The sequence below is a fragment of the Haematobia irritans genome, chromosome 1 (genome assembly GCF_050003625.1).
Source record: "Haematobia irritans isolate KBUSLIRL chromosome 1, ASM5000362v1, whole genome shotgun sequence".
NCBI classification, from domain to species: Eukaryota; Metazoa; Arthropoda; class Insecta; order Diptera; family Muscidae; genus Haematobia; species Haematobia irritans.
Window position 1 is genome coordinate 134,929,082 of NC_134397.1, and position 288,358 is coordinate 135,217,439.

Consider the following 288,358-nt stretch of genomic DNA (forward strand, 5'->3'; position numbering starts at 1 on the left):
TGAAGACTAGATCAGATTCTGGATTTATAAGAACCAATTTTGTTTGAATTTTAGAGAAATCATCAACATATTGTGTAAATGATGAAAAAAGCCTTGATTTGAAATCTTAAATCCGTGGATTTTTACCGCCGTTATTTAAATGATAACGAGGAGTAAAATCTGGAAATTTTACTTTTAGTTTCAAGCAATTTTTATGATCAGTGCTCCTGCTATTCCCACAAGAAGTGAAATCAGTCGATCGATCAATGTCTTAGATAACGTACCGGGAGAAATAAATGCGATACAAATTTTTGAGGGTCTATAATACCAGTATATTTACATTTTCAGGCAAAGTGGATAAAAACTACAGATTCTAGCAGCATAAGAAATAAATCCGGCAGGTAGGTCTATATGGGGGCTATACCAAAACATGGACCAATACTCAAATTTTTCGACACACCTCTTTGTGGAACAAATACCTCAAGAATTCAAATTTCAGACAAATTGGGTAAAAACTACGAAATCTAAAGTCGGGCGATCAGTCTATTAGAGGGCTATATCAAAACTTGGACCAATACGGACCAATTTCTTCACAAACCTTTATGGTCCTAAAATACCTCTAGATTTCTAATTTCTGGCAAATTGGGTAAAAACTACAGATTCCATAAGTCCAAGAAGTAAATTTGGGAGATCGGTCTATATGGGGGCTACAACGAAACATGGACCGGTACACCCCATTTATTTTCTGCCCACCTATTTGTGGTCCTAAAATACATCTTGATTTCCAATTTTAGGCAAATCGAATAAAAACTACGGCTTCTAGAAGCTCTAGACCAGGGTTGGCCTGTCACAAACTGTGACTTTTGCGACATACATTTGCGACGGTATAATACGTATGTCGCAAAAGTCGTAAACCTACTGTAGAAAACCAAAATTTTGAATAGAAGAAATCCTGAACATTTTTTAATTTTGTTTGACAGCATTCGCTGTGAGTTTCTGCAGAAATTTGTGAAAGTTTTCCCATGGTCAAGCCTATTTTCTTAGGTGGTATCGAAATTCCCGTTGGTGAGTGAGCAAAATACCTGGGGGTTATATTGGACAGGGGACTGAACTTAAAGCTAAGAAAGGACGAGAAAATCCACGGTTACCCTGTACTCGTGCAAAAGGCAATAGGGAAAATGTGGGGACTAAAACCGAAAATTGTGAACATTCCTAAGAATTGAAATTTCTTCGCACATACCATCGTCTTGGATATCATCGAATTCGGTGCCTAGCTGACGCTACTAAAGTATTTTCAGTTTGCGACTTTTGTTACTTTTTCTACATTTACGACGCGTATGTGACGTATACGACGTTTACAATTTTGCGACAGTCGCAAACCTAAAAAGTTTGATACAGACCATCTCTGCTCAAGACCCCAAATCGGGGGATCGGTTTATATGGGAGATATATCAAAACTTGGACCGATACTCCCCATTTTCGACAAACCTATTTGTGGTCTTAAAATAAATCTAGATTTTCAGTTTCAAGCAAATCGGATAGAAAATACAGTTTCTTGACGCCCAAGAAGTAATATGGGGAAATCGGTCTATATGGGGGCTGTACGAAAACATGGACCGATACGAACCATTTTCGGCACACCTATTTCTGGTCATAAAATACCTCTAGATTTCAAATTTCTGGCAAATCGGATATTAAATACAGTTGCTAACTAGAATCCCAAGAAATAAAATCTGGAGATCGGTCTATATGGGGGCTGTACGAAAACATGGACCGATACGAACCATTTTCGACACACCTCTTTATGGTCCCAAAACACCTCTAGATTTCCAATTTCAGCCAAATCTGGGTGTAAATACAGTTTCTAGACGCCCAAGAAATAAAATCGGGAGATCGGTCTATATGGGGTCTATACCAAAACATGGACCGATACACCCCATTTTCGACACACCAATCTTTGGTCTTAAAATACTTCTAGATTTTCAATTTCAGGCAAATTGGATAAAAAATAGAGTTTCTGGGGCCAAATCACCGCAGTCGAAATCGAGTACTTCGTCGTCGTAATGTAGTTTACGCGAATCACCGCAGTCGTTATCAAATTGTTTCTACTCGAAGTTGAACACGATAGGTAGCATGCTATGCAGCATGCAGAAAAAAGGTAAATAAAAAGAAACAAGTAGTTGGTGAAAATAGTCTTTTAAATCTATGGATGTTAAAAACACAATTAGTTAAAAGCACTCACTTCAAAATAGAATCACTTACAGGCAATGCACCTCAGGCAAACGACTGATTTTGTCTCGAATGTTTTTCCTTATTAATGCCACTTTGTACTCATCCTCTGAATCCGAAGACGAGGAAAACAAAAACACATGGATTTATAATAATTTTTACACATATACATATTTTGATCACAAAAAGTTATTTTGAAATCATCTTTTGCTTCCAATTTCTTATTACCATATGTTTACAGCAATATAAAAAATAAATTACGATCGAATGCGGTGATCCAAAATTTTACAGCGATCGAAATGTTTCTCGATACGAAACAGAACTCGATGACGAATGCGGTGATTTGGCCCCTGGAGGCCCAAGAAGCAAAATCCGGATATCGGTCTATATGGGGGCTATACCAAAACATGGACCGATAGGGACAATTTTCGGCACACTCTTTGATGGTCCTAAAACACCTCTAGATTTCCAATTTCAGGCAAATTGGATAAAAAGTACGGGTTTTAAAATCCCAAGACCCCAAATCGGGAGGTCGGTTTATATGGGGACTATATCAAAACTTGGACCGATATAGCCCATCTTCGAACTTGACCTGCCTGCAAACAAAACACGCATCTGTGCCAAATTTCATGACGATAGCACCATTATTGAAGGCTGTAGCGTGATTACAACAGACAGACGGACATGCTTATATCGTCTTAGAATTTCTCCCTGATCAAGAATATATATACTTTATATAGTCGGAAATCGATATTTCGATGTGTTAAAAACGGAATGATAAACTTATTATACCCCCATCACCATTCTATGGTGGTGGGTATAAAAATTATATAAAATTAAGTTCTCAAGAAATCAATTTCAATTATGCTTACTTTATAATAAATAAATAAAAATAACGCAATTAAACAACAGAAATATATGTTAAATATTTAAAATTCTAACAATGGGTAGAAATTGTAACATTTCTTGTTAGCTATCCTGTTGTAGAATTTTATGAAAGACGGAGAAAATATTTAATTTGAATTTCAAAAGGAAAAGGACAAATATAATTTTCAAAAGTTTACCGATTTGAGTTTATTTATTTTATAACTAGAAGAAATTCAATTACAAAATCCTAAATTCAAATAAAATTCCCTTCTTGTTTAATTTACTTTAAAATTAAATGTATTATTTTACTACAATTAAATTAAAATAACGGAATTAAAAAAATGAAAAATTATATAAAAAACAATTTAAATAAATAAAATTCAAATATTTTAGCACTTCTTGTCAGCTACCCTGTCGTAGAATTTTATGAAAAACGGAGAAAATATTTAATTTAAATTTGAAACGGAAGTGGACAAATCAATTTCTGAAAATATATTTTATTAGATTTATTTATTTCTCTTATAAAATAATTAATTTAATGTAAATGGAAGAGACTGAATTAAAAATTTTTAAATTCAATTCAGTTCCCTTACAAGAAATTAAATTATTGTTTATTGAATTGAATTCTGTAGCTTAAATTCATGTACATTAAAATAATAGAATTAAAATAAGGCTAAAACTAAAATTTGTAAAATAAAAAATAAAGATAATATGTGCAACATTTCTTCTCTGCAAGTTTGAATTGAAATTTGAATAGGATGAGTACAAATTAAATTCGCCAGGAATATTTTATTTTTATATTACTGACTTACGTTTATTTTATTTTCTTATAAAATAAAAACAAATAATTTGACTAAAAGAAATTAAATTTAAAATTCTTAATTTTAATTGATTTTCCTTATAAGAGATTAAATTCAATTATGTTTAAATTAACTCACACTCACTTATGTATTGTCTATTTAAATTAATTTATATTATCGTACTTTAAATAAATTAGAAAAAATTAAAAAATATTAAATCTTTAAAATTTCGAAAAAATATGGTAGAAATCGTAACACTTCTTATCGACAACCTTGAAATTTAAAATATTATTAATTCAGTTGAGTTAAATTAACATGTATTTCCATTTAAATTAATTTACTTAATTTAATCAAAAGAAAGTAAACTTTTCTAAATTAAATTATATATTCTTTAATTCAATTTGTTATCTCTTACTAGAAATTACTATGCGGTACTTTTGTTAAGATACGCTTTAGCATTTTTTTATGAATTAAATTTTGAGAAAAAAAAAAATCAATGTACAGTTTTTACTATATTAGGTTACGTTAAATGAAATTGTATTTTTATTTAAAACATTTATTTCATTTAAATAAGAACAAGTATATACAGCCGTAAGTTCGGCCAGGCCGAAGCTTATGTACCCTCCACCATGGATTGCGTAGAAACTTCTTCTAAACACTGCCATCCACAATCGAATTACTTGGTATGCGGTAACATTTGCGATGGCAAGGTATCTTAAAACCTCCTAACACCGTCTTCTAAATTATAAGTAAGTCCATACGTGGTATATATTAAACTAAAAAAGACCGATTAAATAAGTATATAATTCAGTTTGACAAAAAATTCTATAGAACTAAAATTTTGACAAAATTTTCTATAGAAATAAAATTTGAACAAAATTTTCTATAGAAATAAAATTTTGACAAAATTTTTTATTGAAATAAACTTTTTTTGACAAAATTTACTGTAGAAATAAAATGTTGACAAAATTTTCTATAGGAATGAAATTTTAACAAAATTTTCTATAGAAATAACATTTTAACAAAATTTTCTATAGAAATAAAATGTTGACAAAATTTTGTATAGAAATAAAATTTTGGTATATTATTTTTGGATCCAGTGGCAACCATGATTATGAATCGATATAGGCCAATTTTTGTGTGATTGGGGTTGGGCTATATATAACAATGGACTGAATAGTCTAAGTGAGTCTGAAACTTAATCAGGCTGCCACTTTAACCTAACCTAACTATAGACCGATATGGACCAATTTTGGTATGGTTGTTAGAGACCATATACTAACACCATGTTCCAATTTTCAACCGGATCGGATGAAATTTGCTTCTCTTTGAGGTTCCGCAAGCCAAATCGGGGGATCGGTTTATATGGGGTCTATATATAATTATGGACCGATGTGGACCAATTTCTGCATGGTTGTTAGACACCATATACCAACACCATGTACCAAATTTCAGCCGGACCGGATGAAATTTGCTTCTCTTTGAGGCTCCGCAAGCCAAATCTTGGGATCGGTTTATATGGGGGCTGCATGGTTGTTAGAGACAATATACCAACACCATGTACCAAATTTCAGACAGATCGGATGAAATTTGCTTCTCTTTGAAGCTCCGCAAGCCAAATTTGGGGATCGGTTTATATGGGCGCTATATATAATTATGGACCGATGTGGACCAATTTCTGCATGGTTCTTAGACACCATGTACCAAATTTCAGTCGGATCGGATGAAATTTGCTTCTCTATTAGGCTCCGCAAGCCAAATCTGGGGATCGATTTATATGGGGGCTGCATGGTTGTTAGAGACAATATACCAACACCATGTACCAAATTTCAGCCGGATCGGATGAAATTTGCTTCTCCTTGAGGCTCCGCAAGCCAAATTTGGGGATCGGTTTATATGGGGGCTATATATAATTATGGACCGATGTGGACCAATTTTTGCATGGTTGTTAGATACCATATACCAACACCATGTACCAAATTTCAGCCGGATCGGATGAAATTTGCTTCTCTTTGAGGCTCCGCAAGCCAAATTTGGGGGTCCGTTTATATGGGGGCTATACGTAAAAGTGGACCGATATGATCCATTTGCCATTCCATCTGACCTACATCAATAACAACTACTTGTGCCAAGTTTCAAGTCGATAGCTTGTTTCGTTCGGAAGTTAGCGTGATTTAAACAGACGGACGGACGGACATTCTTAGATCGACTCAGAATTTCACCACGACCCAGAATATATATACTTTATGGGATCTTAGAGCAATATTTCGATGTGTTACAAACGGAATGACAAAGTTAATATACCCCCCATCCTATGGTGGAGGGTATAAAAATTAAACTATACTAACATAAATTAAATAATCTTAAATCCAAAAACTATTAAATAATCTTAAATTTGATTCAATTCCCTTATTATAAATTAAATTTGAGTAAAATTAAGTTGTAATTTAATCTACTTAAATTTAGTTGGGATAAATTACGAATAAATTATTACCGATGTTATTGATTAATTAGATTATTTAATTAATATTTATATTTGATTTATGGATTTATCAAAGTGATAACTGATGAGGATATGAATATCAAAAACTATTATCTTCTCGCGAGCACAGAAAAAGATATTAACAATTTTTTCAACTAACTTAATTAATTAAAATAAAAATAAAATACAACAATAAATATACATTTTTTAATTGGATCAATTAAATTTTCAATTGATCATTTCTGTGAAGACATTTTAATTAAAAATTAAATAAATTTCCTGATTGAAAACAAAAAATAATTTTTCTTTTGAATTTTTGCTATATTTTTACGCTTTCCATAATATTTTTTGATTCTTTCGATAATAAAAGAAAATATTATAAGTAATTTCAATATTAATTTCATATACAAAAGGTACATTTATCGTATGTACGGCTACACTAAAAAAATATTAGAATCGAAGATTTTGACCTTGACTTAAAATAAAATAAAATAAAAAAATTAAAATAATTTCATTTCTATCAAACAACACATCTTTAAATCTAGGTCTTATTAAATTAGAATTATGATATAAATCTTATTTATTATATTTTTAATTTTTTTGCGATGTATTAATACATAAGGAAAATTCGCTTTACTACGAAGACATATGACTATGAAGGAAAGTACGCAAATTTCAAAGAAGAGTTTCCTAAATTTAATTAAAAATATTTTTAAAACAAAGAATAGGAATCTCAAAAACATCTTGTGAAGTGAAAGTTAAGTCCATTTCTAGAAGAGCAATTTTGAACATAGATTAAAAGGAATGACTTAGGTTAGGTTAGGTTAGGTGGCAGCCAGATGTATCAGGCTCACTTAGACTATTCAGTCCATTGTGATACCACATTGGTGAACTTCTCTCTTATCACTGAGTGCTGCCCGATTCCATGTTAAGCTCAATGACAAGGGACTTCCTTTTCATAGCCGATTCCGAACGGCGTTCCACATTGCAGAGAAACCACTTACAGAAGCTTTGAAACCCTCAGAAATGTCACCAGCATTACTGAGGTGGGATAATCCAGCACTAAAAAACTTTTTGGTGTTCGGTCGAAGCAGGAATCGAACCCACGACCTTGTGTATGCAAGGCGGGCATGCTAACCATTGCACCACGGTGACTCCCGTGAATAACTTAGAAAGAATGACTTAGAAAGATCTTCCAAATATTTTGCTGTAGGAGGATAAACAATTGCACTCCAAATAAATTGAATTAAATTTAAATCCGATTTAGTTTAGTTAAGAAGAGAATTTCTGCTCTTGCAATTAAATAACATATAAAACATATTAAAAAAATAATAATAATAAAAATTCTTAAAACTGTACTATGGCAATTTAAAAATTTGAACTAAATTTTGAAAATTTGTCTCTTTAATCATTGATTTGACTGTATACATTTCATGTTTTTTTGGTATTCCAAAATATATATTTATTTCTGTAGACTTTTATGAATTTTTTAATGGGATTTTTTTTTATTTCTTGCCTGTGGTTAATTTTTACTCTTTCTTTTTAATATAAAAGACAAAAACTCTTATTTCTGTTTTTTTTTACGCTTGGAGGGACATACAAATGCGATTTTTTGTATTTTATAATAAAATTTGTTTTATTAAAAAGAAAAAAAATATGTAATAAAATATTAACATATATATGATGGCCTCAGGGGTTTCATTTAATTATTTGGTATGTGAAATCTAATAAAAAAAAAACAAAAATATCTAAAAAGGAAGATTTTATGGATAAGCTTTAGTTTTATTTTCGGACTTTTTAAAAATTTATTCTTTTTACAATTATTTTGTTATTAAAATAAATTTAATTAATGTCTTATCCATAGTTTGTAAATAAATAAATAAATGTATTTATTTTTCATTATAGATATATTCTTTACATATACATATCTGTAGACATTTACATTTTTTCAATTACATTACAGAGTATAATTTTCTAAATAATAATTTTTAGTTACACATATAACTAAAACTAATCTATGTTAATTATGACTAGGTTACTATTTTTAGTTATTTTTTTTTTTCATTTTTAAAAGTAGATCATTTTTATGGTTTTTTTAGTATTGGTTTTAAAGTATATAATAACAATATAATAAAATTAAAATAAAAAATTATGGGGAAAATTTTCAAGTGCCATAAAAAAATGAACCCATCTGACAGGACAATGTAGTTTAATATTTAAAAAATTTTCACTAAACTGTATTACAAATGCCGATATCATAAAAATAAATAAATCCTTTTCAAAAAGTTCAAGAAAATTTATTAGATAAAATTACTTTTTTCACTTGTTAAGGAAATTTTCTTAATTGGAAGGAAAATTTGGGGTTTAAAATTACAAAAATATCTTTATGGCCATACAACTATTATGTGGGAAATACGATTTTAATAAACCTTTGCATATATTTTTTTTTTAATTTTTGGTTTGCTTTAAACAAAAGATAAAAAAATCTCAAGTCTAAGTTTATATTCGATTTTTTTTTGTTCTTTTATTAAAATACTCATACTCTCAGTTAATTCAAAGATTATTTTTTTTTTAATCAAAAATGGCTTTTGTTTACATTAAGGAAAATACGTCTTATTTCAAAGACATATAATTTGAACGAAGGGATCTCAATTTCTACGACTCGTGTCCATAAATTTAATGAAAAAAAATGTTTTAATCCAAGATTATGAACTTTATTTTATTTATTTTTTTTTCTTTTAAAAAAATTAGTCTTTAATATTTTGCAAATTGTTTGCCCCAAAAAAATTAGGTTCCATACATAATCTTTCATATCAAGAAATAAAATTTTGATAAAAGTTTCTATAGAAATAAAATTTTGACGAAAAAAAATTTTGACAACATTTTCTATAGAAGTAAAATTTGGACAAATTTTTCTGTAGAAATAAAATTAAAAAAAAAATCTTAGTAATAAAATTTTTCAAAATTTTCTTAGAAATACAATTTTGACAAAAATTTCTATAGAAATAAAATTTTGACAAAATTTTTTATAGAAATAACATTTTGACAAAATTTTCTACAGAAATAACATTTTGACAAAAATTTGTATAGAAATAAAATTTTGACAAAATTTTCTATAGAAATAAAATTTTGCCAACATTTTCTATAAAAAATAAAGTTTGACAAAATTTTCTATAGGAATAATATTTTGAAAAAATGTTCTATAGAAATAAAATTTTGACAAAATTTTCTATAGAAATAAAATTTTGGTAAATTTTTTTGGCTCGAGTGGCAACCATGATTATGAACCTATATGGACCAATTTTTGTGTGATTGGGGATCGGCTATATTTAACTATAGACCGATATGGACCAAATTTGGCATTGTTATTAGCGGCCACATACTAACACCACGTTGCAAATTTCAACCGGATCGGATGAATTTTGCTTCTCCAAGAGACTCGGGAGGTCAAATCTGGGGATCGGTCTATATGGGAGCTATATATAATTATGGACCGGTATGGACCAATTTTTGCATGGTTGTTAGAGACCATATACTAATACCATGTATCAAATTTCAGCCGGATCAGATGAAATTTGCTTCTCTTAGAGGGTCCGCAAACCAAATCTGGGGATCGGTTTATATGGGGGCTATATATAATTATGGACCGATATAGACCACTTTTTGCATGGTTGTTAGAGACCATATACTAACACCACGTACCAAATTTCAACCGGATCGGATGAAGTTTGCTTCTCCGGATTATGATGAACCGATATGGACCAATTTTTGTGAGATTGGGGATCGGCTATATATAACTATAGACCGATATGGACCAAATTTGGCATGGTTATTAGCGGCCACATACTAAGACCACGTTGCAAATTTCAACCGGATCGGATGAATTTTGCGTCTCCGGCTCCGGAGGTCAAAGTTGGGAATCGGTTTATATAGGGGCTATATATAATTATGGACAGATATGGACCAATTTTTGCATGGTTGTTAGAGACCATATACTAATACCATGTATCAAATTTCAGCCGGATCAGATGAAATTTGCTTCTCTTAGAGGGTCCGCAAACCAAATCTGGGGATCGGTTTATATGGGGGCTATATATAATTATGGACCGATATAGACCACTTTTTGCATGGTTGTTAGAGACCATATACTAACATCACGTACCAAATTTCAACCGGATCGGATGAAATATGCTACTCTTATAGGCTCCGCAAGCCAAATCTGGGGGTCCGTTTATATGGGGGCTATACGTAAAAGTGGACCGATAAGGCCCATTTGCAATACCATCTGACCTACATCAATAACAACTACTTGTGCTAAGTTTGAAGTAGATAGCGTGTTTCGTTCGGAAGTTAGCGTGATTTCAACAGACGGACGGACGGATAAGCTTAGATCGATTCAGAATTTCAGCACGATCCAGAATATATATACTTTATGGGGTCGTAGAGCAATATTTCAATGTGTTACAAACGGAATGACATAGGATGGGGGGGTATATCCTATGGTGGAGGGTATAAAAAGCTATTAAAAATTTTATAGAAAAATGTCGGTTTTAGTTCAGTTTTTTTTTTCTGAAAATAATTTAGGTTCTATAATCTTTCATATCAGGTCAATAATTTTTCAGTGTAGAAAAAATGTTTTTGGCTTCAATCACGAAAAAAAACCAGCCCCAATTTAAAAACTAATTGAATCAATTGAAACTTTAAATGATAAATAAATATCGGCATTTGAGTTTTGTTTTGATTAAAAAATTAATTATAATAATTAATTAAAAAAGCCATTAAATTTTTTATAGAAAAATTTCGGTTTTAGTTAAGTTTTGTTTTCTGAAAATAATTTAGGTTCCATAATCTTTCATATCAGGTCAATAATTTTTCAGCATAGAAAAAAATGTTTGACTTCAATTACAAAAAAAAAACACCAACCCCAATTTAAAAATTAATTGAATCAATTAAAACTTTCATAGATCAATAAATATCGGCATTTGAGTTTTGTTTTGATTAAAAAATTAATTATAACAATTAATTAAAAAAGCTATTCAAATTTTTATAGAAAAATTTTCGTTTTAGTTCAGTTTTATATTCTGAAAATAATTTAGCCATAGAAGTATTGGAATACATTGAAGGGGTCCATTTTAAAATTTTGTCTTAGAAAATTTGTTGTTTCTTACCAAATAAATATGTAACAAAAAAGATGAATAATGCATAGTTTTTAATACTAATATAGATGATATCTACTTTTTATTTATTATATATACATACAAATATAAATTTTCTTCTAATACATAAAAAACAAAATATTCTAATCTTATAAAATAAAAAGTATATTTGGAACTAAAAATTCGAATATGATATGACTTTAATTTGATTTCCTCTGTATAAACTATAGTTTCATTCTATCATTCCAATTTATGTGATTGAAATTAAAGTTAAGTTTAATTTATATTTTGGTTTTGCTGTGTTTTGAATTAAATATTAAATATGTTTAAAAGAGCTTGAAAAAGATGTAAAGAATATTTGGTTAGTTTATAGTGGCAACCAGGAACGTATACAGAATTCAGTTTCGGCGTCCCGTGCGAAAATGCTCTCTTAACTCAGGTTGGCCAACCTACTGGTGCGAATATATTTCAGAGGGGCCTAGGGCCTGTGGCTAATCCCCTATCTAATCAACAAATTTTATAGTAAAAATTGAATTTGAATGTAAAGTAAATCGTAGCAGTCGATATTTGCGAGGTCAAAAGTCGATCCTTCAAAAATTTGTGCGAAATTCGCCTTTTCAAATTCTTAGTCGTCAAATCGACACAAAAATGTAAAATCGGCATTTTCAAATTAAAAAAAAATAAATCGAAAAGCCGATTTTTCAATCATTGAACAAGTGTAAAAGTCGACAATGCCTTAAGTTGGAAATGTTGAGGTTTTCAAATTTTTGAAAAATCGAAAAAACAATTTTCCTACCTTTGAAAATGTGAATTTTGTTCAGTGAAATAATTGAATTTTCTAAATTTAGAAAAATTCGCAATTTGCTAATTTAAAAACAAGTATATACGGCCGTAAGTTCGGCCAGGCCGAAACATATGTGCCCTCCACCATGTATTGCATAGAAACTTGTACTAAAGACTGTCATCCACAATCGAAGTAATTGGGTTGCGGTAACACTTGCTGATGGCGAGGTATCTTAAAACTTCTTAACACCGTCTTCTCACGGTATATATTAACACCGTCTTCATACGGGGTATATATTAAACAAAAAAGGTCGATTAAATACGTATATAATTCAGTTTGAAAAAATTTTAATAGAAATAAAATTTTGACAAAATTTTCTATAGAAACAAAATTTTGATAAAATTTCTATAGAAATAAAATTTTGCCAAATTTTTCTATAGAAATAAAATTTTGACAAAATTTTGTATAGTAATAAAATGTTTTCCAAATTTATTAATTTTAATTAATTTTTTATGTCAATGAATTTTTTTTATTAATCCAAAATTTTGGAAATTTTGACTTTTTCCAAATTGAAAAACTAGATTTTTTGACTTTCCTACCTTTTCGAAATTTGGAAAATTGAATTTTTCAAATTTTTACTAAAATGAATTTTTTCTATATAAATTACAATCCAAAAAATTGGAAATATTGACTTTTCGATTTTTTTCCTAGTTTGAAAAAAGTAGATTATTCGACACACCTACATTTTCGAATTTTTACTTTAAATTTTTAAAAATTTGTAAAATCGACTTTGGACTTTACAATTTAAAACAAAAAAACAAAAATTTGGAAAATCGAAAGTAGACTTTCTAAACTTTTTAAAAAATCAAACTGTCAAAGTTTGGGAAATTATTTTTTTATTTGTATTATAACCCAAAAATTTGGTACAATTGACTTTTCAATTTTTTTCAAATTGAAAAACAAGATATTTTGACTTTCCTACCTTTTCGAAATTGGGAAAATTGGATTCTTCAAATTTTTACAAACTTGAAATTTTTTATATGAATTACAATCGACTTTTCGATTTTTTTCCTAGTTTGAAAAAAGTAGATTATTCGACACTCCTACATTTTCGAATTTTTACAAACTTTTTTTAAAAATTTGTAAAATTGAAATTAGACTTTACAATTAAAAAAGAAATCAACATATTAACTTATTCAAAATTTGGAAATTAAAATTTTTTACTGAATTAAAATCCCAAAATTTAGGAATGGTAACTTTTCGATTTTTTCAACATTTGAAAAAGTAGATATTTCGACTTTCCTACGTTTTGCACATTTGGAAAAGTGGACTTCTCGAATTTTCACAAGTTTGAAAATGTCGATTTTCGACTTTTGAGATTCTTAAAAAGTCGACCTTTGGCTTTTCAATGAATAAAAAAAAACAGAAAAAGAGCTATATCACAGTTCTCTTTCAATACAAATTCGACAGTTTTTAGTAAGTCAAAAAGTACATTTAGATGATTTTTATCATCATAAAATGATTATTTAATGAAGATTTGGAAGATTACAAAAGGTCGACTTTACAATTTTTTGTGCAAAAAGTAAATTAGTGGAATAGTAGATTTTCGACTTTTCCTACCACCGATCCCTAATATGAAGTTATCTACAAGATGATAATTCGTATAAAATAAGTTAAAGAGGAAAATTCTTTGTGAAACTAGTTATTGGATGGGATCCAAGTAATCTAGAGCGTGGTATTTTACCTATACAATGTTTTCTTTAAACTTAACAAGTATATACGGCCGTAAGTTCGGCCAGGCCAAATCTTATGTACCCTCCATCATGGATTACATAGAAACTTGTACTAAAGACTGTCATCCACAATCGAATTACTTGGGTTGCGGTAACATTTGCCGATGGCAAGGTATCTTAAAACTTCTTAACACCGTGTTCTCAATTGTAAGTTAGTCCATACGGGGTATATATTAAACAAAAAAAGGCCTATTAAATAAGTAAATAATTCAGTTTGACAAAATTTTCTATAGCAATAAAATTTGACAAAATTTTCTATAGAAATAAAATTTTGACAAAATTTTGTATAGTAATAAAATTTTGACCAAATTTTTTATAGAAATAAAATTTTGACAAAATTTTCTATAGAAATAAAATCTTGACAAAATTTTGTATACTAATAAAATTTTGATAAAATTTTCCATATTAATAAAATTTTGACAAAATTTTCTATAGAAATAAAATTTTGTTAGATTATTTTTGAGGATCGGCTATATATAACTATAGACCGATATGGACCAATTTTGAATTTTGATGGTTGTTAGTGACCATATTCTAGCGCAATGTACCACATTTCACCATGTATCAAATTTCAACCGGGTCGGATGAATTTTGCTCCTCCCATAGCTCCGGAGGTCAAATCTGGGGATCGGTTTAAATGGGGTTATATAATTAAGAACGGTATGGACCAATTTTTCCATGGTTGTTAGAGGCCATATACTAACACCACATACCAAATTTCAACCGGATCGGGTGAATTTTGCTCTTCGAAGGGGCTCCGGAGGTCAAACCTGGGGATCGGTTTATATGAGGGCTATATATAATTATGGACCGATGTTGACCAATTTTTGCATAGTTGTTAGAGGCCATATACTAACTCCATGTACCAAATTTCAACCGAATCGGATGAATTTTGCTGATCCATGAGGCTCCGCAAGCCAAATCTGGGTATCGATTTATATGGGGGCTATATATGATTATGGACCGATGTGGACCAATTTTTGCATGTTTGTTAAAGACCATATACTAACACCATTAACCAAATTTCAGTCGGATCGGATGAAATTTGCTTCTCTTAGATGCTCAGAAGTGAGCCTGATACATCGGGCTGCCACATAACCTAACCTAACCTAGAGGCTCAGCAAGCCAAATTTGGGGATCGGTTTATATGGGGGCTATATATAATTATGGACCGATGTGGACCAATTTTTGTACGGTTGTGAGAGACCATATATTAACACCATGTACCAAATTTCAACCTGATCGGATGAATTTTGCTCCTCCAAAAGGCTCCGCAAGCCAAATCTGAGCGTCGGTTTATATGGGGGCTATACGTAAAAGTGGTCCGATATGGCCCATTTGCAATAGCATCCGACCTACATCAATAACAACTACTAGTGCCAAGTTTCAAGTCGATAGCTTGTTTCGTTCGGAAGTTAGCGTGATTTCTACAGACGGACGGACGGACATGCTTAGATCGACTTAGAATTTCACCTCGACCCAGAATATATATACTTTATGGGGTTTTAGAGCAATATTTCGATGTGCTACAAACGGAATGACAAAGTTAATATACCACCCCATACTATGGTGGAGGGTATAAAAAAAATCTAAAAGTACTCCATCATTTTCAAAACTTTTTTTGAATATTTCATAATTTACAATAATATTCGGATGAATATATTACTTGGTTGTGTTTAATTATAATTTTAAGGAAATATAAAAGATTTCACCCAAATAAGGGATAATGCTTATATTACTGCTGAAAAACTTACTACAACAACATAATTACTATATATATTGTTTTAATCATTTTGCTGACTGTATATATAATGATTTTAAGTTCTAATGTTTTTTTTTGTTATTTTTTAATGGTTGTTTTTTGTTGTTTTCGGTTGTAGTTTCCAAAGGAACATAATTACAAATGAGGATATATGAGTAGTATATACTTTCATGATTTAATTGTTAATTATTACACATTTTCTATTGAATTACTCACAAAGATATAAATATAAATTTGTTTTACGTTTACATGGTATTGCAGAAAAAATGAGTTACGGTTGTTGCTTTGTTTTTTGCCTGCTCTATAAATCACTTTATTTTGAATCACTTCTTTCTAGTTTATTCTCAAAAGTTTTGATTGATTTTTCTTTTAGTCGTGATTTATTTTGTTGTTTGTTTGTTTCTTTGACTTTTGTTTTGTTTCAAGTACATAGATGATAAGTTTTATTTATAATAATAATAATCATAATAATAATTTGTAATAATAATATTAATAAAAAAATTCTATACAGATTTTACATTTGATGCGTAATGATTACGTTTAGTGTTGTTGGTAGTTTGATGATTTTCATGATCTGTTGATTTTCGCATTATGAAAATTTGCCTAAATCTTAGTGAGAATGTAGATTACTTTCTACCCATTTGTATAAAGAAGGCTGAGATCTGGCCACCCATTCAACATTGGAAGCCACACTACTTAAGGTCATATTTAAAATACCCATACCGGGACCCCGGCCAAAACGATGAACCAATGATTTTAGCTGAAAGGAAATGAGAGAAAGGAATTGTTAATGATTATCAATATATATACACTGAAAAAAAATGTAATCATAAGCATCACGGGTTTTTATACCCAAACCAGCTTTTTTCATTAAATCTTTCTTAATTCCAGAAACTCTATGAAATTAAATAATTTCCCAATTTAAAACAATTGGGAAATTTTAAAAATTTAAAAAATCGATTAGTCAATTTTACTCAATTTAAAAACAAAATATAAACATTCTTTCTTTCTTTATTGATCCATATCAGTACAAGAAGTATGAACTTATAATTAGTATTGTATGCAAAAGTTATTATAATAAATGTGTCACAACAGTGTAAATATTTAAAATAATAGAAATAATAATAATAATAATAATAATAATAATAATAATAATAATAATAATAATAATAATAATAATAATAATAATAATAATAATAATAATAATAATAATAATAATAATAATAATAATAATAATAATAATAATAATAATAATAATAATAATAATAATAATAATAATAATAATAATAATAATAATAATAATAATAATAATAATAATAATAATAATAATAATAATAATAATAATAATAATAATAATAATAATAATAATAATAATAATAATAATAATAATAATAATAATAATAATAATAATAATAATAATAATAATAATAATAATAATAATAATAATAATAATAATAATAATAATAATAATAATAATAATAATAATAATAATAATAATAATAATAATAATAATAATAATAATAATAATAATAATAATAATAATAATAATAATAATAATAATAATAATAATAATAATAATAATAATAATAATAATAATAATAATAATAATAATAATAATAATAATAATAATAATAATAATAATAATAATAATAATAATAATAATAATAATAATAATAATAATAATAATAATAATAATAATAATAATAATAATAATAATAATAATAATAATAATAATAATAATAATAATAATAATAATAATAATAATAACAATAATAATAATAATAATAATAATAATAATAATAATAATAATAATAATAATAATAATAATAATAATAATAATAATAATAATAATAATAATAATAATAATAATAATAATAATAATAATAATAATAATAATAATAATAATAATAATAATAATAATAATAATAATAATAATAATAATAATAATAATAATAATAATAATAATAATAATAATAATAATAATAATAATAATAATAATAATAATAATAATAATAATAATAATAATAATAATAATATAATAATAATAATAAAGTAATAATAAAAATAAAAAATAAACATATTTTTTTTTATTGAATAACAATAATAAACAAATAACATTTATATTTAATCTAATTCCCTCGAAATATACATCTATTTGACAAATTAAATAAATATTATATATACATAAAATATTAACTTATGTCATCAAAGAAAAATGATTTTTGCAGTCTATTCTTAATTGTTGGTGATTACTTGTGCTTTTCAAATGTGAAGGTAGATTGTTCCACAGCCGAGAAGTAAATATGAGAAATTGTCTATCCGATACCATATAACGAGACCTAATTGGAATGATTGATTTTATCCTAGACGATCGTGAAAAATGTAATCTTTGAAGCAGATATTACGGTTCACCCGAATAAATTATTTTATGAAGAAATATTAGGCATCTGAAATTCAGCAGGTTCATAAAAGTCATTTGACAGATTTGAGAACTGTATCTAGAAATACTTTCATAACGCCCAACACCATATACAAATCGGGTTATATCGTTAAACAAAATTTGCAGTTTCCTCTTATGGATATAATCACAATTTGCAAAAATGTCACAGCAATATGTGAGTCTCGAAAGTAAGTATGACTTGGCAATCAGTAAACGAATGTGCGTAGGAATAAAATATTGTATGTTCCAGAGATTTCGAAGCATACCATGCACAGTTCCTATAGTGATGTCTATATGTCGGTTCCAAGATAGTACCGCATCAAATGTCACACCCAAATTCTTCGCGTATGTGGCATATTCAATTTGACGACCGTCAATGGAGATCATTGGTAATGCGCTCGGGTCAAAAGTCCTACGCGATAAAACTAAACACTTTGTCTTCCCAGGGTTAAGCTTCAATCCATTGTCTATCGCCCATTGATTTGACCCGTCTCAAACTATTATTTATGCTGTCTACACAGCTCAGGATGTTCGGGTTATCACTTGAAAAACACAATTGGACATCGTCTGCATAAATATGTACATCGCAACTCTCACAAACATTCAGTATATCATTAATGTATATGGAGAAGAGCAAGGGGCCCAATAAAGACCCCTGTGGAACTCATCTAATGAGGTTCATGGGTTGCGAATAACTATCCCTGGCCAGAACTACTTGTGATCTTCCAGTCAGATTGGACGACAGAAGTGAGCAGGCTGATGGGTCAAATTTGAAGAATCGTCTCAATTTTGACAATAGTATTTGGTGACACACAGTATCAAACGCTTTAGAATGATCTAAAAGTAAAAAAAAACAGAACCTATTTCTGTCAATGTCCCTCCTTATAGTCTCTACCATATCAACCAGAACTGTCGTACAGCTGCGGCCTTTACGAAATCCAGATTGCCTATCCGTTAAAAGGTCATGTTTCGCAATGAACTCATTCATTTGTTGAAACACAATAATTTCCAATGCCTTCGAGAAGAATGGTAAGAGGGATATTGGCCTATATTCACCTTTAGTTTTCGGAATAGGAATTATTTTCGCCCTTTTCCAGCTCTTGGGATACGTAGAAGTAGTCAGAATATGATTAAATATATGGGTAATGTATGGTAGAATAAGTGGCAAAATGATCCTCCCGAAACGAGGATCAACACCATCTATACCCTTAGAGAAAGATTTTATAGCAAGTATTGATTTAAATGTGTCATTTTGAGAAACACAGCTAAAAGAGAAAGTTACTTCGTGGTGTGGAAAAACATCATCATCAGGTATGAGTAGCCGATCATCAGTAAGAGCTACATTACCCTCAAGAAATCTCATATTGAGCTCATCGGGATCTTCTTGACATTTATAGTCTTGGACATTTCCAATACCTATATCCCGGATCTGCCGCCATTTCTGCTGACTACTGATAGCGCTGCCAAATTTCCTGCCAAAATAACTACACTTCGCATCTCGCACCATTCTGACTACCTCACGCCTAAGAATCTTAAATTCATCGTGTAATCTTGACGTCTTAAATCGTCGCCATCTTGCGTAAGCCACATCTCTTTTTCTGATAGCTATCATTATGGTGTGAGTAAACCAGGGTTGTTGTTCTGTACGTACGCACCTAGTCCTTAAATGCACAACTTCATCATACACTTTATTTATGTTCCGTTCGAAAAAAATTACCTTGTCGTCTATGTTGGGCATTTGGTAAACATCACACCATGGTACATTCTGAGAACTCCGTAAAAGTTCATGGTAGTCCACATTCCTAAAATCTCTGTAAGTTATTGTCTCACATGAAACCTCAACAGAGAAATCATAGGCGAGAAAGATTATATCATGTCTAGAAAAAAGAGGCGAAGACAATTGATCGTAGGTGATGCATTTACTTGGAGTGGTTAGGAGGAATAAATCTAAGAGAGTGTTACTGGTACTTCCATAATGAGTAGGGGTATTTTCATTGATTGAGAACATACCCAAAGAGTTATATTCATCTATTACCTTTTTATACCCACCACCATAGAATGGTGACGGGGGTATAATAAGTTTGTCATTCCGTTTGTAACGCATCGAAATATCGATTTCCGACTATATAAAGTATATATATTCTTGATCAGGGAGAAATTCTAAGACGATATAACGATGTCCGTCTGTCCGTCTGTCTGTCTGTCTGTCTGTCTGTCTGTCTGTCTGTTGTAATCACGCTACAGACTTCAATAATGAAGCAATCGTGCTGAAATTTTGCACAAGCTCGTCTTTTGTCTGCAGGCAGGTCAAGTTCGAAGATGGGCTATATCGGTCCAGGTTTTGATATAGTCCCCATATAAACCGACCTCCCGATTTGGGTCTTGGGCTTATAGAAATCGTAGTTTTTATCCAATTTGCCTGAAATTTGAAATCTGGAGGTATTTTATGACCATAAAGAGATGTGCCAAAAATGGTGAGTATCGGTCCACGTTTTGGTATAGCCCCCATATAGACCGATCTCACGATTTTACTTCTTGGGCTTATAGAAACCGCAGTTTTTATTCAATTTACCTGAAATTTGAAATCTAGAGGTATTGTAGGACCACAAATACGTGTGCCAAAAATTGTGAGTATCGGTCCATATTTTGGTATAGCCCCCATATAGACCGATCTCCCGATTTTACTTCTTGGGCTTATAGAAAACGAAGTTTTTATTCAATTTACCTGAAATTGGAAATCTAGAGGTATTGTAGGACCACAAATACGTGTGCCAAAAATTGTGAGTATCGGTCCATATTTTGGTATAGCCCCCATATAGACCGATCTCCCGATTTTACTTCTTGGGCTTATAGAAACCGCAGTTTTTATTCAATTTATCTGAAATTGGAAATCTAGAGGTATTGTAGGACCACAAATATGTGTGCCAAAAATTGTGAGTATCGGTCCATATTTTGGTATAGCCCCCATATAGACCGATCTCCCGATTTTACTTCTTGGGCTTATAGAAACCGCAGTTTTTATTCAATTTACCTGAAATTGGAAATCTAGAGGTATTGTAGGACCACAAATACGTGTGCCAAAAATTGTGAGTATCGATCCATATTTTGGGATAGCCCCCATATAGACCGATCTCCCGATTTGGGGTCTTGGGAAACCGTAGTTTTTATCCAATTTGTCTGAAATTGGAAATCTAGAGGTATTTTAGGACCATAAAGAGGTGTGCCGAAAATGGTGAGTATCGATCCATATTTGGGTATAGCCCCCATATAGACCGATTTCCCAATTTTACTTCTTGGGCTTCTAGAATCCGAAGTTTTTATCGTATTTGCCTGAAATTGGAAATCTAGAGGTATTTTCGGGTCGCAAAGAGGTGTGCCGAAAATGGTGCGTATCGGTCCATATTTTAGTATAGCCCCCATAAGAACGATCTCCCGATTTAACTCCTTGGGTTTCTAGAAACCGTAGTTTTTATCTGATATGCCTGAAATTGTAAATATTCTGGTATTTTAGGCTCACAAAAACGTGTATCGGATTAAGCTTTTATCGGTCCATTTGGTAATGCCTCCATATAGACCGACTTCACTTCTTGAGGGTGTAGAAGGCGCACTGATCATGAAAATTGTTTGAAACTCAATGTAAAATTTCCAGATTTTACTTCTACAGATTTAAGATTTCAAATCAAGACGTTATTTTATAATTTTCTTGCACACTTACAAGAGATGTTAATGATTCCTCTAAACCTCAAACAAAAATGGTTCTTATAAATCCAGAATCTGATATAGTCCTCATAGGTGAAATCTTTAAATTTATCTTCGGGTTGTGTCCTAAAGTCCTCAAGCCCTCCTGAAATTTCAAAGGAAACCCTAATATTTGGTTCATGGTGGTGGGTATTTAAGATTCGGCCCGGCCGAACTTACTGCTGTATATACTTGTTCTCTCTCAGGAGATTAGAGTTGAAATCACCTGTGATGATTATTTCTCGGAATGAAAGAGAAATTGGTCTAAGTATGTCAATTAATGGGTCAATATCCACATGTTTATTAGGACGGTATACAGTTCCAAGCAATATCTGCCGGTTATTGTTAGTCAAACTTAGGAATATATATTCCATAATGCTGCCAGTAGCGGACGAGAAAACCACTTTAGCATGAATACCCTTTCGAACATATATTGATACACCCCCAGCATGTGCCACTCATTTGATTACAAAAAATTTCACAAAAATTCGATTAGTGGAAAATCGATTTTGTGGCTGCTATGTATTCCAACCAACATTTTCTAGTTGGGTGTAGCCCTAAAAAAAGTCGTTTATTTGATTGTGGTCTTTATAAAAAGTCAATTAATCGAGTTGGCTCGATTTTCAAAAATTATAAAAATTTTTTTGGGGTTTCAAAAATTTTCATAAAAATTTGATTGTTTGAAAATCAATGTTCGATTGCTGTATATAGTGTGGCTGATATATATTGCAAACAAATTTTTTCAGTTGGGTGCACTCCACAAACAATTTTAATTGTGGTCTCAATAAAAAGTAGATTAATCGATTTTAAAAAAATAAAAAAAAAATTGTTTTGATTTTCAAAATTTTTCATAAAACTACGATTAATCGAAAATCTTTTTATACCCACCACCATAGGATGGGGGGTATATTATTATACCCACCACCATAGGATGGGGGGTATATTAACTTTGTCATTCCGTTTGTAACACATCGAAATATTGCTCTAAGACCCCATAAAGTATATATATTCTGGGTCGTGGTGAAATTCTGAGTCGATCTGAGCATGTCCGTCCGTCCGTCCGTCCGTCTGTTGAAATCACGCTAACTTCCGAACGAAACAAGCTATCGACTTGAAACTTGGCACAAGTAGTTGCTATTGATGTAGGTCGGATGGTATTGCAAATGGGCCATATCGGTCCACTTTTACGTATAGCCCCCATATAAACGGACCCCAAAATTTGGCTTGCGAGGCCTATAAGAGAAGCAAATTTCATCCGATCCGGCTGAAATTTGGTACATGGTGTTAGTATATGGTCTATAACAACCATGCAAAAATTGGTCCACATCGGTCCATAATTATATATAGCCCCCATATAAACCGATCCCCCGATTTTGCTTGCGAGGCCCCTAAGAGAAGCAAATTTCATCCGATCCGGCTGAAATTTGGTACATGGTGTTAGTATATGGTCTCTAAGAACCATGCAAAAATTGGTCCACATCGGTCCATAATTATATATAGCCCCCATATAAACCGATCCCCCGATTTTGCTTGCGAGGCCCCTAAGAGAAGCAAATTTCATCTGATCCGGCTGAAATTTGGTACATGGTGTCAGTATATGGTCTCTAAGAACCATGCAAAAATTGGTCCACATCGGTCCATAATTATATATAGCCCCAATATAAACCGATCCCCCGATTTGGCTTGCGAGGCCTCTAAGAGAAGCAAATTTCATCCGATCCGGCTGAAATTTGGTACATGGTGTTGGTATATCGTCTCGAACAACCATGCAAAAATTGGTCCACATCGGTCCATAATTATATACAGCCCCCATATAAACCGATCCCCCGATTTGGCTTGCGAGGCTTCTAAGAGAAGCAAATTTCATCCGATCCGGCTGAAATTTGGTACGTGATGTTAGTATATGGTCTCTAACAACCATGCAAAAATTGGTCCACATCGGTTCATAATAATATATAGCCCCCATATAAACCGATCACCAGATTTGACCTCCGGAACCTCTTGGAAGACCAAAATTCATCTGATTCAGTTGAAATTTGGTACGTGGTGTTAATATATGGCCTCAAACTCCCATGCAAAAATTGGTCGATATCGGTCCATAATTATATATAGGCCCCATATAAACCGATCCCCAGATTTGACCTCCAGAGCCCCTTGGAAGAGCAACATTCTTCCCATTCGGTTGAAATTTGGTACGTGATGTTAGTATATGGTATCCAACAACCATGCAGGAATAAGAAGTTTTAAGATACCACAACCCAAGTAATTCGATTGTGGATGACAGTCTTTCGTAGAAGTTTCTACGCAATCCATGGTGGTGGGTACATAAGATTCGGCCTGGCCGAACTTGCGGCCGTATATACTTGTTTTTTGCTGATATTTATTGCAATCAAATTTTTCTAGTTGGGTGCTCTCGTCAAACATGCCGATTGTGGTCACCATAAAAAGTCAATTAATCGATTTGACTCGATATTCAAAAATTATAAAAAATCTGATTTTGATTTTCAAAAATTATCATAAAAATTCGATTGGCCGAAAATTCATTTTGTTCTTGATATGTATTGTAACCAAAAATTTCTAGTTGGGAGCATCCATCAAAAAAGTCGTTTAGTTGATTTGGGTCATCATAAAAAGTCGATTAATTAATTTGACTCGATTAAAAAAAGAAAAATATATATAAATTTGTTTTTCAAAATTTTTCAAAAAATTGGATTGAAGCCAAAATTTTGTAGGTGTGTGTACTCCTCAAAAAAGTCGTTTAGTTCAATGTGGTCACTACAAAAAGTCGATTTAACTCCACTCTCAAAAATTATAAAAACTTTGATTTGATTTTCAAAAATTTTCATAAAAATTCGGTAAGTCGAAAATTGATTTTCGACTTTTGTATGCAGTGTGGCTGATATGTATTGCAACCAATTTTTTCTAGTTGGATGCTCTCCTCAAACATGCCGATTGTGGTCACCATAAAAAATCAATTAATCGATTTGACTCGATATTCAAAAATTATAAAAATTTGATTTTGATTTTCAAAAATTGTCATAAAAATTCGATTGGCCGAAGATTCATTTTGTGGTTGATATGTATTGTAACCAACATTTTCTAGTTGGGAGCATCCCTCAAAAAAGTCGTTTAGTTGATTTTGGTCACTATAAAAAGTCGATTAACCGATTTGACTCGAGTTTAAACCAATATAGGTTAGGTTAGGTTAGGTTATGTGGCAGCCCGATGTATCAGGCTCACTTAGACTATTCAGTCCATTGTGATACCACAGTGGTGAACTTCTCTCTTATCACTGAGTGCTGCCCGATTCCATGTTAAGCTCAATGACAAGGGACCTCCTCTTTATAGCCGAGTCCGAACGGCGTTCCACATTGCAGTGAAACCACTTAGAGAAGCTTTGTAACCCTCAGAAATGTCACCAGCATTACTGAGGTGGGATAATCCACCGCTGAAAAACTTTTTGGTGTTCGGTCGTAGCAGGAATCGAACCCACGACCTTGTGTATGCAAGGCGGGCATGCTAACCATTGCACCACGGTGGCTCCCTTAAACCAATATAAAAAGTCGACTTTATTTTCAAAATTGTTCATAAAAATTCGATTGCAACCAAAATTTTGTAGGTGTATGCACTCCTTAAAAAAAGGTCGTTTAGTTCAATGCGATTCAAAAATTATAAAAACTTTGATTTGATTTTCAAAAATTTTCATAAAAATTCGATTAGTCGAAAATCGATTTTCGACTTTTGTATGTTGTAGTGTGGCTGATATGTATTGCAACCAAATTTTTTTTTTTTTATTTATTTTTAATTCAATTTTAAGTTACATTAATTTATAAATTTCATGTATGTGTATGAGTAAATATAATAATAATTATATTATATTAACCCCGCGAAGCTAAGCTTGTATGCAGGGATTGAAGCGAGATCATTAATACTTTTTATTTTATATTACATTAGAGAAAGGGTGCACTCCTCAAAAAAAGTCATTTAGTTGATTGTCCTCACTATAAAAAGTCAACTAATCGATTTTCAAAAATAATAAAAATAATTGTGGTCTCTATAAAAAGTCGATTAATCGATTTTTCAAAAATTATAAAAATTTGGTTTGATTTTCAAAAAATTTCATAAAAATTCGATTAGTCGAAAATTGATTTTCGACTTTGGAATACACTGAGGCTAATATGTATTGTAATCAAATTATTCTAGTTTTGTGCACTCCTCCAGAAAGTCCTTTAGTTAATTTTGGTTTCTATAAAAAGTCTAATCGATTTTCAAAAATTATACAAATTTGATTTATTTTATTTTAAAATTTTGCTTTGCAGCTGATTTTGGTCACTATAAAAAATCGATTAATCGAATTATAAAAATTATACGAATTTGATTTTCAAAAAATTTCATAAAAAATCGGTTAGTCGAAAATCGATTATCGACTTTTGTATAAAGCGTGGCTAATATATACTGCAACCAAATTTTAGTCGATTTGGCTAGATTTTGTAAAATCTATAAAAATTTGATTGTAACAAATTTTCATAAAAATTCGTTTAGTCGAAAATCGATTTCAAGGCTGATATTTATTGCTACCAAATTTTACTAGCTAGGTGCACTCCCCAAAAAATCCATTTAGTAGATTTTGGTCATCATAATCAATGTGACTCGTTTTAAAAAAATATAAAATTTTGATTTTAACAATTTTTCATAAAAATTCGATTAGTCGAAAATCGATTTTCGATTGTTGTATACAGTGTGACTTATAAATCGATTTTTAAAAATTATAAAAATTTGATTTGATTTTCAAAAATGTTCATAAAAATTCGATTGTGTGGCTGATATGTATTGCAACCAACATTTTCTAGTCCTCAAAAAAGTCATATAGTCACGTATACATATATTGCATCCAACTTCAGGTTGCTATCAGTTAGTTTTATTGTTTACAAGCTCACAAATGCATTTTGATCAATTACATTCAGAAATATAAGGTATCCGTGATGGAATCAAGTGTGATTGCTTCATATTTGGCTGGAAAACCACAAATGGCTATCATTACATTGTTGCATCGCGTCCCAAAAGTGGACGAAAACAAACACCAGAAATGATCCGAAAGGCGAAGGCCAGATTTAATCGAAATATACGCCAATGTGGTTGAAAATTTGCTCGTGAGCTGAACAAATCGCGAGAAACGATGAAAAATGAGCTTAGGTTAGGTTAGGTATTGTCCCGATTATTTCAGACTATTCAGTCCATTGTTATATCAATGAATGCTGCCCGTTTCTATGTTTGGCTCAATGACAAAGGACCTCCTTTATATAGCTGAGTCCGAACCACGTTTCACATTGCGGTGAAACCACAACCTTTGTAACATTCGGAAATGTCCACACCTGAAAAACTTTATGGTATTAGTTCGAAACTGGGATTGAACACACGACCCTTTGTATGCAAGACGGGCATGCTAATCATTGCACCACGGTGAATCCCATGAACTTGACTAAAGCCATTGAAATTCCAAATAGTACAAAAGCTCATCGATGAACAAAAAAGTTGACTACAAAAAGCCAAGGAACCAAATAAAGGGTGATACGGTCAAAATTTGGTCAAGGGAAAACACGTGTAAATCGGTGAAATCGTTTATTTAAAAAATCAAATTAAATTTCTTTTTCAAGTTCAATTAGTATAAAATTCAGGAAAATATTCAGTTAGGCTTTCGCTTTTCCAAATCCGAATTGCCGGGCCTCACGCTTGACACCTGCCATCAGATTTTGTCCAGCCACCTTGTCCACCTTCTTCGCCGCAGAAAGCCAGTTAGCCTTAAACTGCTGCTCGTCCTTAGCAGTTTTTTTTGGTCTTCTTTAGGTTCCACTTGACAATAGCCCAGTATTTCTCAATTGGGCGGAGCTCTGGCGTGTTGGGAGGGTTCTTGTCCTGCACGTTGTTGGCGGCGTACCACTCCATGGCCTTTTTACCGTAATGGCAAGATGCCAAATCCGGCCAAAACAGTACGGAACAACCGTGTTTCTTCAGGAAAGGCAGCAGACGTTTATTCAAACACTCTTTCACGTAAATTTCTTGGTTGATAGTCCCGGAAGCTATGAAAATGCTGCTTTTCAAGCCACAGGTACAGATGGCTTGCCAAACCAGATATTTCTTTGCGAACTTTGACGTTTTTATGTGCTTGAAAATATCTGCTACCTTTCCCATTCCTTTTGGCGTATAAAACTCTTGTCCCGGAAGCTGCTTGTAGTCGGCTTTGATGTAGGCTTAGTCGTCCATTACCACGCAGTCAAACTTCGTCAGCATCGTCGTGTACAGCCTCCGGGATCGCGCTTTGGCCGTCGTATTTTGTTTATCATCGCGATTTGGAGTCACTACCTTATTGTAAGTCGATAGTCCGGCTCGTTTTTTGGCTCGATGCACGGTTGTAGACGATACACCCAGCTTATTTGCGGCATCTCGGAGAGAGAGGTTAGGGTTTCGCTTGACACTACCGGCAACTCTCTTTGTCGTCTCAGCGGCTTCCGGTTTTCGATTTCCCCCGATCCAGACTTCCTGGCTGTCGACAAACGTTCCCCAAACACTTTAATTACATTTGTAACGGTTGATTTGGCAACTTTTAGCGATTTTGCCAGCTTTGCGTGCGAGTAGCTCGGATTTTCGCGATGCGCGAGCAACATTTTGATACGCTGCTCTTCTTGCTTGGACGGCATTTTGACAACTGAAGAGTGAATTCCAAAATCAAAATAGGAGCAACATTCTACACAAAATTGAAAGAAATACGTCATGTTTATATTGACCAAATTTTGACCGTATCACCCTTTAGTAACGGTGTGGGCCAACGAAACGGCCGATAATGCTTCACCGCTTGTATTCATCGACTGCCAAATATTTTCAGGAAAATATCGCAGCGTGCGATGGCTTTGTTAGTTATTTGATTGCGATAATTCGTGCCAATGGTAGCCATTTCGAAAAAATCTAAACTGATTATAAAATTTAAAAAAAATATAGCCCTTACATTGTTGCATTACATATCAGTCACCTTGTAGATTGAGGGTATCGCCCATAGTTTGCATGGAGTTTCGTATATTTCTTTAAAATTTTTTAATTTTTATTTTTTTGTTTTCATTTGAAGGAAAGTGCTGCAGAGTTGCATCGAATGCTTTTCAAGGCATATGGTGATCATGCTCATGGAGTAAAAAGTTATTTGTATCAATTAATTTTTTAATTGAACGTTTAAAAATTTCAATCATTGACGTAATTGACTTCATGTTTCTAGTTTGATTAAAAGATTAATAGTATCAATTAATTTTTTATTTGAAAAAGTCTTCAACTTCTATCAACTGTTTAATTGGGAATATTTTGGTGATATTATTTTCTGTGAAAGCTTCAAATCCATGGTGTAGGTTATATATATTTCTAAGGAATACTTGTTGCTCTACTTACCTCATCATAATCGAATTTTGTTGCTCCATATTGTGTTATGGCTGATATCACTTTTGCAAAGGCCAGAGTACCCTGACCCATTCGTGATTCCAATTCAAACCATTTGGCTTGTAAAAAGCGACAAGCCATCGCTCCACCAGTAGGTGTTCCCGCTATCGCCTGCAATACTTGAACAACCTCAGCTGTGGGCAACATTGTTACATGGGACAGAAGGCGATTTTGAAGCCAGGCATCTTTGGTTCGTCCCAATGCTCTTAGTAACTGCATACGTTCCACATAACTATCGGAATTTCTTTGCAGCGTTACAAAACGTTCCCAGCAATGTTGCCAGAAAATATATTCACCCGATAATATAGAGCCCGTGTAGACGACCTGAAATATAAGGAATTTTTGTTAAACAACTTGAGTTGAATATATCGAAGCTACATCCAGAGAAGGAATATGATCACCTCCAACATGTTTTAAGAGCAAAATTTTATTTTTGGGTGGTGACCATGTAACATGGTTTTCGCAACCATGTTATTTTGTCGGCAATCTTGTATCTGATTTCGGCAAGCAGGTTATATTTGACGAGAAAATAACATTTTAGTGACAAACATGTTACATGGTCACCATACAAAACTAAAATTTTGCTCTTGAAACATGTTTGAGGTGATCATATTCCTTCTCTGCGTGTATGTGACTTACCTCTCTTAAATTTGGCGGTATGGCTGTGCCATTATAGTAAAGAAATTGATTTAGTAAATTTTTCGATTTACTTATACTGTCAATATCCTCCCACAGAACGGAAGCCAATAAAACTTCAGGTCGCATTAATCTAGAAAATATAAGGAAGTGCAGAGATAAAGGTTAGAAATTTTGAAACATTTGGTTTGTCAAATAAAAAGTCCCTGACATATAGGGAGCGCAACTAGAATTACATCCACATGAATTGTTTTACCTTCGGAAGACGCATGTAATAATGCTTTAATTTGAAATCTGAATTCTGTAGATTTTACTCCGAAATTCGGTATACCTATCTATGGTCCAAAGAAAACCTTTTTATATATCCGTTTTCAAAAAAAAAATCCATTAAGAATTGCGGATTTTAGAAGCCGAAGAATTAAAATCTGAAGGTTGGTCTAAATAGGGTTTATACCAAACAAGTACATAAAACAGTAAGTTCGGCCGGGCCATGTCTTAAATACCCACCAGCGGGTTATTTGATAATATATAAAATTTAAGGGGGGGGTTGCATGACAAATATTCTTCTAAGCAGATCTGGTTGAACTGATCTGCTTAGATACGCTTCCAGAAGATACATTTAAAGATTTTTCTTATGAAGACTAGATCAGATTCTGGTTTTATAAGAACCATTTCTGTTTGAGTTTTGATGAGTTTTAGAGGAATCATAAATATCTTGTGTAAGTGTGCAAGAAAATTATGAAATAGCGCCTTGATTTGAAATCTAAAATCTGTAGATTTTTACCCCTATTATTTCAATGATTACGAAAAGTAAAAACTGGAAATTTTACATTAAGTTTCAAGCAATTTTCATGATCCGGGAATGAAGCCGCCGAGTCGCGCCGCCGATTTTAGCCGCCGTCGACAGGTTTTGCCAGCCGCCGAATATGTCGACTAATCTCGACTCAAAATTAGCCGCCAATTAATCAGAAATTTTGATTTAAATCAGAAACATTTATTAATAATGTTTGTATTTTTTTTTTGTCAAAATGTTTAACTTTCCACCCAAAATCAGTCGCTATAATCAGTTGATATAGTTTTGCAAAAATTTAGCTCAGAAAATTTGAATGAAATGTAAATGCGATTGTATGATTTTTTGTACAACTAATCTCATTACCCTTCGGATAATTGTCCGCCGCCGAATAGACAAATTTATATCGGCTTAGCCGTCAAGGCTCCGCCGCCGAAAGCAAAAAATCAGTGTCAGCCACCGCCGACAAAAATAGTCAAATTTATATCGGCTTAGCCGTCAAGGCTCCGCCGCCGAAAGCAAAAAATTAGTGTCAGCCACCGCCGACAAAAATGGGTCGGCTTCATTCTCTGTTCATGATCATTGCGTCTTCTACACCCTCAAAAATTTAAATCGGTCTATATGGAGGCCTTACCAAATGGACCGATAACAAGTATATACAGCAGTAACTTCGGCCGGGCCCAATCTTAAATAAATACCCACCACCATGAATCAAATATAATAGTTTACTTTGAAAACTCATCGTCGTAGCGGGTTACTCAGCAAAAAAAGCGGTGCCAAAAAAAATGAAAATGTTCTTTTTGGATCCGGAAGTGGTGCAAAATTGACGCAGAAGCGATGAATTTAACATGGGCTTGTCATAGGACGGAAGTCCTCCATTTCAACAGCCGTTTCACTGAATTTGCATCACTTTTTAGGTGTGATCCGAATTCAATGTTTTGGATGTAAATTAAAAAATTCTGTGATATTTTAGCAAATAAATAATTTTTATAATGTTTTATAATTTTTAACGGATTTTAACGCTTGTCGGAAATATTTTCAAAAACCACAATTTTTTCAGATTGGATTTAGCATTTTATTTCGACAAAATTTAATTTTTTTGTACCATTTTATGAATTCTTACTCTGTTTTTAATCTATTTGAAAGAAAACAAGTATATACAGCAGTAAGTTCGGCCGGGCCGAATCTTAAATACCCACCACCATGAACCAAATATTAGGGTTTCCTTTGAAATTTCAGGAGGGCTTGAGGACTTTAGGACACAACCCGAAGATAAATTTAAAGATTTCACCTATGAGGACTATATCAGATTCTGGATTTATAAGAACCATTTTTGTTTGAGGTTTAGAGGAATCATTAACATCTCTTGTAAGTGTGCAAGAAAATTATAAAATAACGTCTTGATTTGAAATCTTAAATCTGTAGAAGTAAAATCTGGAAATTTTACATTGAGTTTCAAACAATTTTCATGATCAGTGCGCCTTCTACACCCTCAAGAAGTGAAGTCGGTCTATATGGAGGCATTACCAAATGGACCGATAAAAGCTTAATCCGATACACGTTTTTGTGAGCCTAAAATACCAGAATATTTACAATTTCAGGCATATCAGATAAAAACTACGGTTTCTAGAAACCCAAGGAGTTAAATCGGGAGATCGTTCTTATGGGGGCTATACTAAAATATGGACCGATACGCACCATTTTCGGCACACCTCTTTGCGACCCGAAAATACCTCTAGATTTCCAATTTCAGGCAAATACGATAAAAACTTCGGATTCTAGAAGCCCAAGAAGTAAAATTGGGAAATCGGTCTATATGGGGGCTATACCCAAATATGGATCGATACTCACCATTTTCGGCACACCTCTTTATGGTCCTAAAATACCTCTAGATTTCCAATTTCAGACAAATTGGATAAAAACTACGGTTTCCCAAGACCCCAAATCGGGAGATCGGTCTATATGGGGGCTATCCCAAAATATGGATCGATACTCACAATTTTTGGCACACGTATTTGTGGTCCTACAATACCTCTAGATTTCCAATTTCAGGTAAATTGAATAAAAACTGCGGTTTCTATAAGCCCAAGAAGTAAAATCGGGAGATCGGTCTATATGGGGGCTATACCAAAATATGGACCGATACTCACAATTTTTGGCACACATATTTGTGGTCCTACAATACCTCTAGATTTCCAATTTCAGATAAATTGAATAAAAACTGCGGTTTCTATAAGCCCAAGAAGTAAAATCGGGAGATCGGTCTATATGGGGGCTATACCAAAATATGGACCGATACTCACAATTTTTGGCACACGTATTTGTGGTCCTACAATACCTCTAGATTTCCAATTTCAGGTAAATTGAATAAAAACTTCGTTTTCTATAAGCCCAAGAAGTAAAATCGGGAGATCGGTCTATATGGGGGCTATACCAAAATATGGACCGATACTCACAATTTTTGGCACACGTATTTGTGGTCCTACAATACCTCTAGATTTCAAATTTCAGGTAAATTGAATAAAAACTGCGGTTTCTATAAGCCCAAGAAGTAAAATCGTGAGATCGGTCTATATGGGGGCTATACCAAAACGTGGACCGATACTCACCATTTTTGGCACATCTCTTTATGGTCATAAAATACCTCCAGATTTCAAATTTCAGGCAAATTGGATAAAAACTACGATTTCTATAAGCCCAAGACCCAAATCGGGAGGTCGGTTTATATGGGGACTATATCAAAACCTGGACCGATATAGCCCATCTTCGAACTTGACCTGCCTGCAGACAAAAGACGAGCTTGTGCAAAATTTCAGCACGATTGCTTCATTATTGAAGTCTGTAGCGTGATTACAACAGACAGACAGACAGACAGACAGACAGACGGACAGACGGACATCGTTATATCGTCTTAGAATTTCTCCCTGATCAAGAATATATATACTTTATATAGTCGGAAATCGATATTTCGATGCGTTACAAACGGAATGACAAACTTATTATACCCCCGTCACCATTCTATGGTGGTGGGTATAAAAAATTGAAATTACCCATTAAAAGTATGAACAAATCAAGTTATAAAAAATTGAATTAAAAGAACTTCCTGGGTAGTTCAAATAAAGAACATCATTGGGAGTGCATCTTCTGGAAGTGCTTTTAGAGCTGTGCCTTTGGAAGAACTTCCAAATTTTTTTGCTTATATCGTCTTAGAATTTAGACATGCTTATATCGTCTTAGAATTTCTCCCTGATCAAGAATATATATACTTTATATAGTCGGAAATCGATATTTCGATGTGTTTAACATAAAGAAAAATGCAGAAAGTACCAATAAATTAAAATTTGTTCGCTAGTATTAAGTACGCGAAACTCAAATTTAAAAGAGAATTATCCTTATTTCAATTCTCCACAATCTTTGGCTCCGAATCAATACCTTAGTCACAACTGTAAAGATAAAATCTTTGGAACCGGGCATACTCATTTATTTCAGTGCGGGAGAACCATGTATATTCGGATTACTCGAAAGTCCCAACTTTTTCAATATCTGGTTTTGATTTTTGCATTAGAATCCGCATTATCTCACATTATCTACTTACCTTGTTGCCTCATCTCCATCATCACTCCAGCCTATCTTTTCGATAACTGTGGATAGTTTCATTTTCACAAATTCCGAAAGCATTAGGAAACATTCGGAATATTTTAAAATGCGACGCCATTTTTCCAAATGTCGCAGAGACAAAGCCATAGGACCCCAATTTGTCTCACTTGGAAGGTATTGAATTAAATTCATGGTAATTTCACATGGCAGCAAATTGGCATGACATAGCGTAAATGCATCGGATAAAAGACCCAAACGATCCTAAACGCAATGAAAAATTATTTGTTTAATTTTTTAGAAAAATACATTATTAATAAGATCTCTTACCTCTCCTGTGAATTTATCAGGATCATTTGACAGGTCTTCAATGATATTTGCCCAATTATCATCATTGTAGAGAACACGATAGTAGCCCGATTGACGGGCATTTACCTTAATCCATTTTACATTTTCGGGTACATTGAAGGTGACTAAATGAGAAAATGGGAATTTCATTAGTTTTATTAGTTGAAAGAAAGTCGGATGTAATTTAGTCAAAAGTCTACTTCTTCGAATTCTTCCGAAAAGTCCAAATTAAGCAACATTGATTAAGGAAACTTTTGAAATTTTGAAGAATTGAAAAGACAAATTTTCCAAATTGTGAAATAGTCGAAAAGTCAACTTTTCATCATAGAAATAAATAAACATTTTTGGTAGGAAATCGATATTACGATGTGTTAGAAACGGAATGGAAAACATCCCTACGTGAATTAGATCAAGTCCAGGATCAGTACAGGACTAGGCCCTGGTGTATGAACCAGGATTATCATTGATGGGGTAAATTATACTTTAGAACATGACTTGTACTTATTTTAACAGGTTGGCTGATAAGTCCCCGGTCTGACACATAGATTGCGTCGCTACACACAAAAATTTTTTTTTCTGATTCAATCTCGAAATTAATTGATCCAATTAATTTTTAATTGAAATGTCTTCAATCACAGAAATGATAGTATCAATTAAAAAATTAATTGAAGGTAAATTAAAAAGTTAATTGATCCAATTAAAAAATTAATTGATACTATTATTTCTGTGATTGATTTTTGTTTCAATTAAAATATTTGTTGAATCAAATAAATTTTTAATTGAATATTTTTTAAAACTCAATTAAAATTTTAATTGGAAAATTTTTCGTGAAATTTTTTTGTGTATAGTATTAAATGCATATTATATAGTACCAACCTTCAAATGATTCATGTCAAAATTTGACGTCTGTAAGTCGATTAGTTTGTGAGATAGAGCGTCTTTTGTGAAGCAACTTTTGTTATTGTGAAAAAAAAATGGAAAAAAGGATTTTCGTGTTTTGATAAAATACTGTTTTCTGAATGGTAAAAATACGGTGGAAGCAAAAACTTGGTTTGATAATGAGTTTCCGGACTCTGCCCCGGAAAATCAACAATAATTGATTTGTATGCAAAACTCAAGCGTGGTGAAATGAGCACGGAGGACGGTGAACGCAGTGGACGCCTGAAAGAGGTGGTCACCGACGAAAACATCAAAAAAATCCACAAAATGATTTTTAATGACCGTAAAATGAAGTTGATCGAGATAGCAGAGGCCTTAAAGATATCAAAGGAACATGTTGGTCATATCATTCATCAATATTTGGATATGCGGAAGCTCTGTGCAAAATGGCTGCCACGCGAGCTCACCTTTGACCAAAAACAACAACGTGTTAATGATTCTGAGCGGTGTTTGCAGCAGTTAACTCGTAATACACCCGAGTTTTTCCGTCGGTATGTGACAATGGATGAAACATGGCTCCATCACTACACTCCTGAGTCCAATCGACAGTCGGCTGAGTGGACAGCGAGCGGTGAACCGTCTCCGAAGCGTGGAAAGACTCAAAAGTCCGCTGACAAAGTAATGGCCTCTGTTTTTTGGGATGCGCATGGAATAATTTTTATCGATTATCTTGAGAAGGGAAAAACCATCAACAGTGACTATTATATGGCGTTATTGGAACGTTTGAAGGTCGAAATCGCGGCAAAACGGCCCCATATGAAGAAGAAACAAGTATATACGGCCGTAAGTTCGGCCAGTCCGAAGCTTATGTACCCTCCACCATGGATTGCGTAGAAACTTCTACTGAAGACTGTCATCCACAATCGAATTACTTCGGTTGCGGTAACACTTGCCGATGGCAAGGTATCTTAAAACTTCCTAACACCGTCTTCTAAATTACAAGGTAGTCCATACGTGGTATATATTAAACTAAAAAAGGCCGATTAAATACGTATATAATTAAGTTTAAAGTTTCTAAAGAAATAAAATTTTGACAAAATACAATTTTGACAACATTTTCTATAGAAGTAAAATTTGGAAAAAAATTTCTATAGAAATAAAATTTGGAAAAAATTTTCTATAGAAATAAAATCTTGACAAAATTTTCTAGAGAAATAAAATTTTGACAAAATTTTCTATATAAATAACATTTTGACAATGTTTTCCATAAAAATAAAATTTTGGTAGATTATTTTTGGCTCGAGTGGCAACCATTAATATGAACCAATATGGACCAATTTTTGTGTGATTGGGGATCGGCTATATATAACTATAGACCGATATGGACCAATTTTGGCAAGGATATTAGCGGCCTTATACTAACACCACGTTGCAAATTTCAACCGGATCGGATGGATTTTGCTCCTCCAAGAGGCTCCGGAGATCAAATCTGGGGAACGGTTTATATGGGGGCTATATATAATTATGGACCGATATGGACCACTTCTTGCGTGTCTGTTAGAGACCACATTCTAACACCATTTTCCAAATTTCAACCGGATCGGATGAATTTTGCTTCTCCAAGAGGCTCCGGAGGACAAATCTGGGAATCGATTTATATGGGGGCTATATAATTATGGACCGATAGGGACCAATTTTTGCATGGTCATTAGAGAATATATACCAACACCATGTACCAAATTTCAGCCGGATCGGGTGAAATTTTCGTTTCTTAGAGGCTCCGCAAGCCAAATCGGAGGATCGGTTTATATGGGGGCTATATATAATTATGGACCGATGTGGACCAATTTTTGCATGGTCATTAGAGAACATATACCAATATTATGTACCAAATTTCAGCCGGATCGGATGAAATTTGCTTCTCTTAGAGGCTCCGCAAGCCAAATCGGGGGATCGGTTTATATGGGGGCTATATATAATTATGGACCGATATGGACCAATTTTTGCATGGTTGTTAGAGACCATATGCTAACACCATGTACCAAATTTTAGCCGGATCGGATGAAATTTGGTTCTCTTAGACGCTCCGCAAGCCAAATCGGGGGATCGGTTTATATGGGGGCTATATGTAATTATGGACCGATATGGACACATTTTTGCATGGTTGTTAGAGACCATATACTAACACCATGTACCAAATTTCAGCCGGATCAGAAGAAATTTGCTTCTCTTAGAGCGATCGCAAGCCAAATTTGGGGGTCCGTTTATATGGGGGCTATACGTAAAAGTGGACCGATATGTCTCATTTGCAATACCATCCATTCTACATCAATAACAACTACTTGTGCCAAGTTTCAAGTCGATAGCTTGTTTCGTTCGGAAGTTAGCGTGATTTCAACAGACGGACGGACGGACGGACGGACATTCTCAGATCGACTCAGAATTTCACCACGACCCAAAATATATATACTTTATGGGGTCTTAGAGCAATATTTCGATGTGTTACAAACGGAATGACAAAGTTAATATACCCCCATCCTATGGTGGAGGGTATAAATGTGTTGTTCCACCAAGACAACGCACTGTGCCACAAGTCATTGAGAACGATGGCAAAAATTCATAAATTGAGCGTCGAATTGCTTCCCCGCCCACCGTATTCTCCAGATCTGGCCCCAGCTAATTTTTCTTGTTCACAGACCTCAAAAGGATGCTCGCAGGGAAAAAATTTGGCTGCAATGAAGAGGTGATCGCCGAAACTGAAGCCTATTTTGAGGCAAAACCGAAGGAGTACTACCAAAATGGTATTAAAATATTTTGGAAGGTCGTTATAATCTTTGTATCGCTCTTGAAGGAAACTATGTTGAATAATAAAAACGAATTTTGACAAAAAAAAACGTGTTTTTCTTTGTTAGACCGGGGACTTATCAGCCAACCCCCATCCTTTGGTGCTAGATAAAAAAGTATTGCGTCAGGGGGAGTTGTCTCTCCCACATTTTGTGTTGAAATACTTACGATCCACATTTTGCATCCATAGCGTCTCAGTATTATTATTAATATTTGTTACATAGGTTATGGGAAAAATCCATTTCATTTGTTGCGGAGGTTTGTGTTTACCACTCGGTGTTGTGTGGGGTACTGCTGTTGTGGAAGTTGTCGAAATATTTGTGGAATTCGCTGTGGTTTTATTGTAGTTATTACCATCATAGGTATCATCATGAATGGCCAAAAATTCGGCAGGTTTAAATGGTTTTTGCGATATGGTAACACTGTTGCCCAATTTGGTTACTGTCAGCAAGGGAAAGCCAGGTTGATGGGTCCAAAGAGCCATCATATCCTAAAAAAGAGATTGAGAGAATGAGGGGGTTTTTTTAATTATACACGCAAAAAAATAATTCTTTCCTCCCAAACGAAATTTTAGACAAACAAAGATCGTTTCTCAATTGCTTTTCGCTGTAAGGAAGTGTATTTTGAAGAAAAGTATATACTTTTTGTGATAAACGTTTATTCTTTTCCAGGATGTAAAAACAATTTCATAAAGACTAACTCAAAAAAAATAATAAATAAATAAATAAACACATTGTTTTCTTGCTAATTGCATTTTCCCTCACATCCACGAGGTGGTTTAGTTCTTAATACCTTTTTCTGTAATGCCAACAATGTAGAAGAAATTGTACGATTTTATAAATTTTTAAATTTTTTTTTTACCTTTTGCCTGGACGGAGAATCGAACCGCGGACCATGCACTTTGTAAGCCAACACACTAACCACTGAGCTATGTACCTGTTATGGTCATCAATAGATAAATATCCATATAAGTTATATTTATATAGCATAGCTTGCGGCGCCCACGAACCGAATAAACAAAGTTTATTTAACAGAAACAAACATTTAGTTTGGCACCGTGGAGCAGTGGTTGCTACGTCCGACTTGCATGCCAAGGGTCGTGGGTTCGATCCCTGCTTCGACCAAAGTTTTTTTTTAAACATATATTTCAGATATGTTCGGAAGATTCCGAAACAATGTTCAACATTACATTGTAGTATATTAAATTTTGAACTGTAAAATGTGTCTTATTAAAGACCTAAAGTCAGAAAAGAACAGTGTTTGATATAAACGAAATGGACTGTGTTGTTGTTTCAAAAATAACTTTTTTTATTGAAAAAAATCGTTTCGTCTTCTATTATGATAGTAATTGCTCCTATTCATTTGTAATTCACCTATGTTCATTGAAAAAATTAATAAACATAAACAACAAATAAATATCACCAAAATATTTTCAATTAAAAAGTTGAATGGGCCGACTATATCATAAAGGGTGATACGGTCAAAACTTGGTCAAGGGAAAACGCGTGTTAATCGGTGAAATCGTTTATTTAAAAAATCAAATTATATTTCTTTTTCAAGTTCAATTAGTATAAAATTCAGGAAAAATATTCAGTTAGGCTTTCGCTTTTCCAAATCCGAATTGCCGGGCCTCACGCTTGACACCTGCCATCAGATTTTGTACAGCCACCTTGTCCACCTTCTTCGCCGCAGATAGCCAGTTTGCCTTGAACTGCTGCTCGTCCTTAGCAGTTTTTTGGTCTTCTTTAGGTTCCGCTTGACAATAGCCCGGTATTTCTCAATTGGGTTCTTGTCCTTGGGAACCACCTGCACATTGTTGACGGCGTACCACTCCATTGCCTTTTTACCGTAATGGCAAGATGCCAAATCCGGCCAAAACAGTACGGAACAACCGTGTTTCTTCCGGAAAGGCAGCAGACGTTTATTCAAACACTCTTTCACGTAAATTTCTTGGTTGACAGTCCCGAAAGCTATGAAAATGCTGCTTTTCAAGCCACAGGTACAGATGGCTTGCCAAACCAGATATTTCTTTGCGAACTTTGACAGTTTTATGTGCTTGAAAATATCTGCTACCTTTCCCCTTCCTTTTGCCGTATAAAACTCCTGTCCCGGAAGCTGCTTGTAGTCGGCTTTGACGTAGGTTTCGTCGTCCATTACCACGCAGTCAAACTTCGTCAGCATCGTCGTGTACAGCCTCCGGGATCGCGCTTTGGCCGTCGTATTTTGTTTATCATCGCGATTTGGAGTCACTACCTTCTTGTAAGTCGATAGTCCGGCTCGTTTTTTGGCTCGATGCACGGTTGTAGACGATACACCCAGCTTATTTGCGGCATCTCGGAGAGAGAGGTTTGGGTTTCGCTTGAAACTACCGGCAACTCTCTTTGTCGTCTCAGCGGCTTCCGGTTTTCGATTTCCCCCCGATCCAGATTTCCTGGCTGTCGACAAACGTTCCCCAAACACTTTAATGACATTTGTAACGGTTGATTTGGCAACTTTTAGCGATTTTGCCAGCTTTGCGTGCGAGAAGCTCGGATTTTCGCGATGCGCGAGCAAAATTTTGATACGCTGCTCTTCTTGCTTGGACGGCATTTTGACAACTGAAGAGTGAATTCCAAAATCAAAATAGGAGCAACATTCTACACACACACACCTTCAAAATGAGGGGTGTTCAGGTTTTTTAAATGCAAAATTGAAAGAAATACGTCATGTTTATATTGACCAAATTTTGACCGTATCACCCTTTACCCTAAACCACCCTTACTGAATTAGTAATCATAAGCATTTGTGGGGTAACATTGATATAGGTCTGGGAGATAAACCGCGGTTGCATATTTAAGAAAATTAAGGAGCACATGTGTTGCCAGGGAAAATGTTCGGTTTACCCAACAAGGACAAAAAAAAAAAATTCCCTACTTTCCCAAGCAATTTTCCCTACAATATTTTTCGTTAAATTTAAACAAATTTTACAAAACAAAATGGTTCTAACCCCCATTTTCATAAAGCTCCGTTAGTGTTCCGTTAACTAACCAACTTTTGAACCGTATAATGGACGAAGCTGCCATCTTGCATATATATTCCATATGCCAGTTAGGAACTTAACTGACGAAAATTTTTCAGTTAAAGTTAACTGGAGAGAAGATATTTGCAATTTAATTTCTGTTAACTGGCAGTTAAAGCCTAACGGAGCTACATGAAAATGGCCGTAAATATTTTATTATCTTATAACATGAAAAGGCAACGTATATAATCTAGAAAACAAATTTGTATCAAAGATAATTGAGTATAACAAGATTAAGCATTGTGCTCTTATAAAGAGAAAACAAATGTCAAGGTTTAGAGAGCTATGAGAGAAAAATTGTTTTATTTGTCAATTTTTTCCAAAGCAGCTCTGCCCAAGAATAAATTTAAACGGCAATATTCACATGAAACCATAATGAATTTTTGCTTTAAAATAGACATACGTTTTATTTTAATTTTCTACAATCGTTTTGGTATTGCTTTTGTGGGTTTTTATTCAGAAATTTATGAAAAACACAAATGTTATGATATTTTCCGACGCAAACGGCAGTACATTTGAGAGACACGTCGACGCAAACTTTATGATATTTTGTTGGCAGAGTCCTCTGGTGATTCCGTTTTGCTATTAAAAGACTGCATCTTCTTCTCAATTATCTTTGTTTGTATTACCAACACGGTTGCCACAGTTGGTAGAATTCTACCAAAAATAAAAATTTTTTTTGCTAAATCTCTATAGAAATAAAATTTTGGAGAAAGTTTCTATGAACAAATTTTTTTGAGAAATTTTTCTATAGAAATAAAATTTTGATAATAAATTCTATAGAAATAAAATTTTGAGAAAAAATTCCATAGAAATAACATTTTGAAAAAAAAAAGTTTATAGATATAATATTTGGAAAAAATTTCTATAGAAATACAATTTTGACAAAATTTTCTACAGGAATAAAGTTTTGACAAAAATTTTTATAGTAATATTTGCTTGGTAGATTTGTGGTAATTTGTTGTAATATTCAAATTTTGTTAGTTTTTTTTTTGGCACGAGTGGTAACTGTTGTTACCACACATTCTCAGCAAAAAAAATTGGAAGTTGTTCAACAAATATTTCTTTTAAAGCCCATCCCGGAATCCCCCATCGAGTTTTTTCAACTTCCAATGCAGTCCTTTTGGACAAGTGCACAAACATTTCTTCTAAAGCGCATCTTGGGATCCCCCAATGATTTTTTTCTACTTCCAATGCAGTCCTTGTGGACAAGTATTAGAAAAAACGCATTCAGACTATTTTAAGTGCAAATTTTGGACAATTAAAGTTTACAAAAAATAGAAAAGTAATAAAAAAAAAAAAATAAAAAAGAATAGAAAATTAATAAAAAAAAGTAAAAAAATAATAATAAAAGAAATTTCATCCCCGCTGGGATTTGAACCTGTGCCGTTTGACTTTTTCGCTTCCATGGAAGTTCTTTTGATAAGGTTTTGTAAATTACGAGAATTTTTAATTTTTTTTTGTTGATTTTTAATGGAAAAATATATTTATACGAAAATATATGCCGAAAATAAAAAAATAAAAACGATGCATAACATAGAAAAATAATTTGATAAAAAAATTGCCGCTGGTGAGATTTGAAACTGCGTTTCTTATTTTTTCGTTCATACTAATAAAGAACATCTCGAGAAGCAATTATAATGTTATTCCATGGTGTCGTTTTACGTTCATATCACAAACATTTGAATTGACCTGTCGACGCTTTATGTTCAATGACGTTTGTGGCTGAGTGTGCTAAGGCGTTCTGTTATGGTGCCTGCAAACCCAGGTTCAACCCCAGCTCGGAGCGAAAACGTTTTTCAAATTGTAAAAATTAGATAATAGGAAAATAATTGTGTACTAAAATATATGGATGAAAAAAAAGTGTAATTGGTTGAAAAAAATTTTTTTTTGTTTTTAAATTTCTTCATTCAAATTAATTTCCAGGGCACAACTTCTAAAGCAATGCCAAGGATCCAAAAAGGGAGTACTTCCATGTAAAATTCATTGGAGATGATCCAAGTTTGCACTACTTCCGGATCACAGATTGGGGATCCAAACTACTTTTTTGGAAGCTCTGTTTTTGCTGGGTTGTTAATGATCAAGCCTCGCCGGCTCCTAATTTCCTCCTCTAGAGCCACTGAAATGTAAAAATTACTACAAATTGTGTTGAGTGAAAATGTCCCCACATTATGGCCATACGTCCCTACAAGACGCTAAATATTAGAAAATCCTACATATAGGGAATTTCCCCTACTTCTAGCAACACTGGCTGAAGTTGATATTGCACCTACGGAGTTAGTATGCCACTAATATTGAGCCTATTATTAAAAAAGATAAAATCGCTCAATTAGTGTAGGTAATAAATCCAATTTTGTAAAAATCGTGCAATATTCTTATGTAAGAGCTACAAGTATGTATAAAAACGATCGGCTAGTATATCCAAATTTGAAATTTGAGTAACATTGCTTAATGGATAAGAGTATTATGGCCAAATTTTGGAAAATCGAGCGATGCATATATATGGAAGCTATATGTAAATCTGAACCAATTTGCATACTATTTTGCGGGTTTGATTAATACCACAAAAGGTAACCTTGTGCAAAATTTGAGTAAGATCAGTTAAGAAATGAGGCCTTTACGGTCAAACATAAAGTTGTTAGGGGCAAATTTTTCAAAATCGGGCGATACATATATGGAAGCTATATCTACATCTGAACCGATTTCGATGAAATTTTGCAAAAAAAAAAAATTTACTATAGAGGACTGGATCTATCCAACTTTGAGTAAGATCGGTTAATAAATAAGGGCTATAAATATATTTGGGAGCTATATCTCAATCTGAACCGATTTCGATGATTTTTTGCGCATATAGTTATTGCTATAGAAGAATACATTTAGACAACTTTAAGTAAGATCGGTTTATAAATAAGGGTTTTAAGGCCAAATTTAGAAAAATCGGGCGGTACATATATATGGGAGCTATAGCTAAATCTGAACCGATTTCGATAAAATTTTGCAGACTTAAAGGTTGATGCAGAAGATTATTTTGTGCTAAATTTGACGACTATCGGTTAGTAAAAAAAGCAACGTGACCCCATTTGTCGAAATCGGGCGATAAATATATATGGGGGCTATATTTAAATTTGATCCGATTTCTTCCAAATTCAATAGCGTTCGTCCTTGTGCCCAAAAAACTCCCTGTACCAAATTCTGTAATTCAGTTCTTGGCCCGGTTTATAGGGAAATGTATAAATAATTAGCAACGGATATGAAGTTTTGAGCGGTAATTAGAGAGCCGAATTGAAATATGAGGGTCGCTTTATAAGGGGCTATATACATTACGAACCGATATGGACCAATTTTTGTGTGATTGGGATAAGTTTATCAGGGGGCTATATATAACTATAGACCGATATGGACCAATTTTGGCATGGTTGTTAGCTGCCATATACTAGCACAATGCACAGTGGGCCAAATGACAGGTTTTTGACGCATTAAATCAACGGAAGCACCCAGAGCTCTGAAATTTTGTACATATACCACTGGGGATGAGAATAAAGTATGATTAAAATTTTGGACCGATCCGCCCACTGCCACGCCCACTTTAAAATGAAGGCCTATTTCAACCCAAAGGAAGCGCCTAGAGCTCTGAAATTTTGTGCATGTACCACTGGGGATGAGAATAAAGTATGATAAAAAATTTGGACCGATCCGCCCATTGCCACGCCCACTTTAAAATGAAGGGCGTATTTCAACCCAAAGGAAGCGCTTAAAGCTCTAAAATTTTGTACATGTACCACTGGGAATGAGAATAAAGTATGATCAACATTTCGGACCGATCCGGCCACTGCCGCGCCCACTTTCTAATGGAGGATGTATCTCAACCACTTTTATCATACACCAAATCAAATATTTCAATATGTAGTAACATTGGGAACTGAAAATCTAGATTACAACTGGTGCTCACTGTTACTCCATCTTGATCACTGCCTTAGAGTGTATATAATTTCAGCAATTTTAGTTTAATTCAATCTCTTACACGCTCATGTTAGCTTAAAGTTTCAAATACCATTATTTCTGCAACACTATGTTGAAATGGGAACATATTCGTTAAAAAATATTCAGATACCGTTTTTGCTTTCCCAGTCCAAAACAACATTTTGTTCTTGAAACATGTTTGAAGTGATCATATTACTCTGCTATATGTAAGTCTATATGTAAATATTAGCTTTATGATTAAGCATATTTTGTAACTGAACTTGTGTCGACGAATCAGTTACAGTAAGACACCCAGGACGACATTTTATTCTATATACCTATTATTAATGATATGGTAGATATTGCAGATTTACCTAAATTTCTCATTCGTTGCCATTGTTTTGTTCAGATGTTTCTACTATACAAAGTAACGCTACTTCATTCTATTTCCGTGCACAATTATTTTAATTTTTTCTTGATGGTAGACTTATTACTTTTTAATGTTTTTGCATTATTATTACAGCACTGGGAGTTGTTTTCTATCCAATATTTAATAATTTCTGCGTTTTGATTGTAACACCATAATAATTCATTAGCACTTATAAGCAGACAAATTTATGTTTTAAAGAAAGACAACATCTCAACCTTTCTAACGCAGTATAAAACTCAACCAATACGTTCCAATATAGTAAGTTCTACTCCAGACAAAATGGACATACATTATATTTAGCAAAGAAAAAATATGCTTTTTGTCACACATTTTTCTTAAACAACCAAACCATATTTACCATCGCTGTTAATTTTTACTAAAAGTACACACTTTGACTTAAATTTTACATTTTAAATTAAGTTTATAACTTTAAAAACTTTTGTTTTACCAGCAAAATCTCTAAAGCCCCTTGCTAAACTATGAATTTAAGAAAAAAATCAATAGCAAAGAGTTGCCACTTCGTCGGCCTGAGACGGCCCAACGGGTTGCCATATTGTTTTACCATTTTGGATTTGTTTTTCGTAATGTGTTGTCAACTTTTTCGTACCACCAAATATTTAATTTTCACAAGTTCAAAAATTGATTTTATGTGTGAGATTTCGGTCATTTGGCCCAATGTGCAATGTAACAAACTGCAACCAAATCGGATGAGTTTTCCTCCTCCAAGAGGCTCCAGAGGTCAAATCTTAGAATCGGTTTATATGGGGGCTATATATAATTGGACCGATATGGACGAATTTTTGCATGGGTTTTAAAGACTAAATACTTAGACCACGTATCGGATGAAATTTACTACTCCAAGAGGCTCTGGAGGTCAAATCAGGGGATCGGTTTATATGGGGACCATATATAATTATGGACCGATATGGATTAATTTTTGCATGGTTGTTAGAGACCATATACTTACACCATGTATCAACTTTCAGCCGGAACGAATGAACTGGGCAGCACTCAGTGATAAGAGAGAAGTTCACCACTGTGGTATCACAATGGACTGAATAGTCTAAGTAAGCCTGATACATGGAGGTGCCATTTTTTCGTTGTATATCCATGCAATTTAATGGTTCATTAACCCTTAGGTTAGGTTAGGTTATGTGACAGCCCGATGTATCAGGCTCACTTAGACTATTCAGTCCATTGTGATACCACAGTGGTGAACTTCTCTCTTATCACTGAGTGCTGCCCGATTCCATGTTAAGCTCAATGACAAGGGACCTCCTTGTTATAGCCGAGTCCGAACGGCGTTCCACATTGCAGTGAAACCACTTAGAGAAGCTTTGAAACCCTCAGAAATGTCACCAGCATTACTGAGGTGGGATAATCCACCGCTGAAAAACTTTTTGGTGTTCGGTCGTAACAGGAATCGAACCCACGACCTTGTGTATGCAAGGCGGGCATGCTAACCATTGCACCATGGTGGCTCCCTTAGATGCGCACTGTATCTTTTAAGATACAACCAGGAAATTCTTACGTCTTAAAATTTTGACCAAACTTGAATCATCTCCAATGAATTTTACATGAACTTATCATAGGACGGAAGTACTTCCTTTCTGGATCCTTTGCATTGCTTTAGAAGTTGTGCATGGGTGTTTTTTTTTATATTCTGGCAGATTTTCTATTCTTTTTCGCGATTTTTAATTGTCCAAAATTTAAATTTTGACTTTAAATCTCGAGTTCCAAGACTGGTCCGAAATAACGACAGGTTTGTGGAACAACTTCCAATTTGTTGCTTGGTTCTTAAATCGAAAGAAAAATCAAACTTAAATTATAATGAACTCTTATAAAATCAATTATAAATAAATAAAAAAAAAACTATAAATAATTTAATGTCTCAAATAAAATTTTTGATTGAATTAATAATAATAATTGAAAGTGCCGAAGAATTCAATTAATTTTTAATCAAGTACACATATGTATTTCTACATAATTCCGTGATTAATACTATCATTAAATTGACACATAAATTGGTACAATTGTTTTGGGCATTTGATTTTAATTTTGACTAAAAAATCACTACCACTAAATTTTAAATTGATTTTTTTATACAATTAATATTTTTAATTGAAAAGATTTAGTGTTTTTTAAGAGTAGGCTACTTACCTTAATATTCTTAGCCCCACTAGCTTTTTTCGTACAAATAGTCCACAAATCCAGGGGTTCGGCAGTTTTAAAACGATTGAGTTTGAGAAAACCTCCCAAGCAACTTCTGAAACGATCTTCTCCTATAGCCGTATGTAACATGGAGAAAACTGCGGCAGTCTGAAATTTAACATAAAAAAGCAACAAAAGTTAATGGCAACCTCTTACTCTATTTGATTATATTATAGTTAAAAATTACAATAATTATTATAATTAAAAATTACAATAATTTTTTTTAAGCATTAGCATCTATACAGAAAAAATATCAACGAATTTATTTCCAACTAAAAATTAAATTGTTTTTTTTTTTTAATTTTAAGAAATAAGCAATTAAACATTTAATTGGTTTGTTGTTTCCTATTAGAAAATTTCAATAGTTTTTTTTGTTTAATTTAAAAAATGTATTTTTTTTTATTTAAAAAATATATTCAATAAAAAATTTACTGGACTTTTTTTTATTTAAAAAAATATTTAATAGATTTGATGAAAGATTGATTTCCAATTAAAGATTTAATTGATTTTTTATAATTTAAAACTAATATTCAATTCATTTTTATACCCTCCACCATAGGATGGGGGTATATTAACTTTGTCATTCCGTTTGTAACACATCGAAATATTGCTCTAAGACCCCATAAAGTATATATATTCTGGGTCGTGGTGAAATTCTGAGTCGATCTGAGCATGTCCGTCCGTCCGTCCGTCCGTCTGTTGAAATCACGCTAACTTCCGAACGACACAAGCTATCGACTTGAAACTTGGCACAAGTAGTTGTTATTGATGTAGGTCGGATGGTATTGCAAATGGGCCATATAGGTCCAATTTTACGTATAGCCCCCATATAAACGGACCCCCAAATTTGGCTTTCGATTGCTCTAAGAGAAGCAAATTTCATCCGATCCGGCTGAAATTTGGTACATGGTGTTAGTATATGGTCTCTAACAACCATGCAAAAATTGGTCCATATCGGTCCACTTTTACGTATAGCCTCCATATAAACGGACCCCCAAATTTGGCTTGCGATTGCTCTAAGAGAAGCAACTTTCATCCGATCCGGCTGAAATTTGGTACATGGAGCTAGTATATGGTCTCTAACAACCATGCAGAAATTGGTCCATATCGGTCCATAATTACATATAGGCCCCATATAAACCGATCCACCGATTTGGCGTGCGGAGCCTCTAAGAGAACCAAATTTCATCCGATCCGGCTGAAAGTTGGTACATGGTGTCCACAAAAATTGGTCCACATCGGTCCATAATTATATATAGCCCCCATATAAACCGATCCCCCGATTTGGCTTGCGGAGCCTCTAAGAGAAGCAAATTTCATCCGATCCGGCTGAAATTTGGTACATGGTGTTGGTATATGTTCTCTAATGACCATGAAAAAATTGGTCCACATCGGTCAATAATTATATATAGCCCCCATATAAACCGATCCCCAGATTTGACCTCCGGAGCCTCTTAGAGGAGCAAAATTCATCCGATCCGGTTGAAATGTGGTACGTGGTGTTAGTATATGGTCTCTAACAACCATGCAAGAATTGGTCCATATCGGTCCATAATAATATATAGCCCCCATATAAATCGATCCCCAGATTTGTCCTCCGGAGCCTCTTGGAGGCTCCGGAGGACAGATTTCAACCGATCCGGTTGAAATTTGGAACATGGTGTTGGAATGTGGTCTCTAACAAACACGCAAGAATTGGTCCATATCGGTTCATAATTATATATAGCCTCCATATAAACCGATCCCCAGATTTTATCTCCGGAGCCTCTTGGAGGAGCAAAATTCATCCGATCCGGTTGAAATGTCCGGTTGCAACGTGGTGTTAGTATAAGGCCGCTAATAACCATGCCAAAATTGTTATATATAGCCGATCCCCAATCACACAAAAAGTGGTCCATATCGGTTCATAATCACGGTTGCCACTCGAGCCAAAAATAAACTACAAAAATTGTATTTTTATACAAAACATTTTCAAAATGTTATTTCTATAAAAAATTTTGTCCAAATTTTATTTCTATAGAAAATTTTGTCAAAATTTTATTTCTATAGAGAATTTTGTCAACATTTTATTTATATATAAAATTTTTTCCAAATTTTATTTCTATAGAAACATTTTTCCAAATTTTATTTCTATAGAAAATTTTTTCCAAATTTTATTTCTATAGAAAATTTTTTCCAAATTTTATTTCTATAGAAAATTTTTTCCAAATTTTATTTCTATAGAAAATTTTTTCCAAATTTTATTTCTATAGAAAATTTTGTCAAAATTGTATTTCTATAGAAAATTTTGTCAAAATTTTATTTCTATAGAAAATTTTTTCCAAATTTTATTTCTATAGAAAATTTTTCCAAATTTTATTTCCATAGAAAATTTTTTCCAAATTTTATTTCTGTAGAAAATTTTTTCCAAATTTTATTTCTGTAGAAAATTTTTTCCAAATTTTACTTCTATAGAAAATGTTGTCAAAATTTTATTTTGTCAAAATTTAATTTCTATAGAAACTTTAAACTTAATTATATACGTATTTAATCGGCCTTTTTAGTTTAATATATACCACGTATGGACTATGTGGTGTATATTACGGTGTTAGGAAGTTTTAAGATACCTTGCCATCGGCAAGTGTTACTGCGACCCAAGTAATTCGATTGTGGATGACAGTCTTCAGTAGAAGTTTCTACGTAATCCATGGTGGAGGGTACATAAGCTTCGGCCTGGCCGAACTTACGGCCGTATATACTTGTTTGTATTAACATTTTGTTAATTAAAATTTTTAATATTAGATAGTTTTTTTTTTTAGCTTAAAAAATATGCAATACAATATTTAATATATTCTTTTAATCTTAAAAAAACATTCAATTAAAAATTTAAATAATTTTTTCATTTTAAAAAATATTTAATTAAAAAGTTGATCGATTTTTTAAATTAAAAAAATATTCAATTAAACTAAAAATTTAATTGATTATTTTAATTACAAAAATACTCAATTAAATTAAAAATTTAAACCACAATCTATAAAAACAATAACTTTTTTTAATTTACATTTTTAATTTTTAAAAATATTCAATTAAAAATGTAATTAAAAAAAATATATTCAACTAAAAATTGATTTTATTATTTATTATTTATTTATATTTTTTTATTTTAAAAATATTTAACTGAAAATTTAATTGATTGGTATTTACAATTAAAGTATTTGTTTGAATTTTTTTAAATTAAAAAAAAATATTCATTTAAAATTATTGCTTAGATTAAATCTTTGTTGCTAATAAAAAATTTTAAATAGTTCAGCTTTAATATTAAACGAATAGTCAATTCAAAATTTTATAGGTTTTTTTTAATTAAAAAAAAAAATGTTATTAAAAATTTTATTAATTTGCTTTTCAATTTTGAAAAAATACTCAACTTATTTTTTTTTAGTTTTTTGTTTTTTTAAATGTAAAACTACAATCTATCAAAACAATTAGTTTTCAAATTGACCTTGGTGATTGATACCATCATTTCTCCGATTTAAGAAATTGCATATTTATAAATTGTATCAAATAATTATTTAATTAAATCAATTAATTTTTTAAATGACACTGGTGATTGATAATTAATCATTTATATGATTGATGGAATTTTAATTAAATAATAATTGGACCACTTAATTTAGTGATTGAAGATAAAAAGGATACCGTCTTATTCATACTAACTCCAATACTTACTTTTTGTATATAGAAATCCTCATTGTTACCATCATGGCTGGTTCCATTGATAATGCTATCCCATCCTTGAATGGCATCTATATCCAAAGCAGCTGTGGCCATATTGAATAGATAGGTCTCCCGCAAAGGCCAATTTTCTTGCAACGGCGACAAAGTATGGATGCCCAAATATTTAATTAGACCTTCCCAGAGCCATACGTCTTTAAGAACCTTACGTGAGGTAATACCTCCAAAAAATTGCCGTACTATAGCTTCAGCTACCGAAAGTGTACTCTGTTGATATTGCGCAGTGGTTATTGATTCAGGATCGGTAAGAAATGATGTCTTCAGGGTGACCAAACCCAATGATGATATGATATTACGATCCAACGAAGGCAACGCTACAAAATCCACTTTGGTCAATGGATAACTAACCTCCAACCAGGTTTGTAAATATTCCAAAACATCACGGGAGGTATGTAAGATAAACGATGATCTTGGCAGCAGATCACGTGGAGCATAAAATGTATACGAGGGGGCTCGAGTAATGCTCGATCGTGTTGATTGGCTAAGAGCTGTTAAATTTTTCGAATTATCCAGCTCCTTTGCAGGGGCTACTGTGGTAGTGGTGGTGGTTAAATTTTTACCCAAAATATTGATGTTCAGAGAATGTGTTAGAGCTGTGATATTACGCACTGGAGGCTTCTTATCCTTTTGCAGCGTGTAGTTACTTAACTGTCCCGACTTACGACCACTTGCCCCAGAAGGTGGAGCTTGGGTAGCTGGTAAATAGGCAGCGGATGGTTGTAGAGATTCCCGTTGAAAATCACTAACAACCCAAGCCACAGCATCTGCAGGTAGTGGTGGTGTTTCAATGAAATCGTCACGTAACTGTAAGGGTTGAAAAAATGTATGAGAATTTCGCATTCTCAATGGTTTTTGGTGGAAAAAACAAATTAACTCTACTTACCAATCCTGTACCCATATAGAATCCCACATCTTCCGTGGTATGCACAATGGAATTGGATAGACCTATGTGGAAACGATCTCGAAAAACAGAAACCCGAAATGGTGCTCTGATATGTGGTTCATCGAAGCAGGGAAATGCTTTTCGTGCACCATTCGGCCGAAAAACTGTAGCAGCCAATAATCTAGAGAACGAAAAAAAATAAATTTAATTTGTATACATAAAGAAAATTTCATACAAATGTATTGCAAACTTCTTCAAAATTTTCCATCAAATCCCAAAAATCCCAATGCAAAGAAAGTGTCCCTATTCCCCAAAAAATCCCAAATTCGGAGGAATTTGGAATTTTGAATAAATTAAAAAAAAAAAAAAAATTAACTGAAAAAACTGTTACTGAATGTCGGGTTTTTCTCTGTTTTAAAAAATCGGGCTAGTGGCCTAAACCGGTTCTTTTTAAAACAAATAACCGATTTTCCAAGCATCACAAAAACGATAAACTTGGAAAGGAAAGTCTAATTTAATTGTACACAATTTTTTTAATTCATTTATGCGTTGCAGTTTTTTGGAATTTTTATAGCAATCTGTTATTATACCGGAGTCTAACTGCCTACTAGAGCTCGTCCGAAGCTGATGTTCGGCAAAAACAGCAATAATCGACAGAAGCCGAATATTATTCTAAGATTTTTATTTAAAGTTTGAAGTTCTTCCACAAATACTTCTTTTAAGGAGCATCCCCGGATCCCCTATCACTTTTTTCCACTTCCGATTAAGGAATTTTGGACCAATCTTTTAAAGGGACTAACTTTTAATAAACAAACCAGAACGGTGTTTCACATTGCGATGAAACTACTTGGGGAAACATTGAAACACTCAGAATTTTCGCCAAAAGTTATACATATAAGAACGCCGCAAATCATGTATAAACCATATAAAAAATTATACAAATATTTTATTTCTATAGAAATTTTTGTCAAAATTTTATTTCTATAGAAAATTTTGTCAAAATTTTATTTCTATAGAAAATGTTGTCAACATTTTATTTCTGTAGAAATTTTGTCAAAATTTTATTTTTATAAAAAATTTTGCCAACATTTTGTTTCTATAGAAATTTTTTCAATATTTTATTTCTATAGAAAATTTTATCAAAATTTTATTTCTATAGTAAATTTTGTCAAAATTTTATTTTTATAGAAAATTTTATTAAATTTTCCATACAAAATTTTGTTAAAATTGTATTTCTATAGAAAATTTTGTCAAAAATTTATGTCTATAGAAACTATTGTCTATATTTATTTCTATAGAAAATTTTATCAAAATTTAATGTATGGTTTTAAGCTGAAATAAAAAACAACAACAATGCTTAAAGAACAAAACCAACAATAACAAAACAAAACAAATGGAAAAAGAAGAGGAGGCACGCTCAAAATAAACCCAGCCATGTGAATTCAAATCGATGATTTGACAGTGGCATAGGAAAAGAGATATGTTTGTTTCGAATTTATTTCGGCATAAGCCGGCTATCAATGTAAAACCTTTTTTCGGAGGGTTCAAGTGTGGTTTTTGTTGGGTTTAATAAACTGCCTGAATTTATTCTGATAATTGGTTGATAGTTTTGCTGCAAGTAGAGGATGCTGATGAGGAATGTGGTAATTCCGAAACGTGCGTCCATCCAACCATCTTGCAGTCTATAGGGCTTTGCCCAAATAAATTTGACAAACATTCTTTTCCTCTGTTGGTTAAGCTACTCTTGTAGTTTAGTCAATGTATGGTTTTAAGCTGAAATAAAAAACAACAACAAAATTTAATTTCTATAGAAAATTCTATTTTTTCACCGTTTTATTTCTACAGAAAATTATGTCAACGTTTTATTTCTATAGTACATTTTGTCAAGGTTTTGTCAAAATTTTATTTCTTTAGAAAATTTTGTTAAAATTTTATTTCTTTAGAAAATTTTGTTAAAATATTATTTCTATAGAGAATTTTGTCAACATTTTATTTCTATAGAAAATTTTGTCAAAATTCTATTTCTACATAAAATTTTTGGAAATTTTATCAAAATTTTAATTCTATAAAAAATTTACTTCTACAGAAAATTTTGTCAAAATTTTATTTCTATAGAAAATTTTTTCCAAATTTTATTTCTATAGAACATTTTTTCCAAATTTTATTTCTGTAGAAAATTTTAACAAAATTTTATTTCTATAGAAAATTTTATCAAAATTTTATTTCTATAGAAAATTTTGTCAAAATTTTATTTCTATAGAAAATTTTGTCCAAATTTTATTTCTATTGAGAATTTTGTCAAAATTTTATTTCTATTGAGAATTTTGTCAAAATTTTATTTCTATAGAAAATTTTGTCAAAATTTTATTTTATAGAAAATTTTTTCCAAATTTTATTTCTATAGAAAATTTTTTCCAAATTTTATTTCTATAGAAAATTTTATTTCCATAGAGATTTTTGTCAAACTTTTATTTCTATAGAAAATTTTGTCAAATTTTTATTTCTATAGAAAATTTTGTTAATTTTTTTTTTCTATAGAAAATTTTGGGAAAATTTTATTTCTATAGAAAATTTGGGTAAGATTTTATTTCTATAGAAAATTTTGGTAGGATTTTATTTCTATGGAAAATTTTGTCAAAATTTTATTTCTGTAGAAATTTTGTCAAAATTTTATTTTTATGAAAAATTTTGTCAACATTTCTTTTTATAGAAAATTTTGTCAATATTTTACTTCAATTTAAAATTTTGTCAAAATTTGTACTGTTATACTGATATGTTTAATTAACACAATTTAACAAATGTTCGCAAGTGTTGTGCAACAGATTAAAATGACAACATCAATTAAATATTTAATTGAATCAATTATCAAATTAATTGACATTTTCAAATCAAATCAATTAATTTTTTAATCAACTAATTTTTATGCCCAATGAAAACTATGATTGATAATATCATTTTCGTAATTGAAGACATTTCAATTAAAAAATTAATTGGTTCAATTCGTGAATCGTGATTGAACCAGACACAAATTTTTTGTGTGAGGCGTCTGAGATTTACGGTATACAACTTGGTCTTTGCATACAAAAAATCCAAAATATGACCTTACAAATTACAGTCAACGCTTCTTGGTACTCAAAGTGGCTATCAGAATCGAGACTTGCGAATAAGATAATAATTGGAAAAATATGCGTAAGTGCACAGAAGCTAAAAATTCAGGAGAATGTTGATCTTAATAATATCTAACTATTCGATAAAGACTTCGAACTACTATTTGTCAAATTATAGATTACCCAGCAAAAAAAAAAAATAAAATGAAAGCACTTCCAAAAATATCCTCCCAAATACGTTGCTTATTTCAACTACACAGGAAGTTTTTTAATTACATCTTTTTTATATTTTCAATGGATAATTTTACGTTTTTGTTTCAAATTGCTTAAATACAGAGAAAGATTAAAATTGTTCAAATTTTTTAAATTTAGTCGAAAAAAAAGGTAAATCCATTCCAGAAAATTGCGAATTTGTGAAAATATTGGAGGTAAAACATTTTAGACAAGTGTTAGAATCCATTAAAAATTATAAAACAAAAAAAAATTATAAAAATTATTTATTTGACAAAATATCACAGAATTTGTTAATTTACATTCATATATTTAATTCGGATCACATTTTGTCAAAATTTTATTTTTATAGAAAAATTTATTAAACATTTATTTCTATACACAATTTTGTTAAAATTTTATTTCTATAGAAAATTTTGTCAACATTTTATTTCTATAGAAAATTTTGTAAAAATTTTATTTCTATAGAAAATTTTGTAAAAATTTTATTTCTATAGCAAATTTTGTCAAAATTTTATTTCTATAGAAAATTTGGGTAAGATTTTATTTCTATAGAAAATTTTGTCAAAATTTTATTTCTATAGAAAATTTTGGTAGGATTTTATTTCTATGGAAAATTTTGTCAAAATTTTATTTCTGTAGAAATTTTGTAAAAATTTTATTTTTATAAAAAAATTTTGTCAAAAATTTATGTCTATAGAAACTATTGTCTAAATTTTATTTCTATAGAAAATTTTGTCAACATTTTATTTCTATAGAAAATTTTGTAAAAATTTTATTACTATAGAAAATTTTGTCAAAATTTTATTTCTATAGAAAATTTTGGCAAAATTTTATTTCTATAGAAAATTTTGGTAAGATTTTATTTCTATAGCAAATGTCCTCAAAATTTTATTTTTATCGAAAATTTTGTTAAACATTTATTTCTATAGAAAATTTTGTTAAAATTTTATTTCTAAAGAAACTATTGTCAATTTTATTTCTTTAGAAATTTTTATCAAAATTTTATTTCTATAGAAAATGTTGGCAAAATTTTATTGCTATAGAAAATTTTGCCAAATTTTATTTCTGTACAAAATTTTGTCCAAATTTTATTTCTATAGCGATTTTTGTCAAACTTTTATTTCTAAAGAAAATTTTGTCAAAATTTTATTTCTATAGAAAATTTTGTCAAAATTTTATTTCTATAGAAAATTTTGTCAAAATTTTATTTCTATAGAAAATTTTGTAAAAATTTTATTTCTATACAAAATTTTGAGCAAAATGTTATTTCTATAGAAAATTTTGGCAAAATTTTATTTCTATAGAAATTTTTGGCAAGATTTTTTTTTTTATAGAAAATGTTGTCAAAATTTTATTTCTATAGAAATTTTGTCAAAATTTTATTTCTATAAAAAATTTTATCAACATTTTGTTTCTATATTCAATTTTATTTCAATAGAAAATTTGGTCAACATAATATTTCTATAGACATTATTTTTCAAAATTTTATTTTTATAGAAAATTTTGTCAAAATTCATCAAAATGTCCAGTACAAATAAAACTCAAAGTCCGCCATACGGACTTTGAGTTTTATTTGTACTGGACACTGTGGTATCACAATGGGCTGAATAGTGTAAGTGAACCTTAAATAACGGGCTGCCACAAGACCTAACATAAATTATTAAATTGTTAAAAGGAAGTTCAACACAGACAAAACTTAAGTTGTCTGTGTTGAACTTCCTTTTAGCTCCACAATACACACAGAAAAAAATATCACTAAAATATTTTCAATTTAAAAGTTAATTGAAGATGAAAAGTTTTTCAATTAAAAAATTCATACAATTGACATTTTAATAAACTATAAACATTAAGACAATTAAATCAATAAGTGAAAGTTTTTAAATTTTTAATTAAGAAAATAATTGACACAATTAATTGTTCAATCAAAAAAGTTTTTGTAAATTTTTAATTAAAAAATGAGGTGATACAATTAATATTTAATCAAAATAAAAATTTAAAATCAGTTAAGAAAATGAGTTTTACAATCGACATCAATTAAATTGGTAAATGAATAAATTAAAAATGTATATATATTATATTTATTTCGAATTAAAACTGTAATAGGTACTATCAATTTCGTGATTGAAGATATTTCAATTAAAAAATAAGTGGATCAATTAATTTGGTGATAGAATCAGAAAGTTTTTTGTGTGTATAACCTACATCCTTCACCAACTGAAACCTCCCACTCTGCATTCCCATATTACAAGTTAATTAATGAAATCTTAAGAGTAACCTTCTCTGGGGCTAGCCAAGTTTAACTAATGGCAAATCTATCCACCTTTGGATGTCACGAGTTCATTGTAATATATTTTCCTTGCTTTTTCTCTCTTTCCTCCTTCCCCTCACAGAACATATATGTTGTCGGTTTAAATGCTACAATATTTTGTGTGCTTACCTTTCCAAGCCGTTAGAGCTTTCATATTGATCCACATAGAAACCCTCTGGCTCTGGATTAAGTTTCGAATACCAACGCAAATTAAGTGTGTAATTGGATTTCTTTCGCAGTTTGTCCTTCAATTCGATGTACAGCTGTTGTCGTGGTGGATACTCCAAGAATTTCACGATTTTAATGGCATTGCCTTTATTGCCCATTGGTACAACGGCCTATAAAAAGGAAAAAAACACATAACAAAGAAAAACATCAATAGTAGTAACAAGTAGCAAATATAACAACATCAATTAGAGACTAAAACAAACCAAAAGAACGAACGAACGAAAGAACACAACATTAGACGAAAATTGCTTAATAAACATAAAATATCAAAGAAAATAAAAGTAAAGAAGGCCAAAATGTCAAACCACTATGACCCAAGTAACAAAGTTAAAAGAAATGTGAATGAGGACCAGTAATAGAGTGGGTAATGGCAAATGTGAATCTTATGGTGATTTCGATTCTAATAAATAGGGGCAACAATTTCGAAATTAATTGCGTAATATAAGTAACCTTTCTGTAGCTCTAGGATTTACGACACTTTGTAATATTAGAGATTGACATCTTCTTTGGATTTTTACTGTTTGATAGAATTCTTGATGTTTTGATAGATTTTGCAAAATATTCCACTCCAACCAATTTCTTCAATTTTTTTATAGAAATAAAATTTTGATCAAATTTTTTATAAAAAATTTGGCAAAATCTTCTATAGAAATAAAATTTTGAAAAAAATGCCTATAAAAATAAAATTTTGACAAAATTTTCTGTAGAAATAAAATTTTGACAATATTTTCTATAGAAATAAAATTTTGACAAAAATGTGATCAAAATCTTAAAATAAGTTAATTTTTATACCCACCACCATAGAATGGAGATGGGGGTATAATAAGTTTGTCATTCCGTTTGTAACACATCGAAATATCGATATCCGACTATACAAAGTTTATATATTCTTGATCAGTGAGAAATTCTAAGACGATTTAACCATGTCCGTCTGTCTGTCTGTTGTAATCACGATTCTTCTTTTTTATTTTGCGTATCCGATATTCGAATATAAACGATCATACAATATTACATATTTTTTCAATTCTCATATTCTTATATTAATTGTGTCAGCTCTCGATTTTTTGCAGCATGTATTGTACATATTTATTTCGTCCCTGTATCCTGACCAATCTTGAATGTTTGCATGCCAGTACATTTTTCTTGAGCCTCTGCTTCGGCGTCCTTCAATAGTACATTTTAATATAGATTGTACAAATTTGTATTTTTCATTTCTTATTAGATGACCCAAACATGCGACTTTCCTTCTTTTGATCGTGTTTTTAGTTGTCTGTCGGTATGCATTCGTCTCAGAACTTCCTGATTTTTAGTGTGAGAAGTGTAGGGTATCTCTAAGATTCGTCGATAAATCCACATTTCAAATGCCTCAATTTTTTCTCGTCTGCAATTTTGATGGTCCAGGTTTCCACTGCATATAGTAGAACAGACCAAATATAGCATTTTCGTTGTGAGATTTAGGTAATTACGCTACAGTCTTCAATAAAGAAGTAATCGTGCTGAAATTTTGCACAAACTCGTCTTTCTTTTGCAGGCAGGTCAAGTTCGAAGATCGGTCCAGGTATTGTTATAAAGAGGATAAGAAAGCGTAGTTTTTATCCAATTTGCCTGAAATTTTAAATCTAGGAATATTTTAGAACCTTAAGGAAGTGTGCCGAAAAAGGTGAGTATTGGTCCATGTTTTGATATACGAGTAGTCTCCTTATAAACCAATCTCCCGATTTGGGGTTTTGGGCTTATAGAAATTGTAGTTTTTTATCCAATTTGCCTGAAATTGGAAATCTAGATTTTTTTGGGACCATAAAGCGGTGTGCTGAAAATGGTGAGTAGTGGTCCATGTTTTGACATAGCCCCCATTTGGGGTCTTGGGCTTCTAAAATCCATAGTTTTTATCCAATTTGCCTTATATTTGAAATCTGGAGGTTGTTTATGACCATAAATAGGAGTGCCGAATATATTGTGTATCGGTACAGTTTTTGATATTGTCCCTTTATAAACCGGCCCTCCGATGTGGGGTCTAGATTCTAGAACTACAATTAGATGTGCTGAATATTGTGTGTATCCGTCCATGTTCTTGGCATAGCTTCCATAAGACTGATCTCCCAATTTAACTTCTTGGTTTTCTAGAGTTTTTAGGTAGTTTTTAACCGATTTGCCTGAAATTGTAAATATACTGGTATTTTAGACCCACAAAAACGTGTATAGGATTTAGCCTCCATATAGACCGATTTCATTACATGTGGGTACAGAAAGTGCACTGATCATGAAAATTGTTGGAAACTGAACGTAAAATTTCCAGATTTTACTTCTCGCCAGAAGCCAGCGTGGTGCAATGGTTAGCATGCCCGCCTTGCATACACAAGGTCGTGGGTTCAATTCCTGCTTCGACCGAACACCAAAAAGTTTTTCAGCGGTGGATTATTCCACCTCAGTAATGCTGGTGACATTTCTGAGGGTTTCAAAGCTTCTCTAAGTGGTTTCACTGCAATGTGGAACGCCGTTCGGACTCGGCTATAAAGGGTGATACGGCCAAAATTTGGTCAAGGGAAAACGCGTGTAAATCGGTGAAATCGTTTATTTAAAAAATCAAATTAAATTTCTTTTTCAAGTTCAATTAGTATAAAATTCAAGAAAAATATTCAGTTAGGCTTTCGATTTTCCAAATCCGAATTGCCGGGCCTCACGCTTGACACCTGTCATCAGATTTTGTACAGCCACCTTGTCCACCTTCTTCGCCGCAGAAAGCCAGTTTGCCTTGAACTGCTGCTCGTCCTTAGCAGTTTTTTTGGTCTTCTTTAGGTTCCGCTTGACAATAGCCCAGTATTTCTCAATTGGGCGGAGCTCTGGCGTGTTGGGAGGGTTCTTGTTCTTGGGAACCTCCTGCACGTTGTTGGCAGCGTACCACTCCATGGCCTTTTTACCGTAATGGCAAGATGCCAAATCCGGCCAAAACAGTACGGAACAACCGTGTTTCTTCAGGAAAGGCAGCAGACGTTTATTCAAACACTCTTTCACGTAAATTTCTTGGTTGACAGTCCCGGAAGCTATGAAAATGCTGCTTTTCAAGCCACAGGTACAGATGGCTTGCCAAACCAGATATTTCTTTGCGAACTTTGACAGTTTTATGTGCTTGAAAATATCTGCTAACTTCCCCTTCCTTTTGCCGTATAAAACTCCTGTCCCGGAAGCTGCTTGTAGTCGGCATTGACGTAGGTTTCGTCGTCCATTACCACGCAGTCAAACTTCGTCAGCATCGTCGTGTACAGCCTCCGGGATCGCGCTTTGGCCGTAGTATTTTGGAGTCACTACCTTCTTGTAAGTCGATAGTCCGGCTCGTATTTTCGCTCGATGCACGGTTGTAGACGATACACCCAGCTTATTTGCGACATCTCGGAGATAGAGGTTTGGGTTTCGCTTGAAACTACCGGCAACTCTCTTTGTCGTCTCAGCGGCTTCCGGTTTTCGATTTCCCCCCGATCCAGACTTCCAGGCTGTCGACAAACGTTCCCCAAACACTTTAATTACATTTGTAACGGTTGATTTGACAGCTTTTAGCCATTTTGCCAGCTTGGCGTGCGAGCATCGGATTTTCGCGATGCGCGAGCAAAATTTTGATACGCTGCTCTTCTTGCTTGGACGGCATTTTGACAACTGAAGAGTGAATTCCAAAATCAAAATAGGAGCAACATTCTACACACACACACCTTCAAAATGAGGGGTGTTCAGGTTTTTTAAATGCAAATTTGAAAGAAATACGTGAAGTTTATATTGACCCAATTTTGACCGTATCACCCTTTAAAAAGGAGGTCCCTTGTCATTGAGCTTAACATGGAATCGGGCAGCACTCAGTGATAAGAGAGAAGTTCACCAATGTGGTATCACAATGGACTGAATAGTCTATATTAAGTGAGCCTGATACATCGGGCTGCCACCTAACCTAACCTAAGTAACCTACTTCTCGCAATCATTTACACGATGGGGTTAAAAATATACAGATTTTAGATTTCAAATCAAGGCGTTATTTCATAATTTTCTTGCACACTTACAAGAGATGTTTATGATTCCTCTAAAACTAAAAAAACTGGTTCTTATAAATCCAGAATCAGATCTAGTCTTCATAGGGAAAATCTTTCAATTTATCTTCGGAAAGGGTACTGGTTGAACTGATCTGCTTGGGAGAATATCTATCGTCAAACCCCCCCGAAATTTTCAAAGGAAACTATTATATTTGATTCATGGTGGTGGGTATTTAAGATTCGGCCTGGCCGAACTTACTGCTGTATATACTTGTTTTGGCATGTCCGTCTTAGTTTATCTCCATATTTTTTCGATACCATCTTTAGGCCTCTATAAAGCGAAGAGGCTTCTAAAGATAGTTATTGTTGGAGAGACTAAAGCAAGGTTATTCTCAAACTGCTTCATTTGAAGTGGATTCACATCGAAAAAAAAAAACGGTCACTTTCGTGCAAGCGAAATGTCATGGTCGCTAAATTTTATTCACATTTCGGAGGTGTCTAGTTTTGAGAGTTTAATTTCAATGTGCTAATATAGCAAATGTCTCATTACAAACGTCCATATTTGAGACCGATTTTTAGTGTATCCAAATTTGAGAGGTTCCACCGTATATAGCTTACAACAAATTTGAAATGATCTGAGGTTATGTTGAAAATGTCGATCTACAGAATGGTGCCGACCCCACCCGACTTTAGACGTTCCTTTTCTAGATAGTGTTAATGCCAATATAAATAGCCCATTTTAATATAATTCAAATATCGATTTTACTGGTAATTGAATTCCATAGACCTAACCTTATGTTGCAGTTGCTTCTATGCTTAATGAGCACAAACAATTATCGATGAAAGCCTTAAGAGTGGTTCCTTCAAAGACGACAAATGTGATGATGATGATGATGACGATGATTACCCTCCCTTACAAATGTGAATCTGTGACAAGCACCCAAACCCATAGCAACAGAAGTGGTTGAATAGGTTTATTGTGGGCCGTAGTGAAATGACTTCGTATATAAATAAATTACCTTCATAAGAAAGATCAAAGGCATGTGGCAAATGATATGAACTTAAGATGTAAATATAAGTGGAATAGTGGGAGATATTATGAAAACTTACCTTTTCCGTGACATTTAAATCCTGTATATGTAACACAAGAAATTGTGTTTCCTTTTCGATGAAGAGATCAATTGTCACTTGACCTTAAGATTTGGAGTAAGAGTAAAACAAATGAGAAATAAATAAAATTAGTATTAGGCGTAATCGTTATAGCTAATTATAATTATTAGAGTGTAAGACAAAATTACTTATGATGCTAATACAAATGGTCATTTTAAAAACTATCCTATATATTGTAAATTGTAAAATGAATGGATACCTCGAATACACTGAAAGGAAAAAGTACGTCATGAGGATGAATCTTTACATTACGGTGACGAATTTTTCGTCAAAAATGAGCTAACGTAACATTTCATCCCATTGACGATTTTATCGTCATAGCGATGAATTGAATTCATCCCTGTGATGAACTTATTTACATCCCATATACAACTATGTTACGTCCAGATGATGAATGTATTTCATCTATGTGATGATATTTTTCGTATCTGCGATTATTCTCTTTCATCCATGCGATGATGCAATTCTTCAAAAGTACGATTCTCGTTCGTCATCGGTACAAACGCCATCGACATAGCGATGAACTCCTTCCCTAAATTTGACGTAATCCATTCATCAATATGATGTAATAGATTCATCAATTTGATGTAATCGATTCATCAATACGATGTAAACATCAAATTGATAAATTGATTATTAGAAATATTTTCTACGACACTTTTAATAAAGAACCATATTGTTTTTTATTTTAATTAAATTTAAATTTTATTTATTTGAAATATGTACAACTAACGAAGTAAAAACGTATACAAAATTGTTCGTACACATCTACCAAAGCTGTTGATTTTGATAAATTGACCATCTTGACACACAAACATTCTATTACCTTAATTAGTGTTTAGATTACCAAAGATGAAAAGTTTTATGGGTTCATCCTGTGGAGTAAAAAAATTATAAAGTAGAATTTAAAAATGGAAATTTTAAATTATTGTAAAATATATTCGATCTTTTTAGAACAAAATTTAATTCACCCTTTTTGTGCCAAACTGTTCCTTTTCGTTTTGAATTGTTTGCTCATCCAATTCATCTTTATTCTTTACTTTCTTTATCCGTATTCGGTTTTCACAGAACGAAAAATGTTGCGGCATTTATCTGTAAATTTAGAAATACTTCCATAAACATATAACATATAAATGTTAAAAAAAAATAAATTGACCAAAAAATAAAAAAAATCGTCATTTTGGTTAAATTTTTTTCCATATATAACACTTCATGTTTTTTTATTTTTACTCACATTTTTGTTTTTCTTTTCACTTTCACATCTTTAAGCAGTAGCCCTTTATTTTCGGCACGCGCGACCACCTTTACAATTTGGACTAAACTCAACAACTGAGAGGAACCATTTGAAATGTTCTTACCGCACAGAAAAAAAAATATTTCTACCACACAACTACGTATGGATGTGTTATTGCATTAGTATTTGAATACATGTCAACGGAGTAGATGAAACTTTTCGTCTATTTGATTACTATTTTCGTCAATTTGACGACTTTTATTGTTCTCATATGTCTTGGAAGCCAATTTAAAAACAAACATGTGAACAAATGTTTGCTCAAATACTCGTTTGAGTTAAGTTAAATGTGGAGAGAGCATGAAATACCCAACAAAAATAACTTAGCTCTCATTAATAAAAGCTGTGTACAGTTATTTTAAAAACAAAACGTTGCAAGCGCATTTGGTCATGTGTGTGTTTTTTTAGGTAAAGAAATAAACACACATCTACAGAACGTATGCATTTTATCATCACATTGAACACTGACTATTGATTCGACTTTTAGGTGTTTCACTTTAGTACTAATGGAAAAATGTAAATTACAAACATCTATATACTATATACACCGTATATCGTTTTATGTTTTAGTTAGCATTGAGAGTTTTTGATACACATTTCAGAGAAAAGTGTGTTTCATCAATTGGAAGATTCTTTCATCGCATTGACGAAAACCAGCATCCTTGACACATCATGAAAATAAAACGCTTAAAACTTTTGTCCAACTTCTATTAATATGTGTAATTCATATATTGGGAATTCATATAAACGAAATTAATTTAAATCAAATGTTAATTTTGGTTATTTTTCGCTGTATCGGGAAGAAAATAATTTCGTCTCATAGACAAAACTAGATCATCAATGTGACGAACTATGAAAAGAAAAAAATTGAATTTGATGATTGATTTCGTCACGTGGACTACCGAAATACTCCCATGGACGAAACTTTTCATCGCATAGACGAAAAAGCATTGATGAAACTCAATCGTCAAGGTGACGAACGCTTTTTCTTTCGGTGTAAGGATTAGGATTAGGTTGATGCTTTTGTACTTTTTGTGGTACTTTTTGAGTACAACTAGTACCGTTGCATCCTTAGGACACATTTGGTATCTTTTTCAACTTTCTTTCAGTTCAAAAAATGTTCTTATGCCCTGTTCCTGTATATCGAAAGAAAACATATTCGAAAGAAAAGCAGTCACTCGAATTCGAATGAATTTGGGGTTTTCTCTTTTTGATAGTTCGATGAGAATACATTCATTTTCAAAAATGAGTATTTTCAAATTCTTGGTCTAACATTTCATTCAAATGTTAATAAAGTTTTTACTTTATTAGTGACACATATTATATAAGTTCGTTTAGAATACGAAAAAAGCTTTCGTTGGATATACAGGAACAGCGTATTAAATATGCGCGTTTACTTATTGTCTTTTGAGACTTTTTGAAAATTGTTTTATTATTTGTACATCGTTTATAATCATCAATATAATTGGTATTGCTAATATGCTTGATATCAGGACGAATGGAAACCAGCAAATATTCACTGAAAAAATATTTAAGCAATATTAAAAATTACTCAACCTAAATTTTAAGATGCGCAATTTAAAAATTACTAAGGACAAATTTCTTTAAAACAAGTATATACAGCAGTAAGTTCGGCCGGGCCGAATCTTAAATGCCCACCACCATGAACCAAATATTAGGTTTTCCTTTGAAATTTCAGGATGGCTTGAGGACTTGAGGACACTTCCCGAAGATAAATTTAAAGATTTCACCTATGAGGACTTTATCAGATTCTGGATTTATAAGAACCATTTTTGTTTGTTTTAGAGGAATCATTAACAACTCTTGTAAGTGTGCAAGAAAATTAAAAAATAACGTTTTGATTTAAAATCTTAAATCTGTAGATTTTCACCCGAGAAGTAAAATCTGGAAATGTTACATTGAGTTTCAAGCAATTTTCTTGATCAATGCGCCTTCTATACCCTCAAGAAGTGAAATCGGTCTATATGGAGGCATTACCAAATGGACCGATAAAAACTTAATCCGATACACGTTTTTGTGAGCCTAAAATACCTGAATATTTACAATTTCAGGCAAATAGGATAAAAACTACGGTTTCTAGAAACCCAAGGAGTTAAATCGGGAGATCGTTAATCGTTAAAATATGGACCGATACTCACAATTTTTGGCACACGTATTTGTGGTCCTACAATACCTCTAGATTTCCAATTTCAGGTAAATTGAATAAAAACTGCGGTTTCTATAAGCCCAAGAAGTAAAATCGGGAGATCGATCTATATGGGGGCTATACCAAAACATGGAACGATACTCACCATTTTTGACACACCTCTTTATGGTCATAAAATACCTCTAGATTTCAAATTTCAGGCAAATTGGATAAAAACTACGATTTCTATGAGGCCAAGAACCCAAATCAGGAGGTCGGTTTATATGGTGACTATATCACAACCTGGACCGATATAGCCCATCTTCGAACTTGACCTGCCTGCAGACAAAAGATGAGTTTGTGAAAAATTTCAGCACGATTGCTTCATTTTTGAAGATTGTAGCGTGATTACAACAGGCGGACATCGTTATATCGTCTTAGAATTTCTCCCTGATCAAGAATATATATATTTTATATAGTCGGAAATCGATATTTCGATGTGTTACAAACGGAATGACAAACTTATTATATTATATATTATGGTGGGTATAATAATGAAATTTTAATTGAGATAAAGTTTATAATCTTTGCTTCAAAAAAACAAAATTATTAAATTTAGAACACAAATTTTGAAAATTTGCGTCCCTCGGTTAAAGTCGTACATATTTGAACTAAGGCCAATTTTCCTTAAAATAAAGAAACACATTTTTATTTAAAAAAATCGTCCTTAAATTAAGTAAAGCATTGAATCTTTAAATTTAAGATAAAAGCGCTTCAAATATAGGCTAAGACTTATTTTGAGGGTTTAGCATCTTTGGTTTAAAGTTTTTTTTTTTTTTTTTTGGAATTTAGAAAACATTTTGTAGGTTGATGTATCCGTTATAATTTGGATTTTTAAAGTGTCATTTGTTTGTACGTGATTTATGAATATACCGCGAAAAGAGAATGCAAATTCGATAAATGAAATTTTAATTTTATTTAATAATGTTTAAAGTAACATAGGTCTCTAAAAAAAAGAAGCCGCATCTTTGGCTCGGGATCAGTACTAAAATCCTTAAGGGAAGGACAAAATCTTTGGATGAAAGAAAAAATTGTTTTGAGTGTTCAGTTTATTCCTACTTGAAATCTTTCTCACTCAGTATAATCGTGCCCTCTTGATTATACTGAGTGAGAAAGATTTCAAGTAGGAATAACACTTCCTGGATAATTTATGAATAATAGCATTATTTCATGAAATACCCAGGCTTCTCTATGCATCTTTAATAAAGTTGAAATTTTTTGGTAATTTTCATGTGAAAATAAAGGGTGATTTTTTAAGAGCTATAGAATTATATTTTCAAAAACCAAAAAAATCAGAAATTGAGAAAAATGCATAAAATCTATAAGTGAATCGATATCAGGGTGCATATAATTAATAGTTGCATACAAAATTGCATACACATTTTGACCACGAATGCGACACAAATGGTCCATCCCCTTAGTCCAATTTTGGCATACTTCCCTACGGGAAATGGATCAACCACAGAACCGGCACAGGACTAGTCCAGAGTTTGTCCAGTCTCGGACAATCCCAATCGAATATTTAAAAAGTGTTATGAACCAAACATAATATGTTCTAACACAGATGTCGCAAACTTGTTATGCTAGTTAATGACCATTATATGCTTGCACTTAAAAATAATTTGCTAAAAATTTAAGTTCCAAACAGATAATGGTTAGACCGAATCATATGAAAACAAGTAAGTAAAGTCTAAAGTCGAGCGGGGCCGACTATATTATATCCTTCACAAACATTTGTGTTACCATCTCAACTACATCAAATTTGCTGGGAGATATAAAAGTTTGCATTTCCAGATACAATTAATTTTAATGGAGACAATTTTTTGTACTTCTATAAAAACTCTAGAATTAAAATTTAAATCGGCTAACGCCCTGCGATGAAGCACTATGTTAGTAAAAAATATGGGAAATATGAAGCGAGAGAAATTTTAATGCAATTTTACAACTGAGCATTTATGATTTATCAGACGATACATATGTATTCGCGATATAGGACAATTTTAGTAATATTTACAATTTTTGCTACTCATCAGTGGCGATTTTACAAGGATATTGGTTAGATCTCGCCAAAATATGTGGTCAAGTTTGGGTTGTGATATATTATTTGGTCAAGTTGGGCGACTTGGAGCCTTATTTAAAACTCAACCGTTCTGTGGAAATTCTGGCATTACAGTGTTTAGGATATGACTAAGATATGGGGAAATCATCACAGAATTTTATGGAAAGTGTGGGAATTTTGGCCATATTTGTATAAACCGGAAAAACGAATATATGGAGGCTTTATCTATATCTGAACCAAATTAGATCAAACTTGACACAAATATCATATTAAATATATTCTCTGTGGAAACTATCCAGTCAATTGGAGGAAAATCCCATTGAATATGGGTCTAAAATATGAAATAGTCTACCATATTTCCCCAACTCTGATGTACGTATATATGGGAGCTATATATAATCTGAACCGATTTTGACTAAATTTGACATGCATAGTTATAATAATAATTCTGCAATTCTGCAAAATTTCACGTAAATGGGAGTATAACTTTGGCACCCGTGGTCATATGAGTGTAACTCGGGCGAAAGCTATATATGGGAGCTATATCTAAATCTGAACCGATTTCAACCAAATTTGGCACACCTACCAATACTATTATACGTACTACTTGTGCAAAATTTGAAGCAAGTCAGGGCAAAACTCTGGCTTTTGAGGCCATATAAGTCCAAATATGACGAAAGATATATATGGGAGCTATATCTAAATCTGAACCGATTTCAATCAAATTTACCAAGTATTGGTAGAATGTCAATTCTACTCTTTGTGCAAAATTTCACGAAGTAAACGGTAGTAAACTTTGGCCTCTGTTGCCATATGAGTCTAAATCGGACGAAAGATATATATAATTTGCCTGAAATTGGGAATCTAGTGATATTTTAGGTCTACAAAGTGGTGTGTATTGGTCTACGTTTTGGTACAGCTTTCATATAGACCGATCTCGGGATTTGGCTTCTTGGGCTTCTAAACACCGCAATTTTTATCCGATTTGCCGGAAATTCAAAATCTAGAAACATTTTTGTTGGTTCTCAAAGAGGTTTGCTATTCAGCATACCTCTTTGGTGTGTGCATGTTTTGGTATAACCCCCGATTAGACCATATTTTGGTATAGCCCCCATATAGACCGAACTCCAGATTTGACTTTTGGTACTTTAGGTCCACAACGAGATGTGCCGAGTAAGTTATATACCGGTCCATAGCTCCCATATAAACCGATCCCCCTATTCGGTATCTTGAGCACCTACGTACCGCAATTTTCATACGATTTGATTGAAATTCGAAATCCATTTTTTTACATTAGGCAGACGACGAAAAATGGTTACAAACAGGACTACACCCGTCAGACGTGTAGTCCGAAACAGGCAATGCACGGAATGGTAAGGGCCCACTTTCATAAGATGTGATTCATATCGTCTAACCGGAGCCCTGTGATCGCTTTATCACCGGAAGCCCTGTGATCGCTTTATCACAGGGCTTTACTATGCCGAACTATTTGACCGGTTCGACATTCAATTTTATCCTGTGAACTATTATTTTGTATTGTTTGCTTCAAGTTAGAGGAAAACCTTATTGAAAATCTAGTCTGATGTATTTTATGAAAAACATGAGGACTGATGCTCGCACATTTATTTCTAGAGCGGTATAAAGACGAATTTTCTATTGAAATGTAGTTATTAGGATCAGCATGTAAACATAGTGCCTTGGCAGTAATGCTCAGGGCCGCCCCGATTTAGCTATCTGCGTCTGTATGTGAATACATATTTTTTTAATAGAAGTTTAGCTCGTAGTTTTAGTTAACTCGGTCAGAATCGAATTAAATCAGAATTAAAGTTAGGATACATATCTCATTTATCGAATTTTCATTCTCTGGATGATTTTTAGCGACCTATCTGTCTTTAAATCTAGGATCAATAAAATTAAAGTTAGGATACATATCTCATTTATCGAATTTTCATTCTCTTTTCGGGGTATATTAATAAAGCTATTCACGTAAAAAAATGCCAGTTTAAAAATCCACATTATAGCGGATATTTCAAAATAAAAAAAAAGGTTTTCTTAATTCCAAAAAAAAAAAACTCTTTAAACCAAAGATGCTATAGCTTCAAAATAAGTCTTAGCCTATAATTGAAGCGTTTTTTTTATTTAAATCTAAAGATTTAATATTTCAGTTAATTTAAGGATGAAATCAAAAATGCATTTTTTTACTTTTAAGGAAAATTAGCCTTTGCTCAAAGACATGCGGTTTTAACGGAGGGACAAAAATGTCTAAAATTTGTGTCCTAAATTTAATGAAAAAATTTTTTTCAAGCAAAAATTATAAACTTTATTTTATTTACAATTTCATTATTTTAAAGTAATTTGTCCTTAATATTTTGTAAATTGCGCATACTAAAATTAAGGTTGCGTAATCTTTAATATCACGTATATATAAAGAGTACAACAGTCGCTGTCATCAAGTGTGCCAAATTTTGAATCGGTTCAGATTTAGATATAGCTTCGATATACACACAAAAATTTGTTTTTATATCCACCACCATAGAATGGTGATGGGAGATAATAAATTTGTCATTCCATATCGAAATATCGATTTCCGACTATATAAAGTATATATATTCTTGACCAGAGAGAAATTCTAAGACGATATAAGCATGTCCGTCTGTCTGTCTGTTGTAATCACGCTACAGCCTTCAATAATGGCGCTATCGTCCTGATAGCGTCTTTTGTTTGCAGGCAGGTCAAGTTCGAAGATGGGATATATCGGTCCAAGTTTTGTTATAGTCCCCATATAAACCGAACTCCCGATTTGGGGCCTTGGGCTTATAAAAACTGTAGTCTTTATCCAATTTGCCTTAAATTGGAAATCTAGAGGTATTTGAGGAGCATCAAAAAGTGTACCGAAATAGTGCCTATGAGTGACTGTTTGGTGCGGTTTATGGGCTGGCGGCATCATCGGGCCGTATTTTTTCCAAAATGAGGCCGGTCAGGCAGTTGGTGTTCGCTATCGTGAGATGATAACGAACTTTTTATGGCCCGAATTGGAAGATATGGATGTGGACGATATGTGGTTTCAGCAGGACGGTGTCACTTGCCACACAGCTAACGAAACAATGACTCGTTTGCGCAACAAATTCAATGGCCGTGTTATCTCACGTAATGGCGATGTCAATTGGCCGCCAAGATCATGTGATTTGACACCGTTGGAATTTTTTTCTTTGGGGTTATTTGAAAGGTGTACGTCGATAAGCCAGCAACAATTCAAAAGCTAAAGGATGATATAATTCGGCACATTAACGGCATAGAACCTCCATTATGCCTCAGCGTCATCGAAAATTCGGACCATCGGATGAAGGTGTGTCACCGAGGTCGCGGCGCCCATTTGGCCGATATTTTGCTTCATACATAATGAGTAATACCAATATATCATAATAAAATAAAATTAAAATATTTTCCTAAATAGTTTGTGTTTTATTCAAAATCAACATCGGCCCTTGAAATTTTAACCACTCTTTAGTATATTTGATTCATGGTGGTGAATATTTAAGATTCTGCCCCGCCGAACTTACTGCTGTATATACTTGTTTTCTGATTCAATCACGAAATTAATTGATCCAATTAATTTTTTAATTGAAATATCTTCAAGTACAGAAATGATAGAATCAATTAAAAATTTAATTGAAAGTCATTTAAATTTTTAATTGACCCAATTAAAAAATTAATTGAAATTAATAATTTTTGTGACTAATTTTTGTTTCAATTAAACAATTTGTTGAATCAATGAAATTTTTAATTGATTCAACAATCAGTTTTTAAGACTCAGTTAAGACTTTAATTGGGAATATTTTGTGAATTTTTTTCTGTGTATATTAGATGTGTGCGCGTGACTGAAATTTCACTCACACTCACGTACATTTACGAAGCAAAATGTTTATTCACGCACGCTCACGCACGATACGTGTGGTAGCCAATCCCACTCATGCACATTCACGAAATGAAAGCCAGTACTCACGCACGCTCACGCACGAACTACTTATTAGGACTCACACACGGTTCACGACAATTCACTTTATTCACGAGACTTACGACATTTTCCAAACGGAAATCAGCAGAACAACAAAATTCAAAAATAAAATATAGTTCGAGAGCTAAATTAATTTTGAGTTAACATAAGAGTATGAATTAAGTCTTGATTTTTTTCGTGAGCGTGATTTTGCAGAAATTTTATTGACGCACATTCACGAACCGATTTTATTTCTCACGCACGCTCACGCACGACATATTTATTTTAGGCCCATTCACGAGATTTGCTTTGGATTTTGTTCACGACTCTCGTGATAAACGCGTGCCACGAGAATTTCATGTCACGCACACACCACTAGATAGTGGACTTGACATTTTAAATATGTATGAAGGCCATGGTCATAAGAGGTTTTACTTCAATTATATTCAATTGTGTCGAACTGGCTCCATATAGGTTCAGAATTTTGTCCAAAAACCCACAATTCGCCACTACATTGACGCAACTGCTAATAAGAAAAACTCTAAAAACTCATCAGCAAAAAGCAAAAGGGGACTGATAAATCATCCCAGCAAAAAAAATTGGAAGTTCTTCAAACGGCACAACTTTAAAAGCACTTCCATAAATGCCCTCCCAAAGATGTTGTTTTTTTTTTTAACTACATTTTAGGACGCGACTTGGACTCATCCCAAAGGACACGTCCTGGGACAATTTAGCAGGAGCACCCCATAGACAGGTCCTCAGGAACCAGTCTCGGACAAACTCTTAGAAAAAACAAGTATATACAGCACTAAGTTCGGCCGGGCCGAATCTTAAATACCCACCACCATGAACCAAATATTAGGGTTTCCTTTGAAATTTCAGGAGGGCTTGAGGACTTGAGGACACTTCCCGAAGATAAATTTAAAGATTTCACCTATGAGGACTATATCAGATTCTGGATTTATAAGAACCATTTTTGTTTGAGTTTTAGAGGAATCATTAACATCTCTTGTAAGTGTGCAAGAAAATTATAAAATAACGTCTTGATTTCAAATCTTAAATCTGTAAAAGTAAAATCTGGAAATTTTACACTGAGTTTCAAGCAATTTTCAAGATCAGTGCTCCTTCTACACCCTCAAGAAGTGAAGTCGGTCTATATGGAGGCATTACCAAATGGACCGATAAAAACTTAATCCGATACACGTTTTTGTGAACCTAAAATACCAGAATATTTACAATTTCAGGCAAATCAGATAAAAACTTCGGATTCTAGAAGCCTAAGAAGTACAATCGGATAATCGGTCTATATGGGGGATATACCAAAATATGGACCGATTTCGGCACACCTCTTTATGGTCCTAAAATACCTCTAGATTTCCAATTTCAGACAAATTGGATAAAAACTATGGTTTCTATAAGCTCAAGACCCTAAATCGGGAGGTCGTTTTATATGGGGACCATACCAAAACATGGACCGATACTCAAAATTTTTGGCACACGTATTTGTGGTTCTACAATACCTCTAGATTTCCAATTTCAGGTAAATTGAATAAAAACTGCGTTTCTATAAGCCCAAGAAGTAAAATCGTGAGATCGGTCTATATGGGTGCTATATCAAAATATGGACCGATGCTTACAATTTTTGGCACACGTATTTGTGGTCCTACAATACCTCCAGATTTCCAATTTCAGGTAAATTGAATGAAAACTGCGGTTTCTATAAGCCCAAGAAATAAAATCGGGAGATCGGTCTTTATGGGGGCTATACCAAATCATGGACCGATACTCTACATTTTTGGCACACCTCTTTATGGTCATAAAATACCTCTAGATTTCAAATTTCAGGCAAATTGGATAAAAACTTCGATTTCTATAAGCCCAAGACCCCAAATCGGGAGTTCGGTTTATATGGGGACTATATGAAAACCTGGACCGATATAGCCCATCTTCGAACTTGATCTGTCTGCAGACAAAAGACGATTTTCTGCAAAATTTCAGCACGATTGCTTCATTATTGAAGACTGTAGCGTGATTACAACAGACAGACAGACGGACATCGTTATATCGTCTTAGAATTTCTCCCTGATCGAGAATATATATACTTTATATAGTCGGAAATCGATATTTCGATGTGTTACAAACGGAATGACAAACTTATTATACCCCCGTCACCATTCTATGGTGGTGGGTATAAAAACTGGCACAACTTTAAAAGCACTTCCGTAAATGCCCTCCCAAATATGTCAATTTTTTTAACTTTTGTGTAAATTTTTTAAAACTCGCTTTTTCACATTTTAATAAGAAATTTTAAATTTTTTTGTTTCAAATAGATTAAAAAGAGAGTAAGAATTATTAAAATGGTACAAGTTATATAAATTTTGTCGAAAAAAATCGAATTCTATTATAGAAAAATTGCAAATTTTTGAAAATATTTGAGGTCAAACGTTTTAACAAGCGTTAGAATGCATGAAAAATCATAAAAAGTTATAAAAATTATTTATTTTGCAAAATATGACACAGTTTTATAATTCACATCCAAAACATTGAATTCGGACCACACCTTAAGAAATGATGCAAATTCAGTGCAACGTCTGTTAAAATGGTGGACATCCGTGCTATGACAAGCCCATGTTAAATTTATCGCTTCTGCGCCAATTGTGCACCAATTCCCGATCCAAAAAGAACATTTTTACTATTTTTTGTTTTTTTCTTTTGCAAAAAGCTGTGATATGGATGGATAGTTCCCAAAAAATTGTCAACACATCAGATAGTACCAAAAATAAAGGTCGACAGATTTTATGTTTTTTTACATAACTCAGCAAAAAAAAGCGTCGCCAAAAAGGTAGTGAAAATGTGCTTTTTATATCCGGAAGTGGTGCAAAATTTGCGCAGAAGCGACGAAAAAAAAATTTGGAAGTTCTTCCAAAGGCACAACCTTAAAAGCACTTCCAGAAGATGCACTCCCAATGATGTTCTTTATTTTAACTACCCAGGAAGCTCTTTTAATTAAATTTTTTATAACTTGGTTTTTTCATACTTTTAATGGGTACTTTTTTAACTTTTTTGTTTCAAAGGGTTTAAAAACAGAGTAAGAATTCATAAAATGGTATAAATCATTTAAATTTTGTCGAAAAAAATGCTAAATCCAATCTGAAAAAATTGTGAATTTTTAAAAATATTTGAGGTCTATCGTTTCCGACAAGCGTTAGAATCCATTAAAAATTATAAAAAATTCTAAAAATTATTTATTTGAGAAAATATCACAGAATTTTTTAATTTACATCCAAACATTGAATTCGGATCACACCCAAAGAAGTGATGCAAATTCAGTGCAACGGTGGTTGAAATGGAGGACATCCCTCCTATGACAAGCCCATGTTAAATTCGTCGCTTCTGCGTCAATTTTGCACCACTTCCAGATCCAAAAAGAACATTTTCATTACTTTTTTGGCGACGCTTTTTTTGCTGGGATGCGCTTCTCATAGGACGGATATCCACCATTTCAATGCCGTTGCACTGAATTTGCATCACTTCTTAAGGTGTAGTCTGAATTCAATGTTTCGGATGTAAATTAAAAAATTCAAATAATTTTTAAAATTTTTAATTCATTCTAACGCTTGACTAAAACGTTTGACCTTAAATATTTTCAACAATGTACAATTTTTCAAGAATGGATATAGAATTTTTTTTCGATAATTTGTACCATTTTATTAATTCTTACTCTCTTTTGTAACCTTGTTAAAACAAAATAATTTAAAATTTTTATTAAATATGAGTATATGGAAAAAGGGAGTTTTAAAAAATTGAATCAAAAGAACTTCCTGTGTAGTTAAAAAAAGAACATCTTTGGGAGAGCATTTTTGGAAGTGATTTTAAAGTAGTGCCTTTAGAAGAACTTCCAATTTTGTTTTGCTGGGAAGTTAAGGGTGAGTTTTAGTTTAAAAGATTTGCTAAAGCTACGAAGCTACGGTTCAGCTGCACTTAGCACAATTTTCATATTTAATTTTTTTTTTAATATTAAATTGGAAAACTTCGAAATACATTTTGCTTAATATTAAATTCAATACAAATATCGTACATACCTTTGACATCCAACGTTGTTAGATTCGGATGTATTGTCACCATATAACGCATTGGCCGAGCATTTGTTGGTAATGTCAAATTGAGCCATGGAAATGGTTCACCATTGGTGGCAATTGGATTAAAGGGTTCTGTGACATTCTCTGTGTCCGTTTGAAGACCAGCAGGTAATTTACGAGCACACGAACAATCTGCAACGGAAACGGAAACAGAAAATAAATGAAGTCATTAAAAAACAAGGAAGAAATCAAACTCAGAGACTGAAAGACTAAGCTAGGCTAGGTTAGGGAAGGAGAAGAAAGAAAGTTTTATAGAGGGAGAAGTTGTTGCACAACCCGCACTAGGAGGTAATTTCAATAGAGCTTTATATAAAGTCCCAGTTGCTGGTGTTTTTGGATTTTATCTATTTTGTTTTTTTTTACTTAATGCATTTCCTATTTTCGTTTTGTTTCGCTATTTCTATCAACTATAAAGTCCTGTAGTGATAGCTTTACTTGAAGAGTAAAGCTTTGGTGACAATAGCGAAACTGTTTTTGTTTTCTCTATTAAAATTAAAACTATATAATAAAATAATGAAGTTTACAAAAGTAGGTTAAATAGTATTTTTTTTACAAAATAATCAAAGATCCAGAAATGTGTACTAGATTTACAATTAACAGTGGGAGAAAAATTATACTTTTCGGTGTAAAAATTGAAGGATCATTTAGTTAGAGATGATTAGATCTCAAAATTGGCCCCTTTAGATCTATGCGTAAACTTAGATCTATGTCTAAATCTAGATATGATCTGAACCAATATTGAGATCTGATCAGATCCAATTCCATAGTAGCAACCCGTGTAAAAAATTGGATCTAATTAGATATGATTAGATCTCAAAATATGCTATTTGGATCTAACCAGACATGGTGAGATATAATTAGATGTAATTAGATATAACCCCATACATGACAATATCTAACATCAGATCTATCTACATATAAGGCTATATATTATTATATCTAACAAATTAGATCTGAACAAATATTGAGATCTGATCAGATCTAATTCCATAATAATAAGATATGATTAGATCATACCAAATTAGATCTCTCAAGTTTTATGCTATGGTCACACTGGGCAAATATTTGACAGAAATCAAAAAAGAATCCGTCGCCACAACCAAACCAACAGACATTTTTAGCTCATATTGGATATCTAACATCGTTGTAGGATTATTTTCTAAAAACTGTATCCAGATATTTGGAAAATGGTTCTGAAAAAATGTTTGACACTCAATTTGGTCAAATATTTGCCTAGTGTGACCAAAGCCTTACTCGTGTTGTCAAATCTAATATGTATTTCAAATTCAAATAGTTTTTTAAATTTAAGGATCTAATTTGATAAGACCTCAGCTGATGATTATATGTTTATATATTATATATCTGATTAGATCTCAATAATATGACATATCTACTGATACAGATAGAATTATATATAGCAACATTGACAATATATGTTGCTATACAGTAATCCCTCGATTTACGTCGTCTTGGTTTACGTTGTTTCGATTTACGTCGTCGAATTTTTTGTTCCATCAAACTTCGGTTTACGTCGCAATTCGATTTACGTCGTTGATTTTTTTTGCCCACTTTATCAGAAAGGCCATCCATACGTAAAATAAGTATCAACGATGATGACATCGATACATTTTTTTCTGAAATTCTTACCGAAATTACTGAATTACCTTTATTTTTGAAGTTTTTTATTATGTACACGCACATACATACATAAATGGACTTAGGAGTAAGTATGAGCAATTGTTAATTCGGTTTACGTCGTTTCGACTAACGTCGTCAAATTCCGGAACCAATCACGACGTAAATCGAGGGATTACTGTATATAATTCTATCTGTATCAGTAGATTTATTACCTATGTGCCACCGTGGTGCAATGGTTAGCATGCCCGCCTTGCATACACAAGGTCGTAGGTTCGATTCCTGCTTCGACCGAACACCAAAAAGTTTTTCAGCGGTGGATTATCCCACCTCAGTAATGCTGGTGACATTTCTGAGGGTTTCAAAACTTCTCCAAGTGGTTTCACTGCAATGTGGAACGCCGTTCGGTCTCGGCTATAAAAAGGAGGTCCCTTGTCATTGAGCTTAACATGGAATCGGGCAGCACTCAGTGATAAGAGAGAAGTTCACCAATGTGGTATCACAATGGACTGAATAGTCTAAGTGAGCCTGATGCATCGGGCTGCCACATAACCTAACCTAATCTACCTATGTGATGATATCCAGTGTCATCCCCTCATATCTGCTCAGATCTAATGTCTCATTATATCCACCACCATAACAGTTTAGCTGATAAGTCCCCGGTCTGACACATAGATGGCGTCGCTAGTATTAAATGCATATTATTTTTATTTAGTACCAACCTTCAAATGATTCGTGTCAAAATTTGACGTCTGTAGTTTGTGAGATAGAGCGTCTTTTGTGAAGCAACTTTTGTTATTGTGAAAAAAAAATGAAAACAAGGAATTTCGTGTTTTGATAAAATACAGTTTTCTAAAGGGAAAAAAATACGGTGGAAGCAAAAACTTGGCTTGATAATGAGTTTCCGGACTCTGGTCCAGGGTAATCAATAATAATTGATTGGTATGCAAAATTCAAGCGTGGTGAAATGAGCACGGAGAACGGTGAACGTAATGGACGCCAGAAAGAGGTGGTTACTGACGAAACATCAAAAAAAGCCACAAAATGATTTTGAATGACCGTAAAATGAAGTTGATCGAGATAGCAGAGGCCTTCAAGATATCAAAGGAACGTGTTGGTCATATCATTAATCAATATTTGGATATGCGGAAGCTCTGTGCAAAATGGGTGCCGCGCGAGCTCACATTTGACCAAAAACAACTACGCGTTGATGATTCTGAGCGGTGTTTGCAGCAGTTAACTCGTAATACACCCGAGTTTTTCCGTCGGTATGTGACAATGGATGAAACATGGCTCCATCACTACACTGCTGAGCCCAATCGACAGTCGGCAGAGTGGACAGCGACCGATGAACCGTCTCCTAAGCGTGGAAAGACTCTAAAGTTCGCTGGCAAAGTAATGGCCTCTGTTTTTTGGGATGCGCATGAAATAATTTTTATCGATTATCTTGAGAAGGGAAAAACCATCAACCGTGACTATTATATGGCGTTATTGGAGAGTTTGAAGGTCGAAATCGCGGCAAAACGGTCCCATATGAAGAAGAAAAAAGTGTTGTTCCTCCAAGACAACGCACCGTGCCACAAGCCATTGAGAACGATGGCAAAAATTCATGAATTGGGCTTCGAATTGCTACCCCCCCACCGTATTCTCCAGATCTGGCCCCAGCGATTTTTTTCTAGTTCTTAGACCTCAAAAGGATGCTCGCAGGGAAAAAATTTGGCTGCAATGAAGAGGTGATCGCCGAAACTGAGGCCTATTTTGAGGCAAAACCGAAGAAGTACTACCAAAATGGTATCAAAAAATTGGAAGGTCGTTATAATCGTTGCATCGCTCTTGAAGGGAACTATGTTGAATAATAAAAACGAATTTTGACAAAAAAATTTATTTTTCTTTGTTAGACCGGGGACTTATCAGCCAACCTGATATCTAACAAATTAGATCTGAACAAATATTGAGATCTGATCAGATCTAAATCCATAATAATAAGATATCATACCAAATTAGACCTGCAGGCAGGTCAAGTTCGAAGGTGGGCTATATTGGTCCAGGTTTTGATATAGTCCCTATATAAACCGACCTCCCGATTTGAAATCTTGGGCTTCTAGAAACCGTTGTTTTTATCCAATTTGAAATCTAGAGGTATTTTAGGACCATATAGCGATGTGTTAAAATTGGTGAGTATCGGTCCATGTTTTGATATAGTCCCTATATAAACCGACCTCCCGATTTGAAATCTTGGGCTTCTAGAAACCGTAGTTTTTATCCAATTTGCCTGAAATTGGAAATCTTGAGGTATTTTAGGACCATATAGAGGTGTGTCAAAATTGGTGAGTATTGGTCCATGTTTTGGTATAGCCCCCATATAGACAGATCTCCTGATTTTACTTCTTGGGCTTATAGAATCCGCAGTTTTTATCCAATTTGCCTGAAATTGGAAATCTTGAGGTATTTTAGGACCACAAATACGTGTGCCGAAAATGACGTGTATGTTTTGGTATATCCCCCATTTAGACCGATTTTACTTCTTGGGATTCTAGAAACCGTAGTTTTTATCCAATTTGAAATTTGAAATCTAGAAGAATATATACCACAAAGAGGTGTACCGAAAACGGTGAGTATCGGTCTATGTTTTAGAATAGCCACCCTAAAACCGATCTCCCGATTTAAGTCCTTGGATTTCTCGAAACCGTAGTTTCTATCCGATTTGCCTGAAATTGGAAATATACTGGTGTTTTAGACTCACAAAACGTGTATCGGATTTAGTTTTTATCGGCCCATTTGGTAAGGTCTCCATATAGACCGATTTCACTTCTTGACGGTATAGAAGGCGCACTGATCATGAATAGTGCTAGAAACTGAATGTAAAATTTTCAGATTTTACTTCTCGCAATCATTTACACGAGGGGTTAAAGATCTACAGATTTGAGATTTCAAATCAAGGCGTTATTTCATGATTTTCTTGCAAGAGATGTTAATGATTCCCGTAAAACTCAACCAAAAATGGTTCTTTTAAATCCAGAATCTGATATAAACTTCATAGGTAAAATCTATAAAGTGTACTGGTTTAACTGCTCTGCTTGGGAGAATATCTGTCATCAAACCCCCCTGAAATTTCCAAAGGAAACTATGATATTTGATTCGTGGTGGTAGGTATTTAAGATTCGGCCGAACTTACTGCTTTATATACCGGCCGAACTTACTGCTTTATATACTCATTTTTTTTTGCTGGGTTGAGATACACCTTGCATACTCAAGTGGGCGTGTCAGTGGGCGGATCGGTCCAATTTTTTTCATATTTGTTTGTTATATGTGTAAAATTTCAGGGCTCTAGGTGCCATTTGACTCATAGTGCATTGTTGAATTTGTCTCATTGAAAACACCCAGTACAACTAAAACGTTAAAAAATTTAAAAATCCTTGTTTATCGCTATAATACCAAACTACTGAATTTTTAATACTAAAAAATTGTTAGTTTAGTTATTAAAATTATAAGACATGGACTGAATTGCCTTTTATTGTTGTTTTTATGGCTTTTGTTGAATAAAATATTCTAATATTGAACTAAAACACTCCAAATTTCTTTAATTACAAATTTCAGGAAAATAATCTACTTCGGCCGATTATTTTTTTTTGTGGCGAACATCGGCTTCGGCCAAAAAAAAAACGCTTCAATCGAGTTCTAATAGACTTTTACTTTTTTTTTTGTGGGCATGAAAGCCGCACATATCATCCGATTTGTTTGAAATTTGAAATCTAGATGTATTTTAGGATTTGTATGCAGCTGTTCCATATTCTGATATCCCTACCAAATAGAGGCTAATAGTTTAATGTCATAAAGAGCCAATGCTAAATTTAATATACATTAGGTGGGTCGTGTATTACGAGTAATATAGCTCGTATATAGACCGATTTCCCGATTTGTCTTCTTGAAGGCATTAATTTTTATCCGATTTGCTTAAAATTTATAATCTGGAACTATACCAAATAAAGTTTAAATCGATAAATATTTTGATATAACGATAACTCCTTTATAAGACCAATCTACCGATTGGACTTCTTGGGTCAGAAAAAAAGAGCAATTTTTACATGACATATCCGCAAACACATTAAATATCATTGTTTTGAGGAAGGGGTCTGTTCGATTAAATTTACTTGAAATATATCCAATAGTAACCGAATTTGCAATATTTATACCCTGCGCCACACTGTGGAACAGGGTATTATAAGTTAGTGCATATGTTTGTAACACCCAGAAGGAGACGAGATAGACACATGGTGTCTTTGGCAATAATGCTCAGGGTGGGTCCCTGAGTCGATATAACCATGTCCGTCTGTCCGTCCGTCCGTCCGTCCGTCCGTCTCTCTGTGAACACATTTTTGTGATCAAAGTCTAGGTCGCAATTTAAGTCCAATCGCCTTCAAATTTGGCACATGTTTCTAATTTGGGTCAGAATAGAACCCTATTGATTTTGGAAGAAATCGGTTCAGATTTAGATATAGCTCCCATATATATCTTTCGTCCTATATGGACTTATATGGCCCAAGAATCCAGATTTTTGGCCGAATTTGGTTGAAATTTTGCACTAGTAGTATAGTAAAGTAGTAGTATAGTCAAGTGTGCAAAATTTGATTGAAATCGGTTCAGAGTTAGATATAGCTCCCATATATATCTTTCGCCCGATATGGACTAATATGGTCGTAAAAGCCAGAGTTTTGGCCCAATTTGGTTCAAATTTTGCACAGGGAGTAGATTTAGCATTGTAGCTACGCGTGCCAAATTTGGTTGAAATCGATTTAGATTTAGATATAGCTCCCATATATATCTTTCGCCCGATATGCACTTACGTGGACCCAGAAGCCAGAGTTTTATGCCGATTAGCTTGAAATTTTGCACAAGGAGTACAATTGGTAGTATAGTCATGTGTGCCAAATTTGACTGAAATCGGTTCAGATTTAGATATAGCTTCCATATATATTTTTCGCCCGATATGGACTTATATGGCCCCAGAAGCCAGAGTTTTGGCCCAATTTGGTTAAAATTTTGCACTAGGAGTACAATTAGTAATATAGTCATGTGTGCCAAATTTGATTGAAATCGGTTCAGATTTAGATATAGCTCCCATATATATGTTTTTCTGATTTCGACAAAAATGGTCAAAATATCAACATTTTCCTTGTTAAATCGCCACTGCTTAGTCGAAAAGTTGTAAAAATGACTCTAATTTTCTTCTCTGACTCTAAAATACTTCTAATACATGTATATCGAGCGATAAATCATAAATAAAATTTTGCGAAGTTTTCTTAAAATTGCTTCAGATTTAAATGTTTCCCATATTTTTTTTTTACTAAAATTGTGTTCCACCCTAGTGCATTAGCCCTAGTGCATTAGATTTTGTAAAAGTCTATCAAATTCTGTCAAAATCGAGTGATATTTAAATGTATATATTTGGGACAAGCCTTTATATATAGCACATACCACATTTGATGTGATATGGTATCGAAAATTTAGATCTACAAAGTGGTGCAGGGTATAATATAGTCGGCCCCGCCCGACTTTAGACTTTCCTTACTTGTTTTTATCTGCAATTAAAACTTGTGATTTTATATATGTGTAATATATATATATATAACAATCCATTTCTAGGAGATGTTTTAAAAGAAAAATATTGTATGAGTTCCATGGTGCTGGGTATTTAAGATTCGTACCATTTATACTTCTTTTTGAGATCCAATTGTCTCACTTCTGATCCTTCAATTTTTACTCGTGAAATTATTATATTATTATATATATTTTTTTTAATATTCGTATTTCGTTCAATATCTCCCACTGTTACTAACATTAGAAAATAATATTGTGTACAAAGAAAGGAATAAAACAAAATGCCACAATGTTTTTTGTTTTTATCACACAAAGTTAGAGAAACAATTTAAAATAAAAACAAGAACAACAAAATAATTGCATATTGCTTCTATTGAGAACAAACGACACTGCAAGGATGTTTAGATGAGTTGACATGAGCGATATTTGTATTTTTTTTTACTCGATATCTATTTTCCTGCTGTGATGTGTCCCATATAGTTGGCGATGAATAGATGTAGAAAAGTTGCAATCGAAGAGATAGATAAGAAATTTGAATTCAATTTCCTTAAAAAACAGAATTCAATCTTGCACTACACAGAAAAAAGTTCTACGAAAATGTTTCCAATTAAAGTCTTAATTGAGTTTTAAAAAATATTCAAATAAAAATTTAATTGATTCATTAAATTTTTTAATTGAAACAAAAAACAATCACAAAAATTAATTGTTTAATTTTTTATTTGGATCAATTAATTTTTTAATTGATACTATCATTTCTGTGATTGAAGATATTTCAATAAAGAAATTTATTGGATCAATTAATTTCGTGAATGAGACAGAAAAAAAAATTTCTGTGTATTAGCCAAAGATAGTCTAACAGGTCAATTGAAAAATTTCCCGCGTGATACATAGATTGCATTACCAAAATTAACTCATATTAATGATACGCGTATAAATGTGACAGCTTTGCGATGATTAATTTACGAATGAGAACACGAAAATCGACCCCAAAAGGTAAATTGGGGTTTATTTTCATTGGAAATATTAAAGTTTATTTTCATAAAAAAACATAAAATTTTGGTGTTTTTGTTGTTTTCCACATAAATTTTTGGGTCCTCTATTTAGGTTTTGAGGGTAATTTTCATGGGACTCATATAAACACAACTGAAAATATGTACTTTATTGCAATAAGATGATTTTGAATGAATAAAAATTAAAAATTGAAAAAAATCATAGGGCTCATATTCATAGCGCCTTGTTCTTCGTTTTCAAATGGGGCCTATTTTCTCTTTTTGGGATTTGACAATGGCGGCAAATATACACACTTTTGTTGTTCTATAAAAATCAAAAGATAAAATGAAGCCAATTTTTTGAGCCGATGTTCTATAACAGTTTGTTGGGCATAATTCATTTTACATGCTCGAAAGCATTTTTAAACCGTAAGCTATTATATCCAAGTCGACTAAAGCTAATTTTTAGAAATGAATCGAAATAATAAAATTTCCTACGAAACCTAACATACAACCAACTTTGGAATATATTAACTTCAAGATTATTATACCCTCCCCATAGAGGGTATATTAACTTTGTCATTGTAACTTATCCAAATATTGGTGATGTCGTCTGTCTGCTGATATCAAAGACCATAGAAAAAGAAGACATGAATTGGGCTTTGATAGTGTTAGTGCTAAGAACCAGAGATTAGCCCCATACTTGTAGGAAAAGCGCTTCGAACTTACTGGTTTGACAACAGACAATTTTTATTTTGCTATTTTCTCAATAGTTCCTGCCAATTTCTGTGTCTTTTGCACTAAATTATTAATTAAATGTTTTATGAAGTGTTTTTGTTCTTTTAAAAGTTAAAAAAATTGCTAAAATAAGAGAATTAGGTTTTGTTACGAATGCAAAATGAAAAGAGAAACCGAAAGAAAGTTGCAACTTCTCAACGAACATGTATGGGGCTAATCTCTGGTTCTTGAGAAAAAAGAATAACAACATGCCCAATTCATGTCTTCTTTTTCTATGGTCTTTGGTTGATATCATGCTATCGACATTAGACTTGGCACAAGTAGTTGTTATTGATGTCGGTCGGACGGTATTGCAATAGTGGATCACTTTTAGACATAGCCCCCATATAAACCGACCGACTAGATTCGGACCCATTGAAATTTGGTACGTGGTGTTAGTCTACGATCTCAAATAACCATGCGAAAATTGGTCCATATCGGTTCATAATTATATATAGCCGCCATATCAACCGATCTCCAGATTGGGCCTGCAGATTCTCTATGAGGAGCAAATTTCTTCCAATCCGGTTGAAATTAGGTACATGATGCCAATATATGGCATGGACAAATTGGTTCATATCGGTCCTTAATTATATATATTCCCCATATAAACCGATCCCCATACTTGATTTACGAAGCTTTGCAAAGGTGCAAATTTCATCTGATCTGGTTGAAATTTGGTGCATGGTGTTAGTATATGGCCTCTAGGATCATGTAAAAATTGGTCCATATAGGAACATAATTCTACACAAGCGATTAAACCGATTCCCAAAATTGACTTTTGGAATTCTCACGGAAGAACAAATTTCATCCCAAACCTAACCTAACGTACCGTGCGAAAATTGGTTCATATCGGTTCATAATATTGTAAAGATTCCTCTATATAAGCCGATCAAGAACTGAATTTGCTTATATAGGTTCCCAGCAAAAAAAGCGTCGCCAAAAAAGTAGTCCAAATGTTAATTTTGCATCCGGAAGTGGTGCAAAATTGGCGCAGAAGCGATGATTTTAACATGGGCTTGTCATAATACGAATGTCCACCAACAGCCGTTGAACTGAATTTGCATCCCTTCTTAAGGTGTGATCCGAGTTCAGTGTTTTGGATCTGATTAAAATATATTTGTTATATTTTGCAAAGAAATAATTTTTATATTTTTTTATGATTTTTAATGCATTCTAACGCTTGTCTGAAACATTTGACACAAAATATTTTAATTTTTTTTTTGGATTTAGCATTTTTTCGACAAAATTTTAATAATTTGTATCATTTTATTAATTCTTACACTGTTTTGAATTTAAGTAAAAATATGAAAAAAGCGAGTTATAAAAAATTTAATTAAACGAACTTCCTGTGTAGTTAAAATAAAGAACATCTTTAGGAGGACATTTTTGAAAGCGCTTTTTAAATTGAACCTTTAGAAGAACTTTTGCAGATGGTGAGATTTGAACCAGCGTTCTTTATTTTTTATTCATAACAATTGAGAACATCTATGGAAGTAGTCAGAATGTCATGCCGTGGTGTCACAGTAGGTTCGTATCATAAACATTTGAATAGACATTTTACGCATCGTATTCAATGTCGTTTATGGCTGAGTGAGCTAAGGCGTTCTTTATGGTGGGCCAACAGACCCAGGTTCAACAAATCGTATCGATTGACCAAACTGTAAGATTCCGTACAAACACAATGCATAAGAAAAAGTTAAGGATATTTAAGATGCCTTACCATTGGTATGTGTTAACACAACCCATCTACATAAGCTTCGGCCTGGCGTATATACTTGTTTGGTAGTTAGAGTTTTTTTAGGGTTTACAAACACGGTTGCCACACGCAAAAAAAAACGTTTGGAAAACGTGTACCGAAAACGTTTTTCTTTTGTTAGAGTTTTTTGAATTGCTTCGAAAATTTTAAGCTTTTATCACCAAAAAAATTCGTTTGTTACAAAAATTTTTTTTTTTTCAATAAAAAAAGTTATTTTTGAAACAACAACACAGTCCATTTCGTTTATATCAAACACTGTTCTTTTCTGACTTTAGGTCTTTAATAAGGCACATTTTACAGTTCAAAATTTAATATACTACAATGTAATTTTTTCGGAATCTTCCGAACATATCTGGAATATATGTAAAAAAAAAACTTTGGTCGAAGCAGGGATCGAACCCACGACCCTTGGCATGCAAGTCAGACGTAGCAACCACTGCACCACGGTGCCAAACTAAATGTTTGTTTCTGTTAAATAAACTTTGTGTATTCGGTTCGTGGGCGCCGCAAGCTATGCTATATAAATATAACTTATGTGGATATTTATCTATTGATGACCATAACAGGTACATAGCTCAGTGGTTAGTGTGTTGGCTTACAAAGTGCATGGTCCGCGGTTCGATTCTCCGTCCAGGCGAAAGGTAAAAAAAAAATTAAAAATTTATAAAATCGTATAATTTCTTCTACATTGTTGGTATTACAGGAAAAGGTGTTAAGAACTAAAAAACATCGTGGATGTGAGAAAGATGTGAGGGAAAATGCAATTAGCAAGAAAAATATTTTTTTTTTGAGTTTGTCCTTATGAAATTGTTTTTACATCCTGGAAAAGAATAAACGTTTATCACAAAAAGTATATACTTTTCTCCCAAATACACTTCCTTACAGCGAAAAGCAAATGAGAAATGAACTTTGTTTGTCTAAAATTTCGTTTGGGAGGAAAGAATTATTTTTTTGCGTGCACAGTTGGTAGAATTCTACCAAAAATGGTAGATATTTTACCGTTTGGTAGATTGGTAGAATGCTTGATGTTTTGGTTGAATTTTCAAAATATTCCTTCCCAGCAAAAAAAGCGTCGCCAAAAAAGTAGTGAAAATGTACTTTTTGGATCCGCAAGTGGTGCAAAATTGACGCAGAAGCGATGAATTTAACATGGGCTTGTCATAGGACGGATGTCCACCATTTTACCAGCCCTTGCACTGAATTTGCATCACTTCTTAAGGTGTGATGCGAATCCAGTGTTTCGGATGTCAATTAAGAAATTTTTTGATATTTTGACAAATAAATAATTTATAAATTTTTTTTTTATGATTTTTAATGCATTATAACGTTTGTCGTGAACGTTCGACATCGAATATTTACAAAAATTCGCAATTTTTCTAGAAAGGATTTTGGGCAAAATTTAAATAATTTGCACTTATTCTTAATCTGTTTTTAATCTATTTGAAACAATAAAATTTTAAATCTCCCATTAAAAATATGAAAAATATGAGTTATAAAAAATTGACTCAAATGAACTTCCTGTGCAGTTAAAATAAAGAACATCTTTGGGAGGACATTTTTGGAAGTGCTTTTAAAGTCGTGTCGTTAGAAGAACTTCCAAATTTGTTTGCTGGGTTTCCGAATAAGAGATACTTTAATTTTCTATAGAAATAAAATTTTGACAAAATTTTCTATAGAAATAAAATTTTGACAAAATTTTCTATAGAAGTAAAATTTTGACAAAATTTTCTATAGAAATAAAATTTTGAGAAAATTTTCTATATAAATAAAATTTTGACGAAATTTTCTATAAAAATAAAATTTTGACAAAATATTTTATAGAAATAAAATTTTGACAAAATTTTGTATAGAAATAAAATTTTAACAAAAATTTGTACAGAAATAAAATTTTGACAAAATTTTCTATAGAAATAAAATTTTGACAAAATTTTCTAAAGAAGTAAAATTTTGACAAAATTTTTCTTAGAAATAAAATTTTGAAAAAAATAATAGAAATACAATTTTGACAAGAAATTAAATTTGGCAAAATTTTCTATAGAAATAAAATTTTAACAAACTTTTCTATAGAAATAAAATGTTGACAAAATTTCTATATAAATAAAATTTTGACAAACTTTTATATAGAAATAAAATTTTGACTAAATTTTCCATAGAAATAAAATTTTGACAAAAATAATAGAAATGAAATTTTGACAAAATTTTCTATAGAAATACAATTTTGACAAAAATGATTGAAATACAATTTGGACAAGAAATTAAAGTTTGACAAAATTTTCTAAAGAAATAAAATTTTGACAAAAATAATAGAAATATCATTCTGACAAGAATTGAAATTTAGACAAAATTTTCTGTAGAAATACAAATTCGACAAAATTTTCTATAGAAATAATTTTACAAAATTTTCTATAGTAATCAAATTTTGACAAAATATTCTATGGAAATAAACTTATGACAAAATTTTTTATAGAATTAAAATTTTGACAAAATCTTCTATAGAAATAAAATTTTGACAAAATTTTCTATAGAAATAAAATTTTGACAACATTTTCTATAGAAATAAAATTTTAACAAAAATAATAGAAATACAATTTTGACAAGAAATGAAATTTTGACAAAATTTTCTATAAAAATAAAATGTTGACAAAATTTTCTATAGAAATAAAATGTTGACAAAATTTTCCATAGAAATAAAATTTTGAGAAAATTTTCTATAAAAATAAAATTTTGACAACATTTTCTATAGAAATAAAATTTCGACAAAATTTTCTATAGAAATAAAATTTTGACAAAACTTTCTATAGAAATAAAATTTTGACAAAACTTTCTATAGAAAGAAAATTTTGACAAAATTTTCTACATAAATAAAATTTTGACAAAATTTTATAAAGAAATAAAATTTTGACAAAAATAATAGAAATACAATTTTAAAAAAATTGTTTATAAAAATAAAATTTTGACAAAATTTTCTATAGAAATAAAATTTTGATAAAATCTTCTATAGAAATAAAATTTTGACAAAATTTTGAAAAAACTTTCTATAAAATTTTGACAAAATTTTCTATATAAATAAAATTTTGACAAAAATAATAGAAATACAATTTTGAAAAAATTGTTTATAAAAATGAAATTTTGACAAAATTTTCTAAAGAAATAAAATTTTGACAAATATTTCTATAATTTTGACAAGAAATGAAATTTTGACAAAATTTTCTATAGAAATACAATTTCGATAAAATTTTCTATAGAAATAAAATTTTGAAAAAAAAATATATAGAAATAAAGTTTTGACAAAATTTTCTATAGAATTAAAATTTTGACAAAATCTTCTATAGAAAAAAAAATTGCCAAAATTTTTTATTGAAATAAAATTTTGACAATATATTCTATAGAAATAAAATTTTGACAAAATTTTCTATAGAAATAAAATTTTCTATATATTCAATACATATCTTTAAAAAAATTTTAAATTTCGTGTTGGCTATTTCGTCAAAGTCCTTTGTGAATAGGTAGAGTAGAGTAAGGGAGAGCCATTTTTAAAGAAGTAGTAACTTTTCCTTGTTGGTGCAATCTGAATCGTTAAATATTTAAAATTCAACACATTTACAATTCAAGGGATATTTATACACCAAAAATATATTCGCTAATAGGAGAGATGATAATATATAATATTGCAAATAAATATCTATAATAAACAAGTAAGTAAAGTTTAAAGTCGGGCGCGGCCGACTATATTATACCCTTCACCCCTATGTAGGCCAAAATTTGTGTTACCATCTCAACTACTCCACATTTGCTGGAAGCTATATAAAGGAGACATTTTTTTACTTCTACAAAATCTCTAGAATTAAAATTTAAATCGGCTAACGCTATCCAATTAATTGGAGGAAGCTTCCATTGAAAATGGGTCTAAAATGTGTAACAGTCTACCATATTTCCCCAACTCTGGTTTACGTATATATGGGAGCTATATATAATCTGAACCGATTTTGACTAAATTTGACATGTATAGTTAGAATAATAATTCTGCTATCTATGCGAAATTTCACGTAAATGGGACTATAACTTTGGCCCCCCTGGTCATATGAGTGCAAATCGGACGGAAGATATATATGGGAGCCATATCTAAATCTGAACCAATTTCAACCAAATTTGGCACAATTACCGATACTACTAAACGTACTCCTTGTGCGAAATTTGAAGCAAATCACGGCAAAACTCTGGCTTTTGTGACCATATAACTTCAAATCGGACGAAAGATATATATGGGAGCTATATCTAAATTTGAACCGATTTCAATCAAATTTACCAAGCATTGGTAGAATGTCAATACTACCCTCTGTGCAAAATTCGAATCGGACGAAATATATATATGGGAGCTATATCTAAATCTGAATCGGTTTTGACCATATTTGGCACATACAATAGTATCGTTAAAAGTACCGCATGTGCAAAATTTGAAGTAAGTCCGGGCAAAACTCTGGCTTTTGAGACCATATAAGTCCAAATCGGACGAAAGATATATATGTGAACTATATCTAAATCTGAACCGATTTTAACAAAATTTGACACGCTTAACGATACTATTAAACGTACCCCTTGTGCAATATTTGAAGCAAATCACGGCCAAACTCTGGCTTTTGTGACCATATAAGTTCAAATCGGACGAAAGATATATATGGGAGCTATATCTAAATTTGAACCGATTTCAATCAAATTTACCAAGCATTGGTAGAATGTCTATACTACCCTCTGTGCAAAATTTCACTAAGATCGGTAGTAAACTTTGGCCTCTGTGGTCATATGAGTCTAAATCGGACGAAAGATATATATGGGAGCTATATCTAAATCTGAACCGATTTGGCTGATATTTTGCAAGATTTTCGAGATTCATTAAATATTTGGATGTACGGTATTTCAAGAAAATCGGTCTTTCGAAGAAAAAACATTTTTTAATAACCAGAAAATTTTGATCAAAAAAATTTCAAAATAAAATTTTTGAAATTGGGTATTGCTTTGTCAAATTTTCCTCAAATTTTTGTAGATTTTTTTTTGCAGAACTGACAACCATGTTTTCAAATGACTACAACTTGTTCTGTAGTGCGTATGGTCAATGTCATTTTAATTTCGATAACGTATACGCAACGGGGTTTTCTTGTAGTATATGACTACCCAGCAAAAAAAATGTGGGAGTAAAGGCTCGAAATCACTGCCAAAACTGTCCTCCTAAATATGTTCTTTATTTTAACTACTCTCTTTTTTTAATATTTTGAAATGGTAATTTTATCTTTGTTTGTTTTGTTTCATATAGGTTAAAAGCAGAGTAAGGATTAATAAAGGGTGATTTGTTAAGAGCTTGATAACTTTTTTTTTTTAAAAAACGCATAAAATTTGCAAAATCTCATCGGTTCTTTATTTGAAACGTTAGATTGGTCCATGACATTTACTTTTTGAAGATAATTTCATTTAAATGTTGACCGCGGCTGCGTCTTAGGTGGTCCATTCGGAAAGTCCAATTTTGGGCAACTTTTTCGAGCATTTCGGCCGGAATAGCCCGAATTTCTTCGGAAATGTTGTCTTCCAAAGCTGGAATAGTTGCTGGCTTATTTCTGTAGACTTTAGACTTGACGTAGCCCCACAAAAAATAGTCTAAAGGCGTCAAATCGCATGATCTTGGTGGCCAACTTACCGGTCCATTTCTTGAGATGAATTGTTCTCCGAAGTTTTCCCTCAAAATGGCCATAGAATCGCGAGCTGTGTGGCATGTAGCGCCATCTTGTTGAAACCACATGTCAACCAAGTTCAGTTCTTCCATTTTTGGCAACAAAAAGTTTGTTAGCATCGAACGATAGCGATCGCCATTCACCGTAACGTTGCGTCCAACAGCATCTTTGAAAAAATACGGTCCAATGATTCCACCAGCGTACAAACCACACCAAACAGTGCATTTTTCGGGATGCATGGGCAGTTCTTGAACGGCTTCTGGTTGCTCTTCACTCCAAATGCGGCAATTTTGCTTATTTACGTAGCCATTCAACCAGAAATGAGCCTCATCGCTGAACAAAATTTGTCGATAAAAAAGCGGATTTTCTGCCAACTTTTCTAGGGCCCATTCACTGAAAATTCGACGTTGTGGCTCGTTAGTAAGTCTATTCATGATGAAATGTCAAAGCATACTGAGCATCTTTCTCTTTGACACCATGTCTGAAATCCCACGTGATCTGTCAAATACTAATGCATGAAAATCCTAACCTCAAAAGAATCACCCTTTAAAATGCTAGAAATTATTTAAATTATGTTCGAAGAAATGCTAAATCTATGTTAAAAAAGTTGCGATGTTTGATTCGCAAAATCAAAAAATTGCAAAATCACGTAAAAAAATGTCCTCTCAAAGATGTTCTTTATTTTGACTACTCTCTCTTTTTAATATTTTTAAATGGTAATTTTATCGTTTTTTTTTTTTTTGTTTCAAATAGGTTAAAAGCAGAGTAAGGATTAATAAAATGGTAGAAATTATTTAAATAATGTTCGAAGAAATGCTAAATCTGTGCTAAAAATTGTGTGATTTTTTTTAGAATCAATTATAAATCATAAAAGTATAGAATACATTATAAATTATAAAATGTTATTAAAATTATTTATTTATAAAAATATCACAAAATTTTGTAATTCGCATAAAAAACTCTGCATTTGGATCACACCTTAAGAAGTGATGTAAATTCATTGCAACAGCTGTTGAAATTGTGAAGATCCGTCCTATGACAAGCCCATGTTAAATTCATCGTTTCTTACTTAACCTAACCTAACATGTTTGGCGATGCTTTTTATGTTGGGATATTATCAATTAACATTATGAAATTTGAAAGCATGTATGAGTATCTCTAAAGATATGTATCTAATTTTAAAAATGAATCGAATGAAATTTCCTACCAGACCTCGTACAAGTCTTTTCTTGAGAGAATGTTTGCACCCACTAAATACATGTAAGAATGGGCGTATGAAGTGATAGAATCTAATGATCACACATTTATAATATATTTCTAAAAAAATAATTCAATTTATTTTTGTTAAATATACACCAAACATGCGTTTGTTTTATATTTTTCATCATAATTAAATACTTTAAGAAAATAGTCTAGAAAATATTCGAAACGAAAATGAAAAAGAGTTGCTGTATAGAAATTAAAGAGAATGGTATGTCACATAGTTTACATAGAGGGTAAGAATTTTTGGGACGGGGGGGAACTTACAGCAAATAAAGTAACCATAAAATCTATACACATACATACATACGCACACACATTCATACATATAAATATTGGGAAAAAGTTATTACGAAATATTTGGCACTTTTCAAATTGACTTCAAGTTCAATATTTTACTCACATTTGCATATTTTTTTTACCAATCAAACAAGCATATAAAAAGAGTTTTTGTTTTTGATTTTTGTAAAAAAAAAACAAATCCATAAAAACAACAAAAATACAAAAGAAAGAAAATAACATGTATATATGTATATATATATATTTTTTTTTTTTGGTAAAAACAAATCAATATTGAGAATAATCAAAACAACAGTTTAGCTGCTTCAGATTTTCAAATGGTTTAGTTAGTTATAGAATATAGGATTCGTTTGATATTTGAATAAGTTGCCGATAGAACGAGGGGTATGCCAGCGGTGATGAACGACCACGAGAGAAAGAAAAATGAACCCACAATGAAAGTCGACCAAAAATAAAATTGAAATGTAATGAAAATTGGTAGTGACTACGGAGATTTGTTTTGCATGTTTATTCCATGGAATATTTATTTTTATACAAATTTCAAATGGTCAATTAAAATGTATTTATATTGGACTCTAGACTGATGCAATATGCACTAATATGAGCAAACTAACTGCTGGATATATGGTCTTAATTGAGTGTAAACTTTACACAGGTATAAATCAAAAATAAATTGTTTATGCATATTAAACAAAGGAGAGTATTCCAAATTCCAAAAAAACTAAAGAGAGAGTTACACATAGTCACATTAGGTTAGGTATAGTGGCAGCACGAACGGTATCCAGGGAATTTCCGGAATTTTATCATATTTTGCCCGGAATAAAGTATTTCTATCCATACTAAAAATTCCCCCTTTCTCTAAAAATGAATTACAATTTCCTTTTTGGATTGTGTTTCGTTTTTAAGTGGGATCAATTTTTGCAGTCTGGGATTTGACAATGTTGTCAGCTTTATTCCAGATTTGTTTTGGGGTACCACTAACCTTCGTACGAGATTTCTGCCTTTCTCATATGGACGGAGTCCATGGGCTATCGAAACGAAAAAACGCTGAACCTTGGACGGGTTAACGCGATTTCGTAGTGAAAACATTTAAAGGCCTTTGGCTAGGGGTTAGATTTTTTTAATATGGGGTTCATCCGAATGGAAATGAACCCTAATTCATTTTTGGAATTGTGCTTCAAGTGGGATTAATTTTCGCTTTCTGGAAGTTCTACATCAGATTTATGGAGTGGCTGATCTTCGGCCGAGGTTTCTTTTTTTCTCCTATAAATAGAATCCATATGCTAACAAAAACTCAAGACGATAATGGTCGATGGTCCTTGGTGGGGCTAACGTGATTTCGAAAAGAAAATAAGTAAGGAAAGTCTAAAGTCGGGCGGAGCCGACTATATTATACCCTGCACCACTTTGTAGTTCCAAATTTTCGATACCATATCACATCCGTCAAATGTGTTGGGTCTATATATAAAGGTTTGTCGCAAATACATACATTTAAATATCACTCGATCTGGTCAGAATTTGATAGACTTCTACAAAATCTATAGACTCAAAATTTAAGTCGGCTAATGCTAAGTTGATTTATCGCTCGATATGTATGTATTAAAATTTTAGGAAAATTAGAGTCTTTTCTACAACTTTTCGACTAAGCCGTGTCGATTTTACAAGGAAAATGTTGGTATTTTGAAAATTTTTTTCGAAATCAGAAAAACATATATATGGGAGCTATATCTAAATCTGAACCGATTTCAACGAAATTTGGTGCGCATAGCTAAATGTTTATTCTACACCCTGTGCAAAATTTCAACTAAATCGGAGTTAAAAATTGGCCTCTATGGTCATATGAGTGTAAATCGGCCGAAAGCTATATATGGGAGATATATGAAAATCTGAACCGATTTCAACCAAATTGGCACGCATAGCTATAATGCTAATTCTACTCGCTGTGCAAAATTTCAACTAAATCGGAGCAAAAAATTGGCCTCTGTGGTCATATGAGTGTAAATCGGGTGAAAGCTATATATGGGAGCTATATCTAAATCTGTATCGATTTCAATAAAATTTGGCACACTTGACTACAGTACTAATTGTACTCCTAGTGCAAAATTTCAACCAAATTGGGGTAAAACTCTGGCTTCTCGGACCGTATTAGTCCATATCGGGCGATAGATATATATATGGGAGCTATATCTAAATCTAAACCGATTTCAATAAAATTTGGCACACTTAACCATAGTACTAATTGTTCTTCTTGTGTAAGATTTTAAGCAAATTAGGGTAAAACTCTGGTTCTGGGGCCATATAAGTCCATATCGGGCGAAATATATATGGGAGCTATATCTAAATCTGAACCGATTTCTCCAAAATCAATAGGGTTCTAAGAATAGAACCCCATTTGTGCCAAATTTTAAGTTGGTTGGACTAAAACTGCGACCTAGACTTTGATTACAAAAATGTTGCAAACATATGCACTAACTTATAATACCCTGTTCCACAGTGTGGCGCAGGGTATAAAAATGGTCGGGCTTTGGCCGAGTTATGGGATTTTCTAATATGGACAGAATCAACAGTAGTCTAAAGTGAGTTGAAATAAAAATAAATGAGATTTGATACATTTGCTGAACACACAGGTTCCAGAGGCTAACTCGATTCCCAAGAGTAATACATATCACATTTTTATTTTAAGGTTTATTTACGCACTTTCTGCAAGTTGAAAATGAGCCCCAATATAGTTTTGGGGTCGATATTCGGGTCATTTTCACTATGAAGCGTCATCCCTGTTTCATTTGATTTTTCGGTCTCTTTTTTTCTTGGGGCCCATTTTCACACCGCAAAAAAGTGTCACAAATGGTTTCACATTGGATGGATGGGTTCCGTAGTATATTCCATACACCAGGAACTTTGAATAGTAAAAAGATTACTTAATCACTGTAGTGTTTTTAGGCTGATATATTAGCAATGTAAGAGATGGCAAATTGGCTTAGAAGTAATGTTCGAAAAAATGTTGGCATTAAAAATCTACCCAGGCAGTCAACCTGCAACAAATTCCTTGGACTATGTGTTCTTTAACACGAAAACGGTCGCAAATCTGTCAAAGAGATGGCTGAGCAGTTCAGTATTCACCTAATATTGGTGTCAGGCCAAGGGAGCATACCAAGGAATAGTAAATCGGATGAGTTACCAAGGCTAGGAACCACCTTACATATTCCGGGAGAACTGGAATCTGTTGGTATGCCTCCGGCTACCGGCAAGCTCATATTGCGTGAGAAGGCTATTAACAGGTTGGCTGATAAGTCCCCGGTCTGACACATAGATAGCGACGCCATCTTAAATGCATATTATTAAATGCATATTATTTTTATATAGTACCAACCTTCAAATGATTCGTGTCAAAATTTGACGTCTGTAAGTCAATTAGTTTGTGAGATAGAGCGTCTTTTGTGAAGCAACTTTTGATATTGTGAAAAAAAGGAATTTCGTGTTTAGATAAAATACTATTTTCTGATGGGAAAAAATACGGTGGAAGCAAAAACTTGGTGATAATGAGTTTCCGGACTCTGCCCCAGGGAAATCAACAATAATTGATTGGTATGCAAAATTCAAGCGTGGTGAAATGAGCATGGAGGACGGTGAACGCAGTGGACGCCCGAAAGAGGTGGTTACCGACGAAAACATCAAAAAAATTTTGAATGACCGTAAAATGAAGTTGATCGAGATAACCGAGGCTTTAAAGATATCAAAGGAACGTGTTGGTCATATCATTCATCAATATTTGGATATGCGGAAGCTCTGTGCAAAATGGGTGCCGCGCGAGCTCACATTTGACTAAAAACAACAACGTGTTGATGATTCTGTGCGGTGTTTGCAGCTGTTAACTCGTAATACAGCCGAGTTTTTCCATCGATATGTGACAATGGATGAAACATGGCTCCATCACTACACTCCTGAGTCCAATCGACAGTCGGCTGAGTGGACAGTGACCGGTAAACCGTCTCCGAAGCGTGGAAAGACTCAAAAGTCCGCTGGCAAAGTAATGGCCTCTGTTTTTTGGGATGCGCATGGAATAATTTTTATCGATTATCTTGAGAAGGGAAAAACCATCAATAGTGACTATTATATGGCGTTATTTGAGCGTTTGAAGGTCGAAATCGCGGCAAAATGGCCCCATATGAAGAAGAAAAAAGTGTTGTTCCACCAAGACAACGCACCGTGCCACAAGTCATTGAGAACGATGGCAAAAATTCATGAATTGGGCTTCGAATTGCTTCCCCACCCACCATATTCTCCAGATCTGGCCCCCAGCGACTTTTTCTTGTTCTCAGACCTCAAAAGGATGCTCGCAGAGAAAAAATTTGGTTGCAATGAAGCGGTGATCGCCGAAACTGAGGCCTATTTTGAGGCAAAATCGAAGGAGTACTACCAAAATGGTATCAAAAAATTGGATGGTCGTTATAATCGTTGTATCGCTCTTGTTGAATAATAAAAACGAATTTGACAAAAAAAATGTGTTTTTCTTTGTTAGACCGGGGACTTATCAGACAACCTGTTATGATGGTGAATGTCCGATAGGAGAGTTGCAAGGGCTATAATAACACCAATCAAATATGTCCCCATTTCAATTTAAACCGCATACTAGATATTCCGAAACCTTTAAGTCTGCAGAATATCATTGAAATCGGATCAGATTTAGATATAGTTCCCATATATACGTATCGTTTCATCTTACTTAGTGTAATCTTCTATAGTATGCCCGATTTGCACTAATTAGGATAAATTATTTTCGGTAATCGACTGAAATTTAGTGGTATAGCAATTTTGTAGATGTAGAATGTTAGAGTTTTTTTTTCAATTTCTTGGTCCACATCGGTTGTATATAGCCCCCATACGAACCGATCCCCCGATTTGGCTTGCGGAGCCTCTAATAGAAGCAAATTTAATCCGATCCGGTTGAAATTTGGTACATGGTGTTTGTACATTGTCTCTAATGACCATGCAAAAATGGTCCACATCGGTCCATAATTATATATAGCCCCCATATAAACCGATCACTACATTTGACCTCCGGAGCATCTTGGAAGACCAAAATTCATCTAATTCAGTTGAAATTTGGTACGTGGTGTTATTATATAGGGCTTCAAATACCCATACAAAAATTGGTCGAAATCGGTCCATAATTATATATAGCCCCCATATAAACCGATCCCCAGATTGGACCTCCGGTGCCTTTTGGAGAAGCAAAATTCATCCGATTCGGTTGAAATTCGGTAAGTAATGTTAGTAACATATATGTTATCCAACAATCATGCAGGAATTGGTTCATATCAGTCCATAATTATATATAGCCCTCATATAAACCGATCCCCAGATTTGACCTCCGGTGCCTTTTGGAGAAGAAAAATTCATCCGATCTGGTTGAAATTTGGTACGTGGTGTTAGTATATGATATTTAACAGCCATGCCAAAAGTGGTCCATATCAGTCCATAATCATATCCCAGCAAAAAATATTTCAGCAGTAAAATTTCGTTGCGCTTTTTGGTATACAATAAAGTAGGCAGTGCATCCACACTGCATGTATCGGGGGCAATAACGTAAACGAGTAATCAAACTAGTTTATGATCATTCGTTTACGTTATTGCAACCAATTCATGCAGTATAGATGCGCGAATGGTAGCGCTGTTTTCCTTCATACCAATAACAATATTGCTCACATCTGAGCAATATTTCTATTAAAATGAGCAATTATATCAGCGCTATATAGAAGCTGCTCTAAGTCGGGACATCGCCCACAAAAATCAGCGCTGATTCGGTTGTTTTGTAAGCAGTTGGTACTACCTCTCTCCCTTACAATCCTGCTGAAATAGTGCTCCATTTTTTGCTGGGATATAGCCCCCATATAAACCGATCCCGAGATTTGGTTTTGGAGCCTCTTGGAGGAGCAAATTTCATCCGAGTCAGTTGAAATTTGGTACATTGTTCTAGTATATGGCCGTTAACAACCATGCCTAACTAGGTCCATATCGGTCTATAGTTATATATAGCCCTCAGATAAATCGATCCCCAATCACAAAAAAATTGGTCCATAACAAGTTCATAATTGTATATAGCCCCCATATAAGCGACCTCCATATTTCAATTCTGGCTCTCTACCACGTATGGACTAACTCACAATTTAGAAAACGATTTAAGATACCACAACCCAAGTAATTCGATTGTGGATGACAGTCATTCATAGAAGTTTCTACGCAATCCATGGTGGAGGGTACATAAGATTCGGCCCGGCCGAACTTACGGCCGTATATACTTGCTTTTATTTGTTTTGTTTTTTTTTTTTTTTTTTTTTTGAAAAATAGTTGTTGTATCTTAAAAAATACAGTGCGTATTGAACTAATGACAATTTCGATTGGGAAAAAATATGCAACATTCTCGAAATTGGTTGCAAATCATGAAGGGCACTGTTAAAGCTGTTGGGTCCTGTATCCTTCACAATATTATCAATTAACAATAGCTGTCATTTGGGCGAAAATACAATGAGGGGAAAAGTAGTGTAACACCAAGGCAACATACTTTTTGCAAAACGAAAACGCACTAAGTTTTTATTTGCAAATAAACAATTTAATTTTATTAGAGAATAGAGATATTTTTACACTCCAAACAAATTTTTTATCAACATTACTTTCATCTCTGGTAAATATTATTTAACTTCAAATTTGTAGTTTTTTACATTTTTGGTCAAAATTTGATTTTCAATTTTGATTTCAGATTACTCTGAAGTACTACAAATTTTCCGGAAAACATATATTTTTTTCGAAAAGCGCTATGATGGTTTAAATGCAACAAACTTGATTTCATAGAATTCTGTAACGATTTTAAGAATTTTTTTTCTTATGACATTTCTTTGATTCTTCCTAATTCAGTAGGAGTGGTTTAGGATATGATATAGTCGGCCCCGCTGGATTTTCTATTTAACTCACTTGTGTTTTTGTTTTGAATTTCATATTAGCATCCTCTTACTTTACAAACTAAGTATTTTCTAATCTAATAAAGACCATTTAAGACAATACCTAAAGGACAATGGTAGACAAAGCTTAGGAAAAATAAAAGGAATATTTAAGTAAATTACCTAGAACAACAAATAGACCTTTTACACAGATGAGTGATGTCTAACGATACTCTAACATCGACATCAAAGGAAGAAAAAAAACGTCTGTTGAAAGGGGAGCTTTGTTGCTTTCAAGCAAATGGATAAACAACAAATCACATTACAGGATGAAAAAAGGAAGAAACAAAAAAACTGAAGTCTGAGTGTTCGTTGTCCTCGCAGGATGTATGAATAATGCATTCATTGGTTTCATCATCAATTATTAATACACTTACGATGGTTCTCTAACATCATTATTGCAAAAGTTATTTTTACAGTAGCAATAGCTATTGGTATGGATTTTAATTCATTATGTCCAAGAGAGAGGGAGAGAGAGTGTGAAAACCACAAACAGGAAATGCATACAATTTCTTCTCATTCTCCAAAACACAACCATATACGCCAACATAGATACATTTCAAGCGAAGGATATTTCATTAGTATTGAAATAATTGCTACACATAATTGTAATGAAATGTAAATACAAATGAAGTCCTTATTTATTTTCATAGAGACGAGAAATGCATCCTTTCTAATTCAATAATGGGATGAAAAAAAAAAAACAAAACCGCAAATGTGAACAATATTATGCATGGTAGCATACTTGGACTTTATCTTGTGACTTGCGAACGTTTTATGTACGGCTCAGACCAACTTCTGAAGTAGATAGAACTCAGGTGGTCCGTCCGTCTTTCCATTTATTGAAAAAAAAACGACTGTCTTAGGATAATACAAAATTTAATTGTTAAACGGAATAGATGCTCAAGCAATAAAATCTGAATATTGTTCAGTGTGGAGGGTATATTAAGAAAGTGTGTACGGCCAGAAGATCGGCCAGACCAAATTTTAAATATCCAGCACCATGAACCACATACAATAATCTTCCTTGAAAACATATTCTCGTATTGGATTGCCATCAATTGCTGTCATAATTTTGGTGCGGATGATAAATTGTGGAATTTCGGTTAATATCGGGTCTATAGTAATTTGTAGATACTTAAGGACATTGTTATGGATATTTGAGGCCCTGCTTTTAATATTAGAACTTCAAGTGGGAGCTTGGTATGTTCCCTTATACCCCCTCTCTCTCTCTCTCTCTCTCTCTGTCAAGACAATCGGTTCAAATGATGTTGGTTAGCCACTATGAATAGATGTTGGTTAGCCACTATGAATATGGGTCCCATGAAAATATCCCTAAAACCTAAATGAAGTAAAACCATGGTTGTCACTCGAACCAAAAATAATCTAGCAACATTTGAAGAAAAATGTTACCAAAAACTACCAAATAACAAAATCTTCTATAGAAAATTTTGCCAAAATTTTATTTCTATAGAAAATTTTGTCAAAATTTTATTTCTGTAGGAAATTTTATTTCTATAGAAAATTTTGTTAAAATTTTATTTCTATAGAAAATTTTGTCAAAATTTTATTTCTATAGAATATTTGTCAGAATTTTATTTCTATAGACAATTTAGTTAAAATTTTATTTCCGTAGAAAATTTTTTCAAAATGTTATTTATTTATAAAATTTTGTCAAAATTTTATTTCTAGAGACAATTTTTTTAAATTTTATTTCTATTTAAAATTTTGTCAACATTTTATCTCTAGAGAAAGATTTGCCAAAAGTTTACCTTTTGATTTTTATTTCTATAGAAAAGTTTGCCAAAAATTTATTTTCTATAGAAAATTTTGCCAAAATTTTATTTTTATTTATGAATATGGGCCCCATGAAAATTATCCCTAAAACCTAAATGAAGTAGAACCATGGTTGTCGCTCGAACCAAAATTAATCTACCGAAATTTGGAGAAAATTTTACCAAAAAAACTACCAAATAACAAAATCTTCTATAGAAAATTTTACCAAAATTTTATTTCTATAGAAAATTTTGTTGAAATTTTATTCACGTAGAAATTTTTTTCAAAATTTTATTTCTAAAGAAAATTTTGTAAAAATTTTATTTATTTAGAAAATTTTGCCAAAATTTTATTTCTAAAAAAAATTTTGTAAAAATTTTATTTCTATACAAAATTTTGTTAAAATTTTATTTCCGTAGAAAATGTTGTCAAAATTTTATTTCTAGAGAAAACTTTGGAAAAATTTTCCAAAATTTTATTTCTATAGAAAAATTTGTTAAAATTTTATTTCTAGAGAAAATTTTGTCAAAATTTTATTTCTAAAAAAATTTTGTTAAAATTTTATTTCTATTGAAAGTTTTGTCAACAATTTTATTTTTTGATTTTTATTATTCCCTGTTCAAAACTTCACATAAATTGGAGAAAAACTCTAGCCATATAAGCGCTTATCGGGTGAAATATATGTATAGGAGCTATATCTAAATCTGAACTGACTTCTTCCAAAATCAATAGGGTTCTATTCTGACACAAAAGACATACTTCTGCCAAATTTGAAGTCGATTGGACTAAAACTTCGACCTAGACTTTGATCACAAACATGTGTTCACAGCGAGAGGAACAGTACTTCGAAAGCGGCAAAAAATATGTGTTCCGTTTTGTATTTTAATTTCTGTTATTAATATATTTTACAAAATTCAGATAGATAACGTTACTTTTTCAAAATTAGTATAAATTTAATTTTTTGAGTTTAAAGCTAACAACAATTATGAAACAGATGTATTTAAAAAAACGAGTCAAAATTTTAATAACAATGGACATTTTTTCCAATAGCCGGGGGGCAGCGTTACCGTTGGGAATTTTTAAAAAGTTGCACAATTATTTTTGAAAAGTGGCACATACTTTTTATTAATTTATACCAAAAAACTTAATAAATGCTGCTACGAGGTAAAGTTAAAATATATTTTGCGAATTCATACAAATTGGAAAAGAAATGTTCTTTAAATTTTTTTAAGCGTTTATGAAATCATCGGGCTTTTTAATTATATCTTCAAATTCATTTATGAATTTATATCATCAATGATTTTTAAGTAATGCGGATCTAAGAATTTTATATTATTCATTTTTTTTTTTGTAATTTATGTCAATTTATGAGAAAATTTAAGAATATAAGTTTTATGTTAACTGCAATAATATCATTTCAGTTTTCTGAAATAACTTGTAATTTTAAAGAATTTTTACAGTTCATATCTGCTAAATTACTAATAGCAATTTAACCATTTTTTATACCCACCACCATAGAATGGTGACGGGGGTATAATAAGTTTGTCATTCCGTTTGTAACGCATCGAAATATCGATTTCCGACTATATAAAGTATATATATTCTTGATCAGGGAGAAATTCTAAGACGATATAACGATGTCCGTCTGTCCGTCTGTCTGTCTGTCTGTCTGTCTGTCTGTCTGTCTGTTGTAATCACGCTACAGACTTCAATAATGTAGCAATCGTGCTGAAATTTTGCACAAGCTCGTCTTTTGTCTGCAGGCAGGTCAAGTTCGAAGATGGGCTATATCGGTCCCGGTTTTGATATAGTCCCCATATAAACCGACCTCCCGATTTGGGGTCTTGGGCTTATAGAAATGGTAGTTTTTATCCAATTTGCCTGAAATTTGAAATCTGGAGGTATTTTATGACCATAAAGAGATGTGCCAAAAATGGTGAGTATCGGTCCACGTTTTGGTATAGCCCCCATATAGACCGATCTCGCGATTTTATTTCTTGGGCTTATAGAAACCGCAGTTTTTATTCAATTTACCTGAAATTTGAAATCTAGAGGTATTGTAGGACCACAAATACGTGTGCCAAAAATTGTGAGTATCGGTCCATATTTTGGTATAGCCCCCATATAGACCGATCTCCCGATTTTACTTCTTGGGCTTATAGAAAACGCAGTTTTTATTCAATTTACCTGAAATTTGAAATCTAGAGGTATTGTAGGACCACAAATACGTGTGCCAAAAATTGTGAGTATCGGTCCATATTTTGGTATAGCCCCCATATAGACCGATCTCCCGATTTTACTTCTTGGGCTTATAGAAACCGCAGTTTTTATTCAATTTATCTGAAATTGGAAATCTAGAGGTATTGTAGGACCACAAATACGTGTGCTAAAAATTGTGAGTATCGGTCCATATTTTGGTATAGCCCCCATATAGACCGATCTCCCGATTTGGGGTCTTGGGCTTATAGAAACCGTAGTTTTTATCCAATTTGTCTGAAATTGGAAATCTAGAGGTATTTTAGGACCATAAAGAGGTGTGCCGAAAATGGTGAGTATCGATCCATATTTTGGTATAGCTCCCATATAGACCGATTCCCCAATTTTACTTCTTGGGCTTCTAGAATCCGAAGTTTTTATCCTATTTGCCTGAAATTGGAAATCTAGAGGTATTTTCGGGTCACAAAGAGGTGTGCCGAAAATGGTGAGTATCGGTCCATATTTTAGTATAGCCCCCATAAGAACGATCTCCCGATTTAACTCCTTGGGTTTCTAGAAACCGTAGTTTTTATCTGATATGCCTGAAATTGTAAATATTCTGGTATTTTAGGCTCACAAAAACGTGTATCGGATTAAGTTTTTATCGGTCCATTTGGTAATGCCTCCATATAGACCGACTTCATTTCTTGAGGGTGTAGAAGGCGCACTGATCATGAAAATTGCTTGAAACTCAATGTAAAATTTCCAGATTTTGCTTCTACAGATTTAAGATTTCAAATCAAGACGTTATTTTATAATTTTCTTGCACACTTACAAGAGATGTTAATGATTCCTCTAAACCTCAAACAAAAATGGTTCTTATAAATCCAGAATCTGATATAGTCCTCATAGGTGAAATCTTTACATTTATCTTCGGGTTGTGTCCTCAAGTCCTCAAGCACTCCTGAAATTTCAAAGGAAACCCTAATATTTGGTTCATGGTGGTGGGTATTTAAGATTCGGCCCGGCCGAACTTACTGCGGTATATACTTGTTTTAATTTATGTTTATTTGTAATAGAATATTTTTATTAAATTATCAGAATTTTAGTCTGTCGAACTCGAACAATCAGACTCCTAGAGTGATTGCAAACTTTTTTAACTGAGGTCTCATGGGATCCATCATCAATTATTCTTTGCGGTCTTTGCGACCGATATTTAACGCCACAATAAAGTTTACATATTCAGAATACTCTTTGCTACTAAATTGAACCGTTCAAATGTAATAAGAATTAATGGACGATAGCTGTTTATCGTTGGTACACAATATTAATTTTTATACCCTCCAACATAGGATTGGGGTATATTAACTTTGTCATTCCGTTTGTAACACATCGAAATATTGCTCTCAGACCCCATAAAGTATATACATTCTGGGTCGTGGTGAAATTCTGAGTCGATCTGAGCATGTCCGTCCGTCCGTCTGTTGTTTCCGAACGAAACAAGCTATCGACTTGAAACTTGGCACAAGTAGTTGTTATTGATGTAGGTTAGGTTAGGTTAAAGTGGCAGCCCGATTAAGATTCAGGCTCACTTAGACTATTCAGTCCATTGTGATACCACATTAACTAAAAGTACCTATTACATATGGGCACTTCTAGTTTTAACCGCTGAACCTTCTTGATTATTTTTCTTTGTTGAACCAACCAGATTGTTCCAAAAACATTAGCAGACTGCTTAAGTTAACGTTTTCCAGATCCGCCAGTAATCTGAAGCTATATGCTCCTAAAAGTTGCTTGCGCTTTACACAAAATGCAGGACACTCACACAAGAGGTATTTAATTGATTCTTTTTCCTCCGCATCATGACAGCTCATACAATAGTCATTATACTTCGCGCCAATAGTTTTTGCAAAATCGCCTATCAGGCAGCGACCCGTTATAGCAGATATCAGGAGTGATATCTGACGTCTCGAGAACATTAGCATATCTAGTGTGCGGTTTAAGTTGAAATGGGGCCATATTTGCTTGGTGTCGTTACAACCCTTGCAATTCTCCCATCGAACATTTGCCATCCTAACAGCCTTCTCACGCAGCATGAGCTTGCAGGTAGCTAGGGGCATACCAACAAATTCCAGTTCCCCTGGAATATGTAAGGTAGTCCCTAGCCTTGCCAACTCATCCGCTTCGCAGTTCCCCGGTATGTTCCTATGGCCAGGCACCCATATTAGGTGAATATTGTACTGCTCAGCCATCTCATTGAGAGATTTGCGGCAGTCGATGGCCGTTTTCGAGTTGAGGAACACAGAGTCCAAGGATTTTATTGCAGGTTGACTGTCTGAGTATATATTAATGCCAATATTTGTTGGAACATTACTTCTCAGCCAATTCGCCACCTCTCTTATTGCTAATATTTCAGCCTGAAAAACACTACAGTGATTAGGTAATCTTTTCGCTATTCGAATTTCCAGATCTTTAGAATATACTCCGAACCCCACTTGTCCATTCAATTTGGAGCCATCAGTATAGAAATCTATATATCTTTTATTCCCCGGGGTCTGTGTGCACCACGCCTCACTGTTGGGAATTAGAGTTTCAAACTTTTTGTCGAAAAGTGGTTTTGCCAGGGTATAATCCACTACGTTAGGCACATCTGGCATTATTTTGACGACGGAACTATGACCGTAAATTTTTTCCGACCACAGCGATAGCTCGCGCAACCGCACAGCCGTTGTTGCAGCTGACTGTTTGGCCAAAATGTCTAAAGGCAATAGATGTAGCATGACATTAAGGGAGTCTGTTCCTGTCTTACTAAATGCGCCTGAGATACATAAGCTCGCCATACGCTGAACTTTATCTAAACAAGTCGGTTTCTGAAGTGCCGGCCACCAGACTACAACACCATATAGCATTATAGGTCTAACTACTGCAGTGTATAGCCAATGCACAATTTTTGGTTTTAGTCCCCACTTTTTCCCTATTGCCTTTTTGCACGAGTACAAAGCTACCGTGGCTTTTCTCGCCCTCTCTTCAATATTAAGCCTAAAATTCAGCTTCCTGTCCAAAATAACGCCAAGGTATTTTGCACACTCACCAAAGGGAATTTCAGTACCCCCTAAGGAAATGGGCCTAACCGTGGGAGTTTTACGATCTTTGCAGTACATGACTAGTTCTGTCTTTGCTGGATTTACACCAAGACCATTATCTTTCGCCCATTTCTCAGTCATCCGGAGAGCTCTCTGTATAATATCTCTGATTGTGGATGGGAATTTTCCCCTGACTGCTAGCGCCACATCATCTGCGTATGCCACCACTTTTATCCTTTCTTTTTCTAGGGAAACCAGAAGGTTGTTTATAGCAACATTCCAAAGAAGAGGTGATAGAACTCCTCCTTGGGGAGTGCCTCTGTTCACATACCTTTGTATGTTTGCTTGCCCTAGTGTGGCTGAAATACGTCTCTTTATTAGAAGTTCGTCTAACAGCCTAAGTATACCTGGATCAACATTCAGAGTTGTCAGTCCATTTAATATCGAGCTCGGATGGACATTATTGAACGCCCCTTCGATGTCTAGAAACGCCACGATTGTGTATTCTTTGACAGATAGTGAGCTTTCAATAAAGCTGACTAGTTCATGCAATGCGGTCTCAGTAGACCGGCCCTTCGAGTATGCATGCTGTCGTTTCGAGAGCAAACTTGAATCCACGCTAGTTCTAAGATACATGTCTATCATCCTCTCCAGGGTCTTAAGTAGGAATGAGGATAAGCTGATTGGTCGGAAATCCTTCGCACTCGAGTGAGAGGCTTTTCCTGCTTTCCCTCCACTTTTCTGGAATATATGCTAAGTTTACACATTGTTTATATATCACCGTCAACCAGGGGATAATTCTTTCAGCCACTGCCTGTAACTCCGCCGGAGTAATTCCATCAGGTCCGGGGGATTTGAATGGTCCAAAGCTATTTAAAGCCCATTTTATTCTAGATTCCGACACAATTTTCTCGATAGGAAATGATCGCTGTGCCTCTGTTACACCGCCGGAACATGGTTCAACCGTCTGATTTCCAGGGAAGTGTGTGTCCAAAAGTACCTCCAACGTCTCCTCACTGGACGTTGTCCAATTTAACTCCGATGTTTTAATGAAACCTGGAGCGGTGTTGTGGATGCTAGTACCTTCCGTAGTCTGGAAGCATCTGACGTATTTTCAATACTGCTACAGTAATCATCCCAAGAGTTTTGTTGAGACCTTCTCAGTTCTCGTTTATATTCTCTCAGATTCATCTTGTAAGTGTCCCAATCCTCCGGAGCTCTTGTGGACTTTGCTTTGTTAAAGAGCTTCCTGCAGGATTTCCTCATATAACTTAACTCCGTAGTCCACCATGGCGGCCGATTTTTTCCCCTTGGCTTTCCTCTAGGGCATGCAGCTTTCAGTGAAATGTTGAAGGCCTTAGTAATCCGCTCAACTGCGTGTTCGATATCTTGCACAGTGCTCTTATTTGTCTCCGGCACTTCCGGTATCATCAAATTGAACGATTCCCTATACCTATTCCAATCAGCTTTCCTAACATTTGGCGGAAATATGGTCTTTGAAGTACGAACAGCCAATCTGAAACTGATGTAGCGATGATCTGAGAAGCTATGTTCCCTCAAAACTTGCCACTCAGATATCTTATCATTCAGTTCCGGAGAGGTCAACGTTACGTCCAAAACCTCTTGTCTGTTCCTGGTGACGAAGGTTGGTGCATCTCCCTTATTGAAAACTACCAGGTTAGTACGCAAAATAAACTCTATTAGCGACTCTCCCCTTGCATTAGTATCACTACTTCCCCAAATACTATGATGTGCATTTGCATCGCATCCCATAATGAGTTTTGTCTTTGTTTTTAGTGACTCCTCAACTAAGGTCTTAACGGCACAGGGTGGCATCTCCCTATCATGTCCCATGTAGACCGAAGATACCCAATATTTGCATGTGGATATCTCTAGACTGGCTACGACAGTGTGTGCATTGCTCAATGAAGGAAGCAGAAACAAGTTTAGTTCGTTTTTAGCAATTATACATGCTCGATTTATATCGGTACCGGTATTATGCAAAAGTTTGAAACCCGGAGTGCTTAATTCACAGATCTTGTTCTTATATATGTATGGTTCTTGAATAAGAACTATATCTATGTCTCCTCTCATCAGGAGAACTTTTAAGGCAGCACAAGCGGCCTTACAATGGTGAAGATTTATCTGGAGGAACCGTAGAACCATCCAAATTTTCAACCACCGTCACATCAGCCGCTTCAATTGAGTCATCAAGGGCTTCCTCTTCACAGATCTCGGTGACTCTCGCAACAATCCGCGGTTCAGTTTTGGTGAGGCTTGAGCCTGTAGAAACTTCCCGCATATGATTTTCGCCATAGTCTGCAGGTTTTATGTCTCCTTCGGCTTCGCTAGGAGATTTTTCCACTGCTGACTCTACCGGAGGCTTGTCCGTTTCGGAATCCTTTGGCTGATCGCTTTTGTATATCTTCATATGGATATCATGAAAGCCATAACTTACGCGTCCTTGGGTCTGGGCTAGATGTGGCAGCGACTCTATGTTTAATATAAACACCGCATGTCGTCTTGGTCCATCCACCTCATCCAAACGACCAACCTTCCAATCGGCGGTTGGAAGATCTGGGTTACATTCTTTTAGTCTCTCTAGTATTGACTCAGGATCAGGAGGGTTTGCCGGTATCCATGCATGTGCTCTAGGTTTAGCCGGTATGTCTTTTTTATCGACTAACTCCAAAGCGGCTCCTTCCCAAACTTCACTAATTAGCATCAATGCAGCTTTAAAGCAATCCATAGACCTCTGGTCTGCAAAAGCTATTAACTTATATCGTCCTTGATACCATCCAGCATCTTGCCGTCGAGGACTTGGTCCGGGAAACTTTTTCGCACCTCTGAGTAGACACCAGACATCGCGTTCTCAATTTCCCCCCATTTTTGCCTTGGAATCATACCGTCCAATGCTCCTTTATTAATAATAGCCATCACAAGGCTGTCTTTTGCAACTGAGGCAAACGATCTTTGATCCCGTTTAGAGGATGGCAGCACATCCGGTGATCGTTCCCTTTTTCCAGCTTCAAGAACTCCTTGAGCCCATTTTAAGGAATCGCTTTGCTTAGCCGACAACGTGCTTGGGTCGACTGATCCTAATTTCTTTAGGATAAACAAAGCATTTCTTCGTTCCTTGAATCTCTTTCGAGAGGGATTGCCTCCTTTTGATGTCGTCACCTTAGAAAAGGTTCGACTTGCCAAAGTGTCACCGCCAGTCGACCCGTCTACAGGTCGACTAATTGGGCCTGACTCTTGGTCGATGCCCAAATTTATAACTTCAGTCGTTACCCGTCCACTGGGCCCTGAAGTTAGCAACCAAGTGGATGACTTTGAATTTCGCTGCATGGTGGTTTATTATTTCCACCACACGTGAAATTCGTAATAAGTACTTATTACGATGAAATACTCCGCTATTAAAAAACACGTCCGTTCAGTTCGACGGTTGAAGGTCGGATGTAGGTCGGATGGTATTGCAAATGGGCCATATCGGTCCACTTTTACGTAAGTCCTTATATAAACGGACCCCCAAATTTGGCTTGCGATTGCTCTAAGAGAAGCAAATTTCATCCGATCCGGCTGAAATTTGCTACATGGTGTTAGTATATGGTCTCTAACAACCATGCAAAAATTGGTCCATATCGGTCCACTTTTACGTATAGCCCCCATATAAACGGACCACCAAATTTGGCTTGCGATTGCTCTAAGAGATGCAAATTTCATCCGATCCGGCTGAAATTTGGTACATGATGTTAGTATATGGTATTTAACAACCATGCAGAAATTGGTCCATATCGGTCCATAATTACATATAGCCCCCATATAAACCGATCCCCCGATTTGGCTTTCAGAGCCTCTAAGAAAACCAAATTTCATCCGATCCGGCTGAAATTTGGTACATGGTGTTAGTATATGGTCTCTAATAACCAAAAATTGGTCCACATCGGTCCATAATTATATATAGCCTCCATATAAACCGATCCCCCGATTTGGCTTGCGGAGCCTCTAAGAGAAGCAAACTTCATCCGATCCGACTGAAATTTGGTGCATGGTGTTGGTATATGTTCTCTAATGACCATGCAAAAACTGGTCCATATCGGTCCATAATTATATATAGCCCCCATATAAGCCGATCCCCAGATTTGACCTCCGGAGCCACTTAGAGGAGCAAAATTCATCCGATCCGGTTGAAATTTGGTACGTGGTGTTAGTATATGGTATCCAACAACCATGCAGGAATTGGTCCATATCGGTCCATAATTATATATAGCCCCCATATAAATCGATCCCCAGATTTGGCTTGCGGAGCCTCAGAAGCAAATTTCATCCGATCCGGTTGAAATTTGGTACGTGGTGTCAGCATATGATATCGGTTCATAATCATGGTTGCCACTCGAGCCAAAAATAATCTACCAAAATTTTAGTTTTATAGAAAACATTGTCAAAATGTTATTTCTATAGAAAATTTTGTCAAAATTTTATTTCTATAGAAACTTTTGTCAAAATTTTATTTCTATAGAAAATTTTGTCAAAATTTTATTTTTTTATTTCAGCTTAAAACCATACATTGACTAAACTACAAGAGTAGCTTAACCAACAGAGGAAAAGAATGTTTGTCAAATTTATTTGGGCAAAGCCCTATAGACTGCAAGGTGGTTGGATGGACGCACGTTTCGGAATTACCACATTCCTCATCAGCATCCTCTACTTGCAGCAAAATTATCAACCAATTATCAGAATAAATTCAGGCAGTTTATTAAACCCAACAAAAACCACACTTGAACCCTCCGAAAAAAGGTTTTACATTGATAGCCGGCTTATGCCAAATAAATTCGAAACAAACATATCTCTTTTCCTATGCCACTGTCAAATCATCGATTTGAATTCACATGGCTGGGTTTATTTTGAGCGTGCCTCCTCTTCTTTTTCCATTTGTTTTGTTTTGTTATTGTTGGTTTTGTTCTTTAAGCATTGTTGTTGTTTTTTTTTTATTTCAGCTTAAAACCATACATTGACTAAACTACAAGAGTAGCTTAACCAACAGAGGAAAAGAATGTTTGTCAAATTTATTTGGGCAAAGCCCTATAGACTGCAAGGTGGTTGGATGGACGCACGTTTCGGAATTACCACATTCCTCATCAGCATCCTCTACTTGCAGCAAAATTATCAACCAATTATCAGAATAAATTCAGGCAGTTTATTAAACCCAACAAAAACCACACTTGAACCCTCCGAAAAAAGGTTTTACATTGATAGCCGGCTTATGCCAAATAAATTCGAAACAAACATATCTCTTTTCCTATGCCACTGTCAAATCATCGATTTGAATTCACATGGCTGGGTTTATTTTGAGCGTGCCTCCTCTTCTTTTTCCATTTGTTTTGTTTTGTTATTGTTGGTTTTGTTCTTTAAGCATTGTTGTTGTTTTTTTTATTTCAGCTTAAAACCATACATTGACTAAACTACAAGAGTAGCTTAACCAACAGAGGAAAAGAATGTTTGTCAAATTTATTTGGGCAAAGCCCTATAGACTGCAAGGTGGTTGGATGGACGCACGTTTCGGAATTACCACATTCCTCATCAGCATCCTCTACTTGCAGCAAAATTATCAACCAATTATCGGAATAAATTCAGGCAGTTTATTAAACCCAACAAAAACCACACTTGAACCCTCCGAAAAAAGGTTTTACATTGATAGCCGGCTTATGCCAAATAAATTCGAAACAAACATATCTCTTTTCCTATGCCACTGTCAAATCATCGATTTGAATTCACATGGCTGGGTTTATTTTGAGCGTGCCTCCTCTTCTTTTTCCATTTGTTTTGTTTTGTTATTGTTGGTTTTGTTCTTTAAGCATTGTTGTTGTTTTTTTTTATTTCAGCTGAATTTATTTATTCTGATAATTGGTTGATAATTTTGCTGCAAGTAGAGGATGCTGATGAGGAATGTGGTAATTCCGAAACGTGCGTCCATCCAACCACCTTGCAGTCTATAGGGCTTTGCCCAAATAAATTTGACAAACATTCTTTTCCTCTGTTGGTTAAGCTACTCTTGTAGTTTAGTCAATGTATGGTTTTAAGCTGAAATAAAAAAAAAAAAAAAAAAAAAAAAAAAACAACAACAATGCTTAAAGAACAAAACCAACAATAACAAAACAAAACAAATGGAAAAAGAAGAGGAGGCACGCTCAAAATAAACCCAGCCATGTGAATTCAAATCGATGATTTGACAGTGGCATAGGAAAAGAGATATGTTTGTTTCGAATTTATTTGGCATAAGCCGGCTATCAATGTAAAACCTTTTTTCGGAGGGTTCAAGTGTGGTTTTTGTTGGGTTTAATAAACTGCCTGAATTTATTCTGATAATTGGTTGATAATTTTGCTGCAAGTAGAGGATGCTGATGAGGAATGTGGTAATTCCGAAACGTGCGTCCATCCAACCACCTTGCAGTCTATAGGGCTTTGCCCAAATAAATTTGACAAACATTCTTTTCCTCTGTTGGTTAAGCTACTCTTGTAGTTTAGTCAATGTATGGTTTTAAGCTGAAATAAAAAAAAAAACAACAACAATGCTTAAAGAACAAAACCAACAATAACAAAACAAAACAAATGGAAAAAGAAGAGGAGGCACGCTCAAAATAAACCCAGCCATGTGAATTCAAATCGATGATTTGACAGTGGCATAGGAAAAGAGATATGTTTGTTTCGAATTTATTTGGCATAAGCCGGCTATCAATGTAAAACCTTTTTTCGGAGGGTTCAAGTGTGGTTTTTGTTGGGTTTAATAAACTGCCTGAATTTATTCTGATAATTGGTTGATAATTTTGCTGCAAGTAGAGGATGCTGATGAGGAATGTGGTAATTCCGAAACGTGCGTCCATCCAACCACCTTGCAGTCTATAGGGCTTTGCCCAAATAAATTTGACAAACATTCTTTTCCTCTGTTGGTTAAGCTACTCTTGTAGTTTAGTCAATGTATGGTTTTAAGCTGAAATAAAAAAAAAAACAACAACAATGCTTAAAGAACAAAACCAACAATAACAAAACAAAAAAAATTTTATTTCTATAGAAAATTTTGTTAAATTTTTATTTCTATAGAAAATTTTGCTAAAGTTTTATTTCTATAGAAAATTTTTTCCAAATTTTATATCTATAGATTTTTTTTTTTACAAATTTTACTTCTATAGAAAATGTTGTCAAAATTTTATTTTGTCAAAATTTTATTTCTATAAAAACTTTAAACTTAATTATATAAGTATTTAATCGGCCTTTTTTAGTTTAATATATACCACGTATGGAGTATGTGGTATATATTACGGTGTTAGGAAGTTTTAAGATACCTTGCCATCGGCAAGTGTTACCGAAACCCAAGTAATTCGATTGTGGATGACAGTCTTCAGTAGAAGTTTCTACGCAATCCATGGTGGAGGGTACATGATGGACGGCCTGGCCGAACTTACGGCCGTATATACTTGTTTTGAATAACACATCTCTTTATGGTGTAAACATCCCATACAATTTAAACTTTTGAAAAAGTGGCACACATTATTAGAAAAGTGGCTCAAAATCGGGAAAAGTATCACATTTAGTGGCACCGGCCAAAAAATTGCAAATATGCCACTAAAATGGCACAACGGTAACGCTGGTCGGGGGGACCAATTTTAGAGGCCTGTCAGTAGGGTTCCGCTGCACCTAGTGTCTCAAACTTTGGCTCACTACTTGCCTAATATCTCGGCTCTAACCATACAAAATTTCAAAGAGTGATCTATAATCATTCCCAAATAACTGACATTTTGTTATTTGTGTTATCCCGCCATTTTATGCAATCAGATATTTTTGATCCTTTTTTAGAGGAGGTACGTGAAGGAGTGGTCCGATCAGAACCAAACATCGCATTTGCCTTAGATTCAACCATCAACGAGGCTATGCAAAGTTTCGGTTTCATACGGTGCTTCCTTCATTTTTTGTGTATACGTTGTATGAGATCGAAGGACTGTGAGACAGGCGGACGGACATGACTAGATCGACTCATGGATCGGCTCTGAACATTATTGCCAAAGACACCATATCTCTATCTCGTCTCCTTCTGGGTGTTACAGACGTATGCGCTAACTTATAATAGCCTGTTCCACAGTGTGGCGTAGGGTATAGGGTAGGGAACTACGTGTTAAAATATTATGGGAAAAAATGGTAATTTTCCCAAAATTACCCATAAAAAGTTAAGCTAATTAGTTATTCCATAACTTTCTCATAATTCTCAGGGCTTCATAACTTCCTCATAATGCAATAAGACACTCGCCACAGTCAAATGACATCAGCCACAAATCTCCTTTTTTGTTTAATATGACCATATTATTTACTTTTTGCTTTATTTTTTTAATAATAAACATTTTTATGAAATTCACAAACGATGAAGGTTATCAAAAAGGTTGGCTCGGCACAACAAAAAAAAAAACACAAATAGAGAAATACGATAGCCCACCAAATGTTAGAATAATAATGAAAACAATAAACTAAACCAAATACCAAAAAAAAATTAGAAAAAAACACGGAAACGGAAAGCAATGTACACCGGATGTTCAAACTCGAATGAAGTTAGGATATATTTTTTTTTTTTTTGATGTCTAGGGTATGAAGTAAGGGGTTTGTTTGATAAATTGTTGTCATTTATGTGTGTGTGTCTCGATGTATTTATGCCTAGGAGAGGGTTTTTGACTACTAGAAAAAATGATCAAAAACAAAAAGAGTTCGGAAAAATTGTAAACAAAATCTCTCTTACCCGTTGATGGTCCAGCATAGGCTATTATTAAAGCTGTCAGCAGGAGTGAGCCCAATACCACACCGGCCACTAGAAGGGCACGTTTTTGTGAGCATACAGCAACGCCATTGCGTGTTTGTCGGCCACCACTGGATTCGCCACCTGCAATAATGCCGCAACAAAAAAAGAATTCAATGAATGAGTTGAACAAATGTATGTTTGTCTGTACAATAGTATATTTATATATAATGGTAAAAAAATATGGCGTAGCATCATCCGGAGCAGCAATAATAATACAAAAGGCATAAAGTCAACGTTGGCTGAAAATCTAATTAAATATTTATGATATTTTCTCATGCACCTGTGAAAATGGACCACAGTTTAACATTGAAAATGGTCAGCAATGAAATTCAAATATGGGGATATATTCAAAGTCTATGTGTAATCACTGTGGAATTGTCACAATTTCATGGAATTATTCAATTATATTAAAACGAAACGAAAGGGAGAGAAAGAGTGGTTGGATAGGTTAGGTTAGGTTGAATAGAGTTTTCAGGTTGCCCTGTTTCATGTCAGCTGACATACACCTAATGCGTCGTTCAAACTATAAGTTTTTCCGTGTCCAACTTGTTGCGACATATCCGAAATATTGACCATTTTATAAGTTATGATCGAAGACATAGCAGATACCGCAACTTATTAATGTGATCGATAACGATATTTTTGTTATCGCCGACAATTCGTACCTCTTGGCCACACTATAAGATTCTTTGCAACCACAGACATTCCGTCATTATAAACTTATAGTCTGGACGACGCATAAACCAGTATTCGGCTTTTTGTGAGCTCTAACTTGTTCTTTTCATTGTACTCTTATTTTATTGCAAAAACTGTTTGTCCTAATTTGTGTCCAGTCCCTGTTTCTAAGCTGGACCAGGTCCCGATATGGTAAAATCTCTGCCTAGTAGAGGCAAGGCATTGACATAGGTGGTGTTCACGGTTTCCATGTTCTTCTCCATGCTGCTTCTATTGAGCGCAAATGTACTTTCAATTCAAACAGGTTGGCTGATAAGTCCCCGGTCTGACACATAGATGGCGTCGCTAGTATTAAATGTATATTATTTTTATATAGTGCCAACCTTCAAATGATTCTTGTCAAAATTTGACGTCTGTAAGTCAATTAGTTTGTGAGATAGACCGTCTTTTGTGAAGCAACTTTTGTTATTGTGAAAAAATGGATAAAAAGGAATTTCGTGTTTCGATAAAATACTGTTTGCTGAATGGAAAAAATACGGTGGAAGCAAAAACTTGGCTTGATAATGAGTTTCCGGACTCTGCCCCAGGGAAATCAACAATAATTGATTGGTATGCAAAATTCAAGCGTGGTGAAATGAGCACGGAGGACGGTGAACGCAGTGGACGCCTGAAAGAGGTGGTTACCGACGAAAACATCAAAAAAATCCACAAAATGATTTTGAATGACCGTAAAATAAAGTTGATCGAGTTAGAAGAGGCCTTAAAGATATCAAGGGAACGTTTTGGTCATATCATTCATCAATATTTGGATATGCGGAAGCTCTGCGCAAAATGGGTGCCGCGCGAGCTCACATTTGATCAAACACAACAACGTGTTGATGATTCTGAGCGGTGTTTGCAGCTGTTAATTCGTAATACACCCGAGTTTTTCCGTCGATATGTGACAATGGATGAAACATGGCTCCATCACTACACTCCTGAGTCCAATCGACAGTCGGCTGAGTAGACAGCGACCGGTGAACCGTCTCCGAAGCGTGGAAAGACTCAAAAGTCCGCTGGCAAAGTAATGTCCTCTGTTTTATCAAAAGGATGCTCGCAGGGAAAAAAATTGGCTGCAATGAAGAGGTGATCGCCGAAACTGAGGCCTATTTTGAGACAAAACCGAAGGAGTACTACCAAAATGGTATCAAAAAATTGGAAGGTCGTTATAATCGTTGTATCGCTCTTCAAGGGAACTATGTTGAATAATAAAAACGAATTTTGACAAAAAAAAAATGTGTTTTTCTTTGTTAGACCGAGGACTTATCAGCCAACCTGTTAGGTCATTATTCCCACGTCCCTCCTGGCTGTCCTCCCAATCTCCCTGAGTCCTGCTCACCTCCTACTATTCTCCTTGAGTAGTTCTCCAGTCTTTTTCTTGTCTTGGTGGCCCTATAGTATTTTCGGCACCCTTCCGACTGTAGTGTTCATGGTGTCATCATCTCAAAACTCTCCCAACATGAACCATCCTCTGCTGCTTCTATTCGGCGCAAATGTGCTTTCAATTCCAGGTCATTATTCTCCTACACTCCTTGAATAGTTCTCCAATAGTTCTGCTGCATTTATTCGACGCAAATGTACTCTCAATTCTAGGTCATTATTACCACAGCCCTCCTGACTATCTTCCCATTCTCCTTGAGTCCTGCTCACCTCGTCCTACTATCCTTGAGTAGTTCTCCCGACTTTTTCTTGTCTAGGTCACCCCATACTACTTTCGTCGCCTTTCCGACCGTTGCGTTGGTCCATATCGCTTTATGTGTATTCCAATGCTCATTGATACAACTCGGCTCGGATTGCCTCTATTGGTTTTACGTTATCTAAGTTCCCTATGTGTCCTAGCTCTTATCGCCAGTTCATTTGCCTTTACCTTTCCTCATGCCCATGCACCCATATGATGCGGATCCTGCCGTATTGCTAGTATGTGCAGATCATGTTTTTGCATTCCAAAACAGATCGCGATCAAACCGTAATGTCTGCCATTACCTTCATTACCCCACTGTCATCTGTTATATTCACGTTTTGTGACAATCTCGGCGCCTGGAACCTCCAGTCCCGTCCTCTGACCCATCTTCGATCCATCGGTGTAGCAGTTATTTTTCTCTGGTATCTGTCCTGGGGTCCCATTCTCCCAGAACCATCTTTTTCGCATCAGAATGTCACACTCGGCAACTATGACCACCTCAGGTAAACGAACATGGATCCGTCTCCTTCGATGGTTCGCCATAAGGTTAAGGTTAAGTTAAGTTATGGTTCGCCATGTGTTGTGTGTTCGTCCATTTTCCCAATATCCTCAATCTCAACGCAGTCATGGCGTCTACGCTTTTGGTCGGGATATCTATTGATATTAAATTCAGTATCGCCTCCAAGGCTCTGGTTGACGTGACCTTCATTGCCCCAGCTATGCCGTGACAACATGTCCGTTGGAGCCGTTGCAAAATTTCTATATGGTCTGCCAGACTACGACACGTATGTCAGGATTGAAATTGTTACGCTATAATCTTCACTTTTGGATTCAGGCCCCTTTTAGAGCCGCCGCTCTTCTTCGTAGTGCCCAACATCTGTAGGCTTTCTCAATCCTTTCATTGATGTAACTCTTTCAATTCTTTTTCCTGTCTAAGGTTACTCCTAAGTACTTTATTTGCTCAGACACTGGTTTCGTCTTGCCCAAAACACTACGTTTGATATATGGGAATTTTTAGAACTTTTAGTCAGTAGGCATAATTCTCTCTTCTGCGTGTTAACATTCAGGCCACTGGGTATTGCCCAGTCATATTCCACCCTCAGGACATTTTCTGCCATCCTGCAGAAAGCTCCTTCAATCTAGACACATCTAGCGTGTACGTCTTAATAGAGAAAGACCTCTCGACAGTATGTACCACCTTAAGCAAGGTCGTCTGCACCGACATTCTTTAAATATGCGTGCTATGCTGCTTATGACGTAACATTTCTCCCGAAATTCACCCTTTTACCATAGTGTCAACCACGCGTTCCATTGTCTTCCGAAGGAATGGTGTTAGACTTTTTGATCTTTATGCCTTTGGATATACATAACTCGCTTTTACCGGGTTTGAGTACGAAGACTACCTTTGCCGTTTGCAAGGGTTTTGGAATTTATGTGAATCTAAGACAAGCCGTATATATTTCGGCTAAGTGGAGCGCTATATTGTCAACCTCCTCGTGAAGGAGTGCCGGAAATATCCTCTAGGGTTTTTCGTGGGTAGATTTAAAAGCCCTTGAAGCATCCTTTCACCATTAGGGCATCTTCTCAGTATTCGCTGGCTTCTTCGCCTCCCTGCATTATGGGTTTTAGAGAATAATTTCTTTATCCATTTTATGATGTTCCCTCTTGCAAAATCTTCGGACCTCCTTCCCAATGTTACGAATTTCCCGTGTAATCGTGGGTAGACCCACGAAAACTCCTGGATTACACGGAGAGGACAAATCTCCTCCAAAGCCCTTGTATATATTTCGGCTAAGTGGAGCGCTATATTGTCAACCTCCTCATGAAGGAGTGCCGGAAATATCCTCTAGGGTTTTTCGTGGGTAGATTTCATATCGGGGAGAGGACAAATCTCCTCCAAAGCCCTTGGAGCATCCTTTCACCATTAGGGCATCTTCTCAGTATTCGCTGGCTTCTTCGCCTCCTTGCATTATGGGTTTTAGAGAATAAATTCTTTATCCATTTTATGATGTTCCCTATTGCAAAATCTTCGGACCTCCTTCCCAATGTTACGAATTTCCCGTGTATTCGTGGGTAGACCCACGAAAACTCCTGGATTACACGGTGATGACAAATCTCCTCCAAAGCCCTTGGATCATCCTTTCTCCATTAGGTCATCCTCTTGGGATTCGATGCCTTCTTCGCTTCCCTGTATTATGTATATGTATGTATAGAGTAATTCCTCTGATACGAATCTCCCCTCTCATTTAGGGTTTATCGCGGGTAGATTGCCTTTCGCGGGGTGGACAACTCTCCTCGTAGGCCCTTGGATCTCTCCTTCTCCATTAGTGTATCTTCTCGGGATTCGACGCCTTCTTCGCTTCCCTGTATTATGGGTTTTTGAGAGTAATTCCTTCATTCTTAAAATCTCGATAACGATGTCTTTCTAGCCGCATAATAACTTCCGTTTCGCTGTCCTTGTAATTTGATTGTATTCTCTGAGCCTTCTGTGATATGCATCCCAATATACCTCATTCTTTTTACGACGTGCCCTATTGTAAAGTCTTTGGAATTCTTTACCTTCGAAATTATTTACCAATCTCCCCTGTCTTAGCCTATCTCCCCTGTCATCATGAGCAGATTTCCGTTCGCGGAGTGGACAACTCTCCTCGAAGGCCTTTGGATCATCCTTTTTCCAATAGGGAATTTGATTAGGATTCGAAGCTTTCATCGCCTCCCTATATTTGCCTCGACCCGATTCCTCTCTTTGCGGCATGCTCTTAGTTCCCTCTTTGGATAATACTTTGGGCGACCAATCATATCCCTGTGTTTTCCTCGATCCCAATTCCGGACCTTTCGGCCTGTCCTCAGTTTCTTTTTTGGACAATTCTTTGGGCAGCTAATCGCATCCCTTGCTTTTCCCTTAGCTCCGTTTCCTGGCTTTCCGACATAGCTTCGGGTATATCCTTGGACGGTTCCTCGCCTCCTTGACCCTGGTGCCTATCCCCAGTCCTGTGGCTTATCCTCGGTCCTGTCATCAGTCCTGTCATCAGTCCTATCCTCAGTTTCTTTTTTGGACAATTCTTTGGGCAGCTGATCGCATCCCTTGCTTTTCCCTTAGCTCCGATTCCTGGCTTTCCGACATAGCCTCGGGTATATTCTTGGACGGTTCCTCGCCTCCTTAACCCTGGTGCCTATCCCCAGTCTTGCGGCTTATGCTCGGTACCTCGGACTCCTTGGTAGGCTTCTCGCCAACCTTTTTTTTCCGATATGGAAAAAGACAGCTCTAGTCACAGAGAAGGCCATGTATTTGAAGACCTGGAAGACCTGGTTCGAGCCCAATACAAAAAGGGTTCCCCAACACAATGAAATTTTCTTTATTTCCAGGATGTCTCAAAAATCTTATGAACTAAACGTGGGTATAAATTTCAATGAACTTATAAATAAGTTCAATGTTAACTAAGACAGAAGAAAATTTTTGGTACATTTATCAAAAATAGAATTACGGCGTGGTTAATATGGCAATGATTTGAAGCCAATGATTTTTTCTTTACTTTTAGTTCATTTTTGCTTTTATGAGAAGGAAGAAATTTGTAAATGTTAGTTAATAATTCAAAAAATCCCGTTATTTTAACTATGCATTATGGCTATAAAAAATGGAATTCATTCTTTCCATAAAACAGTTCAATTTTTATTCTGGTTTTTCTGTGTATAAATGGAAATTACATTTCACAGTTTATATTCATAATTTAATTTTGTAATATGTTTATTTGTTCTACAATATATTTTACCTGATAGAAAAGCACAATCATCCAAATCTGGATCATTTGTCATTTCGATACGTTCACGTCGCCAAACTTTCGAACCCCTTTGACCACCGCCAACGATCGAAATCTTAACGGGGCCACTACCGCTTTGTCTTCCTGCCAATACGTTCGATTAAACCTTTTGCTTAAACGCGACAATTTTGCAATACTGGAGGCTGTGTGGTCGTACAAAACACTTTTTCAATATTTATATATTTTTTGTATATATGTTTCTATTTAAATTTATTTATTTTGTTTTTTTTTTTAATTTCCTATTTCATAAAAAGAAATTGATTATGTTTCACTTGCATAATTATTTTATTTTGAAAACAAAAACGTTGTTGATTTCACTTTATTTAAATGCAAATTTTCTTTAGATATTGTAAATAAAAGAAATTGGGATTTTTTATATTTTTATACTTAATATACACTCAAAAACTGTAGAACCACCAGTAAAGGAAATGTAGGTTGATTTTAGAGAATTTAAACTGTATTAAAGCGGTGATATTATAAAAAACAAGTAAATATTTGTCGATAAATTAAAAAATTTGATTATATTATATATTAAGGCAGCCATTTTTACGGTTATTTTTCTTTAATAATTAATTTTAAAGAAAGTAAAATTTTAAATTCCCCACAAAGTTGTAAAGGAAATTGCCAAAAAATGTATAAGTTTATTCCGTTTTTACAGATTTATTTTCAATTTCATCAGCTAAACTCTAACTTATGCACACACTTAAAGAAAATTTTATAGTTTGAAGGAAAAATAACTGGAAAATTGTAGGAATTGCAAATATGACTTTAGCGCCATACGAAGTTCAAGATGGACGCATTTGAGTTAAAATTTTAAAAATGTAAGTAGCTCTGAACCATTTTGGGAGAAATATTTATATTTCATTTCTATATAACTTGTTCCTCTTTTCTATTTCATTTGATTAACGTACACAAACAACCCAGTAAAACAATTTGGAAGTTCTTCTAAAAGCACACCTTTAAAAACACTTCCAAAAATGTCCTCCCAGAGATGTTTTTTATTTTAAGTACACAGGAAGTTCTTTTAATTCAATTTTTTATAACTCGCTTTTTTATACCCTCCACCATAGGATGGGGGTATATTAACTTTGTCATTCCGTTTGTAACACATCGAAATATTGCTCTAAGACCCCATAAAGTATATATATTCTGTGTCGTGGTGAAATTCTGAGTCGATCTGTCTGTTGAAATCACGCTAACTTCCGAACGAAACAAGCTATCGACTTGAAACTTGGCACAAGTAGTTGTTATTGATGTAGGTCGGATGGTATTGCAAATGGGCCATATCGGTCCACTTTTACGTATAGCCCCCATATAAACGGACCCCCAAATTTGGCTTGCGGGGATAGTATATGGTCTCTAACAACCATGCAAAAATTGGTCAACATCGGTCCATAATTATATATAGCCCCCATATAAACCGATCCCCCGATTTGTCTTGCGGAGCCTCTAAGAGAAGCAAATTTCATCCGATCCGGCTGAAATTTGGTACATTATGTAAGTATATGGTCTCTAATGACCATGCAAAAATTGGTCAACATCGGTCTATAATTATATATAGCCCCCATATAAACCGATCACCAGATTTGACTTCCGGAGCCTCTTGGAAGACCAAAATTCATCTGAATTAGTTGAAATTTGGTACGTGGTGTTAATATATGGCCTCAAACACCCTTGCAAAAATTGGTCGAAATCGGTCCATAATTATATATAGCCCCATATAAACCGATCCCCAGATTTGACCTCCGGAGCCCCTTGGAAGAGCAAAATTCATCCGATTCGGCTGAAATTTGGTACGTGATGTTAGTATATGGTATCCAACAACCATGCAGGAATTGGTTCATATCAGTCCATAATTATATATAGCCCCCATATAAACCGATCCCCAGATTTGACCTCCGGTGCCTTTTGGAGAAGCAGATTTTACCTCCGGTGCCTTTTGGAGAACAATTGTCCCACTATGACCCATACACCATATGAAAAAGCATGAAGAGATCTATCGATATTGGATAGAATTTATGTTGAAGTTTTTATATTCACACTTTGTACAATTTAAATAATTTCTACTTGTCATCTATCTATCGTAGTAGTCTATGAATTTGACTTTTATATTATGTCATTTAGAAAATAAAATTCTGTATTCTTTTTTCTGTTTCTAATCGTTCAACAATAAATATTGCTTCAAATAGTTTTTTGTAAATTCGTTGAGCTTTTTAATTTTTAACAGGTTATGGGCCCAGAATCATAACCATTGCTAAAGAAGTATAGAAATTGTCATAATTAGTTCAAGATGGCTAGTTTGAATGGCAGAATACCATTATTTAATGGCACCAATTATGGAACTTGGAAAACTCAAATGGAAGCTGTTTTACAAAAAGCAAGATTGTTGAAATTTGTGAATAGTGAAGAAAAACGACCAATAGTTCCAGATTTGCCAGAAGGAGCAACTGCAGCACAACAAGATGATCGTGATAGACGATTGGAGCAACAAAGAATTTTTGATGAACTGGCATTGGATGCTCGATCAGAGATTATCATATCCTTGGAGTCAAACATAGTAAGAATGGTCAAGAATTTCAAAACAGCCAGAGAAATTTGGAAATATTTTCAAGAAACATATGACCGTAAGTCAACCAGACGCAAAGCTGAATATTTCCGTAAGTTACTCAGTCTGAAAATGTCGTCTTTTCAAAATGTGTCCGAATATCTGATTGAATTTGATATTTGTGTATCTTCTTTATCGGAAATGGATGTTAATCTCGATGAAAGTCTATTGGTAGTTATTTTGCTTGATGGTTTATCAGACACATTTAAAGAAATCCGAGCCGCATTTGATACTGCCAATGAGTTTCCATCGCTGAATTTGTTACGGTCAAGATTGTTGGAAGCTGGTGTTGAAAAGGATAACGATGAAGCCGAAAATGCGTTAAAAGCAAAAAGATGGAACAGAAAACATGAAAAATATCAGTCGAATTATTCAGGTATGTCAGATAAGAACTTTCAGTATAATTGTCATAGATGTGGCAAGAAGGGACACAAAGCTAAGGACTGTAGAGTCAAACTTGAACGAAACCAAACAGCAAAAATTCATGGTGAAAAGGCCCAGGGTTGTAAAGATCATAAGGTAAATACTACAAAGGACAAGTCGTATTCTGAATGGTGCTTTGATAGCGGAGCTACCTCCCATATGTGTGTTGATGAAAAGCTCTTTACTGACATGAACAAAGATTATGATGCCAAAGTGACCCTTGCTGATGATACTGTCGTGAAAGCCGAAGGTATTGGAACAGTTGTTCTCAATTTACTAGTTGGCGGAAAGAAAAAGAATATTCGATTGAACAATACATTATTTGTCCCACTTCTTGGAGGAAATCTGATTTCTATGTCTAAAATTACGGATTTGGGCTACGAAGTTATAATGAAAGGAAATTCTGCGAAAATTTTGAAAGGAAAAGCCACTTTTATGGAAACTGTAAAAGAAAACGGTTTATATTTGCTGAAATCTCATGTCAGTGCAGATTGTAAGAGAGTTTCATCTACCACAACGAAATTTGGTTTATGGCATACTCGGTTTGGCCACTTGAATTTTGGTGACCTAAAACAATTGCAATCGAAGAAGATGGTTTATGGTTTGCCAGATATCAAGAATCAAGACGATAACTGCAGTGTGTGTATAAGGTCCAAACAGACACGTGAACCATTTCCAAAGAAAAATGAAAAGTCTGCTAAAGAACTTTTGGCTTTGATACACACAGATCTTTGTGGACCCATGCAAGTCGAATCTCTAGGAGGAAGATTATATTTTGCTACTTTCATCGATGATTTTTCAAGAAAAGTTTTCGTTTATTGCTTGGAAAATAAAAGTGAATATTTGAAGACGTTTCAAAATTTTAAGAAAGCCGTGGAACTCCAAACTGGAAAGAAGATTAAATGTTTAAGGAGTGACAATGCACCTGAACTTATTAGTAAAGAATTTTCATCTTTTCTCCACAAATGTGGAATCAAACGGCAATTGACTGTTGAATACACCCCTCAGCAAAACGGCGTTGCTGAGAGGATGAACAGAACTCTTGTCGAAATGGTAAGATGTTTTATGATGGAAGCAACCTTACCAGAATCTTTATGGGGAGAACTTGTACACACTGCGGCATATATAAGAAACCGGTGTCCAACTAAACTGAACCTTGATAAAACAGCCGAAGAACTGTGGACTGGAAAAATGCCTACTGTCAGTCATTTTCGTAAAATTGGATGTATAGCATATGGTTTGAACAAGAAAAAGCCGAAATCGAAATTTATGCCACGAAGCGATGAATATATTATGGTCGGTTATGACGAAGAATCTAAAGCGTATCGTCTGTGGAAACCAGGAACCATTCTCATACAGAAAAATCGAAATGTAAAATTCTTGGAGAATGCATTTTATCAATCTGATGGAAATAATCAAGAATGGCGGAGATTTTATGAATTTCAAGAAAATAAAGAAGAAGAAGAAAATCATAACTCACAACTGGAAAATGAGCAAATACAAGAAGACAATCAAATAACAGATCAAGGTGATGAAGAGCCAGATATATTTGTTGACAGCATAGATGACCCAGAATTACTTGTAGAAGAAGGAGGCGGGGCATCTGAAGTTGAAGTGAATATTCCCATGGTAAGTTCTATAAAACAAAGTTTAAGATCATGGGCTAAAGGTAAGAATTCTGCTTGCGCGGCCGTGAATATCGGACATTGTGATCCTAAAACGTATAAAGAGGCAATGGAGTCAAATAGCTCTAATGACTGGTATAATGCCATGTTGCAAGAATTTGAATCTCTTATAGAAAATGATGTTTGGGACCTAGTTGATTTGCCCACTGGAAAAAGGCCAATTGATTGCAGATGGGTTTTTAAGACAAAATGTTTTCCAGATGGTCGTGTCGACAAAAGAAAAGCCAGGCTGGTGGCGAAAGGCTATGCCCAAAAATACGGCATTGACTATATGGATACCTTTGCACCAGTTGTTCGCCAAAGTACTATTCGATTAGTGTATGCTCTTAGTGCTGAGAAAAATTTGAAACTTCGACAGCTGGATATATCGTCGGCATTCCTTAATGGTAACTTGGAGGAAGAAATTTACATGAGTCAACCTGAAGGGTTTGTCCAAGATCGGAATAAGGTATGCAAACTCAAAAAAGGTATATATGGTTTAAAACAAGCAGCTCGACAATGGTTTAAGCGAATAGATAGCGTTTTTAAACAATTTGGATTGAAGCAATCGAATTACGACCAATGTGTTTATTATAAAAATGTTAATGGTTCCACAACTATTGTCACTTTATATGTTGATGATATCCTTATAGCGTCAGATAATAACAACGAAGTTGACCGTCTTATAGTTACTCTCAAAAATAATTTTAGAGTAAAAGACTTAGGACAACCAAAGCATTGTATTGGTTTGGAAGTCAATATTTCTGATAACTCAATATCGATATCACAACCTGGTTATATATCTAATTTAATTCAAAAGTACGGTCAAGAAAATTCAAAGCTTGTCAAAATTCCAATGCAACCACAAATTTGTCTTGAGAAAGAACCAAAAATTCCAGAAGAAGCTGATAAAGTAAATACCACCAAATATCAAGAGCTCATCGGATCTCTATTGCATCTCTCGGTATTTAGTAGACCAGATATAGCATGTAGTGTCAATATGCTATCTCAATTCAATTCCGACCCCCGTAAGCAACATTGGAATGCAGCACTGAATGTATTAAAATATTTGAATTCAACGCAAACTTTTACTCTGACTTATAAAAAATCTGGTTTGCCCATCATCGGATACGTCGACGCTAGTTGGGCGAATGATTCTAATGATAGAAAGTCGCAAACTGGATTTTGTTTTACACTCGCAGGAGCCGTAATATCTTGGGAATCAAGAAAACAGCGTGTAGTTGCTACTTCGAGTGCCGAATCTGAATATATAGCACTGTCTGAGGCAGCTAAAGAGGCCTACTACTTGCGATATTTAACATCCGAATTGGGATTTGTTGATACCAATCCGACAAAAATTTATAGCGATTCACAAAGTGCTCAAGCGATGGCCCAATATGGCGGACATCATTCTCGAACCAAACATATTGATTATAGGTATCATTTTATTCGTCAATCAATTGAAGATAAAGTTGTCGATATTCAATATATGGCTACGAGTGAAATGCCTGCTGACGTTTTAACAAAACCACTACCTCGAATCAAACATAAACAATTTATATCATCAATGGGTGTTCAAGAAATTATTTAATTTGAGGAGGCGTGTTGAAGTTTTTATATTCACACTTTGTACAATTTAAATAATTTCTACTTGTCATCTATCTATCGTAGTAGTCTATGAATTTGACTTTTATATTATGTCATTTAGAAAATAAAATTCTGTATTCTTTTTTCTGTTTCTAATCGTTCAACAATAAATATTGCTTCAAATAGTTTTTTGTAAATTCGTTGAGCTTTTTAATTTTTAACAATTTAATTAATTGGATAGAATTTAGATCCGCCGGTCCAGAATTTTCTAAAGAATTTTATTTTTCTCCAAAACACCACGTAAATAAAGTAAATTGGTCAGGAAGACCATTTAATATTGTTTCTGCTGATCAAAAAATTAATTTATTATTGGTTAGGGCAGAAAATATAACTCGCTTTTTTCATATTTTTACTGGGTAATTTTTTTGTTTCAAATAGGTCAAAAATAGAGTAAGAATTAATAAAATGGTACAAATTTTTAAAATTTTGTTGAGATATTTCTTCATTCTGGAAAAATTGCGAATTTTTTGAAATATTTGAAGTCAAACGTTTCAGACAAATGTTAGAATGCATTAAAAATCAAGTTATTTATTTGGCAAAATATCACAACATTTTTTAATTCACATTTAAAACACTGAATTCGAATCACACCTTAAGAAGTGATGCAAATTCAGCTCAACTGCTGTTGAAGTGGGGGACATCCGTCCTATGACAATCCCATGTAAAATTCATCGCTTCTGCGTCAATTTTGCACTACTTCATAATCAAAAAAAAAATCACTACATTTTTGGAGAAGCTTTCTTTGCTGGAAAATAGGAAAGTCAAGGAAATTCTCGCATACTGTAGAGAAAAACTAAATATATATATAAAAGGCTATATATAAAGGCTTGTCCCAAATACATACATTTAAATATCACTCGATGTGGACAGAATTTGATAGACTTTTACAAAATCTTGAAGTTGGCTAATGCACTAGGGTGGAACACAATTTTAGTAAAAAAAAATATGGGGAACATTTAAATCTCAAGCAATTTTAAGGAAACTTCGCAAAAATTTATTTATGATTTATCGCTCGATATATATGTATTAGAAGTTTAGGAAAATTAGAACCATTTTTACAACTTTTCGACTAAGCAGTGGCGATTTAACAAGGAAAATGTTGGCATTTTGACCATTTTTGTCGAAATCAGAAAAATATATATATGGGAGCTATATCTAAATCTGAACCGATGTCAACCAAATTTGGCACGCTTAGCTACAATGCTAATTCTACTCCCTGTGCAAAATTTCAACTAAATCGGAGTTAAAATTGGCCTCTGTGGTCATATGAGTGTAAATCGGGCGAAAGCTATATATGGGAGATATATCCAAATCTGAACCGATTTCAACCAAATTTGGCACGCATAGCTACAATGCTAATTCTACTCCCAATGCAAGATTTCAACTAAATCGGAGCAAAAACTTGGCTTCTGTGGGCAAATGAGTGTAAATCGGGCGAAAGCTATATATGGGAGCTATATCTAAATCCGAACCGATTTGGCTGATATTTTACAAGTTTTTCGAGACTCATAAAATATTCGGATGTACGGAATTTGAGGAAGATCGGTTGATATACACGCCAATTATGACCAGATCGGTGAAAAATATATATGACAGCTATATCTAAATCTGAACCGATTTTTTCCAAAATCAATAGGGATCGTCTTTGAGCCGAAGCAGGACCCTATACCAAATTTTAGGACAATCGGACTAACACTGCGAACTGTACTTTGCACACAAAAATACATCAACAGATAGACAGACAGACGGACATTGCTAAATCGACTCAGAATTTAATTCTAAGCCGATCCGTATACTAAAAGGTTGGTCTATGATTACTCCTTCTTGGCGTTACATACAAATGCACAAACTTATTATACCCTGTACCACAGTAGTGGTGAAGGGTATAAAAATAAATTTTGTAAATCATTCGCCGAATATAGCAAACCAAAAATTTAAGCAAATACATAAACATAAATATTTAAAAACAATTAATTTCTCTGAAATTCCAAGAATAGAAATACCTCCCACTCCCAACCCCACGTCCCACTTCTTTATCGATTTTGAACACATGTGAAAGTAATATTTTAGGGTAAATCGAAAAATATTTAAAAAGGTATTAATATCCCATTGCTCTCCACCAAATTAACACCACTTCTATTCCAAAAGCAATCATCCTCCATGGTCGATATGATTTGGTTTTTTGATCTGGTTTTTCTTTCAGAAAAATGAGGGGGGAAAACTAACTTTATCGATGAATAAACTGAATGCTAAAAATGTGCATCAGAAAACATCCCTCTCATGTTTATATAGCCCAAGATATACTTTTTTATCGACCCCAGTGAAAATCCAAAAAGGTCTTCGGCAACACCAAATGCTTCTTTTCTTTATGCCAAAGCAATAATCAGAATTATAATTTATTCAAGCCAGCAACCAAGAAACATTTCATCCACTGCAATAGTGGGAATATGTTTCCATGTAATATGATTTAAGGGGAGTTTACGGTTGTTACCTTTGGCAAAAAAGTCATAAAAATTGTCGAGATTTTTCTTTTACTTAATGATTGAAGTTTTTCTCTTCCCCCAATTTGCGTTTGGATTTCTTAGTGAATGTACTGTGAGTTTGGCTTTAAAGGTTCATCTATCGAATCAAATACAAGGGCCTTAAGGGTTATATTAGTTTTCGGACCCTAACTAATTGGGATTGTTAAAAAAAATCGTTATTTCTGATCTCAAATAATTCAGCGAATAACGGTTATCTATTCTTAGCAAAAAAATTGGAAATTATTCTAAAGGCACAACTTTAAAAGCACTTCCACGAATGTCCTCCCAAAGATGTTCTTTATTCATTTTCATTTGAGTCATTTTCTTATAACTCTCTTTTTCATATTTTTAATGAGAAATTTAATTTTTTTTGTATCATTGAGCTTAACATGGAATCGGGCAGCACTCAGTGATAAGAGAGAAGTTCACCAATGTGGTATCACAATGGACTGAATAGTCTAAGTGAGCCTGATACATCGGGCTGCCACCTAACCTAACCTTGTATCAAATAGGTTAAAAACTGATTAAGAATTAATAAAATCGTTAAAATTATTTAAATTTTGCCGAAAAAAAATGCTAAATCCATTCCAGAAAATTTGCGCATTTTTGAAAATATTATAAATTATAAAAAATTTACAAATTATTTATTTATTAAAATATCAAAAAAACAAATTTAATTCACATCCAAAACACTGAATTCGAATCACACCTTAAGAAGTGATGCATATTTAGAGCAATGGCTGTTGAGATGGTGAAAATCCGTCCTATGACAAGCCCATGTTAAATTCATTGCTTCTGCGCCAATTTTGCACCATATCCGGATTCAAAAAGAACATTTTCACTACTTTTTTGGCGACGCTTTTTTTTGCTGGGTGTTGCTATGATTAACCCTTTCGACCCTGAATTTTTATAGGTATCGCTAAATTTTTTTTTTACTTTTAATCGTGTTGAAGTCATTTAAGAAGCGTCTAGCCAAAATTTCGGGTCGCTACGCCCATTCGTTTAGGCGGTAGAGAATGTTGCCTGTGGGCAACTTTGGGCAATTGTGACTACAAAATAGTTTCTTTTGCATTAATAGACGTATTACGTTTTATTGGATTTTTGTTAAGTTTTTTGTTATTTTACAGTAAATATATACTTAGATGCGCGCGTGAGTGGAATTTCAATCACGCTCAAACACATTCACGAAGAAATATTTGTACTCACGCACGCCATGTGGGTAGGAATTCACGGTCACGAAATTAATTCACGAAATGAAAAGTCATACTCGCGCACGATCACACATGAACAACGTTTATGTCTCACGCTTTCGAACGATTCACGACAATTTTCGTAATTCACGACAAATCTCGTGAGTCACGAATATTTTCGCAACACGACAATTTTCGTGGCTCAATAAAATTCTGGTAATTAACGAAATTTCTCGTGATTCACGCTATTGAGTTGGATCGTGAGGGTGGGTTGGATCGTGAAAGTAAATTTTTATCGGGAGCGTGTTTTCGGAGAAAGTTTACTGACTCACAATCACGAACACAATTTGATTTTAACTCACGCTCACGCGCCACACATTTTTCTTTAATCCCGTTCACGCATATTCACGAGATTTCGTTTAAATTTCATTCACGGCTTCGCGTGAATCACGCGTGACTCACGAAAATGTTTTGTTTTTTTTTTTTGTTTGTTTTTAACCCATGTCAATTTAACTGGCGGTGTAAAAAACCAAAGTATTATAAAGCGTCAATATTCGTGCTAATCCTCTAGTATGTTGCCAAGAAGTGGCTTCCTCCCTTTTTACGATTCCTTCCAAATTCCCCACTGCACTGCAGATATGTTTTCCACATCATCGCCGCATTTCTCGTCACTGGGACATCCCAATTGAAGTTCAAAATTTTTTCAAAATCATTGTTTTTCAAACCTTTTTTCTCCAGGCCTTATGTTCAAAAATATGTAATTTTACTACCACAATTGCCTAAAGTTGCCCACAGGCAACTTTTCAATTTTAAAAATTTCTCATCTGTTGTTTTTTCGCAATTCTAAGATTTGACTTCCAGAAATATTTTATTTGACATGTACTACAATAGATTTAATAAAAACTTTCAACATTTTAGTTGTAATTTTTGAAAAAAGTCACATGTATAAAAACCTCTTTTTAAATTCGCAAATATTTTTTTCTTGAGGTACGTGCGTATTAATGAATTTTTTTTTGCTAATTGACAACCAAATTAGCTGATTTTTCATTCAACTTGAAGAAAACACTTGTAGCTTTCGATACCGTTACAGTTTTATGAACAAAAACAAAAACAACGCTGACAGTGAGTCTCAAAACACAAAAAGTTGCCCACAGGCAACTTTAGGGTCGAAAGGGTTAAGAATTAATAAAATCGTTAAAATTATTTAAATTTTGCCGAAAAAAAATGCTAAATCCATTCCAGAAAATTTGCGCATTTTTGAAAATATTTGAGATCAAACGTTTCCGACAGCGTTAGAATGCATTATAAATTATAAAAAATTTACAAATTATTTATTTATTAATATATCAAAAAAAAATTTAATTCACATCCAAAACACTGAATTCGAATCACACCTTAAGAAGTGATGCATATTTAGAGCAATGGCTGTTGAGATGGTGAAAATCCGTCCTATGACAAGCCCATGTTAACTTCATTGCTTCTGCGCCAATTTTGCACCACATCCGGATTCAAAAAGAACATTTTCACTACTTTTTTGGCGACGCTTTTTTTTTTTGCTGGGTGTTGCTATTGTATACAGATAATTTCAAATGAGATCAACTACGAGATTTTGGTATCTACTCAAAAAACGCGTGGATTTCAACATACACAGAAAAAAAATATTACCAAAATATTTTCAATTAAAAAGTTAATTGAAGCTGAAAACTTTTTCAATAAAAAAAATTAATTGATACAATTAACTTTTTAATCAAACTAGAAACATTAAGTCAATTTGGTCTATGATAGAAAATTTTAAAATTGTCAGTGACAATATTAATTGATACAATTAGGTTAGGTTAGGTTAGGTTAAAGGGGCAGCCCGATTAAGTTTCAGGCTCACTTAGACTATTCAGTCCATTGTGATACCACATTTAACTAATAGTACCTATTACATATGGGTACTTCTAGTTTTAACCACTGAACCTTCACTATTATTTTCTTTTGTAGAACCAACCAGATTGTTCCAAAAACATTAACAGACTGCTTAAGTTAAAGTTTTCCAGGTCCGCCAGTAATCTAAAGCTATATGCCCCTAAAATTCGCTTACGCTTTACACAAAATGCAGGACACCCACACAAGAGGTGTTCAATTGATTCCTTTTCCTCCGCATCATGACAGCTCATACAATAGTCATTATACTTCGCACCAATAGTTTTTGCAAAATAGCCTATCAGGCAGCGACCCGTTATAGCAGATATCAGGAGTGATATCTGGCGTCTCGAGAACACTAGCATATCTAGTGTGCGGTTTAAGTTTAAATGGGGCCATATTTGCTTGGTGTCGTTACAACCCTTGCAATTCTCCCATCGAACATTTGCCATCATAACAGCCTTCTCACGCAGCATGAGCTTGCAGGTAGCCAGGGGCATAGCAACAGATTCTAGTTCCCCTGGAATATGTAAGGTAGTCCCTAGCCTTGCTAGCGCATCTGCTTCGCAGTTGCCCGGTATGTTCCTATGGCCAGGCACCCATATTAGGTGAATATTGATACAATTAACTTTTTAATCAAAATCGGAAGACTAAGTAAGTTAAAAAATTATTGATTTTTTACATTTTTAATAAAACCATTATTTGATATGTTATGTTGAATAATAAAAACGAATTTTGACAAAAAATTGTGTTTTTCTTTGTTAGACCGGGGACTTATCAGCCAACCTGTTAAATCGATTTTTTAATCCAAATAAAAACACAAATTCATTTAAGAAATTGATAGAAATTAGAAATTTATTAAATAATTAATTGATACCATCATTGTTTAATCAAACTAAGAACACATAGTTAGTTAAGACAAGTATATAAAGCAGTAAGTTCGGCCGGGCCGAATCATAAATACCCACCACCATGAATCAAGTATTAAAGTTGCCTGTGAAAATTTCTGGGGGATTTGGAGACAAGCAGATCAGTTCAACCAGTACACTTCCCGAAGATAAATTCAAAGATTTTACCTATGAAGACGAGATCAGATTCTGGATTTATAAGAACCATATTTGTTTGAGTTTTAGAGGAATCATAAACATCGTGTGCAAGTGTGCAAGAAAATGAATTTAAAATGAAATAACGCCTTGATTTAAAATCTAACATCTGTAGATTTTTACCCCCATTATTTAAATGATTACCAGAAGTAAAATCTGGAAACTATAATTCAGTTTCAAGCAATTTTCATTATCAGTGCACATTGACCGATACTCACCATTTTTAGCACACCTCTTTCTGGTCCCAAAATACCTCTAGATTTCAAATTTCAACCAAATTGGATAAAAACTATGGTTTCTAAAAGCCCAAGAAGTAAAATCGGGATATCTGTCTATTTGGGAGATAAACCAAAACATGGATCAATACACGCCATTTTCGGCTCTCATATTTAAGGTCCTAAAATACCTGTAGATTTCTCATTTCAGGCAAATTGGATAAAAACTACGGATTCTAGAAGCCTAAAAAATAAAATCATTTCTTGCACACCTATTTGTATTCCTAAAAACCTCCAGATTTTCAATTTCAGGCAAAGTGAACAACAATTACGGCTTCTAGAAGCCCAAAAGGTAATATCGTCTATCTGATGACTATATCAAAACATGGACCTATACTCACCATTTTCGGCATACCTTTTTATGGTCCTAAAATACCTCTAGATTTCCAATTTGCCTCAAATTTTGGATAAAAGCTACGGTTTCTATAAGCCCACGAATAAAATCTGGAGATCGGTCTATATGGGGGCTATATAAAAACATGGTCCGATACTCATCATTTTCAGCACACCTCTTTAGGGTTTTAAAATACCTCTAGATTTCTAATTTCGGGCAAATTGGATAAAAAGTACAGATTTTAGACGCCCAAGAAGTAAAAACTTGAGATCGGTCTATATGGGGGCTATACCAAAATATGGACCGATACTCACCATTTTCGGCACACCTCTTCATTGTTCTAAAATACCTCTAGATTTCCAATTTCCGGGAAATTTGATAAAAAACCGCTAGTCACCATTTTTGGCACACCTCTTTATGGTGCTAAAATACCTCTAGATTTCCAATTTCAGGCGAATTGGATAGAAACTGTCGATTCTAGAAGCCCTAGAAATATAATCGGGAGATCGGTCTATATGGGGGCTATACCAAAACATGGACCGATACTCACCATTTTTGGCACACCTCTTGTGGCCATAAAATACCTCTAGATTTCCAATTTCATACAAATTGGATAGAAACTAAGGCTTTTATAAGCCCAAGACCCCAAATCGGGAGGTCGGTTTATATGGGGACTATATCAAAACTTGGACCGATATAGCCCATCTTCGAACTTGACCTGCCTGCAGACAAAAGACGAGTTTGTGCGAAATTTCAGCAGGATTGCTTTATTATTGAAGACTGTAGCGTGATGACAACAGATAGACAGCCAGACATACAGACAGACAGACAGACGGACAGACGGAAATGGCTATATCGTCTTAGAATTTCTCCCTGATCAAGAATATATATACTTTATATAGTCGGAAATCGGTATTTCGATGTGTTACAAACGGAATGACAAACTTATTATACCCCCGTCACCATTCTATGGTGGTGGTTATAAAAAAGTTTAATCAATCCAATAGCAATTTTTACCCAACTTTGGTTAAAGCTACAAAACCTACAAAAACTCTCTGATACGTTCTCAAAATATTTGGCATAATATTCGCATTAAATGTGTCCCGTTCATGTGTTATGCTGTAGAGATTTGGTTCCGCCTGATTTCAAAAATAAACATTAAAATTAAATGGCGTCCTGATGCAAACGACTGACAATAATCCAATTCCCTTGAACCCTCCTAGGATACGCAGTGTAAACAAAAAAAAAGCAGGAAAATATTTGCCGGTACACGCATTTACACAATCAAACAATGGTAGTAAGTTTTTGAGTAAAGAAACACTCACTATACACTCTCACTGTCCACACAGACACATGGCAAGGCGCATTCATTCAGACTCACACCCCAAGGACACGTGCTATTGCTGCTAGTTGACATGGGTATATTGGTTGGTTTGAAAAAAGCAAACAAACGCTTACGTTTTATGTTCTCTAGCCCATGTAGACAGACAGACAGACAGACAGATAAACCGTGGGATGGGGGGGGGGCATACAATGTTGTATTTGTATGTCTGGCAGCAAGCCAAGCCAAAACCCAGCAGCTGTATGAAGAACCTAGACATAGTTGGTACTTCCCCAAAAATATGGAGAAGATGGAAGTCAAAACAAAAATTGATACAAGAATTACTCGTAAAAGACGTTACAGACAGAGACTGTGGCGGCGGTGGTGGTGGTGTTGGCATTATTTCATACAATCATTATTTAAGACTTCAAGTGGAACCAAATTCTGGCCATATCTTCCTTCTCATATTCAGGTTCAGGTTAAGGCAACACCCATAGAACCAATAAACCTACCACCACCCATCCATCCCCAATGCGATTTATGTGTCTGACAAGCTTTTGATGGGATTGTATGATGGCCTTAAAGAAGGGAAATTTCGTGTGGCTGTAGTAAAGTAGCAAGCAAGCAGTAGCATCAAAAGTTATATATACATAGATGTCTTCCCAACGATCATCCTGACGATAATGAGGATGATGATGACATCGATTATGGATGGTAATAACTACAATGACGCTAGTCGAAGAGGTCATAGTAAATAGTCAGTAAGGCACAATTGCCCGTTAGTAAGTACACTGAAAAAATTTTTACGTGGTATTAAAGATTACGCAGCCTAAATTTTAGGATGCGCAATTTGCAAAATATTAACAAAACATTTCGTTAAAATAATGAAATTAAAAAAAACAAAAAAAAATAGTTTGTAATCCATGCTTCAAAAATTTTTTAAATATATTTACACTGAAAAACATATTGTCGTGGGGTCAAAGATTTCATGTCTCCAAAATACGAATGCAAATTTTGCTTAGCATAGAAGACGCATTTCTCTAATATAAAGTTTTTTTCCTTGTCCAAAAGTCGATAAACTTTTCAATGAAGTCGTATTGTCCTTATAATTAAGTGATTTGACTTAAAAATGGGTATCATAACGTGAAAGAAAAAATTTTTGGGCTAAGGTCAACTTAACTTTCATAATTCAGAAAAATTCTTTAAAATTATTGAAATTGTCTTTAAAGTTGTTGTCTTTTTGCATCTTGACTACAAAGCAAAAAATCGTTCAAATACAGGACATGTTTTTCAACACTTTATTTTAAAGACGTTTAATACACTGCGGAACAGGGTATTATAAGTTAGTACATATGTTTGCAACACCCAGAAGGAGACGAGATAGACACATGTTGTCTTTGGCAAAAATGCGCAGGGTGGGCTCTTGAGTCGATATGTCCGTCTGTCCGTGAACACATTTTTGTAATCAAAGTCTAGGTCGCAGTTTTAGTCCAATCTACTTCACATTTGTATGTGTTTTGGCTCAGAATAGATCCCTATTGATTTTGGAAGAAATCGGTTCAGATTTAGATATAGCTCCCATATATAGACGGATGAAAAAGACTGTTTTTCATATGTTTGGCTATAAACATTATATGTTTGGAACACAAATTTTTAAACACAATATTTTTGAGTGCAAGCATATAATGTTCATAAACTAGCATAGCATGTTTGGGACATATATGTTAATATGTTAGAACATATTATGTTTGGGACATAAAATGTTTGTAAATATAATATGCTTGGATTCAAACATATATTAATTTAGAAATAGCCCATAAACATATATGTGTTTACAAAGAGAGACAAAGTGTATGCTGGAAGTAAAATAATGAAAGTAACCAATTGGCGCATTACAAATATATATACACAAAGAAAACTTCATTAAATATGGGAAAAATACTACGTGTGAATATAAACAAGTATACATTTACATATTATGAGTAAACATATATATGTTGTGATATAAGACTTCGCCAAAAATTGTATATGCTTAAGTAAAATATTAAAATGAGTATTCGGAGAGAAAATTCATTCGGAACCAAGATAAAATATATTTGAAAAAAGGAGCATGAGTTTTGTTTATCATTTTAGCATTACGGGCACAATTTTTTTGTTTCGTCAAAACAAATCGGAACGTAGGACGAGTAAGTCAAAATATTCAAACAAAGGTAATTAAAGGGATCTTCATAAAAACTAACGAAAGGGCACTATACACTGAACAAAAAGCATGTCCGGTTCCAAAGATTGTGTTTCCACTTTAACACTTTTGGTATTGATTCCGAACCATATAATGCGGAGAATACAAGTAAGGATGCTTTTAAGACACAATTCTCTTTTAAATGGGGTTTTGTGTACTTGACTCTACGAAGCACATTTCAATTTTTCGCTTTTTCAGCTTTTTTTCATATGCTATAAAATGTCCGTTAAAAACAAGACTTCCAGTATTGGTAGAGATCAAACATATAAATGTTTGGGCAACACCCAAAAATATATATGCTTGAAGCAAAATATGTTTGGGAGTATATGTTACAGAAGCGATTTTTTGTGAGCGTATATATATTTCGCCCGATAAGGACTTATATGGCCCCAGAAGCCAGAGTTTTACCCTAATTTGCTTAAAATTTTGCACAAGAAGAACAATTAGTACTATAGTCAAGTGTGCCAAATTTTATTGAAATCGGTTCAGATTTAGATATAGCTCCCATATATATCGTTCGCCCGATATGGACTAATACGGTCCCAGAAGCCAGAGTTTTACCCCAATTTGGTTGAAATTTTGCACTAGGAGTACAATTAGTAGTGTAGTCAAGTGTGCCAAATTTTATTGAAATCGGTTCAGATTTAGATATATCTCCCATATATAGCTTTCGCCCGATTTACACTCATATGATCACAGAGGCCAGTTTTTAACTCCGATTTAATTGACATTTTGCACAGGGAGTAGAATTAGCATTGTAGCTATGCGTGCCAAATTTGGTTGAAATCGGTTCAGATTTAGATATAGCTCCCATATATATCTATCGCCCGGTATGGACTAATACGGTGCCAGAAGCCAGAGTTTTACCCCAATTTTGTTGAAATTTTGCACTAGAAGTACAATTAGTAGTGTAGTCAAGTGTGCCAAATTTTATTGAAATCAGTTCAGATTTAGATATAGCTCCCATATATATCGTTCGCCCGATATGGACTAATACGGTCCCAGAAGCCAGAGTTTTACCCCAATTTGGTTGAAATTTTGCACTAGGAGGAGTACAATTAGTAGTGTAGTCTAGTGTACCAAATTTTATTGAAATCGGTTCAGATTTAGATATAGCTCCCATATATATCGTTCGCCCGATTTACACTCATATGACCACAGTGGCCAATCTTTTACTCCGATTTAATTGAAATTTTGCACAGGGAGTAGAATTACCATTGTAGCTATGCACGCCAAATTTGGTTGAAATCGGTTCAGATTTAGATATAGCTCCCCTATACATAGCTTTCGCTCGATTTACACTCATATGACCACAGAGGCCAATTTTTTGCTCCGATTTAGTTGAAATTTTGCACAGGGAGTAGAATTAGCATTGTAGCTATGCGTGCCAAATTTGGTTGAAATCGGTTCAGATTTAGATATAGCTCCCCTATATATAGCTTTCGCCCGATTTACACTCATATGACCACAGAGGCCAATTTTTAACTCCGATTTAGTTAAAATTTTGCACAGGGAGTAGAATTAGCATTGTACCTATGCGTGCCAAATTTGGTTGAAATCGGTTCAGATTTAGATATAGCTCCCATATATATGTTTTTCTGATTTCGACAAAAATGGTCAAAATACCAAAATTTTCCTTGTAAAATCGCGACTGCTTAGTCGAAAAGTTGTAAAAATGACTCTAATTTTCCTAAACTTCTAATAAATATATATCGAGCGATAAATCATAAATAAACTTTTCCGAAGTTTCCTTAGAATTGCTTCAGATTTAAATGTTTCGCCACACTGTGGAACAGGGTATTATTTTTTAATAACATTGTGTTCCACCCTAGTGCATTAGCCGATTTAAATTTTGATTCTTTAGATTTTGTAGAAGTCTATCAAATTCTGTCCAGATCGAGTGATATTTAATGTATGTATTTGGGACAAACCTTTATATATAGCACCCAACACATTTGACTGATGTGATATGGTATCGGAAATTTAGATCTACAAAGTGGTGCAGGGTATAATATAGTCGGCCCCGCCCGACTTTAGACTTTCCTTACTTGTTTTTAGATAGGGGGCCTATGGCCCCCCTAGGAAAATTTTCTAGCTATGTCTTAATATTGTGTAAATTGTGCATCCTATTTTTTTTACCAACGAACTTTGTTTAGCCTAAAAAACAACTTCAACAACAAACGAAAATTTTGTTGGTCTGGAATTGTGATTTCCAGAAAATAAATTAATTTTTGTCTGTACACTGAAAAAACAGTGAACCGACCAGGAAGAAAAATTTTAGTTAATTTTAGAAATTTTAAATTATTTTTGGAAAATTTTAACTAAACAATATTACAAACGCTGACATCACGCCGATATCACAAAAATAAATAATCGATCATTATTGTTGTTTTTGATTTCAGCTTAAAACTAAACTATAAGTGTAGCATAACCAACAAGTGTAGCTTAACCAACAAAGGAAAGCATGTTTATCAAATTTATTTCGCCAAAACCCTATAGACTGCAAGACGGTTGGATGGACGCATGTTTCGGAATTACCGCATTTCTCATCAGCATCCTCTACGTGCAGCAAAACTTTTTCGAAAAATTCAAGAAACTTTAATTATGTTTTTTCTTTCACTTGTTAAAGAACATTTTTTAGTTCGAAGGAAAAAATTGGAGTTCAAAATTGCAAGTATGTCTTTAGTGCCACACAAAGTTCAAGATGGGCGCATCGGTAGTAAAATTTACAAATTTAAAGAAATAATTAACTATTTTGTGAGAAGTATAAATTTAGTAAATTTTTATGCTTCATTTGTGCATAATTTGTCTCGTATTTTAGTTTATTCAACTCACGTAAGTAAAAAATTATTAGAGTAAAATAAACTTTCTCCAAACATAATAATCCCATGAATTAAAATAAAGTTAAATGGGCTTTAGTGAAATAGAGGCTTCACTTTTTTTAGAGTACCAAATGTGAGAACCATTAAGAGTATCCAGAGCAGGGCTGCCAATTTTGCCGATTTATCAGCATTTTGAAGATTTTTTACTCACAAAATGGACAATTCCGTTTTTTCCAATTTTAACGATATTAACTACGTTCCTTAGACATATAGTTTAGGGAGTTAAAATTTTTACATTTTGAAGAAATTTTTGAAAATTTTGGGAAAAAAAATTCGGAAACAAAACATAGAGTAGTTTTGTCTTTTCCAGTTTTGTCAAAATTCCTACAAATAATCATGACTCTTCCAAACTCCACAGCAAACGTAGAAATTTTTAAGCAACAAAACTAAAATTAGATTATAGCTGGAGAATAATTCATTGAATGGAATATTTTGTTCAAAAAATAACCTAAAATGAAATAACTCAAGCGGTTTTAATACCAAAATTTATAATGATTTACTCAGAATGTGCAATATAAACTTTTTCCAATTATGATAAAATTCTAGTACAGTATAAAAAATAACCACATATAGACATATCTATCGGAAACACCATAAAAAATCACCTGTTTTGGAAAACACGGGACTTTTTCTTTAGTTTCAAAAATTTTTCATTTTTGAATAAAAAATTTTCTCAATTAATAACAATATTTTAGAAAAAAAAGATATTTTTTTATACAAAAATTACGAAATGTTTTTGTTTAACCAGAAAATGCTTTTTATGGTTATGTTATTTGTAAACAAAACTGATTTCTTTATTTTATTGAAATGCATTCATTTTCCTTTTTGGATATGAAATAAATACTTTTGTTTTGTGTTTACCCTAAAAAATGTTTAATTATACCCTCCACCATAGGATGGGGGTATATTAACTTTGTCATTCCGTTTGTAACACGTCGAAATATTGCTCTAAGACCCCATAAAGTATATATATTCTAAGTCGTGGTGAAATTCTGAGTCGATCTGAGCATGTCCGTCCATCCGTCTGTTGAAATCACGCTAACTTCCGAACGAAACAAGCTATCGACTTGAAACTTGGCACAAGTAGTTGTTATTGATGTAGGTCGGATGGTATTGCAAATGGGCCATATCGGTCCACTTTTACGTATAGCCCCCATATAAACGGACCCCCAAATTTGGCTTGTGATTGCTCTAAGAGAAGCAAATTTCATCCGATCCGGCTGAAATTTGGTACATGGTGTTAGTATATGGTCTCTAACAACCATGCAAAAATTGGTCCATATCGGTCCACTTTTACGTATAGCCCCCATATAAACGGACCCCCAAATTTGGCTTGCGATTGCTCTAAAAGAAGCAAATTTCACCCGATCAGGCTGAAATTTGGTACATGCTGTTAGTATATGGTCTCTAACAACCATGCAAAAATTAGTACATATCGGTCCACTTTTACGTATAGCCCCCATATAAACGGACCCCCAAATTTGGCTTGCGATTGCTCTAAAAGAAGCAAATTTCACCCGATCAGGCTGAAATTTGGTACATGCTGTTAGTATATGGTCTCTAACAACCATGCAAAAATTAGTACATATCGGTCCACTTTTACGTATAGCCCCCATATAAACGCACACCCAAATTTGGCTTGCGATTGCTCTAAGAGAAGCAAATTTCATCCGATCCGGCTGAAATTTGGTACCTGATGTTAGTATATGGTCTCTAACAACCATGCAAAAATTGGTCCATATCAGTCCACTTTTACGTATAGCCCCCATATAAAAGGACCCCCAAATTTGGCTTGCGATTGCTCTAAGAGAAGGCAATTTCATCCGATCCGGCTGAAATTTTGTACATGGTGTTAGTATATGGTCTCTAACAACCATGCAAAAATTGGTCCATATCGGTCCACTTTTACGTATAGCCCCCATATAAACGCACACCCAAATTTGGCTTGCGATTGCTCTAAGAGAAGGAAATTTCATCCGATCCGGCTGAAATTATGTACATGGTGTTAGTATATGGTCTCTAACAACCATGCAAAAATTGGTCCATATCGGTTTATAATTATATATAGCCCCCATATAAACCGATTCCCAGATTTGGTTTGCGGATCCTCTAAGAGAAACAAATTTCATCCGATCCGACTGAAATTTGGTACATGATATTAGTATATAGTCTCTAAGAACCATTCAAAAATTGGTCCATATCAGTCCATAATTATATATAGCCCCTATATAAACCGATCCCCAGATTTGAACTGGGGATTCATCCGATCCGGTTTAAATTTGCAACGTGGTGTTAATATATGGCCGCCAATAACCATGCCAAAATCGGTCTATAGTTATATATAGCCGATCCCCAATCACACAAAAATTGGTCCATATCGGTTCATAATCATGCTTGCCACTCGAGCAAAAATAATCTAGCAAAATTTGTCGAAATTTTATTCCTATAGAAAATTTTGTCAAATTTTATTTCTATAGAAAATTTTGGCAAAATTTTATTTCTGTAGAAAATGTTGTCAAAATTTTAATTCTATAGAGAATGTTGTGAAAATTTTAAATCTTTTAAAAATTTAGTAAAAATTTTATTTCTATAGAAAATTTTGTCAAAATGTTATGTGTATAGAAAATTTTGTTAAAATCGTATTTCTATAGAAAATTTTGTCCAAATTTTACTTCTATAGAAAATGTTGTCAAAATTTTATTTTGTCAAAATTTTATTTCTATAGAAAATTTTGTCAAACTTAATTATATACGTATTTAATCGGCCATTTTAAGTTTAATATATACCACGTATGAACTACGTGGTATATATTACGGTATTAGGAAGTTTTAAGATCGGCAAAAGTTACCGCAACCCAAGTAAATCGATTGTGGATGACAGTCTTCAGTAGAAGTTTCTACGCAATCCATGGTGGAGGGTACATAAGCTTCAGCCTGGCCGAACTTACGGCCGTATATACTTGTTTTAATATTATTTATATTGCCAATTTTTTGACGATTTTTAAAATGCAAGTGCCGATTATGACGATTTTTCTTGAAATTTTATTGGCAGCCCTGATCCAGAGTTAAAAAACATTAATCCTTTGAATCCCACAATATTTCCTACAGTTTAAGATACCGCTCTCGTTGTTCGCCTCTCATTTGATATTCTTATATCACCCTCGTACTGTTATGTTGTCATTGGTGCTTGTTCAATTTTTCGTTTTTCTTTTTTCTTTTTTTTTTTTGATATCTTTGCTCTTGTCATGTTTTCAATGTCGTATTGAATTTGTGTTTTGTTCATTCCTTTCATATTCTACCACAATAACAACAAAAACCATAAGAATAAAAACCAAATAAAAGCAAAAACTGAAAAAAAACGCGGTACTTTATTCAAACATGCCTTTGGGGATATTTGTTTGGATGGATTTCGATGTGTTTGTATGTATAAGTATTTGTGGTGTGTTCACCAGAGAAAAGTGCCGCCGGTTTGGTAACCCTTTCATCGTTTTCCCCTTCCCCAGACTCGACAACGAATGACCAAATGTCTAGCATCCATTGAACAAAGAGCCAGAGAGAGGTAGATGGTGTGCTGAGGCTATATATAAAATTGTGTTTGGGAAATTGCATTACTCGCTACGACAGATAATACTGGCAGTCAAAACAAACAGCAGCCCGAACAACAAAGCATCACTGAGGAGGCTGCAAAATCAAAATGGAAATGTTACCGGAAACGGATACAACAAACGCACCCATACACTGTCAACTGGGTCTGAGTAAAAACGAGCCACTGAACGAACGAACGAACGACGACAACGGAATCAACAAAAGCTATAGACAAACGACCACCACCGATGAATGGCAGGGCAAAAAAAAACGCCGGTTCTTCTTTAGTTTCAAGTGTTAATTACATAAATAATTTTTATATGCTCTGCATAAAAAAAAAACAACCAAAAACAAATATTATGCTGCAGTATTCTCTGCTATTGCCGGGGCTTTAGTTTTACATGGTCTTTTTTGCATTGTGTCTGGCTGGTCAAAATACAAAAAAAAAGATAAGAGAAGGGAGCTTATTTGGCCACTATACAAGAAAGAGCAAAACAAAAATGTAATTTCACTTTGAACATTTGTTTAATTAAATTGCCTCTAGAGACAGATTGGTTGGTTGATTGCCTTGATGGCTGTCTGTCTAGTGGAGTGATAAATTGCTATAACCTTAAAGTACTTTAATCTTAAGAGATTTAAAGCTATAATTTGTTTTCAAATGAAATTTGATAACTGAAGTCAACTTAAGGGGATCTGGTTTACGACCATTTTCATGTATCTCCCTTAGACTTTAACTCCCAGTTAGCAGAAAGTAAAATCGAAATATCTTCTCTCCGGTTAACTTTAACTGAAAATTTTTTTTGCAGTTAAGTTCCTAACTGGCATATGAAATATGTTATATAGACAAGAAGACAGACATGTCCATAGTACGGTTTAAAAGTTCGTTAGCTAGCACTAACGGAGCTTCCTGATATTGGGGGTTAACCATTTTTTTTTATCAGGTTCCTACACCGAAAAAATATCATTGCAAACCAATTATTTGTTTGTATTTAGTTAAATTTTATTACTTTTTGTGAAATTTTCCATAGCCCAATGAAATTTTCCCGTTTTTAAACGTGGGTATAAAGTTCAAAGACCATACGAGTACACATATATTCAATATAAACTAAGGCAGAAGTAAATTTTTCTATGATTCCCAAAAATAGTAAGAATGAACTACTGTATGGTTAAAAATGATTTGGCGCCATTGATTTTCTATTACTTTTAGTTCATTCTTATACCCACCACCATGAAGGTATAATAAGTTTGTCATTCCGTTTGTAACACATCGAAATATCGATTTCCGACTATATAAAGTATATATATTCTTGATCAGGGAGAAATTATAAGACGATATAACCATGTCTGTCTGTCTATTGTAATCACGATGCAGCTTTCAATAATGGAGACATCATCCTGCAATTTGGCAGTGATTCGTGTTTTGTTTGCAGACAGGTCAAATTCGAAGATGGGCTATATCGCTCCAAGTTTTGATATAGCCCCCATATAAATCGAGCCCCCGATTTGGGTTCTCTCGATTTTACTTCTTGGGCTTCTAGACACTGTATTTTCTATCCGATGCACAGTGCGATCACTGTGCATCCCTTTGGCCAAAAATAAAAAAATCAAAGTTGGAAATTTGTTAAAAAGTGTGGCATCACTGTTTCTTATGCAAACAAGGTTTTGCAATGTGTAGTTGTTTTTGTTTTATTCCATCTGTACTCTTTAAGAACGGCTTCAAAAGGGAGAGCAAGTAAGCAGTTGGTTTTTGAAGTGTGAAAAAGTATAAAATTAAGTGCACTTATAAATAAATAAAACAAAAGAAAAAAATGATATCGAAATAAATCGAAATACATATTGAATTAAATGGTATTAACTATATTTTAAAATAAAAAAAAAATTAAAAATTGTTTTAAATTTGTTATAAAATCAATTTTTGTCAGTCTCATTGTTTCGCGTTCCTTTGTTCTTATATGTAGATTTTATGTAGAGTTTTAGTTGTCTACAACTAAAACTCTACATCTGTGATAAATTAAGTGGTTCAAAATATATCGATGAAAATAGGGCGAATTTTCAAAACAATCTTGTTTTAGAATTTCATGAAAATCGGATAAAAACTACTGCCCTTTGGGTAAAACCGGGAGATCGGGCTGATTCATCTCATTTCCCTTACATCTATTTGTGATGTTAAAATAATTCTAGATTTTAAATCTAGGCAAATCGGATAGAAAGTACGTTTTCGAGAAGCCCAAACAATAAAATCGGCTGATCGGTATATATAGGGGCTATACCAACACATGAATCTATTACCATCATTTTCTTGACATCCATTTATGGTCCTAAAATACCTCTGTATTTGAAGTTTAAGGCAAATTGGGTAGAAAATACGGTTTCTAGAAGCCCATGAAGTAAAATCGGGATATCGGTCTTTATGGGGGCTATATAAATACATGGACCGATAGACGCCATTTTTGGAAATCCTATTTGCGGTCCTAAAAGACCTCCAGATTTCCAATTTCAGGGAAATCGGATAGAAACTATGGTTCCTAGAAGCTCAAGAAGTAAAATTGGGAGATCGGTCTATATGGGGGCTATACCAAAACATTAACCGATACACACCATTTTTAGCACAACTACTTTAGGTCCTAATATACCTTTAGATTTCAATTTTCAGCCAAATCGCATAGAAAATACAGCTTATAGAAGCCCAAGAAGTAAAATCGGGAGATCGGTCTATATGGGGGGCTATACCAAAACGTCATCAATCAATCCCATTTTATCATTAAATAGTCCAGACATAATTATAAAGCCGTTACCGAAGTTTCACAATGATACCTATACTGGAAGTATTTTTGGCCGCTAACTCCATATAGCACCGACCACTGTGCGATGTGGCTGAAATTTGAAGTCTAGACGTATTTTAGGCGCAACAATAGTTGCACTGAAAATGGTATCTATCGGTCTATCGGTGGGGTCTAGATTCTGTTGGTTTTTCAAAACCACAATTAGGGGTGCTGAGTTCGGTGTGTATCGGTGTATGTTTTTGGCATAGCAGCAGCCCAATTTAACTCCTTGGGCGTATATAACCCGTAGATGTTATCAAATTTGCTGAAATTTTAAATGTCCATTTGGTAAGACCTCCATATAGACGGATGTCACTTCTTGAGGGTATAGATCACGACTGATAATGAAAATTGCATGAAACCGAAAGCAAAATTTCCAGATTTTATTTCTTCTAATCGTTTGAATAATGGGAGTAAAAATCTATAGATTTTGGATAAAAATCAAATAAAAATGATTGTTATAAATCCAGAATCTGATCTTTAGGAGGCGTACTGGTTGGATCGGACATATAAAACATTTCACTTTTTTTCCTGTGCATTAGGACCTATTTATTACATTTATTACAATTCTCCAAATATACATTGTTTAATTTAATGGAAAAATATAAATGATGATAATGATGATTATCCGAGCCAAAGAAGCGAAGAATTGAAGTAAGAAAATTTTTAAGATATAATTCTCTTTTAAATTTGAGTTTTGCCTACTTGATTCTAAGAAACAAATTTTAATTTATTCGGGTTTTCTGCTCTATTCTTCATATGTTATCAAAGTTCTTTAAAACGTGTTAACGACAACTTAAATGTTCAAATTTATGGTCGGCCTCAAGTAGAAATTATGCTATGTTTCAAGTAGAAACGAGTGTTAAAGAACTTCTCCTACTTTTGAATGCTTTTTTGCTTTATAGTCAAAATACAAAAAGTCAATAAATTTAATGACGTTTTCATTATATTTAAAGATTTTTTTTTTTTTTGGATTTATTAATGACAAGGCGACCTTTGTCAAACAAAATTTTCTTTCAAGTTAAGATTTATAAGGACAAAACGGCTGCATTGAAAATATTATCGACTTTTTGGACAAGGACAAAACTTTGTAGCATAGAAATTCGTCTTCTTTTTCTTTGGCCTCACGACAATATTTTTTCAGAACATATTGAAAATTCTTTCCAATTCAGCAAAAATGCGTTACCAAAAAAGTAATGAAAATGTTCTTTTTGGTTCCGAAAGTGGTGCAAAATTGGCTCAGAGACGATGAATTTAACATGGGCTTGTCATAGGACGGATGTCCACCATTTCAACAGCCGTTGCACTGAATTTTCCATCACTTCTTAAGGTGTGATCCGAATACAATTTTTTGAATGTGAATTGAAAAATTTTGTGATATTTTGTCAAATAAACAAATTTTTAATGCAATATAACGATCGTCTGAAACATTTGACCCCAAATATTTTAAAACATTTGCAATTTTTCTAGAATTAATTTAGAAAATTTTGCAATAAAATTTAAATAATTTCCACTACTTTATTAATTCTTGCTCTGTTTTTAACCTATTTTAAATAAAAAAAGTTAAAATTACACATTAAAAATACGAAACAAGTATATACGGACTTAAGTTCGGCCGGGCCGAATCTTAAATACGTGGTGGGTATTGAATCAAAAAATATAATTGTTTCCTTACACAGAAAACAATCCATAGTTAAACTATCTCTGGAATTAACTTATTTTTATTGGAAAAAATTATTTGTTTGTAGTTAAGTTTTATTATTTTTTACGAAATTTTCCACTGCCTAATGAAATCTTACTTTTTTTAAGTATGTATGTCTCAAACATATTATGAACTAAACGTGGGTATATCTCAAAATGTGGAGTACAATTTAGTTCACTTTTTGCACGAGGTACTTCATTCTTCCTATAAAACAATTTACTTTTTTTCGGTGTAGAAAACTATTCGTCAGGTTACTTGAAAATACATATTTAGAATCTCAGGTGAATTTGATGAGAGATACTCTGCCAAGCAAATATATATAACAACATAGAAATCGGAAGACTTACCACATGGTAGCTATACCACAACACGGACCGATCCACACCATATTCGCTACCCCTATCTACGAATTGGAAATACCTCTAAGTGTCTAGAAGCCCAAGAAATCAAATTAGGAGATCGGACTATATGGGGGCTATACCAAAAGATGGACCGATTCACACCATTTTCGACAATCCTAGTTGTGGTCCTAAAATACCTCTAGATTTCCGATTTCAGGAAAATCGGATAAATACTACGGCTTCTAGAATCCCAAGAAATAAAATCGGAAGATCGGTCTATAAGGGGACTATACCAAAACATTGACCGATACACACCATTTTCGACACACCTATTTGTAGTCCTAAAATACCTCTAGATTTCCACTTTCAGACAAATCGGTTAAAAATTACGGTTTCTAGAAGCCCAAGAAATAAAATCGGGAGTTCGGTCTATATGGGGACTATACCAAAACATGGACCGACTCACACAATTTTCGCCACACTTGTTTGTGGTTCTAAAATACTTCTAGATTTCCAATTTTCGAATAAGTGCTATGGTTTCTAGAAGCCCAAAACCCCAAATCGGGGAATCGGACCGATATAATCCATCTTCGAACATGGCCTGCGTGCGGACAAAATATGAATCTGTGCCAAATTTCAGGACGATAGCGCCATTATTGAAGACTGTAGCATGATTAAAAGAGACAGACGGCCAGACGGACATTCTTATATCGACTTACAATTTCTCCATGATCAAAGGGTGGTTAAATTGTAAGGGCCACACCTAAACGCCAAGTTTTTTTCCGAATTTTATTTGACATTTCTCTACACAATGTAGAGATACACAATCCAACAACGTGTTAAATGGTTCCAAGAAATGGCAACAAGAAGAAAATCATCTTCAGTGATGAGGCACATTTTCACCTTAGTGGATTCGTCAATAAACAGAATTGCCGCATTTGGGCGAATGAGAATCCAAGAGTGATTGTCGAAAAACCAATGCACCCACAAAGAGTGACTGTTTGGTGCGGTTTATGGGCTGGCGGCATCATCGGACCGTATTTTTTCCAAAATGAGGCCGGTCAGGCAGTTACTGTGAATGGTATTCGCTGTCGTGAGATGATAACGAACTTTTTATGGCCCGAATTGGAAGATATGGATGTGGACGATATGTGGTTTCAGCAGGACGGTGCAACTTGCCACACAGCTAACGAAACAATGGCTCCTTTGCGCAACAAATTCAAAGGGCGTATTATCTCACGTAATGGCGATGTCAATTGGCCGCCAAGATCATGTGATTTGAACCGTTGGACTTTTTTCTTTGGGGTTTTTTGAAAGAAAAGGTGTACGTCGATAAGCCAGCAACATTTCAAAAGCTAAAGGATGAGATAACTCGGTCCATTAACGGCACAGAACCTCCATTATGCCTCAGCGTCATCGAAAATTTGGACCATCGGATGAAGGTGTGCCACCGAGGTCGCGGTGCCCATTTGGCCGATATTTTGTTCCATACATAATTGAGTAATACCAATATATCATAATAAAATAAAATAACAATAATTTCCTAAATAATTTGTGTTTTATACAAAATCAACATCGGCCCTTGAAATTTTAACCACCCTTTACTTTATATATTCGGAAATCGATATTTCGATGTGTTACAAACGGAATTACAAACTTATTATATCCCCATCACCATTCTATGGTGGTGGATATAAAAATGGAATTATAAACAACTGAATTAAAAGAACTTCCTTTGAAATAAAGAACATCTTTGGGAGGACATTTTTGGAAGTGCTGATGAACATGATTGTATCGTTTTAGAATTTCTTCTTGATAATATAAATTTTTTATAGTCGGAAATCGACTATAGATGTGGGTATAATAAGTTGATCAAACGGAATGCTCAATTTATTATACCCTCATCGTCATTCTACTGTGGTGGGTATAAAAAAAAACCTTCAATAATAACTGCAGAGTGGTTACAAAACCAGGATTTGCGTATAGATTTTATTAGATTTCGATTTGTTCCACAGGCAATAACACCTCATTATGTGATCACTCTTCCAAAAATGTTTTACAAAAATCCATTGAACTGAGGACAATAATTCACTCTGCACTCTTAATGAAATCGTTTTCGCTTAATATGTTTGTGCTAGCATAATGAACGCTAAATCTAACTTTAGAGGTAAATTGCGTCTTAAATATATGTTTAGAGTAATTTCTCGTTTCTTTTGCTCAGAATCAATACCAAAATGCTTAATGCAAAGAAAAACATATTTGGATATGTGTAAGCTTTTTTCAGTGTACATGAGACTACAATTGTACAATGGACCTTTTATTGTCCATTTTTTTTTTTCGAAACTTAATAATGACATAGTCAATAACAATTTGCAAGTCATTTAGTCATAGTTCATACGCCCATGATATAACTGCATGTATTTGGCCTTTAGCAACAGATGAATCATTCAACCATCATACATAACAGACATACGTACATATAAACACTTAAAAATGTCCTTGTATGCGCGTTTCATGTATGTCCCTTGCTGTGAACACACTTAACCTTGACAATGATAGTGCATTGTACACCATTAAAATTCCATTAAATTCAAAAATTCATTTCGTTTTAATTAATGGAGAAAACTACGAAAAATACGGAAGTCCTTACAATGAATTCCCAAAAAGTGTGACACAACCGAATCCAAACACCCCCACAGAAGTTCTCATATTTGCGTATGGATATGAATATAGCTTACAGCTAGGCTCTCTTGTCTTAAAGCATACACAAGTAATGCTTAAAGGCAAGAGAAAAAAATGCTAACAGAGATTAATGTCAAAGTCAGAGATATAATAAAAAAATACAAACACACTCACACAAACATGTATGCTACTCATTACTCCTCTTGAGCCAAAAGAGATGATTGTTATTGTCCGAAGATAGTACATGAAATTGTTACGAATATGTTAAGCACATGGAAGAGTCAAGTTGTTTTTTAAAAAAGAGAATATAAATGTATGAGTATGTAAGTGTGTGTCTATATTGTGTATAACTGAACCAAAGGCGGGAAAGTGTTTTTAATGGGAAATAACGGAATTTGGGTAAATCTAAAGCATATGTTTAGGGAGCAGAGAATCACTTGTATTATAAGAGAGTTAGAAGGGAGAAAAATGAAGAGCACATTAATTCAAGAGGAGACTCTAAGCAACAGAGAAGGTCTCTCAACAAGATTACAAGAGATTTTCTAATCAAACTCCAATTTGTGGCCTGTAGAGGAGATTAAGATTGTGAGTATTTTTGGAGACTAAGACCAAAACTCAGTTGCTTTCCTTTCGAAAATAAATCGAAAATTTTATACTCAAAACAAAGCATACGATGATAAGAGTGCGAAAACCTCTGCTTTTTTCCTTATTTGTCAAGTCTTATGAATAAAATGTCATCGCAAAAGAGAAATGGCACAAGAACTGACACAAGAATTGAAAACGAAAAATAAAGCGAAAACAAATGAGGAAACGAGAGAGAGCGAGAAAAGAAAAACTAAGGCACAAAACATGTCATCGCATATTCTTACAACACTGAATAGACGTGTGATACATCATTCATAGCCCTATCTTATCATTTACAACGCCAGCATGTGTGTATAGATGGTGTGAGTGTATGTAGGTGTGTACAAATGCAAAGGAACCTGACAAAGCTCAAATATGCTATCTCAAAAGGATCAAAAAGAAATAAAACTTCAATCAACCATCCCCCCTCCTACCACATTTCATTACGACCTGCTTGCCCTCCATTTACACTTTTATATGATATCTTGCATTTGACAAAATCCCATTACTTTGATTGTTATTTTTTTCTGCTGTTTTACTTTCATCCCCTGCCGGCTGCACTTCAAATGGTTTACATACATACGTAAATATTATAGATGATGTACATACAGCTTAGGAGTGAGCGTTTTGTATCCTCTTCACTTGTCATACCATTTATGACAAAAACAAGAAAAAAAACAGCAAGCAAAAAAACCAAAACAAATGTTTTAGGATGACTTTGTTTGAATGAGAAAAAAAATGAAAAGTTGCTGGAGTGTTTATTATGCTGTATGTATGTCAATGGAGTAATTTTTAGTGTTTCAATTTTTCCTTGCCACTGTTGACGTAGTTGGTGTGAGAAGTTTCAATAGGAATTTGTTCTTTTTTTTTTGTGTAGCAAAATAATTCCCAGCAGGCTTGCGAATGGAAAGTTTTCCTAAGTGCTACTCATAAATGAAGTTAATAAATAGAGGTTTTTGGAACATCTATCAGTAACTCTATGCGCCAAAGTGTGTTAAGTGGAACCTTTTATTTGTATTGAAAGGAAATCTCCGCAAAGTTTCATATGTTGACAACTTTAAATTAAATTGATAAGTCCCTGGTCTGACACATAGATGGCGTCGCTAGTATTAAATGCATATTATTTTTATATAGTACCAACCTTCAAATGATTCGTCAAAATTTGACGTTTGTCAATTAGTTTGTGAGATAGAGCGTCTTTTGTGAAGCAACTTTTGTTATTGTGAAAAAATGGAAAAAAAGGAATTTCGTGTTTTGATAAAATACTGTTTTCTGAAGGGAAAAAATACGGTGGAAGCAAAATTTTGGCTTGATAATGAGTTTCCGGACACTGCCCCAGGGATATCAACAATAATTGATTGGTATGCAAAATTCAAGCGTGGTGAAATGAGCACGGAGGACGGTGAACGCAGTGGACGCCCGAAAGAGGTGGTTACCGACGAAAACATCAAAAAAATCCACAAAATGATTTTGAATGACCGTAAAATGAAGTTGATCGAGATAGCAGAGGCCTTAAAGATATGAAAGGAACGTGTTGGTCATAGCATTCATCAATATTTGGATATGAAAGCTCTGCGCAAAATGGGTGCCGCGCGAGCTCGCATTTGACCAAAAACAACAATGTGTTGATGACTCTGAGCGGTGTTTGCAGCTGTTAACTCGTAATACACCCGAGTTTTTCCGTCGATATGTTACAATGGATGAAACATGGCTCCATCACTACACTCCTGAGTCCAATCGACAGTCGACTGCTGTCCACTCAGTCGACCGGTGAACCGTCTCCGAAGCGTGGAAAGACTCAAAAGTCCGCTGACAAAGTAATGGCCTCTGTTTTTTGGGATGCGCATGGAATAATTTTTATCGATTATCTTGAGAAGAAAAAAACCATCAACAGTGACTATTATATGGCGTTATTGGAGCGTTTGAAGGTCGAAATCGCGCCAAAACGGCCCCATATGAAGAAGAAACAAGTAAGGAAAGTCTAAAGTCGGGCGGGGCCGACTATATTATACCCTGCACCACTTTGTAGATCTAAATTTTCGATACCATATCACATTCGTCAAATGTATGTATTTGGGTTTGTCCCAAATACATACATTTAAATATCACTCGATCTGGACAGAATATTTGATAGACTTCTACAAAATCTATAGACTCAAAATTTAAGTCGACTAATGCACTAGGGTGAACACAATGTTAGTAAAAAAATTATGGGAAACGTTTAAATCTGAAGCAATTTTAAGGAAACTTTTCAAAAGTTTATTTATGATTTATCGCTCGATATATATGTATTAGAAGTTTAGGAAAATTAGAGCCATTTTTACAACTTTTCGACTAAGCAGTGGCGATTTTACAAGGAAAATGTTGGTATTTTGACCATTTTTGTCGAAATCAGAAAAACATATATATGGGAGCTATATCTAAATCTGAACCGATGTCAACCAAATTTGGCACGCATAGCTACAATGCTAATTCTACTCCCTGTGCAAAATTTCAACTAAATCGGAGTTAAAAATTGGCCTCTGTGGTCATATGAGTGTAAATCGGGCGAAAGCTATATATGGGAGATAAATCTAAATCTGAACCGATTGCAACCAAATTTGGCACGTATAGCTACAATGCTAATTCTACTCCCTGTGCAAAATTTCAACTAAATCGAAGCAAAAAATTGGCCTCTGTGGGCAAATGAGTGTAAATCGGGCGAAAGTTATATATGGGAGCTATATCTAAATCTGAACCGATTTGGCTGATATTTTGCAAGTATTTCGAGACTCATAAAATATTCGGATGTACGGAATTTGAGGAAGATCGGTTGATACACACGCCAATTATGACCAGATCGGTGAAAAATATATATGGCAGCTATATCTAAATCTGAACCGATTTTTTCCAAAATCAATAGGGATCGTCTTTGAGCCGAAACAGGACCATATACCAAATTTTAGGATAATCGGACTAAAACTGCGAGCTGTACTTTGCGCACAAAAATACATCAACAGACAGACAGACGGACAGACAGGCAGACAGACAGACAGACAGACGGACATCGCTAAATCGACTCAGAATTTAATTCTAAGACGATCGGTATACTAAACGATGGGTCTCAGACTTTTCCTTCTTGGCGTTACATAAAGGGTGATTTGTTAAGAGCTTGATAACTTTTTTTTAAAAAAAAACGCATAAAATTTGCAAAATCTCATCGGTTCTTTATTTGAAACGTTAGATTGGTCCATGACATTTACTTTTTGAAGATAATTTCATTTAAATGTTGACCGCGGCTGCGTCTTAGGTGGTCCATTCGGAAAGTCCAATTTTGGGCAACTTTTTCGAGCATTTCGGCCGGAATAGCCCGAATTTCTTCGGAAATGTTGTCTTCCAAAGCTGGAATAGTTGCTGGCTTATTTCTGTAGACTTTTGACTTGACGTAGCCCCACAAAAAATAGTCTAAAGGCGTCAAATCGCATGATCTTGGTGGCCAACTTACCGGTCCATTTCTTGAGATGAATTGTTCTCCGAAGTTTTCCCTCAAAATGGCCATAGAATCGCGAGCTGTGTGGCATGTAGCGCCATCTTGTTGAAACCACATGTCAACCAAGTTCAGTTCTTCCATTTTTGGCAACAAAAAGTTTGTTAGCATCGAACGATAGCGATCGCCATTCACCGTAACGTTGCGTCCAACAGCATCTTTGAAAAAATACGGTCCAATGATTCCACCAGCGTACAAACCACACCAAACAGTGCATTTTTCGGGATGCATGGGCAGTTCTTGAACGGCTTCTGGTTGCTCTTCACTCCAAATGCGGCAATTTTGCTTATTTACGTAGCCATTCAACCAGAAATGAGCCTCATCGCTGAACAAAATTTGTCGATAAAAAAGCGGATTTTCTGCCAACTTTTCTAGGGCCCATTCACTGAAAATTCGACGTTGTGGCAGATCGTAAGTCTATTCATGATGAAATGTCAAAGCATACTGAGCATCTTTCTCTTTGACACCATGTCTGAAATCCCACGTGATCTGTCAAATACTAATGCATGAAAATCCTAACCTCAAAAGAATCACCCTTTACAAATGCACAAACTTATTATACCCTGTACTACAGTAGTGGTGAAGGGTATAAAAAGACAACGCACCGTGCCACAAGTCATTGAGAACGATGGCAAAAATTCATGAATTGAGCTTCGAAATGCTTCCCCACCCACCGTATTCTCCAGATCGGGCCCCCAGCGACTTTTTCTTGTTCTCAGACCTCAAAAGGATGCTCGCAGGGAAAAAAATTTGGCTGCAATGAAGAGGTGATCGCCGAAACTGAGGCCTATTTTGAGGCAAAACCGAGGGAGTACTACCAAAATGGTATCAAAAAATTGGAAGGTCGTTATAATCGTTGTATCGCTCTTGAAGGGAACTATGTTGAATAATAAAAACGAATTTTGACAAAAAATGTGTTTTTCTTTGTTAGACCGGGAACTTATCAGCCAACCTGTTATGATTTAGTTGTAGGAAATATCAAGCCAATATTTTTTTTTACTTTTTTGAAGACCGAAAGATGTCAAAAGATTGATGGCCAGAAGGACTTATATGTTATAATAATGCTTATAGTCTTCAGTGACTGCTGTTTAAAAGAAACATCAAGAAGATTGAGCTGAGGATGCTTACTGCCGAAATGGTTACCAAAAATGTTGATAGCAGAAACAAACGTTTGAATAAAATTATTTGCCCCAAAATTCTCCTGGTGAGGCCGTATTATCCGCTTCTGATCCACCGAAATCCCAGCAAAAACATATGACGTTTTTCCAAAAAATGTTCTTTCACTTCCACGGAAGTTCTTTTGAGAAGATTTTGGAAAACAAGAGATTTATCAATAAAATATTGAAAATAACGAAATAAAAGCTACACATACCTTAAAAAACAAACTCAAAAAATATTTGATCGAAAATTCGCCTTTGTTGAGTTTTTAGTTTGCGTTCATTATTTTTTATTTCATTAAAATTAAGAACATGTCGAGATGTAGTTAGAATGTTATAACTTTATATCATATTAGGATTATGTAACAATTCATTTGCCTTCTATTCAAACCTTTAGAATAATGTTTTCTGTCTATTTCATTAAAACAATAATAAATGGAATTATAGATTTTCCAACTCTTCTTGAGTTGATTGGTTTTAATGTTGCAAAGCAATGTTTGCGAAATCTGTTGTTATACCTGTTCATAGGACTTTGGAGTCTATTTCGAGATTTCTAAAGGAATTTAATAACATTAATAATAATTCTGATTTACAGTTTTCAATTTTGAAAACGTAAAACAATAAATGTATAATGTTCGGCACAAATATTTTTGGACCTAAGATACTACATATTGAATTTTAGGCAAATCGAATAAAAATTTTGGTGTCGAAACGCCCACGAAGTCAAATCGGGAGATTGGTCTATATGGGGGCTATAACAAACCAGGGACCGATTCATACCATATTCGGCACACATGTTTATGAACCTCAAATACTTCTAGATTTCTTATATCAAGTAAATCGGATACAAATTGCGGTGTGTAGACGCTCAAGAAGACAAATCAGGAGAACAGTCCATATGAAGGCTACATCAAAACATGGACCCATACACCCCATATTGGGTACATTTGCTTATGGACAAATCGAATGTTTATTGCGGTGTTTAGAACCCCAAGGAATTAAATAGGTAGGATCGGAAATTGTCGATGTGCTACAAACGGAATGACCAATACGCATCACAATTCCATGGTGAAAGGTACAAAAATTGATAAAAAATTTCAATACTTCTAATTTCTTCATTCAAAGGAACCTACAATGCATTACTTCTAAAGAAGAGGAAATGATCTGAAAACGAAGTACATCTATCCTATGACAATCCCATGTACAATTATTTGAAGATGATGAACTACATCCAGATCCCTTGAAGGGGCTACAAACACGATTGCTACAATTGGTAGAATTGTACCAAAAAGAACTCTTAATATTTTGGTAAAATATGCAATATATTCCTCCTTGACTAAGAGGTACTTCACAAATTTCCTCTTGAAAAAAAAATTTACCAAATTTTCTATTAAAATAAAATTTTAACAAATTGAATACAGAAATCAAATGTTGGCAACATTTTTTATAGAATTAAAATTTTGACAGCATTTTCCATAGAAATAATATTTTAGCAAAATTTTCTTTATACATAAAATTTTGACAAAATTTTCTTCAGAAATAAAATTTGACAAAATTTTCTTTAGAAATAAAATTTTGACCAAATTTTCTATAGAAATAAAATTTGGTAAAATTTTCTAAGAGGTACTTCACAAATTTCCTCTTGAAAAAAAAATTTTACAAAATTTTCTATTAAAATAAAATTTTAACAAATTGAAAGCAGAAATCAAATGTTGACAACATTTTTTATAGAATTAAAAGTTTACAGCATTTTCCACAGAAATAAAATTTTGACAAAATTTTCTATTGAAATAAAATTTTGACAAATTGAGTACAGAAATCAAATGTTGACAACATTTTTTATAGAATTAAAATTTTGAAAGCATTTTCCATAGAAATAATATTTTAGCAAAATTTTCTTTAGACATAAAATTTTGACATTTTCTTCAGAAATAAAATTTTGACAAAATTTTCTTTCGAAATAAAATTTTGACAAAATTTTCTTTCGAAATAAAATTTTGACAAAATTTTCTTTCGAAATAAAATTTTGGCAAAATTTTCTATAGAAATAAAATTTTGGAAAAATTTCTATAGAAATAAAATTTGGCAAAATTTTCTATAGAAATAAAATTTTGACAGCATTTTCCATAGAAATAAAATTTTGACAAAATTTTCTATAGAAATAAAATTTGGCAAAATTTTCTATAGAAATAAAATTTGGCAAAATTTTCTACAGAAATACAATGATGACAAAATTTTCTTTAGAAATGAAATTTTGACAATATTTTCTTTAAAAATAAAATTTTGGCAACATTTTCTATAGAAATAAAATGTTGACATAATTTTCTATAGAAATAAAATTTGGACAAAATTTTTTATAGAAACAACATTTTCTATTGACATAAACATTTGGACAAAATTTTCTATAGAAAAAAATTTTGACATCATTTTCAGTAGAAAAGTAAATTTCCTGTAGAAACAAAATTTTACCATATTTTTCTATAAAAATAAAAATTTTACTAAATTTTCTATAAAGTCAATATCCTTCAAAATTTTAATTGTTGTTTTAGGTCATACTCTCAAATTCTTCCTTTCTCTACCTTTTGTAGAATAGTAACTTTCTCTACTTGGTACAAACTTAAAATATTTAAAACTTCGACACATTTACAATTCAAGGGATATTAATAAACTCAAATAAATCAAAAAATTTTAAATAAACTTCTGAAATAAAATAAAAAAAACGAATGAAGTAAGAGGAAGCACGCTCAAAATAAACGCAGCCAACTGCACTCAAATCGATGATTTGACGATGGCAAAGGAAAAGAGTGATGTTTGTACAAAGATTTATTTAGGCAAAGGCCAACTATCATAAAGGTTTAAGTGTGGTTCACTTTGGGTTTGATGAATTTGAATAACCAGAATTTGTTCTGATAATTGGTTGATAGTTTTGCTGCAAGTAGAGGATGCTGATGAGGAATGTGGTAATTCCGAAACATGCGTCGATCCAACCATCTTGCAGTCTATAGGACTTTGCCCGAATAAATTTGGCAAACATTCTTTTCATCTGTGGTTAAGCTACTCAACGCAATGATTTTAAAGATGAGATCAAAACAACAAATATTACAAAATGTTTTTCCTCAAAAATTTGATCAAACACTGCAAAATAATATTTTTTTATTTGGTATATTTTTGGTAACATTTTCTTCAAATTTTGGTAGATTATTTTTGGCTCAAGTAGCAACCGTGGATTCAAAACACTTTTTTTGGCAAGGTTAGGTTAGGTGGCAGCCCGATGTATCAGGCTCACTTAGACTATTCATTCCATTGTGATACCACATTGGTGAACTTCTCTCTTATCACTGAGTGCTGCCCGATTCCATGTTAAGCTCAATGACAAGGGACCTGCTTTTTATAGCCGAGTCCGAACGGCGTTCCACATTGCAGTGAAACCACTTAGAGAAGCTTTGAAACCCTCAGAAATGTCCACCGCTGAAAAACTTTTTTGGTGTTCGGTCGAAGCAGGAATCGAACCCACGACCTTGTGTATGCAAGGCGGGCATGCTAACCATTGCACCACGGGTGGGTTTTTTTTTTTTTTTTGGCAAAACCCACCCGATTTCGGGATGGTCTTGAATTGAATGATTATTGCCACCATATTTATTTCACTCTCAAAATACTTTTTTCGCAAGGTCGAAATACATGGTGTTTTGCGAGAATTTCATGCTCCAAATTAAAGAATTAAACGACTGCGGTAATTATATCTAAATATGGACATATGTATGTATAATTTTATATTGTGACGAAAAGAAAAACATTCTCCAAAAGAAATAAATACGCTTTGCGTAAATATTATGTGCAAGAAAATATTTTTCAGTGTCGAAAGGAAAGAATATTTCATTTATATTATAAAAGTTTTCATAAATATTATGCATGTTTGCGAAGGTATTCAAACCCCTTTATTTTTTAATTTATGAAATTTGTTCATACAAGTTATGAATACATTATTTTAGAGCAATATTTTAAATAAATAATTAAAATATTTTTGCTTTTTGTGTCGTTGCTCATAACAAACCAAAACATCGAAATTACCAACACAATCCAACCGCAATAACAAATTAAATCTTTAATCGAAAAAAATCTCCTTGATTATTCATCGAAATAAATCCCCATTTACCTTTCTCTTCGAAAATACAACCACTGGAAAATACATCATCGTTCAATACAGGTGGTGGTGCCATAACTTAATAATCATAATAAAGTGAATATACGTGTAAGTGAACCCTATACTAAGTAGACTTCAATTAAGTACTCGCTCTCCCTGTGTATGTTATTACAACTTTTAACCCCATCCTCGCATTTTGGGTCTCCAAAACCTATTTAATGATTTTTCTTTTCAAATGCTGCTACTGCTGCTGCTGCTTCTATCACTGCCGGTATTGCTTAGAATTGAGAAAAAAAAAGTTAGGCAAACTTCACTTCAATTTTCATTAGAAACGAAACCAGTTCATATGACGGCAGAGAAACAATTAAGTTTGCCCTTAACGTGCTTTGTGGACACACAAACGAGGACGACGCCAGCAAGGAAAATAGGCAGCAAAACCAAAAGAGGAATACACCATACACAACTTCTTGCATGCACAATACAAACAATCCACAGGAAGATAATATAAAGGATTTTTCTTTAGGGGGCCTTTATTAATATTAAGTGACGTGCCTTTCAGGAACTGATGTAAGATAACTTAAGTATTCTAATATGGGATAAGACAAAGAATTGTCTATACACAGTAAGAGATATCTTATACTTTTTTAATATTAAAATATAGAACTAATTGATTTAATAAAACAAAAATCAATTACACCCAAATGTTTTTCATCATGGAATTAATTAATCCAATCAATTTTAATTGACTTTTCCTATATCACCCATCACCGATGTCATTAAAAAAATGATTAGCCCAAGTAAACCTTAAATTGATGCAATTAATTTCTTATATTTGTTTGGAACATTACATTTTCTTATATATAATATCTCTGCATGCAAACATGTATCGTATTTAATTATTTATTTATCGATTAATTACATTTACAATAAAATTATAAATATAATTATAAGCTTTGACTGTAAGGGTCTTAAGCATGGGAAATTTCATATAATCATATACATACACAGAAAAAAAACAATCTTCAAAGTTGATTGAAGCTGAAAATGTTTCAATTAAAAAATTAATTGATAAAGTTAACTTTTTAAACAAACTAGAAACATTAAGTCAATGATTGAATTTTTTAAATTGTTAATAAAAAAAATATTGATACAATTAATATTTTAATCAAACTCGGAAGACTAAGTCATTTAATAAAATGGTTGAAAGCTGTTAGTTTTTTAATAAAAAATTAATTGAGTTTTGCAAATCAACATCAATTAAATTTTTAATTGAAGCAATTAAAAAATGAATTTAAATTTGCTCATGAAATCTATTAATTTTTTAATCAGGTATTTTTTATACCCAATTAAAACTGTGATTGATGCTATCATTTTCGTGATTAAAGACATTTCAATTAAAAGGTTAATTGGATCAATTAATTTTGTGGTTGAATCAGAAACAAAATTTTTCTGTATATATACTTAGAAACGTTAGAGAGCGAGCGAGCGAGAATAGAGAAAAAAATAAAGATGGCGATGGAGATAAATAACGAAATTTAATTATAACAAATAATAATGTATATTGCTGAGTACACTTTTATGATTTCTTATCGACTTACAAATTTTATATATAAGTAAATATTTGGGGTGTAAGATTATTTCTTTAAATCAATACATGCCCTTAGTTTAATGCCGCATTCTTGTGGTTCGAATCCAATACCGAAACCATTAGAATGAAAAGAAAATCTTTGGAACGGCCCAAAGTTTGTTTCCGTGCATATTGCCTTTAAATTTGAGTCAAGACCACAAACAAGGAAGAATTACAAACAAAGCTAATATGGATGTTGTAAAGAAAGCTATTACTGTAACGACTCAGGGCAATAGTCAAGGCGAAAGGGGGCCATATTGAGCTAAAGTGAATTTATTTTAAAATTTAGATTACTTCCTCAAACATTTGCCATTTGTATCAATAAAGAGTAGCTGATATGTAATGAAACATTTTTTTTTTCGTTTTCAATCCGATTTTTTCTCCATTCAATAGTGGGCATCCTCTGACTGATAAAGTGATTCATGCCAACTTCGAAACGATTGAATCAAAATCAAAAAATAAACAAGTATATACGGCCGTAAGTTCGGCCAGGCTGAATCTTATGTACCCTCCACCATGGATTGCGTAGAAACTTCTACGAAAGACTGTCATCCACAATCGAATTACTTGGGTTGTGGTATCTTAAAACTTCTTAACATCGTTTCCGAAATTGTGAGTTAGTCCATACGTGGTATATATTAGACAAAAAAGTTATGTATAGGTAAGTCTACAAATAATTACGAATCGACATGGACTTTTGCACGGTACGTAGAGAGCCAGAATTGAAATATGGGGGTCGCTTATATGGGGGCTAACATATATAGAATTATGAACTTGATATGGACCAATTTTTGTGTGATTGGGGATCGATTTATCTGAGGGCTATATATAACTACACTGTTAGAAAAATATGTTTTTCATATGCTTCGATATAAACAAAATGTGTTTCGGGCACAATTTTTAAACACAATATATTTAAGTGCAAACATGTAATGTTCTCAAACTAACACTAAATGTTTGGAACACATATGTTAATATGTTAGAATATATTATGTTTGGGGCATGCATGTTTCATAAAAATTATATGTGTGAATGTAAACATATATAAATTTACAAATTTCGATTAAACATATATATGTTGTGATATTTTATTCAGAGAGCGAAAGAGAGAGAGAGTATAGAGAAAGAAATGGAGATAAAAACCGGGAGGGTTGACGAAAGATATCAAATTAACACAGCGAGAGAATCGAAAGAGAGCAATTTCTGTGAAACCGCTTATATGTTGTTTCGGAAACTGCTTTATGATAAGGCCAAACATTTTATACGCTTAAGTCTAAATATTATTTAATTTAAGTCTAAATATTATTTAATTTGTGTATATTATAAAATTATTTATGTATGTTTATACTCGACCCCACGTTCTTCCTTTGTTAGAGTTTTTGAATTCCTTCCAAAATATCAAACTTTTATACCAAAACCAGTTTTTTATTACAAAATTGTTATTTTTGCAATAAAAAAATAACATTTTATCCAAAAGCTCAGTCCATTTCGTTTATATCAAGCACTGTTTCTGACTGTAAATCTTTAATAACCCACATTTCGAAGTTTCATTATAAAAATTTAATATAGTATAAATATAAATGCGTACCTTAAAAAAAAACAATTGGTGTTTGGTCGGAGCAGGGATTGAACCCACGACCCTTTGCATGTACGGAAGACATGCTAACCACTGCTCCACGTTACCAACACATGTATGTTTCTGTTAAATAATGTTATGTTTGCATGGGCTCGTGGGCGCTGCAAACTATGCTATATAAATGTAACTTATAACGATAATTGTCTTCTGGTGACTATAACAGCTACGTAGCTCAGTGGTAGTGTGTTGGCTTATAAACTGTATGGTCCTCGGTTCGATTCTCCGTCCAGGCGAAAGGTAAAATTTAAAAAAATTATAAAATTGAATAATTTCTTCAACATTATTTGTATTACAGAAAAAGGTGCCAAGAACTAAAAAATTTCGTGGAAGTGAAAATTATGTTAGGGAATGAGCACAATCTTCTTTGTGGAAAATTCTTCCAAGCATATAATATTTTTGGCTCAAAATGCTTCCAAAAATAGAATATGTTCACATAAAACAAACATATTAATGTTTCGGCAGTATCCAATAATATATGTGCTTCCTGCAAAATATGTTTGGAACATATGTTAGAGAGGCGATTTTTTTTTGAGGGTGTATAGACCGATATGGACCTAGTTAGGCATGGTTGTTAACGGCCATATACTAGCACAATGTACCAAATTTCAATTGACTCGGATGAAATTTGCTCCTCCAAGAGGCTCCAAAACCAAATCTCGGGATCGGTTTATATGGGGGCTATATATGACTATGGACAGATATGGACCACTTTTGGTATGGTTGTTAAATATCATATACTACCACCACGTACCAAACCAACCAGATCGGAGGAATTTTTCTCCAAAAGGCACCAGAGGTCAAATCTGGGGATCGGTTTAAATGGGGGCTATATATAATTATGGACTGATATGAACCAATTCCTGCATGGTTGTTGGATATCATATACTAACATCAAGTACCAAATTTCAACCGAATCGGATGAATTTTGCTCTTCCAAGCGGCTCCCGAGGTCAAATCTGGCGATCGGTTTATATGGGGCCTATATATAATTATTGACCGATTTCGACCAATTTTTTCATAGGTGTTTGAGGCCATATATTAAAACCACGTACCAAATTTCAACTGAATCAGATGAATTTTGGTATTCCAAGAGGCTCCGGAGGTCAAATCTGGTGATCGGTTTATATGGGGGCTATATATAATTATGGACCGATGTGGACCAATTTTTTCATGATCGTTAGAAACCATATACTAACACCATGTACGAAATTTCAGCCGGATCGGATGAAATTTGCTTCTCTGCTCCGCAAGCCAAATCGGGGCATCGGTTTATATGGGGGCTATATATAATTATGGACCGATGTGGACCAATTTTTGCATGGTTGTTAGAGACCATATACTAACACCATGTACCAAATTTCAGCCGGATCGGATGAAATTTGCTTCTCTTAGAGGCTCCGTAAGCTAAATCGGGGTCGGTTTTTATGGGGGCTATATGTAATTATGGACCGATGTGGACCAATTTTTGCGTGGTTATTAGAGACCATATACTAACACCATGTACCAAATTGAAACAAAAGAACTTCCTGTATAGTATAGACGCGACTACTTATATCCAATTTTCATGAAATTAGAAATCTAGAAGTATATTAGAGGTCTATCAAGAGCTGTGCTAAATTTGGTTGTATATTTGTCCCCATATATGTTAGATTTTGACTTCTTGAGGGCATTGACGCCACAAGTTTATTTTAGGGCCATAAGGAGCTGTACTAGATTTGGTATATATCGGTACACGTTTTGACATAGCCCCCATACACGGACGAAAAAGACTGTTTTTCATATGTTTGGGTATAAACATTATATGTTTGGAACTCAAATTTTTAAACACAATATTTTTGAGTGCAAACATATAATGTTCATAAGCTAGCATAATATGTTTGGGACATATATATTAATATGTTAGAACATATTATGTTTGGGAAATAAAATGTTTGTAAATATAATATGCTTGGATTCAAACATATATTAATTTAGAAATAGCCCATAAACATATATGTGTTTACAAAGAGAGACAAAGTGTATGCTGGAAGTAAAATAATGAAAGTAACCAATTGGCGCATTAGAAATATATATACACAAAGAAAATTTCATTAAATATGGGAAAAATACTACGTGTGAATATAAACAAGTATACATTTACATATTATGAGTAAACATACATTTTGTCAAGAAAGTGTTTTGACAATGGGATAAAAATTATGTTTTGTTCCAAAATTAAATATAATGAAATTTTAAAAAAATATTTTATTATGTATTTTGCAAAGTGTACATACGTACACAGAATTAAAAATTTAATAAAATATTTAATATTTCAATTATTTCTAGAATTTGAAATAGTTGGCAATGTCAAAAGACTTTCTTGACATATTGTATATATGTTGTGATATAAGACTTCGCCAAAAATTGTAGGTATATGCTTAAGTAAAATATTAAAATGGGTATTCGGAGAGAAAATTCATTCGGAACCAAGATAAAATATATTTGAAAGCATGAAGCATGAGTTTTGTTTATCATTTTCGCATTACGGGCACAATTTTTTTGTTTCGTCAAAACAAATCGGAACGTAGGACGAGTAAGTCAAAATATTCAAACAAAGGTAATTAAAGGGATCTTCATAAAAACTAACGAAAGGGCACTATACACTGAACAAAAAGCATGTCCGGTTCCAAAGATTGTGTCTCCACTTTAACAATTTTGGTATTGATTCCGAACCAAAGAAGCGGAGAATACAATTAAGGATGCTTTTAAGACACAATTCTCTTTTAAATGGGGTTTTGTGTACTTGACTCTACGAAGCACTTCCAGTAGAAATTATGCTATGTTTCAAGTAAAAAAATGTCTTTAAAATAAAGTATTGAAAAGCATATCCTATTTTTTTAATGATTTTTGCCTTGTAGTCAAGATGCAAAAATGCAACAAATTTAAAGACAGTTTCATTAATTTTAGAGAATTTTTGTGAATTATTAAAGTCAAGTTGACCTAAGTCCAAAAATTTGTTCTTTCATGTTATGATACCCATTTTTAAGTCAAATCACTTAATTATAACGACAACACGACTTCATTGAAGTAAAATGAAAACAGGGCGAAACAGTGAAAAATTAAACAGTAAGATCTATAAAAACAAAGATTAGTTCCTCTTTATTAATGAGTAGTCCAAGAGGAGTTGACGGATTTTTCCAAAAATAAAAGCGGTCATTGAGTTCGAGTTTTGCCGCTAAAATTATTTCTTATTTTAGCGGCAAAACCAGAATAACATTACAACTTTTTCCGGTAAATTGTATTATAACATGGTGGGGAAAGATCCAAAGCAACAATTGAATAAGTTTATTTTCTTTAAAAGAAATTATTAAAGAAAAGTAAAAGGGTAAACATGACCATTTTAACGCGATAATACCAATTTATACCGGCCTTAAGAATTAAATTAAGTACAAAATTATTCGTTAATAAAAATTCATATTTATTTGTATTTCTAAATTAATGGTGTTACATGCTAGCAAACAATTGTTCACACCAAAATAAATTCATGTGCTGTTGTAAAATTACTGTTTAGAATTTAAATATAATGTGCTTTTGAATGGTTATCGTTAACCTTAGGATTCGATGGAAAAATATTTTTATATACTCGAATTCACGTTCTTCTTTTGTACACGGTTGAAAAAGACTGTTTTTCATATGTTTGGCTATAAACATTATATGTTTGGAACACAAATTTTTAAACATTTTTGAGTGGAAGCATATAATGTTCATAAACTAGCATAACATGTTTGGGACATATATGTTAATATGTTAGAACATATTATGTTTGGGACATAAAATGTTTGTAAATATAATATGCTTGGATGCAAACATATATTAATTTAGAAATAGCCTATAAACATATATGTGTTTAGTAGCTTGGAGCGCTATTTAACAGGGAGCGATATTGAATTAAGTTGGTGGTTGTTGCTTGTTATTACAAAATTAACATTTTATTTTTCCTTGGGCAATTGATCAGCTACTTCTTTGATCCTTACAAACTGTGTGGTCCGCTGTTCGAATCCCCGTCCGGCAAAAGGTAAAATTAAAATAAAAAAAAATCATACAATTGAATAATTTCTTCTACAATGTTTGTATTACAGAAAAAGGTGCTAAGAACTAAAAAATCTCGTGGAAGTGAGAAAGATGTCGGGGAATATACAATTGGGCAGAAACAAAATTTTGAGCATTCAGGTCGAAAACCTATGTTGTTAGCACCTATATTACCTGTTTATTTTCATAATTCATTATGATTGTAAATATATAAATAAATAAATAAAATTTTGAGCACAATATTGTTTGGGAGAATTTTGTTTAAGCATATAATATTTTTGGGTGCAAAATGCTTCCAAACATATTATATGGTCACATAATAACATATTGTTTTTTGGAAGACAACATTATTGAATTTGGATGCAAAAATACAAAATGTTTGGAACTTAGACTACCCAAACATATATTGTTTAGACCAATATGCTTTCAAACATATTATATATTGGTAGAGATCAAACATATAAATGTTTGGGCAATACCCAAAAATGTATATGCTTGAAGCAAAATATGTTTGGGAGTATATGTTACAGAAGCGATTTTTTGTGAGGGTGTAGGAGTTTTTGAATTTCTTCGAAAATTTTAAACTTGTATACAAAAACTTTTATTTGTTACACAATTTTTATTTTTGCAATAAAAAAATAATATTTGATTTGAACTCAGTCCATTTCGTTTATATCAAGCATTTTTCTTTTCTGACTTTAAGTCTTTTATAAAACACACTTTACAATTTCGTAGTAAAAATTTAATATAATAGTATGTAATGCGGAACACCTTTTCGGGAACTCCGAACGAATCTGGAATATATGTTAAAAAATATATTTAAAAAAATGGTGTTGGTCGAAGCAGGGATCAAACCCAGGACCCCTGTCACGCAAGGCGGACGACCAACCACTGCTCCACGCTGCCAACAAATGTATGTTTAACAATGTTATGTTGTTAAACAATGTTATGTTTGCATCGGTCGTGGGCGCCGCAAGCTATGCTATATAAATATAACTTATAACGATAATTATCTCTTGATGACCATAACAGCTACGTAGCCCAGTGGTTAGTGTGCTGGCTTACAAACTGTGTGGTCCGCTGTTCGAATCCCCGTCCGGCAAAAGGTAAAATTGAAAAAAAAAATATAAAATTTAATAATTTTTTCTACAATGTTTGTATTACAGAAAAAGGTGCTAAGAACTAAAAAAACTCATGGAAGTGAAAAAAATGTGAGGCAATATACAATTAGACAGAAAAAAATTTTGAGCACAATATTCTTTGGGAGAAAATTCGTCCAAAATGCCTCCAAACATATTATATGTTCACATAATAACATACAGTTTTTTGGAAGATAACATTATTGAATTTAGATGGAAAAATACAAAATATTTGGAACTTAGACTACCCAAACATAATATATTGTTTAGACCAATATGCTTTCAAACATATTATATATTGGAAGAAATAAAACATATAAATGTTTGGGCAATACCCAAAAATGTATATGCTTGAAGCAAAATATGTTTGGGAGTATATGTTACAGAAGCGATTTTTTTTTTTTTTTTGAGGGTGTATAGATCGAACTCCCGTTTTTGAAGATCGCATGGGCGTGCAAGCAGAAATCTAGAGGAAAATTCAAATATAGGTGTATTTAAAGTACTATGACAATATGTAATATAGCCTCCCTAAAGACCGCTCTTCTGATTCGACTACTTAAGGCTATGGATCGCAATTCCCATCCGGTTTGCTTTAAAATTCAAATTCTTGAGATCCAAGAGGAGATATACCAAAAGTATATTTTTACCAATGCTTCGGTATAACTCCTTAATAGACCAATCTCCCGATTTGACTTCTTGTACCAATAGAAACAGCAATTTTCACCAGAAATGTTGGTCCACTGTATAAATCTGCCGAATTTGGGTCTGGAATCCCATGAAAGGGTATATTTTCACAACATTTTCTTGAACGCTTAAATGGAAATTTAAGATTCATTCTAAAAAAATTCCTACAAATCTAAAATCTAATGCTACAAATGTCAAATTTAATTTCGAAAACTCTACCAGAGAGGAAAGAGCGATATATTCCATCGTACGGACTTGAAATTCCAATACAATATTAAATCACAGTCCGTAAAACATATCAGCCACCCTACACACACATTCGCTTAGATTTTGTCTACTTTTAGGAGTCGTCCAATTAGGAGAGGTTAATTTTAAAATGTTAATATAGAAAACGTCTCCAGACAACAAATGTTTTCAGATTCAATAACGAGTTGCTATTTTTTATTATTATATTGCTGTGTGATATTACTTAGCTAGAAAACAAATTTGTTTTGTTATAAAAAATATCCATCAAAATGCATTTACTCATGAAGGCCCCCATTGGCTATCGCCTTTTCTCATCATGTGGAGAGTAAAAAACAACATGCCCATACATACAAAATAAAAACAAAAAAGAAACAACAACACAACTGAGGATATGTAGGCTAAGTAGAGTAGGAAAATTGAAACTGAAAAGAAGAATGAAGCAAGATGTCCTCTTGTTCTGTTTATGCTTCTTCTACTTTTAACTACCCCATATCCGTTTCACTTCTCTCATAGAATATAGGAAAGTAGTATGTTTTGCATTTAAATCGAAATGAAATCAACAAACGCTTTTTCTCTAGTTTAAATTTAAATTAAATAAATCTTGTATGTATGTATTATTATTATTATTTAAAAATTTCTGTTTTTTTTTTTTACTTTTCACTTGACGGGTTGAAAGAACACAAGGATTTAGTTACACTTTCTTTTTTTCACTTATTTAGTATTTCTCATCCAAGAGGAGGGGCGGTAGGTATATTTTTGCAATTCACTTTTTCCCTCTCCCCCAAACCAAAAAAAAAAATCCTTCAAAGGGAAATTTTCTTTATCTTTTTTTCGTATACGCTTCCTTGTGAGGACACTTGTTTTATACACATTTTCCGGATAGATTTCTTTAGCACTTAGTCAACATTTGCAGAGATTTCTTTCATTTCTTATTAATTCTTTTTTTATTTTCTTTACAAAAATGTGTGAATTTAATCCAAGCAAAAAGTTTTTTGCATTATAAATAGAACACTTATGAGAAATGATTATTTTTATTGGCTTCAATTGCTGAGATATTTTTTTTGCAATTTCTTTTTTTCCGAATACTTTCTTCAATAATTTTCTAGCACTGGCGTTATATTCACACGGACTGGCATTTCCCAACTGGATGCTGTTGGCAACTTTGCCAAACACTTTACTCACACAGAAAACCCCTGTCAAAATTTTGAAAAAGAAATAAAATAAAACAACAACAACAATTGGAATTTGAGCGCGACCCGTTATGTGAGCTTCAATGTGTGTGTATCACTGAGTAAGTGTGATTTCCTTTTACAACCCCTCTAAAAGGGGGCTCACACAGGTCTCTCCGCTAACAAGAAATCCCACTCAAACACACACACGCACACTCTCACAAATTCGAAGAAAACAAAAAACTTTACCAACTACCCGAAGGTCTACCAACTACTCAGAGCAATGTAGTGCTCATAAAATATTTTTCGTCGTCCAGCATGTGTTTTCACAATTTATCGGTTCATCTCCGATAACTGGCGCATGCGGCGGTATTCAACGAATGATAGAATATTTTCAGAGACACATGTTGTGTGCGTGTGTGTGTGTGTAGGAAATAACTGGGAGATAACTATGATTTCGATTTCGACAACAAAATGCCGTATTCACAAGCAGAAGAGGAAGAAGAAGAAGAGTTGAATTGCCATCATTATAGCCAGGGCACAGTGTCTCGCAGCCATTGAAAATAACTAAGATAACATGAATGAAAGGGTAAAGTCTATGAAACAGAAAGACATAACATTCCCCCTTAATTTTGGGGAAATTACGCTAAAATACCCAGGATACACCGAAATAAAAAAGAGCGTGGGCGGGGGGAGGAGTGGAAAGTATATATGATAGACATAGACACCGATAATAGTTTCCTTCTTAATACGATCCTGCATTCAAAAGTACAAGAGATAATGGATGGTATCAAATGGATGGTGTGGACTCCACCACATGAACGAGGATGCAGAATATAAAATAATCACCAACAGCCGAATTGCCATGAGAGCAATGGTTGCGCTGTAAACGAAAAAAGTATAATAATTAATAATACGGCGAAATAACTATAAACAAAATAACAAATATCCTGGAGCTACAGGTATTAAGAATTAATTAAAATTAAGCATATTTAGGAGTATGGACCAGTGATAGGGTCGTAAAGACGTCTAGAAGAATAGCTACTGAAATTGAAAAGGTCTTTGGAATCCTAAACGAACACACAGAGTTGAGAGAATAGTATGGCGTGCAACGGGTATTAAGAAATGATGGACCATTTATTCTAACCTATCTCGTGGGAGGAGACATGATACAGAATCTGGGTCTATTTAACAACAGTTATTGGAGAATCCTAGGGGAATACTTTGAGGAAATCCCAAACTAGGCAAATAAGGTGAAGATATTGAATGTATAGAATTTTTTCTCAACATCTTATCTCTATTGGAAATTTTGTCTTTATTTCTATAGAAATATTCTGTCAATAGTTATTTCTAAAGCAAAATCTTATTTCTATAGAAAATTTTATCAAAGCTTTATTTCTATAAAAATATTCTGTCAATAGTTATTTCTAAAGCAAATTTTATTTCTTTAGACAATTTTGTAAAAATTTTTATTCTTTTGGAAAATTTTGTCAAAATTTTATTTCTCTAGAAAATTTTATCAAAATTTTATTTCTCTGGAAAATTTAGTCAAAATTTTATTTCCCTAAAAAAATTTTATTTCTATAGAAAATTTTGTGAAAATTTTCCTTCAATAGAAAATTCTGTGGAGAATTTTGTCAAAATTTTATTTCCATAGAAAATTTTGTCAAAATTTTATTTCCATAGAAAATTTTGTCAGAGTTTTATTTCTATAGAAAATTTTGTCAAGATTTTATTTCTCTAGAAAATATAGTCAAAATTTTATTTCTCTAGAAAATTTTGTCAGAGTTTTATTTCTATAGAAAATTGTGTCAAAATTTTATTTCTCTAGAAAATATAGTCAAAATTTTAGTTCTCTTGAAAATTTTATTTCTAAAGAAAATTTTGTTGAAATTTTCTTTCCATAGAAAATTCTGTAAGAATTTTGTCAAAATTTTATTTCCATAGAAAATGTTGTCAAAATTTTATTTCTATAGAACATTTTGTCGGAGTTTTATTTCTATCGAAGAATTGGTCAGAATTTTATTTCTATAGAACATTTTGTCAGAGTTTTATTTCTATAGAAAATTTTGTCAAAATTTTATTTCTATATAAAATTTTGTCAAAATTTTATTTCTATAGAAAATTTTGTCAAAATTTTATTTCTATAGAGAATTTTGTCAAAATTTTCTTTCTATAGATAATTTTGTCGAAAATTTATTTCTAACGAAAATTTTGTAAAAATTTTATTTCTCTAAAAAATTTTGTCGATATAGAAAATTTTGTCCAAATTTTATATGTATAGCCAATTTACTCAAAATTTTATTTCTATAGAAAATTTTGTCAAAATTTCATGTTTATAGCAAATTTTTTTCAAAATTTTTTTCTATAGAAAATTTTGTCAAAATTTTATTTCTATTGAAAAGTTTGTCAAAATTTTATTTGTATAGCAAATTTTGTCAATTTTTTTCTTTCTATAGAAAATTTTGTTAAAATATTATTTCTAAAGAAATTTTTGTCAAAATATTGTTTCACTAGAAAATTTTGTCAAAAAATTATATATATAGAAAATTTTGTCGAAATTTTCTTTCTAAAGAAAATTTTGTCAAAATATTGTTTCACTAGAAAATTTTGTCAACATTTTATTTCTCTAGAATACTTTGCCAAACTTTTTCAAAATTATATACAATTTTGTCAACATTTTATTTCTCTAGAAAATGTTGTCCAAATTCTATTCCTCTAAAAAAAATTTGTCAAAATTTTATTTCTATAGAACTTTTGGTCAAAATTTTATTTCTATGGAAAATTTTGTCAAAATTTTATTTCTATATAAAATTTTGTCAAAATTTTATTTCTATAGAAAATTTTGTCAAAATTTTATTTCTATAGAAAATTTTGTCAAAATTTTATTTCTATAGAGAATTTTGTCAAAATTTTATTTCTATAGAAAATTGTGTCAAAATTTTAGTTTTATAGAAAATTTTGTCAAACTTTTATTTCCATACAAAATTTTGTCAAAATTTTATTTCTATAGAAAATTTTGTCAAAATTTTATTTCTATAGAACATTTTGTCAAACTTTTATTTCCATTTTTCTTTCTTTCTCAAAATTTTATTTCTATAGAAAATTGTGTCAAATTTTAGTTTTATAGAAAATTTTGTCAAACTTTTATTGCCATAGAAAATTTTTTCAAAATTTTATTTCTATAGAAAATTTTTACAAAATTTTATTTCTATAGAAACTTTTCTCAATATTTTATTTCTATAGAAAATTGTGTCAAAATTTTATTTCTATAGAAACTTTTGTCCAAATTTTATTTCTATAGAAACATTTGTCAACATTGCATTTCTATAGAACATTTTGTCTAAATGTCATATCTATAGAAAATTTTGTCAACATTGCATTTCTATAGAAAATTTTGTCTAAATGTTATATCTATAGAAAATTTTGACAAAGTTTTTTTTTCTCTAGAAAATTCTGTCAAAATTTAATTTCTATAGCAAATTTTGCCAAAATTTTACTTCTATAGCAAATTTTTACAAAATTTTATTTCTGTAGAAAATTGTGACAAAATTTTATTTCTTTATAAAATTTCGTCAAAATTTAATTTCTATAGAAAATTTTATGAACAGTTTATTTCTATAGAAAAATTCAAGAAAATGTGTTATTTGGAAGAAAAAATTGGAGTTCGAATTTGTAAAATTATCTATAGAGCCATACGAAGTTCAATTCATATTCTTAAATTTAAAAAATGTCAATTGTGATTATGAAAATCTTGTTATAAGTAATACATTTAGCTGTGGACATTTTCCAAACAATTGTTTTCTTGCGTGTGATGCAGTTGTGAAATGTTTACAATCACTGTTCATGTCTCCCACTCAGCTGGTATCATATTTTGACTATTTATTACAACACCATGGTAATTATCTTCGAAATTTTAAAAACACCATTATAAACAGAGAATTCTCTCTTCACAAAATCCTCTCTCTATTTGTTTCATCATTTCACTTTAAAACGCTCTCTTCTGCTTCAAATCTCACTCTTCGATAAAAAGCATCTGTTTAGCAAGCATATAGAGTGCTAAAATCTGATGAGCGAGTATTAGTTGTTGTATTATGTTACTCTCCCAATATGCTGCTTCTTATTCTTTTGCTACTTGTGATAGTTGTGAGTGCGTTTCTATTTTGGGTTATGTTGAAATTGTGGTGTTTTTATTTTACTTACAGTACGAGTGCCATCATCATTAGCAAGGTTTGGTTGTTGAAAACTTTTGTTTTGTTTTCCATTCGACCGCTTTCACACATTTTTGTGTATCCTTTTCCTGGCATACGTGTAGAAGCCAGCATTGAACCGCTATTTGAGAGATGTGGAAAATGTACCCCCTTTTGTATGTTATTTCTGTGGTATTCCCCCAAACCAACCACCTGCTATCAACCGAACTAGTGATGGTTTTGTTTCTTTACTCATCCCCTAATTGATAGGAATTTCCTTTTCTGGTTTTGTTAAAGCTAAAATGTTGTTATTTCATGTAGGTGTATGCGTACGCGTGTGTGTGTGGGTAAATGTGTGTGGATGTCTAAAGCTTATTATGAGAAGATGGTTGCTGGTCGATGTGTTTCTTTTGGGTGTACTTTTAGTTGGTGTACACTTTTGTTTCGTTTTCTATTTTGACTACGCATTATTTTGAGTTTATGCCGCTTCTTATTTTTGCCACTGACATTCTCTATATACTTTCAAATAGAGAGTAAGAGAGAGAGAAAGGAGGAAGAGAAAGATAATATGATGCAAAGAATTATCAATGCGGGGGTGCAAGCAAATGGGTATTTATCGACTGTTGTTAGCCGGTATTTTTTTATGTTTTTCGTATCATAATTCACAACATGTGTCCCCGGCAAGTTGGAATTTCATGAAATTGTTTCGCCTTTCATCAATGGCTCTTGGGGACAACACAACAACGAGGCACATTCTTCTAGGACAATGTGGATAACCGTATTGAGATATAGCTTTTATCCGTGCGTGCAATGAAAAACCTTTTCCTAAGCTAAGCAAAGACATTTTTCCGGACGACAAATGTCTTTCCTTCGTCCAAATGACGACGCGTAATTTCATTTTCGATCTAAAACGCATTTTAACCAATTGGGAAATGATAAATTTATGTTATACTAATTCAGCCATTTTATTAAATTTTGTTTTATACTAAATAACAAGCATATACGGCCGTAAGTTCGGCCAGGCCGAATCTTATGTACCCTCCACCATGGATTGCGTAGAAACTTCTACGAAAGACTGTCATCCACAATCGAATTACTTGGGTTGTGGTATCTTAAAACTTCTTAACATCGTCTTCCAAATTGTGAGTTAATCCATACGTGGTAGAGAACGGAACGGACGTGTTTTTTAATAGCGGATAAAATCATCGTAATAAGTACCTACTACTAATTTCAAGTGTGGTGGGATATTAGGCCACCATGCAGAGAAATTCAAAGACATCCACTGGGTTGCTAACTTCAGGGCCCAGTGGACGAGTATCGACTGGAGTTATAGATTTGGGCAATGACCAAGAGTTAGGCCCAATTAGTCGACCTGTAGACGGGTCGACAGGTGGCGACAATTTGACAAGTCGGACCTTTTCCAAGGTAACGGCATCAAAAGGAGGTAATCCCTCACGAAAGAGATTCAAAGAACGCAGAAATGCTTTGTTTATCCTAAAGAAATTAGGATCAGTCGACCCAAGCACGTTGTCGGCTAAACAAAGCGATTCCTTAAAATGGGCTCAAGGAATTCTTGAGGCTGGAAAAATGGAACGATCACCGGATGAGCTGCCATCCTCCAAAAGGGATCAACGATCGTTTGCCTCAGTTGCTAAAGACAGCCTTGTGATGGGTATCATTAATAAAGGAGCATTGGACGGTATGGTTCCAAAGCAAAAATGGGGGGAAATTGAGAATGCTTTGTCTGGCGTCTACTCACAGGTGCTGGAAAAGTTTCCCGGCCCAGATCCTCGACACCAAGAGGCTGGTTGGTATCAAGGACGATTTAAGCTAGTCGCATTTGAGGACCAGAGGTCTATAGAATGTTTTAAAGCTGCTCTGATACTAATTGGTGAAGTTTGGGAAGGAGCTGCTCTAGAGTTAGTCGAGAAGAAAGACATACCGGCTAGACCAAGAGCACATGCGTGGATACCTGCAAACCCTCCTGACCCTGAATCTATTTTAAATAGACTGAAACAATGCAATCCAGATCTTCCAACAGCTGATTGGAAGGTTGGCCGTTTGGATGAAGTGGATGGGCCAAGACGGCATGCAGTGTTTATATTGAACACTCAGTCTTTGCCACATCTAGCAAAGTCCCAGGGCCGTGTATGTTATGGCTTTCATTATATCCAAATGAAGGTGTATAAAAACGATCAGCTAAAGGATTCAGAAATGGACAAGCCTCTGTCTGAATCAGAAGTAAGCGGATCCTCTTGCGAAGTCGAGGGGGATACCAAGACATTTGAAGACATGGATAGATACCGTATGCGTGAGGAGGCTTCTACTGCCTCAGAACTCACCAAAGTTGAACCTATGGTTATTGCGAGAGTCACCGATATCTCTGAAGAGGACATTCTTGATGACTCGATTGAAGCGGCTGATGTGACGGTTGTTGAAAATCTCGATGGTCCTACGGATCCTCCAGATAAATCTTCATCATTGTAAGGCTGCATGTGCTGCCTTAAAAGTTCTCCTGATGAAAGGGGACATAGATATAGTTCTTATTCAAGAACCATATGTTTATAAAAACAAAATATGTGAATTAAGTACTCCGGGGTTCAAACTATTGCAGTATAGTGGTAATGATGTAAATCGAGCCTGTATAATTGCTAAAAACGAGCTCAACTTGTTTCTGCTTCCTTCAATGTGCAATACAGACACTGTCGTTGCCAGTTTAGAAATAGCCAAATGCAAATATTGGGTATCTTCGGTCTACATGGGACATGACAGGGAGATGCCTCCATATGCCGTTAAGACCTTAGTGGAGGAGTCACGGAAAACAAAGACGAAACTCATTATGGGATGCGATGCGAATGCACATCATAGTATATGGGGAAGTAGTGATACTAATGCAAGGGGAGAGTCGCTAATAGAGTTTATTTTGCGTACTAATCTGGTAGTTTGCAACAAGGGAGATGTCCCAACCTTTGTCACTAAAAACAGGCAAGAGGTTTTGGACATCACCTTGGCCTCGCAAGAACTGAATGAAATGATATCTGAGTGGCATGTTTTAAGTGAACACAGCTTCTCAGATCATCGCTACATCAGTTTCAAATTTGATGTTCATACCACCAAGACCATATTTCCGCCAAATGCAAGGAAAGCTGACTGGAATAGGTATAGGGAATCGTTCAATATGATGATACCGGAAATACCAGAGACAAATATGAGAAATGTGCAAGATATCGAATACGCAGTGGAGCGGATTACTAAGGCCTTCAACATCTCACTGAAAGCTGCATGCCCTAGAGGAAAGCCAAGGGGGAAACATCGACCACCATGGTGGTCTACGGAATTAAGTAATATGAGGAAATCCTGCAGGAAGCTCTTTAACAAGGCAAAGTCCACCAGAGCTTCTGAGGACTGGGACGCTTACAAGAAGATTCTGAGAGGATACAAGCGAGAACTGAGAAAGGCTCAGCATAACTCTTGGAATGCTTACTGCAGCAGTATTGAGAATACGTCCGAGGCTTCCAGACTACGGAAGGTTCTAGCATCCACCAACTCCGCTCCAGGTTTCATTAAAACATCGGAGGGCAATTGGACAACGTCCAGTGAGGAGACGCTGGAGGTACTATTGGACACACATTTTCCTGGAAATCAGACGGTTGAACCATGTACTGGCGGTGCCACAGTTGCTCAGCGGTCGTTTCCTGTCGAGGAAATTGTATCGGAAACTAGAATAAGATGGGCGCTAAATAGCTTTGGACCATTCAAATCCCCTGGACCTGATGGAATTACTCCGGCGGAGTTACAAGCTGTAACTGACAAAATAATCCCCTGGTTGTCGGTGATATATAAAGGATGTATCAACTTATCATATATCCCAGGAAAGTGGAGGGAAACAAAAGTCGTCTTCATACCTAAAGCGGGAAAAGCCTCTCACTCAAGGGCGAAGGATTTCCGACCAATCAGCTTATCCTCATTCCTACTTAAGACTCTGGAGAGGATGATAGATATTTATCTTAGAACTAGCATCGATTCAAGTTTGTTCTCGAAACGACAGCATGCATACTCGAAGGGCAGGTCTACTGAGACCGCACTTCATGAACTAGTCAGCTTTATTGAAAGCTCACTATCTGTCAAAGAATATACAATCGTGGCGTTTCTAGACATCGAAGGGGCGTTCAATAATGTCCATCCGAGCTCGATATTAAATGGACTGACAACTCTGAATGTTGATCCATGTATACTCAGGCTGTTAGACGAACTGCTAATGAAGAGACGTATTTCAGCCACACTAGGACAAGCAAACATACAAAAGTATGTGAACAGAGGCACTCCCCAAGGAGGAGTTCTATCACCTCTTCTTTGGAATGTTGCTATAAATAGCCTTCTGGTTACTCTAGAAAAAGAAAGGATAAAAGTGGTGGCATACGCAGATGATGTAGCTCTGGCAGTCAGGGGAAAATTCCCATCCACAATCAGAGATATTATTCAGAGGGCCCTCCGGATGACTGAAAAATGGGCGAAAGACAATGGTCTTGGGGTAAATCCCGCAAAGACAGAATTAGTCATGTACTGCAAAGATCGCAAAACTCCCACGGTTAGGCCTATTTCCTTAGGGGGTATTGAAATTCCCTTTGGTGATTGTGCAAAATACCTTGGCGTTATTTTGGACAGGAAGCTGAACTTTAAGCTTAATATTGAAGAAAGGGCGAGGAAGGCAACTGTAGCTTTGTACTCGTGCAAAAAGGCAATAGGAAAAAAGTGGGGACTAAAACCAAAAATTGTGCATTGGCTATACACGGCAGTGGTTAGACCTATAATGCTATATGGTGTTGTAGTCTGGTGGCCGGCACTTCAGAAACCGACTGGTTTAGATAAAGTTCAGCGTATGGCGTGTTTGTGTATTTCAGGCGCATTCAGCAAGACAGGAACAAATTCCCTTAATGTCATGCTGCATCTATTGCCTTTAGACATTTTGGCCAAACAGTCAGCTGCAACAACGGCTGTGCGGTTGCGCGAACTATCGCTGTGGTCGGAAAAAGGTTACGGTCACAGTTCTGTCCTCAAAACAATGTCAGATGTGCCTAACGTAGTGGATTACACTTTGGCGAGTCCACTTTTCGACAAAAAGTTTGAGACTCTAATCCCCAACAGTGAGGCGTGGTGTACACAGACCCCGGGGAATAAAGAATATATAGATTTCTACACTGATGGCTCCAAATTGGATGGACAAGTGGGTTTCGGAGTATATTCTAATGATTTGGAACTTCAAATAGCGAAAAGATTACCTAATCACTGTAGTGTTTTGCAGGCTGAAATATTAGCAATAAGAGAGGTGGCGAATTGGCTGAGAAGTAATGTTCCACAAAATGTGGGCATTAATATATACTCAGACAGTCAACCTGCAATAAAATCCTTGGACTCTGTGTTCCTCAACTCGAAAACAGCCATCGATTGCCGCAAATCTCTCAATGAGATGGCTGAGCAGTACAATATTCACCTAATATGGGTGCCTGGCCATAGGAACATACCGGGGAACTGCGAAGCCGATGAGTTGGCAAGGCTAGGGACTACCTTACATATTCCAGGGGAACTAGAATTTGTTGGTATGCCCCTAGCTACCTGCAAGCTCATGCTGCGTGAGAAGGCTGTTATGATGGCAAATGTTCGATGGGAGAATTGCAAGGGTTGTAACGACACCAAGCAAATATGGCCCCATTTCAACTTAAACCGCACACTAGATATGCTAATGTTCTCGAGACGTCAGATATCACTCCTGATATCTGCTATAACGGGTCGCTGCCTGATAGGAGATTTTGCAAAAACTATTGGCGCGAAGTATAATGAGCTGTCATGATGCGGAGGAAAAATAATCAATTAAACACCTCTTGTGTGAGTGTCCTGCATTTTGTGTAAAGCGCAAGCAACTTTTAGGAGCATATAGCTTCAGATTACTGGCGGATCTGGAAAACGTTAACTTAAGCAGTCTGCTAATGTTTTTGGAACAATCTGGTTGGTTCAACAAAGAAAAATAATCAAGAAGGTTCAGCGGTTAAAACTAGAAGTGCCCATATGTAATAGGTACTTTTAGTTAATGTGGTATCACAATGGACTGAATAGTCTAAGTGAGCCTGAATCTTAATCGGGCTGCCACTTTAACCTAACCTAACCTTAACCTAACCTAGAGAGCCAGAATTGAAATATAGGGGTCGCTTATATGGGAGCTATATAGAATTATGAACTTGATATGGACCAATTTTTGTGTGATTGGGGATCGATTTATCTGAGGGCTATATATAACTAAAGACCGATATGGACCTAGTTAGGCATAGTTGTTAACGGCCATATACTAGCACAATGTACCAAAATTTCAACTGACTCGGATGAAATTTGCTCCTCCAAGAGGCTCCAAAACCAAATCTCGGGATCGGTTTATATGGGGGCTATATATGATTATGGACTGATATGGACCACTTTTGGCATGGTTGTTAAATATCATATACTACCACCACGTACCAAATTTCAACCAGATCGGATGAATTTTGCTTCTCCATAAGGTACCGGAGGACAAATCTGGAGATCGGTTTATATGGCGGCTATATATATTTATGGACTGATATGAACCAATTCCTGCATGGTTGTTGGATACCATAGCCGAACATCACTTACCAAATTTCAACCGAATCGGACGAATTTTACTCTTCCAAGGCAGAGGTCAAATCTGGGGATCGGTTTATGTGGGGGCTATATATAATTATGGACCGATATCTACCAATTTTTGCATGGGTGTTTGAGGCCATATATTAACACCACGTACCAAATTTCAACTGAATCAGATGAATTTTGGTCTTCCAAGAGGCTCCGGAGGTCAAATCTGGTGATCGGTTTATATGGGGGCTATATATAATTATGGACCGATGTGGTCCATTTTTTTGCACGGTCATTATAGACCATATACTAATACCATGTACCAAATTTCAGCCGGATCGGATGAAATTTGCTTCTCTTAGAGGCTCTGCAAGCCAAATCGGGGGAACGGTTTATATGGGGGCTATATATAATTATGGACCGATGTGGACCAATTTTTGCATGGTTGTTAGAGACCATATACTACCACCATGTATTTCAGCCGGATCGGATGAAATTTGCTTCTCTTATAGTCCCGCAAGCCAAATTTGGGGGTCCGTTTATATGGGGCCTATACGTAAAAGTGGATCGATATGGCCCATTTGCAATACCTTCCGACCTACATCAATAACAACTACTTGTGCCAAGCTTCAAGTCGATAGCTTGTTTCGTTCGGAAGTTAGCGTGATTTCAACAGACGGACGGGCATGCTCAGATCGACTCCGAATTTCACCACGACCCAGAATATATATACCTTACGGGGTCTTAGAGCAATATTTCGATGTGTTATGTTACAAACGGAATGACAAAGTTAATATACCCCCATCCTATGGTGGAGTGTATAAAAACAAACTGAATAAGAAAATATTTACAAATTACAAACCTAAAATTGTATCACTCACAAGCCCATACCACCCTCGTAACGATGCACAACACATTTATTCAGTCAGCCACAAAAAAGGTTTCATTCAATTGTTTCTTCTTCGTTGTTTTCACTCTTGGGGGTTATTTGGTATCCTCCTCTTCGTCAACGTCGTCCCCATCCACAATGGCAAGAATTTAATGGTCGAGATTTACACGTTTAGGGGATTCCCTCATAAAAAGTCTACTTTTCTGTCTAACAGAGTGTCTGGCATTAAGGCCATCAAAAGTACACTGCACCAATTCTGATAACAAAAAAAAAAACATCCTTTTGGTTATGTGGTAGCGAGTTGGGGGGAGGGTAAGAGGGTATTTAAAGCGCAAATTCATGATCAAGAATATATTCTTTGATACAACAAAAATCCAACTAAAGATTACCAAATAACAATATCAACAGTAAAGGTCAACAGAATACATGAATTGATGCTATTTGCTTTTTTTTATCATATCTGTATCTGGACATAGTGGCTTTTGTGAACATTCATTAGCCATAAAAATCTCCAGAGTTTAATCCATTATACTCCAATATTGTTAGAGGATATCACAAAGCCTATGCGTTTAACAAAAAAAAGACAAAAATACGATAGTCAGCAAACTCCAATTAGTGCTAGAGTTACGGTTGCCTAAAGTCTCAATGGATTTACCCAAATACATGTACACTTAAAAAAAAGTGACTAGACTCCAAATATTTATTTAATGATATTGGCGTTGATTTCAAGACAAAACGAGATTTTATTACATCGAATTTATTGTAAACAAGCAACACGATTAAAAATCAAAGTTTGTACCAACTGTAACTGCAGATTTCTTAATTTAAACAAGTACACGGACGAAAAATCTATTCTATCATATTTTTAGATGTAAACTTATTATATAAGTTAACACCAGCCATATGCACATCAGACACACGATATAGCAACAACAACATCAACAGACAACATCAACAGACAACAGGTAAAGTGGGACAATGCTGAGTGGACAGTTCCCACAGATTGGGCAATGCGAGGAAATGACCGCTACACGCGCGGATATACGATATCCAACTCAGCATAATGTGTAGCTATAAGATTAGGTAATTTTAAGTATGTAGAGTTAGTTAGTTTCCAACTGGCAATTAATAAAGAAGGTTGTTTCAAACTTTAAGTTTGGATCAACAAAAAAATATTTTTTTAAAATTTTTAAAATAAACTAATTTAATTGGCGCCCGAGCGGGTAGGGACCGGTAGGTTCGCGGAAAAAGTCCTTCGAAAAATAAGGACTCGACGAAGTTATAAATCTTCTAAGTGACGTTTCCCAATGGGCCTCCTATAGCCCCATGTAAGTGGACAAAAAAAAGGAAATAACGGTCGTCCGTGAAAAAAAATACCTACTGCCCTGCAAACCCGAAAAAACAAAAAAAAAAAAAAAAAAAAACTTTTTATGTGAAGAAAGAGGCCCCCTAGTAACTTCATTGTAAACGGGACGGTTGTTATAATACGCCAGCCGCTTCACGGTAGACTAAGTGTTAAATATAAAACTAAAAAAATTAATTAAGTGAGAACAGGAAAATACAAATAAAGTTAAGTGAAAAATAAATATAATAATTGTAAAGAACCAAATTCTAATATTTAAATTGAGCTAAGAACAAAAAGTGTAAAATTAACAAGAAATTAAACATAAGCTTTTAAGTGGAAAAAAATATATAAATCCAAATCATTAACAGTCAAGAACATAAATATTGAAATTGTGAAAATTAATTATGAAATAGTGAAAATAATTAACAATCAAACTTAAAAAACTAAAGAAAATAAAATAATAAACAACAAGACAACAGTAATAAAATCCTTAAAGGTCAACAGCAGCAGCACGAAGCAACAAAATCTGGATCAAACAACAGCAGCAGCAGGAAGCAGCAAACACTGGAACATGATTTTTTTATTGTAAGCCTTATTTTTTATTATTATTATTATTCTAATTGTTTGAAAATCCAAGAAAATTTACGTAAAGTCTTATTTATGTTATAATCGGAAAAGTAAAAAAAATTCTGTAAACTAAAGAAAATTACAATTGAGTTATAGTAAAAAAAAATATATATATTGAGCAATTAAAAAATATATTATTTCACTCGCGTTATATTCAGAAAAAAAAAATAATAAAATATAAAAATGTCAAACCCAGGTAGTAGCCTTATTAGACCCCCCGTCTTGAGCTCCTCAATTCCCCAACCTCCTTCGATTCCTTCACAACCATCTACCTTATCTCCTCAACAGTTGACATCGACAATTACGGAAATTGTCCAGAACGTTTTGGAAACTCGGTTCCAAAATGTATTCCAAACTACTGCGAATACTGACTTTTCAAAATTTTCGGATCAAGCCATTGATCCCGCGCATGTGAACGATTTCACTGGACTAGACAAAATCCCTGATGTGGTTCGCTGTTTGCGAGAATTCTCTGGAAATCCAGAAGAATTCAATTCCTGGAGGAAAAGTGTGGATCGGGTTCTCCAGATCTACGAGCCTATTAGGGGCACCTCTAAATACTATGGCATTTTAAACACGATTCGAAATAAGATTACAGGCAGTGCGGATACTGCTCTGGAGTCTTATAACACTCCGTTGAATTGGAAGGCAATTTCAAAGTGCCTCACCCTTCATTTCGCGGATAAACGGGATATTCGAACATTGGAATACCAAATGATTTCCTTGGTTCAAGGCAATCAAACTGTACAAGACTTTTATCAAAAAGTCTACACTCATTTATCCTTGATTCTGAATAAAATTGGTTCAATGGATTTAGCCGATGAACCATTACAACTTTTGACTCAGACTTACCGAGACAAGGCGCTCGATACATTTGTAAGAGGCCTCAAAGGAGATTTAGCACGTCTTCTAGGTATGAAAGAGCCGACGGACTTGCCACAAGCCCTTCATTTATGTCTAAAATTGGAGAATCAGGATTTCCGCTCCAACTATGCGAGTAAAATCCCTCAAGAAACGCGATACGTGCCGAGGAAAAATGTTCAGCACAAGGACCATCCTGGTCACCGAACCTTTTTCCCTCAGCTGGCTCACATTCCGCAGCCACAAACGAGTGTTTATAGAAATAATAAATTTTCGCTTTATAATCCAGTACCCCAAACAACTGCTTTCCGAAACACTAATTTTTCTCATAGACCTGTTCAAAATTTTTATAATGGATATCAAAATATACCTCAACAACCTCAATTTGTACCCCCGCGTCCATTCGCGCCTAAACCTCAAGCAAGACCGGAGCCAATGGAAGTAGACCCCAGCTTGCGCTCAAATAGGATAAATTATATGAATAGACCAAATCCAAACGATTTCCAAGGAAAAAGACCAGCTTCGCTAGGTTTCCAAAATCCTACTAGCAAAGTACAGCGGAACTTCCATTTGGAAACCAATAACACGCCTGAAGAGATGAGCTACTACAGCCATCCGCCGAGTAATGTTGAACCTAGTTACCAACCCGTGTATAATAATTCATACGAGGTACAAGAATATTTCCAGCAGATTCCACAGGAATCCGTCACATTAGCAAATCAACAGGATCAACCGGATGACTTTAGCGATTTACATTTTTTAGGTTAACCGACTCCTCGTTGCCCTACGTTAAATGCAAATCGAGGAGTGGAGAAATTCTTAACATCCTTATAGACACCGGGTCGACAAAAAATTATATTCAGGCAACACTACCTTCTAAAATAATCCCGAATGAGGAATCATTTTTTGCAAAATCAGTCGCAGGCCAAATAGAAATAACCCACCATACTTTTATTAATTTATTCAACGTTCGAGACATTAATCTGAAATTTTACATTTTACCCACGTTGACGTCCTTTCATGGGATATTAGGACACGATAGCCTTAAAGAACTAGGAGCAGTTATGCATTTGAAGGAAAACTATATGACAATTAGTAATGGTACGAGGATAAAATTATTTCAAAAGACGACACAAGCAGTAAACGCGATAGACGTAAAAGACGACCATATGACTAAAGACCAAAAGGAAAAATTAGGTAGGTTAATATCGAAAGTACCAAATCTCTTCGCTGAACCTGATAGGAAGTTAACGTTCACGACAAAGGTAATAGGCGAAATTCGTACAAAGAATGATACTCCAGTTTATACACGATATTACCCATACCCAATGTCCCTAAAATCAGAAGTGGAAAAGCAGGTCCAAGAACTGCTTAAGGATGGAATTATTAGACCATCACGGTCTCCGTATAATTCACCTGTCTGGATTGTGCCAAAAAAACCTGACTCACAGGGTAACAAACAGTACAGGCTAGTAACAGATTATAGGAAACTTAACTCAGTTACTATAGCGGACAGATACCCAATTCCGGACATCACTGAAGTCCTTGCGCAGTTAGGAAGTAACACTTTGTTTTCGGTGCTTGATTTGAAAAGCGGCTTTCATCAGATCCCGCTAAAAGAATCCGATATAGAAAAGACAGCCTTTTCCATCAATAATGGAAAGTACGAATACACTAGATTGGCCTTTGGCTTGAAAAATGCCCCGTCAATCTTACAAAGGGCATTAGACGACATTCTACGCGAATGCATTGGTGTATTCTGTTATGTTTACATTGACGATATTATTGTATTTAGTAAATCTGAAAATGAACACATTCAGCATCTGGAAGAAGTCTTTCAGACACTTGAGGATGCCAATATGAAAGTTCAATTGGACAAATGTCATTTTTTCAAAAAATCTGTAGAATTTTTAGGTTTCATTATTTCCTCTGAAGGAATCACCACGAATCCTGCAAAAACAGAGGCTATTTCTAAATTTCCGCCACCCACAACTTTGAAAGAATTAAGATCTTTCCTAGGTCTGTCGGGTTACTATCGAAGATTTATTCAGGACTATGCGAAACTTGCGAAACCCCTAACATCTCTTTTAAGAGGGGAGGAAGGACGTGTGTCCAAAAATCAATCAAAATCCATAAGAATAAATCTTGATTCAGAAGCTTTGGCCGCCTTTCAAAAAATAAAATCTACCCTTGTATCAAGAGACATAATATTGACATACCCAGATTTTACTAAAGACTTTGACTTGACCACCGACGCATCGAATTTTGCTATTGGTGCAGTTCTTTCACAAGAGGACAAGCCAATAATGTTCATTTCAAGAACATTAAGCAAAACAGAAGAGAATTATGCCACAAATGAAAAAGAAATGCTGGCAATTATATGGGCTTTAAATTCACTTAGGAACTACCTATACGGCACAGCTAAGGTGAATATTTTTACCGACCACCAGCCCCTTACCTATGCGTTGAGCAATAAAAACAACAACAGTAAGATGAAAAGATGGAAAGCCATCTTGGAAGAGTACAACTACAAGTTGCACTATAAACCAGGAAAGGCAAATGTGGTAGCAGATGCTATGTCACGTATTCCCAATGTTCCTGTAAATACTTTAACGTCTAGTGTACATAGTGATGAAAGCTCGTCACAAAATCTTATTTACTCTGTCAATGTACCCATTAATGCATTCAAGAATCAAATCCTTCTGGAAACAAATGATTCTGAATCTTCGTATCAGTTCAAAATTATTTTTCCAACTTACCATAGACACATAATTACAGAAAAAAATTTCAATTCGGACAATTTGGTAAAAATTCTAAAACGTTATTTAAATCCATCCGTAATAAACTGTATTAAGACCACCGAAGATACGATGGGAAAAATACAGGAAATTTACCCACTCCACTTTAGCAGCTATAAGATAAGATTTTCCCAAGTACAGGTTGAAGACGTCACCAACGACCAAAAACAGCAGGACATAATCTCGAGAACACACAATCGAGCACACAGAAATGCTCGAGAAAACAAAATACAGATTATCGAAAAATATTACTTTCCATCGATGAATCGTAAAATTGTGAAACTAATAAAAAATTGCGCAATATGTAGAGAAAACAAATATGACCGTCACCCGGTTAAGCCAAAAATTCAGGCAACTCCCATTCCAAAATTTCCGGGACAAATTGTGCATTTAGATATTTTCATTACCGATAATCACAGAGTTCTCACTGCCGTAGATAAGTTTTCTAAATTTGCAGTGACTAAGGTAATCAAGTCTAGAGCAGCCGAGGATATTAGGCAACCGCTAAGAGACATTTTATTTTTTCTCATACCCGAAAGCATTATTATTGATAATGAAAAATCATTTAACTCTGCCTCGATCAACCACATGGTCGAAAATGAACTTGGCATAGAAGTTTATAGGATACCTCCCTATACAAGCACTTCAAATGGGCAAGTGGAGCGTTTCCATTCGACATTGCAGGAAATAATGCGTTGTCTGAAGTCGGAAAGGGCTCACAATACTTTTGAAGAGTTATTGGAGAGATCTGTGAAAGAGTATAATTTGTCTGTGCATTCCACAACAGGAAGGAAACCTGTCGAAGTACTATTTGGAAGAAGGGTTAGCAGTGACCCAGCGCAACTTGAAAATTTCCGAAATGAGACTATACAGAAATTACAGGAAAAACAGACGCAAGACCTTGCTTACCATAATCGCAAAAGAAGTCCATTTAAAATGTACTCAGAAGGAGAAGAAATTTATGTCAAAATTAATAAAAGGACTGGAAATAAATTAACACCTAAATATAGAAAGGAAATTGTCTCCTCGAACGGAAACTCAACAGTAAAGACTAAATCTGGACGAACAGTACACAAAGGACTAATAAAGACGTGATATTTTGTTTCTAATTATTACAGGTTAATATTGACGATATGCAGAGCCGAAGTCGAGATTCTAGACTACACGTCAACACACCTAATACTGATCAATAACGGACAAACTAAAATACGAGACGGAACATTTCGAATAATCCACACAATAGACCTTGACTCCTATGACAGTTTCTTACACCAAACCCAAACCTATGTTGAGAAAAGTATCCCGAAATCCAATCCTTTTTATCCTGTTTTAACTCAAGAAATATCCCAAACGTTTGACCTAATTCAAAATATTATACCCTTACCCAGTAGTAAAAATAATTATAATAATAGTAATAGTATAAGAAAAAAAAGATCAATAAATTTAATCGGGACAGCGTGGAAATATATAGCTGGTACCCCAGATTTTGATGATTTTGAAGATCTAAAATTTAATATAAATGATTTGAACGAAAATAATAATAGGCAAATAATAATAAATCAAAATGTTATTGAGAGACTAAACAATGTAAGCGAAGTAATTAATAGAATGTCGAATGCCATAGGCAAGGACAAATATTTAATAAATGAAATAACGATAAATTTACAGAATCGCGTAAGAATGATAAAAGAAGAATTAGTTAATATTAATTACGCCATACAATGGGCAAAAAGTGGAATAATAAACTCATTAATCTTGAATAAAATTGAAATTAAATTAGCTATGGAAAAACTAAAGGAAGAAAATATGCCATTCAGAACAGTAGAAGAGGCGGTGGAATACGCCGAAGTGAAAATTATGTATAACAACTCAACTATTTTGTATCTTATTAAAATTCCCTTAACAAATAAAAAAATATATGAAAACTTTATAATACGACCAGTTAAGAAAAATAATAAAATTATAAAATTACCCTTCAAAGAAATAATTAAAAACAATAATGAAATGTACGGAATAAAAAATAAATGTTTAGATTATAATGTAGTTAAAATATGTAACACTATTGACATAATTGATATAAGCAACGATCCCTGCATCCCTCGCATCATCAATAGTCAAAAATCCTCATGCACCTACACCAATAGTCAACACATCCCACAAATAGAAAATTTAAACCAAGGAGTAATTTTATTAAACGATTACAATGATTCTATTCTAATAAATGAAGCGAAACGCAATCTGGCTGGCACGTTCTTAATCAAATTCATGAATTCTACAATCACCGCACAAGGGAAAATGTACCGTAATCTAGAAGCCCCAAAAGTAAAAATCATTTCTGCTATGCTTCAACCCACACCTGAAGAAGAAAACCTTGAAAACCTGCTAACAATAGAAAGCTTGAATGAGCTCCACCTAAACAACACACATGAATTACAGACGATCAAGCTCGGAACAGTTATAAATGGATCTTCAACTATTATATTGATACTCCTGGCTTCTATCATTGGATTCATCATTCTAAGGGCATCCAAGACCTCACCCAATATGAACAGGACCATTGCGAACAAACAAGAAATTCAATTCCCCAATGCACCCACAGTCATTTTAGCCAATAGAACTCCATCCAATTTACGATTGAATGATATCCCATATTTTTGAAGAAAAAACAGACAATTGAGGGCAATTGTATTTAAGAGGGGAGGAGTTAACACCAGCCATATGCACATCAGACACACGATATAGCAACAACAACATCAACAGACAACATCAACAGACAACAGGTAAAGTGGGACAATGCTGAGTGGACAGTTCCCACAGATTGGGCAATGCGAGGAAATGACCGCTACACGCGCGGATATACGATATCCAACTCAGCATAATGTGTAGCTATAAGATTAGGTAATTTTAAGTATGTAGAGTTAGTTAGTTTCCAACTGGCAATTAATAAAGAAGGTTGTTTCAAACTTTAAGTTTGGATCAACAAAAAAATATTTTTTTAAAATGTTTAAAATAAACTAATTTAATTTATAGTTGGAAATCAAATTTTTAGCACATTATTTTTAAGTGAACGAATGTCCATAAACTAGCATAACATGTTTGCGACACATATGTTGGAACATATCATGTTTGGGACATAAAATTGTTATACCCTGCGCCACACTGTGGAACAGGGTATTATAAGTTAGTTTGCAACACCCAGGAGGAGACGAGATAGACACATGGTGTCTTTGGCAAAAATGCTCAGGGTGGGCTCCTGAGTCGATATAGCCATGTCCGTCTGTCCGTGAACGCATTTTTGTAATCAAAGTCTAGGTCGCAGTTTTAGTCCAATCGACTTCAAATTTGGCACAAGTATGTGTTTTAGCTCAGAATAGATACCTATTGATTTTGGAAGAAATCGGTTCAGATTTAGATATAGCTCCCATATATATATTTCGACCGATATGGAATTATATGGCCCCAGAACCAGAGTTTTATCCTAATTTGCTTAAAATCTTGCACAAGAAGAACAATTAGTACTATAGTCAAGTGTGCTAAATTTTAATGAAATCGGTTCAGATTTAGATATAGCTTCCATATATATCTTTCGCCCGATATGGACTAATACGGTCTCAGAAGCCAGAGTTTTACCCCAATTTAGTTGAAATTTTGCACTAGGAGTACAATTAGTACTGTAGTCAAGTGTGACAAATTTGGTTGAAATCGGTTCAGATTTAGATATAGCTCCCATATATATCGTTCATCCGATTTACACTCATATGAACACAGTGGCCAATCTTTTACTACGATTTAATTGAAATATTACACAGAGAGTAGAATTAGCATTGTATCTATGCGTGCCAAATTTTATTGAAATCGGTTCAGATTTAGATATAGCTCCCATATATATCGTTCGCCCGAATTACACACATATGACCACAGTGGCCAATCTTTTACTCCGATTTAATTGAAATTTTGCACAGGGAGTACAATTAGCATTGTATCTATGCGTGCCAAATTTGGTTGAACTCGGTTCAGATTTAGATATAGCTCCCATATATATCTTTCGCCAGATATGGACTAATACGGTCTCAGAAGCCAGAGTTTTATCCCAATTTGGTTGAAATTTTGCACTAGGAGTACAATTAGTACTGTAGTCAAGTGTGACAAATTTGGTTGAAATCGGTTCAGTTTTAGATATAGCTCCCATATATATATCGTTCATCCGATTTACACTCATATGAACACAGTGGCCAATCTTTTACTCCGATTTAATTGAAATATTACACAGGGAGTAGAATTAGCATTGTATCTATGCGTGCCAAATTTGGTTGAAATCGGTTCAGATTTAGATATAGCTCCCATATATATCGTTCGCCCGATTTACACATATATGACCACAGTGACCAATCTTTTACTCCGATTTAATTGAAATTTTGCACAGGGAGTAGAATTAGCATTGTAGCTATGCGTGCCAAATTTTGTTGAAATCGGTTCAGATTTAGATATAGCTCCCATATATATGTTTCGACAAAAATGGTCAAAACACCAACATTTTCCTTGTAAAATCGCCACTGCTTAGTCGAAAAGTTGTAAAAAAGACTTTAATTTTTTTAAACTTCTAATACATATATATCGAGCGATAAATCATAAATAAACTTTTGCGAAGTTTCCTTAAAATTGCTTCACATTTAAATGTTTCCCATATTTTTATACCCACAACCATAGAGTGGTGACGGGGGTAAAAGTTTGTCATTCCGTTTGTAACACATCGAAATATCGATTTCCGACTATATAAAGTATATATATTCTTGATCAGTGAGAAGTTCTAAGACGATATAACGATGTCCGTCTGTCCGTCTGTCTGTCTGTTGTAATCACGCTACAGTCTTCAATAGTGAAGCAATCGTGCTGAAATTTTACACAAACTCGTCTTTTGTCTGCAGGCAGGTCAAGTTCGAAGATGGGCTATATCGGTCCAGGTTTTGATATAGTCCCCATATAAACCGACCTCCCGATTTGGGGTCTTGGGCTTATAGAAATCGAAGTTTTTATCCAATTTGCCTGAAATTTGAAATCTAGAGGTATTTTATGACCATAAAGAGGTGTGCCAAAAACGGTGAGTATCGGTCCATGCTTTTGGTATAGCCCCCATATAGACCGATCTAACGATTTTATTTCTTGGGCTTATAGAAACCACAGTTTTTATTCAATTTACCTGAAATTGAAAATCTAGAGGTATTGTAGGACCACAAATACGTGTGCCAAAAATTGTGAGTATCGGTCCATATTTTGGTATAGCCCCCATATAGACTGATCTCCCGATTTTACTTCTTGGGCTTATAGAAAACGCAGTTTTTATTCAATTTACCTGAAATTGGAAATCTAGAGGTATTTTCGGGTCATAAAGAGGTGTGCCGAAAACGGTGAGTATCGGTCCATATTTTAGTATAGCTCCCATAAGAACGATCTCCCGATTTAACTCCTTGGGTTTCTAGAAACCGTAGTTTTTATCTGATTTGCCTGAAATTGTAAATATTCTGGTATTTTAGGCTCACAAAAACGTTTATCGGATTAAGTTTGTATCGGTCCATTTGGTAATGCCTCCATATAGACCGACTTCAATTGCTTGAAACTCAATGTAAAATTTCCAGATTTTACTTCTACAGATTTAAGATTTCAAATCAAGACGTTATTTTATAATTTTCTTGCACACTTACAAGAGATGTTAATGATTCCTCTAAAACTAAAACAAAAAATGTTTCTTATAAATCCAGAATCTGATATAGTCCTCATAGGTGAAATCTTTAAATGTATCTTCGGGAAGTGTCCTCAAGTCCTCAAGCCCTCTTGAAATTTCAAAGGAAACCCTAATATTTGGTTCATGGTGGTGGGTATTTAAGATTCGGCTCGGCCGAACTTAGTTCTGTATATACTTGTTGAACGATTTTTTTGCTTTATAGTCAAGTTGCAAAAAGACAAGAAATTTAAAGACAATTCCATTAATTTTAGAGAATTTTTCTGAATTATTAAAGTCAAGTTGACTTTAGCCCAAACATTTGCCCTTTCATGTTATGATACCCATTTTTAAGCGAAATCACTTAATTATAATTACAATACGACTTCATTGAAAAGTTTATCAACTTTTGGACAAGGAAAAAAATTTTATATTAGAGAAACGCGTATTCTATGCTAAGCAAAATTTGCATTCGTATTTTAAAGACATGAAATCTTTGGCCTTACGACAATATTTTTTTCAGTGTAGAATCAACCAACATTTTCAAAAAATTCTAGCAAAATAAAAAAAAAAAAAAAAAACAAGTATCTACGGCCGTAAGTTCGGCCAGGCCGAATCTTATGTACCCTCCACCATGGATTGCGTAGAAACTTCTATTACTTGGGTTGTGGTATCATAAAACTTCTTAACATCGTTTTCTAAATTGTGAGTTAGTCCATACCTGGTATATATTAGACAAAAAAGGTATGTATAGGTAAGTCTGCAAATACTTACGAATCGACATGGAAATTGAAATATGGCGGCCGCTTATATGTGGGCTATATAGAATTATGAGCTTGATATGGACCAATTTTTGTGTGATTGGGGATCGATTTATCTGAGGGCTATATATAACTATAGACCGATATGGACCTAGTTAGGCATGGTTGTTAACGGTCATATACTAGCGTAATGTACCAAATTTCAACTCCTCCAAGAGGCTCCAAAACCAAATCTCGGCATCGGTTTATATGGGGGCTATATATAATTGTGGACTGATATGGACCATTTTTGGCATGGTTGTTAAATATCATATACTACCACCACGTACCAAATTTCAACCAGATCGGATGAATTTTGCTTCTCCAAAAGGCACAGGAGGTCATATCTGGGGATCGGTTTATATGGGGGCTATATATAATTATGAACTGATATGAACCAATTCCTGCATGGTTGGTGGATACCATATACTAACATCACGTACCAAATTTCAACCGTATCGGATGAATTTTGCTCTTCCAAGGGGCTCCGGAGGTCAAATCAGGGGATCGGTTTATATGGGGCCTATATATAATTATTGACCGATTTCGACCAATTTTTGCATGGGTGTTTGAGGCCATACGTACCAAATATCAACTGAATCAGATGAATTTTGGTCTTCCAAGAGGCTCCGTAGGTCAAATCTAGTGATCGGTTTATATGGGGGCTATATATAATTATTTACCGATGTGGACCAATTTTTGCATATACTAACACCATATACCAAATTTCAGCCGGATCGGATCCGCAAGCCAAATCGGGGGATCGGTTTATATGGGGGCTATATGTAATTATGGACCGAACACATTAGAACAATTTTTGCATGGTTGTTAGAGACCATATACTAACACCATGTACCAAATTTCAGCCGAATCGGATGAATTTGCTTCTGTTAGAGCAAAAAAGTGGACCGATATGGCCCATTTGCAATACCATCCGACCTACATCAATAACAACTACTTGTGCCAAGTTTCAAGTCGATAGCTTGTTTCGTTAGGGAGTTAGCGTGATTTCAACAGACGGACGGACGAACATGCTCAGATCGACTCAAAATTTCACCACGACCCAGAATATATATACTTTATGGGGTCTTAGAGCAATATTTCGATGTGTTACAAACGGAATGACAATGTTAATATACCCCCATCCTATGGTGGAGGGTATAAAAATCATTTTGAAATTTTCAATCAAAATTTAGAGGTTGGTACAATCGAATAAAGCTTTCCAGGATTGGGTATTTTGGTAATTTGAGTTTCGCATACTTGATTCTATGAAGCAAATTTGAAAATAACCTTTTTCTTATTTTGCTATCAAAATTCATTAAAAACTTTTTAGCGACATAAAACATAAGTTTCCAAATTCAGACTCGACTTCAAGTAGTAATTATGCTATGTTTCAAGTAAAAAGGTCTTTAAAATAAAATGCTGTAATCATTTCATATTTTTGCTTTATAGTAAATATGAAAAAGTCAACAAATTTAAAGACGATTTCATTCATTTTGAAGATTTTTCAGAAGTATTAAAGTCAAGTTGAAATTTTCTTTCATTTTAGGATACCCAATTTCAAGTCGAATCTCTTAACTGTAAGGACAAAACAATTTCATTAAACAGTTTATCAAATTTGGACAAGGACATAAACGTTTTATCAGAGAAATACGTCTTCTATGCTAAAGATAATTCGCATTCGTATTTTAAGGACATGAAATCTTTGGCCTTACGACAATATTTTTTGATAGAAAGGCGTAAGAATATCAAAGTGAATTAATTTCCGTGTAGTTAATAACCCTCATTTCAAATCCATATCCTCGAAAAAAATCCACACAAAAAACCGCCAAAACATATGTCCATCCTCCCTCAGTTACTAAAACCATTTTCGCCAACCAAAAATATCTTGAATCTATTTTCTCTTAGCAAATACACATATAGATTTTCACATTTCAGATTGATTAAATAGTCATTGAGAGACCTTGAAATCCCCCTTCGTAATCATTCTAAATCCCTGGCCACAATGACATTTCAATCCATGTCCATCAATAATGTCACATTCGTATTTCCCCCAGAAATACTGGGGGGAAAATTTGTCGTGTCATCAAAATTTGTGATTGCTATAATTATGGAACATTATCCAAGTGATAATGAAGCAATGCCTTCGTTGTCGATGACGCCGCTGTACCTCTCCCACAACCAACAATCAACGCCCAAAGCCACCTTAACCATAAGTGAAGAAGAGGAGGGCAAATGTCTTTGGGGTTTGTTGTGTTGTGTAGACGGAATAGCCTTAGTATTGACAATAAAGCAGAATTGTCAAAACTATGGTTGGGAAAGGGGCTGTGACTTTGATGTTAGAATTTCCAAGGTATTCACAAGTGTTGCTTGAATAACCGGCATCATGAGACGACTAAAGGAGCTTATGGCCTTGTTAACAACGAATGGCAATGCTGGCATTTTCAGCAATGGATTTGCAATTGCAGTGAATAACCCCAAAGCAATCGTACGTTCACAACAACCAGATCCCCTAGAGACAAAAAAAGGAAATATGAGAGCTAACAGAGATGTCCACAAAAGAATAAATAGTCAACATTTTTTGGATATTTTCAATAATTTCCTAAATAACTCTCATTATTATAAAAATAATTATTATTATAAAAATAATAATTAAATACTTGTAAAAAATATAAATACATTTAAATAAAAAATATATTTTAAATTTTAAATAAAAATATTAATAAAAATAAATATACTTGCTCGTTGTATGTATGCATACAAAAAACAATAAATAAATCACAAAAAAAAAAACAAACAAAACTGGTTATGTGGCAAAACATGAACAGGGCGAGAGACCAACTAAGACCATGGACCGAATCTCAAACTGTTCTACTGCGTTCTATCCGTTGTGGTTTAAGCCTAAGATTTCTGATGGTCTATATGGGGTCTATATCAAAACATGGACCGATATTCACCAGTTTTGGCACACCTCTTTATGGTCCTAAAGTACCTCTAGATTTCCAATTTCAGGAGAATTGGATAAAAACTACGGTTTCTAGAAGCCAAAGAAATAAAATCTGGAGATCGGTCTATATGGGGGCTATACCAAAACATGGACAGATACTCACGATTTTTGGCACAACTCTTTATGGTCCTAAAGTACCTCTAGATTTCCAATTTCAGGAGAATTGGATAAAAACTACGGATTCTAGAAGCCAAAGAAGTAAAATCTGGAGATCGGTCAAAATGTGGGCTATACCAAAACATGGACCGATACTCATGATTTTTGGCACACTTTTCTATGGTCCTAAAATACACCTAGATTTCAGGAGAATTGGATAATAACTACGGTTTCTATAAGCCCGAGACCCCAAATCATGAGGTCGGTTTATATGGGGACTGTATCAAAACGTGGACCTATATAGCGCATCTTCGGACTTGACCTGCCTGCAGACAAAGGACGAGTTTGTGCAAAGTTTCAGCACGATTGCTTCATTATTGAATACTGTAGCGTGATTACAACAGACAGACAGACAGACGGACATGGTTATATCGTCTTAGAATTTCTCCCTGATCAAGAATATATATACTTTATAAACTGGGGCGAATAAAGCGGAATCGCAAAATGTTCTACTGTGTTCTACGAATCCATTTCTGTTTGAGCCCAAGATATCCGTTTCTAGACACACGAGGGCTGATAAAAAAATAACCATAATTTGTTAGTAAACACTGGCGAGAGACCGACCTGGATCATAGAGCGAATTTAATGGAATCGCTAAATATTCCCTGAACCTTTTTCTGTTTGACCCAACGATTTCCGTTTCCAGACATACGAGGTGTGATTCGAAAATAACCGTTATTTTCAAATTTTGTGTGTTAAAGAAAAAATTGGCGGGAGACCGGCCAGGATCCTGAAGCGAATTCAATGGAATCGTAAAATTTTCTATTGTATTCTGTGAATTCTTTTCTGTTTGACCCACAGAATTCCGTTTCCAGTCATACGGGTTCTGATCCAAAAATAATAAAATTTCGCGAGTTAAAAAGGCGAGAGGCCGACCAGGATCTTGGAGCGTATTTAAAATGTTCTCCGAACTTTTTCTGTTTGACCCTATGATTTTCGATTCCAGATATACACTCAAAAAAAGTGAACTCTCTTTTCTTTTCGTACGTTAGTTAAATGAACTAAAAAACGAGAAAAAAATTATACACAAATTAAGCATAAAGATTTACTAAATTCCTATTTCTCACAAAATAGTCCATTATTTCTTTAAATTTGTAAATTTTACTAGAAACGCGTTCATCATCAACTTCGATTGTCACTAAAGACATTCTTGCAATTTTGAAATCCAATTTTTTACCTTCAAACTACAAAATTTTCATTAGCAAGTAAAAAAACTTATTTATGTCAAATAATTTTTGTTGAATTTGTCGAAAAATATTTACTTATTTTTGTGATATCAGCGTAATGTCAGCGTTTTTAATACTGTTAAGTTAAAATTTTATAAAATTAACCAAAAGTTTTCTTCCTGGTGGGTTCACTGAAATCAGAAATCAGGTTCAGAAATCTTCAGTGTAGGTATAATAATTTGATCTGCAAAAAATGTGCCTACCAGAAATATTACTTCTAGACCCCATAAACTAATGTATGTTGGGAAAAAGTTTAACTTAAATAGACATCCCTAATGGAAATTCGTAGAATTAACAACAAAAGAAGGAATTAATAAATGGCAAATAAATTGAAAACAATTTTTTCTCAAAAAGGATATATGAATAACCATAGGCCTTTCCTCAGATATAAAAGAAGACTCTTAAGAGGGCACCAAAAAAACGAAAAACCAAAAATGGAAAGGCCAAAAAAGTATAAACGATTTTGAACAATGATATGATACCCAAATCTATTTAAGCATATGTACACAGAGAGAAAAAGCTTCCTATTATTATAAAAGTTTATCAGTAAAGTTTCATAAATACAATGAAAACAAATTCGTTTAATAATATTAATTAACATTTTCAATTTCCTAATAAAAAATTTTCTTTATGTGCATGAAAAAATTTCATTGACTCACTATTAATAAAATTTTCTTCTTTTTATATGTTCAATTCTCTTTCAACATCTCAAATATTAAATGTTTTAACCCGGTGATAATTCTCCTTTAACGGATTCATCCATACTGAAAAATATATATATATCGACGTAATATTAAAGATTAAATAACCGAAATTTTAGGACACACAAATTTCATTATGAACTTTGCTTCAAACGTTTTTTATACCCACCACCATAGAATAGTGACGGGGGAATAATAAGTTTGTCATTCCGTTTGTAACACATCGAAATATATATTCTTGATCAGGGAGAAATTCTAAGACGATATAACCATGTCCGTCTGTTCGTCTGTCTGTCTGGCTGTCTTCACTAAAGTCTTCAATAAAGAAGCAATCGTGCTGAAATTTTGCACAAACTCGTCTTTTGTCTGCAGGCAGGTCAAGTTTGAAGATGGGCCATATGGGTCCAGGTTTTGATATAGCCCCCATGAAAACCGACCTCCCGATTTGAGGTCTTGTGTTTATAGAAACAGTTGTTTTTATCCCATTTGCCTGAAATTGGAAATATAGAGGTATTTTAGGACCACAAAGAGGCGTGCCGAAAATGGTGAGTATCGATCCATGGTTTGGTATAGCCCCCAGATAGACCGATATCCCGATTTTTTTCTAGGGCTTATAGAAACCGTAGTTTTTATCCAATATGCCTCAAATTGAAAATCTAGGGGTATTTTAGGACCATAAAAAGGTATGCCGAAAATAGTGAGTATCGGTCCATGTTTTGATATAGCCCCCATATAGACCGATCTCCATTGTTTGGGATTCTAGAAACCATAGCTTTTATCCAATTTGCGATCTCCCGATTTCTAGAAACCGTAGTTTGTATCGGATTTGCCTGAAATTGTAAATATACTGGTATTTTAGACTCACAAAAACATGTATAGGATTTCGTTTTTATCGGTCCATTTGGTAAGGCCTCTATATAGACCGATTTCACTTCTTGAGGGTATAGAAGGCGCACTGATCATGAAAATTGCTAGAAACTGAATGTAAAATTTCCAGATTTTACTTTTTGTAATCATTTAAATAATGGGGGTGAAAATCTACAGATTTTAGATTTCAAATCCAGGCGTTATTTCATCATTTTCTTGCACACTTACAAGAGATGTTAATGATTCCTCTCAAAACTCAAACAAATGATTCTTATAAATCTAGAATCTGATAAAGTCTTCATAGGTACAATCTTTAAATTTATCTTCGGAAAGTGTACTAGATGAACTGCTCTATTTGGGAGAATAAAGGGTGACACGGTCAAAATTTGGTCAAGGGAAAAGGCGTGTAAATCGGTGAAATCGTTTATTTAAAAAATCAAATTAAATTTCTTTTTCCAGTTCAATTAGTATAAAATTCAGGAAAAATATTCAATTAGTCTTTCGCTTTTCCAAATCCGAATTGCCGGGCCTCACGCTTGACACCTGCCATCAGATTTTGTACAGCCACCTTGTCCTCCTTCTTAGCCGCAGAAAGCCAGTTTGCCTTGAACTGCTGCTCGTCCTTAGCAGTTTTTTGGTCTTCTTTAGGTTCCGCTTGACAATAGCCCAGTATTTCTCAACTGGGCGGAGCTCTGGCGTGTTGGGAGGGTTCTTGTCCTTGGGAACCACCTGCACGTTGTTGGCGGCGTATCCCTCCATGGCCTTTTTACCGTAATGGCAAGATGCCAAATCCGGCCAAAACAGTACGGAACAACCGCGTTTCTTCAGGAAAGGCAGCAGACGTTTATTCAAACACTCTTTCACGTAAATTTCTTGGTTGACAATCCCGGAAGCTATGAAAATGCTGCTTTTCAAGCCACAGGTACAGATGGCTTGCCAAACCAGATATTTCTTTGCGAACTTTGACAGTTTTATGTGTTTGAAAATATCTGCTACCTTTCCCCTTCCTTTTGCCGTATAAAACTCCTGTCCCGGAAGCTGCTTGTAGTCGGCTTTGACGTAGGTTTCGTCGTCCATTACCACGCAGTCAAACTTCGTCAGCATCGTCGTGTACAGCCTCCGGGATCGCGCTTTTGCCGTCGTATTTTGTTTATCATCACGATTTGGAGTCACTACCTTCTTGTAAGTCGATAGTCCGGCTCGTTTTTTGGCTCGATGCACGGTTGTAGACGATACACCCAGCTTATTTGCGGCATCTCGGAGAGAGAGGTTAGGGTTTCGCTTGAAACTACCGGCAACTCTCTTTGTCGTCTCAGCGGCTTCCGGTTTTCGATTTCCCCCCGATCCAGACTTCCTGGCTGTCGACAAACATTCCCCAAACACTTCAATTACATTTGTAACGGTTGATTTGGCAACTTTTAGCGATTTTGCCAGCTTTGCGTGCGAGTAGCTCGGATTTTCGCGATGCGCGAGCAAAATTTTGATACGCTGCTCTTCTAGCTTGGACGGCATTTTGACAACTGAAGAGTGAATTCCAAAATCAAAATAGGAGAAACATTCTACACACACACACCTTCAAAATGAGGGGTGTTTAGGTTTTTTATATGCAAAATTAAAAGAAATACGTCAAGTTTATATTGACCAAATTTTGACCGTATCACCCTTTATCTGTCATCAAACCCCCTGAAATTTAACACATGGAAAAAACATTTTTTATTTACAGAAATCTTCTTTAAATTAATTGAGATATTAAATCTTTGGGTTCAAGATAAAAACGCTTCAAATATGACGCTTATTTTAAGGATTTTGGGTTTACGGTTTAATTTTTTTACAAAATAAGAAAATATTTGTTATGAGATCTGCACAGAATAAGAGTGAACTCTTTATGGGAGAAATGAACTACACTCAAAAATGTTTACTTGGATCCAAAGATTTTGACCTTACCCTAAGGATTTTGGTATTGATTCCAAGCCAAAGATGCGGCTTCTTTAAAAATTAAGAAATGTTTTAGCGACCTATCTGGCTTTAAATCCAGGATCAATAAAATTAAAATTTTTATATAGATCTCATTTATAGAATTTTCATTTTCTTTTCGCGGTATATTAATAAAGTTATTCACATACAAATAAATGACAGTTTAAAAATCCAAATTGTAACGCATACTTCAATGTAAAAAATTTTTTCTTATTTCCAAAAAAAAAATTTAAACCAAAGATGCTAAATCCTCAAAATGAGTCTTAGCCTATATTTGAAGCGTTTTTTATCTTAAATTTAAAGATTCAATATTTCAGTTAATTTAAGGACGATTTCTTCTAATCAAAAATATGTTTTATTTACTTTAAGGAAAACTTTCCTTAGTTCATAGTAGAGGTGAGTGAGTGACACGAAATTGTCGTGACAGGCGTGAATCACGTGAGTCGTGAATAAAATCTGAAGTAACTCTCGTGAATGTGCGTGAATGGGACTAAAACAAATATGTCGTGCGTGAGCGTGCATGAGTACTAAAATCGGTTCGTGAATGTGCGTGAATAAAATTTCTGCAAAATCACGCTCACGAAAAAATAAAGTTTTAATGCTTACTCGTATGTTAACTGAAATTGATTTAGGTGTCGAATTATATTTTATTTATGAATTTTGTTACCCTTGCTCATTCCCGGTTGGAAAATTTCGTGAGTCTCGTGAATTTGTCGAGAGTCACGTGAATTGTCGTGAATCGTGCGTGAGTGTGAGTCTGTAAAAGTAGTTCGTGCGTGATTACTGTTTTTCATTTCGTGTGCGTAAGTGTGAGTGGCTACGACACTTATCGTGCGTGAGCGTGCGTGAATAAATATTTGACTTCGTGAATGTGCGTGAGTGTAAGTGAAATTTCACTCACGCGCACAACTCTAGTTCATAGACATTCGACTTTAACGGAGGGAAGCAAATTTCGAAAATTTCCAAATTTCCAAAAAAATTTTTAAGCAAAGATTATAAACTTTATTTTAATTAAAATTTCATTATTTTAAAGAAAATATATTGTAAATTGCGCATCCTAAAATTTAGGTTGCGCAATCTTAAATATCACGTAAATATTTTTTTTTTTTTTCACTGTACCTCGTGCGAAAATTGAACTCAAGTGTATTCCAAATTTTGAGATTTCCATAATGTCCCAGCAAAAAAATGAACGTTGTTCCAAAGGCACAACTTTAAAAGCACTTCCAAAGATGTTCTTTCACAGAAAAAACAAAAGTTGCTCGTAATTTATGACAAATTTTGAACTTCAATTTAGTTAATTGCACTTCTACCCAGTTAGTTCAAATTTCAAAAATTTTATGAAAATCTCGTAATAATTGTTATTTTTAAGTCTTTCGCAGTTAGAATGCATTAAAAGTCATAAAAAATTATAAAAATTATTTATTTGGCAAAATATTACAAAATTCTTTAATTCACATCCAAAACACTGAATTTGAATCACACCTTTAGAAGTGATGTAAATTCAGTGCAACGGCTATTGAAATGGTGGACATCCGTCCTATGACAATCCCATGTTAAATTCATCGCTTCTGCACGGATGAAAAAGACTGTTTTTCATATGTTTGGCTATAAACATTATATGTTTGGAACACAAATTTTTAAACACAATATATTTGATTGCAAGCATATAATGTTCATAAACTAGCATAACATGTTTGGGACATATATGTTAATATGTTAGAATATATTATGTTTGGGACATAAAATGTTTGTAAATATAATATGCTTGGATGCAAACATATATTAATTTAGAAATAGCCTATAAACATATATGTGTTTAATAGCTTGGAGCGCTATTTAACAGGGAGCGATATTGAATTAAGTTGGTGGTTGTTGCTTGTTATTACAAAATTAACATTTTATTTTCCCTTGGGCAATTGATCAGCTACTTCTTTGATCCTTACAAACTGTGTGGTCCGCTGTTCGAATCCCCGTCCGGCAAAAGGTAAAATTAAAATAAAAAAATCATAAAATTGAATAATTTCTTCTACAATGTTTGTATTACAGAAAAAGGTGCTAAGAACTAAAAAATCTCGTGGAAGTGAGAAAGATGTGAGGGAATATACAATTAGGCAGAAACAAAATTTTGAGCATTCAGGTCGAAAACCTATGTTGTTAGCACCTATATTACCTGTTTATTTTCATAATTCATTATGATTGTAAATATATAAATAAATAAATAAAATTTTGAGCACAATATTGTTTGGGAGAATTTTTTTTAAGCATATAATATTTTTGGGTGCAAAATGCTTCCAAACATATTATATGTTCACATAATAACATATTTTTTTTTTTTTTGGAAGACAACATTATTGAATTTGGATGCAAAAATACAAAATGTTTGGAACTTAGACTACCCAAACATATATTGTTTAGACCAATATGCTTTCAAACATATTATATATTGGAAGAGATCAAACATATAAATGTTTGGGCAATACCCAAAAATGTATATGCTTGAAGCAAAATATGTTTGGGAGTATATGTTACAGAAGCGATTTTTTGTGAGGGTGTGGGCCAATTTTGCACCACTTCCGAATCCAAAGACAACATTTTCAGTACTTTTTAGTGACGCTTTTTTGCTGGGGTGTAATATAAAGAGAATTTACTTCTCATAAAAACCAAAAATAAACTGAAAGTAAAGAAAAACTAATTGGCCCCTAACCATTACGATATTAACCATGCCGTAGTTCATTCTAACTACTTTTGAGAAATGTCTTAGGATTAACAAAAATTAAAAATTGGCTTAAACAGTATATACATATTTTTTGGATTAATCATAAGTTAATTTTTTTTCTGTGTGTACCCTAATTTAAAATTTTAGAGCCAAAATTTGATGCTAAGTAGATCTCTGAAAATGTTCCATTAATGAAACTGAACCTTTGTCTCGGAATCAATAACAAAATCCGTAAGGGAAGGTCAAAATCTTGAAATACATATATACTGTTTCTTTCAGTGTATACATAAATACACAATCAAAATTGTTTGTTTACTCTCCCATAGGAAAATTCTCCCAAATATTACAACCCTCTGTCAATAACTCCATTCAAGTTATGGTCACAAGTGGAATGATTACAGACGAATATCCAAAGTTATCGTTTCATTTCGTATTTGGATTTTTTTTGCCCCTAAAGGCAAAATGCGTTGGATGATACTCAATGGTGAAGGCAGCTCAAATAAATGTCAGCAACAAACATTTCTGAGGCCTTCAGATGAGGAGTGCAAGTGAATGGTGGTAAATAATCAAGAGTACTTAAACTGTATACTGACCCTTTAGCTTTCAGCCACATAAATTGATGTGCAATATGTTTGCAATTTCTTCCAACTGTGGCTATTGCATATCGAGAGTGGTGGGGGGTTTTTTGTTCTGTAGGAATATTATTCGAAGGCATTTTCGCAGACTATGCAATTTGGGTATTAAAATCTTGAACGATATAAGTTTTGAGATTTAACGAAATATTAACTTTCGAAAAATAAGTTCTTGGGCAACCCAATGAGGAATGAGCTTGACGTGACCGAAAGAATAAGTGCATATCGAATATATATTTTTAACAAAATCTTCGAAACCGATTTTAGATACCGTCGGGAAAACAAAAGTTTGAAATCAATTGTGAAACGATATGAAAAATATGAAATAAATATATACTTATTATAACTTAATTTAAAGCTTGAGGTGCATGGGTTGGTGATGTGAATATAATAATTTTGTTATTTTGTATACCGAAAAAAATATTGTCGTGAGGCCAAAAATTTCATGTTCTTAAAATACGAATGTGAATTTTGTTTGGCATAGAAGACGCATTTCTCTTATAGAATGTTTCTTCTTCGTCCAAAAGATAATAAACTATTCAACGAATTCATTTTGTCATTATAGTTAAGTGATTCGACTTAAAATGGACTTTGATAGCACATGAAGAAAAAGCAGAAATAAGAAATAAATTAAAATTTGTTTTCTAGAAACAAGTACAAAAAAAACTAAAATTAAAAATAGAATTGTGTCTCAAAGGTACCCTTATTTCAATTCTCCTCTTCTTTGGATCTGAATCAATGCCAAAATCATTAATGGAAAGATAAAATCCTTGAAACCATGTCGACATATCTGTGCTATTATATGGTTCCGAGACCGGGCTTGTAACCAACAGCATCAATCTGAAACTACAGGCTTTTAGCAACAGATGTCTTCGCAATATTCTAAAAATTTGGTGGAAACAGACACATCTCCAACGAGAAACTTCTCAAATTAGCCTATCAAGACAAAATAAACACACATATTAAAAGGAGAAAGTACAACGGGTTGGGGCACACCCTAGAATCGAATCCTGAAGGTTCAAGGAGGAGAGGCAGACCAACAAACAATTTTCAGCGAGACTGGCAAATCTTTTGCCCCACTATGCTACATCGCAGCGGACAGAGGCCGATGGAGATTCTATGTACACAGCCTATGTTCCTGACGGAATTTGCTGAATAATATAAATATAGACATATCGATTTCCGACTATACGCAGAAAAACTAACACGAAATTTTTTCCAATTAACATTTTAATTGAGTTTAAAAAAAAATTAATTGGATCAATTAATTTCGATTTTCACAAAATTTTCTATAAAACTAAAATTTTGACAAAATTTTCTATAGAAATAAAATTTTGAGAAAATTTTATATTGAAATCAAAATTTGGGAAAATTTCTTTTGAAAGAAATAAAATTTTCAGAAAATTATCTATAGAAATAAAATTTTAACAAAATTGTCAATAGAAATAAAATTTTGACACAATTTTCTATAGGAATAAAATGTTGACAAAATTTTTTAGAGAAATAAAATTATGACAAAATTTTCTATAGAAATAAAATTTTTAGAAAATTATCTATAGAAATACAATTTGGACAAAATTTCCACCGTGGTGCAATGGTTAGCATGCCGCTTTGCATACACAGGCTTGTGGGTTCAAACTAGAGGTGTGCACGTGAGTAATATTTTGCTCACCCTCACGACGGAAAAATCTTATTCACGTGTACTCACGCACGATATTTTTTGGTAGGACTCACGCTCATGCACGCTCACGAAGAGAAAATTTGTACTCACGCACGAAAATCTTTTAAATGTCGTGACTCACGAAAAACCTCGTGACTCACGAATAATTTTATGAGTAATTTACTTATAGAACCTGATTGAAAACATGAGTATGATTAAAATCGAGAGCGTTATCAAACTCTTAACAACTAGGATGTCACTATAATTATAAACAAGTAAGGAAAGTCTAAAGTCGGGCGGTGCCGACTATATTATACCCTGCACCACTTTGTAGATCTAAATTTTCGAGACCATGTCACATCCGTCAAATGTGTTGGGTGCTATATACAAAGGTTTGTCCCAAATACATACATTTAAATATCACTCGATTTGGACAGAATTTGATAGACTTTTACAAAATCTATAGACTCAAAATTTAAGTTGGCTAATGCACTAGGGTGGAACACAATTTTAGTAAAAAAATATGGGAAACATTTAAATCTGAAGCAATTTTAACATGTATTAGAAGTTTAGGAAAATTAGAGTCATTTTTACAACTTTTCGACTAACAGTGGCGATTTAACAAGGAAAATGTTGGTATTTTGACCATTTTTGTCGAAATCAGAAAAACATATATATGGGAGCTATATCTAAATCTGAACCGATTTCAACCAAATTTGGCACGCATAGCTACAATGCTAATTCTACTCTCTGTGCAAAATTTCAATTAAATCGGAGTAAAAGATTGACCACTGTGGTCATATGAGTGTAAACGATATATATGGGAGCTATACCTAAATCTGAACCGATTTCAATAAAATTTGGCACACTTGACTACACTACTAATTGTACTCCTAGTGCAAAATTTCAACCAACTTGGGGTAAAACTCAGGCTTCTGGGACCGTATTAGTCCATATCGGGCGAAAGATATATATGGGAGCTATATCTAAATCTGAACCGATTTCAATAAAATTTGGCACACTTGACTATAGTACTAATCGTTCTTCTTGTGCAAAACTTTAAGCAAATTAGGGTAAAACTCTGGCTTCTGGGGCCATATAAGTCCATATCGGGCGAAATATATATATGGGAGTTATAACTAAATCTGAACCGAAAATCAATAGGGTTCTATTCTGAGCCAAAACACATACTTGTGCCAAATTTTAAGTCGATTGGACTAAAACTGCGACGTATACTTTAATTATAGATATGTGTTCACGGACAGACAGACAGACGGATATGGAGCCCACCCTGAGCATTTTTGCCAAAGACACCATGTGTCTATCTCGTCTCCTTCTGGGTGTTACAAACATATGCACTAAGTTATAATACCCTGTTCCACAGTGTGGCGCAGGTTATAAAAATAGAATTGTGTCTCAAAGGTACCCTTATTTCAATTCTCCTCTTCTTTGGATCTGAATCAATGCCAAAATCATTAGTGGAAAGATAAAATCCTTGAAACCGTGTCACATATCGACATATCTGTGCTATTGTATGGTTCCGAGACCGGGCTTGTAACCAACAGCATCAATCTGAAACTACAGGCTTTTAGCAACAGATGTCTTCGCAATATTCTAAAAATTTGGTGGAAACAGACACATCTCCAACGAGAAACTTCTCAAAATAGCCTATCAAGACAAAATAAACACACATATTAAAAGGAGAAAGTACCACGGGTTGGGGCACACCCTCGAATCGAATCCTGAAGGTTCAAGGAGGAGAGGCAGACCAACAAACAATTTTCAGCGAGATTGGCAAATCTTTTGCCCCACTACGCTACATCGCAGCGGACAGAGGCCGATGGAGATTCTATGTACACAGCCTATGTTCCTGACGGAATTTGCTGAATAATTGAAATATAGACATATCGATTTCCGACTATACGTAGAAAAACTATACGAAATTTTTTCCAATTAAAATTTTAATTGAGTTTTAAAAAAAATTAATTGGATCAATTAATTTCGATTTTCACAAAAATTTCTATAAAACTAAAATTTTGACAAAATTTTCTATAGAAATAAAATTTTGAGAAAATTTTATATTCAAATAAAAATTTGGGAAAATTTATTTTGAAAGAAATAAAATTTTCAGAAAATTATCTATAGAAATAAAATTTTAACAAAATTGTCAATAGAAATAAAATTTTGACACAATTTTCTATAGAAATAAAATGTTGACAAAATTTTTTAGAGAAATAAAATTTTGACAAAATTTTCTTTAGAAAGAAAATTTTGAGAAAATTATCTATAGAAATACAATTTGGACAAAATTTCCAGCGTGGTGCAATGGTTAGCATGCCGCTTTGCATACACAGGGTTGTGGGTTCAAACTACACGCAAAGAAAAAAACGGTTGGAAAACGTGTACCGAAAACGTTTTTCTTTTGTTAGAGTTTTTTGAATTGCTTCGAAAATTTTAAACTTTTATCACCAAAAAAATTCGTTTGTTACAAAATTTTTATTTTTTCAATAAAAAAAGTTATTTTTGAAACAACAACACAGTCCATTTCGTTTATATCAAACACTGTTCTTTTCTGACTTTAGGTCTTTAATAAGACACATTTTACAGTTCAAAATTTAATATAGTATAATGTAATGTTGAACATTTTCGGAATCTTCCGAATATAAACAAAAAAACAAAAGCAAAAAAAAAAACTTTGGTCGAAGCAGGGATCGAACCCACGACCCTTGGCATGAGAGTCGGATGTAGCTACCACTGCTCCACGGTGCCAAACTAAATGTTTGTTTCTGTTAAATAAACTTTGTTTATTCGGTTCGTGGGCGCCGCAAGCTATGCTATATATATATATATAACTTATATGGATAATTATCTATTGATGACCATAACAGGTACATAGCTCAGTGGTTAGTGTGTTGGCTTACAAAGTGCATGGTCCGCAGTTCGATTCTCCGTCCAGGCGAAAGGTAAAAAAAAATTATAAAATCGTATAATTTCTTCTACATTGTTGATATTACAGGAAAAGGTGTTAAGAACTAAAAATCCTCGTGGATGTGAGAAAGATGTGAGGAACAATGCAATTAGCAAGAAAATAATGTTTTTTTTTTGAGCTAGTCTTTATGAAATTGTTTTTACATCCTGGAAAAGAATAAACGTTTATCACAAAAAGTAAATACTTTTCTTCCAAATACACTTCCTTACAGCGAAAAGCAAATGATAAACGAACTTTGTTTGTCTAAAATTTCGTTTGGGAGGAAAGAATTATTTTTTTGCGTGTAGAGGTGTGCACGTGAGTAATATTTTGCTCACACTCACGACGGAAAAATCTTATTCACGTGTACTCACGCACGATATTTTTTGGTAGGACTCACGCTCATGCACGCTCACGAAAAGAAAATGTGTACTCACGCACGAAAATCTTTTAAATGTCGTGAGTCACAAAAAATGTCGTGACTCACGAATAATTTACTTATAGAACCTGATTGAAAACATGAGTATGTTAAAATCGAGAGCGTTATCAAACTCTTAACAACTAGGATGTCACTATAATTATAAATGAATTCAACTCGTAAGCATTTTATGTTCGTACGCGGGATTATTTTCGTGAGCGTGTTTTTCCGAAATTCGTTACCCACACAGTCTCACGAAGATATTATTTTCGTGACTCACACTCACGCGCGACATTTGGTTGGTTAATCACGCTCACGCACATTCACGCCGTTGCCGTCAGCGTGACTCACGTCTCATGTGCACAACTCTAGTTCAAACTCAGTTTCGACCAAACACCAAAAAGTTTTTCAGCCGTGTATTATCTCACCACAGTAATGCTGGTGACATTTCTGAGGGTTTCAAAGCTTCTCTAAGTGGTTTCACTGCAATGTGGAACGCCGTTCGGACTCGGCTACAAAAAGAAGGTCCCTTGTCATTGAGCTTAACATAGAATCGAGCAGCACTCAGTGATAAGAGAGAAGTTCACCGCTGGCGTATCACAATGGACTGAATAGTCTAAGTGTGCCTGAAATATCGGGCCGCAACTATATCTAACCTAACCTAACTTAATTTTCTATAGAATTAAAATTTTGACAAAATTTTCTATAGAAATAAAATTTTGACAAAATTTTCTATAGAAATAAAATTTTGAGAACATTTTCTATAGAAATAAAATTTTGACAAAATTTTCTATAGAAATAAAATTTCGAGACAATTTTCTATAGAAATAAAATTTTGAGAAAATTTCCTATAGAAATAAAAAATTTTGACACTTTAGAAAGAATTATGGGACAAAGAAAAATTGTCCGCTAAAGGAAATCTTATGCTATTGAACTACGTTCGCCTGGTATAATCTTCTGATCAACAACACCTCAAATTGATAAGCTCTGCTCATGTCCATAAAATGAACGAATGAACAAGAGTGTACGTGACTTATATGTGTTTAAGGATATTTGCAAGAATCTTTAGTCATTGCAAGTATCATACTGTGTAAATCGATACTAGAGAAACTAAACAAACGACTACTGAGAAAGAGATGAGGATAAGCTAACCAAAGTGCATGGTAGACATACTCTACAGGGATTAACATGAAGCGAATGAATGAAGTGCACTGAGTTTTCCTAAGCGATATTCTATACAATTCTCAAACATTATGAACATATGTAGCCATAATGCCAGCCATCTTAATGACATTAAGGACATCTAGAAAACTAACTCATCCCAGAACAGAAGTGCCAACACCTGTTTGTCTATGTCTAAGTTACACTAGAGCTCATGTCCAAGAAAGCGACGACACTCATGGATGATTACGTTGGTAATGTGGCAGAAACATGACTATCGGCTACATCATCCCTCCCCTCTAGCCAATATGCCATCCATTGAACTTATTTTTCAGATAATTCCAAAGCATTTATTGTTATGGATGTCATTGGAAGAAGGCAAAAGATATCACCAACCACCACGTCGATGTGGGTGTCATTGGCGGATGTGACACGCCAGAGGCATTTATGGTCTGCTTCCACGTTCTCTTCCTTTCATCATCAAGCAGAAGAGACAGAGTAATGCATTCGTGGTAGTAAAAACCAAGACGGATATTGACATCATAACTGCATACATCTGCAACTGATTTCAATACTGTTGACTTAGTCAGTGCGGCTAGTTGTCAACTAACTTACAAAGCGTTGTCCTTTTTATGCAAATGTTGATTTAAAAATCTATGTACTCAGTATTTTAACCTTGTCGTCTATTACAGAAGCCAAAAATAGTAGAGCAATTCAGACACATGCAATAATCAATAATATTGATTGAAGACGATGTTTACATAATGTTGTACAAAGTATAAAGTAAATATGTTCCCCCGGTATTAATTACAGATTGACAATAATTAGACACTGCATTGCAAACTGAGAGCCGTACCTATAGCCAATTCTATACACCTACAACCACGAAAAAAGTTATAGCAATGGCTGTTCAATTTTTTCAAACAAAAAAAAAATATATATGAATTTCATGTGAAGTGATAAAATAAGACGCCATGTTCGGTCAAGGCCTAACTATGATATAGTGGACGCCAGATATTTTCTTAGGCTCATTTAGACTATTGTGATGCCACAGGTATTGAACTTCGCTCTACTCAATGACTGCTATATTTAGTCAATTCTACATTTAGCTCAATGACAATGACTGAGTCCAATCGGCGGTTCACATTCCGGTGAAATCACTTACATCAAAGCTTCTCTCCATCTTTTTCTCTCTCACCGTCATGTCACCAGCAATACTGCTAGGGGATCAATTCATAGTCCAGTGGGTGGACCTTATTATCAGTGATGCCAATTTAGATACTTTAAAGCTACCTATTTGTGATGTTGAGTTACAAGAATTTTTCGGGGTTGGGCACAGTTGCCACAATTGGTAGAATTCTACCAATAATTTTTACTATTTAGTAGATTTCTAGAAATTTTGTGGCAGATTTTGCAAAACATTTCTCCTCAACCAAGAGGTAGGTACTCCACAAATTTTCAATAAAAAAAAATTTGACAACATTTGTCATTAGAAATGGAGTTTTGAAAACTTTCCAATAGAAACAAAATTTTGACCAAATTTTCCAGAGAAAAATAAAATTCTTTTCTTTTAGTTCAGTCAATACATGATTTTAGGCTAAAGAAAAGACCAACAAAACCGCAATAAAATTTTGCACAACTTTCTATAAGCAGAAAATTTCAACAAAATTTTCTATAGATAGAAAATTTCGACAAAATTTCCTATAGACAGAAAATTTCGACAAGATTTTCTATAGAAAGAACATTTTGACAACATTTTCTATAGAAAGAAAATTTCCACAAAATTTTCTATAGCAAAAAAATTTCCACAAAATTTTCTATAGAAAGAAAATTTCTACAAAAAAATTTCTATAGAAATAAAATTTTGGCAAAGTATTCTAGAGAAATAAAATGTTGACAAAATTTTCTAGTGAAACAATATTTTGACAAAATTTTCTATAGAAATAAAATTCTGATAAAATTTTCTATAGAAATAAAATTTTGAAGAAATTTGCTATACAAATAAAATTTTGATAAAATTTTCTATAGAAATAAAATTTTGACAAAATTTTCTTTAGAAATAAAATTTCGACAAAATTTTCTATAGAAATAAATTTTCGACAAAATTTTCTAGTGAAACAATATTTTGCCGAAATTTTCTTTAGAATTATTTTATATAGAAAAAAAAATGTTGACAAAATTTGTTATACAAATAAAATTGTGACAAACTTTTCAGTAGAAATAAAATTTTGACAACATTTTCTATAAAAAAAAATTTTTGACAAAATTTGCTATACAAATAAAATTTTGACAAAATTTTCTATAGAAATAAAATTTTGAGAAAATTTCCCATACATATAAAATTTGGACAAAATTTTCTATATTGACAACATTTTTTAGAGAAATAAAATTTTGACAAAATTTTCTAGAAGAATAAAATGTTGACAAAATTTTTGTTAGAAAGAAAATTTCGACACAATTTTCTAGTGAAACAATATTTTGACAAAATTTTCTTTAGAAATAATATTTTGACAAACTTTTCAATAGAAATAAAATTTAAAAAAAAAAATTTCTATAAAAATACAATTTTGACAAAATTTTCTACAGAAATAAAATTTTGACAAAATTTTCTTTAGAAATAAAATTTCGAAAAAAATTTCTATAGGAATAAAAATTCCACAAAATTTTCTATAGAAAGAAAATTTCCACAAAATTTTATATAGAAATAAATTTTTGGCAAAGTATTGTAGAGAAATGAAGTGTTGACAAAATTTTCTAGAGCAATAAAATTTTGACAAAATTTTCTTTAGAAAGAAAATTTCGACAAAGTTTTCTAGTGAAACAATAGTTTGACAAAATTTTCTTTAGAAATAATATTTTGACAAAATTTTCTATAGAAATAAAATTTTGACAAAATTTTCTATAGAAATAAAATTTTGACAAAATTTTCTTGAGAAATAAAATTTTGACAAAATTTTCTAGAGAAATAAAATTTTGACAAAATTTTCTTTAGAAAGAAAATTTCGACAAAATTTTCTAGTGAAACAATATTTTGAAAAAATTTTCTTTAGAAATAATATTTTGACAAAATTTTCTGTAGAAATAAAATTTTGACAAAATTTTCTAGAGAAATAAAATGTTGACAAAATTTTCTAGAGAAATAAAATAGTGACAATTTTTTTTAGAAAGAAAATTTCGACAAAATTTTCTATAGAAATACATTTTTGACAAAATTTTCTAGTGAAACAATAGTTTGACAAAATTTTCTTTAGAAATAATATTTTGACAAAATTTTCTGTAGAAATAAAATTTTGACAAAATTTTCTTGAGATATAAAATTTTGACAAAATTTTCTTGAGAAATACAATTTTGACAAAATTTTTTTTAGAAACAAAAATTCGACAAAATTTTCTATAGAAAGAAAATTTTGACAAAATTTTCAAAAAAAAAAATTTGACAAAATTTGCTATACAAATAAAATTTGGGCAAAACTTTCTATATCGACAACATTTTCTAGAGAAATAAAATTTTGACAAAATTTTCTTGAGAAATAAAATGTTGACAAAAATTTTTTTAGAAAGAAAATTTCGACAAAATTTTCTAGTGAAACAATATTTTGACAAAATTTTCTTTAGAAGTAATATTTTGACAAAATTTTCTGTAGAAATAAAATTTTGACAAAATTTTCTAGAGAAATAAAATGTTGACAAAATTTTCTAGAGAAATAAAATAGTGACCATTTTTTTTTAGAAAGAAAATTTCGACAAAATTTTCTATAGAAATAAATTTTTGACAAAATTTTCTAGTGAAACAATAGTTTGACAAAATTTTCTTTAGAAATAATATTTTGACAAAATTTTCTATAGAAATAAAATTTTGACAAAATTTTCTTGAGAAATAAAATTTTGACAAAATTTTCTTGAGAAATAAAATTTTGACAAAATTTTCTTTAGAAATAAAAATTCGACAAAATTTTCTATAGAAAGAAAATTTTGACAAAATTTTCTATAGAAATAAAATTTCCACAAAATTTTCTATAGAAAGAAAATTTCCACAAAATTTTCTATAGAAATAAATTTTTGGCAAAGTGTTCTAGAGAAATAAAATGTTGACAAAATTTTCTAGTGAAACAATATTTTGACAAAATTTTCTAGAGAAATAAAATTTTGACAAAATTTTCTTTAGAAATAAAATTTCGACAAAATTTTCTATAGAAATAAAATTTTGACAAAGTTTTCTAGCGAAATAAAATGTCGACAAAATTTTCTAATGAAACAGTATTTTGACAAAATTTTCTATAGAAATAAAATTCTGACAAAATTTTCTATAGAAATAAAACTCTGGCAAAATTTTCTATAGAAATAAAAATCTGGCAAAATTTTCTATAGAAATAAAATTTTGACAAATTTTTCTATAGAAATAAAATTCTGACAAAATTTTCTATAGAAATAAAACTCTGGCAACATTTTCTATAGAAATAAAATTTTAACAAAATTTTCTATGGAAATAAAATTTTGGCAAAATTTCTGTAGAAAGAAAATTTTCACAAAATTTTCTATAGAAATAAAATTTTTTTGAGAAATAAAATTTTGACTAAATTTTCTACGGAAATAAAATTTTGATAAAATTTTCTAGAGAAATAAAATTTTGACAAAATTGTCTAGAGAAGCATAGTTTTGACAAAATTTTCTATGGAATAAAATTTCCACAAAATTTTCTATAGAAAGAAAATTTCCACAAAATTTTATATAGAAATAAATTTTTGGCAAAGTATTGTAGAGAAATGAAATGTTGACAAAATTTTCTAGAGCAATAAAATTTTGACAAAATTGTCTTTAGAAAGAAAATTTCGACAAAGTTTTCTAGTGAAACAATAGTTTGACAAAATTTTCTTTAGAAATAATATTTTGACAAAATTTTCTATAGAAATAAAATTTTGACAAAATTTTCTAGAGAAATAAAATTTTGACAAAATTTTCTTTAGAAAGAAAATTTCGACAAAATTTTCTAGTGAAACAATATTTTGACAAAATTTTCTTTAGAAATAATATTTTGACAAAATTTTCTGTAGAAATAAAATTTTGACAAAATTTTCTAGAGAAATAAAATGTTGACAAAATTTTCTAGAGAAATAAAATAGTGACAATTTTTTTTAGAAAGAAAATTTCGACAAAATTTTCTATAGAAATACATTTTTGACAAAATTTTCTAGTGAAACAATAGTTTGACAAAATTTTCTTTAGAAATAATATTTTGACAAAATTTTCTGTAGAAATAAAATTTTGACAAAATTTTCTTGAGATATAAAATTTTGACAAAATTTTCTTGAGAAATACAATTTTGACAAAATTTTTTTTAGAAATAAAAATTCGACAAAATTTTCTATAGAAAGAAAATTTTGACAAAATTTTCAAAAAAAAAAAATTTGACAAAATTTGCTATACAAATAAAATTTGGGCAAAATTTTCTATATCGACAACATTTTCTAGAGAAATAAAATTTTGACAAAATTTTCTAGAGAAATAAAATGTTGACAAGAATTTTTTTAGAAAGAAAATATTTTGACAAAATTTTCTTTAGAAGTAATATTTTGACAAAATTTTCTGTAGAAATAAAATTTTGACAAAATTTTCTAGAGAAATAAAATGTTGACAAAATTTTCTAGAGAAATAAAATAGTGACAATTTTTGTTTAGAAAGAAAATTTCGACAAAATTTTCTATAGAAATAAATTTTTGACAAAATTTTCTAGTGAAACAATAGTTTGACAAAATTTTCTTTAGAAATAATATTTTGACAAAATTTTCTATAGAAATAAAATTTTGACAAAATTTTCTTGAGAAATAAAATTTTGACAAAATTTTCTTGAGAAATAAAATTTTGACAAAATTTTCTTGAGAAATAAAATTTTGACTAAATTTTCTTTAGAAATAAAAATTCGACAAAATTTTCTATAGAAAGAAAATTTTGACAAAATTTTCTATAGAAATAAAATTTCCACAAAATTTTCTATAGAAAGAAAATTTCCACAAAATTTTCTATAGAAATAAATTTTTGGCAAAGTATTCTAGAGAAATAAAATGTTGACAAAATTTTCTAGTGAAACAATATTTTGACAAAATTTTCTAGAGAAATAAAATTTTGACAAAATTTTCTTTAGAAATAAAATTTCGACAAAATTTTCTATAGAAATAAAATTTTGACAAAGTTTTCTAGAGAAATAAAATGTCGACAAAATTTTCTAATAAAACAATATTTTGACAAAATTTTCTATAGAAATAAAATTCTGACAAAATTTTCTATAGAAATAAAACTCTGGCAAAATTTTCTATAGAAATAAAAATCTGGCAAAATTTTCTATAGAAATAAAATTTTGACAAATTTTTCTATAGAAATAAAATTCTGACAAAAATTTCTATAGAAATAAAACTCTGGCAACATTTTCTATAGAAATAAAATTTTAACAAAATTTTCTATGGAAATAAAATTTTGGCAAAATTTCTGTAGAAAGAAAATTTTCACAAAATTTTCTATAGAAATAAAATTTTTTTGAGAAATAAAATTTTGACTAAATTTTCTACGGAAATAAAATTTTGATAAAATTTTCTAGAGAAATAAAATTTTGACAAAATTGTCTAGAGAAGCATAGTTTTGACAAAATTTTCTATGGAAATAAAATGTTGACAAATTTTTCTAAAATAAGATAATTTTGTTTGGAAATTTGTTGGTAAGTTTTTCTCCAAATTATTATTTAATAGATTTTTGTTGGCTCGAGTGGCACCCGTGGTTTGGGGGGCATACTAACTTTGTCATTCCGTTTATAACATATCGGAAAATTGGTTTCAGACTCCATAAAGTATATAAATATTCTGGGTCGTGGTAAAATTCTGAGTCGATCTAGCGATGTCCGTCGGTCTATGGAAATGACGCTAACTTCCAAACGAAAGAAACTATCGTTTTGAAACTTTGTATAAGTTGTTGTTATTGATGTTGGTCGGATGGCGTTAAAAGTGGATCGCATCCGACTACTGTTACGTATAGCCCCCACATTTGACTTTCGGAGCCTCTTGAAGGAAGAAATTTCATCCGATTCGTTCGAAATTTGGTCGAAGTGATATATAACAACCATGTAAAAACTAGTCCATATCGATTCATATATAACCTCCATTAAAAACAGATCGCCAGATTTGACTTCCGGAGCTCTTTAGAGGAGTAAACTGCATCCGATTTAGTTGTAATTTGGTACGTGTTAAGAAATTTTAAGATGCCTTGCCATCGGCAATTGTTACCACAACCCAGTTAATTCGATTGTGGATGGCAATCTTTAGAGGATCCCTCCACATAAAATTCGCCCTGGCCGAACTTACGACCGTATATACTTGTTTATTTCTATATTTTTTTGGTATTACTGTTCTGAATTCTGATTCTATTCTACAATTCTGAGTGGTGTCACTAATTTATATACAGTCCATTCTGGAAAGTACATTCGGAATTGTGCACTTATCTAACACTATAAAGATCTCCATGAAATCCCGTCCCAGATCGAATCAATTTGTCCAAGACATTTTCCAAATAATTTTATTTTAAATCTTACACGCTTAGCTGCTTTATTACGACTATTTTTTTTTCTTAGCATTTAGGGATGTTTTCTTTCTCATCCAGCTGTTTCGTATTAAATTTAATTCTTACTTTTTCTTAATGTCCTTAACTATAATCGTTAGTTATATATTCTCTTATGTATAATTCTTAAGGATAATTGTAGCCAACGAAATCGAAAGTTAATCTTGATATGACGGGCATCTCCTAGGAGACATGTTTCCATTTAAAACTAAGAATGAAGAAGGACACGTATCTATTTGTTCACTAAGGAAACTCCCAGCAAATTTTGTTTCTAGAGCATGGCATCTCAATCTACAAGAATATGACCCAAGTGCATTTTTTTCACAGACTCCTGTTCGGCACACATATGCACACACTCCTATAAAGACCACCCCTCTCTCTCTATCATTTATTATACAACAACCTCTAAGCACACTAGCACACACAATTGAGAAAAGTGAAGTCTACTATGAGGATTTGGTCCCACGATAAAATAAAGTCAACAATATCATGACACTTGAATGAAATAAACGGAGACATACATAGATATGGAGCATAATTCAACGATTCTCTACGAGGTAAGAGTTAAGCATTAGAGAAACATGATATGGATAGAAGGAAAATACAAATGGAGAAATGATGTTTAATATTTTTTCAATTTTTGTTTACGTTTTTCTCGAATTGGATACACGGTGTCCACCAATTGGTAGAATTCTAAAAAAATGAAAGATTGGTAGAATTCTTGATGATAAAATATTGACAAAATTTTCTATAGAAAGAAAATTTTGAGAAAATTTTCTACAGACATAAAATTGTGAGAAAATTTTCTAAAAACTAAAATTTGGCCAATTTTTCTATAGAAATAAAATATTGAGAAAATTTTCTACAGACATAAAATGTTGACATAATTTTCTACAAAAATAAAATTTTGACATAACTTTCTATAGAAATAAAATTATGACAAAATTTTCTACAGAAATAAAATTTTGGCACAATTTTCTTTAGAAATGACATTTTGACAAAATTTTCTATAGAAATAATATTTTGACAAAATTTCTCATAGAAATAAAATTTTGAAAAAAATCTATAGAATTTTGACAAAATTTTACTATACAAAGAAAATTTTGACATAATTTTCTACAGAAATAAAATTGTGACAATTGTTATAGAATTAAAATTCTAAGAAAATTTTCTACAGAAATAAAATTTTGCCACAATTTTCTTTAGAAATGAAATTTTGACAAAATCTTCTATAGAAATAATATTTCGACAAAATTTCCAATAGAAAAAAATGTTGACAAAATGTTCTATAGAAATAAAATTTTGACAAAATTTTCTATAGAAATAAAATTTTGACAAAAATTTCTGCAGAAACAAAATTTTTCTATAAAAATAAAATTGTACGAAAATTTTCTACAGTAATAAAATTTGGACAAAATTTTCTGTAGAAATAAAATTTTAAGAAAATTTTCTACAGAAATAAAATGTTGACAATATTTTCTATAGATATAAAATGTTGATAAAATTTTCTATAGAAATAAAATTTAAAAAAAAATTTCTACAAAAATAACATTTTGGCACAATTTTCTTTAGAAATGAAATTTTGACAAAATTTTCTATAGAAATAATATTTTTACAAAATTTCCTATAGAAAAAAAAATTTTGACATATTTGTCTATAGAAAGAAAATATTGACAAAATTTTCTATAGAAATAAAATTTTGACAAAATTTTCTATAGAAATAAAATTGTTGTTGTTTTTTTATTTCAGCTTAAAACCATACATTGACTAAACTACAAGAGTAGCTTAACCAACAGAGGAAAAGAATGTTTGTCAAATTTATTTGGGCAAAGCCCTATAGACTGCAAGATGGTTGGATGGACGCACGTTTCGGAATTACCACATTCCTCATCAGCATCCTCTACTTGCAGCAAAACTATCAACCAATTATCAGAATAAATTCAGGCAGTTTATTAAACCCAACAAAAACCACACTTGAACCCTCCGAAAAAAGGTTTTACATTGATAGCCGGCTTATGCCGAAATAAACTCGAAACAGACATAGCTCTTTTCCTATGCCACTGTCAAATCATCGATTTGAATTCACATGGCTGGGTTTATTTTGAGCGTGCCTCCTCTTCTTTTTCCATTTGTTTTGTTTTGTTATTGTTGGTTTTGTTCTTTAAGCATTGTTGTTGTTTTTTTATTTCAGCTTAAAACCATACATTGACTAAACTACAAGAGTAGCTTAACCAACAGAGGAAAAGAATGTTTGTCAAATTTATTTGGGCAAAGCCCTATAGACGGCAAAAAACAACAACAATGCTTAAAGAACAAAACCAACAATAACAAAACAAAACAAATGGAAAAAGAAGAGGAGGCACGCTCAAAATAAACCCAGCCATGTGAATTCAAATCGATGATTTGACAGTGGCATAGGAAAAGAGCTATGTTTGTTTCGAGTTTATTTCGGCATAAGCCGGCTATCAATGTAAAACCTTTTTTCGGAGGGTTCAAGTGTGGTTTTTGTTGGGTTTAATAAACTGCCTGAATTTATTCTGATAATTGGTTGATAGTTTTGCTGCAAGTAGAGGATGCTGATGAGGAATGTGGTAATTCCGAAACGTGCGTCCATCCAACCATCTTGCAGTCTATAGGGCTTTGCCCAAATAAATTTGACAAACATTCTTTTCCTCTGTTGGTTAAGCTACTCTTGTAGTTTAGTCAATGTATGGTTTTAAGCTGAAATAAAAAACAACAACAATGCTTAAAGAACAAAACCAACAATAACAAAACAAAACAAATGAAATAAAATTTTGACAAAATTTTCTATAGAAATAAAATTTTGACAAAATTTTCTGCAGAAACAAAATTTTCTACAGAAACAAAATGTTGATAAAAATTTTTTATAGAAATAAAATTTTGATAATATATTCTATAGAAATAAAATATTGACAAAATTTTCTAAAGAAATAAAATTTTAAGAAAATTTTCTACAGGAATAAAATGTTGACAGAATTTTATATAGAAATAAAATTTGGACAAACTTTTATATAGAAATAAAATTTGGACAAAATTTTCTGTAGAAATAAAATTTTGAGAAAATTTTCTACAAAAATGAAATTTTGACAATATTTTCTATAGATATAAAATGTTGACAAAATTTTCTATAGAAATAAAACTTTTAGAACATTTTCTACAGAAATAAAATTTTGAAAAAATTTTCTATAGAAATAAAATTTTAAGAAAATGTTCTATAGGAATAACATATTGAAAAAATTTTCTACAGACAAAATTTTGACAAAATTTTCTTTAGAAAGAAAATTTCCACAAAATTTTCTAGAGAAATAATATTTTGACAAAATTTCCCATAGAAATAAAATTTTGAGAAAATTTTCTACAGAAATAAAATTTTTACAAAATACTCTATAAAACTAAAATTTTGACAAAATTTTCTATAGAAATAAAATTTTTAGAAAATTTTCTACAGACATAAAATGTTGACATACTTTTTTAAAGAAATAAAATTTTGACATAACTTTCAATAGAAATAAAATGTTGACAAAATTTTCTATAGAAATAAAATTTTAAGAAAATTTTCTACAGCAATAAAATTTTGGCACAATTTTCTTTAGAAATGAAATTTTGAAATAACATTTTGACAAAATTTCCTACAGAAAAAAAATTTTGTGAAAATTTTCTACAAAAGTAGAATTTTGAGACAATTTTCTACAGACATAAAATGTTGACATAATTTTCTACAGAAATAAAGTTTTAAGAAAATGTTCTATAGAAATAACACGTTGAGAAAATTTTCTAACTTTCCCTTGTTGGTGCAAGCTAAAAACGTTTAAACATTTAGGATTCGAAACATTTACAATTCAAAGCATATTTATAAAGGGTGATTTGTTAAGAGCTTGATAACTTTTTTAAAAAAAAAAACGCATAAAATTTGCAAAATCTCATCGGTTCTTTATTTGAAACGTTAGATTGGTCCATGACATTTACTTTTTGAAGATAATTTCATTTAAATGTTGACCGCGGCTGCGTCTTAGGTGGTCCATTCGGAAAGTCCAATTTTGGGCAACTTTTTCGAGCATTTCGGCCGGAATAGCCCGAATTTCTTCGGAAATGTTGTCTTCCAAAGCTGGAATAGTTGCTGGCTTATTTCTGTAGACTTTAGACTTGACGTAGCCCCACAAAAAATAGTCTAAAGGCGTCAAATCGCATGATCTTGGTGGCCAACTTACCGGTCCATTTCTTGAGATGAATTGTTCTCCGAAGTTTTCCCCCAAAATGGCCATAGAATCGCGAGCTGTGTGGCATGTAGCGCCATCTTGTTGAAACCACATGTCAACCAAGTTCAGTTCTTCCATTTTTGGCAACAAAAAGTTTGTTAGCATCGAACGATAGCGATCGCCATTCACCGTAACGTTGCGTCCAACAGCATCTTTGAAAAAATACGGTCCAATGATTCCACCAGCGTACAAACCACACCAAACAGTGCATTTTTCGGGATGCATGGGCAGTTCTTGAACGGCTTCTGGTTGCTCTTCACTCCAAATGCGGCAATTTTGCTTATTTACGTAGCCATTCAACCAGAAATGAGCCTCATCGCTGAACAAAATTTGTCGATAAAAAAGCGGATTTTCTGCCAACTTTTCTAGGGCCCATTCACTGAAAATTCGACGTTGTGGCAGATCGTAAGTCTATTCATGATGAAATGTCAAAGCATACTGAGCATCTTTCTCTTTGACACCATGTCTGAAATCCCACGTGATCTGTCAAATACTAATGCATGAAAATCCTAACCTCAAAAGAATCACCCTTTACATCCAAAAATTGTTGGTAATAGGAGAGATCGTAATATTGCAAATACTGAAACAAGCTTCTAAAATAAAATAATAAAATATTTGTTTCGAAAAAAAATCATATTAAGCACAAAAAATTGAACTAAGCCACCAAAATAAGATTTTGTTTTAAAAGTGGTAGATTTTTGGTAAAATTTTCTTCAAACTGATGATGAAGTGGATCCACAAAGACAATCGCATGTGAAAAATCTCATGCCTCAACATCGACAACAAAACCGAATAGCCATGGAAAGAAGCTTATGCTGCATATTTGGTAGAGCCAGCTAGGTGTGGTATACTATGAGCTGCTGCCACCGAGTGAAACGATGACTAGAGCTTCGTAGTGAACTCAATTCATGCGTTTAAGCGGAGTATTTCGTAATATAGGGCCACAATATTTGGACAATCACGACAATGTGATCTTGCACCAAGATAACGCTCGGCCACATATTGCAAAACCATTAGAGACTTTTTTGGAAACCCTAAGCATAAAAGGCCCCAGAAAAGTTTTAGTCCGCCCCCAGAATTTGAAAACTTATTTACGATTTTCAAATGCATATTGTTATTGTAGTATAGATAGAGGGGCTATAGCCTCCTGGGTAGAATTTTACAGATACGGCAATGTTGGAAACACCCTGCCGTCGTATAGAGAACACATTACTCCTTCCGATTACTTCTTATACCGATCGATGATGCATGATATGGCTGATCAGAATATTCGTTCTTATAAGGAAGTCAAAAATTTGACCAGTTTGCTGATTGCGTTAAAAAATATCCTTTCATCAGTTTAATAAATTTTCAAAGATTTAAAAATGTTCGGCATTTTTAATTTCCGCTCCCAATATTTATAGACCCTTCCACACAAACCGATCAAAAACTAAAGTGGCTTACAGTACAAGTATTTAATTTGCCATTTTTATTTATATCCTCATTCCGTTTGTAGCACATCGAAATATTGTTCTCATGCTAACCATTGCATCACGGTGGCTCCCTACTTGTTTTCGTTTCATCTACAGAATAACGTACGATACGAGAGATTTGACCTTCCTTACTACATTTAATTTTATTTAATTTAATTTCTAAATTATTTTCTCAAGTCTCCGCCCCCACTCATATTCCCTGGCGATAAAATATCATACAGCCCTCGTACCAAGGATCCGCCACCCCTTCCCACAAAACGCATCCATTGAAAAGAAGTTACTTTACACAATTGCATGAGATAAGATGAGATGCAGTGTAAAGAGATACGGCACAACATCCCCTTTGGGGAATAATATAAAGCTTGTGCTGCAATGCCATGAATGCATGAACTTACATGAAGATGCATGCAAGGATGTCAGAACACTTTTGTATCCTTAAAAGACGACACATAATGCACAGAAAAATGCTTCATGGTTGCATTTGTAAATAAAATAATGGAAATATGAGAATAATACAAAGGCCCCATGGATTTGTGTGACTTGGTGGCACTGTTGCCATTTGTGCCAAAAATAATCTACCAACATTTGAATAAAATTTTATCAAAAATCTACCAAATTGTAAAGAAATCTTATTTTGCAAAATTTTATTATCAATTCAATTCATTTTATTCATCCAAAATTTCATAGGTTTACATATAGTATTGAAGACAATTTTGAGATTTTATCTATAAGATATTGCAACAAATAAATACTATATTTAAATTTATGCTAACTTATTTAATATATTATATATTTATTGTGTTAGATTTTGTAGGCAAAAGTGGGGAAAAAACCTTAATTTAATTTGCAGAGAAGGGTTCAAGAATTAACGTGAGAGTAAAGGTGAATATAGATAAATTATTTTGAAAAGATAATTTATTATATATCATTTACACAAAGCTTGGTGATGTCATAGTTTGGAGTAGGAATTACTATAATTCTAAACAATCTCTCATTACTTCGTAATGAGAGTCTATTATTTTGTTGAAGAAATTGGTACTTTGTCTATCTATGTATTCTTTAAAATGTTCATATCCTGTTTCATTATGTAGATGAAAAGTTGAATATCTCCATGGTTTGTTGTTTATCACTTTCAGGCATTTGTTTTGAATGATTTGCAACTTTTTCGTGTGGCTTTTGGCGGCGTTATGCCATACAAGAGCAGCGTAGGACATAATCGGCCTTATTACACATTTGTATATTAAATTTTTATTTCTATTATTTAATTTTGAGCGTTTGTTGAGTAAAGGCCACAGAGAACGGAAGGTCTTAGTGGCTTTTGCACAGGTAGATTCAATATGTCTCCGAAATAGGAGTTTCTCGTCCAATATGACCCCAAGGTACTTGATTTCTTTGCCAATTCTGATTTCGTTTTGATTAAAGGTAAGAGGCCGCTTCGGAAGTCGTTTGGGTGACTTGTTGAATGGAAAAATAATGGACTGGGTTTTCCCATGATTAATTTTGATTTTCCATTTTTGAAAATAATTGTTACATATTGTCAAACTTTTTTCCATTTTTTTTTTCAAAAGTGCACTGGTAAGTTTGCTTTTACTTATTAGTGCCGTATCGTCTGCATAGTAGGCAACATCGAAGTTTTTCGTAGCTTTGAAATCAGAGGTATAAAGGTTATATAAAATTGGCGATAAAACTGACCCTTGAGGGAGACCAGCAGGGATTGGCTTTAGTGAAGAGGTACAGTTATTAACGGATACTGCGAATGATCTATTTGAGAGAAAATCGGCAATAATTTTACAGAGGTATTTGGGGATATTCTTAGAAATCATTTTAAATACTAGTCCGTTATGCCACACTGTATCGAAGGCCTTCTCGATGTCCAAAAGTACCACTCCTGTCGATCTCTTCTGGCGTTTATTTGTGATGATTTCATTGTGTATTCTTTTTACCTGGTGAACGGTACTGTGTTGTCTTTTAAAGCCGAATTGCTCTTTAGCCAAGAGGTTGTGTTCTGTGATATAATCGTTGAGTCTGAAGAAAATACATTTTTCATACACTTTGCCTAGATTGCTTAGTAGACTGATAGGTCTATAGCTGGAGGGATTTTTTGTTGGTTTATTTGGTTTTGGAATTGCGACAACTTTGGCTCTTTTGAAAGCTTGGGGTAAATAATTAAGCCGTATGCAGCTATTAAAAAGTGTAACAAGTTTGTTTACACCGCTTTCTGGCAGATTTTTCAGGAGCATGTTGGGTATTTCGTCAAAACCGGGAGATTTAGTTAACTTTAGCTTAGATAGTATGAGAAGCATTTCGCTTTCTGTTATGAAATCGACGTTTTCCACAATAGGAGATATAGTTTTTATATTTTCACCAATGTTATTAATCTAATTTTCTGATGGGTGAACATAATTTAATGTTAGATAGTGCGACTGGGAAAAAGTATCAGCTAGAGAGTTCGCTTCTTCACCATCAGAAATTAATTTGTTGTTGCCAACTTCTAAATGGGGCATTTGTTTTTTACTTTTTCCTCTCAAGCTTTTACTCACTCTCCAAAATTTTTTGTCTCCTGGTTTCATGTTTTCCAGAAGATTGGACCATTTGCGATTTCTTTCCTCATTTATTCGATTGTCTATAAATTTATTTAAAAATGTTGAGCATTGATTGTAAAATAACGCAGTTTGGGCATCAATAGCGCGTTGTTGTTTTCTTTTATATGAATTGCGTTGTCGTATAAGCAAAAGAATATCTCTTGGAAGATCAATATTAACGGAAAATCTTCTCCTAGGAGTTGCAGTGTTTCTAGCAGTTAACATCAATTTCTCAAAGTATTGTATATAAAGGATGTATTGTAATGTTTCTATTAATAATATCTTTATATGCCCTCCAGTTGCAATTTTTATATTTGCTTGTGTCCACTGTTTTTACATTTTGGCATTGCATGCTACATATAATTGGAAGATGGTCCGAGGGTATTTCATATGGTAATGTTTTAACATGCATTGGGAATGATACGTTGCTCAGAACAATATCTACAATCGACGGTCTGTAGTTGGATTGGTGGGGATACAATGTTGGACTTCTGGAATTGTAAATAAAGAAGTTTCTAGCTAATTGCAAATCATTTAATACGGTTCCTGCCTGATTATTATTGTAACAATTCCAATTTGAATGTTTTGCATTCAAGTCGCCTAGAAGAATAAATTCTTTGTCATTTGGAGTTAAAGCAATTAGATCGCTTTTAAAACTCGGTAAGTATCTAGACGAGTAAGCAGTGGTTACAATTATCCGTCTCTGGTTTATCGTAACTTCCAGCGATAAGTTCTCTATACCCGACGTTTTAATGTGGGGAAGCAGAGAGTGCCTTAGAGATCTATGAATTAAGAGAGCAACACCGCCACCTCTCGAGTGATCTCTGTCATTTCTGTATATACAATAGTTGTTAAAATAGGGTTTGTGGTTTGCATTAAAAAATGTTTCGTTCAACGAAGCAACATGTACATTGGAATTTTTCTAGTAAGTTCTCAAATTGTCTGAGGACAGAACTATTTGAAATTCCATTCGAATTCCAATGAAGAAGTTTGAAGTTAATATTGTTATTTGATGTCATAGGCTTGCTTGACCATGGACATTACTACATACATTTGTTGTACCTTAGTTGTGCATTTACGCAGGTCTTCGAGAGCAGAGGTAAAAATATTAAAGAGCTCATCGATAGTAAAAAGATCTCCACAGTTTCTCTTTACTTGTGATGCGTATGGAAAATTGTGTGAACATTTTATTTCTATAAAAAATTGTGCTAAAATTTTAATTTTTATAGCAAATATTTGTCAAAATTTTACTTCTATAGGAAATTTTGTGAAAATTTCATTTCTATAAAAAATTTTGTCATAATTTTATTTCTATAGAAAATTTTGACAAAATTTTATGTATATACAAAATTTTGTGAACATTTTATGTCTCTAGAAAGTTTTGTGAAAAGATTATCTATAGAAAATTTTCTCAAAATTGTATTTTTATAGAAACTGTTCTCAAACTTTTATTACTATAGAAAATTTTGTCAAAATTTTTTTTCTATAGAAATGTTGCCAATTTTTTTTTAAATTTTATTTCTATAGAAAATTTTGTCAAAATTTTATTTCTATAGAAGATTTTGTCAAAATTTTATTTCTATAAAAAATTGTGTCAAAATTTTATTTCTATTTAAAAATTTTGTCAAAATTGTGTTCCTATAGAAAATTTTGTCAAAATTTTATTTCTATAGAAAATTTTATCGAAATTTTATTTCTATTTAAAAAATTTGTCAAAAAATTTATTTCTATAGAAAATTTTGTAAAAAATTAATTTCTGTAGAAAATTTTGTCAAAATATTATTTCTATACAAAATTTTGTCACAATTTTATTTCTATAGAAAATTTTGTCAAAATTTTATTTCTATAGAAAATTTTCTCAAAATTTTATTTCTAAAGTAAATTTTGTCACAAATTGTTTTCTATTGAAAATTTCTATAAAAAATTTTGTCAACATTTTATTTTTATAGAAAATTTTGTAAAAAATTTAGTTCTATAGAAAATTTTTATGTAAAACTTTTATTTCTATAGAAAATTTTATCAAAATTTTATTCTTATAGAAAATTTTGTCAAAAAATTTATTTCTATAGGAAATTTTGTCAAAATTTTATCTCTATAGAAAATTTTGTCAGAATTTTATTTCTATAGAAAATTTTGTCAAAATTGTATATCTATAAAAATTTTTGTCAAAATGTAATTTCTAAAGAATTTTAAATTTTATTTCTATAGAAAATTTTGTCAAAATATTATTTCTATAGATTTTCTATAGAAATAAAATTTCATTTCTATAGAAAATTGCGTCAAAATTTTATTTCTATAGAAAATGTTCTCAAAATTTTATTTCTATAGAAAAATTTTGTCAAAATTTTATTTCTATAGAAAATTTTTTTAAATTTTCTTTCTATAGAAAATATTTTCAAAAGTTTATGTCTATAGATTTTGTCAAAATTTTATATCATAGAAAATTTTGTTAGAATATTATTTCAATAGAAAATTTTCTCAAAATTAATTAAATTAATTTTATTTCTGTAAAATTTTTGTTTAAAAAAGTTTACAGAAAATTTTATTTCTATAGAAAATTTTGTCCAAAGCCAACTGACTTGAAATTGGCAAACGTAAAGAGAGATGTTTGTACAAAGATTTATTTCGCCAAAAACCGACTATCATAAACCTCTTTTTGAAAGGTTCAAGTGGGATTCACTTTGGGTTTATCGAACTACCCGAATTTATTCTGATAATTGGTTGATAGTTTTGAAGCAAGTAGAGGGTCCTGATGAGGAATGTGGTAATGCAGAAACATGCGCCCATCCAACCATCTTGAAGTCTATAGGGCTTTACCCAAATAAATTTGAATTCTACCAACTGTGGCAACCGTGCTTGGTGGGTGTGTGTTTGTTGTTTGTCTGGATATTAAGAGAATATAGTATGGGGAAAATGTGTGTGTCAGTGTTGGTATTTTATTCAGACAAGAACCAAACACTCTATAAAGTGACTTCAGTTTTAAGTGGTACTTTAAGTACATTGCCGACAAAATGCTTGGCTTGAACTAGTATTTGTCCGTCCGTTTGTCACTGGGCTTGGTTTTAGTTTTTTGCCCTGTCATCCTTCCGTCCTATATACCCAGCGACCCATTGACCAAACCTATCTACCACCTAAACCAGCTCATTTCCTTCACCTCTTTCAGTAGCCGTGAGCGTAAAGCAAAATAGCAATAGCAAATTCAACATTCAAATATCTATATCACCAGGAAAACAAAAAACCCACTGCTGACAGTATGTGTCAGCGGCTGCAACATTGGCGGGAACCTCCAACTCATCCTAAGGCTTTTGCTTCTTCTCAAAAACCCTTCCATCGAAGCCACATTGTGACTTGGTTCTTTATTCATGCTCCCCTTCGACACGGCCTCGTGTTGTTGGTCTTTCAGTTATAGCTTCTGGTGTTTTATTTTTTTAAGGGTTCTGGTAGGACGGAGAGGCCTAGAAGGGACGTGGTTATGTGATTCCCCTCCGCGATAAAATAAACAACGAAACACACAACAACAACATGCATTTCCAATGAAAGTGAAGGTGGAAATATGTGTTTTTAGGTCGTCGTCGTCATCGTCATCATAGCCATCACCATCAAAACCGTCACCACAGACCCATACCCCATGGCTAGGAACAATTTTGCGGTTGCTAGAATATTACAGCTTTACAGCTACCAATTGTGCAGCGCTGACATAATGACGCCTCTTCGAAAGCGTTTTCTATTCAAATGAAAATTACCAACATGCAAGCAATAAAAGGCGTCCAAACAGTGATTCGTAGTTTAAACTTGAATGGGAAATTTGAAATGTATAAATCGGCATACTCTTCTAAATTCGAAAAGTTGATAAAATTTGCTTCGAAAGTTAAGAAAATGTCTAGTAGACAACTTTGCTTAGTTGTGTAATTATGGTCCCATAAGTACTTAGCAGTATGGCATAAGCAACATACGATTATTCAAATGCTAAGAGTAGATGGACATTTTCATCCGATTTGTTCGAAATCTTGAGATAATTGGCTTACATCATTACTGAAGCATTGAAGACCACATCAACCAGAGCCTTAGAGACGATACTGAACATAGGACCCATAGAGGTTCAGATCAAAAGCGAAGCCGACGTGGCTGCGATGAGAATAAAGATTTTCACAGAATGGACGGAATCATGAAACATGACGAACCATCGTAGTATAGTAGGGAAGAGGGTGAGTGTAATAGCTGCCAAGTGTGATATTCTGACGCCAGTAAAATTGTCATGGTAGCCCAGCTCCACTGTTGTTACTCGTACCAAAAATAATCTACCAAAATTTAAAGAAAATTTTACAAAACATCTACCAAAAATAAAAAAAAAATAGTTTGACGTTTAAGATCAAAATTTTTCCAAAATTCTAATTTCCATAAAATCTTGTCAAAATTTTATAATTCTATAAAATTTTGCTAAATTATATTACTCTATAAAATTTTGAAAATTTTGCCACTTTAGAAAATTTTGTCAAAATTTACTTCTATGGAACATATAATTTCTCTATAAAATTTTGTCAAAATGTTATTTCTATAGAAAATTTGGTCAAAATTGTATTTCTATAGAAAACTTTGTAAAAATTTTATTTCTCTAGAAAATTTATTTCTCTAAAAAATTTTATCAACATTTTTTTTCCTATAGAAAAATTTTTGTTAAAATTTAGTTTCTATAGAAAATTTTGTCACAAATTTTATTTCTATAGCAAATTTTGTCAACATTTTATTTCTATAGCAAATTATGTCAAAACTTTATTTCTATAGAAATTTTTGTCAAAATTTTATTTCTATAGAAAATTTTGTAAAAAAAATATTTCTGTGGAAGTTTTCTTCAAATTTTTATTTCTATAAAAAAATTTGTCAAAATTATATTTCTATATAAAATTTTGTCACAAATTTTATTTCTATAGAAAATTTTGTCACAAATTTTATTTCTATTGAAAATTTCTATAGAAAAATTTTTCAACATTTTATTTCTATAGAAAATTTTGTCAAAATTTTATTTCTATATAAATTTTTGTCAAAGTTTTATTTCTATAGAAAATTTTGTCACAAATTTTATTTCTATAGAAATTTTTGTCAAAGTTTTATTTCTATAGAAAATTTTGTCACAAATTTTATTTCTATAGAAAATGTTGTAAAATTTAATTCCTACAAAAACTCTTGTCACAAGAGAAATGCTTGCAACTTTGTTTAGGCAAAGTCGACTATCAAAAACCTTTTTTGTCACAAATTTTATTTCTATTGAAAATTTCTATAGAAAAATTTTCAACATTTTATTTCTATAGAAAATTTTGTCAAAATTTTATTTCTATAGAAATTTTTGTCAAAGTTTTATTTCTATAGAAAATTTTGTCAAAATTTTATTTCTATAGAAATTTTTGTCAAAGTTTTATTTCTATAGAAAATTTTGTCACAAATTTTATTTCTATAGAAAATGTTGTAAAATTTAATTCCTACAAAAACTCTTGTCACAAGAGAAATGCTTGCAACTTTGTTTAGGCAAAGTCGACTATCAAAAACCTTTTTTCTGGAGGTCCAAGTGTAGTTCACTTTGTGTTGAGTGAATTATGTAGTTCACTTTGTGTTGAGTGAATTGCTGCAAGTAGAGAATGCCGATGAGGAATGCTGCCCATCCAACCATCTTACAGTCTATAGGGCTTTGCCCAAATAAATTTGATAAGCATACTTTTCCTCTTTTAATTAAGCTACACTTGTAATTTAGTCAATACATGGTTTTAAGCTGAAATAAAAAACAACAGTAACAACAATAATAAACGAAAGAAAGAAATTTTGTCAAAATTTTATTTCTATAGACAATTTTTTCAAAATTTTATTTCTGTAGAAAATTTTGTCAAAACTTTATTTATTTATTTCTAGAAAATATTGTTAACATTTTATTTCTATAGAACATTTTTGTCAACATTTTATTGCTATACAATATTTTGTCAAAATTTTATGTCTATAAAATTTTTTTTAAATTTTATTTCTATAGAAATTTTTGTCAACATTTTATTTTTATAGAAAATTTTATCAAAATTTTACTTCTATAGAAAATGTTGCCAAAATTTGTTTTCTCTAGAAAATTTTAGCAAAATTTTACTTCTATAGAAAATTTTGCCAAAATTTGTTTTCAATCTAGAAAATTTTAGCAAAATTTTATTTCCTAGAAAATTTTGTCAAAATTTAAATTCTATAGAAATTTTGTAAAATTTTATTTCTCTACAAAATTTTGTCAAAATTTTATTTCTCTAGAAAATTTTGTCAAAATTTTGTAAAATTTTTTTCTCTAGGAATTTTTATCAAAATTGTATTTCATTACATGTTAGCCTGATACCGAAACAGGCAATTGACGTCCAAATGCATTATATCTAATTATACAAATATTTTTCGAGCTTTATGGACAGATATAGATTAAGGAACATGGTTAATAGAGCCATTGAAAAGAAAACACCAGATACAAATCTATACACGCCTGGACTGTACATGTTTCGGTTCGGGCAAATGAACCTTTCCACAGCCTTTAGTATAGATCTGGCTGGGAGAGATAACTCAATTTTGGGCCCTTTGTGCTAACTCCTTATGGAGAAAACATTTGGGAAATTTCCTCTTACAAATTGAATCATCTTTTCTCCCACTGTACATCATCTTTTCATATAACTTACAAGTCCCTTAATCTTATTTTTATTTCGTTTTGTTACATAGTAATGCAACAACACGAATATATTCGCCCGAACCGAAACATGTACAGTCCAGGCGTGTATAGATTTGTATCTGGCGTTTTCTTTTCAATGGCTCTATTAACCATGTTCCTTAATCTATATCTGTCCATAAAGCTCGAAAAATAATTGTATAATTAGATAAAATTGTATTTCTCTAGAAAATGTGGACAAAATTTCACTTCTATAGAAAATTTTTCCAAAAAATCCTATTTCAACGAATACTCAGAATACGGCAGGATTCGCATCATGTGCGATAAGAGTTGGAACACTTAGGGACGTTAACTTAGAGAACGCAAAGTCAAAGGAGGAACAAATTTCATCTGATTCAATTAAAATTGGGCACTCTAATTACCGTGCGAAAATTGGTTCTGGATGACTGTCTTTAGTAGAACTTTGTACGCAATCTATGGTGGATTCGGCCTGGCCGAACTTACGGCGATCTATAATTATTTTTAGTTGAAATTTCTTCAATCACAGAATTACAGCGCCAATGATAGCAATGATCACCGATGTCAATTAAAAACTTAATTGTTACAATTAATGTTCTAAATGATTTTTCTTTTGTGAAAAAACATGTTGAATCAATTAAATTTGTAATTGAACATGTGTACAATCAACATTTCAGTTGGAAATATTTTGTAGTTAACTTTTTCTGTACGTAATATTTTTCTGGATGATGATTTGGATTCCTCAACCGAAAATTAAACCTCATTATGAGGGCGGTTCGGAAACTTCTTAGCCTATCAATGAAAGAGAATAGTTAGTTTTTCAAAAATATTTTTATTTTTCAATATAATCTCCTGAAACTTCAATACACTTAGTCCAACGCTTTTCTAGCAATTCTATCCCTTGATTAAAATAGTTTTCCTCAAGATCTTCAAAATAGTGGCTTACGAGTACAACTGTAATAGCATCTTCATTTGAGGTAAAACGCTTGCCAGCAAGGATTTTTTTAGATTTGGGAACAAGTAAAAGTCACTGGGAGTTAAATCAGGAGAATAAGGTGGGTGGTCAAGCAACTCGTACTTTAATTCGTTGATTTTAGCCATTGTTAAAACACTCTTGTGCGCTGGTGCGTTGTCTTGATGAAAAATTATTTTTTTTTTGTTGTAAGCCAGGACGTTTTTCTCGAATTTGTACATTTAATTGATCCGAAAGGTTTCAATAGTTCTCTGAATTTATTGTTTTACTCTTTTGCAGATAGTCAATCAATAAAATACCTTTGAAGTCCCAAAAAGCCGTTGCCATAACCTTACCAGCCGATTGAATTGTTTTTGCCTTCTTTGGGGCACTTCCTCCAGCTTCAGTTCATTGTTTGGATTGTTCTTTTGTCTCTCGAGTATAGTGATGGATCCATCCACTACGTGGTTCAACTTCAATGCTTGTACTATCACGTTTAAATTCAGCAACCCAATTTTTTACTGTTGTATATGAATGAACACTTTCACCTAACACATTCACCATATCATTATGAATTTCTTGTCCCGATAAACCTTTTTTTATGTAAATATTTACTTACAGCATGCATTTCTAATTTTTCCATTGTAAAAAAAATGCGGATGCGTCTTTTTTGAACACATGTTTCTATATGAAGGAGTTGCCAGATCGAAACAAAATTTAACATGTGTTCATAACAGAGATGGACGTTTCCAAAACACTTAACTTTTTTCTGTTTATACCGAGCTTTTTGTGCTATGCTAAGAAGTTTCCGAACTGCCCTCGTACATGTTCCTCAGTTTGTTTTTTCTATTTTTCTGAAGCAAACAAATTTTCTCTTAAATATCCAATTTTAATGAAAATTTCTTCTAAATTTTTGTTTTTCACCCCTCCATACCACAGTGTTGCACTAGGCAACACTAAAGAGAACAAAATATAAACTAACTTTTCTTGTAATGTGGATGAAAATAGCACAAGTGATGGAAAAATATCTACCGTACTGAACTAAAATAAAATAAAAATGGAACCCTTCCCTTCCTGTTTTTCACTCCCTATCCGGTTGGCGTCAACATGGTACACAACCGATTATGACGACGACAACGACAATGATACTCCACAAAGTGGGAAATAATTTTATTTCGCTCTTAGAAAAGTGCTAACCACTTGAATGATGTTTGTTCTAAACTAGGCCTTGCACACGCAAAAAAATAATTCTTTCCTCCCAAACGAAATTTTAGACAAACAAAGTTCGTTTCTCATTTGCTTTTCGCTGTAAGGAAGTGTATTTGGAAGAAAAGTATATACTTTTTGTGATAAACGTTTATTCTTTTCCAGGATGTAAAAACAATTTCATAAAGACTAGCTCAAAAAAAAAAACATTATTTTCTTGCTAATTGCATTGTCCCTCACATCTTTCTCACATCCACGAGGATTTTTAGTTCTTAACACCTTTTCCTGTAATACCAACAATGTAGAAGAAATTATACGATTTTATAAATTTTTAAAATTTTTTTTACCTTTCGCCTGGACGGAGAATCGAACCGCGGACCATGCACATTGTAAGCCAACACACTAACCACTGAGCTATGTACCTGTTATGGTCATCAATGGATAAATATCCATATAAGTTATATTTATATAGCATAGCTTGCGGCGCCCACGAACCGAATAAACAAAGTTTATTTAACAGAAACAAACATTTAGTTTGGCACCGTGGAGCAGTGGTAGCTACGTCCGACTCTCATGCCAAGGGTCATGGGTTCGATCCCTGCTTCGGCCAAAGTTTTTTTTTTTGCTTTTGTTTTTTTTTACATATATTCCAGATATATTCGGAAGATTCCGAAAAAATGTTCAACATTACATTGTACTATATTAAATTTTGAACTGTAAAATGTGTCTTATTAAAGACCTAAAGTCAGAAAAGAACAGTGTTTGATATAAACGAAATGGACTGTGTTGTTATTTCAAAAATAACTTTTTTTATTGAAAAAATAAAAATTTTGTAACAAACGAATTTTTTTGGTGATAAAAGTTTAAAATTTTCGAAGCAATTCAAAAAACTCTAACAAAAGAAAAACGTTTTCGGTACACGTTTTCCAAACGTTTTTTTTCTTTGCGTGCAGGCAGACAAGACCTACTCTAACATTTCCCGGCTGAAAAAAAAAACTATACAAAAAGCCATGCAAATGATTGTGGCCAAATGCAATGCACCACTGTTCTATGTGGCCACAGTAGGCAAATTAAAATAAGGCTTTGGCATAAGAATGTGATTGCAACTGCAATATGTTGCATGCCTTTTGTTGCTGCCAAAGTAATTAAATTGTGCCATATCATCAGCTGCATCTGCATTAGTGACTGACTACGGCAAATGGTCTATATTTAGACATTTTATTCTGACAAAAAAAAAACACACACACACATGCACCCACACCTACATAAACAATAAAAAGCGCAACATTATTAGTATGTCGCTCACTTTAATGGGCAACATCCACCCGCCTTGAAGTATGCTTTATATACAACACCCCTAAATGTATGCTTCTGCACACACAAACGTTTAATACTCCCCTATGTAAAGTATGCTATACTTCTCTGCAATGGAGTTTATACATTGCTATGTTTTCATGTTGCTATGTTTTCATGTCTCACACCTCTACTAGGCTTTCAGAATGATCTGATGTAAGACAAGTTAGTTTATAAAAGATGCTATTCCTGCCGACTTTGGCCATGTGTCATAGAGAAATTATGATTTACGACAAACAATTTCATTTCTAATTATAACAATAAATAAGACCACAAGTGGATTTGTCCCAAAGGCGGTGTAATATCACTCTTGCTATGGCTATTGATAGTAAACGAGGTTTTAATTGAGCTGAGCAGCAAAGAATTGTTAAGTGTGGGATGAAATTGAGTCTCTCGAAATCAGCAAGATTCCTGGGAGTTGTCTTAGACTCTAAGTTGAATTATGCGGCATTGTACTTTTGTCAAATATCTGTCGAGGTCGATAGGAAATGCGACTTTCTCTATTTAATTGTATTTATACTGCGGTTTTAAGATCTGTGGCTACTCGTGGTTTGGTAGACAATCGCGAACCAGATACTGAGAATTAATGGAACAAATAGAACGGCATTTATATGACAAGCGCTATGAGAATCATAGCCACTGATGGGAGTCTACCCTCCATGGTAGAACTCTACCAAAAATGATAGATTTTTTACTGTTTCTAGACATACAATTTTGACAAAAAAATTTCTATAGAAATAAATTTTTCACAAAAATTTTTGTATAAAAATAAAATTTTGACAAACTTTCCTACAGAAATAAAATATTTACAAAATTTTCTATTGAAATAAAATTTGGACAAAATTTTCTATAGAAATAAAGTTTTGACAAAATTTTTAAAATTTTGACAAAATTTGCCATAGGAATTAAATATTGACAAACATTTTTCTATAGAAATAAAACTTTGACAAAATTTTCTATAGAAATAAAATTTTGACAAAATTTGCTATAGGAACAAAATTTTGACAAATTTTTGACAGAAAACAATTTTTGAGAAAAAAATTTCCATAGAAATAAAATTTTAACAAAATTTGCTATAGAAATAAAATTTTGACAAAAATTTTGTTATAGAAAATAATTTTTGAGAAAAAAATTTCCATACAAATAAAATTTTGACAAAAGTTTTTCCAAGACATAAAATTAAAAAAAAAATTGCTATTGAAATAAAATTCTCACAAAATTTTCTATTGATATAAAATTCTGACAAAATTTTCAATAGAAATAAAATTTTAACAAAAATTATTCTATAAAAATAAAATTTTGAGAAAATTTTCTATAGAAATAAAACTTTGACAAAATTTTTTATAGAAATAAAATTTTTGACAAAATTTTCTGCAGAAATAAAATTTTGGTTAAATTTTCTATAAAGATACAATTTTGCAAAACAAATTTCTATAGAAATAAAATTTGGCAAAATCTTCTATAGGCAAAATTTCCTATAGAAATAAAATTTTGACACAATTTTATTATAGGAATAAAATTTTGACAAAATTTTCAATACAAATAAAATTTTGACAAAATAAAATTTTGACAAAATTTTCTATAGAAAACTTTTGACAAAATTCTCTATAGAAATAAATTTTTGACAAAATGTTCTATAGAAATAAAATTTTCACAATATTTTCTATAGAAATAAAATTTTGACAAAATTTCTATAGAAATAAAATTTTGACAAAAATTTCTATAGAATTAAAATTTTGACAAAATTTTCTATAGAAAAAAATTCCATAGAAATAAAATTTTGACAAAATTTTCTATAGAAATAAAATTTTGACAAAATTTTCTATAGGAATATTTTTTTTGACAAAATTTTCTATAGAAATAAAATGTTGACAAAATTTTCTATAGAAATAATTTTTTAGACAAAATTTTCTATAGAAATAAACGTTTGCCAAATTTTCTATAGAATTAAAATTTAGACAAAATCTTCTATAGAAATAAAACTTTGACAATTTTTTTTTAAATTTTTACAAAATTTGCCATAGGAATTAAATATTGACAAAAATTTTGCTATAGAAAAGAATTTTTGAGAAAAAAAAATTCCATAGAAATAAAATTTTGACAAAATTTTCTATAGAAATAAAATTTTGACAAAATTTTCTATAGGAATAATTTTTTTGACAAAATTTTCTATAGAAATAAAATTTTGACAAAATTTTCTATAGAAATATTTTTTTTGACAAAATTTTCTATAGAAATAAACGATTGCCAAATTTTCTATAGAAATAAAATTTTGACAAAATGTTCTATAGAAATAAAATTTTCACAATATTTTCTATAGAAATAAAATTTTGACAAAATTTCCTATAGAAATAAAATTTTGACAAAAATTTTTATAGAATTAAAATTTTGGCACAATCTTCTATAGAAATAAAATTTTGCCAATTTTTTTTTTAAATTTTGACAAAATTTACCATAGGAATTAAATATTGACAAAAATTTTGCTATAGAAAACAATTTTTGAGAAAAAAATTTCCATAGAAATAAAATTGTGACAAAACTTTTTCTAAGAAATACAATTTAAAAAAAAATTGCTATTGAAATAAAATTCTGACAAAATTTTCTATTTATATAAAATTCTGACAAAATTTTCAATAGAAATGAAATCTTAACAAAAATCATTCTATAAAAAATAAAATTTTGACACAATTTTATTATAGAAATAAAATTTTGACAAAATTTTCAATACAAATAAAATTTTGACAAAATAAAACTTTGAAAAAAATTTTCTATAGAAATAAAATTTTGACAAAATCCTCAATAGAAATAAAGTCTTGACAAAATTTCCTATAGAAATAAAATTTTGGCAAAATTTTCTATAAAAATAAAATATTAACAAAATCTTCTATAGAAATAAAATTTTAACAAAATTTTCTATAGAAATAAAATTTTGGCAAAATTTTATATAAAAATAAAATTTTGACAAAAATGTTTCTTTATAAATAAAATATTGACAAAATTTCCTATAGAAATAAAATTTTGACAAAATTTTCTATATAAATAAAATATTGACAAAATTTCCTATAGAAATAAAATTTTGGCAAAATTTCCTATAGAAATAAAATTTTGGCAAAATCTTCTATAGAAATAAAATGTTGACAATAATGTTTCTATACAAATAAAATATTGACAAAATTTCCTATAGAAATAAAATTTTGACACAATTTTCTATAGAAATAAAATTTTGACAAAATTTTCTATAGAAATAAAATCTTGACAAAATTTCCTATAGAAATAAAATTTTGACACAATTTTATTATAAAGGGTGATTCTTTTGAGGTTAGGATTTTCATGCATTAGTATTTGACAGATCACGTGGGATTTCAGACATGGTGTCAAAGAGAAAGATGCTCAGTATGCTTTGACATTTCATCATGAATAGACTTACTAACGAGCAACGCTTGCAAATCATTGAATTTTATTACCAAAATCAGTGGCAGAAAATCCGCTTTTTTATCGACAAATTTTGTTCAGCGATGAGGCTCATTTCTGGTTGAATGGCTACGTAAATAAGCAAAATTGCCGCATTTGGAGCGAAGAGCAACCAGAAGCCGTTCAAGAACTGCCCATGCATCCCGAAAAATGCACTGTTTGGTGTGGTTTGTACGCAGGTGGAATCATTGGACCGTATTTTTTCAAAGATGCTATTGGACGCAACGTTACGGTGAATGGCGATCGCTATCGTTCGATGCTAACAAACTTTTTGTTGCCAAAAATGGAAGAACTGAACTTGGTTGACATGTGGTTTCAACAAGATGGCGCTACATGCCACACAGCTCGCGATTCTATGGCCATTTTGAGGGAAAACTTCGGAGAACAATTCATCTCAAGAAATGGACCGGTAAGTTGGCCACCAAGATCATGCGATTTGACGCCTTTAGACTATTTTTTGTGGGGCTACGTCAAGTCTAAAGTCTACAGAAATAAGCCAGCAACTATTCCAGCTTTGGAAGACAACATTTCCGAAGAAATTCGGGCTATTCCGGCCGAAATGCTCGAAAAAGTTGCCCAAAATTGGACTTTCCGAATGGACCACCTAAGACGCAGCCGCGGTCAACATTTAAATGAAATTATCTTCAAAAAGTAAATGTCATGGACCAATCTAACGTTTCAAATAAAGAACCGATGAGATTTTGCAAATTTTATGCGTTTTTTTTTAAAAAAAAGTTATCAAGCTCTTAACAAATCACCCTTTAGAAATAAAATTTTGACAAAATTTTCAATACAAATAAAATTTTGACAAAATAAAACTTTGACAAAATTTTCTATAGAAATAAAATTTTGACAAAATCCTCAATAGAAATAAAGTCTTGACAAAATTTTCTATAGAAATAAAATTTTCTATAGAAATAAAATTTAGACAAAATCTTCTATAGAAATAAAATTTTAACAAAATTTTCTATAGAAATAAAATTTTGGCAAAATTTTCTATAGAAATAAAATTTTGACAAAAATGTTTTTATATAAATAAAATTTGACAAAATTTCCTATAGAAATAAAATTTGACAAATTTTTCTATATATTTTGACAAAATAAAAGGAGTTCTTTTTATACTCACCACCATAGAATGGTGACGGGGGTATAATAAGTTTGTCATTCCGTTTGTAACGCATCGAAATATCGATTTCCGACTATATAAAGTATATATATTCTTGATCAGGGAGAAATTCTAAGACGATATAACGATGTCCGTCTGTCCGTCTGTCTGTCTGTCTGTCTGTCTGTCTGTTGTAATCATGCTTCAGTCTTCAATAATGAAGCAATCGTGCTGAAATTTTGCACAAACTCGTCTTTTGTCTGCAGGCAGGTCAAGTTCGAAGAGGGGCTATATCGGTCCAGGTTTTGATATAGTCCCCATATAAACCGACCTCCCGATTTGGGGTCTTGGGCTTATAGAAATCGTAGTTTTTATCCAATTTGCCTGAAATTGGAAATCTAGAGGTATTGTAGGACCACAAATACGTGTGCCAAAAATTGTGAGTATCGATCCATATTTTGGTATAGCCCCCATATAGACCGATCTCCCGATTTTACTTCTTGGGCTTATAGAAACTGGAGTTTTTATCCACTTTGCCTGAAGTTTGAAATCTAGAAGTATTTTATGACCATAAAGAGGTGTGCCAAAAATGGTGAGTATCGGTCCATGTTTTGGTATAGCCCCCATATAGACCGATGTCCCGATTTTACTTCTTGGGCTTATAGAAACCGCAGTTTTTATCCAATTTGCCTGAAATTTGAAATCTAGAGGTATTTTATGACCATAAATAGGTGTGCCGAAAATGGTGAGTATCGGTCCATGTTTTGGTATAGCCCCCATATAGACCGATCTCCCGATTTTACTTCTTGGGCTTATAGAAACCGCAGTTTTTATTCAATTTTTCTGAAATTGGAAATCTAGAGGTATTGTAAGACCACAAATACGTGTGCCAAAAATTGTGAGTATCGATCTATATTTTGGTATAGCCCCCATATAGACCGATCTCCCGATTTTACTTCTTGGGCTTATAGAAATCGTAGTTTTTATCCAATTTTCCTGAAATTTTAAATCTAGAGGTATATTATGACCATAAAAAGGTGTGCCAAAAATGGTGAGTATCGGTCATTATTTTGGTATAGCCCCCATATAGACCGATCTCCCGATTTTACTTCTTGGGCTTATAGAAACCGCAGTTTTTATCCAATTTATCTGAATTTGAAAATCAAAAGGTACTTTAGAACCGTAAAGAGGTGTGCCAAAAATGGTGAGCATCGGTCCATGTTTTGGTATGGTGCCCGTATAAACCGACCTCCCGATTTGGGGTCTTGGGCTTATAGAAACCGTAGTTTTTATCCAATTTGCCTGAAATTGGAAATCTAGATGTATTTTAGGACCATAAATAGGTGTGCCGAAAATGATGAGTATCGGTCCATATTTTGGTATAGCCCCCATATAGACCGATTTCTCGATTTTACTTCTTGGGCTTCTAGAATCCAATGTTGTTATCCAATTTGCCTGAAATTGGAAATCTAGAGGTATTTGCGGGCCATAAAGAGGTGTGCCGAAAACGGTGAGTATCGGTCCATATTTTAGTATAGCTCCCATAAGAACGATTTCCAGATTTAACTCCTTGGGTTTCTAGAAACCGTAGTTTTTATCTGATTTACCTGAAATTCTAAATATTCTGGTATTTGAGACTCAGAAAAACGTGTATCGGATTAAGTTTTTATCGGTCCATTTGGTAATGCCTCCATATAGACCGACTTCACTTCTTGAGGGTGTAGAAGGCCAACTGATCATTAAAATTGCTTGAAACTCAATGTAAAATTTCCAAATTTTACTTCCCGGTGAAAATCTACAGATTTAAGATTTCAAATCAAGACGTTATTTTATAATTTTCTTGCACACTTACAAGAGATGTTAATAATTCCTCTAAAACTCAAACAAAAATGGTTCTTATAAATCCAGAACCTGATATAGTCCTCATAGGTGAAATCTTTCAATTTATCTTCCGGAAGTGTCCTCAAGCCCTCCTGAAATTTCAAAGGAAACCCTAATATTTGGTTCATGGTGGTGGGTATTTAAGATTCGGCCCGGCCGAACTTACTGCTGTATATACTTGTTTCTATTTATATAAGCGATCTGCCAAGGTTTATCAGGGACAGCACGATACATATGTATGCTGATGACGTGCAGATATATTGAAGCGGAACTATCGACTCTTTGTACGAATGTATTGATAGGCTCAATGATGATCTTGATATTGTCCACAATTGGGCAAAGGCGAATGGACTATGTCTTAACCCTGGTAAGTCCAAATTCCTGATGATACACAGGCGTAGTATAACGGTTAACATTGATCCCCAAATTAAGATAAATGATCAACGAATAAATAACTGTAACTTCGGCTAAGAACTTGGCATCATGCTGAACAGTTGGACTGATCACGTTAACTATATTAGTGGCCAGATTTATGCCAGACTCAGGAATCTTTGGTCCACACAGATGTTGAAGCCTTTGCCTATAAGGGTAATTTTGGCAAAAAGTTATGTGATGCCAGTTATATCGTATGACTGTGAACTTTTTGCTAGCTGTGATGCGGCATGCAAACGAAAGCTGAATTTGGCATTCAATAACATAGTTAGGTACGTTTATGGTTTGGGGCGATTTGACTACGTATCCCAGTTTCGCAGACTTTTATATGGGATGGATCTTGACGAATTGCTTGACTTTAGGCTTATGTTGTTTCTCCATCGGATAATTTATTGACACGAACCATTCTATTTATATGCTAGGATACGGTTTGCTAGGTCTAATAGGGGAAACATTATTGTTCCAATTCGGTATCAAAGTCATGTTTGGCATTTCTACATAAATGCAGTACGCCTCTGGAATATATTACCCCACGACATTCAACTGACAATAAACACAATGCAATTTAAAAAACGTTTATTTGATAATTATTCAAATGTAAAATAACTATAGTAAATTAAAATCAGTTTTATTTATATTTTTATTAAATGTTATTTATCTTTATTTTTATACCCTAAACCACATAGTGGTTTGGGTATAATAAGTTTGATCGGCCAAAAAATGTGCCTACCAGAAATATTGATTTTAGACCCCATAAAATATATACGGATCGACTCAGAATCACCTACTGAGTCGATCTAGCGCTTGGTGTCCGTCCGTCCGTCTGTCCATGTATTTGTTGTTCACAGGATTCCGGTCGCAATTATTAACCGATTTTGATGAAATTTAGTACAGTGAGTTTTTTGGGCACAAGGACGAACGCTATTGAATTTGGAAGAAATCGGATCAAATTTAGATATAGCTCCCATATATATGTATCGCCCGATTTCGACAAATGGGGTCACGTTGCGCGTTTTTGCAAACGAATCGTCACCAAATTTGGCAAAAGGTAATCTTTTCCATCGCCCTTCAAGTCTGCAAAATTTCATCCAAATCGGTTCAGATTTAGATATAGCTCCCATATATATGTATCGCCCGATTTTCCCAAATTTGGCCACAAAACCTTTATTTATCAACCGATCTTACTCAAAGTTGGCTAAATATAATCTTCTATAGCACTAACTATATGTGCAAAAAATCATCGAAATCGGTTCAGATTTAGCTATAGCTTCCATATATATGTACCGCCCGATTTTTCTAAATTTGGCCATAAAACCTTTATTTATCAACCGATCTGACCCAAATTTGGCTAAATGTAGTCTTCTATAGCACTTACTATATGTGCAAAAAATCATCGAAATTGGTTCATATATGTATAGCCCGATTTTCCCAAATTTGGCCATAGAACCCTTATTTATTAACCGATCTTACTAAAGGTTGCTAGAATCAGTCCTCTATAGTACTAACTATATGTGCAAAATTTCATCGAAATCGGTTCAGATGTAGATATAGCTCCCATATATGTATCACCCGATTTTGAAAAATTCGCCCCTAATAACCTTATGTTTGACCATACAGGCCTCATTTCGTAACTGATCTTACTCAAATCTTGTACAAGGTAACCTTTTGTGGTATTAATCAAACCCGCAAAATATTATGCAATTTGGTTCAGATTTAGATATAGCTTCCATATATATGCATCGCTCTATTTTCCCAAATTTGGCCATAATACTCTTATTTATTAACCAATGTTACTCAAATTTCAAATTATGATGTACTAGCCGATCGTATTTATACGTACTTGTAGCTTTTACATAAGAATATTGCTCGATTTTTACAAATTTTGATTTATTACATACACTAATTTAACGATTTTCTCTTTTTTAATAATGGGCTCAATATTAGTGGCATACTAACACCGTAGGTTCAATATCAACACAGCCAGTGTTGCTAGAAGTAGGGGAAATTCCCTATATGTAGGGTTTTTCTAATATTTAGCGTCTTGTAGTGACGTAGGGCCACAATGTAGGACATTTTCACTCAACATAATTTGTAATAATTTTTACATTTTATTGACAAAATTGACAAAAATTTTGCTATAGAAAACAATTTTTGAGAAAAAAATTTCCATAGAAATAAAATTGTGACAAAACTTTTTCTAAGAAATACAATTTAAAAAAAAATTGCTATTGAAATAAAATTCTGACAAAATTTTCTATTTATATAAAATTCTGACAAAATTTTCAATAGAAATGAAATCTTAACAAAAATCATTCTATAAAAAATAAAATTTTGACACAATTTTATTATAGAAATAAAATTTTGACAAAATTTTCAATACAAATAAAATTTTGACAAAATAAAGCTTTGAAAAAAATTTTCTATAGAAATAAAATTTTGACAAAATCCTCAATAGAAATAAAGTCTTGACAAAATTTCCTATAGAAATAAAATTTTGGCAAAATTTTCTATAAAAATAAAATATTAACAAAATCTTCTATAGAAATAAAATTTTAACAAAATTTTCTATAGAAATAAAATTTTGGCAAAATTTTATATAAAAATAAAATTTTGACAAAAATGTTTCTTTATAAATAAAATATTGACAAAATTTCCTATAGAAATAAAATTTTGACAAAATTTTCTATATAAATAAAATATTGACAAAATTTCCTATAGAAATAAAATTTTGGCAAAATTTCCTATAGAAATAAAATTTTGGCAAAATCTTCTATAGAAATAAAATGTTGACAATAATGTTTCTATACAAATAAAATATTGACAAAATTTCCTATAGAAATAAAATTTTGACACAATTTTCTATAGAAATAAAATTTTGACAAAATTTTCTATAGAAATAAAATCTTGACAAAATTTCCTATAGAAATAAAATTTTGACAAAATTTTCAATACAAATAAAATTTTGACAAAATAAAACTTTGACAAAATTTTCTATAGAAATAAAATTTTGACAAAATCCTCAATAGAAATAAAGTCTTGACAAAATTTTCTATAGAAATAAAATTTTCTATAGAAATAAAATTTAGACAAAATCTTCTATAGAAATAAAATTTTAACAAAATTTTCTATAGAAATAAAATTTTGGCAAAATTTTCTATAGAAATAAAATTTTGACAAAAATGTTTTTATATAAATAAAATTTGACAAAATTTCCTATAGAAATAAAATTTTGACAAATTTTTCTATATATTTTGACAAAATAAAAGGAGTTCTTTTTATACTCACCACCATAGAATGGTGACGGGGGTATAATAAGTTTGTCATTCCGTTTGTAACGCATCGAAATATCGATTTCCGACTATATAAAGTATATATATTCTTGATCAGGGAGAAATTCTAAGACGATATAACGATGTCCGTCTGTCCATCTGTCTGTCTGTCTGTCTGTCTGTCTGTCTGTTGTAATCATGCTTCAGTCTTCAATAATGAAGCAATCGTGCTGAAATTTTGCACAAACTCGTCTTTTGTCTGCAGGCAGGTCAAGTTCGAAGAGGGGCTATATCGGTCCAGGTTTTGATATAGTCCCCATATAAACCGACCTCCCGATTTGGGGTCTTGGGCTTATAGAAATCGTAGTTTTTATCCAATTTGCCTGAAATTGGAAATCTAGAGGTATTGTATTCTCACAAAAATTTGTTTATAGAAACTTTTTCCAAAATTTTATTTTTATAGAGATTTAACAAAAAAGGTTACGTGGTGGTAATACAAATTTATATTCTAAGTTATATACGTTGCATATTCATGTTTTAAGATAATAAAGTACTTAGAACCATCTTTGTTTTGTAAAATTTTTTAAATTTAACGAAAAATATAGTAGGGAAATTGTTTGGGAATGTATGGGAAAGTAGGGAACTTTTTTTGTCCTTGTAGGGTAAACCGAACATTTTCCCTGGCAACATTGACTATGAGCTATAGTCAGATTGACACAAAGCACCCATAGACATGTACCTCTTAATTTTCTTAAATATGTAACTGCGGTTTATCTCCCAGACCTATATGTTACCCTACAAATGCTTATGATGACTAATTCTGTAATGGTGGTTTAGGGTATGATATAGTCGGCCCCGCCCGACTTTCTACTTTACTTACTTGTTCTATTTATGTATTAATTTCTTTTTTATATATTAATTCATTAATTCATTCATTAATTTATTACTTTAATTTAATTTATTAATACAATTTATTTTTTTTTTCGTTTTTGTTTTCTTTTTAACTCAAACAAACAAATTTTAATATTTAATTTAATTTCTGTTTTTATGTTCAAATCATTTTATTTTCATTTATCTACTATATAAAAATAAGTCGGGTTTTCCTTCCTGACGCAATAACTGCAGAATGCACGAACCGATTTCCACGGTTTTGCATTCGTCGCGCTCTGTGAGGTTTATAGCAAAGAAAATTCAAGAAAAGTGGAACATTTTCTATAGAAATAAAATTTTGACAAAATTTTCCAAAAAAGTTTTTCAGCAGTGGATTATCCCCTCTCAGTAATGTTGGTGACATTTCTGAGTGTTTCAAAGCTTCTCCAAGTTGTTTCGCATCTATAAAAAAGAGGTCCCTTGACATAGAGCTAAACATAGAATCCGGCAGCACTCATTGATAACAAAGAAGTTTACCACTCTTGTATCTCTAAGTTAGCCGGAAATATGGGGCTGTCACTGTATCTAATCTAACGGACTCAGAGCTAATTTTCTTGCCGAGAACATTCCCCTCCATTGAGGCTGGAACGGTATGATAGCAATGGTCATGAATAGTTAACGTGCAGTATATAAATTTATCGCTCTATATGTCCTTAAACGACCAAAATCTCCATTCCATTTTAAATGCAATTTCCCAATTAACATTCATGCAAAGTATGTCCATCAGGAACTAAGGCCTATAAAGAAACTTTTTGGTCTGTATGACTTTCTCTGACAGTGATAGAATTCATCATTGTCCATTGTGTGGTTCAACAAAACCAACCCGAATATAACGACGATTCCCCGCCACACATTGCAAAATTACAAAAATGGTTAGGCTCTAGTTTAGGTTCATTCAACTTTGAGATTTTTGACAGGTGTTGGTTATTAGACTCATACGAATGACCAGCCATAGCAAAAGTAACCACAATCAGAAAAGGTCCAAATAATACAAAGCTGAAAAAGGAGATGTCTATTTACCCATACTCAAACACAAACTCTACACACACACATACACGGACATTCACTTACATATACACATTGCTTACCCTGGCCTTTTACAAATGCATATCAAAGCATTCATATAGAGCTCAGGATGCCTTAACTGGCAGTATTCTGGCATTCAGTATAAAGCTTTTTAACAGGATGACTTGTGTAGTACTTGGCAAGTGGATATACCAGCCTATTTTGTGGGCTTCCATTATTACTGTAATGGGAATATAGGCTGTGATATAATAACGCATTTGGGTTGGGAGGGGCGGTTGGAGTTTATTGAATGGCCGGGTCCAAATTACAATTGCAGACGGTCGATAAATTTTTAATTAGTCGGTTCCATTCAAGTGGTTTTCTTCAACTCTCTCCCTCCCATTCTGTCGCACTCTCTAATGAACAAACATACGATTTCTAAATGGAATACCTAGAGAGTCCTTAAACACGGCTGCTTGCAATTTCTGATGATGATGATGATGATGATGGTACTACATGGCTGCTGTTCTTCCATCCAGCAATACATAAACCATCGTTGTTCTGCTTTTGCATTTTCAATTGCACGGAAAATATATCTGCAAGAGTTTTGTGATATATTTTCCTTGGTCCTTTAACAAGGATATCGATTATGGATGGGCATCGTTGTGGCGAAGGCGGTAAGAGGATTTAACCTAACAAAAGGTATTAGCAATTGCGGTTAAATGAAACCATTGCGATAAGCATGATTGTCAACCACATAGTTGGAATTTTAATAATGTATTTTAAATGGGCCATCTGTAATGGGTTGACAAGGTATTCTTTGGCAAATAGATATTAATCTTGGAGTTATGGTAAATCTTGGGGAAAATACAGTGAAATCTCTCAAACTTGCATACTCTGAAAACCGGACATCTCTCAAAATTGATTAGTTGTCGTGAGACGTTGCCTATATTAAAGCATGTGGACAAGACTCAGACGGCCATGGGAACCAACACGGAGAGAAGGAATATGATCACCCCAAACATGTTTCAAGACCCAAATGTTATTTTTGGACTTTGAACATGGAACATATTTGTCGAAAAAGTGTTATTTTCTCGGCAATCATAGGCATAACATGATTGTGACAATTATGCTAAATGTTTATCGTGTAAAAATAACATTTTGCACATCGTAGAGGTTTCATGAGAAATAAGGAAAGACAATAGTTCGCAAAGTTAACTGTATCCTTGTATCCTGTTCCTTCTACCATTCTTTTGACCAACACGCAGATTTTAAAGCCGAAATTATTCAAACCATTGATTCTTAATATGGGAACTTATATTTTAAGATTTGATTGGGTATGTATACGAAATCTAGTTAGACTAGATTAAAAATAGGGTCCAGATATGTTTATGCTCCTTGGTTGCGTGTTGTGGTCCTTTCTCAACCAAATTGTGCGGAATTATGTGGCCCACCAATCGGAATAATATTTTCCTTCTTTCATACTGTCTCTTTTATAACCATTTGGATCCTTTGCATTGCTTTTGAAGTTATTCCCTGGAAGTTAATTTGAATGAAGAAATTTAAAAAGCGAAAAAAAACAATTTTTTTTTCAACCAATTTCACTTGTTTCATCCATATGTTTTATTACACAACTATTTTCCTATTATCTAATTTTTATACCCTTCACCACTACTGTGGTTCAGGGTATAATAATTTTGTGCATTTGTATGTAACGCCAAGAAGGAAAAGTCTGAGACCCATCGTTTAGTATACCGATTGTCTTAGAATTAAATTCTGAGTCGATTTAGCGATGTCCGTCTGTCTGTCTGTCCGTCTGTCTGTCTGTCCGTCTGTCTGTCTGTTGGTGTATTTTTGTGTGCAAAGTACAGCTCGCAGTTTTAGGCCGATTGACCTAAAATTTGGTATAGGGTCCTGTTTCTGTTCAAAGACGATCCCTATTGATTTTGGAAAAAATTAGTTCAGATTTAGATATAGCTGCCTATATATTTTTCACCAATCAGGTCATAATTGGCGTGTATATCAACCGATCTTCCTCAAATTCCGTACATCCGAATATTTTATGAGTCTCGAAAAACTTGCAAAATATCAGCCAAATCGGTTCAGATTTAGATATAGCTCCCATATATAGCTTTCGCCCGATTTACACTCATTTGCCCACAGAGGCCAATTTTTAACTCCGATTTAGTTGAAATTTTGCACAGGGAGTAGAATTAGCATTGTAGCTATGCGTGCCAAATTTGGTTGACATCGGTTCAGATTTAGATATAGCTCCCATATATATGTTTTTCTGATTTCGACAAAAATGGTCAAAATACCAACATTTTCCTTGTTAAATCGCCACTGCTTAGTCCAAAAGTTGTAAAAATGACTCTAATTTTCCTAAACTTCTAATACATATATATCGAGCGATAAATCATAAATAAACTTTTGCGAAGTTTCTTTAAAATTGCTTCAGATTTAAATGTTTCCCATATTTTTTTTACTAAAATTGTGTTCCACCCTAGTACATTAGCCAACTTAAATGTTGAGTCTATAGATTTTGTAAAAGTCTATCAAATTCTGTCCAAATCGAGTGATATTTAAATGTATGTATTTGGGACAAAGCTTTATAAATAGCACCCAACACATTTGACGGATGTGACATAGTATCGAAAATTTAAATCTACAAAGTGGTGCAGGGTATAATACAGTCGGCCCGCCCGACTTTAGACTTTCCTTACTTGTTACAATTTGAAAAACTTTTTCGCTCCGACCAGGGGTTGAACCTGGGTTTGCTGGCACCATAACAGAACGCCTTAGCACACTCAGCCACATACGCCATTGAACATAAAGCGTCGAAAGGTCAATTCAAATGTTTGTGATATGATCGTAATACGACACCAAGGAATAACATTCTAATTGCTTCTCGAGATGTTCTTTATTAGTATGAACGAAAAAATAAGAAACGCAGGTTCAAATCTCACCAGCGGCAATTTTTTTATCAAATATTTTTCTAAAAATTCATGTTTTTATTTTTTATTTTCGGCATATATTTTCGTTTAAATATATTTTTTCCATTAAAAATCAACAAAAAAAATTAAAAATTCTCGTAATTTGCACAAACTTCTCAAAAGAACGTCCATGGAAGCGAAAACGTCAAACGGTACACGTTCAAATCCCAGCGGGGATGATTATTTTATTATTTTTTTTTTACTTTTTTGTTAATTTCTATTTTTTAGTTTTTTTTATTAGTTTTCTATTTTTTTTGTACAATTTAATTGTATAAAATTTGCACTTAAAATAGCCTGATTGCGTTCTTTCTAATACTTGTCCAAAAGGACTGCATCGGAAGTGGAAAAAAATTATTGGGGGATCCCACGATGCGCTTTAGAAGAAATGTTTGTGGACTTGTCCAAAAGGACTGCATCGGAAGTTGAAAAAACTCGATGTGGGATCATTAGCGTAGCTAGACAATTTTCCAAGGGGGGCTATAGCCCCCCTAGCTAAAACTTTATAGACTGAACTTATAATAAAGCAACTAAGAGTACCCTACGGGAAATTGGTGCAAATTGCCACTGACGGACCTATCACAGAACTGGTACCTGTGCTCCAGTTAGTTGCAATTTTCACATTTAGTGAAATAAAATTATCAGAATAACCTTTTGTTTTTTCATTTCGGGTTCGATTAGGAGCCCAAATTGAAAGAGATTTCTAAGAGTTTGTCCGAGACTGGTTCCTGAGGACCTGTTTATGGGTTGCTCCTGCTAAATTGTCCCAGGACATGTCCTTTGGGATGAGTCCAAGAAGCGTCCTAAAATGTAAGTTTACTCCGTCAATGACAAACCCATTTTAAAGTGGACGGTCCCTTCCATACGTTTTGATCAGAACTGGGACTGGTCCATACACACCAGGGACTAGTCCTGTACCAGTTCTGTGGTTGATCCATTTCCCGTAGGGTAGTTCCACACTTTTCCCAGCAAAAAATTGGGAGTTGTTCTAAAGGCACAACTTTAAAAGCACTTCCAAAAATGTCTTCACAAATAAGTTAACTATTTTAACTACACAGGAAGTTTTTTTACTTCATTTTTTATATTTTAATGCGTAATTTTTTGTTTTCCTTTTTTTCAAATAGTTTAAAAAAGAGTAAGAATAAATAAAATGGTACAAATTACTCAAATTTTGCCACAAAAATTCTAAATCCATTATAGAAAAATCGATAATATTTGAAAAAACGTTTCAAACAAGCGTTAGAATGCATTAAAAATCAAAAAAAAGTATAAAAATTATTTATTTGGGAAAATATCACAAAATTTTTAATTCACATTCAAAACACTGAATTCGGATAACACCTTAAGAAGTGATGCAAATTCATTGCAACGGTTGTTGAAACGGTGGACATTCGTTCTATGACAAGTTCATATTACATTCATCGCTTCTCCGCCAATTTTGTACCACTTCCAGACCCAAAAAGAACATTTTCACTTCTTTTTTGGCGACGCTTTTTTGCAGCATTATTAAGATATTAATTTATGAAAGAATAGTTTTAATATCAATTACTATTTTTTATTCAACTAAATCATAAGTTCAACCACAGCTTTATTTCATAAATATCAGACATCTACCACAACCCAAGTAATTCGATTGTGCATGAAAGTCTTTAGTGGAACTTTGTGCGTTGTACGAGTATATACTTGTTTAGTTTTTATAAAAATGTAAAATCGTAAATAGGTTTTCAAATTCTGGGGGGGCTAAAATTTTTCTGGGGGGTCTAAGCCCCCTCCCCAGCGGCCTTCCTACGCTTATGTGTGGGATTCTGGGATGGGCTTTAAAATAAATGATTGTGGAACAACTTCCATTTTTTATACCCTCCACCATAGGATGGGGGTATATTAACTTTGTCATTCCGTTTGTAACACATCGAAATATTGATCTAAGACCCCATAAAGTATATATATTCTGGGTCGTGGTGAAATTCTGAGTCGATCTGAGCATGTCCGTCCGTCCGTCTGTTGAAATCACGCTAACTTCCGAACGAAACAAGCTATCGACTTGAAACTTGGCACAAGTAGTTGTTATTGATGTAGGTCGGATTGAATTGCGAATGGACCATATCGGTCCACTTTTACGTATAGCCCCCATATAAACGGACCACCAAATTTGGCTTGCAGACCCTCTAAGAGAAGTAAATTTCATCTGATCTGGCTGAAATTTGGTATATGGTGTTCGTATATTGTCTCTAATAACCATGCAAAAATTGGTCCACATCGGTCCATAATTATATATAGCCCCCATATAAACCCATCCCCCAATTTGGCTTTCGGAGCCTCTAAGAGAAGCAAATTTCATCCGATCCGACTGAAATTTGGTATATGGTGTTCGTATATTGTCTCTAACAACCATGCAAAAATTTGTCCACATCGATCCATAATTATACATAACCGATTTGGCTTGCGGAGCCTCTAAGAGAAGCAAATTTCATCCGATCCGGCTGAAATTTGGTACATGGCGTTAGTATATGGTCACTAATGACCATGCAAAAATTGGTCCACATCGGTCAATAATTATATATAGCCCCCATATAAACCGATCCCCCGATTTGGCTTGCAGAGCCTCAAAGAGAAGCAACTTTCATCCGATCCGGCTGAAATTTGGTACATGATGTTAGTATATATGACCATGCAAAAATTGGTCCACATCGGTGCATAATTATATATAGCCCTCATATAAAGCGATCACCAGATTTGACCGCCGGAGCCTCTTGGAAGACCACAATTCATCTGATTCAGTTGAAATTTGGTACGTGGTGTTAATATATGGCCTCAAACACCCATGCAAAAATTGGTCCACATCGGTCAATAATTATATATAGGCCCCATATAAATCGATCCCCAGATTTGACCCACGGAGCCCCTTGGAAGAGCAAAATTCATCCGATTCGGTTGAAATTTGGTACGTAATGTTAGTATATAGTATCCAACAACCATGCAGGAATTGGTTCATATCTGTCCATAATTATATATAGCCCCCATATAAACCGATCCCCAGATTTGATCCCTGGTGCCTTTTGGAGAAGCAAAATTCATCCGATCTGGTTGAAATTTGGTACGTGGTGGTAGTATATGCTATTTAATAACCATGCCAGAAGTGGTCCATATCAGTCCATAATCATATATAGCCCCCATATAAACCGATCCCGAGATTTGGTTTTGGAGCCTCTTGGAGGAGCATATTTCATCCGAGTCAGTTGAAATTTGGTACATTGTGCTAGTATATGGCCGTTAACAACCATGCCTAACTGGGTCCATATCGGTCTATAGTTATATATAGCCCTCAGATAAATCGATCCCCAATCACACAAAAATTGGTCCATATCAAGTTCATAATTCTATATAGCCCCGAATAAGCGACCCCATATTTCAAATCTGGCTCTCTACGTACCGTGCAAAAGTCCATGTCGATTCGTAATTATTTGTAGACTTAACTCTATGGACTAACTCACAATTTAGAAAACGATGTTAAGATGTTCTAAGATACCACAATCCATGTAATTCGATGGTGGATGACAGTCTTTCGTAGAAGTTTCTATGCAATCCATGGTGGAGGGTACGTAAGATTCGGACTGGCCGAACTTACGGTCGTATATACTTGTTTTATGTTATATTTTAAGTCTATTTAGCAAATTTTCTGAAGCTATAGTGTTGTTACCTTCAGCTTCGATTTAGAGAGCATCTTCCATCTGATCCTAACCATAATTATCATCAGCAAATTACATTGATTCAAATCAACATTCCAAATAAATGTCACAGACCCACAATTCATTTTCGCCCAGACACAAAAGAGCTTTAATCCAATATCAAAAGAATTAAAAACGAAGGCATGTCATTTGTGAATGTTTTGCTCATATTAGATTACATTATGGGATAACTGACTTGAATTACAATCATTTATGAATGACTTTATTGTTGCGCACAGCAATTGAAGCTGAGCTGTGTATGGGAGGATAAGGAAGTATACTTCTGGTCCTTTAAAATTCTTTGGGGATTTTTTGGATGTAGCTGTTATGGTGAGGAAGAAGGCCAGTGGCATTGAGGGGGCTAAACAGAGAAATGCTAAATTATTATTCATAATAAAATAGGTGAACAATGCATGCATTCTTGCATGCCTTCCTTTATTCATTCGTTAGTCATGTGTGTGTGTGAGGAATCCTGGTTGGGATTACTCTGAAATTCTATATTTACCAAGGGAAGTTTGTAATTAAGCAACTGTCATAAGTACTGTGTTGCGTATACACTTAAAAAAAGTTCTGCGCGGGAGAGTTGACAGTTTTCTTAAAAAAGACGTACACTTAATGATAATTTCATATTTCTAATGGAGAGATTTTTTAAAATGTCTGTAAAAACTGTTAAATGTTGATCCACCTAGCACTTACTGAAAGTTACCCCCGCAACGGAATACTCTGATTCTGAAGTGAAAAATTATGATTATTTATATATTCTTGTGACCACCATGAAATGTGACCACCTTGTGACTTCCAGATGAGACTACCTTGTAAGAACTCTTCGCCCTTAATAAAGGTTCTTTTTTTTATCGATGTATACATACAAATTCGACAAGCATTCAAATATGTGAAATCAAGTTCAATAATACATAAATTATCGACTTTCATCCATTAATCCACTGAGACCGCATTGCATGAACTAGTCAGCTTTATTGAAAGCCACCGTGGTGCAATGGTTAGCATGCCCTCCTTGCATACACAAGATCGTGGGTCCGATTCCTGCTACGACCGAACACCAAAAAGTTTTTCAGCGGTAATTATCCCACCTCAGTAATACTGGTGACATTTCTGAGGGTTTCAAAGCTTCTCTAAGTGGTTTCACTGGAATGTGGAACGCCGTTCGGACTCGGCTATAAAAAGGAGGTCCCTTGTCATTGAGCTTAACATGGAATCGGGCAGCACTCAGTGATAAGAGAGAAGTTCACCACTGTGGTATCACAATGGACTGAATAGTCTAAGTGAGCCTGATACATCGGGCTGCCACATAACCTAACCTAACCTTATTGAAAGCTGACTATCTGTCAATGAATACACAATTGTGCTATTTCTATACATCGAAGGGGCATTCGGTATCGTCCATCCGAGTTAGATATTAAATGAACTGATGACTCTGAATGTTGATCAATGGATACTTGGGCTGTTAGACGAACTTATAACGAGGAGACGTATTTCAGCCACACTAGGGCAAGCAAACATACAATGGTATGTGAACAGAGGCACTCCCCAAGGAGGAGTTCTATCACATCTGCTATGGAATGGTGCTATAAACAACCTTCTGGTTTCGCTAGAAAAAGATATGATAAAAGTGATGGCATATGCAGATAATGTGACTCCAGCAGTTAGGGGAAAATTCCCATCCACAATCAGAGATATTATACAGAGAGCCCTCCGGATGAGTGATAAAATGGGCGACAGATAATGGTCTTACCCCAAGGCATCCTGCAAAGACAGAACTAGTCATGTATTGCAAAGAACGCAAAATACTAAGGGTTAACCCCATCTTCTTAGGTGGTATAGACATTATCTTTGGTGAGTGTGCAAAATACCTTAAGGTTATTTTGGACAGAAAGCTGAATTTGGAAGAAATGGCAAAAAAGCAATGGGAAAAAAATGGAGATTAAAACCGAAAATTGTACACTGGCCATACACGGCATTGGTTAGACCTAGATTAGGTTAGGTTAGGTGACAGCCCTATGTATAAGGCTCTCTTAGACTATTCAGTCCATTGTGATACCACAGTGGTGAACTTCTCTCTTATCACTGAGTGCTGCCCGATTCCATGTTAAGCTCAATGACAAGGGACCTCCTTTTTATAGCCGAGTCCGAACGGCGTTCCACATTGCAGTGAAACCACTTAGAGAAGTTTTGAAACCCTCAGAATTGTCACCAGCATTACTGAGGTGGGATAATCCACCGCTGAAAAACTTTTTGGTGTTCAGTCGAAGCAGGAATCGAACCACGACCTTGTGTATGCAAGGCGGATATGCTAACCATTGCACCACGTTGGTTAGACCTATAATGCTATATGGTGTTGTAGTCTGGTGGCCGGCTCTTCAGCAGCCCACAAGTTTAGATAAAGTTCAGTGTATGGCGTGCTTGTGTATCTCAGGCGCATTCAGTAAGACAGGAACAGATTCCCTTAATGCCATGCTGCATCTATTGCCTTTAGAAATTTTGGCCAAACAGTCAGCTGCAACAACGGTTGTGCGGTTGCGCGGGCTATCGCTGTGGTCGGAAGAAAGGTACGGTCACTGTTCGGTCCTCAAAATAATGCCAGATGTACCAAACGTAGTGAATTACTCTCTGGCGAAACCAGATCCCCAGCAGTGAGGCGTGGTGCACAAAGACCCCAGGGAATAAATGTCATATAGATTTCTATACTGATGGCTCCAAAATGGATGGACAAGTGGGTTTCGAAGTATATTCTGAAGACCTGGAACTTAGAATAGCGAAAAGATTACCTAATCACTGTAGTGTTTTTCAGGCTGAAATATTAGCAATAAGAGAGGTGGCGAATTGGCTGAGAAGTAATGTTCCAAAAAATGTGGGCATTAATATATCTGTGTTCCTCAACTCGAAAACGGCCATCGACTGCCGCAAATCTCTCAATGAGATGGCTGAGCAGTACAATATTCACCTAATATGGGTGCCTGGACACAGGAACATACCAGAAAATTGCGAAGCGGATGAGTTAGTAAGGCTAGGAACTACCTTACATATTCCAGAGGAACTAGAATCTGTTGGTATACCTCTGGCTACCTGCATGCTGCGTGAGAAGGCGCAAGAGAATTTTAGAGTCATACAGCTTTAGATTATTGGCAGACCTGTAAAATCTTAACTGTTAATGTTTTTGGATCCATCTGGTTGATTCAACATAAGAAAGTAATCGGGTGGGTTCAATGGTAATAAAAAAATTGAAGTGCCTATATCTATATATATAAAATTCAATATATGTTTGTTTATTTGTTTGTTTGTTTGTTTGTTTATTTGTATGTTCCGGGTTGGCGCGAAAACGGCTGAACCGATTTACTTGAAACTTTCAGAGATCGTGGGGGGCACTCATGTGCTGAAAATAGGGTACCTCATTTTTTGACATATGGTCGCGGAGAGGAACCTCCCCTTTGTCCGACTTTTTGAAAATTAGACCAAAGTTGACCGATTTGCTTGAAATTTTCATTGAAGGTTGGGGTTGGCATCTAGACAAAGATCCGCTACTTTATATTTCGATATTTGGTGGCGGAGGGGGACCTCCCCTTTGTTCGACTTTTTTTAAAGTACAGTGAAAAAACTAAAATTCTCTAAATTATCTGAGATTTACAGAGAACATATGGTGAGGTTATGGAATTAATATGGTGTACCTGATGATTTCATATGTGGACGGGGAGGGGGACCTCCCCCTTGCCCTACTTTTTGATACTTGGAATAAAATTGTGCGATTTGCTTGAAATTTTCATTGAATGTTGGGGTTGGCATTTAGACAAAAATCCGCTACATTATTTTTCGATATTTGGTCGGGGAGGAGGACCACCCATTTGCCCGACTTTTTTATTAAAGTACAGTGAAAACAAAACTAAACTCCCACGACTGAAATTTTACGGAAAAAATAGGTGAGGTTATGAAATTTATATCAGGTTCTTAATTTTTAATATTTGGTCGGGGAAAAATAAAAAGGCATAGGGAGACATCCGCTTCTCTTAAGTATGTTACATACAGAGAAACCATTAAACTTTACCAAATTTACAGAGGACTGGGGAGAGGTTACGATATTAATAGTTGATACCTGATTTTGTGATATTTGGACGGCTTATAATTTGCCTTTAGGCTTATAATTTGCTTGACATTTTCTGGGACTTTTACAAAAGATACGCTACATCACTTTTCGATATTTGGTCGGGGAGGAGATCCTCCTCTAAAACTGAAAAAAAAAACAAAGATTCTTAAGTTTTCTTGAAATTTACAAAAGCAGTGGGGGAAGGTTATGAACGAAGAGGCACCTTTCTTGCCCCACACTTGAAGGAAAGTTTCACGAATTTTCAGGGAAGGTTAGGGGTGCTATTCACTACGATGTTTGTCGATATTGTATCGGGGAAAGTGACGTCCCTTTAAAACAATAGAGCAAAATTTAAACATCTCCGATCTACTTGAAATTTACAGGGAACGTGGGAGGAGGTGATTAAATTTATACATGATTTTTAAATTAGTATATGATTTTTCGATATCTGGTTGGGGAAGGGGAAAATTGAAATAAACTTTGTCGATTTACTTCGATAGAATTTATAGGGACCATTGAGTAGTTGTGAAATTAATATAGGGTACGTGATAGTCCAATATCAGGTGGGAGTGGAGCGAAGGTGGTTTCCCTTTTGTCCGTTTTTTTCTTAAATTGAAAGTAGAGGGTTGTCCGTAAATGGGAACTCGGTACATAATTTTATTATTTTTGCACAAGCTTCTGCCAGACTTCTTTTTAGTAAAGAACTTAAATTTACATGAAATTGGGAGCCAACATAGAGGATGCATGCATTTTCCAACATTTTAGCAAATGTTAATGTGGTAACATTTTTTACTACTTTTGCTTTTTCCGATTTATTGGATGGGAAACAGTAATTCTTTGTATGTTATTATAATATAGTGCTTAATTTTCAGATATGTTGAGAAGGATACCTTTCATTGACAAATTCACAAGAAATGTAGAAGTTTGTCCAACAACTTGAATACAGAAAATTTTTAAGACGAACCATTTTACATATGCATATCCGCCGTATTTGTACCTATAAACGAAAGAGCAAGTAGTCCGATTTGTTTGAAAGAATTAAAATCTTTTCGAATTTGTTTTCAGCACGGAGAATATGGTTGACTAAGTTAACGCAAAATGTTCCTACAAATACGCTTCGGAAGGCGCAGCGAAGCGGGCCGGGTTACGCTAGTGTAATATATATTTTAGATATAGACATTAGACATTATTATTTAGATATAGTCATGCCTAACCTAACATAGATTCACAGATTTTGGGACTAATGGGTGTATTTCTGCCACTCCAGAGAAAAAAAAAACCTTTCACATTTACTTTGGAAGTTTTCTATAAAAAGACTTTTACTCCCGTATTAATCCCACAATGAAATCAATCTAATTAGGAGGCAGAAAGGCCATACGGTCATCTATAATAAGGTTAAACTATCACCGTCCTAGCTTAGCTTCTACAGGGCTCAGTTATTTCTATAGACAATTAAAGGGTGATACGGTCACAATTTGGTCAATATAAACTTGATGTATTTCTTTCAATTTTGCATTTAAAAAACCTGAACACCCCTCATTTTGAAGGTGTGTGTGTAGAATGTTGCTCCTATTTTGATTTTGGAATTCACTCTTCAGTTGTCAAAATGCCGTCCAAGCAAGAAGAGCAGTGTATCAAAATTTTGCTCGCGCATCGCGAAAATCCGAGCTACTCGCACGCAAAGCTGGCAAAATCGCTAAAAGTTGCCAAATCAACCGTTACAAATGTAATTAAAGTGTTTGGGGAACGTTTGTCGACAGCCAGAAAGTCTGGATCGGGGGAAATCGAAAACCGGAAGCCGCTGAGACGACAAAGAGAGTTGCCGGTAGTTTCAAGCTAAACCCTAACCTCTATCTCCGAGATGCCGCAAATAAGCTGGGTGTATCGTCTACAACCGTGCATCGAGCCAAAAAACGAGCCGGACTATCGACTTACAAGAAGGTAGTAACTCCAAATCGCGATGATAAACAAAATACGACGGCCAAAGCGCGATCCCGGAGGCTGTACACGACGATGCTGACGAAGTTTGACTGCGTGATAATGGACGACGAAACCTACGTCAAAGCCGACTACAAGCAGCTTCCGGGACAGGAGTTTTATACGTCAAAAGGAAGGGGAAAGGTAGCAGATATTTTCAAGCACATAAAACTGTCAAAGTTCGCAAAGAAATATCTGGTTTGGCAAGCCATCTGTACCTGTGGCTTGAAAAGCAGCATTTTCATAGCTTCCGGGACTGTCAACCAAGAAATTTACGTGAAAGAGTGTTTGAATAAAGGTCTGCTGCCTTTCCTGAAGAAACACGGTTGTTCCGTACTGTTTTGGCCGGATTTGGCATCTTGCCAAATCCACCTTGAAGAAGGTGGCTGTACAAAATCTGATGGCAGGTGTCAAGCGTGAGGCCCGGCAATTCGGATTTGAAAAAGCGAAAGCCTAACTGAATATTTTCCTGAATTTTATACTAATTGAACTTGAAAAAGAAATTTAATTTGATTTTTTAAATAAACGATTTCACCGATTTACACGCGTTTTCCCTTGACCAAATTTTGACCGTATCACCCTTTATATCAAAATTTTATTTCTATACAAAATTATGTTCAAATTTTATTTCTATAGAAAATTTTGTTAAAAGTTTATTTCTATAGAAAATATAGGAAATTTTGTCAAAGTTTTCTTTCTATAGAAATTTTTTCAAAATGCTATTTCTATAGAAATCAAAAATGTTGTTGTCAAAATTTTATTTCTATAGAAAATTTTGTCAAAATTTTATTTCTATAGAACATTTTGTCAAAATTTTATTTCTATAGAAAATTTTGCCAAAATTTTATTTCTATAGAAAATGTTCTCAAAATTTTATATCTATAGAAAATTTTGTCAAAATTTTATTTCTATAGAAAATATTGTGAACATTTTATTTCTATAGAAAATTTTGTCAAAATTTATTTTGTTAAAACTTTATTTCTATAGAAAATTTTGTCAAAATTTTATTTCTATAGAAAACATTGTGAAGATTTTATTTCTATAGAAAATTTTGTCAAAATGTTATTTCTATAGAAAATTTTGTCAAAATTTTATTTCTATAGAAAACATTGTGAACATTTTATTTCTATAGATAATTTTGTCAAAATTTTATTTCTATAGAAAATTTTGTTAAAACTTTATTTCTCTAGAAAATTTTGTCAAAACTTTATTTCTATAGAAAATTTTGTCAAAATTTTATTTCTTAGAACATATTGTGAAAATTTTATTTCTATAGAAAATTTTTTCAAAATTTTATTTCAATAGAAAATATTGTGAAAATTTTATTTTTATAGAAAATTTTGTCAAAATTTTATTTCTATAGAAAATATTGTGAAAATTTTATTTCTATAGAAAACTTTGTCAAAATTTTATTTCTATAGAAAATTTTGTCAAAATTTTATTTCTATAGAAAATATTGTCAAAATTTTATTTCTATAGAAAATTTTGTCAAAATTTTATTCCTATAGAAAAGTTTGTCAAAATTTTATTTAATAGAAAATATTGTGAAAATTTTATTTTTATAGAAAATTTTGTCAAAATTTTATTTCTATAGAAAATTTTGTGAAAATTTTATTTCTATAGAAAATTTTGTCAAAATTTTATTTCTATAGAAAATATTGGGAAATTTTTATTCTTATAGAAAATTTTGTCAACATTTTATTTCTATAGAAAAGTTTGTCAAAATGTTATTTCTATGGAAAATTTTGTCAACATTTTATTTCTATAGAAAACATTGTGAAAATTTTATTTCTATAGAGAATTGTGTCAAAATTTTATTTCTATAGAAAATTTTGTCAAACAATTTGTGACAAATTTGTATAGCACCTCTTGTTGGAGAGAAATATTTTATAAAATCTACCAAAACATCAAGAATTCTATCAATCTACCAAACAGTAAAAAATCTACCATTTTTGGTATAATTCTACCAACTGTGGCAACCGTGATCTCAACATCCACATTTGTGGGCAGTATATCCCCAATATCAAGGAACCTAATATTCTTGGAGAGATGTTTGATTGGCATCTCGTGCCACCATGAAGCTAGGGTGCAGAAACAAGATCCTGAAGAGCACGTGTTTTATGTCTTGGAAAGATATTTGACTGCTTCCCCATGCAAACATGAGGAACTGGCTACCAAGAACATAGAATGCAGAAACATGATTCTGAAGGGAGCTCTACATTCACATTTGCTGGCAGAGAATCCCCAATACTAAGAAACCTAATATGTTTGGAGAGACGTTTGATGGCCTGCCCATGTAAATATGGGGAATTGCCTACCAAGAACGTAGAATGCCGAAACATGGTTCTGAAGGGTCTGGCTAATAGAACGTGGGGTAAAGACGACTCTGAAAACCAACAAATCAATAGAGGAGATCTTGAAAATTTAAGCCGGGTGTTTCTGTACTCTGGTCGTTGTGAAACAAAATGGAGAAACCTATAGATGGGCCTGAACATTCCGCCGAAATTTGCGACAAGTTGTCATTCAAAGATAACTCCATCATCACTTTAGAAAGCATGCGCAACTGCTCTTGAAGAACGTTTGCTGCATAAACAAGATCCTGAAGGCAATAGCTGGTAGGGATTAGGATGGGGCGACCCTGATACAGACAAATCAATAGGGCATTTTACAAAAAGACACAATGGGGAAACCTACAATGTTGCCTGAACAATCGGCCTGAAATTGCGACAGATTGCCATACAGAGACATCTCCATCATCGCTTTGGCAAATATGCGGAACTGCTCTTGAATAAGGTTTGGTGCAGAAACAAGATCCTAAACGTAATGGCAGGTAATGGGGTAAAGATATATGGATGACCCTGGTGGCAGAACATTTATTAAAAAGATGAGCTATTAGTATCTTATCCTACCTGGCCTGAACACCGAGCTATAAATGGCGAAAATGGTCAATTATAGACCCCTGGAACAAGCCCATGATGTTGGACTGCCCCGTCAGCACTACAAGCGAAGCAATTAGAGAGCATCATACCAACCAGCATCATACCATCTATTAACACTTCTGCTGTCTTTGATAGTGGATCGTTGTCAGATATGGAAGTTAGCAAAACCGGTTGTTACAATCACTACTGCATTGAGGGCGAAGTCCTCAATCTAGGTGTATAAGATAGCCAAACCAGTTGTTAAATCACATCTCGGTCCATAGAATATTTTGAAATCCTGAGGAATACTTTTTAACTTAGCTATAAAACATCACTCATAAACCTGCCGGAACAATCGGTGTCCAATGCAATCTCTAGATTGAATTTAAAATCCAAGTGGGAAATAAGTATGAACCTTCAAGGCTAGGAAGGCAACGAATACAATTGCTAAGACATCTAAGGGCTACTGGACAATTGCCAATGCAGATAACATTTCACTCCCCCAGCAAATAAAAATCTCATAAAAATCCTTCCAGAACTATTAACAATCATCATAAAAAAATTATGATTTCAAATTCTTCAAGTGTATGCCTTATACAAATAACAACAATCTGGCCTGTTCCTTGATACCCATACCAGTTACACAGGCTTCAACAATTTCTTCATTAAAACATCAACACGGTCAAAGCTTACTGAGTGCGGCTGCTGCTGCTGTTGTTGGTGACAGTGAGAAGTCAGTCAGATGAAGAAGACAATAGCTCCAAGAAGGAGAACGTGCATGATGGTGATGATTACGAGGAGCATATCAACAATGTCTGCACTGGATGGATGCTGATGATGATGATGCTGGAATAGCTTGGGTTGTAGTAGAACCCAATGGCTGGTGAAAGGGAAAGAGTATGAATGACGAAAATATAAAACCACTTAAGGGTTCTTAACTTAATTATTAAATGAATAAAACATTTAAGGGTTGTATGGCATATGGGACAAAGGCTTCCAGCAATGCAACAAAAAAACTGGAAGCAACAGAGCAACGTTTCTCATGACTTACAAATGTCATAATAAATATCATGTTATGCTATGGATCTCATGCCCGTGAGAAGTGTTATATTACGAGGTGTTAATAATAGGGTTTATGACACATTATCTCTCAGAGGTAAACAAGAGAAATCATTCCCTAAATAGGTCCTTAATACCCCAAGGACAATACATTTAAAAAAATAATAATATTGGATAGTCGAAAACAATCTTTTCGTACACTCAAAAAAAGTGAACTCTCTATTTCACTAAAGCCAATTTAACTTTATTTTAGTTCATGGAATTATTATGTTTGGAGAAAGTTTCCTTTTCTCTAATAATTTTTTGTGTACGTTAGTTAAATGAACTAAAAAACGGGAAAAAATTATACACAAATGAAGTAAAAAGTTTTACTAACTTCGTACTTCTCACAAAATAGTTCATTATTTCTTTAAATTTGTAAATTTTATTACAAATGTGCCCATCATGAACTTCGTACGTCAATAAGGACTAAAGGCCTGCACAAGACGTCTTATAAGACATATCAAGACATTTTTGTCTATTGAGGGTCATTGTTTACTCTCATTTGTTCCCGCAAATCATTGTATTTTTCCCTACACATGAACTATTATCTTGTGTGTACAAATACAAAAACTCACGCCAAACACTATTTACATATTCAGCATTTGCAAACTTACACACATCTCGCGTATTTGCAAGTTTTATATGGTGTACCTATTGTATTTCCATCTCCACGCTAGTAAAATGTATAAAACCACCACCATTTGTTTGGAGTTGTGAGTAAGTGAGAGAAGGAGAAACTGAGAAGCAGAAGAGAGCAATATAATGTCAAGTAGGGATGCCATATCACAATAAAACGAATGCTTTTATAGCTGAAAGCAGGGAGATTGATGGTAATTGCGGTGGTAATCAAATTCCTAAATATTTTTTGGTTTAAACTGGTAATATTACTACTAATAACTGACTATTTTCAGACTATTGCACCAGCAACTAACAATGAAAATATAACGGTTCACATATGAATTCTCTCCATTAGTGTTACCGCCTATTTTGCCGCTGCATGTAAATATAAAACTCCAAAATCGCAATATTTTCAATAAGCATAGAAAAGACAACCATATTATGTTATTTGAATTTTGATATATAACATAGGTACCTTTATGTTTAAATAACTAATAAACCAACATTCGTTATTTTTAAATTAAGTTTCTTTGCATTTCGATTAATAACATTTAATTAAAGGAGGTGATTCAGAGTCGATCGGTATATATTTTATGGGGTCTAAAATCAATATTTCTGGTAGGCACATTTTTTGTTTTTGTTGTTATTATACCCTGACCACTATTTAGGGTATAAAAATGAATGTAATTGATCGAAACACAGTCAAAAAATACCACTTTTTCTTCCTACAAGTTGGCAACTCTGACTAACAAATGCACCACAAAAGCACAGCAAAGCAAAAAGATGAATCTCTAGAAATACTCGGTCGCTATGCTTCGTGTCCCGAGTATTTGATGTTGTTTTGTGTTATTTATTCATTATCGATGAATGTGTTTATGCATTTTGCCTTTGCAAAGAGAGTATTTGAGTTTGCGGGATCAGGGCAAATATTGGAAGTACGAGTATTTGTTGAAATAAATACACACTATGTTTAATTTGCTCAGAGCTTCTTCGGTTACAAATACTATTTGTACTCTCATTTATACTCTCATGTCTTGACTTTGGCCGTAAACACCATTTGGTATTTGCCTGCCAAATACATTTGTGCAGGCCTCTAATAAGGACATTCTTGCAATTTTGAACTCCAATTTTTTCTTTCAAACTAAAAAAATTTCTTTAACAAGTGAAAAAAATTAATTATGTCTAATAAATTTTCTTGAATTTGTCGAAAAATATTTACTTATTTTTGTGATATCGGCGCGATGTCACCGTTTGTAATACTGTTTAGTTAAAATTTTCTAAAAATATTAAAAAATTTCTAAAAATAACTAAATGTTTTCTTCCTGGTGGGTTCACTGTTTTTTCAGTGTATTTCGCTAATAGATGATTTGTACATTTCTTTAAATCGGCTTTTGTGCGCCCAATTAGGCTTTATTGTTTTTCAAAATACTCCCCATGAAGATATATACACTTTTGCATGCATTTTAACCAATTGTCGAAACATTCTTCTACTCTAATCGAGATGGGAGCCACCGTGGTGCAATGGTTAGCATGCCCGCCTTGCATACACAAGGTCGTGAACACCAAAAATTTTTTCAGCGGTGGATTATCCCACCTCAACAATGCTGTTGACATTTCTGAGGGTAGCAAAGCTTCTCTGAATGGTTTCACTGAAATCAAATCGATATTTTGATTTTCTATAGAAATAAAATTTTAACAAAACTTTCTATAGAAATAAAATTTAAACAAAATTTTCTATAGAAATAAAATTTTAACAAAATTTTCTATAGAAATAAAATTTTGACAAAATTTTCTGTAGAAATAAAATTTTGACAAAATTTTCTGTAGAAATAAAATTTTGACAAAATTTTCTATAGAAATAAAATTTTGATACAATTTTCTATAGACATAAGATTTTGACAAAATTTTCTATAGAAATAAAATTTTAACAAAATTTTCTATAGAAATAAAATTTTAACAAAATTTTCTATAGAAATAAAATTTTAACGAAATTTTCTATAGAAATAACATTTTGACAAAATTTTCTATAGAAATACAATTTTAACATTTTCTATAGAAATAAAATTTTAATAACATTTTCTATAGAAATAAAATTTTGACAAAATTTTCTATAGAAATAAAATTTTGATACAATTTTCTATGGAAAAAAAATTTTGACAAAATTTTCTATAGACATAAAATTTTGACAAAATTTTCTATAGAAATAAAATTTAGACAAAATTTTCTATAGAAATAAATTTTTAACATTTTTTATAGAAATAAAATTATTTTGACTAAAGTTTCTATAGAAATAAAATTTTGACAAAACTTTCTACATAAATAAAATTTTAACAATATTTGCTATAGAAATACAATTTTAACAAAATTTTCTATAGAAATAAAATTTTAAAAAAATTTTCTATAGAAATAAAATTGTAACAAAATTTTCTATAGATATAAAATTTTAATAACATTTTCTATAGAAATAAAATTTTGACAAAATATTCTGTAGGAATAAAATTTTGACAAAATTTTCTGTAGAAATAAAATTTTGACAAAATTTTCTATAGAAATAAAATTGTAATACAATTTTCTAAAGACATAAAATTTTGAGAAAATTTTCTATAGACATAAAATATTAGTAGAAATACAATTTTGACAAAATTTTCTGTAGAAATACAATTTTGACAAAATTTTCTATAGAAATAAAATTTTGATTATTAATTTTGTTCGGCTTGAGGTCATAGAAACAATCGATTATTGATTTGTTTTAATATTTATAAATATAAATTATAAATATTAAAACAAATCAATAATCGATTGTTTCTATGACCTCAAGCCGAACAAAATTAATAATCAGAATAATCATAAAATAGGTCAACAACACACAAAAATACGTAATAAAATTTTGACAAAATTTTCTATAGAAATAAAATTTTAACAAAATTTTCTATAGAAATGACATTTTGACAAAATTTTCTATAGAAATAAAATTTTAATAACATGTTCTATAGAAATAAATTTTTTACAAAATTTTCTGTAGAAATAAAATTTTAACAAAATTTTCTATAGAAATAAAATTTTGATACAATTTTCTATAGAAAAAAATTTTGACAAAATTTTCTATAGACATAAAATTTTGACAAAATTTTCTATAGAAATAAAATTTACACAAAATTTTCTATAGAAATAAAATTTTAACAATATTTTCTATAGAAATAAAATTTTAACAAAATTTTCTATAGAAATAAATTTTTAACATTTTTTATAGAAATAAAATTATTTTGACAAAAGTTTCTATAGAAATAAAATTTTGACAAAACTTTCTACATAAATAAAATTTTAACAAAATTTTCTATAGAAATACAATTTTAACAAAATTTTCTATAGAAATAAAATTTTAACAAAATTTTCTATAGAAATAAAATTGTAACAAAATTTTCTATAGAAATAAAATTTTGACAAAATTTTCTATAGAAATAAAATTTTGACAAAATTTTTTATAGAAATTAAATTTTGACAAAACTTTCTATAGAAATAAAATTTTAACAAAATTTTCTACAGAAATAAAATTTTAACAAAATTTTGTACAGAAATAAAATTTTTACAAAATTTTCTATAGAAATAAAATGTTGACAAAATTTTCTATAGAAATAAAATGTTGACAAAATTTTCTATAGAAATAAAATTTTGACAAAATTTTCTATAGAAATAAAATTTTGATAAAATTTTCTATAGAAATAAAATTTTGATAAAATTTTCTATAGAAATAAAATTATGACAAAATTTGCTATAGAAATAAAATTTTTGCAAAATTTTCTATAGAAATAAAATTTTGCGAAATTCTTTCCCAAAGGCACTACTTTAAAAGCACTTCCAAAAATGCCCTTCCAAAGATGTTCTTTATTTTAACTACTCAGAAAGTTCTTTTAATTAAATTTTTTATAACTCGCTTTTTTCTTTTTTGGTGTTTTTTAATTAATAAAAAGGCACAAATTATCTAAATTTTTTAGAAATAAATTCTAACTCCATTCTAGAAAAATTGCGAATTTTCGAAAATATCTGAGGTCAAACATTTCAGACAAGCGTTAGAATGAATGGATTATGGAATGGATTAAAAGTCATAAAAGTTATAAAAATTATTAATTTGCTAAAATATCACACAATTTTTTAACTCACATCCAAGACACTGAATTCGGATCACACCTTAAGAAGTGATGCAAATTCAGTGCAATGGCTATTGAACTGGTGGACATCTGCCTTTACATGATCTATCATATTAGGTTAATATTTTTTTAGTGGATTAAGACCAAATAAGTAAAACATATTTATGGTGACTAAACATTCTCTTAGGACACTGTAAATCAAATATAAAGACTTCCAAATTTCCATTTTAATTTTGAAATGATAAATTTTTTGCGAAGTAATCTCTTCTAAATTACTTCACTATCCCAATATCTCTATTAATGAGTGTATGTAATATTTTCGTACTTACCAAATGTAACACCATTTGTTTGCTTCTCGTTATCCTTGTCTTTGTCCTTGTCCATTTTCTCGCCTCCCAAAGGCTCCAGTTCGATGCCATCCATTGTGGCAACTTTGTAGTCTCGCTTCGACATGTTGCCACAACAAAAACCGCAACATAACATTTGACCAATTTTGAAACCAATTTTTCTGACTTGCGATGCTTGGAAGGCTCCAAATAAAATTCGGATAACAAGTACCAAACGATATGTTCTAGTTGTTGTAAAGGTTTTATCCGCTTCTCCCACCACTCTTTAATAATGGTTGTCCCTCTTTGGAGATTTTTTCGAGTCTGTTCGCAAAAAAAAAAAACAAAAAGGATTTGTTTTGGGTTTTGTAATGCAAGTCAATCCTTTTGGTGATGTTACCTTGCTCCAATCCAAATACAAACACCTTTGGCTGACTCTAATTTTAATATCCCAAAAATTACTTTGTGGTTGCAAGCTTGTCTTGTCTTCTCGTAGCTGTAGTCGTTATGCCTGTCTGGATTTGTAACGAGGAGGGTTTTGTATTCGTGTTGTTTGCTAATCTAAGTTTTGTTGTTGCTTTGTTTTGTGTAAAGGATTAAAACTACTACTCTGGTGTGTATATGTCTACTAACAGCTAAAAGGGTGTAAATGATATATTCATATATAAATTTAGTTTTAGTTTTCGGTCAAGTCCTAGATATTAAAGGGTAAAAGGTGCAAAATTGGTCCAAAACCTGAAAAGAAAGCAAGAGAGGAGCATATGTTAACATTGATTGATAATGGAAAAAATTAAAAAAATAAAAAACAAGTAAGGAAAGCCTAAAGTTGGGCGGGACCGACTATAATATACCCTGCACCACTTTGCAGATCAATATTTTCGATACCATATCAAATCGTTCAAATGTGTTAAAGGTTTTCGTCCCAAATACATACATTTAAATCTGACACGATCTGGACAAAATTATTTTAGACTTCTTTAAAATCTACACTGAAAAAACAGTGAACCCTTTTCCATTGCAAAATGAACTAAACTGTAGTAATATTGACCATAATTTAGCCCTTAAGATTTTTTTCAACTTGTCTAATTTATAATTTTCTTAAAATTTGGTTCATCTATAACATTGTAGTTTAGTTCATTTTTACAACACCATAAGATTTATATACCCCTACCAAGTTAAAAAGTTAGTATTATTTTGGTTTACTTGCTTATTTTGTGAGAAACCCGATAATAAAAATTGGTTAACAGTCTCTTTAAAATGTCGACGACTAAACTATTTTTAAATCAATCATTCCACAGTACAGAGAAATTAAATAATTAAAGGAACAACAAACCGTTTTACTATTATGAAAATTTTCATACATTAAAATTTAACTTTCTTTAAGCAAAAGTACTTTATTATAAAAACTTATGATGAAAGTTCTTAATACAATGTTTTTTTGTGAATAAAAATTATGACCACGTGGAACAGAGAGTAGTTCATTTGAACTCGCTGTTTGGACATTTTGACTTATCCTTTTTTTATTCATCGTAGGTAATTTTTTCACATATCTTGCTGGAAAAAATGGAAACAATAATGAAAATTGTTAAAAATTAACACCATGTAATGAAATAAAATTTTTAATTCTTCATTTTAGCTTGTAACTTACAATATTTGGGGCATTTTATCAAATGGTGTAAGGAGTTTAACTTTTCTTTGGAAAACGTATCTCATAAAATTTGTACCTGAAACAATTAGAGAAATAATGAAGTATTCTAAATAAACTCATAAAACTGTGTTGTTATCGATGTGAAAGATATAATAAAATAAATATTCTAGTTGAAAGAAAGCCAAAGTTTTAATATAAAACTTACCAATTCTCTATTAAATTGTACGCTAAGGGGAAATATAAAAAGTTGTCCAAATTTATTTGGGTTACTCTGAAATTAAATATTTATTTTTTACATTAAATAAAATTATTAAATAGGTTTTCAAAAAATCTAATGAAAAAAATAATAATATGCATAAAAAACCAAATATTCTTGTTAAAAGAAAGTTAAAGAATCCTTACCAATTCACTATTAAATTACAGGCAAAGGAGTACTAAAAATTTGTCCAAATTTTTAAGGGGTTATTCTGAAATTAAATACATATTTGTTTTTACATTAAAAATATTACATTGGTTTCCAAAAAATTTTATTAAAGAAATACTAAAATAAAGTATTAAAAACCTGTAATTTTGATGATAAAAATGTCATAAAAACGTAAATATTCTAGTTGAAAGAAAGCCAATTTTTAGCAAAACTTACTAATTCTCTATTTTTTAAATTTATTTGTATCCATGTGGAGTTGCTCTGAAATTAAACATTGCTTTTACAACAAAGAAAAACATTGAACTGGTTTCCAAAAAAAATTAATTAACAAATAATAATATACATAAAAAATATTCTTTTTAAAAGAAAGTCATATTAAAAAAATACTTACCAATTTATGAATAAACTATACGCTGAGATATAACAAAAATTTTCCAAATTCATCTGGAATTGAATATTATTTTTTTACATAGAATAATAAAAAATTCAATACACTTTCAACATATTTTCCTAAATATTCTTAATAACTTTTTTCTAAACTACCGATAAAATATTAATAACTTTCATTTAAAAGGTTTAATAAACAAACACCAATATATGTCTCAAAAATCCAAAATATTCCATGTCTTTATATTCCCTTGTTTCATACCAGCTAAAAAGATGCAACAGCCCACGCCAACGCCAACTATACAACTGAAGCATGCCAAACAAAACCAAGCAAAGCCAAAACATTCCTACAACAACAAAAACACATGTGCCTTTATTGAAAACAACACCTCATCCAGCCAAATAAACCATCCGCGAATAACAAACACACACACACACAAACCACTAAATGAACAAAAATAAAAACAACCCCACGCTCATGTATACACAACAAAACTCAAGTAACCCCTGCAAACATTTTCTCTCACTGAATTTACTCTGAGAATAATATTCGTAAAGGCACACCAGTTTATGAACGATGAAACGTTTAACTTAAAATTTGCAAAATTTTCATGAAATGTTATCTACCATTTTTGACGAAAATGTCTATAAATTTAATTACATGTGAACTAAAAATATTTCATTGGGTAATTTTTTACAAACAATTATTAACTATAGGAATTGTCAGTAAGAAATTGCTATCCACTTTCAAGTTAATTTTTCGTATAAAAATATTTTCTCATACAAAAAAATCTTATAGTAAATTGCACTTATTATTTAGAAAATACTTTACATTTCACAAGTAGTTTTATAGCATAACAAACGAATTTTTAACTACCAGTTAAGAAATTTTTTAAGGAAATTTCCATCGTATTTTGTAGGCCATGAACTAAACGATTGCTACTTAGAATTTGTAAAATTTCCTTTCGAGTAGTTAATTTTCGTTGAAGATACGAAAAATGAACTAAAATTCTGGAAAATTCTTGTAATAAATTATTGTAAAAATCTTCTTAAATTTACGAGACACTTTTTTTCTGTGTATAGACTTAAAATGTATGTCACCAATGGCCTGTGGCGGAACACAATGTTAGTAAACAAAAAAGAATATACGGCCGCAAGTTCGGCCAAGCCGAATCTTAAGTACCCTCCACCATGGATTGCGTAGAAACTTCTACGAAAGAATGTCATCCCCAATCGATTTACTTGGGTTGTGATATCTTAAAACTTCTTAACATCGTTTTCTAAATTGTGAGTTAGTCCATACGTGGTATAGATTAGACAAAAAATTTATGTATAGGTAGGTCTACAAATAATTACGAATCGATATGGACTTTTTGCACGATACGTAGAGAGCCAGAATTAAAATACGGGGGTCGCTTATGTGGGGGCTATATACAATTATGAACTTGATATGCACCAATTTTTGTGTGATTGGGGATCGATTTATCTGAGGGCTATATATAACTATAGACCGATATGGACCTAGTTAGGCATGGTTGTTAACGGCCATATACTAGCACAATGTACCAAATTTCAACCGAATCGGATGAAATTGGCTTCTCGTAGAGGCCCCGCAAGCTAAATCTGGGGATCGGTTTATATGGGAGCTATATATAATTATGGACTGATATGAACCAATTCCATATATTAGCACCACGTACCAAATTTGAACTGAATCAGATGAATTTTGGTCTTTCAAGAGGCTCCGGAGATCAAATCTGGTGATCGGTTTATATGGCGGCTATATATAATTATGGACCGATGTTGACCAATTTTTGCATGGTCATTAGAGACCATATACTTACATCATGTACCAAATTTCAGGCGGATCAGGTGAAATTTGCTTCTCTTAGCCCCGCAAGCCATATCGGGGGATCGGTTTATATGGGGGCTATATAAAATTATGGACCGATGTGGACCAATTTTTGCATGGTTGTTAGAGACCATTACTAACACCATGTACCAAATTTCAGCCGGATCGGATGAAATTTGCTTCTCCTAGAGGCTTCGCAAGCCAAATCTGGGGATCAGTTTATATGGGGGCTATATATAATTATGGACCGATATCGACCAATTTTTGCATGGTTGTTAGAGACCATTACTAACACCATGTACCAAATTTCAGCCGGATCGGATGAAATTTGCTTCTCTTAGAGGCTCCGCAAGCAAAATCGGGGGATCGGTTTATATGGGAGCTATATATAATTATGGACTGATATGAACCAATTCCTGCATGGTTGTTGGATACAATATACTAACATCACGTACCAAATTTCAACCGAATCGGATGAATTTTGCTCTTCCAAGGGGCTCCGGAGGTCAAATTTGGGGATGGGTTTATATGGGGCCTATATATAATTATGGACCGATTTCGATCAATTTTTGCATGGGTATTTGAGGCCATATATTAACACCACGTACCAAATTTGAACTGAATCAGATGAATTTTGGTCTTTCAAGAGGCTCCGGAGATCAAATCTGGTGATAAGTTTATATGGCGGCTATATATAATTATGGACCGATGTTGACCAATTTTTGCATGGTCATTAGAGACCATATACTTACATCATGTACCAAATTTCAGCCGGATCAGGTGAAATTTGCTTCTCTTAGAGGCCCGCAAGCCAAATCGGGGGATCGGTTTATATGGGGGCTATATATAATTATGGAACGATGTGGACCAATTTTTGCATGGTTGTTAGAGACCATATACTAACACCATGTACCAAATTTCAGCCGGATCGGATGAAATTTGCTTCTCTTAGAGGCTTCGCAAGCCAAATCTGGGGATCAGTTTATATGGGGGCTATATATAATTATGGACCGATATCGACCAATTTTTGCATGGTTGTTAGAGACCATATACTAACATCATGTACCAAATTTCAGCCGGATCGGATGAAATTTACTTCTCCTGGAGGATTCGCAAGCAAAATTTGGGGGTCCGTTTATATGGGGGCTATACGTAAAAGTGGACCGATATAGCCCATTTGCAATATCACCCGACCTACATCAATAACAACTACTTGTGCCAAGTTTAAAGTCGATGGACGGACGGACGGACATGCTCAGATCGACTCAGAATTTCACCACGACCCAGAATATATATACTTTATGGAGTCTTAGAGCAATATTTCGATGTGTTACAAACGGAATGACAAAGTTAATATACCTCCATCCTATGGTGGAGGGTATAAAAATATGGGAAACGCTTAAACCTGAAGCAATTTTTATGCAACTTTGCAAAAATGTATTTACGATGTATCAGTCGATAGATATGTATTAGAATTATAGGAAAATTGGAGTCAAGTTTTCGACATAGCAGTGGCTATTTTATATGGAAACGATTTTATATCGCAAGTTCGGCCAAGCCGAATCTTAAGTACCCTCCACCATGGATTGCGTAGAAACTTCTACGAAAGAATGTCATCCCCAATCGATTTACTTGGGTTGTGATATCTTAAAACTTCTTAACATCGTTTTCTAAATTGTGAGTTAGTCCATACGTGGTATAGATTAGACAAAAAATTTATGTATAGGTAGGTCTACAAATAATTACGAATCGATATGGACTTTTTGCACGATACGTAGAGAGCCAGAATTAAAATACGGGGGTCGCTTATGTGGGGGCTATATACAATTATGAACTTGATATGCACCAATTTTTGTGTGATTGGGGATCGATTTATCTGAGGGCTATATATAACTATAGACCGATATGGACCTAGTTAGGCATGGTTGTTAACGGCCATATACTAGCACAATGTACCAAATTTCAACCGAATCGGATGAAATTGGCTTCTCGTAGAGGCCCCGCAAGCTAAATCTGGGGATCGGTTTATATGGGAGCTATATATAATTATGGACTGATATGAACCAATTCCATATATTAGCACCACGTACCAAATTTGAACTGAATCAGATGAATTTTGGTCTTTCAAGAGGCTCCGGAGATCAAATCTGGTGATCGGTTTATATGGCGGCTATATATAATTATGGACCGATGTTGACCAATTTTTGCATGGTCATTAGAGACCATATACTTACATCATGTACCAAATTTCAGGCGGATCAGGTGAAATTTGCTTCTCTTAGCCCCGCAAGCCATATCGGGGGATCGGTTTATATGGGGGCTATATAAAATTATGGACCGATGTGGACCAATTTTTGCATGGTTGTTAGAGACCATTACTAACACCATGTACCAAATTTCAGCCGGATCGGATGAAATTTGCTTCTCCTAGAGGCTTCGCAAGCCAAATCTGGGGATCAGTTTATATGGGGGCTATATATAATTATGGACCGATATCGACCAATTTTTGCATGGTTGTTAGAGACCATTACTAACACCATGTACCAAATTTCAGCCGGATCGGATGAAATTTGCTTCTCTTAGAGGCTCCGCAAGCAAAATCGGGGGATCGGTTTATATGGGAGCTATATATAATTATGGACTGATATGAACCAATTCCTGCATGGTTGTTGGATACAATATACTAACATCACGTACCAAATTTCAACCGAATCGGATGAATTTTGCTCTTCCAAGGGGCTCCGGAGGTCAAATTTGGGGATGGGTTTATATGGGGCCTATATATAATTATGGACCGATTTCGATCAATTTTTGCATGGGTATTTGAGGCCATATATTAACACCACGTACCAAATTTGAACTGAATCAGATGAATTTTGGTCTTTCAAGAGGCTCCGGAGATCAAATCTGGTGATAAGTTTATATGGCGGCTATATATAATTATGGACCGATGTTGACCAATTTTTGCATGGTCATTAGAGACCATATACTTACATCATGTACCAAATTTCAGCCGGATCAGGTGAAATTTGCTTCTCTTAGAGGCCCGCAAGCCAAATCGGGGGATCGGTTTATATGGGGGCTATATATAATTATGGAACGATGTGGACCAATTTTTGCATGGTTGTTAGAGACCATATACTAACACCATGTACCAAATTTCAGCCGGATCGGATGAAATTTGCTTCTCTTAGAGGCTTCGCAAGCCAAATCTGGGGATCAGTTTATATGGGGGCTATATATAATTATGGACCGATATCGACCAATTTTTGCATGGTTGTTAGAGACCATATACTAACATCATGTGCCAAATTTCAGCCGGATCGGATGAAATTTACTTCTCCTGGAGGATTCGCAAGCAAAATTTGGGGGTCCGTTTATATGGGGGCTATACGTAAAAGTGGACCGATATAGCCCATTTGCAATATCACCCGACCTACATCAATAACAACTACTTGTGCCAAGTTTAAAGTCGATGGACGGACGGACGGACATGCTCAGATCGACTCAGAATTTCACCACGACCCAGAATATATATACTTTATGGAGTCTTAGAGCAATATTTCGATGTGTTACAAACGGAATGACAAAGTTAATATACCTCCATCCTATGGTGGAGGGTATAAAAATATGGGAAACGCTTAAACCTGAAGCAATTTTTATGCAACTTTGCAAAAATGTATTTACGATGTATCAGTCGATAGATATGTATTAGAATTATAGGAAAATTGGAGTCAAGTTTTCGACATAGCAGTGGCTATTTTATATGGAAACGATTTTATATCAGAAAAACATGTATATGGGAGCTATATATCTAGAACGTTACTTCTACTCCCTATGCAAAGTTTCAAGCAAATCAGAGGAAACTGTGGCTTCTGTGGTTATATGAGTGTAAATCGGGCGAAAAATATACGACACTATCGATTGCACTTCTTCTGCAAAATTTGAAGCAAATCAGCCTGAAATGCTGGCTTCTGCACTCAAAAAAAAGTGAACTCTCTATTTCACTAAAGCCATATTAACTTTATATTAGTTCATAGAATCATTATGTTTGGAAAAAGTTTATTTTAGTCAAATAATTTTTTGCGTATGTTAGTTAAATGAACTAAAAAACGGGAAAAAGTTATACACAAATAAAACATAAAGATTTCCTAATTTCGTATTTCTTACAAAATAGTTCATTATTTCTTTAAATTTGTAAATTTTACCAAAAATTTGTCCATCATGAACTTCGTATGTCACTAAAGATATTCTTGCAATTTTGAACTCCAAGATTTCTCTTAAAACTACAAAATTTTCTTTAACTACTGAAAAAATTTAGTTATGTCTAATAAATTTTCTTGAATTTGTCGAAAAATATTTACTTATTTTTGCCATATCGGGGTGATGCCAGCGCTTGTAATACCGTTTAGTTAAAATTTTCTAAAAAAGTTCCAAATTTTCTAAAATTAATCGAAAGTTATCTTTCCCGGTGGGTTCACTGTTTTTTCAGTGTGGGACCATATTAGTAGATATCGGACGAAAGATATATATGGGAGCCATATCCAAAACTGAACCGACAAAATCAATAAGGTTCTATTCTGACACAAAACACATACTTCTGGCAAATTTGAAGTTGATTGGACCAAAATCACTGACAGACGGATAGACGGACGGACATGGCCGACCGTCAGCAATATTGACAAAGACACCATATGTCTATCTCGTCTCCTTCTGGGTGTTGCAAATATATGCACACGCAGAGAAGGAATATGATCACCTCAAACATGTTTCAAGAGCAAAATGTTATTTATGTATGGTGACCATGTAACATGTTTGTCACTAAAATGTTATTTTATCAAATATAAACTGATTGCCGAAATCAGATACATGATTTCCGAGAAAATAACATGGTTGCGAAAACCATGTTACATGGTCACCACCCAAAAATAACATTTTGCTCTTAAAACATGTTTGAGGTGATCATATTCCTTCTCTGGGTGCACTAACTTATAATACCCTATTTCACAGTGTGGCGCAGGGTTTAATTAATAAAACCGAGTAGGCCAAATAATTTATACTTTCATATAAGAGCCCTTCAATTATTTATTAGTTTATATTTATATAAACTAGATAATTATCTCAAAAGTGGATACGGTCGCTTAAATTGTGTCTTTTTATACATGTTCAAAAGCTGTATGACTTTGTTCCGGAAAACCTAATTTCTGAATTGTGACCATAAGGCCTTACGAAAATAAACGCTATTTGGGCTATAATATTTATTGAAGTGTGAGAAGAAAAAACGCAAAAAAGTATCTGTATTAATATCAGCTATAGTCTTTATATAATTGTCCATTTATTGGAGACGTACGGTAGAAAAATTGTCTCAAAATTTCGTATTTTTTGTTTATTGTTAAAGAAGTTTGTAAAAGTGCCTTTTTTGTGATCGCCCATATGGATAATATTTATAGCTTATTTAGATTAAAGCCTCTACTTCAAAATGACATCGAGAAATAGATCGAAACTAAGCGGGCAAATAGAATTTGGGGTCGTTTTCGAATATCCTCCTAAGTGAACATCGGTAGTTAAAGGGTTAATGATAGCAAATTCAGGTTGCTATCGTTAAACTTTTACGCCTAGGACATTTTTGAAAGTAAGATTGACACTAAAACAAGTATATACAGCAGTAAGTTCGGCCGGGCCGAATCTTAAATACCCACCACCTTGAATCAAATATAATAGTTTACTTTGAAAACTCTTCGTCGTAGTGGGTTTCTTGATAATATATAGAATTTTAGGGGGTTTGATGACAAATTTTCTCCCAAGCAAATCAGTTCAACCAGATTCTACCTATGAAGACTAGATCAGATTCTGGATTTTTTTGTTTGAGTTTTAGAGAAATCGTAAACATATCGTGTATATGATGAAATAACGCCTTGATTTGAAATCCTAAATCTGTAGATTTTTTTCGCCATTATTTAAATGAATACGATAAGTAAAATCTGGAAATTTTATTTTCACTTTCAAGCAATTTTCATGATCAGTGCGCCTGTTTGTCTAAAATTTCATTCCTGAGGAAAATATTTTTTCTTTGTTAGTTAGAAGTTAAATCGGTCTATATCCATGCCTTACCAAACGAACCGGTAAAAATAAATGCGATACAGATTTTTGAGTGTCTAAAATTCCAGTATATTTAAAATTTTATATAAATCGGATAAAAACTACGGTTTCTAGAAGCCCATGGAGTTAAATTTGTAGATCGGTCTATGTGGAGGCTATACTAAAACATGGACCGATAGACACCATGTGCTACACACCTATTTGTGATCTTAAAATACCTCTAGATTTTCAATTTCAAGCAAATCGGCTATAAAATATAGTCTCTAGACGCCCAAGAAGTAAAATCGAGAGATCGGTCTATATGGGGGTTGTACCAAAAAATGGACCGATACACCTCAATTTCGGCACACATATTTGGGGTCCCAAAATACCTCTAGATTTTCAATTTCAGGCAAATCGGATAGTAAATACAGTTTTTAG

The 288,358-nt window shown here is 33.2% G+C and overlaps 1 protein-coding gene and 1 long non-coding RNA gene across 2 annotated transcripts; one reads left to right on the forward strand and one right to left on the reverse strand.

The window, feature by feature from the left end:
• Window positions 1-16,400: 16,400 nt before the first annotated feature.
• LOC142242422 (endoplasmic reticulum aminopeptidase 2) lies at window positions 16,401-125,002 on the reverse strand. The gene is made up of 14 exons (XM_075314001.1): window positions 124,752-125,002; window positions 118,527-118,667; window positions 77,603-77,791; window positions 63,911-63,993; window positions 58,689-58,897; window positions 52,911-53,091; window positions 51,962-52,831; window positions 48,206-48,364; window positions 38,766-39,087; window positions 34,857-34,999; window positions 34,528-34,790; window positions 30,146-30,275; window positions 29,459-29,830; window positions 16,401-16,612 (listed from the first exon to the last, which is right to left on the reverse strand). The coding sequence occupies exons 1-14, from the start codon at window positions 124,792-124,794 to the stop codon at window positions 16,463-16,465; spliced, it is 3,255 nt and encodes a 1,084-aa protein (XP_075170116.1). The 5' UTR covers window positions 124,795-125,002; the 3' UTR covers window positions 16,401-16,462.
• A 147,868-nt stretch (window positions 125,003-272,870) lies between these two features.
• Window positions 272,871-273,581, forward strand: LOC142242419 (uncharacterized). Its single transcript, XR_012724098.1, has 2 exons — window positions 272,871-273,281; window positions 273,351-273,581. It is a non-coding gene; the product is annotated as an uncharacterized LOC142242419 (long non-coding RNA).
• Window positions 273,582-288,358: the final 14,777 nt, after the last annotated feature.

Excerpts from the sequence above, each read along its gene's own strand:
- LOC142242422 (XM_075314001.1), bottom strand. The coding sequence starts at position 124,794 with ATGACAAATGATCCAGATTTGGATGATTGTGCTTTTCTATCAG. Across the intron at positions 52,832-52,910 it reads TCTATATGGGTACAGGATTG|TTACGTGACGATTTCATTGA; the intron begins GTAAGTAGAGTT and ends CAACCCTTACAG. Across the intron at positions 35,000-38,765 it reads ATGGATGCAAAATGTGGATC|TCACCTTCAATGTACCCGAA; the intron begins GTAAGTATTTCA and ends TTTCTCATTTAG.